The sequence below is a fragment of the Arvicola amphibius genome, chromosome 2, assembly GCF_903992535.2.
Source record: "Arvicola amphibius chromosome 2, mArvAmp1.2, whole genome shotgun sequence".
Classification (NCBI taxonomy): Eukaryota; Metazoa; Chordata; class Mammalia; order Rodentia; family Cricetidae; genus Arvicola; species Arvicola amphibius.
In genome coordinates this window covers 35,219,607-35,467,190 of record NC_052048.2, presented here as the reverse complement: position 1 = coordinate 35,467,190, position 247,584 = coordinate 35,219,607, and the positions used below count along the sequence as shown (strand labels likewise).

At 47.1% G+C, this 247,584-nt stretch overlaps 1 protein-coding gene across 2 annotated transcripts; it reads right to left on the bottom strand.

The window, feature by feature from the left end:
- Nucleotides 1-8,749: 8,749 nt before the first annotated feature.
- On the bottom strand, nucleotides 8,750-231,198 carry Srgap3 (SLIT-ROBO Rho GTPase activating protein 3). Of its 2 annotated transcripts, none has more exons than XM_038319202.1 (22): nucleotides 231,100-231,198; nucleotides 116,292-116,484; nucleotides 102,567-102,729; nucleotides 81,686-81,748; nucleotides 68,454-68,639; nucleotides 64,337-64,465; nucleotides 62,631-62,852; nucleotides 60,195-60,296; nucleotides 58,025-58,222; nucleotides 54,541-54,625; nucleotides 46,766-46,793; nucleotides 41,789-41,891; nucleotides 36,676-36,736; nucleotides 34,069-34,146; nucleotides 28,812-28,946; nucleotides 25,976-26,081; nucleotides 25,565-25,792; nucleotides 22,015-22,094; nucleotides 16,910-17,090; nucleotides 15,622-15,771; nucleotides 13,382-13,709; nucleotides 8,750-9,163 (listed from the first exon to the last, which is right to left on the bottom strand). In XM_038319202.1, exons 1-22 carry the CDS (start codon nucleotides 231,164-231,166, stop codon nucleotides 8,750-8,752), a joined length of 3,300 nt encoding a protein of 1,099 aa, XP_038175130.1. In that variant the 5' UTR covers nucleotides 231,167-231,198. The 2 variants fall into 2 exon arrangements, with proteins under 2 accessions (XP_038175130.1, XP_038175131.1); XM_038319203.1 differs by lacking the exon at nucleotides 41,789-41,891 and adding an exon at nucleotides 37,792-37,822.
- Nucleotides 231,199-247,584: the final 16,386 nt, after the last annotated feature.

The following is a 247,584-nucleotide window of genomic DNA, read 5'->3' as shown; positions in this document are numbered from 1 at the left end:
AGGGCTCAAAGAACAACTTTGGGGAGTCATGATTTTCTTTTCGGCTGTGTGGGTCCCGTGAATCAAACTCAAGACTTGGATGCCAGTGCCTTCACCTGCTGAGCCATTGTTCTGGGTCCTTTCTTTTGCCTTTCAATTACAAGATAACAAAAACTACTCAGGTTACACCAAGAAAGGGGGAGGGGAGTCTCCCAGTGATTTCAAGGCAGCGGGGTGGAAACACACAGGTTGTTCTGATGCCAGGTCCACATGACTTTGCTCTTGGAGGCTCTGGCCTCCACTGTGGACGTCCTACAGCTTTGTTCACTACATCTCACCCCTCCTGGTGACTTCAGTTTGCTGTTGCCCTGAGCGCCACCTCTCCACCTCTGACCCTGTCAGTGTGGCCTTTTGCCTTTTGCTTCTCCCACTAACCACCCAGCATTTTGTAACTTCTGCTTAAACTTCCTGGGGGGGAAAAAGCCATCTATTGGCTCAACTCATGAAGGGCCAGGGTTTCTATCCAATGGACCACATTGGGTCACTGGCCATCTAAGACTCAGCCCACTGGGGCAAGGAGATAAGCTTGATACCAAAAGTGTTCTCTGAAGTCACTGGGCATCAGGCTACTTCCTTTAAAAACCAAAGGCGGGCAGAGCAGGGATGATTGACTGACATTCCTTCTGTGATTCTGCAGCCTCTAACCACACAGCAAGTGGGCACTCAGAGCAGGAAGAAATAGTATCAGCCCCACCCCCCAGTCCTTTGTCTTAAGATAAGGGAACTGAGGTCAGCCTGGGAAAGAGGCTTCCTCCAGTTAGGGGTCAGTGAACGGTGGAATTTGAAGCAAAGCTCTTTTCTCTTGAAGCAAGTTTGATGCTTCAAGTCAGTCACTAGAAGCCCAGCAGCTTGCTCTTCCTTTCCTCGGAGCACAGAGATGAAGCAGGTGACAATGTCACCAGGGCCCACGGCAACAGAACTCGGGTGGTCAATGTGTGTGTTACAGATTGCCCTTTCGAAACCTTGTGAGACACAGCCTCTTCTTAGCCACATGTTCAAGGTTATTTACTGATGTCAATCAAAGCTGAGATCTATATTCAAGTCTGGGTGACCCCAGAGTCTTTGCATGGAAGCTTTACAAACCTGTGTGCAGGAACTATAGAATTCTGGAGTGGGTATGCCCACTGTCTGTGTGGAAGAGTGGGGAGCAAGGCCTTGTGTCTGTGTCAGGATAGCCAGAGGCCTCTTTTCTTCCTGTCCCAGTTAGTTCTCTGTTTGTTTTGGTCAACTTTTATCAACATAAGCTGGTGTTATCTAGGAAGAGGGAAATCAATTGAGGTGCCTGTAGGCAAGTCTATGAGGCATTTTCTTGACTGGTGGTTGATGTAGCAGGGCCCAGGCTGTGGGAAATGCCATCCTGGGTTAAAGCAAAATTGTAGTTGCGCTAAGATACTTCCTCGATCTGGACTTGAAGCTTGGGTCTGAATCCTGTCCTGCCTTCAGCTTCCCATCTCATACATTTAAAACCCCACCTGATACAAACCCATACACTCTGTGGAGAGCTAAAGTAGGAAAGAGGAGAGAAAGAAGAGCAAGTGTTTTTATAATAGTAAAGACCAACATGGTACAAATGTAGAGGATCAATTAGAATTGTTCCTAATATCAGCATTTAAAGGAAATTAATGAAGGATTAATCTATTCCCCCCGAAGAAGCTGGGAGCACACTTAATTAGTGGCTGTCAGAGTAACCCAGCCTCTTAACAATCAGGCACAGAATCCTGGGAACTGTGTCCTACAGCAAGCAGGGCAGTAGAAATGACACTGTGGGGTCCCAGCTGCAAGTTCTGGTTTCCTAAGCTATAAAGTAAGGAAATAGATTTTTTTCCCACGGGTTCTTGTATGAATGCAGGGAGGGAAGTCACGTGTGGTCGTTTGAAAGAAAATGGTCCCCAAAGGGAGTGGCACTATGACAAGGTGTGGCTTTATTGGAAGAAGTGTGTCGCTGTGGAGGCGGACTTTGAGGTCTTGTATATGCTCAAGCCACACCCAGTGTCATGGTCTACATCCTGTTAGTCTTAACCAGATGTAGCCAGCACCACGTCTGTCTGCATGCCGTCATGGTCCCTGCCATGGTGATAATGGACTGAACTTCTGCAACTCTAAGCAAACCGCCCCAATTAAATGTTTTCCTTATAAGAGTTGCAATCACGGTGTCCCTTCCCAGCAACAGAAACCCTAACTAAGGCAGCGTGTGAAACACTCTGCATACAGCGCACACTCAATGGCTGTCATCATTGGTAGGTAAAAAACTTTAATGCATCTGAGTGAGCCCTTTTGTAATGTATCAGTTAGTGACTGCCGTGTAATACCCACCCTAAAATTGAGTGGGACTGAAACTCATTGCTGCTTATTACTCTCGGGCCTACAGAAGGCAGCTCTCAGCATCTCCTGTGGGAGGCTATTCTATGCTGGATAGAGATGACAGTACCCTTGTAACTAGGGGGCTGTCCACTCCTGTTCCCACCCTTGAGCTACTTAGGTGTGGGCCTATGGTTCAGTTCTAAGGATGGAGAATCAGGCCCAAGATGATTGTTCTCCTGAGGCTAAGGAGCTGTAGGTAGTGGACGCTTTTAGCATCATTGAGTAGCCACTCTATGAGCCAGGCTGTGGTGGGCTAATGAGAGGAATAGCCCAAAATGGTGCCCATCTCATCCCTGCCTTATGCTGAACTTGACGATAGCTCCAGTCTGGTTTCTAATGTGGTAGCCAATTTTCTCTTGCTTGAGGTTACCTGGGGAGATTGTCATTCATAAACCAAAACTTCTTAAACAGATCTGAGCAGGAAGTAAATGTTTCAGCTACTTGTCAGGAAAGCAGGCAGACAACTAAAATTTGGTGCCTTGGAGTTACAGTTCCGCGAATTGTTGAGTCAGAGTTGATTGGGGTGATTGTTTTGTGCAATTAGGCTGTGAGCAGCTTGAGAGCTGGAGGATGGAAACCGGGTCTCATCCATCTGTGTCCCCAGCAGCTAACTTGGGGCCAGGCACATAAAAAAGATATTCATTGGATGAAAGGCTTCTGATTTGGGGTTCCTGGATGAGCATGGTTGCTGTGACAAGTAAATGGATTGTGGAAGGCGTATAGAAATGTACCATAGCCAAAAAGTCTGGCTTAGCAAGAGGCCACCATAGAGTGTGTGGGATATGGGTGGCTATGGTAGGCTCTGGGAATGTGGAAAAGCCCCATTCTCTTTTGTGCAGAGACTGTTACATAAAGATCTATGGGGGTGAGGGTGGCTCAGGCCCTGAAGTCTTCCTTGACTACAGTAGATAGCTACAAGACACTTTGTAAGGAGCCTGGACCCAGTCTGGGGCCATGAATACATAGAGGCAGCACAAGGCACAGGGAAAACACACGGCTTGATAAACAGATGGTCCAAATCCTTGTTCCTGCACTTCCCACGTGAGCCTTGGCTAGGCAAGTCAACTAGCCCCCAGGAGCCTCTGCTTCACCTCTTGCAGGACTGATTCTGATAGCAACTCCCTGCAGTGGCTGTTTTGAAAATGAGACAAGAAATTTCCTGGAGGAGGTGTAATCTAGTGCTTGGGGCAGAAATTACTGGTTAACGGTGCACATACAGGCACAGATCCACATCCACACATGTCTTAAAGGTGTATTATATTGAGACAACAAATACTAAAATTTCCTTGATACTAGACATCATCACTGCATAGCTCCGGCAATTTGTCCTTATATTTTTAGGATATTTCTTTGAATACCAAACAGCTCCTGCGTCCCCCATCTTAGTTTTCCAATGCTTAGTCCTGTTTCCAGCCATGTTCTTAGCTCTCCACACTTGAAGCAGTCAGTAGTTCTTCTTGTAACATTGACTTTCAGCTAAAGCATATTTTCAGTGTGGCTGACAGAGGAAGCATGCAGACAGAGTGGACTGGAGGGGAGGGATGCCACTCTGGGCCCTCTACCCACCATGGTCAAGTTACCCTTGCAAACAACCACAGAATATGTTTGAGAAAAAGTTAAGCTGTTTTATTTCACAGGATAGCTCCACATCAAACCAGCAGGCACCATCAGAATACGCAACAGAGGATCCAATCAGACACTCTATAGGACGGGCATTTGGTCATAAGGTAGAGAAATGATATCCAGAAGAGGGCAACAGTTAGCATCACATGGGGACAGGCAACCAGCAATTTCCTAGGGTGGTTTCAGTTTGTTTTTCCTGTTACAATTTGAGGGGAGAAGGAAAGCAAAGAAAACAAAATAGACCAGCCACTCTGAAGCAATCAGAAGCAAACCTATTGTCAAACCATGTAAACAGTCACACTGCCTGGAATGAGGGCCTGGGCAGCAGAGCTAGCCTTGACCCACTTCCATCAAGGGAAGGAAAGTGCACTCTGGCAGTTCCACGTCAAGGAACAGCTTTGTGATTTGCCTGGGACAGTTCGCACAGAAAGGAGGTGTCAGCAAAGGGCAGCAACGGCCATTTGGCCAGTCCCAGATGACGGGTCAGTAGAATGCTGGCAGATGAACCTCAGAGACGTCAGGAGGTCTCAGACTGACAGCGATGCCCCTTCTGGCAGTTCCCCTGGGCAGCTTTGAGTGTGTAGAACTCTCCACTTGGAATTCAGCTCAGTGTAGAAGAGACCCCAGAGAACCAGGGAAGTTGACCTGCACTGCCAGCATTTGCATAGCGGAAAATGGGCTAAGCAATGCCTCAGTTCACCCCTTCCTGCCTTTCCCTCCTTGTCACACCTTTCCCTCCCAGCCCAGCAGGACCCACCACCACAGCTAGAAGCACCACCACCCTCCACCCCTTCTTGGGTTTCTCAAGAGAATGAGGCATTTGCTCTAGTGTGGAACCATCTGGAAGATGAGAAGTTAGAAATAGAGAGGCTAAGAGGGAGGGCCATTGTGTGAGTCCTCGGGGTTTTCCATCACTTGTTTAGAACGCATGTGCACTGGCCACTCAGTGAGGACCAGGCACCAGGTCACGTGATGTCCTCTGCATCCATGCCTCCCGAATAAGAAAGGAATGCACCCAACAAGGCACTCCAGGAGATGCCAACGAAGAGAGCCCTGTGTACAGGTTTCTCTCCCATCAGCTCCCCTTGTGTACCACAAATGTTTTTAGTGTTTATAAGGCAGATCTCTGAACTGCTGGTTCCAGCCAGTAGCCAACAGATGGCTCCATTTCCCTGTGTCTCTTCCCACTCCGATTCGATTTCTTCATTGGACATAAACCTTTCCGTTCCTTAGGAATCCGTTTCCCTCCTGACCCCTGGTTTAGTGACTTCAGAGAAAAGGCTCTGTAGTCTTTAACGCCCAAGACCACAATTCCCTCCAGTTGTGTGCTCTGTCCGGGGTTCAAAAGGCGCTTCAAGGTGAAAAGTTAGCACTGAAAACAAGGGAAGGCGACAGTTCACAGGATCCCACAGCTCAGAGCAGCTCGATGAGGAAAAGAGGAGGGAGGGCAGGGAGGGCGAGTGGGGTCGGAAGCTCAGCTTGTTCTCAAATTGATCGGAGAAAGGTCTTTAGTGGCAGCTGGGCCACACAGTGCCCAGGAAACTAGACCAGGAATTAATTGTCTTTGGTCAGTTTTAATTAAATGAACATCTTGCTGGTTCATTCCTAAAACAGACTGAACACCGGTTATACATAAAGACAAAAGGCTTGACCTCGGATGAGTTGGAAGTTAAGAGATCATTCTGTGAAGCCAAAATAAATCTTTTTTAAATGCCCGTTATCAACTAACTGATCAGTACAGCTTTCAATAATGGTGATGAACATTGGTAGACACCACTCCCCTTGTGCGCTTGGCTATATTGAGGACTACTAACTATGTTACTACACCCCCCACCCAGTCACTGTACAATTAGGTTTCTGGTATTTGTTTTTACATTGATCTATCTACTAGGTGCAAAGATTTGGTGAGTGGCGTTGGCTATAATGTAATTGTAGCCTTCTTTAAAAAAATTACAGTTTCACATTTTAACAGTTACTTTCCAGCATTTAACAAATACAGCAATATATAGTGGACTAAAAACAGGCAGGAGTTGGAAGGGAGATGCTCACACTCGACAGACACGGATGGGACTGAGTTGGGGCCTGGGGGTGGCTGAGACATGCAGGGGACCAGATGAAGAGTGTGTGTGTATGTGTGTGTGTGTGTGTGTGTGTGTGTGTGCGTGTGTGTGGTGTTGGGGGTAGGAGTGGACAGTTTTTCCATTTATTCTGCATCAAAGCTCAGATTGGGGGTTGGAGGAGATGGGGACTCGTCTGCCATCTGTGCATGCGCTTCCCTAAATGTGAATTTTTCAGCCACTTGCCAATGGGGGGAAAAACAGATGCTTAAGGAAAACAGCTGAGGCTCTGCTCTTGGGACATTTGGGGAGAGGCAGTAAGGAAAAATGAAATAAATCAACCCAAAGACAAATCTGCGCAGCATAACTGGCATTAGGTGTGTCAGGTAATAGATTTGTAAACTCAATTTTGCTTTTATCCAGTATTCAGGCAGAGAATGTTGCATTATTTTATTTTATTTTATTTTGGCCTGGGAGGTAAATGGGCTTAAAAATCTGGGACTAGCCCTGGGATACAAAAGAGAACTGTCTTCTCTCCTGGGTGCATAGCAGAGATAGCAGATACTGGTAAATGAGGGCTCTGGAGCCTGACGCAGCCCACTATATAAACCACCGGCCTTATCTTGCACAGGTTCCAGTCCACCCCCAGGCCTTACTCTCTTCAACTGTAAAATGGAGATATTTTTATATGCTCAAAGACAGAGGGCCCATCATAGCAGGAGTTGGTAGGGAAGGAAGTCTTGGTGGCTCCAGCCTCCCCCTAACATTCTTATTATCTGCCCGTTCTTGGTTCCATATTGTACCAGTGATGATCCTACGGGCAAGGTAGAAAATGATCCTCCCCACACACAAGTACCAGAGACTCATTAGGTCCCTCCCTAGGGAAGCAGGCAAGTTGCCTTTTAATAGAGGACCCAAGAGATGGTGGAAGTAAGCCTAATGGAAAGAAATGCCAAGGGTGGCATTTCAAAGTGTCTGTAGGTGACAGGAGTGCCGTATCCAAGGGTCACACAGCTCCTATCTGGTGGAAGCTGTGGCTCAAATTTTGGGTTGTGTACTGTAAAACTCAAGAGGCAGGCAGAGAGCCAGCCAGGAGGGTTCTGTGTGCGTGTGCATGCGTGTGTAGGGGTTTGGCATGAGGAGGGAGAGTAGAAATGGTCCCATCAGGATTAGATTTGTCTGTGATGCATTATCCAGAAAACCTGGAAGTATCTGGAAAGTGGAGACAGCAAAAGTGCAGGTGAATGGAACCCAAAAGAGCCAAGCAGAAGGCTTTTGTCCTACTGCAGAATCACGTACCTTCTTTCTACCACCAGGTTTTGTCTACATGAACTGCTTTAGAAGACGTGGAGGGAGGGAGGAGAAGGGGGGAGGGAGGAGAGCACTACCGTTTTCATAAACTCTTGGCCTATGACGTTTCCTCGCACAGCCCTCGTAGGGCGGAGCCAAGGGCTGACTGGGCACTGGAGGCTCTGGTGGGGAAGCACAGTGTGCTATGGCCTAATTTCAAAAGAGTCAACACCTCCTTGCCCATTCAGTCTCAAATCTGACATAGCATGATTAGTAGAAAGAGAAAAAGAAAAACATGAACTATTTTGAAGATGAGAGAAGTAAACTTCTATAGTCACCACTGATTCATCTCTACAGCATGTCTAGGGGTTGAAATACTCCATATCACTGTTTTGGGTTTTGTGGGTTTTTTTGTTGTTTTTTTTCCCTACCCACAGGTAATGCTGTGTTATGATGGGGCATAGCATCTCACCATCCTGAATCTGCATACAAACCCAAAGGTCTTCACATCAACCTCCCCTGTGCCTTTTGGGGTACACGGTTGACCTTTGGCCTCCGGGTGGCAGGGCAGGGTCTTGGGGGGGATGGATGAAGGGTTTTCTATGAAGGATTCCCCACCTTTAGGAGCAGCCTGTTTGGGGGTACTGCCTGCCTCATCCTTCCTTGAGGGGCAGACTGTTCTGGAAGGCCACGACTTCTGGAGACAGCTGGAGACTTTCTGGTTTTGTGTCTCTGCAGGTTAGTGGTATATTGCTTCTTTCGCAGTTCCTGTGGGGCCTCTAAGTTCTCCCAGAGAAGTCCCTGCAAATCCCACCAAGTAACAGTGGGAGATGTTTGGTGGCATGGGTCTGAGGTAAATCTAAGTTTCATAAAAAGAAAAAAAAAAAGGAGCGTCTATATACAGTTAGCATGTGTGTATGTCCAGCTCTCTAGTATATGTATATAGATGCATAAATATATATACACACACACCTACAGACACATACGTACACATATGCGTATATATGCACGTATCTATATACACACACATATATACGTATGTAGAGAATATCGAGAGAGTAATTTTCCAGTGACAATATGAGAAGCTGGTCAGCATCTGCCTCAGTCTTAGGAAACACTGTCCCTGGGACTGATCTTGCTCCAGCATTCCTTGGCATGTCTATTTGCCCACAAGAGGTCTGTGGCATTCACATGGCTGAGTAGGAGGTACAGCTAACGCCTGGGCCTCTGTTCTCCACAGACATACACCCTCCCAGGCTGACCTGTAGGGTCTGCCCTCCAAGGCCAGGAGATCTCTGGGAAGCAAGTGGAAGCCACTGAGGCCACCCTAGGCCATGGTGTGCTGCAGTGGGCCACGGTGGTGTCACCGGTCCTGCAGGTCACATAGTGCCAGACTTGTCCGAGGAGCTATTGGGGAACATCTTCTCAGTGGGTGTCACAGCCGGGCTGCCGACACCCGAGCTGCTGCTACTGGAGGAGCGGTGCTGGACCACGGGTCTGACTGGGCGCATCGGGGGTGGGCGCAGCTGGGCACCAGCCAAGCGAGCCGACAGGGCAGGCTTGAAGGTGGTCATCATCTCAGTGGAGGAGCTGCTGCTGCGGCGCATGGCGGCGTCGGGGTCTCGGATGACAATGGTGTGCAGGGGGCTGGCAGGCTCCGAGCTGATGGGGCCTGGTGGATTCTTCAGGGGCTCCAGGGTGTCCAGCACCACATCTGGCGCCTGCTTGACGGTGTTCTGTCTCTCGAGTTCCCGTAACTCGTGTAAAGCTGTGCTCATGGTCTTCTCGATGTCCTGAGGACAGAGAAGGCTCTGGTCAACACAGACTTTCCTGAGAATGTTTTCCCATTTCCCAGCGGGAGGCCAGACCCTGAGGGTATATTGGAACCAACGCAGGGAGGGAATCAACATGGGCATCTCCTCTTCCTGTCTTGCCTAAGAAGTTGCCTTCATAAAGGTTGGTCAGGCTATGGCAGGCAGACAGACATTCGTTCAAAACCTGACTCTTGCTATGGAACTGCAGGTACCTCTCTGAGCCTGAGAATTCTCACTGGTAAATTGCAGACAATTATAACACTTACCTTGGAGGGTTGATGAATGTATGAAGCGATCATATCCATGCAAAGAGATTGGCATGGCACCTGGCACTAAAAATCAGTAGTAATGATCCCCATAGCAATGATACTTCATGCTGAGCACTGATCCAAAGCTTTTAATAATGTATTGATGAGGTAGGGACAACTGTTATACTCATAGCACACATACTGAAATTGAAGCTCAGACCAGACAGGGTCACCCAGCTAAATAATCAACCCAGTCCAAGTCAGGAGTCTGGTTCCAAAATCTCTGCCTTTGCCATTGTTTTGTTCTTAAAAGGCCTTCGTTTTAGGAGTAAAGAGATGGGTTGGTGGTTAAGCGCACTGGCTGCTTTTCCAAAGGACCCAGGTTCGATTCCCAGCACCCACACCGTGGCTTTGTAACAGGCTGTACCTCCAGTACCTCCCAGGGATCTTTCACCCTTATCTCCCTCTGTAGGCACTGCTCAGATGTGGTACACATATACATGCAGGCAAAACATCCATACATGATATCAAATGAAAAAAATGGAAGTCCTTCATTTTAACAATACAGATATTGCGAGACTTCACACTCTACCATATAGAATTGGGTAGCTGTGGTCAGTTTTTAAAATGAAAAGAAAGAAATCCTTACCCGCAGGGAAATGCATGAGGAGTGCACCCTAGAATGACAGGAAGACCACTTTGCTCTCAGCATTGTGACCTAAAAGGCTCGTTTCTTGTTTTAAAAGTGGGGAAGGTTCAGCCGGGCGGTGGTGGCGCACGCCTTTAATCCCAGCACTCGGGAGGCAGAGGCAGGCGGATCTCTGAGTTCGAGGCCAGCCTGGTCTACAAGAGCTAGTTCCAGGACAGGCTCTAGAAACTACAGGGAAACCCTGTCTCGAAAAAAACAAAAAAAAACAAAACAAAACAAAAAAAAAAAGTGGGGAAGGTTTAAATGGCACATAGGGCATCATTGTCTCTGCAGGCTCATCAGGAAGAGAAGACTTCAGGTGACAGATGGGAGGCACTCCAGGCCAGCCTGCATCCTTCTATACCAATCCAGGGCAGGGCTGAGGCTGGAAGAAAGCACTGACCTACAAGCTGGGCGAGCTGGGGAAGCTGGGCGAGCAGCAGCCACTCTGAACTGCACTGCGTCCATCTGTGGAAAGCCCACATTTGCTGGGAAGATACAGTAAGAGGATGAACACGACACTCTGCAAATGGCCAGATGGTGGCCACCCAGCTCCTCAGAGCACAAGAGCCCTTCTTCATCGGGCTTTTAAAAAGCTGTCTCTACACCCAGTGGATGTGAGAGTGGCTGCTCAGGCTGATCTGACCCAGAACCCATGGAGGGCCCAACGGGGGAGCTGGCTTAAACCTTCACTTGCAGGTGCCATGCCCAATCTGAGCAATGTTGGCTACTAAGGGATGCTTGCTCTTGAGCAGTTTGATGCCAGCCCTGAAAAAAAAAATGCATGGCCCTGAGGAGACAGATGGGGCTGCAGCCTAGAGCTACCATCAGAGTCTTCATCCTGTCCTTTCTGGATCTGCAGGCAGCCTTCTTCCTACCAGACTCCAACGTGCCCATGACATATCCCCAACCAGCCTCTTGCTCACCTTACTATCCCGGTCTATCCTATTTGCTTTCTGTATCCTGCTAATGACTAATACCCACTTTTATGTTTGTCCATCATGTTTAACCCTTTGCCCATTGTGTGGCAGCTTTAAAAGGGGGCCATTCTGGAGAATCTTTATTCATAGGCTCAGTTGTGGGGAACCCTGCAGGAAGGGCTCTTCTACCTGTGGACTGTACACACACTTGCAGGGTCACCAGAACCTCCACCACTGTTCTGGGACTTAGTCTCCTATTGTCCCCACAATTCCCTGCCCCCCCCACCAACATCTGCTCCAATACAATGGGAGCTGAAAGGTAAAACTGTCAATAACTAAAATGTCATTTTCTCATCTCCCCATCCCTGGTAGAGCGCGAATGGGAAAGACAGAAAAAGCTCAGAGAAAGGTGGGCTGAGGGGTTTAGACTGCAGCCTTGCATTAGTCCAATGAGGGATGCGTAAGTCTGCCAGGTGAAGCTGCAGAGAGGCAGTGAGGACTGGGACACGGTTGGGAAGGTACTCGTTTTCACCTCCTCCCCACTTGGGATGCAGATTTCCAAAACAGCCTCTTTACCTGGGCTTTAAATCTGCTTTGTTCAGGGAACTTGGGAGACCAAGAATCTAGGACGACTCTGTTTACTGTTTGGGGTTCTCCACATCACCTCCCCTTTAGCCCCAACAAAGTCAAGGGCTCCTCAGAGATGAAGCTGAGCAAGTGGATAGCTGTCCAGTGTCCTCATGACTGTTTTCCTCGGGCATCAGTATCACTTCAACCCATGAAAAGCACTATCCAGCTAGAGAGGGCGAGTATACTGACAACACAGATAGTATTGCTAAGTGTATTTGCTGAGTTAGGCTAAAAAAATGCTCCTCAGAGAAAAACTACAGAAGTCTGGAGATACAATATACCCTTTTCTTGCTAGAGATCCACAATGCACAGCAAACTATTTCAAGGTTCTAAAAAGTCTGTAAGAATGTCTTTCTACTTGGAGAGTACCACAGCATACATGATGCTCTGACTCCACTCACTCCACCGGCATTGTGTAGTAGTCTTTGATGCATTAGGCACAGTGCCCTGGACTGCGTTTGATTGTCCAAGTAAAGGACCCTGAGCCTTGCTCAAAGGAAACCCCTGCCTTGCTGTGATAGCAGTCTTTGGAAGATGATGGGTACTAGGGTGATGGTTCTCAAGAGGATATAGCCTTCAAGGATGGAAGGCCAGGTTGGCTATCTCCTCTGCTTGGTCCATGTCAAGGTATCAACCCCAAGGACTCCCTGGAAATGGGCACCGGGATATGAGGTAAATGCCATGTGTGGAGTTCTAGATGTTGGTGCATTGCTTCCAGCCAGGGTGTTCTCTGAGGAGCTTCCCTAGAGTCATGTAAGGACATACTCAGAAGCATACGTGCTCACTGCATCCTCTTCTAAAGGGTATTCAAAAAGGCTGTCAGCACAACAGATTCCTCACAGCCTGCAGAATCTGCTAGTCTCTGTCTGTTATCTCTTATAGTCCCTGACTATTATCTCTTAAATAAGAGACAACATTGAGGGAGGTACATAATGGACCCTTGCTCAAAACTGCAGCTAAGAGAATAAAAAGGGAAATTTCTGGGAATATGAAGTAAAAAACAGACCCAACCAGTGATATGAACTGGTAATCAAACTGATTTTGTTCATCTGGCCAATGGGGAAAAAAATCATCCAAATAGAAATGACTCCAGAAGAGCCCAGAATATTCTTTCATTGTCCTCAGCTATTTAGTCCTGTCCATCCTGGGTCTTGGGTCATACCCTTCCAGGGAATGACTTCCAAATTCTAGACTCTCAAAATATGATATACCCTCCCCTGCTCATTAAAGACACCCAGCCCAGCTGCTGTGTTGGGTTGGCAGTTCTCCTTAACTATATGCTCATGTGGGCAGGACCAAAGCACATCAGATCTCTACTGCACTCCACTGTGCGTGGTGAATGTCACACAACAGATGCTCAATCAAGACTCATCAATAAATGAATAGGGCAATAAATGAAAGATGGATGGATGCATGCATTGGTGGATATACAAATTCAATCTTAGCATCTTGTGGAGAGGTCTGCCATTGCCTCAGCCCCATAATCTGGCTACCCTCTCTTCTACCTGGACACTGGATGATGGGGTGGGGGAGTCTTCCAGTCTTTATAGGAGCTCTTACTAGTGGCATGGAAAGGAAGCCAATTCGCTGTCTGGCTGTTTGGCTCAGTCTCAAGTTCAACCAAAGCCACTATGGTTGCCCACTCAGCAGTTCCCACCCTCTGTCCCGCTGAGTGTATAACTGGCCTAACTGCTTTCTGTGGGGCCCTTACTTCTGCCAGGGCCTCAGCCTCCAGGGACTTGTGGTCCCCTAGGCTGCTGTGCCGGGTAGAGCCGCAAGTCGACCTCATGGAGAGCCCTTCTGCCAGTGCCTTCTTGTCAGGGTAGTTGATGCTGCCAGCGCTCCCGAATGTCGCCATCCTCCTCTTCTCGGGGCTCTCAATCCGCCCACGGCTGAGAGGGATTTTGTGGGGGCTGCTGGGGCAGGCAGCAGCTCGGGGTGGCGTGTCTATGCTGGGACCCAAGCCCCGGGGTGGGCTGTGTGTGTCGCCCCCGCTTCGGCGCCTGGGGATGGCTGCTCCGTCAGAACGTAGTCGCACTCTGCAAAGGAGCCAGGGGCAGGGAGCATGGGGCAGAAGTCAACCCTAGCCAGTCTCAGAACGGGCTAGCCAACCCCCAAGCCATAGCTACAAGCTAATCTAGAGCAGCTAGCACAGTGAAGCCTCATTCAGCCAGACCATACAATTTGACGATAAAAGGACCAGCTCAGACCTGTGACACATGCCCTACAGGGGAAGAGTAACTTGGCCCAGAGAGGAGAGCTGAGAGTGGGAGCCAGGCTAGCTGACCTGCAAACCAAATTCTAAGTCAGGTCATGCTGTGGATAGCTGTGGTCATGTGTATGGATATATATAGTCTGAAGCCTTTCAGACTCTAGCTGATTTGAAACAATGAGGCTTGACTGTACCCAAAGGCCACACTAAGCACAGGAGGGGAACCCTGGGAATGAAACACCTGCTCACTGTTGTCACCCACCAACTCCCAAGAGCAAGGCTGTCTATACAGCTTTCCCAGATCTTGGGAAATAAGTCACTGAAGAAAGAACACACCTCCACCTGTGCCTATGGGTACTTTATCCACCTCCGGGCTTCTACTAGTGTAAAGGGGCACGAGTGACAATCAGTAGGACAAGCCTTTGACCCATGTCTGCCACAAACTTTCATGTATTCTCTCCAAATCCATTCTGTGGATATATTGACGGACTATCCCTCATTTGCCCAAATCGGGTGGGGTTGAAAATAACTTAGACTGCTGTGTCCTATGGAGGTCACCCAAGGTTACAGAGACCTTCATGAGGGGAGGGAAGGCTGGATGTGGATGAGGGTAAGGAGGGAAAGAGGCTGGAAATGGACCAAGTTCCATTGGATTAGTGGCAATTCAAACCCTCTGCCCCAGCAAAGCTAAGCAAGCCTGCGGGTGCCCCAGTAGGACCAAAGCATAGGTGTTGGGGAGGAAAAGGTTTTGAGAAAGAAAAGGCAAAGGCTGATAGAGGGAAGAAGGTGAGGAGGAGAGAGGCAGGAGATGGTATGGTCCTCCTAGGAACTGGGGACCATGCCATCCTCATCTATGGAGCCAGCCTTCGACTTCCCCACACGTGGATCCTATCATCTTGCAGTTCTCAAAGCTGAATTGAGTAAACGTCACTAAAAAGAGGCCTCAGGACCTCAACTAAAATAAATTCTTAGTGTCCCCATTTATGCTGCCACAGGAGTCTCTTGCTCTCTCTGCAAAGACTGAGTTGATCACATGAACCTTCTGCAGCAGCAGGTGGATGGGGCAGACTTTGACGTTCTAAAAGAACAAGGGGTATGGGGTGAAGCAGAAAGAGACTGCCAGTTTTTTCTCCTTTCCTGTTCCCTGGATGACTTGCACAGCTCCTTGTTGGCATATGGGTCACATGACACAGCCCAGGCTCAGTGGAGAAACTGGCATATCTCCTCCCACCAAACAGGCGGGTATCAACTTTCACAGATGAAGGTGTGAACTCTTTGTTTAAGTGGTGTGGTTCAGGGATGGGGTACTGTGGGAGCTTTACATTTTCAAAATATTGTGTAACAACAGACAGCTGGGAGGAGGTGCAGGAGCTGGAGAGAGAAGGAGGAGCACTCGCCAATTTTTCTCTCATGCCTGTGTGTCTCTCATTATTACATTAAAATTTAAAGACAGTCTGGGCTATGATTATTATTTAAAATAAGAAGCTCTGCAATGCCAGCATAGGTCTTCCTCTTCCTTCACACCCCCTATACACCAAAGCTGGGTCAGTTCACACCTGGAATCCTTGGGTCATCCCAGCCAGCCCACCCAGCTGTACTCAGGGTCATTCATGGTTTGCAGAATCAAGGAGCTGTAGGAGTCTCCTCCTCCCCTTCCTACCCTCTTGCTTCTCCCAATTCACACACACGCAGACAAATGGGGTGCTAGTGGGACAAAAAAATGAACCCGCATTTCCTACCGGCCCATCACCCCCCCAAAGCCATAATCAGAGATGTGCTCTGTGGGGGACTGGAGGTCATTCTTGGAGGAGGCCTTGTCATCCAGCAGTGGTCCACTGCTGGCCTCGCTGTCAGCCTTTTGGCTCAGGCTGTCGGAGAAGGCATCGTCCCTGCAGAGAAGAGAGGTGTGAATTGGAGGTGGTCCCTGTCCTCTGCAGGAAGGCCCAGGAAGCCCAGAGCTCCTCCAAAGCTGTCTGCACACACCTATGGTTGCCTGTACCAGCAGCCCAGACAGTACCTTCCTCCACACATGCCTACCACAATGCTCCCATAGCCAGGCTCTTTCATGGGTGGCTCCTTTGGATTCCACCCCCATTTTCTAGCTTGTTCTTTCTCCTGGACCCTCTCAATGATGGAGACAAGGTGGAGAAATGGGTATTGGAGTCTACAAGCTTAGCACAGGGTGCTGAGTGCTGAGTCTCCTAGCACAGGATGCTGTATGCTGAGTTTCCTAAGTCTTCATGCAAAGTGGTTCAGAGTCAAGCAAGGGGGGAAGAGCTACCTCCATCCCATACCTCCCTATCTGGGCTGCAGGATACTTGGGAGGTGGCCCTCTATTACAGCATCCCCTTTCCCATTTGCTTGGCTTTGGCCTTTGTTCAAGCTCAGAACCTTCTCCCCTGCATCACAACATAGTCTTGGGGTCCCCTCCTGTGCAGTTTAGCTCCACGGCTGCTTCCAGGACAGGTCAGCTCTGCTGAGCCAATCCAAGCTGGAAGAGATGAGAGCCTAGGAAGGTCCTCACACAAAGTCCCAACTTCTTTAACTTTCTGACAGTGCCAGATATTTGGGATGTGTGGTGTTTTTAACTCCTTAAATCATTAAAAATGACACTTGGTTAAAGGAAAACGGGATGCTTGCATTTCTCCACTCCCTGAGAAGGTCACATCTGGAATGGAGGGCTGTGGGCATTAAGAGGTGGTGAGCTGATCGCTGACTTTAGGGATAGTAGAGGGATATGAAAGACTATGGGATGCTAGTGATCGTGATGGATGGTGAGAGCCCTGGTTGTGGCTCATGGGTATGGATGGCAGCCTAAAGGATGAACAATGTGCATATTTCTTTTGTTGATTTACACTCAGAGGGACTTAGGAAAAAAAAACCATTCTTAGAGATCATCAAGATTTGATATTGATCCCAGGAGAACAAATTGCCAGCATATAATCCAGTATTTCCCTTCTACTGCCCATTCCAGACATCACTAATCTATTACCTCATTCTTCACAGAAGGCCCCAGTTCTCACTCACATGTCCTGTACAACTATGTACTGATGAGGGATGAGTCCATCCACACCATTGTGACGGCCCTCCCACCAGTCCTCTGAGGCACGGTGGTACAGAAGCAATGAGGCCCCTTTTTTGAAGGACAGCTCACGAGGGGACCGCCCCACATAGTCAAACTTGGCGATGGCCTCGATCTGTTCCACTTCTGAAAGAAAATCAAGAGAAAGAGCATCTGTGAGGTCAGAGGGGTGGCCCAAGACTCAGACAGCCTGGGCTTCTGTGAGGAAGATGGGCAGCAGGCTTGCTAGGTTCAGACTCCTCCCCGCTGTCAATCTTAGGCAATCCATACAACTTCTCAGCATGTCCAATGGGTACCAGGCTCAGTGGTACAGACCTGGAATCTCAGGGTTCTAGGAGGACTTAGAGTTTGTAACCAACCTGGGTTATACAGCAATAACCTATCTCATAAAAAAATCAAATAAATGAACAAATATAAAACATCCACAGGGAGCTGGCATGCCAGCGTGGTAATGCAAACCTGTAATCTTAGCACTTGGGAGGTGGATGCAGGATAACAGGAGAGGGAGGCTAGCCTGAGCTACGTGTGTGTGTGTGTGTGTGTGTGTGAGGACATTTTTATTCCTTCTACACCTGAGCATACATCCTACCCCACCCATGAGCCCCTTTCTCTCTTGTCCACTTACACATTAGTACCACGCACTGCCCGTAGAACTAGCTTTCCATTTCTGTCCACTCACAATGCTTTCAGGGGCTCTTCCAAATGGTGAATGAAAATAAGAACACAGCACAACCAAAATTCATGGATGCAGCTACGGCTCGGGTGGAAATTTAGAGATGTGGATGACAATGCTAAGAAAAATTCTAAATCAGTAACCTCTGCCTTCACCTTAAAAAGCAGGAAGTACAGGGGCTAAAGAGATGGCTCAGTGGTTAAGAGCAGGCTGCTCTTCCAGAGGACCTGGGTTCAATTCCCAGCACCTACAACTCAGCTCAGACTCCAAATGATCTATCACCCTCTTCTGACCTCCAAGGGCACTGCATGCACACGGCACACGGCAGGCAAAACCTCATACATATAAACTAAAAATAAATAAATTAAAATATAATAAATTGCCGGGCGGTGGTGGCGCACGCCTTTAATCCCAGCACTCGGGAGGCAGAGGCAGGCGGATCTCTGTGAGTCCGAGACCAGCCTGGTCTACAAGAGCTAGTTCCAGGACAGGCTCCAAAGCCACAGAGAAACCCTGTCTCGAAAAACAAATATATATATATATATATATATATATATATATATTAAATTAAAGACACTAGAAGTACAAACTAAGCAGGTTGGTGGTGGAGCATGTCTTTAATCCCAGGATTTGGGAGGGCAGAGGCAGGTGGATCTCAGTGAGTTTGAGGCCAGCCTGGTCAACAAAGCAAGTTCCAGGACAACTATTACACAGAGAAATCCTGTCTTGGAAAAAAAAAGTGCGAACTAAAGATAAGGCAAGAAGAGGGGGTGGGGAGAGGGGAGCAATACAGATTAGAGTAGAATTAAATGAGACAGAGACTAGGAGAACAGACAAGGTCCAAGCTGCTTCTTTGAAAAAGATCAAACAAATTAACCAATGTTTGGCTAAATAAACTAAGAAAACAAGAGATAAAAATCATATTAATAAAATGCAAAATCAGGAATGGATGAGAAATATTAATGTCATTACTTGGGAAGAAAAAGGGTCTCATAAAGAAATATTGCCAACAATTATATGTCAACAAATTAGATTAAATAGAATGAAATGGGCACATTCCTAAAAAAAAAAAATGTAGACTCCTGGAACTGACTTGAGAAACCGAATATCTGGGGCCAGTGAGATGACTCAACAGGAAAGAGTGCTTGTCGCCAAGCCCGACACGTGTTTGATCCCTGAGTCCTATATGATTGAAGGAGAGAACCAACTCCTGCATGCTGTCCTTCAGCCTCACAGACATAAGTCATGATATAACCACCCCTTCCACAATAAACAAATGGAAAAACCAAAAAAACTAACACCTGGGGTTAGGAAGATGGCTCATAGGTGAAAGTGCTTGCTATACACGTCTAATGACTTTATTAAACAATGTGTGTGTGGGGGGGAGACTGGATCCAGTGGTCCACATCTGTAATCCAGCACTCTGTTTGTAAGATGGAAAGAGCAGACAAAAGAATCACCCAGAAGTTCACAGGCCTCATAGCCTGTAGCATGCAGTGGCAGAAACAAGAGAAACCATGAGGTCTCAACAAGATGAAGGAGAAGGCTGTCCTCTGACTTCTAGAAGCATGCCACACTATGCATGTGCCTGCCCATTATGCATGCATATGCACACGTGCTAATAATACATTTTATAGAAAGAAATAGAAAACCTGAATGAGTCTCCGAGAACACAAACTAACTACTAAAGCACCTACTCAGAAAGAAATGCCCCACTCCGTGAGGCTTCACTGCTGAATTCCACCAAACATTTAAACAACAATAATTATTCACTGTGTCTTCCAAAAACCACATGACAGGGAAACAGTTGGCGACCCATTTCATGAGGCAAGTATTATCTAACACAAAACCTGGAATATATCACCAGAAAACTGTAGGCTGACATCTCTTATGAATATGGATGAAATTTTTCTCTATAAAATATTAGCAAACTGTATGCAGAAATATGTAAAAGAAATTGTTCTCCATACCTGAGAAGAGTTTATCCCTGGAATGTAAAATTGGTTTAACATCTAAAAATTCAACAATTCTTGTCAATAAAATAAAAAAAATTGACATGATCGTCTCAAAAGATGAAGAAAAGCATTTGGCAAACATTAACAAGTTTTCCTAGCAAAACACTTCAGAAAAACAGGAACAGAAGGGTGTATCCTTGACTTGATAAATGCACACCTGAAAACCTCACTGCGGGGTGGGAGAAATGGCTCAGCCATTAACAGCGCTTGCTGTATGATCATGAGGACTGGAGTTCAGATCCCAGCATCCATGAGACAAGTCAGGCACCTGGCAACACACCTGAGATCTCAACTCTGAGACAAATGAAGACAGAATGATCACCGAGGCTTACTGGCTTCTGGTCTAGCAGAAAATATGTGAACCCAAGTTTGGGGATCCTGCCTCAAAGAAACAGTGATCATGGAGGACACTCAATAGCCCTTTTCTAGTCTGCATGTGTGTGCCAGGCATGGGTACACATGCACACATGTGCATGAAAATACAGCCACACAGACCTTATTTTTAAAAAAAGAAAGAAAAACCCTGACAGGTAATAATGCATCTGGTTGGAAACTGCTGGCTGCTTTCTCTGTGTGGTGGTTTGAAATGCAAACGGCCTCCATGGGTTTGTTATGTCTGAATAGTTGGTGCCCAGTTAGTGGAACTGTTTGGGAAGGAATACGAGGTGTGGCCTTGGTGGAGGAAGTCTATCACTTGGGGGGGGGGGCGTGGTTGGACTCTAGACCTCTGATGCTGTAAGCCCCAAATAAACTCTTTCTTCTATAAGTTTCCTTGGCCATGGTATCTTATCACAGTAATTTAAAAATTATTTTTATTTTATATTTTTTAAAAAGAAAACTATCTTTTTAAATTTTACATAACAATCCCAGTTCCCACTCCCTCCCCTCCTCCCATTCCCTCCACTCTCACGCTACCCCTGAAAACACTTGGCAAAAAAGAAGGCAAGACAAGGGCCTTCATGAATATAGTCAAAACAATGAACAACAAAATAAAAATGGGATGAATTGGACTCCATCAAAATTAAAACTTTTTGTGCTTCAAAGGACAACATTTGGAAAGCAATAAGCAAGCCTCATAAAGGAAGAAAACATTTGAAAATCACATTTGAGATAAGAAACTTATATTTAGAATATGTAAAGAGCAGTTTACTCTTTAAGGTTTAAGGCACCAACTCTTCAGACATAACAAACCCATGGAGGCCGTTCGCATTTCAAACCACCACACAGAGAAAGCAGCCAGCGGTTTCCCACCAGATGCATTATTACCTGTCAGGGTTTTTCTTTCTTTTTTTAAAAAATAAGGTCTGTGTGGCTGTATTTTCATGCATATGTGTGCATGTGTACCCATGCCTGGCACACACATGCAGACTAGAAAAGGGCTATTGAGTGTCCTCCATGATCACTGTTTCTTTGAGCCAGGATCCCCAAACTTGGGTTCACATATTTTCTGCTGGACCAGAAGCCAGTAAGCCTCGGTGATCATTCTGTGATCAATACTAAAAAGACAAATTTAAAATGGGCAACAGACCTAAAGGCAGAATATTTACTGCTACTTTTCCAGGAGATAGAAGGTTTTAGTGATGCCCCTTAGCACCATGGGTCTTCATGTACTGAAGGGTAGCTATGTTGCTTGGATAGCTGTGGTATTGTGGAGACTATTCCTGTGGCCAGCTCCAGTAGGCGTGGGAGCCCCTGTGAGATTTCTGACCTAGACTCTGCCCACTATGCCTTAGTGGGTAAGGAGGCCTGAGCCCATTTAACTCAGACTGCTCATCTGTGTGGTCCAATTTGCATCTGGCAAGAGGAGAGGAATCAGGTCGATCCCCCCGCCCACTTCTGTATCTCTCCACACTCCACACTACTGAAGCAATTCTCAGGTGCCCCATACATGGGCAGGTCCCTTTTAGCTCACGCTGTCAATCTGATCTTTGAAAGCTGCTTCCAATCTGTTGAAGTCTGCTGAGAGTTTGGAAACTCCTTGAAGATCTCCTCATTCATCACCTGGTCCTAGGTCCCAGGTCCCAGCAAAGGCCTGGGGCAAAGCAGATCCTCGAGCTGGGGCCAGGAGCAGCAGAGGGCCAGGGGATACTTTCCTCTTAGACTCTTGTCTCTGAGGACTTTTACTGATCCAAGCAGGACGCACAGAGGATGACATGGGCCAGGAGTGGTGTAGTAAATGTATAGCACCTACCAGGATCTGCTCTCTGTGGGCCTACGCTGTGACCCGAGGCATGTATTAAGCCATGTTGAAGGGCCACTGGCTACCTGGAGCAGGGGGGCTGTAGGTACGGCCTCTGTGATTGGCTTGAATAAGCGTGAGAGATCCCTGTGGTCTTTTGGCCTAGACCCTTCCCCTACTCACCTTCGTCACTGGTATGAGGCTCTGTGCCATTGTCATGGTCGACTTCATCAATGGTCCCTGGCTCACTGTGTGGGCTGTCACTGCAAGCAAACATAGGAAGAGGACTTGTTGGGGACTTTCCTGAATTCTGCCTTAGTGACCCTAGCTCTGGAATTGACTAGATTGTCAAAGGCTTGTGTTGTGTATTGAAAACATCATCCTCAATGTCACCATGTTTGGAAGTACAGTCTAAGCAGAGGTGATTAGGCCACAGGGGTGTGTTGTCAGAAATGGATCGGTGTTGATCAAGGCCAGTTATATGAGAGCAGACTTACTGCGTTAGCCCTGATCCCTTGGGGCTCTCTTGCTTGTTCTCACACTTTCTTTCCCTCTGCCTTCCACCATGGGATGATTTAGCATGAATGCCCTCACCACATGTGGTATACCTCTTAGTTTTCAGAGGCGTGGGCTACATAGATTTCAGTTCAGCATCGATGATACAGTCTCAAGTATAGTAGCCAATGTGGGCTGAAATGCTTAAGTGTTCAATGAGATTCAGACAGGAGCGGGAAACTGCAAGTATCTGAAGGCCAGGGCTCTCCTCATGGAGTGTGTGTGTGTGTGTGTGTGTGTGTGTGTGTGTGTGTGTGTGTGCCAGGTTTTCATCAAGCTATTAACTGGTTTCTACTAATCCCACTGTGTTAAGTAGGAAGGACACAATGAGAAATCAAGTGGACCAGGTCCCTGGCCTCACTGCTCACATTCTAGGGAGAGCAAACAGCCCACGTAATGGGGCCGGTGCATAAAACGGTTGCAAGACGAAACAATGATTTATAAGAAACAGGCCTAGATGAGAGCAGGAGAGGGGACCAACACAGAGTGATCTGGATGGCTTTTAATAGGAGGTGACATTTACGATGCCATTAAAAAAATAGCTTTAGGCAACTCAGCTGGTAGCGTCTAAGAGTACAAAGGCCTGCCTTCTCTCTCCGGCATCACACGAACCTGGCCTAGTAGTGCATGCCTGTAATTCCAGCTCTCAGTAGGTAAAGGCTGAAGGATCAGAAGCTCAAGTGAGCTTCGGCTATATAATGAGTTTGGAGCCAGTCTGGGCTACCTGAGACTGTTTTTAAAAGAACGAAAAGAGATGAAGACTATATTGTGAAAAATTCCCCATTGCCACCAGGATTAGCTCCAAATCAAGGGCATCAGAGCCGGCCTCCAGCTGACCTATGCAGCTTGGCACCTCACCACCCTCCCGTCACACACCTCACCCTCAAACCGAGACACTTTTCACTCCGCTGAGTGCTGCAGGCCTCAGACTTTCTTGCCCTAGTCCTCTGTGAACTGGCCCCAGTTTAAGTTGCTGGCTTGGATCTTTCTTTACCTCCTTGGGAAGCCTTTTCTGGTGGCCTGTGATTGGCTCAGGGTCTCCCTCTGAACTAACTTGCCTCTGGTCCTCTTAACACTCCTCCCACTGAAGCTACTCTAGCCCAGGCACCATCCCTGCCACCTGAAGATCCAGTCCCTAGAGGATGCTGGGTGGAGGGGATGGGCACTGCTGAACGAATGGATTTGATCCCTACACTGAGACCTTCAGACCTTCATTTTCCTTTTCAGTTTTGAAAATACTTCCAAGATGACCATGTGATTGCTAATTTTCCAGTCTCATGGGAAATGAAGAAAAGTATAAAAGTGAATGTATATTGTGCATGTGTAGGTTGTATGTTTAGCTTCTCTTTATGCTGAAACTGTGCTTTTCTAGCTACATGTGGGTCCTTTACAGTGTTAGGACAGAGAGCTCTGACCAGAGGCCACTGTGACCAGACACCCTGTGGCCCTTCATGTCTGCCTGGAGACAGACAGGCTTCTTTGAAGCAGTTGCCTAGTAACCCTAGATAACAGGAGCAATTGAAGCATCCAGGCATCCTTTAATCAAAAGCCCAAATTCCCACTGGCCATGACAGATCAAGTCTACAATCCCAGCACTTACTGAGGCAGGAGGAGCACAAGTTCAAGACCAGATTTGGCTAAATAGTAAGACTCTTTCAAAATACCAACTGAAATGCCTAAGTTCCCTGCAGGCACCTGGCAGAAAGACTTAAGTGTATTGTTGTGTTGAGCTGGGTTGGGGACAATGTAACAGCTGGAACATTTGACTTGTCTCAAGCAATATGCTTAGTAATTTTCTCTTCTTTGCATCCCCCCCCCCTCCAAACTTCCTTTTTAATAAAAATGTAATTGGTAGAAAAAGCATACAAATTACACATTTGTAGGGTATCATGTGATCATTCAATAAATACACGCATTGGGTGATACTGAATCAGGGTAAACATACCTGTTTCCTTAAACATTTACCTTAAAATATTTACTTCATCTTAAAAGTTATTTGTATGCGGGGTAGAGGGAGGGTGGGGAGGATGTGTGTGTGTGTGTGTGTGTGTGTGTGTGTGCAGGTGCCTGTGGAGGGCAAGAGAGGGCATCAGATCAACTGGAGCTGGAGTTCAGGCAGCTGTGAGCTGGGTGCTGGGAACTGAAGTAGGATCCACTCTAAGCGCAATTCATACTCCCAGCTGCTGAGCCACCACTCCAACCCCAACACGGATCTTTTTTGTTCTATTTTGTGCTCCCACACAGGAAGTATATGCTCTACCTCCGGGCTATGTCCTGAGCCTCTCTGTTGTTTTTTTCAGTGCGAAAACTTCCCTTCACCCTAGTTTCCTGCAACATCTGGAATGCTGGCACTGTCTGTGGTCACTCTTTCACTACAATTTAAACACAAAGTCATCTTCTCTCCCTCAGGCTTAGCTTGGGGAAGGCAGCCAGGCCTGGACCAAAAAAGGCTCTTAACTGTTTCTCCTGATACAGGAAGTCATAAGAGCTAGGAGAGCTACCACTAGATCGCTGACCTGAGGTGGGACATTAAGACATGAAGCTCTGGAAGAGAGAACTCCTGGATGGGAGAGGTTGGTGACAGGGGTATCACTTCAGCTGTTGAGGGCCATTGTGGGGACACCCACTCTTCTGCTTCCTGAGATAGGCCTCACACCTGGCCAGCCGCCACGTTATGAGAGCTCCTCAGACTCAAATGGAGCCCCCAGAACAACTCATGGGAACTTCCCCTAGGAAGGTCTGGGAAAGAGAAGCTCTTCTTCTGTTGGGGCTGCAGAGAATGGGTGACAAAGCTGGAGGTGCTCGCTGGCTGCCTTCTGACAGCCATGAAGTGAGAAGCTGAAGCCAGCACAGAAGTAAGCAAGGAAACTGCAGGGCCAGGTCCTGATGACAATAGCCGAGCCTCTGCACCCAGCTACATCTGACGACACGGCCCTCGATACTTCAGTTAAGTCAATGCACATTGGCTTCGGCTATTTGAAGGTGTGTTTTATTCCTTGTAACTTACACAATCTTGGCTGATGTATTTATCGCTCACGCGGGACTACGGCAAAGTTTGCATGGCAAACTATGTATGGTACACGGACGCTAGTGTACTGAGAAAACTGGAAGGCTTCTGACTGTTTCTAACAACGACAGGATGGCGCTAACGGTCATATTAAGAGGAAGGGTGTCTTACCAGTATTCTTCTCCTCCAGCCATGCATTTTTCATACACGGGTCCCTCTAGCTCCCGCGGGCTGGGGAAGATGGCTTCATGGTGGATGATGATGGTTTTGATGACTTCATTAACATGCGCCTGGCAGGATACGGGGTCCTGCCCGTCAGGGATGCGCATGAGGGTGGGCCCGAAGCAAATGGCCAGGTTGTAGGGGTCCATCATGTTCTCATCGCTGTACTGGGAAAGGCTAGGAGAGAGCAGGTGCCCACCGTTCACCCATGCTTGCTTTCCTTTGTGGGGGAAAGTGGGACTCCACACAAATGCAGGGAGGACCTGTATTCCGATTTATCACAGCAACGTTCTTAAGAGCCTTGGGACACCCCTCCCCCAGGAGGCCAGTCACATAGGGCTCCCCAGGCCAGGTACTCACTGATTGAGGAAAGCAAAGAGGTATCTCATGACCACGATGACCACGCGGGGCAGGGTGATGAGGATCTGCTGGATTGGGTGCACCCTGTCAGCTGGGTTCTCCAGTTCTGTAAGGCACAGAGGATTCAGGATGCCTGTTACCCTTAAAGCAAGGCAGCAGACAGCCCCCACCTCCTCCATCAGCGACAGGGACCCGTCAAGAGGGATGTACTCTCAGCTGAGATTTGTGTGAGTGTGTGAGATCCTGGCTGGAGTCAATCAGAACAAGACAGGCTGCGGGGGTGGTGGGGTTTAACCTATTCAAAACCTCTTTGAAGCTGGTCTGGAGGATTGTGGAGAAATCTACAGAGAGGTGCCTGGAACTCGGGTAGCAGAAAATCTGGAGGAGCTAGGGACTGCCAGGAAAGAGCATCCTGTCTGAGGATCAAGGGAGTGACGTGAACCCCAGAGTGGACATGGGACGTCCAAAACAGATGGCTCTAAAGTGTTCTGGTGGAGGGACTGACATACGCTGTTGTATGGTCTCAGATAGCTTAAGTTTCTGTCACTGGCAGTCTTGGAGTCCTGATGACACGGGCAGGGATGGGGGTTTAGTAATGTGTGGCACGCACCAGCCACAGCATAGGCCTGGCACACCACAGTCACTCAGAAAAGAACAGTGCAAACACAGGCTCCCTGAGTGACCTATTGACTAGACGGCTTGGCACATGCCAACCATCTCACCTGGGATCTATTCTCAGGTGAACCTTAAAGAGCCAAATGCTGGTGTTATGGCCTGCAAGACAGAGCAGGACCTATGGAGTTGACAGCCTGGAACTACAAGTAGTATGATGCTGATGACGTTGTGTCTGGCCAACGTGTCACATGTCAGTGATGTTTTCTCTAAGAACCACAGCTCCCTAAAGCCACTGCTCTCCTCAACAGACAACATGGCAGAGCTACAGACACTTTACCTGCTTCAACTCCTGGCCACTGTTCTCCCCCGGGGTCTGAAAACTATCTGGAGACACACCTCTCCGTGAGGTGTTATTGCCAAAGCTGGAATGCTTGCTTCCTGACAAGGCATTGCGTGGGATGTATAGCAAAAGGAAGCCCATTCTGGCAGCAGCTCCCATATGCCCTGACTGTGGATCATGTGCAAAGAAATATTGTTTGCCTTAAATTTCAACAGGGTTATTGATCCCTCTAGCTCACTTTCAAGACCTGGCTGGAGGAAGCTTCACCTAAGTAAGATATCAGTCAATTTTTTATGCATAAATTCCACTGCCTATTTACAAGTCCTCCAGGCCCACCTGTCAGTCATCCATACCAGGTACCCCCTCTTTCGTTATTAACTATACTGTAGTTCTTAAAGATATTTATTTTTAGATTTAGTTATTATATGTATAACATTCTTCCGGCAGGTCTGAAGAGGACACCAGATCTCATTATAGAAGGTTGTGAGCCACTATGTGGTTGCCAGGAATTGAACTCAGGACATCTGGAAGAAAAGCCAGTACTCTTAACCTCTGAGCCATCTCTCTGGTTCTTAAGAATTTTTATCATTCTATTATGAGAAAAATGGACAGTCCTTTGTTATAACTAGGAGAGAACATACACATATGTAACAGCGGGGCTATGTTCTAAGACATGCCGGAGGCAGGGAACCCATCTATACCATATTATCATACACACCTTTGGAAGAATTGACCTTCTGAAATAGACACAAGAAGGTACTAGCAGTCAACAATGAATGAGAACAGTTAGAGCAGTGCCTGGATGAAGGTCACTTAAAACTTAGTATTTCTAGGATTTCCTATTCAAAAACCCCGCACTGCAGTCAACTGGGGGGTAACTGCAACTCTAGAAATCAAGAGCACAGAAGGGGAGCTACTGCTGAATATGCAAGGGGTGCCACTAAACGACAGGTAGACTCTGTTTACAAAGGCTTTGAAAGATGACCCTGGCCATTGCGTTTGGAAGGAGGCTGATGTGTGAAGGTTTCTCTATGACATACTCAGAGCCGTGGACAGAACAGAAGAGACCCTCTCACCATGAGACTTTGGTCAGGCACAGTCATGATCCATGCTGGGATTTCCCTCCGTATCCACTCATTGTCCTGCACAAGGTTCTGAGTTCTGGGGATTTGGTCTAATGATACTGGCTAAGTCAGTGACATGGAGTCTTTGTGTACTGGGATTTAGAGTTTAATTTAGGGTTTGGCATAGATCTTAAAAGATGAGCAGGAAGGGAACGCTGAGAAATGTGGTGAACAAAGAAAGAAAACATGAGAGCTTAAGCATGGCCTTCCTTCTCTCCTATCCCAGGAACTGCCAAATCTCCTCCATCTGTCAAGCACTCTCATGACTAGCGGTATAAAGATGATCTCCCAGGCAGACATCACATTTCTCTTGTCTGATGACCTGATCCCTAAACCTTCCATGGATTCCTATCACCCCAAAGACAAAGCTGTGAGGTCCTTCAAAGACGTTCAGATCTACTTCTCTTGCAACTGTACCAACCTCTTGTACCATGCACTGTTGACCCAAGGGGTCCACTGTCCCCAACCCTTCCAGGTCTTCCAGTGTCCCCTCCTCTGGAAAGGCTTACCCACATCACTCCCCAGGTCTACTCTGACCCCAGGTTTCCCTATACTTCTTCTCTTAGCTCTGTTGTACATGAATGCACCATGTCCATCAGTCCATTGTGCCGGCTATACAGCTGGGTCTTGGAGCTCTCTGAGGACCAGACTTCTCTCATAGTGTCCCTCTCCCGTGCCTGGCAGGATAAAGAGCCCAGCCCCTCAACTTCTATAAAGACCTGTGGGGCCATGGGTTGTCCACCTGGAAAATACTTACTAATAGTAGATATCAAATCTTGAAACCTTTCCTTAGGAAAGAGTGGGTTTTCCAGGCCTCGGAAATACAGCTTTAAAACACCAGCGACTGAATTGATATCTCGCTCATTTTGGTCATCCACGAGGGGGTCTTCACCTGTGTGGAGACAATGGTTTAGGCTGGTGAGGAAGGAGAATCTCTTTCCAATGCTGGAAGGTACTCTGTTCTCAGATGGAATAGGAGGTGACCTGGCTAGCCTGGATAGGAGGGAAAAAGGATGGGGCAAGCCTGAGAACCAGTGATCCTCAGTCTCTGCATGCTTTGAATTTATTATTAGAAAATGTTCAAATTCTCAGAAAAGAGAGAAGCATCCAATCATGCGTGTATATCACCTTTTACTCATCCCTCTCCTGAGTTTTCTCTTTATTATATACATCATGGCTCAAAGATTTGAGAACTTTTGACATCATAACACATTTCTCTTAAGAATCAGGATATTCTCAGCTAACAATGATAACTTTATCTAACCCAAGAAAAAGACAATCCTTCCCAAAATAACACTGTACAAGCCCACATTCAAACTCTACCCACTATGTCTGTCATGGAATTTTGTTTTCAAAATATAAGTGCTATTCTGAGTTCCCACAATTCATTTGGTAGTTGGCAGTTGTTCTTTTTGTTTGTTTGAGGCATGATCTCCATGTATCCCTGGATGACTTGGAACTTGGGACAATCCTTCTGCTTCTTCTCCCAAATGCTGAGATTTAAGGTGTACACCAGCATGTTTGGCTTGATGGCCAGCCACCTCTTCGGTTTTATAAATATAAAAACAACGCCAATGGTTTTTGAGTGCTAAGTTTGTGTTTGATGATGTAGTCCTTTCTGTCTTGGAGAAGACAGAACTGCCTCATATTCTGGCTTTCTCTTGTTCTCCTCATGACCCGATTCAGGTTGACTACTTTGGGCAAGAAAATAGAGACACAGGTGCCCTGTGTGCCCTGCTGGTGGTGACACAGACACTGGGGTAGGTGGTAACTTTTTTTCCCCTTTAAACACCACAAAGGTATTTCCTTTTTGTAACAAGCATGGGACCTGCAAAGCGAGACTAGAAGCCCTGCTTCTCTAAGCCTGTCTGAGTCCCTGTGGTCAGCATGACACACCCTGTGGAGTCAGTCTCCAGTAATGGCTCTCACCTTGTTTCCCTAGGGGCTCACAGATTCAGTTAGCCTGGCTGGTCAGGGAGCTCCAGATAGCCACTTGCCTGGGCTCCCCAGCACTAGGATTTCAAGAACCTACTGCTTTGCCTGGCTTCTACATGAATGCTGTGCATCTGAACTCAGGCCCTCAGCCCCTCAGCCCTCAAAACCAGATTTAAAGTTTCTCAGCAAGAAGGCCCAATTTTACCCTTTCCCTAACTCTTTCTACATCACCATTTTCTAGTCTGACTTGTCTACTATGTTTCCTTCTGCAGCAGATAAGCAAATGTATATACAGTCAGGATTCCCTACTCACAATTGCACATTTATGGATTCAACAAAAGTAATAAACATATTTTCAAGAGAAGGTTGCCTCTGGGGGCTAGGGAAATGGGTCAGCGGATGGCTTGTTACACAGCATGAGCTCCTGAGTTTAATCCATAGCATCCATATAAAAAGACAGATGTAGTAGTGTGTGCGACCCAGCACTAAGCCAGTACTAACGAGGGGCAGACAGGAGAATCCCTGAAGCTCACAGGCCAGCCAGGCTAGCCAATCGGCAAGCTCCAGATTCAGTGAGGGGCTGGGTCTCAAACACATGAAGATGAAGAAGGAAGACATTTAATATTGACTTTTGGCCTCCGTGTGCATACACACACAGACACACACAGACACAGACACACACACACACACACACCACTAAGGAGATTCTATTGCACTGAACCCATGCAAACTTGGTTTGTTTGGTTTTTTTGTCTCTCTTGCCTAAACAGTGGTTTACCCACCACTTATATGGTGTTTCCATTGCATTGAGCATGGTGAGTCATCTACAGAGGATGGGCGGATGGATCTGCGGTGTGGGTCAATAAAAATGCTACATTTCAGAAATGCACTTGAGCACTGTTGGTTTCCGGTCTTCTGGGGGGGTTCTTGAACCAGCACCCTACACATGGGAATAGCTGTCTGTCTTCTTTATTGACCCCTACTTCTTACCCAGAACGCCATTCACTCCTACAGAAACTAGTTCCTTAGCTTCCACAACATATCCTGGAAATCTCTCCAAATTACTTCCCAGAAGTCTTCTTCCTTCCTAAAGGTGGTGAAGAACCCTGTCATATAGGGAGGCACTCTACTCACTTGACCTCTTACGGGTCTTGAACTTAATTATTAAATTATAGTTATTACCTCAGTTATTTGTATATATAACAGGGCACACACCTGGAGGTCAGAGGACAACTTGCAGAAGTCATTTTTTCTATCATATGGAACCCAGGAACCAAACTTGGGTCATTAGGCTTAAAACAAATGCTTTCTTTCATTGAGCCATATCGCTAGCCCCACATTTGACTTCTTTAAGTCACCTGCTATGATAAACACTGCCATGGGGAACACCCTGCATGTGTGCATGTGTATGTCTGGAGGCAGGTCTCCCCACAGTGCCTGGAAGTGGGCACACGGGGTCATCCTGGGTGTGGTTTCCCTCGCTGGAGTCACATCTTTGTACTCCTCCTAGTGGCATCCTCTTAAGAAGGCTGTCTTCCCCAGCTCTGCCATGGCATTCTGGGATGGCCAGCGAAGGGCTTGGCCCTAGAGCCAGGGATCAAGATGTCTGAATGCTTTCCTTAAATTAAAAAAAAAGCTGGATTTCCAGTTCTGCTGTGGCAGTAAGCTAGGCACTGTGCAGGTAAAGGTAGACGTTTGATAAGTGAGCTTCTTAGGGCACAGAGGGTCCTTCCTTTGCAGGACACCGTCACTGGCCACCTATCCCCATCAGCAATTCTGAGGACAAGGGACGCTGCACTCAGTCAATCATGTGTTCCCATCTTGCCCTTACCATCTCTCTGTTATATCCTTGATTAATTAAAGTGGGAAAGTGGAGGGGGACAGGAAAATATATGGCTGATTCCTCCTATTGTATAAGTTGTCAAATAAACCAATAAAAACAAAACCAAACCCCCCCCCCCAAAAAAATCAGTATACTGGAAAAACAAAGAATTGGGCTATTCTAGAAGTCACTCTTCATCTTCCAACTTTCCTAAGAAGCAGCTTCCTTTATACATAGAAACATGCCAAACTTGTTTGCAGGTTCTTCCTCCCAGACACCACTGTAAAGCCCCATGGAGAGTCATCAGTAAGCAACTGTAACTCAAGATGAGCATCCTTTATTCACAAGTTATCAGCTTGATATACCTAATGTTATATGGGAAGAGGAAACGCTTCCATAAGCTTGACCTTAATTAGTGATTGATGTGGGAGGGCCCAGTCCATTGTGGGTGATGCTACCCCTGGTAGGTGATTCTGGGTTGTATAAGAAAGCAGGCTGAGAAAGCTAGTAAGCAGCATTCCTCAAGGGCCTGTTTCAGCTCTACCTCCAGGTTCCTGCTTTGAGTTTCTACCCTGGTTTCTCCCAGTTGATGGAGTGTGACCTGAGTGTAAGCTGAAATAAATTCTTTCCTTCTCAAGTTGCTTTTGGTCATGGTATTTTACCACAACAATAAAAATCCTAACTAAGGCAACAGGGTCTGGGAGGCCCAGGATGGTAGCTCATGATAACCTGGACTATCTGAGACTCTATTTCAAAACATAATGAAAAGCAGCCTGGGAGATGGCTTAGTTGATAAAGTTCTTGCCATGCTTAAGGGCTTGAGTTTAATCCCTTAAATCCATCTGTATAAAAAAGTCAAAAAAGTATAAAAATAAAACAAACAAAAACCAGTCAAGCACAATGGCATGCCCTTGAAATCCCAGTGCTGAGGAGGTAAGTCTCCCCAGTCAGGTCCGTGGGGCTTACTGACCAGCCATCCTTTCCTAGTTGATGAGTTCTAGGCCAGTGAGAGATACCCTGACTTAAAAAACAAGGTGGCAACACCTATGGATGACACATCTGTGCTGTGGGACAATGCTCTTGTACCCTGTAAAGACTGGTCACTTGTATCAGTTTAATAAAATGCTGATTGGCCAGTAGCCAGGCAGGAAGTATAGGAGGAGCAACCAGATGAGGAGAATTCTGGGAAGAGAAAAGGCAGAGATGCAGTCACCAGCTAGACGTAGAGGAAGCAAGATGAGAATGCCTCACTGAGAAAAGGTACCAAGCTTCATGGCTAATCATAGATAAGAATTCTGGGTTAATTTAAGTTGTAAGAGCTAATTAATAACAAGCCTGAACTAACAGGCCAAACAGTTTATAATTATTATACCTCTGTGTGTTTCTTTGGGACTGAACAGCTGTGGGACCAGGTGGGACAGAAACTTCTGTCTATATCCCTGGCCTCCACAAGCATACCAGCTTTGCATATTCAAACACACACACACACACACACACACACACACACACACACACACACACCATCCTACACATACAAATGCATATGTATACCTGTACATACATATACTCACACAAACATGTAAACACACATACACAGTATGTGGAAAGTCAGGCATGATAGTTCACACCTGTAACTTCAGTAGTTGGAAAGTAGAGACAGGAGTATCAGCAAGAGTTTAAGGCTAGCATAGACACTATCTTAAAAATAAATAAGATAAAGCAATAAAACTATCAAACACTAACATGGGTGGGGACAGAAGCTTTGGGATTTTAGAATTTTGGTGTCTTGGGAATGATCTCAAGTATCTACATAAAAATCCACCTGAGTTGCACCCACAGCGTGATGGTAATTTGACAAGGTATAATTTGTGTACACACATCTTGGCTATGTCTGGCCCATGAGGTGTGAAACTTTCCACTTGTGTCTAACGCCAACACTCAAATGTTTGAGTAGAACATTTGAACGTGGGATTAAGATTTTCAGCATGCAGTAAAGGGGGAAGAGGAAATAGCTGGATGCTTAAAGGAGATCTGCTAAAAAAGAGTTTGGGGTTTGCCAGTTTCTGTAGGGTAAACATTCCCAATATGGCTGATTTCCAGCTACCATCACTATGTCATAGAATACAAAGTTTAGAAAAGTATGAACACACAGCTCTTGAAAGCCAGCGTGGGCCCAGGGCCCCTGTACACTACTGGCTCTGAGACATGTGTTAACCCTGGCTTCTCCTGACCACCAGTGAGGTGGTCACTCACTCACCTCTCTCAAAGGAATTCTTGATGTCATTGACTTCAACTTGAGACCCTGGAACTCTGAATATTCCCTGCTGCTGGAGTCCTAAAAAAGAAATAACAGCACAAGCAAACAGTAAATGTAAATAACACGAGGCCTAGACTTCATGTGGCCACGGGACTTACTGACAATTCTCTCCCGTGCTTATCTCTTTCTTTTCCCGTCTTTTATAGTAGCCATTCCTGGTGACAAGATCCTAGTTGAAAGCTCAAACGGGCCTTGACAATGAACTACAACTGGCAGCTGGCCCAAATACTCAGATACATGCAGAGTCTCACGCCTGTGAACTTGCTCCTGGGTCTGAAGGAAGATTCTATCAACTATTTCTTCCCTTCCACATGGGTAACCTTTTGCCTTTAGAAAACCTAAACTTCAGAGTACATCCTGGCCTCGGATTGGGGAGTCAGAGAGTTTGAGGCATTGCTCAGTGGCAGAGTGCTTTGTCTTGTGGACACTAGGCCCTGGGTTAGGTCTCCAGTGCCAAAAATTAGTAAATACAATAAATTGGTTAGTTCATATTAATACAAGCAGAACTGCTTATATTACAGTCCCAGCATTTTCAAGACTAAAACTGAGGCAGGAGGATTTTGCAGAGTTCAAGGATAGCTGGGGCTAAGAATAACACCCCTTCCCAAGAAAGAAAAAACAAAAGTGTGGACTCAATATTAAATATTAAAAAGCAGCGTGGCTGCTCGCCCTTCCTTCCTTCCTTCCTTCCTTCCTTCCTTCCTTCCTTCCTTCCTTCCTTCCTTCCTTCCTTCCTTCCCTCCTTCCTTCCTCCTTTCCTTCCTTCCTTCCTCCTTTCCTTCCTTCCTTCATCCCTTCCTTCCTTCCTTCCTTTCTACCTTCCTTCCTTCCTTCCTTCCTTCCTTCCTCCCTTCCTTCCTTCCTTCCTTCCTTTCTTCCTTCCTCCCTTCCTTCCTCCTTTCCTTCCTTCCTTCCTTCCTTCCTTCCTTCCTTCCTACCTTCCTTTCTTTCTTCTTTTATTTTTTAGCGTTTCTATGAGACAATAGCAAAGCAGTAGAGTCCCTGATACCCTGCAGCTCTGAGGCCCTAACAGTGACCCACACAATTGTAGGAACCAGAGGGCCAGCCTCTCTCAAATGAAAATTACTGCAGACACTGTGTATCTTTTCCTGTCTCAGTTGTCTTGGGTAGAACAATTCTTCACGCTACAATTTATTGTTTCCCCTTAAAAGTAAGTAAGGATTTAGTGGACATTTGGAGAGGACATGTTATGTGCTTTGGTTGTTGGTTTTTGGGTTTTTGCTTTGTTTTGTTTCTGTGCACTCATTTAAGCCTTTCACACTACGGCTAGGCACTAGAAGACCAGGGGCTGACACAACGAGCTTCTAAAACTCCTTCATGTGTCATGCTCACTGCTAAACAAGGTAGGCACATGGATAGTAAGTTGTGACATGATGTGCACAGGCCGACCTCAAACTTACTAGGTAGCTCAGGCCAGCCTCCAACTCTCAGCGATCCTTCTGCCTTAGTCTCCCTAATGCTGAGATGAAAGGCATATACAACCACAAGTGTGGCTTTGTTTAGTATTCCTGCTACCCCAGAGCCCTCTCCCACCCTTCTGGAACATTATCCCTAACCACCACTGCCATTCCCCACTCTCCCCAGCCCAGCAGCATGGCTGCTCTCCTTGGGGCTCTTCTCTCACTTTGGTCAAGCTTGCTACCCCCAAAGTCATTACCTATCCTTCTTTTAACTAGTCTCACGGCAGAGCCACTATGAGACATGATATTATAGTCTATTATATCAATGAGCTACTATATTTAGTGGCTCAAATAACAGCAGCTTGAAAATTCAAGAAAAAGCTGTGTCTGTATTAGACATGTATACAAATTGTTTTACTAGTCCCAAACAATATGATTATTTCCAGAGCATTTACATAGGATTTGGTCCTATCTGTCTCTCTAGGTGACTCACTGACTATGGGAAGATTACATGGGCAATGGGTAAAAGCCATGGCATTTTATACGCTGGACCTTAGATCTGCGGATCTGGCAGTCTGCAGTCCTATATCTAATCCCTAGAGATGCCAAAGGGTGACTACAATTCTTTTTCCTGCTGTTTATTTCCTTGTTCTTTTGAGAATGTTAGCCTTGCAGGGACAACAAGGTGTTTGCCTCTATCGCTCTTGCATTTCTCACAGCCAAAATGGAGCCTGTTATGTTCCGAGAGAATGAGTAAGTTAAACACAAGTTGCCTTCTGGTTGCACCATGATTAACAAATTCCCGACACCATTCCCTCCATGGAGCTTACAGTCTATCAACCCGATTGACTGCGAGTGAGGGCAGAGCTGGACTCGTCCTTCTGTCCCTGTCACCACTTCTGCCCCATGACCTGATGTGCTGGGCCCCTCATACAACCTTCCTTCTCTCACCCCGGATACAGACATGCAAACTCCAAAGACAGCGCTCCAAGTGACAGCCATTCCCGGGAGCAGAGCGAGGACAGGAACTCTTCCAAGGTGACTGAGAATATCCTTTTCTCCCAGAACAGTCCAGCACTATCTATCCCACAGTGAACTGAACACACTGAGCTGAGATGGCGCTTACCATATAGATTGATGAATCGGATACAGCTCTCAACTACAAGTGGTATAGCCTGTCCTGAATCCTTAAGAAAGACAAAAAAGAAAGTGAGTTTTATCAGGCTTGGCATTCAACCACAGGAAGGACATCGCAAACACAATGATCAAGTCAAGCCAGAAGATTAGTACCACGTGATTAGTAGGAAACCAAGCAAGGAACTGCTAACTCTAGTCTCCAGGAGTAGTTACCGTACAGCCTTCGGTTAAGTGCAGAAGAAGGCATAGCTAGGATTAATTCAAAGAAATGCTCTCTCTTCTTACCCATCTGGCAAGGAACTGGGCTCAGCTTGACAGGCACACTGGGGGCAGGAGAGATGGAAGCCAGTGTGTGGAGGTGGCTGGAGTCTGACCTTGAAAGATGACCTGCCTTCTCCCAACTACACTTAGCCCAAACTCGGCATCTTTTCCTGGGGCTTGGGGATGAAGAGGCAGGATGATCAATGCCTCTCCCCATTACTGAGGTTGTCCCGTGTCAGAACTGAGAACACATTGTGGCTGAGGAAGCCCTGTCCCTTACAAGCCCTGGGAGGCTCTAAGAAGGGAAGGTGAATCTTAGTCATAATGTCTCAACTATCCAGGTATTTTGCTTAACAGTAAGCATGGTACGTGGAGAAGTTCTAGTAGATGTCTATCAGACATTGGCCATCTAATGGCTAACTTCAATTGAAAAGGCTCAATTGGATGCAATTTAAATAGCTATGCATAGGATGTGAAAGGACATTCAATCGCACCTTTCTAGATTAGTCTACAGTTCCTAGGGGTTGGGCAAGAGTCAGTTTTTTTTTTTCAGAGTCCTAAAACTGGGTGGACTGCGTTACTTTACATCATGATGTTAGGTCACATCATGAGTATCATTTAGAAAACAAAACTTTCTTTTAAAAGGGCCATATTAGATCACTAGCCTGCCCAGAAGGCTAGTAACTTGGTGGGCTCTTGGCTCTGCCACACCCCCCACCTGCTGATGCTGCATCTGGGGAGAGGACAGGAGACAGGCCCACCAAGCAGCGGGAAATGTGGACCTTCTCTAGAAGGCTTCATATCTACTATTTGCATGGGGCTCATGGGCCTAGCTAGTAAATACCTGGTTCCTGGTTCGAGCATTTCTTCTTCCTCTGATAACAAAAAAAGAAACAGGCAGCAAAGCAGGAGAAAAAGAAAAGATTATGCAGGAGTAAGATCAGTTAGAGTATGCAGATCCTTCAGAGTCCGTGAATGCCAAAACGCAATGGCAGCCAGCAATGGTCCTGGTGCATTTGCCCATCAGCCTGCCCACGGGGAGAAACCTCAGCCTTGGGGCCTCCTAGGACTTCTGAAGCAGTCCCCAGCCAGCCTTCCAATAGGCTGCCTAGCCTCTTTCCCAGATAGCAGCAATGGGGGGGGGGAGCTTTTTCATTCCTTGTCAATATGTAGGAAATGTGTGTCAACCTCATTCCCAGATCCACGTCTATTTTCTCCTCAACACAAGGGATTCACCAGTGAGCGAGAGTTCACTGAAGACCTACAAAGGTTACCCGTTTGCCCACAGAAGGGATCTTTCTTGTCTTTTGTAAGCTGGCTCCTAGAATTTATCTCTGGAATCCTCAAGTCTTGGATATATGTTCTACTTCCTAAGATCTCCTTAGACAGGATCCAACAGGTTGCATCAGATTCCAGACTCCAAACATACCCAATACACTGATAACCTTCTCTGAGTGGAAGTGTGGCTCTGCTCCTCTTTCTAAACCCCTTACTGTCACCCTGGCACCGAGACACTCTAGGAACATAGAAGCTGGTAAGAGTGGAGATGAGGGAGAGAGTAAGTTGGAACACCTTAGTGACCTTGAGGGTGCATTGAAGCCTTTGTCCCCACATTGAGAAAGTCTGCCTGACTTTCTGGACAGTGACTCAAGGGTCTAGGTGGGAGCTGAGTCTCACACAAGCTCAGTGAAGAAACGAAGCTGACTAACAGACATATGCCTTCCTGGGGCACAATATGTCCAGTCCTGCCATCTCACCAACTGGGATCTGAGTTGCTATGATGTCAGTTAAACCCGCATGATTTCCAGAACCCAGCAACAGCCTGGTCCAAAGGGACTCTTGAGATGGTATCCTAAAATTAATATTAGATCAGGCTTAAGCAGAGCCAGGAGTGATCTAGAAACATGCATGTATCAGCTCATTCTGTGCTCTCCTAAACTCACAGGGTGGGTTACACATTTCACAGGAGCAATAGGGACTCTCCCCCAACCCCACAGGTGGACCTTCTGGGCTATATACAAAATGGAGTCTCCTTAAGTCTGAGAGGAGAAAAACACAAAGTTTTTGGTTTTTATAAGGGGTTGGCCCAGGAAGAGCCCAGGAAGTTCAAAAGTCTAACTCCACAAACACTTGTCTATAACTAATGTGGAGCTTCTCTCTTTGTCCTGCCTAGATATCATAATCACAGTATCACAGTGGGATTATTTGATCAAAACTCTTCTTAAAGGCCTGGATTTTCAAAGCTGAGGACTCCGCTATACATTTGGACAATATGAGAATTAGGATAGAAGCTGAAATTCTACTCTCGGCAGTTGAAGGAGTGGCTACAGATGTTGCCCTTCACTCTCTGGACTCCGGGATTCTTTAGAGTACGTCTACGTCATATGGAGCTTTGGTGAGTTTGCTCATAGTAGGTCCACAGCTGAAGTTCTCACTGATTGGAGGCAGCCTAGGTGCAGAGGGAGTATAAAGACATGCTCTTGTGTTCCACAAACCACCTTCTCTTCCCTAGTCAAATGGCTATTATTCTTCCAAGTATTCAGCCATTCCCTCCAACAGAACTGGCTCATCCCTCTTTGGAGATTTTACTCGGAGCCAGTTGACCAGTATCACTGTACCATTCTTCCTCTTGCCATTTCATCCCTCCAGTGGTGCCACAAAGGTCCGCTTCAACTGAAGCTTGTTTGTGCAACAGTGATGGTGGTAGGAGGGTATTTATGTTTGTGTGTGTGTGTGTGTGTGTTAGCATGTGCATGTGGCCAAAGGTCAACCTCACATGTCATTCCTCAGGCACCAGCCACCTTGATTTGGGGTTCTTCAATTAGATTAGGCTGACTAACCAGGGAGCCACTGGCATCCACCAGATTTCTTAGTGCTAGGATTCCAAGTGTATGCAACCATTCCCAGAGTTTTAACACAGGTGTAGAGACTAACCTCGGGTCCTCATGCTTGCCTGACACACCTTGTAATTACACTATTACCTCAGCCTTGTGGTGTGGAGGTTTTAATTCTGGTGGACTAAAGTATCCATGCTAGCAGGAAGTTTTGGCACCAGTGATAAGGGTTGTGTAACAGGCTCTAAAGATTAGCCAAACACGACTGGGGCATGGTGATGTAGTAGAAGTAAGATGGCTTCCCAAAGTAACCACCTGAGGGGCAAACAAACACTCATGGAGTCGAATAAGGTCTAAAGTGTTGGTCAGGTGCATGGTCAAGTTGCTTTCTAGTCCCACTACGAAGATATTCAGTTCTACTAAAGATATGATCTTCAAACAGTGTCAAGTAAGAGTCAGCTCCTTCCATGTATAATGACTGATCTCCCATTTCCAGAGATCAGAGAGACTCAGGGACAGAGTCCCTGTCTCAGATCTCATCGCATTGTTTTCTCCTCTGTCCTGTCCTGCTCCTCTCTTATTCCTCCTCATCCTTTCAAAACCCTGGCAAGGTCACTGGGCAACAGCTCACAGCTCTTCTTGCTCTGAATCGCAATAGCATGTTTCTTTGGGACTTCTCATGTGCCTCCCCTCCCCCGCACTCTTGGCCCCTTGCTAGGCTCTGTAAAGACAGGAAGTGATCAGCCAGCTCCTTTGCAGCCTGGAGAATGGCTCAGCCAGGAGCAAGGGGGAGTGAGAGGGAAAGAAGAAGACAGAAGGGTGATGTGGAAACAAAGCATCCTTTTAACATAGCCTCACCTGCCATGGCCCACTGAGTGGCTCTCTATGAGTCCCACAGTTCCCGAGGGACCTCTAATTTGGGGCCTTCAGTCCTACGAGGCATCCTAAGGCATCTCCCAACTGTCCTTGCTCAGGGGAAATCCCTCTTCTCTTTCTCATCTGTTCTGAGGACTCAGTCTATAGGCAGAGACAGTCCTTTGATCTAGGATGGTCCTGCCTCCCCATCCATCCCTGAGGCTGACATCTGTGGGTCTGTAGCCCTTCTCTGTCCTCCAGGTCTAACTGCACAGAGGACAGAGAGCTGGTGCATAGGGCAGCCCCTGTAACTCCCAAATCATCACTGATGCTGCGAGACTCCACCCTTCCCTTGACCTACACCAGCCCTTTTTTCTGTAGAAATTGTTTTCACTGGCTGGCGGGGGGCGGGGGCTTTCAAATAACTGGCGAAGGCCTCCCCTCCTCTTTCTCCAAGAACACATCTTGACTCTAACACCATCTTTGCCTTGTTCAGTTTGATCGTGAATGACACTGGGGGTGGGGACAGGACAAATAAACCCCACTTAAGCTGAAACATCTAAGTTTTGAACCTATGCTCAATGTCCAGGGTTAACCTGACATTTAGAAGGACTACCTCAACTCTACTCCCGCCTTTCAAATCAACCATCCAAGGCTAAATTAAGTGGAAGGAACTCTTCTTATGAAAACTCAATGGCTTCCCATGCTAGAAGAGACTCAGCTAACAAACTGTAGATGCCTTGTATGGAGACCCACAGGGCTATTTTTGTGTTGTTCTCCATCAGTCTCCTGTTGCAGGAGGAGGGAGTGGAGCTGAGTGATGGTTTTCTCAACTGCCCTTCGGCAACAACGAGGCCAGCTGGCTGGGACCACTGTGCTGACTGACGGTCCACCTCTTCTGTGCTGAAATGATTGGACCCCTCCCCCACGCGGTTGAGAACGATGGATGGCCACTTAGGGGCCACTAGTCAGAAGCACAGTTCTCCAGTGGAATGCCACACTGAAGCCAAGAACAGACTGCAGTGAGAAGCTACTAGCTCCATGGGGCCTGACTAAGGGGTTGACAGGGCCGTTAGCTGGAGGGGACAGGGAGAAGAGAGGCTGCCATTACGTTGGACTCATTCGCGGACTCCATGGCTCCCCAGCAAGTACCTTAATGAACGCTTCCATACTGCCGTTAAAGAGTTTATGGCTATACACTGAAAGAGGCCTAGGTCTCCTCATTTTCTGTGGTTTAGGGGGAAGGCAGGGGGGCCTAGGGGAAAACGGAACAAAAGAAATCAAGAAAGCAACCAACATAAACATACCACTGGGTGGAGATGCTCTTCAAACCCACAACGGGAGGAAAACACAAAACACAGCAGGGAGCCTCTGGCCTCCCATGTTCCATCTAAAGGGCCTCTGGATGTTTCAGGTCTTAGTTTACCCACAATACCAAGCAGGAGCAACTCTCACAAAACACAAATGCATTCTACATCACAGGGAATGGGATCAATCCCAGAAGCTCCTGCAATGCCAATCACAGGCTGGCATCCTGCAGACCAGATGGAGGTGGGTCAGGGGAGGGAGGTGTCATCTGTAGCCCAGGAAAGCAAGAAACTTTCGAACATAACCGAGAAGGTTTATTTTCGTAATTTCAGCTTAAATCTATCACCAAGGCCCAATTCTCAATGTACTGGGGGCACTGTCTTCCTAATGTCTCTTGACATTTCAAAGGAATATGACTCATGTTTATTGCATAGATCTGAAAGCCAGACAGCTAGATGCCAGGAGGCAAGCTGCAGCTTCTTTAGGATCCGTAGGTGGCCTGGGATGTTATTATCCCACCCATCAATCAAGTACATTTTTGATTGGAGCACTGTCAAATCCATTATTACACTTACCCCAATATCTTCCCATTACACACGGTTCTATTCTATAGAAACTAGGCCTAGAGAGAGCATCACATCCACCTCTAGCCTCCTTCCCCTCCAAGCCCAGGGTTTTTGCTGTTGTTGTTGTTGTTTGTGGGGAGGGGTGTTTTGTTTTGTTTCTTTTAATTTCAAATCATGGGCCTGGCCATGGGACATCTTGCCATTTCTAACTGCAGACTTGTCTGCCTCATCAGTCCTTGCCAGAGGGATCAGGTTGAAAGTGTCTTGCTTTGCTTTCAGATCTCCGTTCCCTGTGTTCTGCTGTTATCCACAGGGAGGGGAAACTTTATACCACAATCCACCAGGAACAATGAAATGGCCACAGGCGCTAGACCCGTGTCCATAGTAGCTCGCCATGCATAGACCTGGGTTGGCTTGTTTGCTCATTTCACTACATAAAACTGGCCTGATTCAATGCTGCTGGCCTTCAGGGGAAAAGGTTTTAGAAAGTTAGGAGGAAGCCCTCTTATCAACAAGGCAGTTCATTTTAAAATGGTTTGGTTCAAACTTTGGAAGCAATAAGTGCATACTCAGCCAGGCAGACAATGGTCATATATGAGAAGCAAAGTCTTGCCCCTTCCCTATGTCTTGATTGATTTCTGTAGATGGGCAAGAATCTTCTGTTTTTGTTTGTTTCTAAGACAGCGTCTCATATAGTCCAGGGTGGCTTCAAACTTGCTATGTAGCCAAGTATGATCTCACACTCCTCATCCTCCTGCCTCAGTGCTGGGATTACAGGCATGCACCTCCACGCTGGGTTTTATGTGATGCTAGCTAATTGAAGTCAGGGCCTCATGCATGTTAAGCAAGCGTCCTATCAACTAAGGTACAAGACCAGGCCACAGGCAAGAATCATATGTACTGTGGAACCAATCAAGACGAATGAGGGTTGCCCTGCCTCTCTCCCATGGGTTTATTGGTCTCATGACCCTTAGCAGTTCAGCCATGCAGGATACTCTAGCCAAGTCCTCCTGGATGATTAAGTGTTGAGCAAGGCTGCAAACTCCAGGACATGCATGGGCAAAGACACAGTTAAGTCCAAATAGCATGCCACCCAATCAAGGGAACCAAAAGAACAACACAACCAAAAATTTAAAGAGAAACAACAGGCAAGATTATCTCCAGCCCATCTTGGATCTGTGTGAATTTGGTTAGCTAAGTCCATGTCATTTCCTTTAAAAGTTATTACATCTTTTTTTTTTTGAGGATGCATGAAATCAGGGAGTGGGGAATCTCACACAGTGGATCTGCTTTTGAGTTTTCAAATGTAAAAGCCGAAAGAAATGATTGTCAAAAAATGTGACGCAAATAGGATCCAAACTTGGGGATTAGGAATAAGGAGGACAGCAAAGTTGTCATTTGTTTTCGTGGTATTTTGGACTCCAGGGTCACTTCTTTGTCTCACATTGCAGGAGCCTGGGAGGCAAAGGAGCCCACAAGAGATTAAGAAATTTGCCCAAGGTCACACAAATGGGATCCCCCAAGAACTGGGAGTTGAATGTAATTCTTCCTACTAGAGGCTCCAGCACAAGTATGAAATTGAGAGAGTGATTTTGCCAACTGTCTATTAAGTTCTCACAGCCAGCAAGAGTGGGGATCTTGGCACAGTTACTAAAATACAGAATCAAAAGCTCCAGGGCACCCAGTTGGAGGGTTTCCATTAAAAAACTCATACGAGTTTCTGGGTTTTGTTCTTTGATTTTTTTTTTTTTAGGGAGTAGACTAAAAGGAGATAAATGTAGAATATGCTTCCCCGTTTTCTTTGCCAAACCCAGGGTGTAAAAGAAAATGAAGTCACAATGGTCGTCCTTTTGTCGTTCCCCTTCCCCCACCATGGTGCCCTGGGTACTGCCTGGAATCTCTGACAAGGAAACATAGCTATCCCAACTTTGAACAACATCAAATCTGTATCGACTTACGGGAATGCTGGGTGGGGCACAAAGTGGGGAGCAGGGGGACAGCTCAGCCAAGGAAAGTGGGGCAGCCTAAGCCTTCCATCTCTTCTGCAGCTCAGATGCAGAGCAAAAACAAAAGGGAAGAAAGAGAAAAGCAGGGAAGACAGGAACAGAGACGGCCACAGAGGGGAGGGCAAGGAAACCAGAGACCAATGTCCCCTTTCAGCCTCTCAGCTGGGATGAAAACTAGCACATGCTGGCAACATAGGCGCGGCCTCAGAATTAGTCTGTGACAAAAAGCAGTGGTTAAGAATTTCCCTAAACACCCTAAGAGATGTGGCTACCAGTATTTAAACCGGTGGCAGCACTGATGTTCGAGGGCGGGTGAGCTCTTGGGCGCTATGGTTGGATAGCAGGGGCTGGGCTGCACCGGACGGTGATGCCATCAACTAGGTCCCTCTACTCAGGACTAGTGCCTCTTCAACCTGGTGAAGGAGGCCAACCTCTCTTCAAAACATGATTAACAACTGGTGTTTACATCCCATACTTTGTCATTTTTTTTTTTTTTTTTTTTTTAGCAGTTCTTCAAAATACATTAGCACATCTGGTCAGCCTAAATCCCAGGACTATGATGTTCTGAGGCCATTCAAAACTATGGCTTATAAGTGTGAGAAAAGGGCCATTTAGACAAGGGCAAGAGGAACTTGGCTGAGGGACCCTACTCTGATGATGGTCCCAGATGACTTTGACTGTGTGTGAGAATCTATAGTCAGCACAGCCAAGGTGCGGAGACATTGCCAAGGGCCTCTGAGACACATCTTAAAAACGCTTTCAGATGGACAATGAGGTCCACAAGTTTAATAATGAGCCAGAAAGTATCTGGCTAGGTCTGCAATTTAGGACAATATGCCTAAGTGGAGATCCAACCTGAACTTGGATTTCCCAGGCCCTAGGTCAAAACAGGTGAGGAAGACAATATTTCAGGGATATATATATATATATATATATATATATATATATATATATATATATATATGGGGTGAACCTGAGACCTGGACAAGAGATCTATCGTGGCTCCTCCCCCCACCATTCCCCTGGAGCAATCTCCTTCTCCCTGAATCTTGGAGATTAGGAGGCAGTGAGCCAAGGCCCAATTCTTCCCACTTTGCTATAAAACAGAGCTTCTGTCCTCTTAGAGAATCTCTTATCCGAAAAAAAAAAATAGTAACAAATTTGGGTTCCTCAAAAGTGACCTGCACATTTGTTGTTCCTCATGTGGGAGGTTTCCTGTCTGTGAATCATCTCAGTGTTCCCAAACTGCCTGGGCCCAGATAACAGCTGGATTCCTGGAAAGCCCTAAACCTCCACAGCTTCTCAAGCCTTGGCCACGCCTACGTGCTTCCCCAGAAGCAGGGGAGAGTTGAAGGGTCATCTTTGCTCTTGCCAAGTAGGACAGCTTTTCAGGATTCTGAGCCATTGGGAAGAATTCGTTTGGAAGGAAAGAATGTCATTAAGTGACTGAGCCCCATTGACTGAGGGAAGAAGTAGCTCCTAACTAAAAATTAGCCACAGATGATAAACGGCAGACCCCTGGGCCACTGCTAGATTATGTTGAAAACTCAGACACCAGGGCAGTGCTGGCTGCTGAGGCATCTGAAGCCTAGAAAAGGCTGAAAGCTGCTGAGTGAAAGTGTTCACTGGCTCTGATGTGCTCAGCACAAAGGGAGTTGCGGAGGGAAGCGTGAGTTGCCTGTGTGACTGGCCTCACCAGCCCATCCAAGTTCCCACTGAATTTCAAGCCAAATATGATGGGCAGTGCAGGGAGGGAGGGCGTAATCTGGGCACACGTCCATGTGTATGCAGCATGCGCGTGACCATCTGTGCACAAAACCAGCCAACCCCAAAGCCTTAGCAACTGAGGCCCCAGGTGGTCCTGGATGACCTATAGGGCAGTGGCAATGTAAGAGATCCAGGTGAAGAAAAGAGCTGCCCTACCAGCCTGTGGCTCCTGCTAGTCCCTTCAGATACCCTGGAATCAACTACCCGCCCACTGAACAGGGACATGTCCCCACTGCCCCAAAGCAGCTATGCAAGTACCCTCCTTGTGGCCGGCCTTTGCTAGTCTAAAGCGAAAACGAGCAATGTTGCCTCAGTAGCCACGGAACCCTCCCCCACTACCCCAACACCCCGAGAGGTGGTGAAAACTATCCAGTTTCCCTAGTTCCCAAGAGGCTACGTTCACTTTACACATCTACCCACCCACTGCATCCTCTCAGACTCCAGGCAGCCAATACAAGGACACAAGATTCCCCAACTCTCACCTGGTTGTGCCGCACTCTGCTCTCTCCCCTGGGGAAAGAAAACAAAATTGCATGTTGGTGTTTAATTGGCTTTGGTTGTTTTAGTGAGAGAACTTTTTTCCCCTTAAAATGACAACAATGTCGGAAAGATTTCATATGCCCATCCTACAGTTGTTCTTTATCTCTGCCGCCTGCCTCCTGCCCCAGGCAACTGCTAATTTCTCTGTCTTTGCAGGTTTGATAGGAATTTCCTAGAAAGAAAACCACTCTCCTTGTGGTTTCGCTCTTGAATCTGGCTTCTTTATCTTACCATAATCTGTCTGTGGTTCATCCACAGATCATGATTCAGAAGTTCATTTATTTTTTTATGGCTAAATAATATTTCATTGTGTGGACAGACCACAGTTTCCTTACCCACTTGTCAATAACTACCTGTTGTGTAACAGGTTCCTTAAAGTTTGAAGCATTGTTTCCTGCATGGAAACTTCTTAAGTAGGAAGGCAAACAAAGTAGGTTCAGGAAGCCACTGAAACTGAGCAGATCCACTAGGCCCCTCCTGTTGGAGCAAATATAAAAGCTGAGAGTTCCTCTTAGCCTGGAAGCCAAGCTGCAAATAAGACTTGACTGAGACCAGACCAGTTGCATGGAAGAAGAAGAAATCAGCAGAATTTCCTGAAAGAGGTTTATAGCAACTGAGGCACCTTTAAAGGACACTAACCCCAGCTTTGTGACCTGTTGCCTGATCTGGGGTGGGCCTTATGATGCAGCTGTCTTTGATCAATATCTGCCCCTATAAGTAACCCCTCACCCATATTCCTGTTAGTAACCCCAATAAAACTCATGGTTTACTAAGTTGGACTTTGGTCTGCCATGGTAGCCTTATATGGGTTGAGTCACACAATGCTACCCCCCAAAGACCACATACTTTAAATGTTCCCCAAAAAGCTCTTCCCAAGTCCCCAAACTATTCCCATCTAAGTCTTCAACATTTCTGTAAGTGGACCACCACCTGGTCACTTCAGTTGGAAGTCAGAGAATGGTTCTTCAGAGCTCTCTGTCCTTCTTAACTTCAATGGCCCACGTCCCTCTACCTCAGCACTGCTGTCTTGGCCACTCCCATCATCTCTAGCTGGAGTACTCACATTTTATAGGGAGTTCCTATTTTATTACAATCTATTCACAATTCAGTAGCTAATGAAATAGCTTTAAACAAAATATGCCAGATTCCCCTCTTGCTTTCTAGAGCTCCCTGTCACATGAAGAAGAGAATACAAGCCTCATACTCTGTATCCATGAACTCTTCAAGGTTCCAGGGGACCCTTCAAGCTGCTGTTACATATTCACAGACTCACTCCTTCCTCCTTTGGCCTTGAAGTTCCTTCTGCTCCTTCACGGAATCTGTCTGCTAGGTTCCTAACTAGTTGGTGGGGATTGTCTTGCCCCTAATGCTTGTAGGGCTGCCTCTTTTGCATCTCAGCTGAAAAGGAGGATCCAGAGTAGAGATTCCTCTGTCTGAGGAAGACAAGCGTCCTTAGAGTTTCTCTGTTTCCCTTTCGATATACATACCATCGTTGGCACTGTCTTTCACTGCAGCTTCTCTTGTTTACTGCTAGTCTACTGTCATGAAAAAGCACTATGTTCTATGAGAGAATTACATCTGTTCACTAGAGAGGTGGTGAAGAACAAGTCACGTGTAGCCCAGGCCTCAGTTTTACTATATAGCTGACACTGGTCTTGGGCTCCTGATCCTTCTACTCCTGCTTTCCAGATAGATTACAGGTGTGCTCCACATGTCTGTTCTTAAAACTCCTAAAGGACAAGGAGGTGATTGAGTTGGAAAAAGTGCTTGCTGCAGAAACTTGGGGACCTAAGACCAGATTCCCAGCACCCACTTAAAAGCTAGGTATGGCAGGATGTATCTGGAGACCCAGCACTCCGGGATGGATACTGTGAGCCAGCCTAACAAACAGCAAGCTCTAGGTTCAATGAGAGAGTCTATATCAAAATAGAAGAGGAGAACAAGTAAAATAAAGCACACTATGCTACTCTCTAGCCTCCAAATATGAATGCAAAGGCAAATGTACCTGCACACACATATGCATACACACACACACACACACACACACACACACACACACACACACACCTTACTAAATACCAAGGTTTAAATATTGTTTGGCATTAAGTATGAACTCAATAAATATTTACTGAATTGGAAAGTGAAAGAACTCCTCTACCTTCAAGATGCTTCTTGATAAGTGACTATAATAGTGTGCAAACAAGTATATCCTGCAATGGGGTAACAAGTGTCACAACACCAGTGTACGTGGAATACCATTCTTGGAACAGCATACAAGCAAAAAGATCAGAGCAGACAGAGTGACTAGCTCCAGTTCCTGCTGAAGGGCAGCTTAGATTCCAACCTAGGTTGTCTGACTTTACATCTGCAAACCTGGTTCCACCTACACATACAGGTGAGGGAAGACAGATATTTGCAGTAGAATTTGACTCAAACTCAATTACTTCTAAAGGTGGTACTTGGATTTTTAACAGTAACCTTTCTTCTAGGCTACAGAGATACCTCACCTTAGAAGATTCTCCCTAGGCAGGGATGGCGTGCTCAAAACAAGGAGATAAACAGTATCTCCTTCTCCCACAAAACTTCACTGACAATGCAGAGGTCCAAGTCTTTATATTAAATTTTTTCAAGTCACTGTGTAATCATGCACAGTGATACTGATATACACATATATACACATATCAGTATTAAACAAGAGGATGTATATTCTCTTCCCTGTGAGCTAATTCTTCAGATTCTGTTCATTCTGCTCATCACAAAGAACATGATCACATGGCAATCCATGTTCCAAGTGTTCAGTGGCCAGTGTGTGATGTGGGATTCCCCTCTGTATGCTGTGAATACCATTGGTTAATAAAGAAGATGTTTTGGGCCTGTGATAAGGTAGAGCAGAGCTAGGTGGGGAAAACTAAACTGAATGCTGGGAGAAAGAAGGTAGAGCCAGGAGAAGCCATGTAGCCCTGCCAGAGACAGATGCCGGAACTTTATCTGGTAAGCCACAGCCATGTGGCAATACACAGATTAATAGAAATGGATTAAATTAAGATGTAAGAGTTAACCAATAAGAAGCTAGAGCTAGGGCTGGAGAGATGGCTCAGAGGTTAAGAGCATTGCCTGCTCTTCCAAAGGTCCTGAGTTCAATTCCCAGCAACCACATGGTGGCTCACAGCCATCTGTAATGGGGTCTGGTGCTCTCTTCTGACCTGCAGGTATACATGTAGACAGAATATTGTATACATAATAAATAAATAAATATTTTTTAAAAAAGAAGAAGCTAGAGCTAATGGGCCAAGCAATGATTTAATTAATACAGTTTCTGTGTGATTATTTTGGGGCTGAGCAGCCGGGAACAAACAAGCAGCACCTTACAACAAATTAGCGCCAAAGTGGCCAACTGAAATTCACTTAAAACCCGAGAGAGCTTGAAAAGGAATTCTAGACACACACACACAAAAAAAACAGAGTTTAACACAGCTTCTTGCTGTTTGCTGGTAGCATGCTGCAGCTCCTTTAAGAAAGGTCTTACTGACTCAGTGGTAGCAGAAAAAAAAAACTGCATGGTTTCAAGATGGTGGCTTTGGCTCCTTACAACAAGTGTGGTTCATGGACTTCACCTTGAAGACATAGCTCTAGATAGAATCTGACTCAATGTTCACATGCAGTTGTTTTTTGTTTTTTTTTTAATTGATGTTGATGGAGGGGCAGGGTCTCATGTAGCCCAGGTTAGCTTCAAACTCATTATGCAATGGAGGATGACCTTGATCCTCTTGCCTCCACCTTCCATAGGCTAGGATTACCACAGCAATTTTTATGCTGGCCCAGGGGTCCACTTTAGGGCTTTGTGCATGTTAGGCAAGTACCATACCAACTAAATCTCTAGCCTATAAGATTTGTTTGGTTTTGTTTGCTTGATTGTTTTGGGGTTGTCTTTGTTTTTGTTTTTTGTTTTTAAGAAAGAACCTTAGCACATTTTCCCCTATAGAAAGTAAGGCAGTGTGAGACTAGAAAAAGAAAGAAATGGAGAGAGCAGGGATGGTAACCTGAGGTCTGAGAACAATAGAACAGGAAACATACTGACATTGTTCCTCAGTCCCTGACCAAAGACCAGGAGATAACAGGGCTAATTGCAGAGGTTTGAAATGCAGCCAAAGACCCATGAAGGCAGGGGAGAATTCAGGTAAAACAGGCAAATTTGCTGTTTAGTTTGCTCATGTGTCTGGGGTCTGTTGCTGTGGGAGCCCACAGAAGTGCATCTGCCCCACCTTGACCGAATATGTAGGAGCCCACAGAAGTGGGTCTGCCCCACCTTGACTGAAGATCAGAGAGTTTAAGCCTATCTGGCTCTTTCAAAGTTATTGACAAGAGGTCTGACTTAAGGTGTGGCTACAAACAAGATATCTTGATCTAGGATGTGGTTACTTGGTGTTTTGGGTATTCAGATGGCCCACAGAAGTGGATCCATTCCATCCTGACTAAAGGTCAGAGAATTCAAGCCTATTCCTGTTCCTTCAAGAATATGATAGGAGATTTGACCCAGGGAGTGGCTGCCTACAGGATGCTTGGTCTAAGGTATAGTCGCTGCATAAACAACAGAACTCAGGATATAGTGGCTTGATGTTTCAAGTATTGAAGCAAGTATTTGTTCTGTTTGTTCTTTGTGTCATGTTGAAGCAGTCTTTTGCCTTCTTCCCCCATTTTGGATTGGAGTATCTAAGCATATGGAAAATAAATGCAGGCATATTCAGTATTCATTGGATTGCCCTCCCGGTTCACATTGTCAAAGGGATGCTTTGGAGAAACAGAGGCACACGACATCATTAAAACAAAACAAAAACCCAACCAACCAAAAAAATCAACAAACCAACCAACAAAAAACCCAGCTTGAATCCTTTTGCATATTCCCTGGGGACTATATTTCTCATTTGTTTTTTAACATTTCCACCTTATCCCTCTCAACCTGAAATAGCTCTCTGCTGACAGGAGAGGCCCGGTGGTGCAGCATAACCACACACTAAGCCTGCGCTTAGATGGTGATCTGCTGAGTGAAGACTCAAACTGCTCAGAGAGGAGTAAGGTAACTCCAGCATTAACATTTAGAAGGGGCCTGGCATGGTGGTGCATGCCTTTGATCCCAGCACTAGGGAGGCAGAGGCAGGGGGATCTCTGTGAGTTCAAGGCCAACCTTGTCTATGCAGCAAGCTCCTGGCTATTCAGAGCTGCATAGTGAGTGTTATGGTTTTGGTCCCTGGTTCCTTTAAGAGACAAGCCATGCCCACTCCATCCCCATCCGCTGAGGCAGGCTGATCTTCAGTTTCCAGCCTGAGCTTGCTCTCTTTCCCATCTTCCTCTTGGAGAGGCAGCTTTGCTTCTGCCTCTCTCCCCACTTCTCTGCTTTCCCCCGTCTCTTTCTCCCCCCTTCTCCATTCCCCCTTCATAACCCCCTGAATAAATATTCAACCTCACTCCGCAAGTCATGTCTATCCATGTCTCTGTCTTCTGCCCGCCCGCCATGTGTCTCCCTGCCTGGGACCAGCCACTGCTCCGGGACCGGGGACCAGGGACCGGCAGCCGTCTCTGCCTGGGACTGGCTGCTCACAGGGCCCTCTGTCTGCTGTCACATGACCCACTACCACCATTTGAGACCTACAGCATTTCTGCTGCCTACTGCCATGGGGGATCTTGAAGCATTTTTTAAAAAATTATAAAAGTGAGATCCCGTCTCCACCTAAACAAAAGTTCAGAAGAATGATTTGATAAAGTTCTAAGCTCTGGCTGGTCCTACTCAACTCAAATTCTCCTGGTTCTGTCACTCAATGCCCTAAGGATCCACAATATACCTTTGTTAGATCATAGATATGTAAAATGACCAGTGATTTGATGTAAACTCGGTTTCTCTGTTTTGAGTAATTTGGTGCTTTATTAACTTTAGTTTGTAAAAGTGTATCAAAGACAAGCATGGTGGCACATGCTTGTAGTTCCCAGCACTGGAGTAGCAGAAGGATCAATAATTCAGGACTATCCTTGAATTCAAGGCTACATATCAAGTTTGAGGCCAGCCTGGGCTACATAAGACCCTGTCTCAAAAGAACAAAATAATGTATAGTCACTAACTGTGGCATACCAATACAAGATGTGAATAAAGGGGAGTTGAGGATGACCATATAAGAACTCTATAATTTTTCAACTTTCCTGTAAATTAAAACCCATTCTAAACAAAACACTCATTTAGAAAAAGAAAAATCATAGCTAGAACTGACCAGTCTACCAAGATCTGCCCCCACTGTCAATGGAAGCACACTGGGCTGTTCTATGTCTGGTGCGCTAGGAAACACCCAGAGGAGCTTCTTAGATGCCTCTTAGCCATTCCTCCATTTCTGAAGCAATGTTTTCCTAGAGCTATTCTTGCCAACCAGCTCAAAACTCAGAAGCAGACATCAGAGTTTGCATCTCAGAGTGAGGCATGGTTGACAAAACCTGGAAGAACAAATGGACCAAGAGCCGTGTCAGTCAAAATGTTATGATTGAATTAAGGCCATGCAGACCAGGGCACTAATGGGTTAGCACTCATAAGGAAACAGGGAAGAGAAACTTCTCTACCCCACAGACCAAGGATCCAACCGGGACCTTGGGTTTTTAAAAATGTACCTGGGTTCTAAACCTAGGAAATCTAATTTCAAAACACTAGTAGCCACCAAATCACATGAACTCGCCCCTTTCAACATTGGCCCAATACTGAGATGTCAGGATGAGCAGAACAGATAAAGGAAAAGCTCAATGTAGCTAACTCTTCTACATCTGCAATCCTAGAACTTGGTAGGCCTGAGGCGGGAGGATTACAAAGTTAAAGTAAGGCTGGCCTACATAGGAAGAACTATATATATAGAAAAGCAAAGAGAAGGCAGGCATGGGGGTGAGAATGAGGCTGTGTGTGTGTGTGTGTGTGTGTGTGTGTGTGTGTGTGTGTGTGTGTGTGAGAGAGAGAGAGAGGTGTGTGTGTGTGTGTGTGTGTGTGTGTGTGTGTGTGTGTGTGTGTGTGTGAAGGAATCAGATCAGTGATTGGCTTGGAGCAGAGAATGGAAGGACTGACTACAAAGAGACGTAAGGACATTCCTGAGGCTAACAGAAATGTTTTATATCCCAAGCTGGGTAGTGTTTCCACAAGGAGACTCAAAGACAGCAGGAACAAGTTGGAAATTTTAGAAGGCACAAATGTGCCTAGCCTGGCAGGAGCACACTAAGGGGAGGGAGGATGTTGGGCAGGGTCAGGGAAGCAAGCAATGGGCCTTGTGTGCTCTTGGTAGCTGGGGTTTTACTCTAGCACCATTGGAAGATCCTGGGTGACTTCAAGCCTAGTTTGCTGGTCTCCTGAGGACTAAACCCTATCATGTACGTATTTTTCATCCATGGACCTAGAACCTTGGTGAGGCCCTCCCATAGTTCCCCTGGTGTGTGCAGAGAAACACCAGTACCTGTGTCCTTGGATCCCTACCTCCTACTTATAGCACACATCCACCACTTGGCCTTGCCCCTTCTTGCAGCCACATAGGGGCCCCCTCTCAGCCCCTGAACCAATGTGGTTTTCCCAGCCTGCCTAGTAAAGGCACAAGGGTTCAGCATTAGGTACGTTCCTGGCCAGCACTAGGTGTCTTGACCTCAAGTGGCTCAGCGGCTCTGGCTATACGGACGTCCCCCTTGGACTCTCTCCCATACAACTTACCTTCACCCAGTGTCTGCTTGAGTAAGTCATGCTTGGCTTGCAGCTTGGTGATAAGGTTACTGCCATTCACATATTCTTTAAATTTCTGTAAAACACACAGGCATAAGGAAGTTAAAGGTCACACAACCAAGTGATGACAGGGTCTCTAACTCTAACCTCCCCTTCCTCCCCCCAGCAGGGAAACCAAACAGATGTCAGGCTATCCAGGACCTCATATGGGGCAGGTAGGACTTTGTATCTGCTTTGAGCTATTCCAAATGTCTAATTCTTGGGGGTTTCTGGGCCATGTAGGCTGGGTTGGCGCATAAGTGGCAGGAGAATATGGCCGCAGTGGAGGCTGCTTCTACAATGAGGACTATGGGCAGCACAAGACGAAGCCCCTTAGGTCACAGAAGCAGAGCAATAAGGAAGAGAGCCATATGGAGGCCCTGCAGCTGAGGCTAAGAGCTATGGGAACAGAGCTAAAGATGAGCCTTTCTTCCAAATGAGGAAGGGCTATGCAGGCCACTGAGAAACCTTGAATTAGAAGGCTTATCACTATACTGGGGGACATGACTTTCTGGGTGAATGAAATAAAAAAGGGTTTTGCCCCAAGTACCAGAAAGAGAGGGGTTAGGGGAGAGAAGAGCCTCTCTATGATCTTGGAGGACCAATGAAGAAAACTTGGTTGTATTTATTCTAAGGAAACAGAAGCCCAGAGTTGGGCTCCCTGTTGTCAAACGTGGAGTAGAGCCCTGCCAGTTTCTAGACTCCCATTAGCTCCTCCAGGTAAGTTGAGAATAGACTTAGGATGCCCCTCCAAATGTGGAGCAGAGGACCAGCAGCCGCATCACCAGTTGGGAAGACTGTTAACATGCAAATCTCTGCTTTGTGATACCCAGAATCTAACACTTATTTTTTCACTTGGGGAGGAATCACAGGGGCCTTCAAGCTTCCAAGTTTCAGAGCCCTGCTGAGGAAGCTAGGAGATGAAGCACTTGGTTTTATACTGAGTGCCCTGGCTCTGGGCAATGCATGCCTTTGCTTCAGTCAGTAAGTTCTGACTTACAGGCTGGTGGTGGAGGCTTCTAACAATACCATCCTCTGATTTCATCACATGTCTAAGGATTAATAAAAGCCATAGGTGAGGTGGACACATGAAAGGTTGATCGTGCCTCAAATTGTGTTCTGGCCTCCGGAAACACACACACACACACACACACACATACATATACACATACACACACATACACACATGCACACATATCAATATGTATATAAAGCATATAAAGATACACAAACGAAAGCAAGCAAAAACATAACATCTTCTGATCCTTGGTCAAAGACACTAGATTTCTTTAACTATGAGCAGGCTGAGCCCCTTCCCCTGCTTCCACTTCCCAGACTTTGTTCTACTCCTGAAGTGACTTTCTGTTTATCCCCACTTGCACTTCCTGCTCTCTAGAGACGATAACTTCTCTTTGTCAACACAGGAGGCCTCTAACAGAAGCAGTAGGTGCCAGAAGTCATGAAGACTAGTTTTGTGTTCTTCCTTGATGAGGTCAAAGAATACTGACAGAAGAAATGAAGTATGTACAGTCAGCTATTGGATTGTAGCAGGGTGTTGATTAAGGCTTACCAATTATAGAGTTGGGTGCTAGAATTGGGTTAATTTGTGACAGATTCTATTTGCATAATCTAGTCAACATCAGCCTAGCTGTGTGCCTCTACTGACCTAGTTATGAGCCTTGGCAGTAGCCCGGCTCAGCCATGACATTTTCTTATTAGCAAACTTTAAGGTAATGGAGGCTATGCTCCCTGATTCTGTGTATCATACAAGATCTGAAAAGAGCATGGGGGTCAAGGGATTAGATTAGGATGTGAAAATCTGGACCTGTGACGTGGACCCATCAAGTGGACATCTCAGTAAAGACCTACCTAAGTCTTTACCTGTGGGGCCTTTAAGAGGAGGGAGACCTAGCTGCATGCAAAGAAGAGTCAGCTGATACAACTCTTTTGAATTTTATTTTAAAAATAAAATAACAAGGTCCTGGTGTGTTGGCATATGTCTTCAGTGAGTTTTACTGTAGACATTTGAAGAGAAAGTATTCAGGAGCTATAGGGTACTGGGGCTACTCAGAACCCAAGCGTATAAGGTAGGACTAGAAGAATCAGGGCATTCAGCCTGGAGGAAGGAAACCCCAGCTTCCTACAGATGGGAAAAGGCTGTTAGGTAGCATCAGCTTCACTCTGGTGTTTTCACCAAAGAAAACAGCATCAAGACCAAGGGCCAGGAATCCTAGGGTGGTAAATTTTTCCAAAGATAACAAGGAAAGCTTCATATCTGATGCTAACCACAACTCAAGCAGGAGAAGTATTTTACTGACCTTAGACTGGACACGCTGGCTTCTTACCCTGCCAGCTATTTGGTCTTGGACCAATGACCAATCTGCCTCATTTCTCTAAGTCAGTATAAGAAAACCATCTTGTCCTGCCTTCCTTCTAGAGACATTAAGTAAAAGAACAAAGCAACTATCAGGTAAAGGACTTAGTGGTCATCAGAGGCATTATGAGAATAAATGTGTTTGTGCTGCTTTTCCCTAGGTTAGGAAAACCCTAGATGCCACCATGCAGACCTTACAGGATATGCTGACTATGGAGGACTTCCTTGATGAGGTCAAAAAAATGAGAATTTTTTACTCTGGGCATCTGAGCAGAGTCCCCGTGAGATTTTTGTGGGATGTGCACCAGATGGAAGGTAAGTAAGTCACTTGTAGCCCCAATCTCCATGTTCAATAAGCCTAATTTAAATTAAAGCCTCAATACTCCTTCCCCACTATCCTCCAGGCCCAGGGCCCTGGCAAAAATGAAGGTCTGTAACCTGGGATTTCACAGGAGGGACTAGCAGCTCATGAATAACTTGCTTAAAATGGGATCCTCATTTTCAAAGCTCAGACACCAATTTAAGACAATAGCATACATATAACTCGGCTCCTTCACATTGCTCCTCTAACCCAGCGCTTCTCAGCCTTCCCAATGCTGTGACCCTTTAATCCAGTTCCTCATTTTGCGGTGAGCCCCCCAACCATAACATTATTTTCACTGCTACTTCATAACTGTAATTTCGCTACTGTCATAAATCATAATATAAATATCTGCTCTGCAGGATGGTCTCAGAAGACCCCTGTGAAAGGGTTTTGTCTGACACCCCCAAAGGGGTCATGACCCACAGCTTGAGAACCACTGCTCTAACCCAACTGAATCAAACTCTCTTTGGTTCCTTCCAAAAGCTTTAGTGACCATCACTCAAGATTAAAGTTGATACCACCCACTGGTGAGCCACTTTCTGCATTTCAGAAAACCAAGCCAGGCAACCTAATGTTAAAATGCATGTTATGAGATTTATGTCATATTATTTTACTGGCTCTCTCTCAATCATTCAGGCTGCTTCCAAAGCCACGGGCAGGGGATCAACAATGAGCTCTGGGTCCCAGATGTCACTTACCGTGAAATAAAACATTTCTGTTTCCTGCTGGTTGGCTCTCCTTTTGGCGATGTTGATTTTGCTCATGTAGGTCTCAGAAGCGGCTGACTTTATGGACTCTGTAGATCGGCTGTGTTGGAAGGCATCAGAGACATCGAAGTCCTCCACAGTCAGCATATCCTGTAAGGTCTGCATAGTGGCATCTAGGGTTTTCCTGACCTAGGGAAAAGCAGCACAAACACATTTATTCTCATAATGCCTCTGATGACCACTAAGTCCTTTACCTGATAGTTGCTTTGTTCTTTTTGTCTCTAGAAGGAAGGCAGGACAAGATGGTTTTCTTATACTGACTTAGAGAAATGAGGCAGATTGGTCATTGGTCCAAGACCAAATAGCTGGCAGGGTAAGAAGCCAGAGTGTCCAATCTAAGGTCAGTTATTGGACTGCTTCTGTCTGAGGGACCTTGGGGATGTCACGAGGATAATGGAGTCAAGTTTCTAGACTTGTTCCTCTGGTCTGGATAGACAGCCTAAAGAGGCTCCCTCTGGCGGGGGAGGGGGGGTCACTTGAACATGGAAATCAGCAGAAATGCTCTGGTGTCTTCTCTCATTTAGGGAGGAACGGGGCATTTGGTGGTGGTCCTGGGAGACGGGACCTTGAGGAAGTCAGCTCATTGCTACAGGATCTAGTTAGGACTCCAGTCTGGGTCTAGTGAAATCACACATCACAGGGACTGCAAAAGCAAGGCATGAGGATCGTAGCCTCACAGAAGCACTTGGATGAGTGGGGTCTCAGTGGCAGGCTCTACACTCCAGAGGTAGGGCAGTTCCAAAGGAATCACTCAAAGTCTCTCTAATTGCTCCCCAGCTGAAATATCACCTCCTAATGGTACAGGGCCCCTAGCACGTGCCATTCCTGGTCTAATGTTTTTCCACCAGTCACTCATTGGTCTTCATGTTTTAATTTCTGATGTTTTCTCATCAGAAAGAGGAAAAACTAGGAGGCTTTGTTCCTTTGATTTATTCTCTATCTAGAATAATGTTTAGCATGTATTGTGTGAATAAATATTACATAAATAAATACTTGTCAAATAAATAAATGACTAAATCAAAATCAATTTTTTTTTTCCAACACAGAATGCCGGAAGCTGATTCAAGGATAAGCATACCCAAGCCCATCCGCAGCCCACAGAGAGGCTATGTGCCTGGTTCTCCTCCCTGTGGCCCTGATTTCCATTTGAATTCCATTAATGGCATTATACATGTGAACCATTTAAAATCCTTTGGGGAAGCAGAAGATAAACAGAAGGAAAGTCAGCCTTCTATCTCTTGAGCCAGGTTTAAAAGACAAGTCCGTTTGTCTTCTTGTGACCTTCCTTAGATCTGCCTTGATTTGTGATATCTCTTCTATCTCTGTCCCTTGTAGAGGACAGACATAACCGTCTCTACTGTCCATGAAAGCCTGCATGACACTTGAAGACAGTGGCCTTACCTTCTCACCTTCTGCCATGACTACTTCTTTGGGATAAGTTTGTCACGCAACCTTGGGTGGCACTGCCCAAATTCTGAGGTCCTTTCTCTCCAGGGAGCTAGGGTTGGCTGGCATTCCTCTTCTGGGTGAGGTATTTAGGTCTTAAAAGGACACTGTTTACCTGGCCTCTTCAGTCCATGTTAGGATGGACCCACCCAGTGTGATGCTGTGCCACACTAGCAATATGGGGGAACACTGGGCTGTGTGATTGACCCAAATGGCTTAAAATTCAAAATACATTTAGGGTAGCCTGAGCTAACTATTTCATTGATTATTTTTAAATACTTACTCTGATTTCTGATGATAACGATAGAAGCTGATTTCAGAGAATGAGGCGGGAAAGCACAAAGTCAATAGTAATCACCAGTCATTTTACAGCTGAGATGGAGCCAAGGGTCACATTTCAAAACATTTTGCCTGTGGGCTTTTCTCTATGCCTGCAAATCTACAATCATTCTAAACATAGAGTCCCACTTCCTCCTGTTTCTTTTTCATCTGAGATCTTGCAAGCATCTTTGGGCCATTAAAGATTTTCAGTGCAGGTATGCTGTGTGGTTGTGTAGACTCTCAACAATGGACTATTGTTTCCTATGTATTCCAAGACGTGAGACTCGCCCGCACAAGGTCCAGGGAACTAGACCCAGGGCAGCAGCTCACTCACCTCTTCGTTCTCAATCTTGAGAGTGGCCAGCCTGGACTGCAGCTGATGGTACCGCATAAGCAGCTCTGTCTGGACGGGCTGCTGTGCACTGACCTGGCAGACCTGCAGAGAGAAACTCTGTCATTGCAGCTGCATGGAGCCAGAGTAGAGGCTATCATTAACATTCCACCAGGAGCCCAGGACACAGGTCCAGCAAGGCAGAGCGACCTGCCCCAGGTCACCCATGTTGGACACAGCCAAGGCTATACCAGGTGGGAACTAGGGTCCTCTTAATCCAGAGTCTACCCTCTTGCTGTGGCCAGTGTGGCTTCCCAGTCACAACCTTCTAAATTCACACAGTAATTGCGGACTTACAAAGACCTTTAACATAATCTTGGCAAGCCAAACCAATTAATTGCAAGGCAGGGAGTTGTGGAATGAAAGCAACTGCTTGAACAGCCAGTAGCAAGTATAATGAAGCAGTTGACAAGTGATCCTGTCACCACAGGAATGCATAAAGATGTATCAGAGAGACAACTTGGACGCCCACACTGCTGGTCTTCTGCATCCACAAGTTTCATGGCCATAAGGACAGAAGTATACATAGGAAGGAAAAACCAAACACCAGGACTGAATGTGGGCATGCATTTTCTTTGTCTCACCCCCCAAACAATACAGGACAGCAACGATGCACAACATTTGCAGTGTTAGCTAAGCAATGCAAAGAGGATTTCAAGTCTGCAGGGGGCTGCGCCCAGGTTCTTTGTAACCACTGTGCTGTTCTACAGAAGGTGCTCTGTACCCTTGGACTTGGACATCCCCCCAACCCCCCATACATACCCATACATGCATACAGTCACCCACAGATACCAAGAGCAGCTGTGCTATTCTTCTGGAGTCTTCCCTTCCAAAGGTGTTACCACCTTTGGGCTAGGCTACCTGGCACACTGTGGATTCTCATCCCTTCTAGGAACACAGCTAAGATCATGTAGGATAATAAGGCTAGTTGGTGAGTAGTTACTCACTGCTAACTGCTAACTAGGTAGCCAAACTTTACAGTAACCAGTTAGTTCCAGAGTTTTCAGTCACAGGTGACAGACCAAAGGGCAGAACAGAACAGGGGGATGCCCCAGAAGAGTGGTGTCACCTAGTAGAAGTCCTCTCTTGTGCAAATGAAGGAAGAGGGCAAAGCCATATAGAGGGTGCAGTTGTTGTCTTCAAAGATGTCTCCTGCCCCTCCCCAGAAGCAGATATCACACATGGTCCAGCTGAGCTCCCCCTAACCTTCCAAGACTGGCTGGCTCTACCCTCCTGTGGTTCTACACCCACCTGCCTCCCAGCTCCTAGAGGGAAAATGATCCAGGAAAGTACGGGGAGTTATCTTCTACATGGGGACAGCAGACAGGGAGTTGTCTTCTGCATGGGGACAGCAGACAGGGAGTTGTCTTCTGCATGGGGACAGTGGACAGTGTCCTGTCATTTGCACACTCTTTTTGTTTGTTTTCCTCTCCAGACCTCAGCAAGGGTCTGGGCAGCACAAGCAGGGAAGGAAAGTCAATTGTTGGATGTGTCAAAGGCTCATGGTACTGTAGGGCATCCGAGGCCTAAGGAGATAGGAGACTGTTTCTAGGCAGACTGGAGCATCCTTGAGGTTTCCTAAACACATCTAAGAGAAAGCCTAAGGAAAGCCAAGGCCCTACAGTTCTGTAGATGGTGACATTAGCCAGCAAGACAAGAAGACCATCTGAAGAAGCTCATGAATTAAGAGCTGACCCCCGGCCTCTGGTAAATAAACAGCATATGTACTTGAGGCTTTTGTCCTCATCCCACAATGCTCCAGGAGCATGGGAGAGAACAGAAGTAGTTAGTGACGATGATGCTAACATGCCCTGCTCTCAAAGTCATGTACAAATGGCATTTGGAGGTGGGGCTGCCAGGAAGTGATTAGGATTAGATGAGGTGGTGAGGATAAGGACACCAAAGGCTTTATCAGAAGTGGAAGAAAGGCAGACTGGGGCTGCACGCTTGCTCTGCCTTGCCCGGTGGTAACCACACCATGTCCCTATACAACAGGATGACCCTCATGAGATGCTGAGCAGATGCTGGCACTCTGCTTTCGGACTTCCTAGCTTTCCTCCCTGGGAGCTGAAGAAGCCTCTATTCCAGCGCTGCTCAACCCTCCTAATGCTGCAACTTAAGACAGTTCTTCATGTTGTGGTGATCCTGCCAATCATAAAAATTATCTTGATGCTACTTCATAACTGTAATTTTGCTACTGTTAAGAATCACAATGTAAATATTTTTGGAGATAGATGTTCAGCAAAGGGGTCATGACCCACACACAGGTTGAGAACCACCGCTCTATCCTTTCTAAGCTATTCAGGCTTAGGTGCTCTCATACAGTAACGGAAACTAGACTCATAGAGAACCCAGGCAGGGTTCTGGCAGGAAGCCTACCTCGTCCCCCATGTGGGGCTGGAACTCAAACTTGAGCGGAGGGCAGAAGACCTGGCTGCACATGTCCATGACGGTGTGCTTGTCACTGCGGGAGTCCAGGTTGTCCACCGCATTCTCTATGACGTCCAGGCCCTCGTGGCGAGAGGTTTCCAGATTATATTCTGCTGAGAGGTAGGTCCGAAAGGTGCGGGCCAGACTGGCATGAAAGCCCAAATCACAGCACTTGGGGAAAGGCAAGGACAAAAGGTACAGGTGAGAGCCGGGGTGGTGACCCATGGTCACCTTTCAGTCCACAGCACTTTGGAGTCCTGAACAAACCATATCAAATCCCTCAGAGGAAGCTGAGAACTGAAATGTGGGTAAAACAGAGTTTCTTTCAGCTCCCCAGGCCCGCCACAGTCTCTCATGCATGCTCTCTGTCTGGAATGTTCTCCACCAGCCATTTAGTTTATAGGCCATTTCCTTCTGAAAGTTTTCCTTGATGTTCTCCATACTGAGTTTTTTTTTTTTGTTTTTTTTTTTTTTTTGGTTTTTCGAGACAGGGTTTCTCTGTGGCTTTGGAGCCTGTCCTGGAACTAGCTCTTGTAGACCAGGCTGGTCTCGAACTCACAGAGATCCGCCTGCCTCTGCCTCCCGAGTGCTGGGATTAAAGGCGTGCGCCACCACCGCCCGGCTCCATACTGAGTTTTGGGCAGAGTTGCACATCCCCCTGCCTCCCTTGCCACTGTAATTGTCTATTAACATGCCCTAGGCAGGTGTGCTCCATGGGCCTGCTGGCTCTTGCCCACTGCTGAGACTCAAGTCCTAGTGCACAGTCAGGCGCTTGGTAAACATTTGGCAAGGGAACAGATGAAAAGGCTAAAAGCTGAAAGGAAAGTTGAGAGCAAGGAAAGAGGGGGATGGCTTTATGCCACAGGAAGGCTGAGCAGACTGCCCCACCCTGCTCCCCATGCCCTGACTTCCAGAATAGGATCTACACGGTTGGAGAAGATGAATCCAGCAACCAGTACCAAACCTCTACTGAGCAGCTACATGAATGGCTACCCCACCTAACATGGGGGGAGGGAGGGACAAGCGAAACAGTCCCAGCTCTAATGTAGGTGACACAGTCTCCCATCACTGCCACTCACAACATCCTTCTTTAAGCCTGGTGTTCTCCAGGGAGCCCTGCACAGCCAGCTCCCCATAGACTCAGTGTTCTGCTCTTCAGTGATCAAACTCATTTCTCCCAGGAGAATTTCCCATACCAAGAGATTCTGTAACAATCTCTGTCTCCAGTGATTTTCCCAAGGTGAACACCTGGCCGACTGGACCCAGGGTATCTGAATGAATGGCCCCCTCTCTTTCTCCATACCAGCAGCCTCTAAGGGTATGAACTGTATACAGTTCCCTCATATGTCTTCACACCCCGCAGAGGCTCTGGTACACAGGAGAGGACTTTGGAAGTTGGTATTGGATATCTGACTAATCAAGCTGGGTTGGGGGGAAGCAGGATGGCCCAAAACTCACTTCTGTCCATGGAAGGTATGATCATGAATTAGCTTATACCCCAGCCACAGACACTTCCAGTCCTTCCCCTCTAGCAGGGTTACAAAAGCTTGGTCAGCTCACAGGGCAACTGAGGACCATGGCCGGCCCCATCATCCCCTAGCTCACGAGATGTTTCAGCCTGCATGGAGCCCCACCCAGCGGCCCAGGTTACTCACATCAATGAGATCGGACACATCGTGGATGTAGTATTTGCTGATAGCTGCGTTGGTGGCTGCCAGATTCAGCAGGTAGTCATTGCGCGCCTTCGTGCACTTGAGCTTGTTCTCAGAATATTTGGCCTGCCTCTGGAGGAAGAAGAGGAAGATATCAAAGCCAAGCCAGCCGGAGGGAGGATCTATGGTCTCCATGGGAACCATATGACAGTGAGTCCCACCTCCCGGCTATGGGATGCTTCTGTGCCAAGGGAGCACTATTGAACTCTGAACTCAGCAATGCACCTTGTCTAACCCAGGTGCAGTCAGCTATGGCATTATTTGCTACCCAGCAGCTTTCAGGGGGTCTCTACCAGATGGGTTATAGATAAGATACCCCACCCTCAGTGCCCTCCATGGACTTCCCAAGCTGTTTTCAATGCCCCAGAGGTCCTCCAAGACATGGCTTCTAGCCACCATTCCAGGTCACCATTCCAGCCCCATCTTTCTGCAGACTCCCCTTCTCTCACCTAACCTCCTTTGTCATCTACAAGAGACCAAGTTCATTTCTGCTTTGAGTCCTTATAAGTCACATTCCTGAATCTCTACATGGTTCGTTCTTTGATGTCACTCAGGTTCTTACCCAAAGTGATAGCCACATGAGGTACTGATGATGGCCTTGTCTGTCTGATATGTCTCTCTTGCATCTCCCTCCCCTTGCCCTGTGATGTATTCATGAGCTTTGTTTATTTGTTGATCACTGGTACTCCCATGAAAAAGTGAACTCCATGCAGGCAGGTCATGACTTGCCTTGCTTGTGGGTGGTAGATCTGTGGTAGCCAAAAAACGGAGCAACTAAAGTAAGTCTTGGGTCATTTTTAAGAAAGGGGGAAAGGGAGGGAGAAGAGAAGAAGAAAAGATTAGAGCGAGTCTGGCTCTAAATGGCAGGAGGAATAGGGTGGAGTACCCAGAATTTTGGCAAAGCCGCTTTTGTCCTAGGCCAATCCAAAAGGGAGGAGCGCAAGTAGGCACAGTGGACAACTGTCCCTGCCCCTTTCAGTCTGGTGAGTCTTGGCACTGGGTCTCTTTAAAGAAACGGTGCCTTCTTACTTCAGCTAGCTACTCTTTCCCATTTCACGTGAGATCTAGCTTTGGAGTAGAACCAGTCCCAATGCCAACCTTGTAATTCTCCTCAGGCATCTTAAGTCCTCTCACTCTGGGACCACTCAGCAGATGTCCCCTGGAACTCATGTCCTGTGTCAGTCGGCATCCATTTATAGAAAGTCTGAACACTCCTTACCCTATCTGGGGGCCCATTATGACCTTGAGATCACTTTCCTGGCTTGACTTCACTTTTATAAAGGAAAAGGACAATCATGGCATCTTAGTTGAACTCATCTATTTATAGGTGAGGAAATGAGACCCGAAGAAGAAAAGTGATTTGCCCAGGAGCCATGTGGTTAATTAGCATATGGCTGTTCCAGGGAATGAGCCTTTAGCATCCTAGCCAGTATCTTTCCACCCCAGCATTTCCTCCTGAGAGAAACCTTGAACCAATGAGCACCTGTCATCTTCCTCTTCCTCAGATGTGGAATACCAGCAATCTACTTCCTGTGTCCATGGGTATGTCTGTCTATTCTGGACATTTTACATAAGTTCATTTGTATACTCTGTGGTCTTTCAGTCTGTCTTCTTTCACTTAGCATGATGTCTCTGGGGTTCATCCACATTGTGGCATGTATCGGGACTTCATTCCTTTTCATGGCTGAGCTATGTTCATCAGTAGCTGAGTCTTCGAGTTGTTTCCATGTTTTGGTTACTATGAACAGTGCTACTGTAAATATTCACATACAGATTTTTAGACAAATATGTTCTCATGCCTCTGGGGCAGATACCCAGGGGTGGCACAACTAAGTCACATAGTAGCCTGGTCCATGTAGACCTAACATCTGAAGAGCTGCCAGATGGCTTTCCACTCGCATACACAACCCGCCTCTGGCAGCAGTGCAAGATTTCCTGATTTCCATATTCTCATCCCTGCTTCTTCCTGCCAGCCTTTTATCCTGGTCCTTGGGGGAGCTGTGGGGCTCCCCCAAGTTGTGCTGTGGTTTTCATTTGCACTTCCTTCGTTGCTAATGATGCTGAGCAAATTGCTCTGTGTTTACAGACCACCTAGACAGGTTCTTAAGAATTGTCTGTTCTGCCAGGCGGTGGTGACGCACGCCTTTAATCCCAGCACTTGGGAGGCAGAGGCAGGCGGATCTCTGCGAGTTCGAGGCCAGCCTGGTCTACAAGAGCTAGTTCCAGGACAGGCTCTAAAACTACAGTGAAACCCTGTCTCGAAAAACCAAAAAGAAAAAAAAAAAGAATTGTCTGTTCTATGAAATGACTCAGCAGTTAAGAGTGCTGGTCCTTTTTCTAGAGGACCCAGGTTCAATTCCCAGTGCCCTCATAGAGGCTCACAAGTGTAAGTCCAGTTCCAGGGGATGCCCTAGGCTCTGAGTGCATCATGTATAAAAGTGGGGCATTTACAGACATGCTGACAAAGCACACATACAATAAAATAATAATAATAATGTTTATTCCAATTTCTTACACATCTTGGTATTAAGTCTTTGACTGGATTTTGTTATTTTCCTCACTTTCAAAAATTATACCAGTACACACACACACACACACACACACACACACACACACACACACACTTTCATAAGCTTCCCAGTTTACCCAGGTTCTGTTACACTTTGTTCCCACCCAGTCTATAATTTCTGGAGCTAACGGATCCTGTAATCATAGAATTAGACCCGTAGAAGAGCAGACAAACATCTGATGTAATGACTTGCACGCAGAAGACTCTGCAAATGTTCCCTGGTTGTGGGGAGCAGATGGATACAGAGTGTTCAGCAAGAAGATCATAGCCTTTGAAGAGAGTTAGCAGCCACAGATGGGGCGTGCCCTGCAAAACTCCCATAGCAGACATTGTTAAGTGATCTCAGCACCTTTTCAACTAAGCCTTGAGAAGGTTTCAGGATTCCCAACAGTGCACTCTGGTCAGCCACTATCAATATATCAGAGCCATCGTGAGCAATAAGATTGATTTATCAGAGTTGAAAATTGAAGGTCAGGGAGACTGTTAATACAGCATAGAAAACCCCAGCTGAGATGCTGGGGAGAGGCTCGTGGGGAAAGTGCTGGTTCCGTGTGCATAAAGACCTGCTTGGATCCTTAGCACCCCTGTGAAAACTGAACTCAGGTTCATAAGCCCAGAGCTGGGGGTGGGGTAGAGATAGGAGACTCCTGCGGCTTGATGGCCAGCCAGTCTAGCCAATCAGTGCACTGCAGGTTCAGAGCTAGCCAATCAGTGCACTGCAGGTTCAGAGCTAGACCCTGCCTCAAAGAGTAAGGCAGAGAGAGCAAGAGAGGAGGATACTCGATGCCAGCCTCTGGCCTCTGCAAAACTGCACACAGGTGAGGAGCACACTAGCATAAAAATGTGCACACACTTGCACACAACACACAGAAGTAAACAAACAAACTAACCCCAGGCTATCAGACTAGAAATCGTGAGCTCTCTCCATCACACCTACGAAAAGGTTTTGTGGTACCCATACACAGTGACTCTGAAGCTATGGCTTTTGACATGGCCATGACAATTTCACGGAGAACCTGTGATAGCTCTAACTGTTAATTTACCACAATCTGGAATGATCTGGGAAGAGAATCTCAATGAGGAACTGTCTACACTGGGTTGGACGCTGGTCAGGCCTGTAAGGCATTGTTTTAATTGAGTGACATGAAATAGGAAGATCCATCCTGAATGTGTGTGGCACTCTTTCATTGGCTGGGTCCTGAACTTTGTTAAGTGAATACAGCCAGCTTAGCATAAGCAAGCAATCGAGTGAGCGAGTATGTTCATTCCTCTCTGCTCTTGACCGTGGCTGTGATACGAAAAGCCGTTTTCAGGATGCCCCTTTTGTTATGGACTGCAACCTGGAACAGTAAGCTAAAGTAAACTCTTTTCTCCCCTTAAGTTGCTTTTTGTCAGACTATTTAATCACAACAGCACAGACGGAACCAAAGGGGAAGGCAAGTCTGTAGCATGGCTCTCCTCTTCGTGCCTTGGCCCATTTCTCCCACTCACCTTCTCCTTCATCTTCTCAATCTTCTTCACAGAGCTGCGGCGCTGGGGTCGGTCCTCGTGCCGGAGCAGGTTCATGCTGAGGTCTCCTGATTTGTTGAACTGTTTCTCCTCCTGCTTCTCAGCCTCCTTCAGCTTGCTTTCTGCACTGATGCTCTCCGCGTGGTACATGTGGTAAGTTTTCATGACCTGGGGACACATGCGTACAAGAAACCAGTAGCCTGTTATGGCTCCACATGGTACATCCTGTGGTCCCTGGCCCCACTTCAAACTCCACATAGCTTAATTGCTTTACTTCTGCTCAGACTTCCTGAGGGCTGGAGATGAAGATGCTCCTCAAGTATACTGACTTTATCACAAGTGACATCAACATCACTCTCTTCTTCATTATCATTATTATCCACATCATCAAGTCCCTGCTAAGTGTCAAGCATGAGCTAATAAACGGGAAATGAAGAACAGCCACCACAGCCCACAGGTGGCATGGCAAGCTGGGCCTTCATTGGCTGTCATCTCTAGTCCTGCTAGATGTAACCCTTCTATCCTTCCTCCTCATCTCTACCCTCAAGTCAGTGGGAAAGCCCTTAAAACGGGCTTTGAAAACTGCCTTGTTATGTAACCTAATAGATACTCTGTGGTCCCTGGAATACATTCAACCGTGGCTATACAAAGAATCCCAACAAAGCAAATTGCACTCTGCTACTTGTCTCCTCTAACAAAACAGGATATGATTATAACAGGGGGAATTCTGAGTCCCAAGTATCATCCTGAAACCTTTCTAAACTTGCCAAGTGTCCTATGAATGAGAAATGAAGTTAGCGTTTCCTCTCGGATCTTGATGGAGACTTCTCTGCAGCCCACCCGCATGGCTCACTTGCAGTTTACTCCAAAGCCACAAGAACCCACTTCTCGCTGATTTCATCCATCTAGGATGCTGGTTCTGGTAAACTCTTGCAAACCCCCACAGCCCATAAAGAGTTCTTACTGGTACATGCTTGACATCTAGTGGCCAGAAGTAATGACTGCAGCCTTAACAGGTGAGCAAAGAGGTCCTGTTGTTCCCAAGGGTCTTTCAGCCATGATTGATGCAGAGAGCATGTAGTCAAGAACTGGAAATATCTACTTCGGTCTTCTTGGGGTTCCTACCTCCCCCTGGGATGCTCCCCCATCCCTCTACACTCAGAGGCACTCAGCTCTGTGGTTTTGCTGGCATGTTGCTAACTGCTGTAAGGATGTAGACACACACACCCTCCTGGGATTAGTGATGATTGCTACATCGACTTTTCTACTTCGGCTCATCTCAGCAGCAGCCTATCATCTGTACCAGGCAGTTTATAAGGGTGGTGGGGGAAGCATTTCTCTGTATGCCTACATCAGTGATTCTCAACCTATGGGTCATGACCCCTTTGGGGGGAGGGTCAAACAACCCTTTCACAGGATTCACCCAAGACCATCAGAAAACACTGACATTTACATTCTGATTCATAACCGTGGCAAAATTACCGTTAAGATGTAGCAACGAAAATAATTTTATAGTTGGGTCACCGCAACATGAGGAACTGTATTGAAAGGTAGAGAACCACTGCCTGCATCATCTGCTCCGTCATTCATGTGTGTATCTGTCTAGTGCTGCAGGGTGAAGTCGCAGCAGGGTGCTCCCACATCCCACCATTTTCCTCTGCCTCAGTATCCCCGCCCCCACCGCCTAATTTTCTTTCACTCCTTTTGAACCACACAGTGTTCCTTTTGTGCCTGACAAGCAAACTTCCTGGACTGTCCTAAAGTTCCCATGCACGAAGAATAGAGTCCCGAGAACCTGGAGCCCAGCTGCCCGTGATCCCATTGAATCCTGATCCCAAATATAATAGGGAATTCATTTGTTCAGGGTGACATGTCAGACAGCTGCTACTGCAGAACTTATTTGCAGACCAGTCTGAAACAAGTTTATTTACACCGAAACCCTCAATTGTTGTCTTTATTTAATTACAGTTATCCTTTGGTATTCATAAAGAACTGGTTCTCAGAAATTCCCCCGTGGATGCCAAAATCTGCAAATGCTCACCTCTTACATAAAACTTTGTAAAGCTGAGTCTGTCCTTCTGTAGACTTTATGTCACCTCCAGGTCACTTGTAATAAATGTTATATAATAGATGTCATACTGCGCTGAGAATAATTATAAGGTCAAAGTCTGTCCATACTTAGTATAGACATTTTTTTCTGAATAATCCCTGAAGTTTCCTGAATATTTCCGCAGATGCAGAACTGACAGATACCCAGAGGCAACTGGACTGAAACACTGGCTTCCTCAGGGAAAGACTTCGGTTTAATAGCCTAGAGAGCCTGCTTGATGTTGTCAATTCAGGATGTTAAGTCGTATTTAAGTTTAATCTGGTACTTCAGAGTTTACAAACATCTTCCAGTTATCTGCTTCGATGGAAGGAGCATTTCAAACCATCCTCAGGGCACTCTAGGAAGCAGTGTGATATCAATTAAAAGGGCAACAACAGTTAAGATTTACTGAGCACTTCCTACAGGCTGAGCCTTTTCTAAGCTCTGTACACACCACAGTATCTGTTTCTCACAAAAATCCATAGAGTTAAGGCTCAAAGCCAAGATGGCTGACTCCCTGTGGGAGTCTAATGGGCACAAGTTTGCGGCTCCCCCTTGGTACATCTTCCTCTATCATGCAAAGGGATGACAGAATCCTAAAGCTCACAGGGATTCAGAAGAACTTAGGAGTCTCAACCATGCTGCTACACACAAGGTTTCTATGGATAGGACGCGTGTCTTCATGCCTTCCTGGTGATGTTCAGACAGGGGCAGGCATAGGTAGTTTAGAAAAAGAGGTGCAAAATGATTGGCCTTTGGCAGCCGTACATTAGGATAGGGTGTGTGTGTGTGTGTATGTGTGTGTGTGTGTGTGTGTGTGTGTGTTGTCCAGAGGCCTCCATCCCACATGATACCTAGCACAGCGGTTCTAGAGAACATCCTCAAAGGGATACATAAACTGGGACACTATCTTGGACTCATGTGTTTTCAGACCCAGGAGGTCCTCTAGGGATCTTGGTGTAGTAATCCCTCATTCAAAGAAACTGAGACCAGAGGCTGGGTCTTTTGATCTGATAACCATGCTATCTTTTGCTGTATTCATATGCCTTTCCCAGTTTCCCAGACACCCAGATCATGAAGGAAGGATGGTGGAGATCTGTTAGATCCTCATTTAAATGCAAAAGATAACAGAGAACTTGGAAGTCAATAGCATCCATAAAGAGGAATTCTTTATAAGACATCAAGAGGATCAGTTGCTAGGAAACATTTTCTCAAAGATGCAGTCGGGGTGTGCCTTGATCCTTGGGTAGGGCCAACCTAAGGAACATGGACTTCTGTCTGCAGCCCCTGGGCTAAGTCATTACAAAGACATCCAAGAAAGAAGGGAAGTTCTACAATGTGTTTGACCTCCCACTGAAGTGACTTATGATCTCTATAGAACTTGATCTCTATTTCCACTTGTTCATTTTTCCTGTCCAGACACTGTCTTGTCCCAACTAGAATTCAAAGTCCTGAGGTAGGTCCTTGCCTCAGGCACTAGATCACGGCAGACTGCCATCAGCTGTCACTGTATTTCTGTATGCAGGCATGACTGTGTAGATGGATATGGCTGAACGGACGCGTGGGTGGAAGGGAGGATGGAGGGATGCATGGGTGGGAGGTGGAAGAGAAAGGGGTGAAAGAGAGGAGAGAGGAGAAAGGAGGGAAGGAAGGTAAAATGGGTACTATACAGTTAGTTTTACTCTTTTTGATCTGATGACACTATTTGCGGATAAGAAGTTATATCCTTTGTCATTAAATCCTAATTAGATACTTCTTATGTAGCTGTTACTATATTAGACACTATACCAGGAAGTACTGCAGAGTATAAGACTATGGAGTCTAAGATAATATGCACTATGGTGGGAACATGAACAATGATACTAGCTACTATCAGAGAATCACAGAGCGTGGTAAGAGCTGTGATGTGGGAGTGTGGGCACTACAGGAATCCTTCCTGGGAAGTGATAGCTAAACCAAGCCTTGAAGAAGGAGACGCTGTTACCTGTATGAATGGGGCTCAGGGCACGGATGGGTGTTTTAGACAAAGAGACATTAGCCCAAGAGGAGCAGGAGCTGAACAGGGCTGAAGAATACGGATGCATAGAAAAATGCCAGGTGACTGGTCATCAGAGCCATGGCCTTACCCTTCCCCTCCTCGCCCTGCTGTCCCTGCAGTGCACATCTGTTGTTTGTCTCTGCCTGGAATCATCTAGTCCTCCTCCAAGAACAGTTTCCTGATTTTATTGGAGGAAACCCCCAAAATTCCCCTCCATTATTCTCAGTTCCATGGAGTTCGTGGAAAACTGACATGACCTCCAATCCTGGCAGTGGTCATGAGACCCAGGCCTGGACAATTGGCAAACATTATTACAATCCATTTGTAATGATGGGGGCTAACAATCTAAGCCAAACCAATTGGATGGTACCCTGCGGACCTTATTTGAAATACTGAGGAAGTGCATGGCACTGCGGTATTAGGAGGAGGGTAGGAGGTCAAGAGGGGGTAACTTGGTAGGAGAAGCTCACAAAGAAGAAAATGAGACAAAAAAGAGCTACATGCTGGTTCCCGAATAAGGAAAGAAGGAAGAATGGAAGGATGGAAGAGTAGATAAATGGATAGATAGATGGATGCACAATAAATGGGTAGATTACAGGGGATGGACAGACGAATGGATGGATGGATGGATAGATGGATGGATGGATGGATGGATAGGAGAGAGAAGATAAGGAAGGAGAGGAAGAAGGAAGGAAGGAAGGGAGGGAAGGAGGCCAAGTTCTCCTGCCCTAGAGCTAGTGAGCGTACTGGAGAGGAAGGAGAGCTATACTTCCTGTGATTAAATATTTACCAAGCAGCTGTGTGCCAGGATTATATCTAATGTCCTCAAAATATAGTATAGATGACAGAGAAAGCCTCTGTCCTCAAACTACACACTGCATTTGGCGAGTTGGTCATGAAATGACAGACAAGTCCCTGCGTGGGTTCAGATATGCCCGAGCCACTAATAGATTGGCAAGTTCACATAATTGGTGATGTGGTGTGACTGGGTCCCCAAAACTTGTTTAGAACATCAGTCCCCCGTGTGATCATGTCGAGAGGTGACTAATGTGGCCATTGCTTGAGTAGGTTGGCTATTGCAAGCTGGTTATGAATTTAATGTGTCATAAGACAGATTCATACTCCTCTCACTGTCTGTGGTGGCCCTTTCATGGCCTCCCGTTTCCTGCCACAGATGGCATAGCATAAATGCACTCACCAGGAGCCAGTGCCGTGTTCATGTACCTCCCAGATCCCAGAGCTTACACCAAATAGCATCTATTTTTTTTTAGTAGGTCACCTACCTAGCCTCAGATACTCAGTTAAAGCACCACTAAACACTAAAACAGCTGGTCTACGCTGGATTCCTGTTCCTTGCCAATAATTGAGTCCCCAAAGGCAGATTTTCTTCCTTTCGAGCTCCCCAGCTACCCCTATCAGTCCTGATCCCAACTGATCAAGCTCAGGGCAATGACTCATGAACAATGCTGACTGGCAGAGCACAGGTTCCTCCCACATGCCAACAGCTGCCTCCCTGCTGTTTCTTGTGGCCACTGCACCTCCCCCTCATGCTTTGTCAAATGCCATCTCTTCTCTGTTGACTTCTGCTCAAAGATTTCATGAGGCCACCTCACTTGGCAAAATCCCTCACACTGGGTCAGATCCCCACGGAGGAGTTCTCTTCAGTGTCTAGCTACATCTCGCCATCCACACACAAATAAGCAGCAACGGATACATCCATGGTGAGCAGGCATCCCACAGGACAGGTGGAAGAGGTGAGAAGGCCACCCAGAGAGAGACCTCACCTGACAGAGTGATCTCACTCTGAATCTAGACCCGCTCATCACATGACCCCTCATGGGTGGGGTGGCATAAAGGCAGAAATGCAAACAAACAAAAACCCTCCAAATGCCAGAACCTCAGTCCTTCGTTCCTTTGTGTGGGGCGACCGAGAACCCAGGCTAGTTGTTTAGGGTCAGGGCTTCCCCACACGCGGTAGAGACATCATTCATGTAAACAAGATGGTTCTCAGAGTCCCTTGTGTTTTACGAGAACCCCCTTCAATATTCTTGGGACCCTTGTGGTGCAGGTGGGGAAGCCACTTGGGAACTAAGCCTCACACTGATGCATCCTGAGTGCTTGTCTCTGGCCTCAGCCACCCAACAAGTGAGACTAAACTTATGGCAGTAGCAAACGGCTTCTGGTATACCAGGCTGCCTTTTGCTGCCCAGGTGAGCAACATCATCTCCTAAAGCCTGTCTATGGAAGCCCAGTTGGCCCCCTGCACTGAGGTTTCCACTCCCTCATCGACCCACTGCAGACTGAAAATATTCAGAAACTGCTTGCACCCCTACTCAGCACAGACATTTGTTTCCCCTAAAGAATAAAGCATCACACCTGTCTATATAGTGTCTACTTCCACTGAGCATCATACAGAAGCAAGTGTATCTGGAGGATGTAGGAGGGCTTGTGCAGGTCCTTTGCAAATAGTATGTTGCTTTATGTAAGGAACTGTTCTCAGATTTTGGCATCTGTTGGGGTCCTGAAAACAGTCTCCTGTAATTACTTAGGAACAACTGTAGTTGGCATATATTTATATGACCGGATAATATATTTCCTTAAGACACTCAGGGATGGGGCTTAAGCCTAGGGACTCTACCACAGGCTTGGCCACTCCCCAGCAGGGTGACCCTGGGCTTGCTGTCTGACTCTTCTGTGCCTCAGACCCACCATCCACCATAATATTGTGGATGCCTCCTCCTTCCACAATTCTCAAAACGGAATCAATACAGCAGGAGCATTGAGACCAGCACCTAGCCTGTGACCAGCGCCGGGTGTGGAGGGAGACAAAAGGGTGTGCGAGGACAGCGGCTCCCACTCATGAGAACTGGGTGCGTGAGGCATGTCGGACAGGTGCACTGACTTGGAAAAAATAGCTCTGGAAGGAGACCCCACTAACAAGACGCCAGTAACCTAGCAACTGAGGTGGTGTGGGGGCAGGGAGAGAGCCAGGCAATGCAATGGGAGACTTCCTGCTATGCCTCTTTCTGTAGCAGTTTAATTATTGCTGTTTTTACTGTTTATGGAGAATCTATATTAATCTATTTCTAAACTTTAAAAAAAATGAAGCCTGTTTTATCCCATTTGTATGTGTGGTGTGTGTGCATGTATATATGCATACATATTTGCATATGTGAACATACTGGCCGCTGAGGTTGATAGTAGCCAATACTCTCCCACTAATTCAATGAGGCAGGGATTCTCAGTCAAACCCAGAGCTCTCTGATAGCCATTGAGCTCTTCATCCATCTCCAGAAGGGAAGCTGGAAATAACCGTGTGTTCCCAGGAAGAGGAATCAGGGGCTCTCCTGGCAGGGCTTATAAAGCCTGTGCTTTTGCCAGTGTACAAGGCTGCTTTTACACTAATTAATTAGGACAGGGAGAAATTACAGAAAGGAAGAAGGGGGCTAGATTTGGACAATTTAAAGAAAAGTGTTCAGTTAGTTAAAGGGCCCAATGGCATGTATAAACGATGAAGGTTGTATTTAAAGGTCATTCTAGAAGATGCAGGGGGCTCTTTGGCCAGCTAGCCTAGCCTTCTTGGTGAGCTCCAGGCTGGTGAGGGATCCTGTATCAAAAAAGGTGAACGGTCCCCGAGGAAGGACACCTGAGGTTATTTTCTGTCCTCTACATGTGTGCCCACACACGTACATGCACATATACATGTACTGTCCACACACACACACACACACACACACACAGAGAGAGAGAGAGAGAGAGAGAGAGAGAGAGAGAGAGAGAGAGAGAGAGAGAGAGAGAGAGAGAGAGAGAGAGAGATACAAAGGAGGTTACACATAGAGAGAGCCTGGGTAGAGCTGGGACTAGAACTCAGGTTCGGTGAGGCCCTCGACACTACCCCCTCAGGAAAGAGACAACATTACAAATATTTTCCTGGAGGCTCAGAGTGGATTTCATACCCTGAGTCTGACACACAACCAAATCCAGTTTGAATCTGCACAAGGTATTAACCTAGTCATTATTCTAGTTAGTACCTTCAGTCATCAGCTGCTGCTCAGTGTGGACACCTGAAGTCCTCTCCATTTTGCTCTCAACAAAGAAACAACGTTCCTCAGGCAGCCAGAGCAGAGTGACTGGGAACAAGGGAGGAGCTGAAGAGGCCTGCCCAGGGTACCAATCAGTTACCAAACAACAGCTGGATCTCATGACCTAGAAATACAGTGAAACCCTAAACATAATTTTAGCTGACGTTTGTTGTTTCGGTTTCTTTGGAAGGACAGCACTATGGTCCACAATCTCACTCTGTGTTCTTCTTTCCTTTCGAGTCAATATGTGATCAAAGACTATAATAATGAAGGGCTGATGGGAGCTCGGAGAAGAGAAGGGCTTGACAGACCGAGGGTAGAATTGATTGGCAACTGCTCTCGGCAAGACCCCTAAGCAGACAACTTCTTCCACTGAGCATTGAGAAGGAAAAGAATGGGGCTGACTGCAGAGTTCTCTACAGCATTCATTCCTTAGTTACTATGCCTGTAAGACTAGGGCTGGGGAACAAAGGGAGCTGGGAAGATGTGCGTTACCTGGATATTTAAGTAGAAACTTCTGGCAGTGAAGTCCAGGAAGTCCCTAATGCTCCCAGAAGCTAGGTAGCTCTGACTGACAGCTAGACATTGCTCAGGCATGGCTTTAGCACCGGGGCTACAGAAAAACAGGGAGTGTATTTTTTATCTCATGACCTGGGGCCTGAATGTAACTTGCTTTGAGTATTAGCAAAAGTGGTTACGAGCAGAAATTTGTCCACTCTCTTTGGGTTCCTTTATCTTAAGCATCCGGAAGACCGCCACCACATGATTGGCTACAATTTAACCGAGCACAAATCATCAACCCAGAGACTCACAAGCAAGCAACATGGTGGGTTTGAAGCCGTTGAGTTTGGAAGCAATTTTTAAGAGAAGCAGTTGGGCAAGCAGTGCACCCGGCTTCATGTTCTATCACCAGCGCACACATGCACTTTATCCTTGTCTGTACGCTTGAATCTAACACTCCTTGCAGCAAAACCCTTCACCTTCACTGCCTACATACCACTTCCTCATTCCTTTGCTCCAGTCAGAGCCATGGGAGCATCAAGGATGAGAAAGGTGCTGATAGAGACCAACTCTAAAATGTTCCCAGTTCCCGGACAGCCAAGATTCTCTGACACCACAGCGGGAAACCCTGAATTTAGGAATTAACTGCACTTCTAATCATCCCTCAGTACCTGCGGTGATGGTTTCAGGACACCCCTTCACACAGATCCAGATATTAAATTCCACGATTGTTCAGATCCCTTATATGAATGGTGCAGTGATTGTAAAGAACCTACACACCCCTCTCCCTACTTTCAGATCATCTTGAGAGCCCTCATAGTACGTAACACAACGTTTCCTTGTATAAATGGGCGTTACACTGTGTTGTGATGCTTAGGAAATAACAAGATATCCTCGTGTGTTTAGTAACACACAGTATTTTAAAAAACCATTTTTGACCCAAGGTTGGTTGAACCTATGTATGTTACTTGGCTTTTTGTCACCGTGGCAATGCTTAAAAGAAATTAAAGGAGGAAAGATTAATTTTGGTCCATGGTTTCAGAGTTTCCAGTCCATGCTCAGCTGACTCCTCTACTGTAAGCTCGTGGTGACACAGAGCATTGTGAATCAAGAATGTGGGTTAAAGCAGAGTGGCTCACCTCATAGCAACCAGGAAGCAGAGAGACACGAAGGGTTCAGGGACAAGACACCTTTTAAGGACATGTCCTCAGTGACCTACTTCCTGCAATCAGGCCCCAGCTTTCCTAACTCCCAATATTGCCATCAAATAAAGCTGCATTGGTGCATCAAGCCTTTAGCAAATGAGCTTTTGGAGGTATTTCAGAGTCACTGATGGGGGACCTGTGGACACAGAGTGCCACAGTTGGCAATATGGAATATTTATTGTTGGTACCTGAGGCTCCCCTCTCCTTCACACACAGCCAAAAAAAAAAAGAGAGAGAGAGAGAGCTGGGAGGCACTGGGCCCTTCCCCTCTCCCAGCTCCTGGAGTACCACCAGCAGGCCACCATGAGCACAGCACAGCAGTAAGAGACTTGTTACGGTGTGAGGCAGCTACCTATGTGCATGTCTGCTGCCAGTAGTGTTTCTGTCCAGCTGCCCTAACCTGTGGACAGAATGGGCAGCTAGATACACAGAACTTGTTGGGTTCAGGGCACCATGAGGGACACAAGACAGCATTATCCTTTCAATCTTTGACATCACCTGGTACTATGGAACCCACAAACCAGAGAAAAAGGATAAGCCCCCGTTTCCCCAGACAAAACTTAGAGGTAAAGTAACGTTGTCAATGGCACACAGTCTTTGGGTATCTAGTGCGGTATCGCTCATCAACCAAGACCTGACTCCAGAGAAATCTCTCTGCTGCAGGAGCAGTGCGCACAATGAAACACGAGGCTTTTATAAGGCTGCAACAGGACTCAAAACCCAGAGGTGGCATCTTAACGAAGGTGTTAGGGTTTGACCCAGTTGGAACAATGAGTATCACCCAGACGGACAGAGGATAAACGCACACAGGTTACAGCAGGCCAGGGCAACTGTGGTGGTGAAGGTATTGGGGATGAGGATAAATAGCTCTCCTGGTTAGTTTTTATTGTCAGCTGACCATAACCTAGAGTCACCTGGGAAGAGGGAACCTTGGTTGAAGAACAGCCTTCGTTAGATCGGCATCTGAGTTTGTCTGTGAGAGTGTCTTGCTTGGTGGTTGATGTAGGAGGGCCCAGCCCGCTATAGGCAGTGCTATTCCCTAGGCATGTGGGCCTGGGCTGTATGAGAAAGCAAGCAATCTGGAGAATAAGGCAGTAGACAGAGGTTCTCCACAGTTTCCATTTCAACCTCCTACCTTGAGTTTCTGCCCTGACCTCCCTCAATCATGGACTGTGACCTGGAAGTAGAAGCCAAATAAGCCTGTTTCTCCCCGAGTTATTTTTGGTCAAGTTGTTTTATCACAGTGACAGAAAGCAAACAAGAACAGCTAGCCAGAATGAGGGTTCCAGGAGGCAGATGGAGGGAAGGTTAGAGACCCAGGCAGGAGCACTGAGGGTCTGTGCCTGGGGCTATGCTGCAGGGCTGTTGTAGAGTAAGTGCTCCATTCACAGAAGGACTGAAGGAGCAGAGGAAGGACCTAGCCTGGGACCAGCGTAGGGCTATCCTCTCCAGAATTCTGAGCTACACAATCCATTCATTCACCAACCCTACACATGCACTGACCCCACTCCTGTGAGTACAGACAACAGCCTACCACACCCATGGAGGGTAACAGAATAATGACAGTCATGATGAATGGCTCATAGCCTCTCTAGCGCATTACCCTTTGTGCTAACAGTGCTTTATATGTGTGGACCCTCAGTGCACTTGGTCCTCTATAGCTGTGCTCCCCACATCTGTGGAGTCAACCAACTGCAGGTTGAAAATATTTAGGAAAGAAAGTTTTATCTATACCAAGCATGAACAGATTTTTTTTCATCACTAAACAACACAGCATAACGACTGTCCGCATGGCACTGATGCTGTATTGACTGTAGTAAGCAGTTTAGAGATGTCTTAAAGTACCTGGGAGGATGTGTGACATGACACCACTTTATATAGAGACCTGAGCATCTGCAGAGCTCCTGTGTCTATGAGGCTACAAAGACTGTGGGAGGATTTCACTGTTCTTTCCAGCTGGAAATAAGATTTGACCCAGATTCTGACTTCAGAGTGTCTGCCTTCTCTTTACCTCTTTTCTCTGTGGTATTAAGGTGAACCTAGGGCCCTGAACATGCTGGGTAAAAGCTCTATTAATGAGCTACACACCCAGGCCTATCTTTACTTTTTTATTATATTTTATATATTATAGGACATATATTATTATATATTATAGATTACAGGATAAGGTCTTTCTCACTAAGTTGTCTAGGCTTTGCCCATACTCTTTAGCCTGGGAAGGCCTCTAACTTATAATCCTCCTGCCTCAGTTTCCTAAGTAGATGGGAATCACAGGTCTGTCTGTCTATCTATCTATTCATCCACCCACCCATCTATCTATCTATCTATCTATCTATCTATCTATCTATCTATCTATCTATCTATCTATTTTGAAACAAAGTTGGAACATACTCTCCCTATTTGACATCAGTTTAAAAAAAATGTCTTATCCTAGGTCCTACAGCCGCTGAGGTCAACATGGGGCCTTCCACCTGAAGTACAGGCCCTGAGCCCAAGTTCTTAGCCCCTGATAAGCCCATTGCTATCACCATGGGTATACATATAGAAAGATAGTAATAATGAAGAGAAAGAGCTTCACAAAGTCTGCACTTATTCACACATTAAATCACGACTTTCATAAGGAACCCCTGAATATATAAACGTAACAGTTCTACCTGGCACTTTCCCTGTCGGGCCTGTACACTGTACCCAAGGCTATCTATGGGGCTGTCCACACTCCTCACTAAGAAGCCAAAGTCTGTCCTTGCCCTCCACCCCCTACCTCCCTGAGTTCTAACACCCATCACAAGTGTGGTTAGGCCTTGGCTCCAAAGCAGGCAGCAAAGTCAGCTCTGGGCTCAAGTGTGATGTTCTCCACTGGAAACAATCAGGCATGCTCACTATTTTACTTCAAGCTATCCTCAGAGCCAGGTTCCATTCTATGGAGCTATGTTCCATTCAGGCAGCTATGAGCCTGCCTGAGATCACAGTCATTAAGCCTGGAGCCTATGGCCCCTGACACCCAAGTCCATATCCCTGCCCTCTGGAGACTTCACGCCGTGTTCTTCATCCTCCACCTCCGGACTTTTGTGCTCATGAGCAACACATCCTATATCTGGAAGATCGTGTTACTCTCTCACACACTTTAACTAATGTTCAGGACCCATTCCAAACACAAGTAATCAGGAGTTGGGATGATGAGTCACGACATACCTTCATGGTGACCTGCTGTCACTCCAAATTCTGCCTCCCTCCCTCCAGCTATGGGTGATGAAGACCAGAGACCCAAACAGACAGCAATGGTCCTGGACAGAACTTACTGTGTAGAGCTCATTAGTCACCTTCAGCAGTTCCTCATGCATCTGCAGGCCAATCTCTTTGCTCTGGAATATGGAAGAACAAATGTCAGCACACAGAAATGGTCTGGTTGTCCCTTTAAAGTCAAATTGCCCAAAAGTAAGACACATATTCCCATCCCTTTGACTCTGAAGTAGGGGATGACATCTTCCAAGGCTGTCAAGATAAAACTTTAGAGTTACCTGGTAGACTTTTTATCATCCCTTCGCCTCAGTTCAATCTATCACTATGTCCTACCTTCCAACTGCCCAATCCTTTATACTTTGCAGTAGGAATTGGGGGTTCCCTCCTATCACCCATTTCTGTTCTTTCTACTCCCTTGTAGAACCACACACTTGGCCTGCATGTGTCCCTCCAGCCCAGTTCTCCCAGGGAACTTATCCTAACTCCACATGGTGGGTTGCTCTTTGTGCTGATGTGGTTCTGGGCTGACTTAACTAGACAGGGAAGCAGGATCTGCAGCTGTAGGAGAATGTTTTAACCCTTCTACCAAGTGCAAGCAAAACTCCGTGTAGCCCCAGTTGATACCAGCAGGCATGTAAAGACAGAAAGAGGATACTGCCTTAGACAGACAGAGTGAAAGGAACCTGGTTCCTGCCGTTGCTATCTGATGCTATCTGAGCACTGACTGGTCCCAAAGCTCAGCGTCAGCCTCTAGTCTCCATCTACTTCTTTGGTTTAAGACATGTTAAGTTACGTTCTCCTCCTGCTGTAGCTAGAGCATCTTAATGCACACAAACTCATCTTCCATCACCAGTCCTAGAATACGACATCCTCACTCTAGACCCAGGGCTCTAACACTGCCTTTTCTGCCTCAGCCAGGGTCATATCATGGAGGCTGAGAAGGCTCTGACTTCATTCAGAAGCCAGAAACTGGGAACCACTGATGGCTTTTTGAATCATAGAATAGGATGCTCAGGGTCATACCTCAGGAAGAGGAACATGTGCCTAGAGCATGGGCTGTGGGGTGGGGGATGGGGTGGGACTGGAGGCATGCTCTTGCATTTCCTCAAGAGAACTGTAGGCCACCACATGGAACTTACTGGGTCTAAGTTGGTCAACTCCTGGGCACCTCCCCGGAGCAGCCGCAAAGTTGATGCTTGGCAGGCAGCTCTCAGAGCATCTTTATTTTTGTTATTTTTTTTTTTTAAGCTGGAACTGGTTAGGGAAGGAAAATATTCCCAATTACAGTTCCAAATACTACTGAGTAGTGATCCCAAGCCAAACATTCCACCACGGACAGGAGGCCAAAACCAAGATGATCTTCAATAGGCCGCCACACCCAAACCTTGGGGACTTCAGTGACAACACATTGGGCCTCGCTGCCCACATTTTTTTTGCATTATTTTCATGCCAACAAAGGACACTGGTAGAAGGCACTTCCTTCACATGCAAGGCTGGGCCAGAGAAGGCGCAACCATCCCAGTCTTGCCTTTCTGACACACTGACAGTAAACTGAGGCCAGCCTGTCACAAGGGCCACCATGAAGCAGGCGTCCCCAGCCTCTTTCTCCTCAAAAGCTAATCCCGGCTAAATTTCCTTAGGACAACCAACTCTTTGTCTGGGACGCATTCCTATGGATGGATAACAGGATGATGGGGAGTCTGCCTGCCTCTTCCTAGGAAAACTCCCTACCTCTAGCCTGAAGTTGTGACCACAACAAATGTTTCTAAACATTGCCAAATGTCCTGGGCCGTTAAAACCATTCCTCAGCGAAATACCGCCTGAGGCAAGGCCTCCAAGCAGCAGCTTCTCTGGCCTGCCTGCATATTTTGTTTGGCCCTTTGGAACTTCTAGAAAGTCTGAACACTTTCCCAGTATTTAACACTCAAGATATTTCCCTCATAAGCCCCAATTTTCAGCTACTCTAGGAAGACTAGATGGCCCAGTATTCCAAGTCCTGTGTCAACTATGGCCGGCTCATGCTTTCCAGCTGGCCACAGGGCCCAGGGCCTGCTCCCCAGGCCATGACCTCGTCGGCTTGGCCCACAGAGGTGTTTCAATTTATGATTCAGAAACCAGGAGCCATTACAGAAAGGAAAAGCCATCTGTACCTCCAGGTGCTCATAAGGATGACAACTGCAGGGGTCAGGAAACCTGGGATGTGAAAGAACCTTTCAGCCATCCCACTCCCGGGAGCGTCCAACTCACAGCCCACAGGCTGCATACGCTTCAGGGTAGCTAGGGATCCAACCCAGCACAAAGCTGAAAACTTGCTTAACATATTATCAAATTTCTTTTTGGAATTTGTTTTTTTTCCCTGTAATTTAACTGCTTAGTTCCAAATCCTGATTTTTGTCTGAGACCACATTGTATGGCAGCGGCAAAAGGTTGGCTACTCTAAGTAGGAGCGTCTGGAGTGTGGCTGCTGAAACCCAGCCACATGGTTCTGCAGTGGCCCCGGCACCATGACCCATGTGGATTCACAGTACCCCAAGCCCTTGCTTGAGCTGTGCTATCTCTTAGTTCCACCCTAACTCTGGGTACATTCACACCTGAATGGAATATCTAGTAGAGACCAGCCTCCATTAGGCACCGCAGACAAAGCCGAGCAGAAAAGCCCTGTTGCAAACAGTATTTAGCAACAGCATTCATGAACATCTTCCATTTGCTCGATACTATCCAGAGTCCCTCACAAGCGCTGTTTGATGTAAACCTGTAAGGTAGCTACTATGATTATTCTCTTTGATACGTGGGGAGAGCTAGAGGTTCAGAAGGGCTGAGTACCTTGCCCAAGATGGCACAACTGGAAAATGGCAGAACTCAGAATCAGCTTTTGGTTGGTCTGGCTCAAAAATCTGGTCTATTTCTTCAGGACTCTGGACAACATGAGGGCACACAGGTGAATGGGAAGACCAATCCCACAGGACACTCTGCTCGAAGGCCACGCCCACCCCCCCCCCCCCCCCCCCGCCCTCAAAGCAAGTCTGGTCCCTTTTGCTCCAATTGTTCTGCTAGGGACACATCAGCACCAATAAGCATCACTTGCTTCTCCATTCCTCCTCCTAAGAGAACAAGGGATGTGGGCGAGACTGGCCTGTGATTGGCTGATCCACCGGACATGGGCTGGCTGTGACAGGGTGACCTGGAAACTCACCTCACAGATTGGATCACAGCAAGAATTGTGGCCCAGGCTGAAGCCAGAACCTTTTTCCTTAGGGGCATTTTCTGTGAAATGTTGATCACAAAGACGTGCATACACGAGGAACTCTATAAATGCCCTCAGATAGTCTCAGGGATGCAATTGAAAGTTGGAGAGAATTTTTACCCTTCTTCATCAAAACAAGCAAATATTACTTTACATCAACAAAAGACGAGATGGTGAAGTTGCTCTTGTAACAACACAGTTCCCAAGTGAAATAAATTGCACTGCTATGAAAATCTTGCTATGTATGACTCAATTTGGTTTTTAATGCAGGGCTAATTATGTTTTTGAGGGAAACCCTTATGACTTTATTATAGAACTGAGAAGTAGCTCAGAGGTGAAATGAATGCTTAGTATGCAGAGGGTCTGGGTTCAGTCTCTAGTACCACACCCCAAAATAAACCCCCCCAAAATAGGCCTGCCTTAATAAACACCCTAGGACTTTATGAGCTACATTGAAAGGTTCTGTTCTTAAGGAATCTATCCATATCCCCATCGAACTAAGTCAAGGATGGGCCATTTCTAACACTATCATCTTCAATGTTTCCTACCTTTGGAGTGTTCATTCCTGCCCAAACCCATGCTGAAACCTAACCGTCAAAGGCATATGATAATAATGTTGAAAGTAGTTAAGATTAGTCCAAGTTAGAAGAATGGGGCCCCCATAACGGGATTAGTGGCTTTCCCAGGAAGAGAGATCCCATGTGATCTTTGCACAGCCTTGGAGTTCTGCAAAGTCCCCATCAGCAGGAAGGCCTCATTAGTTATGGTCCTCCAAGCCTGGACTTCCAACCTTCAGAGCTGTGAGAAGAGCAAATCTTAACTCTTTATAAATTATTCTCTCTGTATCTTTCAGTTATAACAAATAAAACAGACTAGGACCATATCTAAAAATTGCATTGTCTAATTATGTGGGGTGAGGGCTCACCTAGGCCAAAAGACAACAAGCACATATTCTCTCTCATATGCGGATCCTAGCTTGGAATCTTTGTGTTCTGTGTGGCTAACCTGCAGGTGGAAGTCAGGAAACCAGAAGCAGACCACTAGATAGGAGTGTAGTACACGCTTCAAGAGAGAGGGAATAGGAAAACACAGATAAAATGAAAATAAAAAGCAGGAACACTGGGAGTTCAGGAAAGGTCCAAGTGTGGAGGGGGATGGGAGGATGAGGGAATGAGGCATAGGCCTAGGGCTCAAACAAAATGAAGGGTGCATAAAAAAATGGAAATATGGGAGCCTACAATCTTATAATGCAAGAAAAAAAATTCTGATTGGCATAGATAAGAGAATGCAAGTGTCATGAAAGCAGACAGAGGAAGCACCCTGAGTGGAGCAAGGGGGACTGAGGAGAGAAGAGCATAGGGGATGGGTCAGCCAAAACTAAGGATCCATGAAAGGGCCTAATACGCGTTTGGGAAAGGAGTTCAAACACAAGTACCCTATATGGGTGGACAATGCTGCTTCTAGAATATATGGGTTATTAAATGAAAATTTCAGGGCCAAACACGGGCTACCTCTCTACAAGTTTTTCATCAGGAAGGCCTCAGAGTCCTCAAAACTACACAGGCTATTGCCATTGCTCTTGGTTGTCCACCATAACTACATGGTAAGACCATACTGCTGAAGACATTATTCATTGTAGAAGACAGACCGAGAGAAATCAACCTCAAACTGATCAGGAAACTCTCCCTGCTGGCTACTTTACATAATAACAGAAGGTGCTATGTAGGTTACGTGCACGTGCATGTGCGTGTGTATAAAAATATCAGTGTTCTTACTCAGCACAGAACCCTGAATACTACAATACTGACCTTCTGGAAATATGTGCTCACCAGTGCAGTATGGGTATGGGAGTAAAGCAATGGTCTTCTGACTGCATGTGAGCCCAGCACCCTAGGAGGGACTTTGTGCTTGGTACTGTGCACCTGATTAAAAGCCCATGAGAGGAGATCACAGACCCTACGGAATAACTGACTGTTGCTATTTTGCTAAATGATCGTGCTATCAGCTGCATTCTGAATAATTGTGTTTCTACGCATAGATCTGTTCTCTCAGCTTTGGTCATAGAGCTTCTTTTCCTGTGGGTTAATGCAGAGACTCATAACTGGTCAAAGCACCAAACATGAGTAACTGCAAATGCTCACCTATGGATGGGTCATCTATAACAACCTCCTACCATCCAAGGCTCGGGAAACTTCACAGAAGGGCTGGCAGAAAGGATGGGGAAGGAAGTTGTGACATGCAGACTTCTGGATATGACATGCTTTCTGCACACGTCAACTCACAGAAGCTGTTGTTACCTGTATAAGAATAAGATCATCCACAAGATCAAGCCAGCCAAGATTCTACTCTGGATGGCAGAAGGGTCCCTCTGGACCCATCCTTACATAAGGAGCTCTCTTGGCAGTTGACAGCTGCTGAAGTGGCGAGGACATGGCCATCGGTAGGTTGTCCATGCTCCAGTTCATGGCCACATACTCGTGTGCATATGGGCAGCTCTAATTGGACTCATCAGGTTATTCAAAACAATTTATAAAAGAAGACATGAAGGTGGGAGGGAGATGGTGGCAGGATAGTAGGATAATTGGAGAAAGATAGTGTTGGGTGGATAGAAGCAATATGCGCTGTATAAGTATAGAATTTTTCCAAGAATAAAAAATATTGTAAAAAGTAATTAAAAATTAATACTGTCTTAAAATGTTGGATTGGGAATTGGGGAGAGGGCTTAGAAGGTAAAGGCACTTGCGACAATGCCTGACAACTTAGTTGTCACCTGTAGCCTACATGTGGGATAAGTTGTCCTCTATCTTCACATGTGTGCACACACACACACACACACCAGTCAATCAATCAATCAAACAATGGAAACGTCTTAAATGCTGACGTAAATAACAAGACTCCTCTTTAGACCACTCTCAGTCAAGAATAACTTTGGTCAAGTCTGAGTCATCTCTGTCTCATTAATGCCTGCTACAGCTAGGCCTGTCTCTCTTTCCTTGCCTTTGTTCCTCTCTTTCATTCTGAAGCCCTGACACACCCTTCTGCTGTCTTCCATCCTCTGGCTTGTTTGCCCATCAAATCACAGACTTAAAAAATCATGGCTACCTGGACCATGTGAGCACTGGCCAGAGCCCGGAACCACTGTGTTCTTTCTTATGTCCAAAGCAAAGGCTTGAAGGCATGTCCCAGAGGGTGTGGGCCTATCCTGCTTGTCCTGGAAGGTCAGGACCAAGCTTTCTAGATGGCTCTTAAGTCACCAATAGTAAGGCACTGTGGGTTGTTGCCTCCCCCCCCCCCCCCCCCGAACACCTTCCTCAGCCTGTTTCCCACCTGACCTTAAACGGTATGGGAAGTCCTTCAGTATATATGTTGTTTTGATTGGTTAGTGAATAAAGAAACTGCTTTGGCTTATAGCAAGGCAGAACAGAGCTGGGTGGTGAGGGGAGACATGGGGAGGGGAAGGACGGCAGGGGAGGGAGAGTGGGGATGAGGACAGGACGACACTAAACTGAATTCTGGGAGAAAGAAGGTGGAGTCAGGGAGATGCCATGTAGCCCCCACTGGAGACAGACTCTTGGGACGGAACTTAAAGTCACAGTCACATGGCGATACACAGATTAATAGAGATGGGCTAGTTTAGGATGTAAGACCTAGCCAATAAGAAGCTAGAGCTAATAGGCCAAGCAGTGATTTAATTAATACAGTTTCTGTTCAGGAGTCTGGGCAGCTGGGAGCAAACAAGCGGTCTCCTGCAACACTTAAACAATCATCTCCAACCTTCCACTAGTTGACTTTTCCCTGTTCTTGGCCACCCGTAGGGTTCCTTTTGTCTCAGAATCAACTAGAGTTTCCTCCTGTGGCTGAAGCTCCAGATGGGATCATTCCTGTTTAAGTAGCAAACTGGCCTCAAGTCTACCCCACTTCCTCCTCCAGTCTTCCTCCTGCCCCCCAACTCTGCAGTGCTTCTCGTACCTCCTGGGGACATTTTTGACCCTGAAAGCTTCCTTTTCCAAGCTGCTGAAATAACTGGCCCGAGGCAGCCAATTATTCCTTAAAGCTGTGCTCAGACTGTACAAAGGCCCCCTGGGCTCCTGTAGTTGAGCTGCCTTCCCAGCTGGTGACGCTGTAGGGAAGGTTGTGAAGCCAGAGGAGGTAGAACCTTGCTGGAGAAAATACGTTATTAGGAGTGGGTCTTCAAGTGTTATAAACTAGCCCTACTTCCTGTCCTCTCTCTGCTTCCTAAATCCGGTACAGTTGACTAACTGTCTTATAGTTCTGCCACCGTGCCTTCGGCACCCTGGCAGACTGCATCCCATCTCCAAATGCAAGCTAAAGTAAGCCCCTCTCTTAAGTGGCATCTTGGGTATTTGGTCACAGGGATGAGAAAAGAACCGATGCAGCTATGAAAGAGTGACTGGCAGGTCAGGATAGAAGTTTCTGGATCTCTAGTACTGCTACTATTAATCACAATTCCTGCTATCATCATTCAAACAGTGCTCAGTGCTATTACTACGAATGGTAGTTACCATTGTAGATAATGCCATTACCAGCCCCTGTTCTTACCCCACACACACTGTGTTATGCTGAGGACCACACTAACTGCTTTCTCAGATGATGCCTGTCTGAGCCTAGATCAGCCCTTTGTGGGAGGCACTGAGGCAGACCCCACTTTGAAGACCAGGATGCAGAGGTTCAACAAAGGGACATCATCTGCCCATGTTACTGAAATGATAAGTGTTTCAGTCTCAGCCATTCCAGTCTGTTCCCTCAGTCCTTTTTCTTTGTTTTTCTGTTTGTTTGTTTGCATGCTTGCTTGCTTTTTAAATATTTGAAAATATTTAAAAATAATCCTAGCACATGGATGTCCCCCTGCCCTGGTCTAGAAAGCACACAATATTTACAAGGCTCTGCTCCGGACCATGGCAAATGTCAGATAACATTCAGTTCCCAGTGCCATCATGTAGAACCAGTTGTCATTGGTGAAGAAGTCCCTGGCCATCCCCTGGCTTCCCGTGAGTAGAGAGGGTGTAGAAGGCTTGGCTGTACCTCTGTGAGCACAGAACTTTCCAGAAGTAATCTTTCTTGTCTTTGTCCCAATGGTGGCCAACGGTTTTTCATTTTCTCTTCTTTTTTCTGCTAGAATCTCTTACAGATGAGAAACTAATATCCAAGAGTAGGGAGAGGTTCCTGTCCTGGGAGCAGGCAAGATCCATTCTTTATGAAAACCTTTGCTCCTCAGTTCTGAGTTGGTGTTTTCTCCCTCTCAGGGCTAGCTTCAAGTTTGGGTTTCTTTGTTCCATTCAAAACACTGCCCATCATTTATCGGCACTAAGTCACTGACCTAAGACATTGCTTTAGCTCTCATCACATTACAGCATGATCTTCTATTTGCTCGCACTGTTTGTGGGCAGGAGAAGACTGAGAATTGCATTGACATTTCAAAAATGCCTTTACACGTGTGTTCACCCATCTCTTCATCACCTTTCACCCATTCACCCATCCATCCTGCCACCCACCCACGTATCTACACATCCAACCATTCACCCAGCCACCACCCATTCATCCATGCACCCACCCATCCATCCATCCGTCCATGCATCCATCCATCCATCCACCTACAAATGCCCTCATCGATCCATCTACTCACCTACACATCCGCTCTTTCCCCTACCCACTCTTCCACCTACCACCTACATAGCCACTCATTGAACTACCATATACTCATCCTTCCTTTCCATTTTTATATCATCTTCCTTAATCCTGGCCCTGAGAATAGTCTACCACTATGTGTACGTAAGAAAATACATGGAGCAGGATTAACGGCCCCACCCCTTGGCTCAGCACTTCTATCTTCAAAGACACAAAATGCACTGTCAAATCAGTCACCCTTTAGCATGACTTTGAGCACTTCACTAGTGACGTAGAAGCCTTGAATGAATGAGGTTCAGTCAAGAGCGTCCAGTGGGTCTCTGGGGTCTAGAAAGCACAATCCAATTGCTCCGTGTGACTCTCCAGAGCCGTCCTGACCCGATTTGCCTTTGCTGATTTCACTCTTACTTTAAATCCCCCAATACCTAAAACATGCAGAGAACAGAGGGCATACTACTTGGGTATGGTTATTAGGAAGATGTGATACATTTTTTTCTTTGAAACTACTTTAGGAAGTGAAATGTTACAGAGACAGCTGAGGACCTTGGGTCCTTCTTTCTCTCATTCCTCAATGACTGTTCTATGGCCGGTGTGTGTTCTTACAGGTCCACAGCCACCTGGCCTTATTCCAGACAGGGGCCTAAAAACACAAACAGTATAAAATTTTCACCTGGGTTCTACATTTTACTAAGCGCTGCTCTGTGTTGGAGGGAGACTGTTGAGACTGACTCTCTCTAGCTCATGCTGGCTTCAAACTCAAAATCCCCCCTGTGCAACCTTCTCAAGAGCTGGGATTATAGGCCTGCACCACAATACCAGGAAAAATATAATACTTGACCCTTCTTTTCTCACTTAACATCATATTTTCAAGTTTTATCCAAACGGTTATTAACAGATGTAGATTTATACTGTTCTAGCATGTGACTGTCTGTGGCTTATTTAATTAACCATTCTCTTAATGGGCACCAGATCCCCAGGAGCTGGAGTTACAAAGGGTCATGAGCCACCTTGTAGGGATTGAGAACCAAACCCAGGTGCTCTGCAAGAGCAACCAGTGCTCTTAACCTCAGAGCTACCTTTCTCTCCAACCCACAGGACGGATGCTTAACAAGGAACTGTCTAGTGATCAAGTAAATAGTGGCCATGTCTGTAATTGTTCAACGGTGCCACTGTCCTGATGATTCACTGCCCTAGGCCACTGTGAGTAGCATGCTTCCTGAGCAGAGGCCTAGATTATGTAAGCATGAAGGAAGCTAGGCCAGGATAAGCAAGTCAGCAGCATGGATTCCCCCACCTTCTCTCTGTTCCTGACTATGATGTAGGGCTCCGACCTTGATTTCCCTGAAACCACAGGCTATAACCAACAATTGTGAGCGAAATATTGAACTATTTATAGAAAACATCGCCATAAAAAGTTGTATGTGTGTAGATGGCTTAAAAAATCTTCAGGTTATACTGAAAAATAGAATTGCTTGGTTGCAGAGCCTGTAATTCTTTCTCCATTGATATTAGGTAATTTACAGCCGCTGTTGATAATAGACAATTTACACTCCTATGCCAACCCCTGACACTTTACATACTGGTCCCCACCAGGGACTGCTTAGTTAACCCACTCAGTTGTTCTGAGTACCAGTATGAGCATTCTTTCTTATTTTTAGTATTGCAGTTGCATCTTCTGCAATCTGTGCAGCTGTATCTCTTACCCACATTCCTACTGGACTGTTTGCTCCTTTCCTATGTATTTGTAAAAGCTGATTTTATTTTTCTGGGTATTAAAATTTTATTAATTCTGTAATGACCAAATATCTTCTCCTTGTCTCAAATGTATTTTGTCTATTACTCTACTAACTTATGATTGTTGTTGAATGGACAGTTTTTAAAATTATATAATTGAATTTACTAGTATTTTTCTTTTGGAGTATATATTAATTTATTTTTAATTTAGAGTGTTGGAGAGATGGCTCAGCAAGTAAGAGCATATACCACTCTTGCAGATGACCCAAGTTTGGTTCCCAGAACCTACAGCTCCCTGTAAGCTCAGATTCAGGGGATCTGACACCCTGCTTTGGACTCCACAGGCATCGGCACTTAATGTGCATGTATCACAAACATCTCTTCTCTCTCTCTCTCTCTCTCTCTCTCTCTCTCTCTCTCTCTCTCTCACACACATACACACACACACACACACACACACGTACACAATCTCATTACCTCCAACATTTTCTTCCAATCAAGTTTTTTTGTTTATCTTTAGCATTCTAACTTATCTGAAATACACTTTGGGGAAATAAGATACAGGTTTTGTGGGGTTGGAAGGGGATTGTGTGTAAAAATATATGCATGCCTGTGCATGTGTGTGTACTATGTAGTATCTGTGCAGAATCTCTTTCTATAACTCAGAAGCAAAAGCCAGCAACCAGTTGAAGCTGCTCACCTGCTAAACTGTCATCCTTTCTCTTTCCTTTGTCACACTACTGCTATGCCCCAGGTTCCCCTGTGCTGAGAGCTTGTTTGCCCCTCGGCTCTGTGTTGCCTCTTTCACTTTTCTAGCCATGCTCTAGGACTTCTGACTATCGCCTTAGAGGAAGGATCAGTGTTTGGTAAGTCCAATGCCCAAAAGGCGCGCATGCGTGCACGCACACACCCAAACACCCACACACACCCACACACCTGAATTTCTTTTTCTTTTGAGCGGGGGTGGTTCAAGACAGGGTTTCTGTGTAGCTTTGGAGCCTGTCCTGGAACTAGCTCTTGTAGATCAGACTGGCCCAAACTCACGGAGATTCACCTGCCTCTACCTCTTGAGTCCTGGGATCAAAGGCATATGCCACTACCGCCTGATTTAAACTATAGATGATTCTAAAGAGGTATTTACTATATGCATTTGAGTGTTTTGCCTGCTGTGTATATGTATGTGTGCCCCATGCATGGCTGATGCCCTCAGAGGTCTGAAGAGGTTGTTGGATTCCCTGAAACTGGAACCATGGATGATCATGAGCCACTGTGTGGGTGCTGGGAACTGAACCTACATCCTCTCTAAGAACAGGAAGTACTCCTAACTGCTGAGTGGTATCTCCATCCCAAACCACAATAAAGCTAGAAATTTAAAATAATATATAAAAATATTTGAAATGGCCAGGCATGGTGTCCTATACCTTTAATCCCAACACTTGGGAGGCAGAAGCAATAGATTTCTGTGAGTTCAATGCCAGTCTATATTTCAAGCTCTGGGGCAGCGAGGGATACACAGTGATACCCTGCTTCAAGTATAAAACAAAAATATTTGAAATGAGGGGAGAAAGCCCATCACTTTAAATAACCCATGCAAAGTGAAATTATAATGGGAACTATGCAGTATTTATGTCTGGATGGCAATGACAGCGCCATATACCAAACCCCCTGGGATGTGGCTCATTGTGCATCGACAGCATGAATCTGCAATCACTCTTTTCTTCTCCCTATGCATTTTAACAACACTTCCTAACAGAGTAGGATTGGCACCCAGGGACATTATTAACTTGTGCATATTAATCTTATGAGCAGACATGAAGCAGGAAGCATGATCTGTTAGTAGTGCTGGTAAACCCTCCTCATCAGGTGGTGTGTGTGGGGTCTTAAGTGGGCCTAGTTTTCCTTTCTTTTTTTTAAATGGTAACAGTTAGAAGCACACCTTTTAGACGTCAAGTGTGCCTCTTCCCTCCATGTTGTACAGGCTAGAGGTACTAGCCAAACTAATAAGGCAAGAAAAAGAAACAAGAGGTCACAAAAGAAGAGACAAACACACCAGCTTCTTTGAGAAGCTATAGGTGATGTCTTCCCAAAATTTGTTTAACCTGTGGACCCTGAATAAAACCTTCCCAGCATTCCCCCTACCTCCAATCTCCCTCACTTCATTCCTTCTCAAAGACCTGCAAACAACCCTATTAATCCCTAGCATGCACTGATTGTTTACTGTGTGCTAGGTGGGCATTTCACATCATGCTTTAATCTTTGACCAGCCATCGGAAGGAGATTTCCATTTGCTTCATTTTGAAAGTGACAGAACAGGGCAGAAGGGATCAAACTGTGCTCAGATGGCCCAAGGCAGCAGGGTCTGAGGTGGAGTCTCTAAGCTCAGCCACAGTGCTGCTCAGCCACGGTGCTGGTCTGCTTCTCCTGCCCACTCAACTTTGCTTCTCTTGCTTCCCTCAAAGCGCTGTATATGTGTTGAGGACACCATCGTGTGACACTCAAGCTTCCCTGCAGGACTGAGAACTTCCTCCTAGGAAATGCTACCTATAGACACCATGGTTGAAGGAGCAATCTGCCTAAGCATGTGCACACCGTCTTTAGAGACAACCCACAAGCACTGATCAATCAGCATGAGGATAGAAGGGCCCAACCTCTAGGCTCAGCTCTGCAGGTCCATCTCAGCTTCTTAGGACTCCACCACACACTCGGCCCCTTCATGCCTCCTGCCCCCCATCCCTTTCCTTCTTCAGGTGGGACCCCCCAACCCAACCTGTACTTTATCTCCATGAGAGTCAGCTTCCCAAGGGAGCCAACCTGTGATCGACTCTTAGCACCAGATTTCACTGCAGCACTGAATCCATGACACCATGCCTTTCTTGAACCTCCCTCTGAATTAACTTGGGTAGGGATGGCCACCCCTGCCTGGTACATCCAAATAAATCATTTCGTTGTATCTAGCTCAACTTCTACACTACCCTGGAAGCATCCCAAAGGAAGGCGCTATGTTTAAATTGTTTCTCTGGCCTGTTCATCGCCTATTTCTACCACTGAACTGGATGTATCTGAAGTAAAACTGCAGCCTCTACCTGCTTGGCTTTCCTTATCTGTACAATGGGATGATGGGAAGTCTTCTTCTCAGACTTGAAGAATTCAGTGCATACAGAATGCTTAGGGCCTTGTGCAGAATAAGCACCAATTGTTTCTTCGCCACAATTGCTTATTTGCCATCATACTAGCACTAGCAAATGTGTATTGAATGAGCAGGAAAGGCTGCTGAGGCCTGCTTCTCAGGCTGTCTGTCTCCCTGGGAGACAGTGGAGACAGGCTGAGGTCCTTCATCTCTTTCTTCTCCCACCCCAGTGCAGACCTCACCGCTGGACCCTCCAGCATGCAAACCCTCACTCTCTCCTGCAAGAAAAAAAAAAAAAAAACTGAAAAATAAACTTGGCTTTGAATCCAAGGCCACGGCTGCTTTTGATCTCGGTTACAAAGCAAAGCAATTATTGGACACAAAAGCCCTGATTTATTTATGAAATGCAATGGACATCTTCGAGGCGGGGACGAGAAAACTCGCTGAAGACCAAGTCCTTGTTGCCACACAGTGAAGGGCTGCTTTCAAACACAGGCCCCCCAAATGCCCTCTCGTCTCTGCTGAGAGTCTCTCCTCATTAGCGCTTCTTCCAGAATGCTGTAGCTTCCAACAATCAAATTCACATCACGGCCAGGGCAAGTAATTAAATTCCACAGGCATCGGCGTGCAGAATAATGGATGGCTATTGTGAAGGGAGCGGAGGAAAACAGAAGAGGCTGCAAATGGGCTGGGCTTCAATACCTACTCTCAGAAACAGCCAGGGGAAAGAGGGATGCCTGTGACACACAGTGACCCTCCCAGCTGGGGTGCTGAATAGGGCTGGATTCCGAGCTGGGTCAAATACCTGGGCTTGGGGAAGATTATTTCCCTAGCAGACACAGGTCTTTGTTTCCTTACCTATAAAACAAGGAAGCTACACTGGAAAACCTTCCCACGCGGGTTTCCACAATCGGCTCAGAGTTGGTTAGCAACACAGATTCTCAGGCCACACTCTGGACCTACTGGTTCAGCAACTGGGACTAAGGAGCCCAGCAATATGCTCCTAACACATCTCCAGGGGACGCTACCACAGGCTAGACTGTGACATCCACTGGCAGGTAATGTTTAATGGGGAGACCACAAACACAAAGTCGGGAAAGGTCGGGAGGATGAAATAAAGGAGCCAATATGCATACTGGACAACATTTGGGAAGCTGGGCCGTAGGCAGTCCTGTTTGGTTTGGTTTTGTGAGACAGGGTCTCAGATAGCTCAGGCTTCTCTAAACTCACTATGTAGCTAAGGCTGGCCTTGAACTCCTGATTCTCCTACCCCCTGAGTTCTGGGATTACAAGCAAATGCCAAAACACCCGGTATGAAATCTCCAAGTTTTTAAATGGTCTAGCTTAATGTAGTGGTTCTCAACCTGTGGGTAATGACCCCTTTGGGATCAAACAGCCCTTTCACAGGGTCACCTGAGACTATCAGAAAACAGATATTTACATTACAACTCATAACAGCAGCAAAATTACAGTTATAAAAATGTTATGGTTGGGGGTCACCACAACATGAGGAACTGTATGTATTAAAGGGTCGCCGCACTAGGAAGGGTGAGAACCACTGTCTTAATGTAATGACCAAGCAGGTTATGTTTAAGAGCTGAATTCAGCTTAGCCTGCCGTCTGTCCCCTCAGTTCTGGTGTGCCTCTGACCTCTGTCACAATCTGTTCTGTCTCCTGTGCTCTTGCCTCGCTCGGAGCTCCCAACTCTCTCTCACTTGGCACACTCACCTTTACTCTTCAATACCCTCACTGCCAACTCGTTCTCAGGTTAGAGATTATGAGGGTAGAGTGAGGGCACGGTGGCAGCAATGGCCAAGAGCTCGCATCTCCGGGCACAGACAGGAGGTAGTGAAAAAGAGTCTTTAGAAACCTCAGAGCCTGGCCCCAGTCACACCCTTCCTCCAGCAAGGCCACACTTCCAAATGCTTTCCAAACAGCTACCAAACAGGGACCAGTGCACAAGGCTTATGGTGTAACAGGACCCCAGACCTTAGCATGACTGACTCCATCATGGAAGTTCCTTTCAGGCTGTAAACAGTTCCATCTGCCAAAGCTAAAACAGAGGCCTAACCCATCAAAATCCATAGTTCTGAGAAAGTCTCTAAATGTGCTAATTTTCTGTAGTTCTGCTTCCGGCCAACTGTTCTTGTTAACTGAAGGATGTCAACCCAGAACATGGTTTTTGTGCTTAAGAGCTCAGCCTGAGAAAGGCTCAATGCTACACCAGGACCCTGAACACCCAGTGTAGTCGCAGGTCTACACTAATAAAGCCTTTCTATTGGCTTAAGCCCATGTCCAAGCAGTCTTCTCTGGTAAATATCCCACAACAATGGAAGACATCTCGTTCAAATCAACACAGAAGGCAACACACACAAGGACGGCATGAAGATGTTATGACAGGGGCCTTCCCCGCAGATGAGGAGTTCTTGCCTCTTGAGAAAAATCCTAGAAACTTCACTGAAGTAATTTGGCCAGACTCTAATAAGATGAAGTTTTAAAGAGATGAACACGGGGGTGGGGGGGTGGGGGGCTGTGTGCAGGCCAGATTTTAAAAGTTAATGCAAAAATATCTGGAGGTTTCAGCTGAGCCCTCACAACTCCAAGCTCACTAATCCTTCTTCCTCAATGCTTCTCACCGTAAACTACTAGAGGTCAGGAAAAACTCAGCATGACTTATGGGAAGCAGCTTGAGAAGACCTAAGTGAACGAGAATGTTCGTCTCCAGGCAGCAAAGACCTGGGCGGACCACCTTCATGTCTGTCTCCAAGCCACGCATGGGTTTTTACATTATTGGATATTTGTGGTCCTCAGGAACCCAAGAGAAAAACTCGTAATATTTCATTTCTGCATTGAAGGACTGTCTGTTGATCATAGCTGTTCCCAGATAGAACGGGCAATCCTGAGAGGTAAGGCATATCCTTCGCTGAGGGGACGCCTAGTTAAATATGATAAAGAACTGGAGTAGAGGGCCCAGGGGGACATCTAATATCTCTTTCTTCTCATAATGACCACCCCAACTTTTGGGGGGAGCCACCCTCACCTATCCTCAGCCCTGTGGATCAGCAGGGTTGAGCATTTCTTGCTCCAGAAGTGGGCATCTCTCCCACATTTAGGCCTTCCTCATCAGACTGCAGCAGCAAGGGTGATCGCATGTCTGTGCTGGTCCAATCAGTGCTCAGGAATTCTAATGGTAGATTCAAGCCTAGAGCTGCTGGGAGCCCCCTGGTCATAAAAGTGGGACAATCTAAGAAAAGGCTCCTCATCAAAACTGTCCCCTGAAAACTGGGAAACAGACACCAAAGTCACATAGCAGAAATAGACAATTTCCTGGAAACAATTCTTGTGTCCCTAGAAGCACACCCATACCTGAAGCCAAGGTCACCTTGTAAAGGCAGGGAAAGCCTCTTCCCCCTTCAAGCAGGTTGAACTGTATTTCCGTTGTCCACAGACACAGGTACTGACCATTCCAGAGGGTCTCTAAGACCTCATTCTGCTCCACTTCGCTCTGTTTGAGCCAGACCCCTCCTCTTAAAGTCAGCCCACCTCCACGAGCTTCTGGAATGCCTTTTCCTGGTGCTGGGGATTGAATGCTGGGCTAGTCATGCACACTAGTCAAGTATTCAGTCTCTGAGCTACATCCTGAACCCTTCTGTTATCAAACGGGGTGGGAGTATACAAGCTATGCCCAAGTCAGGTCCAGCAACCTGCTCTCAGTAAACGAATAAGGAGAGCCAATTTAAAAGTGGAAAGCCCGCCACCCATAAAAAAGGGAGGAGACTTATTCAACGCCACATTGAGAAGACGGATAGAGCTACATAAAAACCCTCAAGTCTGTCTTTGGGGCCTTGAGGTGAGACGGAAGTTTAAATAGAGGGCAAAGGAATGCACATCTGACACATCCCGGTCCAGGTGTGGTCCCGCCCACCGACCCATCTTTTCCTGGACTCAGTCTCATCCTGAAAAGGTATTCTGACAAGTTGCTATAACTGTGTGAAATATCTTACAGGGAGACAAATATACACACAGCACACGTGCACACACACATACACACACGCGCACACTCCCACCTTTTCCTTTTGCTAGCATGAAGTTCCTGGAGAAAACCCTATTTCTCTGGGGTCCATTGTATCAACGATCTAATAGTCAGATTGAGAGATACAAGTATCTCTTTGGAAGATCCTCATTTCTGACAGGCCAGTTACACTCCTTTGTGTTTTTGAGACAGGATGGCACTAAGTTGCCCAGGTTAGTCTTGAATTCACTCTATGGCCTGAGCTGGCCTTGAACTTATGATGAACTCATGATGACTCAGTGGCCCGAGCAGCTGGATGACAGATTTGCACCTTAAGTGACCTAAGTTTCTGGAATTTTCAATGCTGTCATTTCTCCTTAGAATAGAGTCCCCATGAGCTAGGAAGTAGCTCAGTGGCTAAGAGCACGTTCTGCTCTGGCAGAGGACCCAGTTCAGTTCCCAGCACCCACGTTATTGCTCACACTGCTTGTAACTCCTGTTCCAGAGTATCCAGCGCCCTCTTCTGTCATCCACGGGCACTGCATGCACATGGCACACACACAGAGAGACTAAACATGCACATAAAATAAAAAAAATTAAAAATAACAAACAACTATAATCTAGACTATGTGAAAGGGAGCATAGAGAATACTGAAAGCATGAGAATCAAGTGGGAAGATGGTTGGCAGGGCAACTATTTCAAGCCCACAGCAACCATTCCTGGCCTCCTGCAGCTCGACCGTTACAGTAAAATTGGGTGGGTGGTCAGGAAACACCCCACCAAGCCCTAGGACTCCATACTGGCCACATGCCTCCATGCAAGGGACCACTAATAAACTTTCATTTCTTGAGTATGATCAGAGTGCCATACCTTATGGTGGGACTTCACCTGTCTCTGCTCTTTCAAGTGTTCCCCAGTGTGGACACTGTACCGGACCCACTTCCCAGATAAGAACACTGAGGCTCAAAGAGACTGGCCAGGGTGGTCAGTGAGGCAGTACAGAGACAAACCCTAAAAGCCTTGCCTCACTGATGGTAAGGGGCTGACGCCACACTTAGGTTCTCCTTGAAGCTGCCCAAGACCCTCTCCCATCTACGTAAAATGGGGTGCACCGCCCATTCGCCCAGGACTTAGTCCCAAAGTGGTTGAGATAGATACAAGAATTCTCCCTATACAAGGAGCACGGGCTTAGCTCTGAGTTATCTCTAATGTGGGCAAAACAAAGGAACCTCACTGGGCTCAATCAGCCAGGCAGGCTTGTCTCCGACCCTCTCCCAGCTCACAGGGGCCAGGTCAGTTCCTTTGTTCTACAGGACAGGCCTGGTAACAAGGCAGCCAGGAGCTCAGCTGCGGACATTTTTCATTATTTTCCACCCTGTTAACCCCCATCACAAGTCAGGCTGCTGTCAGACTAAATGAGAACTGTGAAGATTTATCTCACTTGTCCTGGGGCTCAGCTCTGGAAAAGACAGCCTTCGTTTCCTAAAGGCCTTGCCGACCCTTTCTCCCTGAGTCATTCCCACCCAGGAAAGGCTGTGACAGCGGCAGCGGGTGGGGGCCAAGCCAGGATCAGGACTCCAAAGCAGCAGACAGCTGAAGCTTGTTGGCTGGCCTCTGGGAAGCACTGTGGGGTGATAGATTTTTTTTTCTGGCACTGTATTTACTGTTCTAATTATGTTTGCTTATGCAAATATTAAACTCAGACCACATTTCATAAACACGGCATCAGGATGAAACCAGAAGTGTTTTGTGTGGCGGGAGGTCATAAGGCAGCAGCCAATGCTCTTCTGTGGACGCCACCCTCAAAGTGGACCATCCAAGCACAGACCTTGGGAGGGTGATTCTATTTTAAGTCAGCAGCTTGTCCCCCTCCTTGTGTGTCTGACCCTGGGTCACTGGATCACTAAACTGTACCTCAGCTACAGCGAGTGACAATCGCTGCTGTCCTAGGGTCACAGCCAGCTTTCACAGAGCAAGGCCAGGGTAGCCTGCATTGCCCACTCCCCTCCAGGGTGTTTTTACCCATTTTACACGAGAGAAAACTGAGGCATGGAAAATGTAAGTCATGAACCCAAAGATACACAGATCACACGAGAATGGTGTACCCTGTCTAACGCTAGCGAGATGGTCTGTGAGCATTTCACAAATGAGGAAACTGAGGTACAGGTATAAGTCACAAGCCTGAAGATATACAGGACACATGGGTTTTTAAAGGGATAGTAGCAGGATTATTTTCTTTCTAAAATATTAAGGAATCTAGTGTCCTGCTAAGGTCCTTCCCCATAAGCATGCCTGCTCTTCACACAGGCCCCCCAAAGCAGTCAACTTTAGCCTCGCTCAACAGACAAGAGAAAGCTAAATGACACACCCATTTTATAGAAAATTCAATTCTTCACACAGTTACATAGAGCCTCCATTGTGTAAGACGCTTAGGACAAAGGCTTTAGGGGACATAAAAAGCGATGGCTCTCTTCACGCTTGGCTCCTGGATATTCCCTGGGTAAACCTTTCTTTTAACAATGGAGTATTCCACCAAAGCCTGAAAAGTAAACCAACTTTTGAGCCTATGATTCTCATTGTGGAAACTGATCCTGAGTAACAATGGATGTGGGGAGAAGCTCACAGTGGGGCTATATAATAAAATGCTGTGAAGTCATTCAAGACAGAAGTTTATTTTCAACGTGGGAAATTTCTGACAGAGAGCATCACCTAAGTTTGGTATGTGACATAAGCAGGCAGTCACATCAAATATGCAGTATAATCTTACACAAGGGGAAAGGTGTATGCGTTCTAGAGAGTGCACAAATTATAGACACTAGCGGGAAATATATTTATATAGGCATACATAAAGAAATTCTTAGAATTTTAAAACTGGTTGACAGGTAAAATTTCTGTTGATTTAAATTTTTGTGCCCATGCCCACCTCCATTTTTCCAGATTGCCTATGATACATGTATACTACATACCTAGCTACGTAAAGGTTTTTACTCTTGTGTCCGTAGGTGCTAAAGAGGCTGAGTACACACAGTTTTTCAAAGGTACATACAGAGGTCAAATTTGGGCTGGAGAGTATGGTGAACCCCTCTTCCCCCTGTATCATTCAACGCCTGCCTTTCTGGTAGAATATTGTCATGGCCAGTCTGGGAAAGACACCTGGGGCAGAAAGGGCAGCTCACCTTTTTGAAGAGTCTGATGACATCCTCACTGATCTGGGAAAGGCGGACGATGACATTGTTCATGAAGATGTCATTGAGGGTGGCATGATCTCGGCTCTCCCGCCGGGTCTGATGCAGTACCAGATACCAACAGTTCACGGGCGAGAGGAGGTATTGGTCCTTCCTGTGGGAACCAAGATGGCTCAGGTTGGCTTCACGTCAGTCCACGTGGTCACGCACGTTTGACCCTTACAGTCACCTTCAAAGTCAATCTTATTACACTTCTTATAACTATGGAAATAGGCCAGAGTACTAAAGTGATATTTCATGGTTGTAGAGCAAGCAGCTCTACAGCTAGCTCTTGGGGTCATTGACTCTGGTTCTGTCCTGGGCCATCCATGTTCGTCTTGAATGTAGCACTCATCACGTTCCCTTCCCTCTTCTGGGAAGAATCTATCTCAACGGACTGAGAAATACTAAATAGATTGCTCTGAAATATTTCATGGTTGCTAGGTCTATGCAGTGGAAAACATAAGAAGCTACTTCCTTTCTGCTAACCTGCCTCCACTAACCCACAGAATCTCCTGGGCTTTTAACACCTTTGTTCTTCCCTAGGGAGCTCCTGACCTCCCAGAAACCAGTGTGACAAATGCTTGAAAGAACTGGTGAGGGTAGGCCTGTAGGATTCAGAGTCTGCATGTGGGAGCAGGGGCAAAGGAAAATACAGGCACCTACAGGACAAATAAGCCTTTGTCCAATAGTGAATGATGAGCTATCAGACTGACTCTAGTTGGAGTCTAGCTGGTGATAACACAGGATGCCACGCTGTGATCCCCTGAAAACATATCAGAAATGCATCCTCCACCCTTGCAGAATCAGATGCATTGGGCTTGGGCCTGGCAATTTGGGCTTTAAAAAGCCCTCCAGGCCCTTTGATGTGATCTGATGTCTGAGGATCTCTGTGTATCACTGCTTCCCAGGCTAATGAGAAAACAGAAAATCTCTCTTGTCTCTACTTTCCCAAAGATCCCTCAGTGGGGTTCAGGAAAAGGGGTATATACTCTTCTGTAAGGAGAAAGGCAAATAAAACCCTAAACTCAGTGCAATTGATGACCCCATCTTGACACACGGCATACCTGAACTGGGGTTCTCCTTTTTCAAGTCCCGATCTTTCTCTCACTGTGCTTTCTATTGTGGAAAGAAATATTGTAAACAAGGCCCACCACTAGCTCCAGAGAACCCCAACCCTGCCTTGCTCCACCCTTGTCCTGAATGACTGGCTCCTTGGGGAGCAGGCCAAGTAAGGAAATGCAGCCACTGGGTCAGGTTGTGAGGAAGGTTAAGTGCTGACTCCAGCTGTGACTGCACCCTCCTCACCAGGGCACAGCAGAGGTGTTGTGGAAAACAGCCCCGTGGGCTTCTGGGATGCTCCTCTCTCACCATCCCCCAGCTCCTGGAATTTGAGAAGGTAAGAGAAGAGGGGCCATTTAACTTCAAGGACTTTTTTCTTCTTCTATCACCAAATGGGCTGGAAAATCTAGGCAGCAAATATTTGGGAGAGGAGAGTTTGGGATAGAGGCAGTAGTCAGACCAGCAGCACTGGCTTTACTGGAGAATAATTGGAAACACACTTGTCAGGGTGAGTACGCAACTGCCTAAGAAAACATAAAGAAGGTGCAACACTAAAGAGCCACCCTTTGCTGACATTCTAGAAAGATCTGAAATGGTAAAATTCAGGCCTAGCTAGGTTCCCTGTGCACCGATTCCACAGCCGGTTCTGAGTGGGCTGTGTTCTTCTACACGTGCCTGTAACACAGACTCTGCCTTGAAGGGCTCCCTGTCAAGAGGTTGAGATCAAAGAAAAAGAAAAAGAATTAAAGGGGAGTCATAAAGGTCAGTAATGAAGACGCACCCAGAGCATCTGTCTGCTGGGGTTCCAGGAGCCATGAGCCCTTTGCACATTTACTCTGGTCCCTTCTGTACCATGCCCTTCTTGCTACCTGGGCCATGCTAGCAACTCCTCCTTCCCTGGCTGCCTCCTCCACTTCCTGTATAGCTCAAATGCCATTCTTCTTCAGAGAGTCGTCCCTTGACCATGGGCTGACAGCCATTCTCAAGCGTCCTCTCTGGCCTGCAGCACAGGCATTGATAGGAGCTTGTTGGAGGTACAAACTGTCAGGACCACTAATCAGAAACCCTGGAGTTTGGCCAGGCACCCTGGTTTTACAAGCCCTCCTGGGGATTCGGATGCACATGTGACTTTGAGAACTACTCTAAAATTTGGACCTGAGTGTCTCCCAGTGGCTCTCGGGGTGGTGCTGTTAGAAAATGAGGGAATCTTTTTAAGAGGTGGGAGGCCATTAGTTCACTGAAAGCACAGCCCCATGAGACCCCCAGCCCCTCTTCTTCCCCTTCTCCACTTCCTGCCATGAGGCTATCAGCTCTGTGATACCATGAATTCATACCACACTATGATATACTATGCCCTACAAACACATGCGGGAGACCTGGAAGGCCAATTTTTAAGTAAAACCTATAAGACTGTTAGCCCAAAACAATAAAAAACAAAACCAAAAAACTTTCTCTTCAGAAATTTACTATCTCATGAAATTCCTTGTTGTTACAGAAGGCTGCCTGATACATTCTGCCTTTAATTTCTAGGCCCCGGATCTCACCTTCCTGGGAACTCTTAGGGGGCAGATACTGTTTCTGTTGTACTCACTGTGCTCAGGGCCCAGTAAGGTGACAACCATAGAGCAGATGCTGCGCTAAAGTGACCCTTGAGAAAAGATTTCATTTGTACTGGGGTTTTGAAGGATGGATATGGGGTTTCCATACATACACACACACACACACACAGAGAGAGAGAGAGAGAGAGAGAGAGAGAGAGAGAGAGAGGGAGGAGAGAGAGACTGAGACTACTACTAGAAGATGGTTGGAAATGAGGGGCTGGGAAACAGCAGAGATGCTTGATTGCAGCAGGCGTGGAGTGTCAGGTCAAAGTAGTTGGGACTCTGCCATCTAGGCTATGGAGTTTTGAGCCCACGTTACATAGTGGAATAACCTCGGGGACTTATCAAAATACCAGGACAAAGTGCTAGAGTGGAACTTGCTATTGGTACTTTAAAAACATTCTTCAAAAGATTTTACTCTGTAGTCAGAATTCAGAAGTAGGAAGTCACCGAGGTTATACAAGTATAAATAGTGTGTGTTTTGGAAAAAAATCACTGAGGGGCAACTGGAGGGAGAGCAGGGTGGGTGGATATAATGAACAGATGGATGGACAGATGAATGAGCGAGGTAGATATGTAGGTAGGCAGCTGAGTGGCATAGATGGATGGATGGATGGGGGATAATGGATGAACAATGGATGGATAGATAGATAGATAGATAGATAGATAGATAGATAGATAGATAGATAGATGATAGATAGATGATAGATAGATAGATAGATAGATAGATGATTGATAGATAGATAGATAGATGATAGATAGATAGATAGATGATAGATAGATAGATAGATAGATAGATAGATAGATAGATAGATAGATAGATAGATAGACCCATATGTATGTACATACACAGATGCATTGATAGTTATATGGCTGGGTGGACAGATGGATAGAAAATAAAGACGATGAATGGATAGAATACCGAGAAGGTGGGGAAGTGTGGACACAAATATGAAGTTAGAGACACTCATGAAGGAATCTCATTTCAGGCAAAAGGAGCTGGTGAAGGCTGGGTGGTAGCACTGGGATCACTGAAGTCTAGACAAACCCTCCACAACAGGGTACATCTCATCTTGAAGAGCTGCTGGAAAGACAAGTGGGAGCAGAAGGAGAGACTGGTGATTCTGAGAGTTGGCTTTCAGGCACTGGGAGGAAGCCAGCGACAGACTAGGAGGAGAGCTGCAGGGAAAGAAGCAGGTTTGGGCAGAGAACACGATCCATCCCACTTCCTACTACTTCCTGGGAGGCGATGGGAATGGAAGGATTAAAGGAGAGCAGCATAATTGAGCTGTTACTGAAATCACTTCAGGGGCTTAGCTCAATCTGGGATGCAAGAATTGAACAGCATCTGGGGAATTAAATGTGTAAAAATTATGGAGGTTTCGGAGGAAAGCAAAAAGGCAAGTGATTTTGAAAGGACTCGGAGGTGCTAGATTGACTTTAATGATGACCTTTAATTAGGTTGCCTGGCCAGAGCAAAATGGTAGCAGGCAGACTAAAAGGACAGAACCTGTGGACCACAGCCCAAGACTGGGTTGAGGAAGAGTGTGGGAGTGAGGATGGGGAGGAGAAGGAAGAGGAGGAGAAAGAAGAAGAGGGACAGAAGGAGGAGGAGAAGGAAGATATAGCAACAGCAGCTAATGTATTGAAGAGTGATCTGGGGCTCCTTCAGGCTTCCATTCATCGTCTCTCTGTGGGTGCATGCATTTGCATGTGTTCACATGTGGGGGTGCATGCATTCACACATGTACACATACACTAGTTCGTGAAGTTGCTGTGTGTATAGAAGCTCAACTTCTCTGGTGAGCCTCCGCCTGAGCCTTCTACTTAAAGATGCATGGGAGACAGGAGATGATGCTATAGCCTCATTAACATATCCATGGGAGGGAGGCTGCTGAGCCTCCCCATACCAGACCCAGAAGCAAGGTGGTCACTGCTGTCTTCTTTCAGATAGTACTTTCTAGACTGAGGATCAAAGGCTAGAGTGGAAATTCCTGGAGCAGAACCTTCTGGGTGGAGAACTATTACCAAAGGCCAGCCAAAAGGAGAAGAGAGCATACCGGTGAGCTGACAGGCAGCTTCAGGGCCCCATGTGATGCTCTGGGGTGAGATCCCAGGTGACAGATGTGGCTGGGGAATATGGAAGAGACCAATAGCAGAGAGCCTTAAGTACCATTAAAGAGTTGGATCTTTATTCTGAAGTCATCAGGGAACAATAGAAGGATCTAGAGCAATGGTTCTCACTCTTCCTAAGGCTCTGACTCTTTAATACAGTCCTCATGTTGTGGTGACCCCACCCATAAAAATATTTTCACTGCTACTTTATATCTGCAATTTTCCTACTGTTATGAATTGTAATGTAGACATCTGTGTTTTCTGATGGTTTGGGTGGCCCCTGTGAAAAGGTCGTTCAACTCATGACCCGCAGATTGAGAACAGCTGATCTACAGCAAAGGAGTAAAGGGGCCGAAGTGTCTTCTCGGTCCTTACAGTGGGACCCTGGGAGGACAGGGGGCGACATCCAGGGGCCAAGAGAGAAGCTGAAGGATTCAGTGCCTGGGTATTGACTGAACTTGGTGGGGGCTGAGGAGGGAGACTCCAGAATGACACCCATTTTCTAGCTGGACACCTGGAGACATGGAAGTAGCCTTTGGGGAACGAAGCAAAGGTTAGAGGTATGGCTGGGAGAGAGATAGCCCCTCCCCGCAAAGAGTCTACAAGGCGGCAATCAGAGAGAGGCAACTCTCCTGACTCCCACGGCTGGGAACAAGGACCCGCTAGGCAAGGGCAGTGAGCCATACCTGCCTGCTAGGCAGCATGCCCACTCCAAGCTCCACCCAGCTTGAGAAACAGCTAGTTCTGCCTTCCCATCTCCTCACAGCCCTGTTTCCACTCATATGTGTGGGTCCCCACTCACACAAACAAAAAGCTGGGCAGTTTGAATGTAAAATGTCCTCCATCAGCTCCTCTGAACACCCAGTCCCAGGTTAGGTCCTGCCTGGGGAGGTGCAGCCTTACTAGAGGAGGTATCACTGGGGACAGGTTTTGGGAGTTTATAGTCTCACCCCCTTCCAATTCTCATTCTTTGCTTTGTGTTTGTGGTTGAAGATGTGATTGCTCGGCTCTCCGCCATGGCTATCTGCTGCCATGCCTCCTCAGTCATTATGGCCTCCCTTTTGGAACCATAAGCCAACAAAATAAACTTTTTCTTCCATGATCGCTTTTGGTCATGGCATTTACCACAGAACCAAAAGCAACTAATATTCCAAGTAGGCTCTTCATAGCCAGGATCAGAGTTAGAACTAGCCCTTCTATAGAAGGCTGGCATCTGCGACCTTTGCCACAATGGTAGCAGGCCCTCACTACCTCACTGGGCTATCAATAAGAGCCACCAAGGTGAAACAGAAAGACACATCTGTATCTACCTTCCAGTAAAGTGACAGTACACAGGTCACCTATGCAGGTGGCCTAGCTACTCAAATCATGCCACTAAACACCAGGAAAGGGCTCCCTGGCCATTCTTCAGTGGCTCATCTGTGCACTGCTTTTACGATGTGCATTCTGTAGGCCAGGCTCCAAGGTGACCTTGAGCACATGTGCGGCTCCTGTTCTCCATAGACAATGTGCTGGGGGAGACAGAACCATGTTCACAGAGGTTTCTGTCCCACCCAGTCCCTCAGCCGTTCAGTCCCAAAGATACACACAGAGGCGTACATTAATTATAAATTGGTTGGCCTATTAGCCCAGGCTTCTTATTAACTAATTCTTACATCTTAAATTGGCCCATTATTCTTGTCTATGTTAGCCACATGGCTTGGCACCTTTTTCAGTGAGGCATTCTCATCTTGCTTCCTCTGTGTCTGGGTGATGACTGCAGACTGAGCTTTCCTCTTCCCAGAATCCTCCTGCTCTCATTGCCCTGTCTCTATATCCTGCCTGGTTGTCCTGCCTCTACTTCTTGCCTGGCTACTGGCCAATCTGCATTTTAGTAAAATAATACAAGTGGCAGGATAAAGACCATTGTCCCACCATTAGAGACATCACAGGTGTGTGCAGAATTACACTGACAGAAAGTGCTAGAGTAAATACCATGCCACGAGAGCCCAGAGCAAAGATCTTGAGGCCTGACTTCAAGGTTCCACTAAAGGGTCTATGAGGAAGGAGTAAGTAAGGTGGGCTTCTAAGAAGAATTAGAGGGGGTTAAGGGAAAGTACTAGAAGCATGGCCTCCCTTAAGGGGCAGGGGACTCAGTGCATGTATTTAAGGGACTAAATAAAGACCAGTGTGGACGAAGCAGAGGAATGACTGGGTAGGATAAGCAGGCTGCACAGTGTGGCGGGAGCCTGCAGGGGGATGGGCCCTGGGTGCCTCATCCCATGCACCATCCGCATTACCCTGGGACTGCAGAAAGCAATATCACAGGAGACAGACCAGGATGGGGATCCTCAGGAATCTCTGCTTCCACTCTCCTTTTCCTGAGGCCACCTGCCCTTTTTCCAAAGGTCCCTGGACCTGATAGCTACTTTCCTCTGCTACCATTTCTTGCTAAAGCCCCCTTCTTAGAAGACACCAAAATGAAGTAAGGCAGCCTTCCCTCTCTCCGGCTCACTCTGAGCGACTCTTATGCTTTTTTCATCCTGCACCTCGGCAGGCAGAAGCTGCTGAGCTAGGACATAAGGACAGAACTTCCGCAGATGTACATATTTTCTTTTTTTATGGCTAGAAACTAGCAATGAACATTTCTGGTGAGTCACAGCTTGCTTGCTTTCTTTGGCTAAGAAAGGTGGGAATGAGGTTCCAAGAGACTGAAGCTGGAGAGGCCAAGCCTTGCCAAGCTGGTAAGTTAGGAAAATGAAATTAGCAGCAAGCTAGCTCTGCCAGCTTCCCAGTTGGGGGCTGGAAAATTCCGCTTAGCAAACAGAACCCAGATCCAAGCCTGCAGAACCCCAGAGGCACGTGGATCTAAATCCAGTGTCCTGGGATCTTGGGATCTAGAGAGAACAAGTCCCTGCGGTTGACACCCTCTTCAAGAACCAGACCCCATCTTTGGTCCTGAAATGAAAACCACTGCCCCATCAGGAAACACCTGGGCAATCTCTCCATCTCCTTCCCTGCAAGCCTCTGTGCCTCGGTTTATCTAACAGAATCAAGCAGAGGAAGCCCTACTAAGGCTCATCTGGTCATTTATTTCATCCTTCAACTGTGGGTCCTGAGTTAGGATCCACTGTGCCTGGCCTTCAAGTCCCTTGTCTGCCCCAGAGGGGTGATAACGCCTCCTCTGACTCTCCATGTGCCACCAGGATTCTTAGAAGGATGATCAAACTAAGGTTCATGAATAAATTTGCAGAGTATAAGGTCCTATACAAGCCTTAAAATCCACTGTTATTCTACCTACCTAATGGAATGGAGACAAAACTAGACTCCTACATGCAGTGTGCCCTTTAAATCTAGTCATCATTCTTAATACAAAAACCAGGGTGCTGTTGATGCATATGTGATGTATACGTATGTATGTATATACACACACACACACAAATGAATCACAATCTGGTTAAGAGTTTGCAATCTACTGATTATGAGCTGAGGATTCCAGGGAACATGTGTGGGAGCAGTGAAGACCAGATGGAAAACTAAGAAGAGAAGAAAGGGCTGCAGCCGTCGCAGAGAGCACAGTGTAAGGTGACCCCTGAGAGCCCTGCCACAGACGAGAAGAGGAAACTGCTGATAGTAAAAGGTAGACGATGGGAGGTGGGAGACGGTGGAAGGTGGGAGATGGACGGTGGGAGGTAGAAATGGAAGATGGATGGTAGAGGAGGGAAGGTGAAAGGTAGAAGGTTGAAATGACAGAAGAAGGAAGAGAGATGTTGGAGGTGAGGGAAGGTGGACAAGGGACAATAGAATATAGAAATGATGGACATTTGATCTGGTAGAATCTGCAGGATGAAAACTAGAGGTGAGAGAAGGTGATGATTTTTCACAAGTAACTGGAAATGGACCGCAGTGTGAACTTTTGTTCGCATAGGGATTATCACATTCCAAAACCCAGGCTCAGTATCTCCCTTGGATTTTTAAGTGTGTGTGTATGCATGAATGTGCATGTGTTTGTGTGTGCGTGTGTATGTGTGGTGTGCACATACACACGCACACACAGCGGCCAAAGGAGAACACCAGGCATCCTAGCCATTACTCCACACTATACTCCCTTGATGCAAGGTCTCCCAGTGAACCTAGAGATAGGGTGGCACCTAGCCCCCGTGATCCTCCTGACTTCTCCCTCTCTGAAGCGCCACCATAGACATGTACAAGCATACCTGGTCTTCCTGTGGGTTTTATGAGCTTGAACTCAGGTCTTCACACTCAAATACAGAATGTATCTTCCCCATGGAGCCATCTCTCAAGTCTACTGTTGTCATTTTCTAAAGATATTTACAAAGAACTTTCCTTAGCCATAGACTTCTTTTTTTAAATGCTTGCCATAAATAGAAGGTACCCGAGAAAGCAACTTGAAGGGAAACAAACAGCATAATGCATTCTTAGGCAGGTGCTGGAGCCTGGGGATTGCTGGAAGATTAGAGAGGTGTTACCAACGCAGGAGCATCAAGGAGGCTGGGAGACAATTGAGCAGCTATGGCTCAGGGAGCACCAGTGAACCTTCCTTTATTTTGAGGAGCACTGAGCAGTTCTGTCTTGTGTTTATGACAGAGACAGAGACAGACAAAGAGACAGAGAGACTAGAAATGATCCCTTGTTTTCAAGTACCTAGCAGGATGAAGGCACATGCCAGACCTATAAACTGTTCGGCGCCTTGCTATTCTGACCTGAGCTCTGTGAGACCCACAACTCACCAGGCCATAACAGAGGCTTCTCACAAGTGCCTTTTCCAGACCCCTGATGCTCACACAGGTCTGGCTAGATGGTGACACTCAGCAAGCATTAACCCAGGCAGGTAGCCAAGGAAATGGACCTGCCACGCGGTGGTACAGCCAGAGGCGCTTTGCATTGGAAGTTTGACAATCAAGATTCAAATCCTGCCTGTACTATCAGCAACAAAAGCTGTGTCCCAGGCAAATTAATTTCCCCAAACCTTACTAGTGTCACCCAGGAAGATAGAGATGTATCTGTCCTCCATGTCATGAAAGCGCCATAAGATGGTGACTACTATTCACCTGGCACAGGGTAAAGCAGACATGAGGGAACCTGGAAAATTAAACAACTTATTGGTGTGATTCTGGCCATGGGAGCAGTCATAACTATCAGTAGGAAACACAAGCCCGACCTGAGGGTTTCCTTCATCCTGCCCAGACCTCTCAACTCCGGGTCCTCTGCACACCAACTACAAATTGCACACTGCAAAAATGCTTTTCTGTCAAGAATAACCTGGAAGGCTAAATCTCAATTACACTATCGTTTTAAGACACACTGCAGCTGTGAAAACCACGGCACTTCTTCCCCAGTAAGAAGTGCTTTCTTGGAAACGAAGTCAGTTGGGATCCTCCCTCTCGACTGCTCTGTGAAGCTGGAAGACACTCCTAGCTGCGCTGGCACTGAGTTTCTGCATAGAATATTATGCAGCATTCAGCCAAACACCGCCCAGCTCTTCCCAAACTCTGGCTTTCCCCCCAAATATTGCTAATGTGTTTGAACAGACTTCTCTGCTGCTTTTCTCTGTGGGTCACAGAGCAGCCAGCATCACTTAACCCTGGACAGTGGGCTGTCATGAGGCATATTCCCCTGAAAGGCAAGAACTACCAAAACCCAATGGAATCAGAATAAAAGGGACCCTGTCACCCCAGATACGGAGCACTACTTGAGTGGATGTCATTACACTTTGGGGTTTGTGTAGAACAGAGCTACATATCCGGAGACCTAGGGAGCACTAGTTTGTAAAGTATAATCACTCGTCCTGGGGAGGGGAAATGCTATGGCCATATAGCTTTCAGAAAGAAGACAACGGATGAAGACAATTAGTAAAAACCCAGAGACAGATATTGGGATTCAACCTGAAGATCAGAAAGCAAAGCAGCCAGTCACTGGCTCTCTCCTCTACCTCTGTCTGAAATGGCGATCCTGCCTCCAGGAATCTCAGAATGAGACTGAGCTGAGAGCTGCCTCCTTCCGTCTTACATTCCTCTCTAGAGCTGGGATCAAAGCTGTGCACCACCACTGTCTGGTTTCTATGGCAAGCTAGTGTTGTGGCTACTGGGATCAAAGGTGTGTGTCACCACTGCCTGGTCTGTAAGGCTGGCCAGTGTGGCTGTTTGACTTTTCTGATTTTCAGACAAGCTTTATATATTAAGATACAAATGAAATATCACTACAAACAGGCTTAGTAAAACCTCTCAGAGCCTTCTAAACACTGTGTTGGAGACATCTCAGGGGCTCGTTAAGAGCAGTCAGTGGGCTGTGACAGTGCACACCTTTAGTCCCAGCACCCAAGAGGCAGAGATGGGTGGATCTCTGTGAGGACAAGGCCAGCCTGGTCTACATAGTGGATTCCAGAATAGACAGTGATTCCCAAATACAGGATTCCTTTTCTTTTCTTTTTTACTTCCTCCACCAAGTATCTCAAAGTATCAGTGTTTTAGAATCTATAGCTCTTGGGAAAAGTCTTGGTGGCAAGAAACCTCTGCTTCTGCAGACCCAGCCAGCTTGTCTGGACCAGGCCACTCATTCTCCTGAGAAGCAGGGTCAGGCCCCTACGTGCTACCCTCCATGGTATCTTCCTGCCCAACGAATGCTCCTCAGTTCAGATGATCAGAAGGAAAAGCCAGGCTCTTCCAGAAAGGGCAAGACTGTGACTTCTATGCTGGTGACAAAGAAGGTGAGCCAGTGTAGTGCATAAAAACAACTGAATACCATTGGTCATGCAGACAACCATCCAAAGTGACTGGTCACCAGCATCCCCAGAAAGGCTTGCTGATGCCCCAGGGCTTCTGATGCAAAGGCTGGAGAGGCCCCTGCATTTTGGAGAAGCCTCTATCTTACCAAGCCTTCACACCAGTCCCTTAGTGGTCCCCATCCTCCAGCCAGAAGGTTACTATCAAGGTCAGCTGTCCTTGCAGCAATACAGCACTAATACCAGGTACATGAGTGGGGAACATTTTGCTCAAACATTTCACCCATCTGAGGAAGTCAAAAGATACACTGCCCCCTGTGGCAACTCTAATTAGCCCTGGACATTTATTCAGGAAACATGTGTACCAACCATAGGCCAAGACTTCTAATAGGTGCTAGATACCCTTGCTCACCATCCATCTTCTCTGTCATTTCAGACTTTGAAACCCAGTGCTCATCCACAAAGGACAGATCAAGGCCCAGGGCACCAACTTTGCCTCATTCCCATCATAAATCCTTCCCATCTTAAGTCAATGAAGGATGTCAACCTTCATCCCCCCTCCTTTTCTACAATGTTAAAGCTCCCCCAGGGGAGCCCAGGAGCTGGCATCAGGCTCTGTGGACATAGGGTACAAGAAGTCAGTTCTTTCCTTCTGCCATATGGGTTCTGGGGACAAAACACAAGTTGTCAGGCTCGGCAGCAAGCCCCTTAACTTGTTGACCCTCCATGACAGCCCTACGCCTTTCTTTAAATCAAATGCCACCTGGAACTTTTCCTAGCTAGGTCTGGACCTAAGTTTAGTACTGTCCAGAGCTGTAAACAGCCCCAGGACCCAGGCAGATGGGGAAAAGCTTGGGCCTTAGGGAGAAGTACCCACCGGACAGAGGAAAACACCTTAACCTGGAGCAGAGGGACCTCCATTTCTGCCCCAGTTCTGTCCCTAACTTGCTGTGGCATCTTCGCAAATCAATCCCCTCTCTGAGTCAAATCTCTCAACTCAAGTAAACTGAGTGAACCAAGAATTAATAAATTTCGCCCTCCCCTCCTGCCTTTCTCTTTCCTTTCCCTCCTCCCATCTCCTTCCTCAGCTAGGATCATTGCAGTGAGAATAAAACAAGCCCCAGGTCTCTCCTCCAGCCCCAGAAAGCAGCCTGGAAGCTGGGGCATTCTTATGTGACATCTAGGCTGAAGGACCAGAACACATCAGAGAACCTATGAACAGAAGCAGCGGCCAGGTCCCTGAGCACCCTGGAGTCAAAGGTGAATCAGCCTGCCCAGAAAACTCAACCTCCAAAAGCTGTCAGGACTGGCCCATCACATGAGCACCATGTAGAGGATCTACCCCAGCTGCAACGGCCTGGGTGAGCCCCTAATTAGACTTTCATAGTGAGCCAAGCAGCCCGCATGGTCCAACTGCCAGCTGGGTCTCCCATCAGCTGGTGGCTGAGTTAATGAACCCATGAGGGGCTAGTGGGGCTCATTACAGACAAGGTGAGGGAATAAGGGACCCCTGTGTCCTCAAGGCTTGCCCTCCCCCCTCTTCTCCATGCTTACACTTAGCACATGAGGGGGGCTCAAATCAAGAGGAAGGAGGAGCCAGTGATGAGACCCCAGCTGTGCACACCCCCTGTGGATAGCTCCAGCCGCAATTCAGGGTGTAACTGGAAGTCTTCAGCACCTGCCTCATCAGATAGAGACCCTTACTACTCAGGGCTTGAGGTCTGAGCAGTTAGGATATCAGAGGGCCTGTGTGTTGTAAATAAGAAGGTAGGAGAGTGTTTAGGTACTGAGGTCATCCAGAACAGCAATGAAGAGGGATGCTCTGTGAATCCAATCCATGAGAAGACATCCTAAGGACATAGAAGCTGAGCTGATACCCAATTAAAACCCAACCAGATAAAGTCAGGATGTGATGAAAGGAGGTACGAAGTCTCAGCTGGGCATAAGCAAGGGTAGCTCTATAACAGCCATCTAACTCTATGGCAACCTTCTGCATGGAAGCCATCGCCATTTTACTTGGTGCAAGAGAACAACCAGCTCCTGGAAGCTGCAGAACCCAGTCTCTTGAAGGACCTTGCAGTCAGGATCTGGTCCTGGCCTCCTTTGTTCATTGCCTCTGCCAACAGCCCTCCTATCCAGGGCCACCTCCCATCCCAGGACCCACAACCAACTTCTCACTTGAACTGGTGTTCCCGGGAGCTACGGATCTTGGAGGAGAAGCGCTCGGCCAGCTTCTCCAGGCTGCGGGAGTACTCCAGCTCGATCTCAGCTTTCCTGCGGAAGAACTCCTGCAAGTCTTGCAGCAGCTGCAGCCGCGACTCTGACTGCTGCTCCAGGCATTTGAACTGCTCCACCAGCTGCATGCGGATCTCTGCGGGAAGCAAGGAGCGGATGAGCATCAGGCTGGGGCTGGGAACCGCAGTGGACCCACACCGCCCAGATCCCACACAGAGCCCCAACTTTGCTATGCGGAGATTTGGCAAGGGCCCCTTTCTGCTATACAGTCTAATCTACTGTTCCCAGGCTTGAGTTACTCCCTGTTGCCATCAAGGTTCCTGATTGCTGCACAGGCCACTGGCTACATTGTTACTCCATATGATTAGCAGTCTGACTAACTTTTCTCACTGGAATGAATTTGCTCAAACTAAAAAGCTATATATCGCTCCAGCTCTTGCATCCTGGGATATCGGGAATGAGTTCTATGAAAATAACATTTTTAAATCCTACTTACACACTACAACTAGGGCTTGCCAAAGGGTCAGAGGCCTTGCCCAAGAGGCTTATTCTTTGTCAACAAAAAAGAGGTGGCCCAGGGAGAAATGTTCAGATTTTTCTCATTCGTGCAGGCAGGACCCAAAAGGCATCAGAAGGTATTTAGAGCTCCAATGTTCTTCAAGGTCCTGCCTATACTGCTTTCAATTACTCTAAACTCCTAAACATCTCAAGTACCTCTAAAAGAACCTAGTCCACACTTGGAGAAGCACTGACTGATCAAGCTGGGTCTGGGCAACCAGGAGGAAATGTTCAAAAGCTGAGAGGTGAACTAAAACAGAACAAATGAAACAAAAAACCTCACTTCAGTCCTTGAAACCCTTAATTGTCCTGATGTCCTAATGGTCACAACCCAACATTTTGTCAAATACTAATACTGTCACTACCACAATTCAGGTGCAGCAACCCCTTCCTGGGTCCTCAATAGATCCAGCTCTTCAAGATGCCACATTTGCTCTTCACTGACAACCTTCTCAAAAATACCCCAGGCTCCCTTCTGCCTAAAGGTTACATCCAGTCCCCTTCCACAGCCCATGAATTTCAGAAGTCACTCAAGCCAATCCTTCAATGGTCCAGTGTCCCCTTCCCATATCATCATATGGGGAGGGCTGCAAACCAGTACAGAGCCACGTAGGGACACAGCAAGACTTCCCAATGGGTTTGCAGACAGGAGTATAGAAGGATCCACCTAAGAGCCTAATTTCCATCACTAAGCTCTCCAGCTCAGCCTGAGAATGCCACCCTCTTCCCACCTCATTCTTCAAAATGGCCCTGCTCCCTATTTTCAGAAGAAAAACCAAGGCTGAATTGATCGAGAGTCTAACTATGATGGAAAACCCCCAAAATGTCAAAAATGTCTGGGTGTTCAAAAAAGAGCAATTTTGAATATTGGTACTAGAAAACCTTCATTGAGGGACTGAGTCATCAATCTAGGGCAAAGCAGGCCTGAGGCAGCAAACTCAACAGGAGCAGGACTGAGCCAGCAACCTGGGCTGGAGGGGGTCTAGGATGGTGAACTCCACAGGTGCAGCTGACTAGGCCAGAGAGGGCCTGAGGCAACAAATTCCACAGGAGTAGGACTGAGCCAGTAACATAGGCTGGAGCCAATCCAGACCAGGGACATTTGCGGAGGCAGGACTGAGTCAGTGACCTGGACTGGAGCAGACCTGAAACAGCTAACTCCACAGGAGCAGATAGAGGGGAGCAACTACTGAGTGAGTGAGCCAGAGTCAGAGACTGCTGCAGGTCCTGCTGTGAATCTGGGACCTTCGAGGGAGTAGGCCTGAGCCAGGTCTTCTAAGGGTCTGGGTGCACCTGAGTCTGGGACCTCTGAGGGAGAAGATCAGAGCCAGAGACCTATGCAGGACCAACCCTAAGCCAGGGGCCTCCCCTGGAGCAGATCCAGACCAGGGACATATACAGAAACAGGTCTGAGCCAGCAACCTAGACCAAAGCAGGCCTAAACCAGCAAACTCCATGGGAGCAGAGCAAACCCTGGGAGCGCAGAGTGACCTCAAGGAACACAAAGTGACCAACAGGGTAACTAGAACTGTGGCACTGACTGTACCACGAAGAACAACCATCTGAGCCTTGGATCCACTGGCACCCAGAAGATGAATCACCAAAGTCACAGATAGCCCCAACCACACCAACCAGAGGAAAAGATGGGTAGACAAGGTAAGAACGCATGCAACACCACAAAGAGCAAAACAATACCAGTAAAATCTAAAGACCCTATAACAGCAAAACTTGAACAACCAAATATAGATGAAGCAGAAGAAAATGACCTAAAAAATAACTTCAAGGAGAATGCTTGAAAATCTTAAAGAGGAAAAGAGAAATTCCCTCAAAGAAATGGAGGAAAAGACAAACAAATAATTGGAAGACGTTAGCAAATCCCTTAAAGAAAACCAAGAAAAAAACAAACAAACATATGAAAGAAACTATTCAAGACTTGAAAACTGAAATAGAGACAATAAAGAAAACATAAGCTGAGGGAATTATAGAAACAGAAATCATGAGAAAGGGATCAGGAACCACAAATGCAAACATAAACAGCAGAATACAGGAGGTGGAAGAGAGAATTTCAAGCACTGAAGGTACAATAGAGGAATACAGGGAGAAATAAAAGACTTTCTAAATGTCAATGAAAATGACCATATAAAATACCCAAATTTATGGGACACAGTGTTAAGAGGAAAATTCATAGCACTAAATGTCTCCATAAAAAAGCTGGAAAAATTCTACACTAGTGAATTAACAGAACATTTGAAAACTTTAAAACAAAAAGAAGCAAACTCACCCAAGAAAAGTAGACAGCAGGAAATAATCAAATTGAGAGCGGAAATCAATGATAAGACCCAAGTTCTAATCTCACTTCTGGAATTGGTGTGTGACCTGTGTTGGCTCCCTCCCTCTCTGGGCTGTGTGGCCATCTTAAGACTGAGAAAATAGGGCAAGCTTTCAAAGCTGAAGGTTCCTGTGTCTTTCCTTTAATTTCCGTGGGTCTGTTGCACCTGTATTCTCTCCCACCCATTCTCTACCTATTATTTTAAAAGAAAGCCTTTTAGACTTCTTGCTGTAGTTTAAGGCCCTTGGAAAAGTACCAAAGAGAGGATTGTTTATGGTGTATATATCCTGCAACTAAAAACTTAAACTCAATCAAACAAACAAAAGCATAGACCCAGAAAGACAATTATCATATGTACTCACTCATAAGTGGTTTTTAAACATAAAGCAAAGAAAACCAGGCTACAAATCACAATCCCAGAGAACCTATACAACAATGAGGACTCTAAAAGAGACATACATGGATCTAATCTACATAAAAAGTAGTAAAAGACAAGATCTTCTGAGTAAATTGGGAGCATAGGGACCTTGGGAGAGGGTTGAAGGGGAGGGAAGAGGCAGGGAGGGGAGCAGAGAAAAATGTAGAGCTCAATAAAAATCAATGAAAACCAATAAAAAATAAAGAAAAAAGAAAACCTTCATCAATTCAAAGAACCACAAACCATTTGTGCTCTAATTAATTAATTAATTAATTAATGTGACTAAAAATTAAAATGTCTATTTCAATTTGTATATAGGTTGAAAAGAACTACGATAATGAATTTATAAGTCTTAAACATAGAACTATATTAAGAAAAAATTCTGTGAAGGAAATTGAAGAGAATTATAAATTCAAAAAGATAAGAAATTATGTCAAAAGCTTTATGCCTTTGGGTTTTTTTGAATGGACAGTTGAGAATAGTAATAGATTGCAGAATTCTTGCCAAGACCTGGGAGTTCCACTCACAGATAAAGACCCAAAAGAAGTCAACCTTATGTCCACCTGAAAATCTGTTCAAGAATCAGAGCTTTATAACTAAGCGTTTGAAGCTCCAAAAATCCAGTAAGAATAGAAGCAATGTTTCAAAGTGAGGCATGTTTCAAATGTTCAGGGAGTGCTATGCAGAGAGAAAGTACAGGCAACATACTGCACAGGCTTGAAATGTGTGGACTTTGTTATTGAATCAGCCAGGAAACATGAGAGCAGGAAAGGTAGTTTACAGTGTTAGAGGGAGGAGTAGTCACCTTTAGGGGCATGTTGACTCAGAGGAAGACAAGGTTACCTTCTTGGGTTCTGCCCAGAACCTTGATCTGGGCAGAACCTGGGTCAGATAAATGGAGCTGCACCCCATATGTGCGTTCTTCTGGATTATATAACACCTCATGAGAGGACAGCTTTTAAAACTGTAATGTTATTGAGTTTCAGTTTGATCTGCTTTTAAGAGAATGGTGCAATGTTATTCTAAAGTGCCAATATTTAAAACATGGTAGAAACATATCCTTTGTAACTACTAACACTCAGACTCAAACATTTTAAATGTTATCTAGAACTATGGGACAGCAGAGACTTTTAAGTTCATCCTGAGGGTAGACAGCAGGAGGCCCACACTGCTGCTCAGCAGCCCTGGTGGGAAGGCCTCCTTCCAGCAAGGCCTGGCCGACAGGTCCTGCCACCATTCCCGTCACACTATGGGACTCCTGGCATCACACATCACCAGGACGAGTTTTGGATGATGGTTGTTTTCATTCTTGCACACAGTATCTGAGGTCGCCACAAGTGAAATCTAAGCCCAGCGAGTGAATTCTCCCAGAGCAAAACAGATCCATTAGAAAACAGTTCCTGTCCAACAAATTGCTACTAATGCTTTTCACGTTCCTCTGCCCAGGGTATGAAGCAGCTGTGAACACCTCACCTGACACACACACACACACACACACACACACTCACATCAACACACAGATAAACACAAAGTTCATACACAGAACATAGTGCATGCCATATACGCACCATTAACCACATACTACCTACCAATCTCACATACCAGACACACTTAGACAAAAGTTACATTCCAGTACATGCCATACATGCACACACACACACACACACACACACACACGTATATACACACATGCAACATTCACACACACAAACACACCACATACACATACATGGAATAAATACATACACACACAGATATACATGCCCCACAGATATAAACACATATACACATGTGCATACATCACCACACACTCTTGGTATGGCTCTCACTCACTATCAGTTTTTACACACAAGCACACAAGTGTGGGTCTCACTCATTATCAGTTTCTACAGAGGATGAACAAAGGATTCACGTAAACTAAGCTAGGAGGCGTGGCAAAGACCACACTGTGTTCTATGAACTATCACCAGCTGCACAGGCATGTGCATTCACAGGCCCGTGTATATAAATGGATGGAAATGCCACGACAATCTTTTCAGATATTCCCCTACAACTTCCAACCCCTCCACTGTTAGAATCATCTCGATGATGCTAGTGTTTCAAGGGCTCATGTTCTGTGAGTGCTTCTCTCATGTCAACCACAGGGCATCCCTAGAAGGAGGGTACTATGGCATCCCCAACTTCACCTCTGTAGGTAATGGTGGGTGGTGGGGGTGATGGCTCAGAGGACACCATCAGGCTATGGTCCTAAAAGCTAGTGCAAAGTGGAGCTAGGAATCAGACTTGCAGCCCTCAGAAGGTGACAGCAAAGCATTGGACACTACGATAGACTGAGATCCACCAAGAGCTTGGTGTTTTCCATGGCAAAACAAAACAAAGCACAGCCCACTGTGAATCCCCCCCACCCCATCTTCTGGCCTCTGGCATCCTGTGCATAACAAGAAGATGCCACTTATTAGACAGACTACAGGGCAGCGTCAGTAGCCAGTGTTCTCATTTTAGAGGAAAAGCACATAAATCATACTGCAGTGAAAGACTCGCAGACAGTCTGAAAGGGGCAGAGACACCTCCCCTAACACACACAGCCAGCCAGAGCCTCCAAAGCAGGGATACAGGGAGAACCTTCTGAGTTTGGTTAGCTGGAAGTCGAGGTGTCTAGCAGTCAGAAACCACCTCCCATTCAGTCTCTGCAGTCTATCCCTCTCTTCAACACCAAGGGAGTTGGTTCCCAGTCTCCTGATTTCTGCCTCCCCTCTAGGAGGCTGCTAGAAACAGGCTCAGCCTTGGCTTTTCTCCTTGGAGACTTCAAAGAGAGAAATCAAATCAAATCAAATGGAGCTGCTCCCCAGGCACAGCCTCTTATAGTAGATGTCCCCTGAGGGGAAGCAGCCAACCAAAGTGTGGCACAATGTGACAGAAAAATGAAGGGGGTGGGGCAGGGAGAGGAAGGGGTTGGGAAGCTGGGTTAGATTTTGGCCCCAGACCCTTCAGACTGAAGATGACTTCCTGACTACTAGTACGATCTTCCAGTTCTACGGAGGGCACGAAGTTGGGAGGAGGGATAAGACAGCCCAGGCCTCCTGAAGCATCCAGCTCCCCATGGCACTCTCCTGACGTACTTCTCAGTGCACCCCCCCCCCCCACTGCTTATAGGGTAACCATGTTTCTCTGGCATCCACAGCCTAAGAATCCACAGTTGCCCATCTAGTCATGGTCCAGCTCACTCTCCAGGCCACAGTCTCACCAAAGCTGCTGCCACGGCAACAGCCAGGGCCACACGCTGTGCGCCATAGCTACAGCCTCCCTCGCAGCCGAAGATGCAGGGAAGTAGGATCAAGCTTTTCTTTTCTTTTCTTTTCTTTCTTTCTTTCTTTCTTTCTTTCTTTCTTTCTTTCTTTCTTTCTTTCTGTTTGTCTGTCTTTGTTTTTGTTTGTTTGTTTGTTTTTTGTTTTCAGGACTGGGTTTCTTCTCTGTGTATCCTTGGCTGTCAAGGAAATCACTTTATAGACCAGGCTGGCCTTGAACTCACAGAGATTCACCAGTATCTGTTTCCTGAGCACTGGGATTAGAGGTGTGCACCACCACACCCCACTCAAGCTTTTCTTAATGAACAAACTACACTGGAGCAAATTCAGGTCTGCCCAAACACTGGCCAGGAGGTGCAGGGAGCTCCCATCCACTCCACCCCCTGCAGCTTCCCTGCTCACTGACATTTTTACTGGTGCACCCCATTTGTTACCACTGAAGAACTAGTGCAGATACGCTCTTATTTTGAGCCCATATTTTACCTTGGGGTCCTCTCTCAATTCTCTGTCTCCTGAAGAGTTGAGAAAAGTCTTTAATTGGCAAGTGCCGCCATTATCAGCCCATACAGCACAATTTCACTGCCCTCAGAGTCCCCTGTGGTCTGCCTAGTCACCCCTTATGTCTCCCCTTCCTGTGTCCATCTTATCTGCTCACCACCCGTGTGTTTTCCTGAATCCTCAGTCTTATGTTCCCAGAATGTCTAGGGCTTGACCCTTGCAGCAGGCCGCCTTCCTGACCAGCTCTTTCTCAGCACTGTGCATTTAGAATGTGCCCATATCAAATGACTCGTTTCTTTTTATCACAGAATAATACTCTAATGTACAGGTGACTGTTCACTTTGTTTATTTGCTTGTCTACTGAAGAGCGGTTGAGCACTCCCTATTGTGGGCAACAATGAATGAGCCGTCACAATATCTGGATGAAGGTGTTTGAATAAGCATACATCTTCAACTCATTTGGGCAATATATCCTTTCAAAATAAGTGGTTCATGGTGGTGCACACCCTTGATTCCAGCACTCAGGAGATAAAGGCAGGCAGATCTATATGAGCCCGAAGCCAGCTTGATCTGTGTAGCAAGTTCCAGGATACCCAGGACTACACAGCAAGACTCTGTCTCAAAAACAAACAAACAAACAAAAATCTGCTGGGCTGTGGTGGCGCACACCTTTAATCCCAGCACTTAGGAGGCAGAGGCAAGCGGATCTCTGTGAGTTCAAGGCCTATAAGAGCTAGTTCCAGGATAGCTAGGACTGTTACAAGAGAAACCCTGTCTTTTTTTTTTTTTTTTTTGCGTGGGAAGGTTGTTTATTAGGGAACGGGGTGTTCCACAGTGGGGTGAAAGGGCAGGAGGAAAGGGGGCAAAGAGAAAAAGAAGAGAAGAGAAGAGAAGAGAAGAGAAGAGAAGAGAAGAGAAGAGAAGAGAAGAGAAGAGAAGAGGAGAAAGCCTGTCTTGAAAAACCAAAATCAAAAACTAAAAAAGATTCAATTTTTTTTAGGTTTACAAAAAAAGAAGAATTGTACTTTTCTAACATTTCAGGTTAATTTCTTTCATCTGTATGAATTTTTTGCCTGCATGTATACGTGTTCACCATGTGCATGCCTGCTACCCGCACACAGAGATCAGAAGAAAGCATTGGCTCCACGGAACTGGAGCTGCAGATGGTGTGAGCCACCATGTGGTGCTGAAAGCTGAACCTAGGTCCTCTGCAAGAGCAGCCAGTGCTCTGAACCACTGAGGCTTTCAGCCCCCTTCGTACTCCTCAATAGAAAAATAAGACAATTCTATAAATGATTAACATGGTCATCTCCAGTTGTATTAATTTTCTACAAGTGAAAACATTCTCATCCTCTTCTCAGTCCCATACATTCCAGTATGAAAATTCTGAGCCGAGCTGATAAAGGTGCTTGCCACCACACTTGGCAATTCAACCCTCGGAATCCGCTAACCTGCAAATCGTCCTCTGATCTGTGCATGCCCATGTACCCACTGCCCCCACCCACCCACCTTCTAGCGCATGCGTGCGCGGTCACACACACACACACACACACAGAGAGAGAGAGAGAGAGAGAGAGAGAGAGAGAGAGAGAGAGAGAGAGAGAGAGAGAGAGAGAGAGAGGAATCACTTCATCACAACTCTGGGCTGAAGGATGAGGGATAGAAGTTTTAACTCAAGCAGAGCTGGCCCCAGCTGAGTTAACTCTAGAAGTTAGCCGTTGTGGCAGATGTGCCGTGTGGCAGATGCGTGGTGTGGCAGATGCGCGGTGTGGCAGGGCAAGTGACAGTGCTCACCTTGCTCTTGTTAGTAGCTGAAATTTTCCATGAGAAAGAAGAAGAAAACACCAGTCCAAACCCGAAACTTGATGCCAGGCTGAGTTCTGGTGAACAGGTCTGGTGGGTGAGACCTGCCAGCTCACCTGACGGCCTCTGCCCCCAGTGTGCAGATAGCCTCTTGGGTTACAAACGAGCATACTGGCTAAACAGAATGCCCACTAAAAGAGCATTCTAAACACAGCTCCCAGCCCCTGCCGGATCTGCTCTATGAACCCTGTCTTGGGAATACAGGGGTCATTCTGTACCCTTACACTGAAAGGCCTTTCATGGTTTGAACATCCAGGAAAGCAAGACAACATGCCCTTCCCAGTCTCAGTTTCCTGGAGCTAATCAGGACTGGCAAGCTCCTGGGGCCTTACCTGCTTGTGCACCTCTCCTGGTTGCCATGATATCCTGCAAGACTGTTAGTATTATCTCCCCCATTTCCTTGAATAGAAACAGAAGCCCAGAGAGGGCAGGATAGCACTGGATCCTATGACTCACATATGTGCACGTATGCTCTGACAAGAGCATGTGGTAGGGTCCACAAACTCCTAGAATATCAAGGTGATGAAGACCCTTCTTGCCTAGCCCAAAACTGAGCATCCTGACAGGGCCCCTGTCCTCTCATGCCAACCCCGGAGGAGATGGTGTGACCAATGAAATCATCCAGCCAATGTCTCTGAAAAGTACCTTATCTCTCCTCACCAGGTGTATACACTATAGAGCCTGGATGTCCAGTTACTGTAGAGGGCAGGTGATTCTACCTGTCCTGTTCTGCAGGGTTGATGCCAGCCAGACTAGAAATGACATGCCAGGCACCTAAGGGACTCTCGGCACATAGCATCTCTACAGAGGTAGCCAGACACAAAACAACGGGTATGTGCTCACAGGCTCCGGGGACAGCCAGCCTGACTTCTAAACCTGCTTGTCACTGGTGAGAGCTGCATAAAGCATTTCACACAACACCCGGCACCTAGTAGGGATGCAGTAAAGGAGACATCACTGCTGTCGCCATGTACAAGGAGCACCAAAGGTCCTGGTCACAGAGCTGCCTCCCAGGGTCCACTTCTGTCTCAGTTGTCCACAACCCCACAAGGAAGGTTGCGTGATCCCACGAACGGCCTTTCTCCAGCCTCCCTTATGTGGAGAAGCAGCTTTCCTCTGGCAGCCCCCTGCCCATCCGCTCCAGCTCTGTGGCCTCCCTGGCAACCAAGGGCCTCAGCTGCAAGGTCCCAGGCAGCTGCTGCAGCAGTTACCCTGGCAACCTGGGCCCAGGCCCAGATGCATCTGCTTTGTCTTTGAGCAGCAGGGAGCAACCCAAGAGACCAGGAGAGTACCCCTCTGTGAGTGGCTCCCTTCAGAATCTTTCTCTGCCTGGGCTAGCCAGTTCCTGGCACTTTGGACTGTCTCCTCTCCCCACTTCCTCTGATCAAGGATCTCTACTTTCTGTCATTCGCCTTAGCAAGCCAGGCAGGTTAGCAGCCGCCATACTCTGACCATGGAAGAGGTAATTGTCACACCATTCAAAAGCTGATGAAACTGAGCAAAAAAGAATTCACAGGACACAAACCGGACTGACCCGAATCCCCTGGAGGCTCCGCCAGTTACTGCCAGGGTTTAGCAGGGCTCTCCAGGCTCCCAAAAGAATCAGTCCCAGGGTGAAGCTGTTTCTCTAGTCCGGATAAATGGGTGTTACAGTGGCCAATGCTAGGTCTGGTATCAAATGTGACTGCATTCAGAGCTTGGCCTGGATACTGTCATGTGACCTTGAGCAAGCCAGTTCATCTCTGGCCCCTGGTTTTCCCATTTGCAAATGGGAGGGGATTAAAAGCAGGCATTTGTGGAGTTCAGTATTTTCCATGGATGTCTGTTAAAGCCTTGGGAGGCAGCTTTCCATTTCACAGAAGAGAAAGGCGTAGGCACAAGGTGGCTGCCAGAGATGCTTCCCAAACATGTCAGATGCGCTACCCATCAGCCTGCTTACATGCCATCGTTCCTTGGGGAAGCAGGGAGTCAGAGCCTATCAACTCCAGAGGTGCTGTTGAAGCAAATCCTGTCTGCTTGCAGCTTTCTGAGGAGTGGGGTGCACACAGGCTGGGAAGGCGCTGGGTGATAAAACTTGTACCTATTGCTCTACTTCTCACCTCCATCCCAAAAAGAAGCACGGTCTGTGGGCTAGCATTTTAAAATAACCAGAGTTCTTTTGTAATGATGATGGAGATGTTAACAAGGAAGATCTTCCTCACTTAAGGGGAAGTGGTATGGTCCCCATGCCTCACCCCCCCACTCATATATCTGAGGCCAGGAGACTGTAGGGGGAGGGGGACTGGGACAGGAGATTTACACTTCCTACAATCATCCAAACAGGGAAATCCAGTTCTGCAGTTCCTGCAAGCAGGAAGCAGTCAGCAAAAGATGCCATGGAAATGTGATGAGCCAGGAGAGAGAGTTTCCCCTAGCATCTGTGCTGTGTCCAAATAACAGCCAGTCCCTGCCTTGAAGTCAGACTTCTCTGTGTTTCAGATGTTCATTGAAAGGCAAAGGACAGGCAGGGTGAAGCCAGGCCTCCTCCTGCCCAAGGCCCTGAGTTAAAGTAGGCTGTGATCAATCTCAACACGAGATTAATATTCACAACTCTGATGCTCAGTGGTCCCTAAAGGATCAGATGCATTGAAATGAGAGAAAATGAGAAGGTCATTAATGCTGAGAGCATCCAGCTGTGGCCTCTGACTCAGGATGCCTCACTTTATGTGGAAGAAGCAGAGAGCGGATGGCCAGGCTGGAGGCTCCCGAGTCTTTCAGAGACCTCACGGCAGTCATTAGACGTATTTACTTAACCCGTGAGGGTTTTGTTTGTTTGTTTGAATTGTAGGGAGGGAGCTTCAAGACAGGTTCTCTCTATATAGCTCTGGCTATCCTGAAACTTACTATGTGTAGCAGGCTGGCCTTGAACTCACAGCTCTCCACCTGCCTCTGCCTCTCAAGCACTGGGATTAAAGATGTGCACCACTACGCTCAGCTTGATTTGGATTTGTAAATCATTACCCTTTCATCTTAGTTTTCAGTACTAGACACTGAACCTAGGACTTCTCAAATGCCAGGGAAATGCTCTACCACGGAGCTGTATTTTCTTTCTTATGGGATGCTCTATGGACTGCCATCAGGGGAAGAAGGGGTAGCTGTAAAAATAAACACAGCAAACATAAAATAAGGTTGGTAAGTTCTCTATAATTCTGCAGCCCGTGATCTGCTTTCTTTTTTAATAAAAGAGGTTTGGCAAGGGTGAGAAATGTTGAGGACATGCTGAAAGCAAGCAGAGACTCTGTTGGGTAAGCAGAGAGATGAAGGAACTGTCCCTTTGTGTGAGCCAGTGAGGACAGCTGTGTCTCTGCAGACCACCTAAGATCATCCTGCAAAATGCCATCCTACATACCTGTCCTTCACCTCAGTTAACACTGGCTGCTTGCACCGTTAGCTCAAGATAGGGCAGAGCAAACATTTTATCTTAACCGAGGCAGCACAAGAACCTGGGTATCCACAAAGCACAGTCTACACAGCCTATGTTCAGCTCTCTTATCCAGTTTTTCTTATACAAGTCCTTTGGGCATCCTCATTACAGAAGATGGTTAGCACAGACCCAGAACCCACTTATGCTGTACTGTGGCTCAGTCTGACCTTGAAGTGCCAGATAGTTGGACTATAAATATATACCACCATACTCAGCATTGTACATATTTTCAAACGAATAAGAGATGATGCACAAGGTAGGACAACAATGATCCCCTAAAGACACTTCATTCCAAATTCTGTGAACACCCAAATGTTACCTTCAGGGGCAATAAAGGACTTTGCAGATGTGACTAGACTAATGATGTCCAAATGGATCCTTAATGCAATGACATATGTCTTCACTGGACAGAGGAAGAGGGAGAGTTGGCACAGAAGAGAAGGTAATGTAGCCATGAAACAGACTCCAGATGAGGCTACAAGCCAAGGAATGCTGGTAGCCAACAAGAAGAGAAGCAAGCACTGATAACACATAGATTTGCACTAGTGAAAAGGATTTGGGGTTCCTGGCTTCCAGATCTAGAAAAGAATAAATGTGTATTTTAAGTCAGCAGATCTGTTAACGACAGCCGCTGGAAACTAATAGAATAGACATTGCACCATCCTGAAAATCTCCATAACAAAACAAAACAAACAAACAAACAAAAAACAGCGTGCAGTCTAAGAGGTGAATGGAGTAGAAAGCATGCTACCAAGTCTTTAATAACTACTCACTACATCTGTACGAGAGAGGAAGAGCAGAGACATATAACCATTCCTACAACAGCACCTCCAGAAACTCCCAGCTGGCTAGGCATGATGGCATATGTCTGTAATCCCAGCATCAAGAAAGTGGAGCAGGAAGATTAGGAGTTTAAACGTCTCCTCAGCCAAACAGTGAGTTTCAAAGAAGCCTGGGCTAAATGAGATACATTTTTTAAAAAGAAAAGAATTAAAGAACAACAACAAAACCCAAACAAACCCAGAAAGCCTCTATATGATAGGAAGATGAGACACTCCTAATTTTAAAAAAGTATTAATAATTTAAGATGAAATAATCCCTCACCTGGGTTCAGAGACATTATAAACATGCACCCAAACAAACTTGTATATATGAGGATATTTATCACAGAATTGTCTATAAAAGATAAAAATGAACTATGACATAATTGTACAGGACTGCTTCAATAATCCTGGCATACCTACATAATACTCTCCTATGCTGTAAAAACTTTGTCACGTAAGAAGAGTCTGTGGCCTTAAAACATCCCCCATATATTTATTGTTCTATAACAAAAGAAGGATACAGAAATGGGATTGTGGTTAATGCTGCCTACACATGAAGGGAAGACTGAAGAGCCTACCTCAGAAAATCGGCCATGATCACCTTTCAGCATGGGTCATAGATCAACCCATTCCCTCAGTAGATACTTCCTAGGAATTTATGTGCTCTACCGGGGTTTAGCAACTTTCCTCCAGAAGCCAGAGGACACATATTTTAGGCTCTGCAGACACACAGCTTGTGGAGCAACTGATTAGCATAGCTTTTGTGGAACAATAGTAGCCACAGACAATAAAGAAATGAATGTACACGGCTGTCTCAATAAAACTTTATTTACAAAAATGGACAACTGGCCAGATTTGGGTTGAGGGCCAGAGAATACCAACTCCTAATCCATTTGCTGTTTTGTTTGCTTTGTTTTTCCAAGGCTTCTTCACAACAGACATTATTCATCTGACATAAGGAGAGGCATCAAATTTTGCAAAATATCAGTGGGCCCTTTTGAAGCCTATAGCTGAGCTCCGTAGGGCAGTATCTTCTCTAGGGGTGAAATCTCCAAACATCCCCCTGGAGGCACCTGTGTAAAATAGTATGAAGAACACACGACTGGACTGAATATGTTCAAATATGTGTAATGTATAGAGCCTTCAGCTTCTAACTTTGGGAAAGTGGACTGTGTCCAGGTCGCCTCCAGCAGGTGTGCATTCACCTGACAGCAATACGACAAAGGATGAATTCCCTTGACCTTCTGATGGAAATGTCACTCGAAAGGACAGCCAAGCTCACGGTGAAGCCCAAATACTTTATGCATATTGTGGCTACTGCTCTCAGAGGCTCGCCTGGAATGGAAAGCCCTTCCAGAAGGCTGCGTGATTTATGTTTCTGAAAGCCACATGAATTATGATCCATAACCTCATTCTCTCACTCTGGCAACTGTGCACTTTCTTCTCAATTGGTTCTTAGAAAGGAAAGAAGGAGAAACAAGAAGGATCTTGTTTCGTGTGTGTGTGTGTGTGTGTGTGCGCGCGCGCGCGCACTCGCATGTTTTCTCGTTAACGTAAAAGTTTGCAATGATTCTCAAAGGGGACCTCAGTTCATTCCATAACAGGAATGTAGGTTAGATTTCTGAGGTCAACAAATGGTGCCTGATTATTTGAGCAGGTCTAACTCACAGTTCACATGAATCAAGCTCATTCACCCACCATTACCAAACCCTATTGCCCATGGGTAAACACTCAAAGCCTTCAGGAGACCCTTTCTGTCTTTGAGAATAGACAGAGTGAAGAAAGATGTAATAAGAGGGGTCTAGATAGTGACTCCTCAAACTCCAACTTCAGCAACTTTAAGGATAAGTCTTGAGGAGGGAATTACAAACCCATAGCTGCCTAGTCGTTTACTAATGGGTTAAAAGCTCCAAAGCAGAGAGCAGAATATCTATGCCTGCCACAGTCGAATAAGGCTTGATGTTGCTCAGTTTCTGCTACTGTAACAAATATCCGGGATAAATCAACTTAAAAAGAGGGAAGGTTAACTTCAGGGCTGGATTTTAAGGTGTCCCTGATGGTCCCTAGGCCCACAGCTTTGGGTCACCAGGGGGCAAGGAATCGGGGGAGATGCAGGAAAGGAAATTTTTCCAAACTGTGTGGCATCAAGAAAGGAAAAGAGAAACAGGAAATGCCCAGAAGCCTAAGCTCCTCATCAAGGACATACTTTAATAACACCTACCTAGGAATTGTGGGAAAGTTTTAAACCAGGTTTTCTATGTATATAAGCATATGATATATATGTATATGTACCTACACATATATGAAAGAGTTCCCTAAATAGTAAAACATACGCAAATGGATTTACTGGGTATACTTATTATTTGTTGTGCAGGACTACAGCCCAAGCCAAGCTGTCACCATTTTCATGACTTCAGCTAGGCACACCTGCAAAAGACCATCACAGCTGGGTTTGTTGGCTGTTGATGTTCCCTCCTAGGAGGGGTGAGGAGGGCTGTGGGCCCCTCACCTGAGTATCCAGCCGTTCCTCTCAGCCAGTTATAAGCAAGTCTGTCCTAATTGCTTGTGGCCTCTGGGAGAGGCTGGCATTTTTAGGCTGAGAAGGACTAGGAGAGGGGTCTCCATCCACACAGCCATTGGGGAGCTGTTATCCATGCTGGGTGCAAACCTTTCAGCAGGACTGTTCCAAGGCAAACCATGTGCCTGCCCTAACCCCTCACCCACGCTCTGCAGGAAGCCCAATAAACTCATCTGTTCTCCAGAGTGAACTTTAGTGGAATCCCACCTCAGTTTGTTGTTGGGACCATGGAAGGAGAGGGTGACTTTCTTTACTCTGTCAATGAGGCATGTTACCAATGTTAGGACTTTATTTAAAACCCCTCTAGCTGGGGATGTCGCTCAGCTGGTAAGGTGCCTGTCTAGCGCACACAAACTACTTACTGGCTTTGGTCCCCAGCATCATATAAGCCAGGTGTGGTGGCTCACACCTGCAACCCCAGTGCTTTGGGAGTTAAAGATGAGGGGGGATTAATCAGAAGTTCAAGGTCATCCTTAACTACAAAGCAAGTTTGAGGTCAGCATGAGCCACCTGAGACCTTGTCTCTAAACAAAGCAAAGCATACTGTCTTCAGATTAGCATCAATTATGTTTGCATACTAAGTAATCGTGATCATGACCCAAGGTCAGCCAATGAAGAAGTGTTCGGGGCTCTCTCCTAGACATCTCTCCCAATGTTGCTGCAAATTCGAACCGTCAGGCTGGAATCCAGCCATTCCCAGTGGCACTCAGGGTAAGCTCTCATCACCCCAACATAAATCCATTTGTCCTTTCAGCACAATTTGGAATTCTTTGTCAAGCTCCTATTTCAGGTCTTGGGTCCTGAACCAAAGTGGAAACAACCCGCATTTCGAGTGTTGTTTGTCACTTGGCAGCATTGTACAGAGGTCTCCATGCTTTCTGCGTGGGCAGTAACTCTTCAGAAGACTTCAGGCAAATGGCTTTACTGCCCTAGGTCAGTGGGTCAGGGGGTTGCCTTTCTAGTACCAAGCTGTGGGCCTTAGATTCCACAGAAAGTGGGAAGGCTCACCCCACCACACACACACACACACACACACACACACACACACACACACACACACACAATGAGAACCAAGTGAGCAGTCTCTAAACAAATCTCTGTGCTGTTCAGTAGACTGCCTGACCCTCTCCAGCCAGGATCCTAGCGCCTGCACTTATCGCGTGGCCATGAGCTCCCATCTCCCAGTCCCTTCCTCCCTCCCTCTCCGCTGGCCTCTCCTCAGCACCAGTGTGGGGTGCCAGCACAGTCTGCTCTAGCAGGAACTCAGTGACAACAGATCCTAACTTCCGCTGTACTGCATGTTCCCTTCTGTTTGCCTTACATTTGCCCTTCTGAATGAGAGACCTTGCTGGGGGCTGGCTTACTGGGGAAATGAATGGATGCCATGCCACTGAAGCCTTCTGCACTCTAAAGAGACTTCAGAATAGGGAATAGATAGAGTGTTAACGAATAAAGATAGCAGAAGCACAAAAGCCAGTGCCACCCACTGCTTGCTGTGGTCTGTTGAAAGGTCAAGGAGCACTGAGGGCAATACAACTCCCATTTTCAAGATGAACCTGAGGTTCAGAGATGAAATAATTTGTGAGGGACACACCCACACTCTTGCTCTCTACCCACACAATCTCTAACCAGATGCAAACGCACACGGTTTAATTAAATAAAATACCCAGGCCAGATATGGAGGCACACACCTTTAATCCTGGCATTTCAGAAGCAGAGGCAAACAGATCTGTGAGTTTGGAGGCCAGCCTGGCTACACTAAGAGCTGCAGGGCCCCGGGGCTATAGAAGAGCCCCTCCAAAACAACAACACAAACAGAAACTCTTTTCTAGAGGCTGGACCCTGCTGTCTGTTTGACTTCCTCTACCAGAGAAATCAAGAGCAAGACGGGGGTCAAGGCAGCCGCCAGGTTCTAGGGAGTCGTAATGGTAAGTGCTAAATGGCCAGTCCATTCCCAAGCCCATTTGTGGGACAGTTCATATATCTCAACGCCTTTAAAGTGACCTTGAACCCTAAAGAACTTCTGGCTGAGCAAAGTGGGAAGTTCTGTTAAGACTTCCCCAAACCTGCTGTGCTCTAAAATTCTAAAATGCTGCAGCCACATTGAGCTCAGGACTGGGTGAGCCCAGAGTTACACTTCCCCTCCCCCTAAGTCTCAGCTGCTCTGCCTGGTTAGTGAGGCGGAGTCCCTGATTGTGGGGACAGAATCAATTAGTCAGTTGAACCCTCCCTGGGAAGATTCCAGGCAAAATGATTCATGCGAGAAGAGAGAGAAAAATAATAATATGCTCTCAGCGAGGAGCACTCAGACGCTTCCTCTTGTGCTGCGGGAACCGGCCACATTTGGGCCCAGGTGTTTCCACGAGGCCATCCAAGGGCCGGCCTCTGGAGATATGTGAGAGCTTGTGGAGAAGGGAATGCAGCCTCGGATGACATGGGGCCATCCAGAGGCCTCTGCACTGAACAGTGGCCCAGACCCTGAGAACCCATAACCCAGATCACTACACGAGGCTTCTGCCTTCCATCCTGAGAGGTCTTTGCAAATGTCTTCTCTGTGTCTAGGGAGGAATGGACTCAAGCCCTGCCTTCTACCCCATGCTTCTCCAGAGCCAGGGCCTGTTTGCAGCATTGTCCTGAAAAGTCAGTGGAAGAAACATCTGTGGGTCCAGTTTAGCCCCCGTGCACAACTGAACCTCCTGTTTCTACAGCAGAGAAGCCATTGCTAATGGCCAAGAACCAAAAACTTTCAGGAGGGGAGAAATGCCTGCCTCACCAGCATCCCTGGAGGGAGATGCTTCTCCTGAGAAGAGCAAGGACAACATCTCTATACACTGGGTAGATGAGCCTAGAAGAACACAGGATACAGTCACGCGATTTCGCATACAGAGTTGCAGTCACTACCCTCCCCACCCCCACCTCTGTCCCCTGCCGCCTCAGGGATTATATAGCAGAAAAACACTCAGGGTTTCTTCCTTGTCCTTTTCTCGGACCACAAGAATATCTTTACAGGCCAATTTGTCTCCCAACTTCTCATCCGAACAAAAGAAGTGCCATCGGGCACAGCCTGACTTGTCAAATAGCTACTCTAGCCAAGGTGGTACCCATTCCTGCTAATACCTTACCACCACACAATGTGAGATGCTCTACAAAACTCATGACATCTATTATTTATGAGAGCCCACAGGGCTTTCCGTTGCCAGGGAACTTAGCTGTTGGAGCCTGGGATGCTGGGCCGGTGGGCATGTTTTTGGTCTCACCACACACCCACCCTCCACTACCCGACATCCTCGTCAGTGCTGTTGGCTAAATGCCTTCAGGGGGGCAATCTAGAAAGATCTTCTGTCACAGGACTTTATAGTTTGTAGCCCTTCCCCAGTCTGAGAGGATGCTAGAGAAAGGGTAAACAGACGCCACATAACAACATGGGAAGAGTGGATGACACGCAGGAGCCCAGCGGATAGCTGTGACACCAAAAGGCTCCAGGAGTGGCTCCTTCAGTCCCTCCTCTTACCCCATCTTCACCATGTGAGACCTACTCTCTGCCCTTGGATCTGAGCATCCCTTTGTTTAAGGGAAATTGGTGTGCCTATTCCCACCAAGGCCCCCAAGAGGTCATGTGCGCACTCACCCTCAGACCCAGCCCATCACCAGAGGTTTTCTCAGTATAAGCTGTGGAACTATATTGCTCTGGCCACCTTATCAAAAAAAGTCAAGCTCAACATGCAAGCCAGCCCAACCTAGATCAACAGAGCTGCCTAGCTGACCCCCAAAGAAGGCCAGGAGAACAAAGAGTAGACTCCTGTAACCAAATGCCACTGGGGTTCTGCTTTTGTCGAACACAGTGCTGTGGCGGGTGCTGACCGATACATACCACTTAGCATCTGCTTCGTCCACCCACCCCAGTTCCTGCACCAACCACACCTCAATGCTTTCATGGACCATGTGTGTACTAAGTCCCTTTCATGTGTCCAGCACAGTGCAGGCATTGGGGAGACAGGGAGACATTGGGGAGACAGGGAGTGGAAGCCTGGGGAAAGGGTATGCATAGCATCACTGTGGCCTTGGGGAGGGGAGCCTAATAAAATGAGGTCAGGAGAGGTTCCTGAAAGCTATGACAGCTATTCTGAAGTCTAAAGTTCCAAGAGGACCTGACCAGGCAGAGTTGTGATACTTGGAGAGAGATGCTGCAGAGAATATTCTAGCAAAACACTTAGTCTGACAGCCTAGGTACCTCTGAAATACTCACACTAGCTCTCCATAGCTACAGGTCAAAGATCCCTGGATTCAGGCAACTGCAGACCAAAGATGCATTTGGGCCTGTGCTGGTCGTGTCTACACTGAACATGTGTACACTTCTTTTTCATCGTTATTCCCCATAAAACAACAGCTTTTGACACAGCACTGCATTGTGTTGGGTAGTATATGTTCTCTGGAGGTGATTTACACTATACCAGAAGCTGAACCTATGTTGTCTGCACACTTGATAGAGATAGCATAACTTGAGCATCCATGACAGGAGTCGAAGGTGACGTGGTGATAGGGGTTCATGTCTGAGAACCAGTCCCTTGGGGATGCTGAGTTTTGACAGGGGCAGCCTTCTGAAGGGAACAGGTAGATTCCGCATCCACATTTCAACTCAGTGGTCCAGCCTTAGGGGCATCTGCAGATCTGCTGTTTCTCACATGGGGCCTGAGACAGGAAATGAAGGAGCACTGGAATCTTAAATATTGTTCTAAAGCAGCCAGTCAGCAAGAAAAAAAAGCTATACTTCACCTTCATGGAGAAAAGGGAGGCAAAGAGACTCTCAGGAAAGCTGCACACTGTGGCATTCATCATTCCCTTAATCGCTCACTTATACATCTGGCTTCAAGCAGTCTAGCTGGCCACAGTTTTGCAAGCCCTTCCATTGCAAGCTGTGAAGGACTTAAAGATGACCGGGCCTCCCAATTCAAAGAAACCAAAGCCACTCCAGATGCTAGGAGTAGGCAGAGCACAGGTGGCACTTGCCTGAAGCAGCCCCGGGGGAATTAGTCCTGAAGCTGGTTGAGAACAGGAAGGCTCTGTTTTCAGCTAGGTTTTGTATTTACCTGGAGTGGCTTGGCAAAGGCAGGCTGGAGTTGCCCAGCCACCCTGTGGTTAGGGTGTAGCACAGAGTAGCTAACAAATGGTAATGAGCAGAGAGGGGGTCAGATGGAGCTGGAGAACCTCAGAGGAGGAAGGCAAAATGGGCCACACCTGGCTGAGCCAATCAGAAAGAGGAGCCAAACCTTGAGGGGAACAGAAGACGGGAAAATGGTATGTGGTTCTGGGCAGTCCCACCTCATTCTGAATCCTTTAGTACAGCCATCAAGAATATGGAAAAGTGAGCTGAGAGAGATGGCTCAGTGGTTAGGAGCACTGGCTACTCTTGTAGGGGACCCTGGTTCAATTCCCAGTACCTACACGGTAGATCACAACCTTCTAAAACTCCAGTCCAAGGAGATCCATCAACCACTTCTGACTTCCGAGGGTACCAGGCACACTAGTGTTGCATAGACATGCATGCAAGCAAAACACTCATAAACAATTTTTTAATTAAAAGACTATGGAACCCATGAGAAGGCAGCTGGAAAGGAAAGGGGAAGACAGACCAGGGAAGTCCTGAGATGCCAGGAGAAGGAGGGCACCTTCTGCCCAGAAGATAAGGCTGAAGGACAGGACATCGGCGTGCATTTCAGGAATACTAATCTGACCAGCTAATGAGATAGGTCGGAAAGGAGAAAGTAAAGCCAGGAACCATGCCAGGACTGTGAAAAGCAGACATATGTGAGCAGACAGAGAAGAAACAGCTGCACACAACTGGACAGCTGACTGGATGAGAAAACGTCAAGCACGCCAAGGCTGGGTGTCTGTGGGGATGGCTGTGATGTTCGGAGTAACGGAAAACTGAGCAGAGGCTGCTAGTTGAAGAACAGGGTGCTGTCAGCCATGGCGAGACCAGCTGGGAGGAAGCCAGCAAACCGCTAAAGGCAGAACGGAGATAAGAAAAGGAAGAGGACCCCAGGATGGGGCTAGAGACTGCAGAGGGAAGGAGGGGATGACTGAAGTCACACAGGGAGAGGAACAAGGAGAGGTCGGGTCCCCGGGGAAGCTCCCTCAGTCACCCCACCTCTGCTGTGATTGTGCCCCATGGAGAATATACCTTCCTGAGGACAGTGCCTGTTTGAGTCTCTAGTACATCGTAAGTGCTTAATAAACCCTTGTTTTCAGAGGATGAGCTGGCAAACCATTGGAAAGGGGAGGTTACAGGTATCCTGCTGCCTTTGTGGCATAGACTGTGGTTGGCAATACAAATTGATATGGGGTACCCACCCCCCCCATTCCATTAAGACATGAGTTGAGGTCAGTTGTGACGGGCACTAGAGCCTGGGCTGGCGGCCACGTACCAAACAAGCAGGTAGAAGGAGCCAGTACAGAGACTGAGGACAGAAAATGGGCAGAAAGAAACAGACACCAACACACACAGGCCCAGAGACATGAGAAGAGCAGCTTCCCTTCCTAGCCTTCCAGTTTCTTCACAGAAAACAAGCTAAGCTTTGTTCTCAGAACTTGAAGATCATGATAAACACCATCATGGCTGGAAGACTATTTGTGCCCGCCAACCTTCTGTGGAAACTGTCTTCCAGTGACCACCCATATCCATGACCCATCGTGACTTAGTGTATGCAATACAGTAATATTTACATGTGCAGAGTGAATACCTTAGTGTATTGTGGAATAACATGCAGAGAGACAATTATGTAAATAACCTCTTTGTTTTCCTCTTTTGCTAAGTGTCCATTTTGATGTTTGTATAAGACAAATTATGTATAAAGGCTCAGGACTCCTGCTCCAACTCAAGACGGCACAGTGCTCCATGGCAATTCAAACTGGCTGAGCCCTTGGCTGGGCCAGAGCTTAACATCCCACCCTACTGCCTGTGCCTGGCTTTCACAGATTACAAACCCACGTTCATCTGAGGCAACTCCTGCAGTTCCTGGCCGATAGTAACAAAAGTAGTAGTAATTTGTAACATTTACTAAGCAAATCTTATATACCAGATATTATTTTCTTACTCTTCAACAGCCCCTTCTGCAAGGCAGATGCTATCATTCACAAAACAAACAAACAAACAAACAAACAAAAGGCCACTTTGCCAGAGTCACATGGTCACACAGGAGCAAAACGAAAACTGAACCTGCCCAACACAGAACCTGTTTCCTTACCAAATTCCACCTGTGATGAGGACAGGGATTCAGTGACATTAGATTATTGGGCGCCAGTTACTAATGTCATTTAAGTTTATTTTTTAGATGCCCAAGATCATAAAATGAAGCAGCAACATGAACACAAGAACACTTCAATTACATGTAATCATATAGACATGTAAAAATGAACAAAACGATCACTGAAAGAATTCTATGAATTGCCCTGCTGCAGGCACTCTGCGAGACATGTGCACACAGTACATGTTACTGTGTAGGTTTATACACACTAAATCATTTTGAAGGCAGTTTCAGAGATTGGGGGCTGACATGCTGACTTTGGAATCTAATCTTCCAGAAAGGCAGATTCTGCCTCTGGGGAAGCCTATAGCAAGAACAGGGTGACAACCTGAGCTCCCGACTGCCCTCCAGCCTCCCCTAGTCACTCCTACTCAGTCCCTGCCACTCCTGCATCCTCTTTGATTTCAAAGAAACTGAGCCTGTTTTGAGCACAGCCACCCTGCTGTTTAGAAAAGCTCAGGGCCAGAGACTCGGAGCTGTTGAGAAGTTCCTGTGAATTACCACACAGTCACCACACTGTGGACAGCACTGTTTCCAATTAAAGGGCTGGACCCAGGATGCAGCGCCTCGGGAAGTGGCCCACACCATCCCCTCTCCCGCTCTCTTTCCTCACTTCTGTCACGAAATAGTGTTCATTTCTTCCCCACCCACCCCTAGGGAATGAAAGAAGTCACTAAACAGCAAAACCTAGAACAGCCCAGTTTCCAGCTTGTTTGAATTCGGTTTGACAAGACTGCAGCCATCTTGAGTCACTATAGCCTTGACTGCTCTTGACTGGGTTTTTTTCTACAATTTCCTAGCAATTGACAGTCAGACTGGTGTGAGCAGTTTTCCAGCTGGACCTCTCTCAGGGATGTGTCTAAACACACAGGAGCTTTAAAAGACCAGGTTCTTCCCAACTTGCACAACACCTTTGTCCTGAGCTCCCCCATCCCACCACCAAGGACCCTTCTTCCTGACCCAAATTACAGAGATCCAACTGGCCTTGCTCCCACCCAGGGCCACAATCTACACTTCCCTCAGTAAGTCTCTCAATACATTGAACACTAGATCTATCTGCCTCTCTTCAGCCTCAGGCACAATCCACTAAGGTGGGGTGTTTGTTTTTGGAAACAAGAGAAAAGGCATTAAGAAAATAATAATATTCAAATATCTCCAGCACAACCAACCCTGCCCCCAGCAAATACGTTCCCTCCCAAGAGGCCCCTAGACCATTCCTACCTGGCAGGCCACCCCCACCCCTCTTCTACTCAAGTCCCTTCCTCCCACAAGCACCAGCTCCTCCCTGAAGATTTTCCTGCTCACGGGACTGGAGAGCTGAGGTACACTAAAGGTCACTTTCTGCAGGGCAAACAGCTGTCTGAAGTTCTATTTGAACCTAAAAGGTGTTGAAGAGCTTGTTGTGCTAAATATTTTTGTTGCGAGTTCTCAAACGTCAAAAAAATTTCACATAAAAATTCCAGCTTTCTGGGTTGTCCTGAAAAACCAGAGATCTGGGAACACCAGGCTTCCTTCCTCCCAAGCAACAATCACATGAAAGGGCTGTAGCCCCTTTTTAGAAACCTTTTGTTTTGTTTTTCGTAAACAAAGTTTCACTTACTTTTCCTTTTCTTTAAGTTTTTCCCACCAGTTCACAGACTCAAGGTTTGATTTCTTTCTTCGTTTGTTTATTTATTGGCAGTAGTGTCTCACATAACCCAGGCTACCCCTGAACTCACTATGTCACTGAGGATAACCCTAGACTTCCAATCCTCCGACTGGGGTTACAGACAAGGGTCTCCATTGGTTTATGCAGACTCGGAAAGACCCGCAGGCTTCCTGCAGGCTAGGCAACTGAGCTACATCCCAGCCCCAGCTACATCCCCAGTTTTTTTATTTTAATCCCATCCTTTTGGCCTTGATATTCTTTAACTGTCTGGATATTTTATTACAAGTCCTTATTCCATTGCTTCAATAAAATGCTCGAGGCTGAGCACTTACTAAGAGGAAGTACAAGATCAGGGAGCCCCTGCCTTCAGTCACCAGCGAGGGAACCCGGGCTGCATCACAGTGTGATCAATGTCTTCACACAGGAGGAAGAAACCACCGAGAGAGGAGAAAAGAGGGATTCAAGGCCCAGCTTGCTCTTTCATCGTACTCATTCTCATTGGCATCCATCCTGAAAAAAACTACGCTTTTCTTTTCTGAGTGTGTCGCACCTCTCAAAGGCCCAGCCTACGTGCCAACATAGAGGACCAAGCTTTCTAGTCACGACCCATGAGGACACCCCAGCCATCCTGGAGGGTTTCTTTTCGCTGGTGTCATCACATATTGAACGTTCTTCTTTTTGAATAATTGAAAATTCTTTGACTTCAGCTCTGCTGCTGTGTGCTAGCAGAACTGAGCATGGATGGCCAGGTCGACGCCTGAGTTTCCTCTGCAGGAGCCGTCAAGGTTCCTATGAGACCTCTGGCCCTTGCTGTAGCTGGCAATCTAGTTGTCTTTCTTTGGAGGGACACTGTCTACCCTCTCTGCAGCTACTAAGAAAGTGGTTTTGAGGTTCTGAAGGGGCACTATGACATGTTGATATGTGGATTGGTTGATTGATTGATTGATTGATTGATGATTGATTGATTGATGATTGATTGATTTGGAACAGGATCTCACTACATGGACCAGGCAGGCCTGGAACTCATACAGATTCGCCGCCTCTGACTCCCCAGCATAAGGATTAAAGGCGTGCACCATCACACATCTACAATGGGGATTTATTTTTTTATATGTCACTCATGGTACTTTTTCAATCATAGGGCTACTTTTTCCTCAATTATGAGAAAAAATTACCTTTGGTTTCTCATCAAATACTGATTCTTACACATTCTGTCTACTCTCTTCATCCCCCACTAAAGAACCTTGAGCCTTGCAGAGACTCCCCATGTCTCTTAGCTGCTCCTTCATTCTCTTATGCTGGTCCTTGTGGTTGTTGTAGCCCTCAGAGCAATCTTCCAATTCACTGTTTTTCTTCAGTCATGTCAGATTGAGTCAATTCCATCTATTGACGTTTTATTAATGAATCCAAAATGATAATCTATACTTGCTGATCTAGTTGATCCTTTTTACATCCTGTGTTCTTGTTTCATTTCTACCTGTTCTCTATTTCACTATTTCTTACTTGTTATTGATGCTATTCTTTCCCTTAGCTCTTTGGGGATTCTCAACATACACATTTGAGGCTATGGTTTTCTGTTCTTGTTTCTTACAGCCTCAGGTGACTCCATCTGCCTATTGCTGATCATGCTAACTATTCATTCATTCACTTTCCTTAACGGCAGTTTTCCTCACAAATGGTTTTGAGTTGGAAAGGCTATCATGAGTGGCAGGTTTTAAGGGTGGTTTGGCTAGGGACTGTCCAAAGGACACACTTGAATTTGCCACGCCTTCAGAAACAACCAAAAGAAGCGTGCTTAAAATTCCCACCTCTGATGAGAAAAACCACTCCAATCAGATTTCAAGCACTAAGCCTGTCTATAGTGTCCCACCTCTTGCTGGGATACTCAAGAGACCTGTGTCCTTGCCATGGTGTATTACAAACAGGGCCACCACTTGGTCTTGTCACCAGCGCACTGAGTTGTCAGCTTAGAGTGGGGAAAATTCGCGCTGGTCAGGCAGTAAGATCGGGTAACATACTTCCCAAGGGATCTGGGTTCTTTCTGAGAAAGGGAAGGCAACAGGGAAATGCCTCAGAATATTATATTTTAACAAACAGGATGCATGTGAGTAAAGACAGGCCTGACCTCTCAAAGGGAACCCCTGTACCCATTCATTTCTCAGTGGATAAAATATTAATATCCTGCTTGTTTTCAAAAAAAAAAACATGATCTGCTAAGTTTGAGTGTATCCTTTAAAAATGTCTGCACTGGGACCTAATCCCTCAGAGTGACAGTGGTAGGCACCTGGGCCATGAAGGTGCCCCCTTATAAACGGATCAATGCCTTTCTCGCAAGACTGAGCTCTTGAAGCCTTGAGACTTCATTGGTTATCAAGAGAGCTGTGATAAAACAAGGCTGTTCCTGTGTCCTGTATCTCCTGCCATCAACTGTGTGCTCCTCCACTGCATGCCATGTGCTGAAGCAGCAGGAGGCCCCCACCAGCAGCTAAGCAGAGGTGGCACCATGCCCTTAGGCCTCTCAGCCTCCAAAACATTTGTCAAACCAGGCTTCTTTCCTCACAGATTACCAAGCTTCAGATGGTGCATTGCAGCAACAGAAATGGACTAAGATAGGATCCATGGACTTATCTGAACCTCTCAAGATGTTTTGGGGTAGGGAATAAATTTTGGGGGTGGCATTACATTTCATAAGTGCCACTCGAACAGTTCCAAGTGGTATTTCTTGAGTGTTCACTATGCTTTAAAGCCATCTAAGCACTGTGTATAACAGCATCTCTGAGCCTCAAAACAGCTGTGGGAGGCGGATACTTGGTGATCCTCATTTCATAGAGAAAACAGAAGCTTGCCTATGGCCCATCACCAATAATGATGGGGTCTGTCCCACATGGTTCCCCCAGTTGGTGAGCTGCAAGGTCAAGCTCACTAAATCACATTAGTGGACAGTGAGCATTAAAGTCAGAGAATCCTAAAAGGCCAATGAAACCCAAAGCAAAGACATCTCTGACCCACATATATGTGGGAACCATACAGATCAAATACAAACTGCTTCAGGGGAGAGGGAAAACTAAGGATGTAACACAGGAAGTTACCCAGAGAAGTGGTCCTGGAATATTATTTTTTCACTCAAGGGAAGGATCTTCAAGGGGAAACACATTCAGAGGTTGCTCTCTTGCTAGTCAATGAGTAATAGCTGGTGTTATTTGGACCTGGTCCTTACTGTGTTTCTATATAAGACCAACCAATGACAGTTAGGTCTGGGGATATGGCTCCTGTATCCTAACCATGTGCCAGGTCCTCTGTTTAATACAAATAACACACACACACACACACACACACACACACACACACACACGCACTTAAGCATTTATGTGTGTGTGCAAGAAACAATCTGGTCAGGCATCATCTGTTGTGGCAGGAGTGAGCCTGGGCCCCCAAAGGCAGCTCAAATCTCTAATAAAACCACAAGAACAGCCGGGTGGTGGTGGCACACGCCTTTAATCCCAGCACTCGGGAGGCAGAGGCAGGCGGATCTCTGTGAGTTCGAGGCCAGCCTGGTCTACAAAAGCTAGTTCCAGGACAGGCTCTAAAAAAAAAGCTGCAGAGAAACCCTGTCTCGAAAAACCAAAAAAAAAAAAAAAAAAAAAAAAAAAAAAAAAAAAAAAAAAAAAAAACAAAACCCACAAGAACAATGCTCATTTGTAGCTAGGGTGGAACACAAGGCTAAACCACAGTTCCTTCAGGCTCTCACACCTATTTCAGCCTCCAAAGGCTCTGTACAACTCTTTCATTGATGACACTAGTCTTTTACGGAGAGTTGGGGGTGGAGGGGAACCGTACAACTAAAGGGTTTCTTCACCAGGTTTCTCCTGAGGTTTTACTCAAGAGCCACAAACGACCAAGAAGCCTGTCATTTCTGCCGCGATCCTGTCAGCGAGACTGACAAAGGTCGTGCCGTAAAGAGGCGTCCTCTCGCTGTCAGCATCTTTCAGTTCTCACCGGGTAAAATTTATTTGCAGTCACATTCCCTGGGGCTCACACAGAACAATTATATTCACATGTGTGATTGAAATGATCACCCAGAACCCCCAGGAGGTGGGTATTCATCATCCCTGTGTCCCAGACAGGGACTCATCCCATGCCATCTCCCTAAGGTCCCGCAAGCAAGAAGAGGCAAAATGAGAGTTCAGCTCTCATTTTGAACTACATCTGTAAAGAATTTTAGGAACTCTTCCACATGCTAGCATAGGAGGCAAAGCCTAGAACTGTAGACTGGTTCTCACAGTTGGGTCTCATTAGCAGGCAAGGCGGGGTTTTGACCAAGATAGTTCATGCTGAATACCCCTTGACAGCAGGTTAGCCCAAACTGTCTCGTCCCAGATACTCTCAGCTGACTGCAGCCCCATCGAATCCAAAACATAAAGTGATAGAGAGGCAGAGCCAGAACTACTCAGAGAAGCTGTTCTTGATTCCTGACCCATAAAGGATGTGGGACATGATGTCTATAGTTTGTTATACCCTCACGACAATAAATAACTATCTCGCATGTGAAGCCATGGCGTAAGGGAAGCATTTGCAGAGACACCAGCACCTGATGCACAGACCGTGCTCAGCTACTTTATGTTAAAATCACACTGAGTAAAATTCCCAATTTAAAGATGAAGAAAGGGGTTGAAGAGACGGCTCCCTGGGAAAGGCAAGTGTGGGAGCCTGGGCACGAATCCCGGGGACCCACATCAAAGGAAAAGGCGGGAGAGAGGAGCTAGAGAGATGGCTCAGAGGCTAGGAGCAGCAGTTCTTCCAGAGAGTTCCAGCTCAGTTCCCAGCATCCAAATGATGGACTACAACCATCTGTAATTCCAGTTCCAGGCACTTTGACCCCCTTTGACCAGGTAGTGATGGCACAAGCCTTTAATTCCAGCACACAGGAGGCAGAGGCAGGCAGTTCTCTGAATGTGAGGCCAGTCTGGACTACAGGATGAGTTCTGGGACAGAAATGTTCTCCTCCCCCCCCCCAAAAAAAAGGATGAAGGAAAAAAAGGTCAAAAGCTGGGAGTGGTAGCATGCATCTGTAATCCCAGCACCTCCACAGTAAGATGGAGGCAGACACAGAAAAATGCCCAGAAGCTTGTGGGCCAGCCAGCCTGGCCTCCACAGCAATGAACAGCGAGAGAGAGAGAGAGAGAGAGAGAGAGAGAGAGAGAGAGAGAGAGAGAGAGAGAGAGAGAGAGAGAGAGAGCTTGCCTTAAACAAGGTAGGAAACAAAGACCGACACCTGAAGTTATCCTCCGACATATACACATCATGGCACATGTGTGCCCATGCTCACACATGATCACGCATATACATGCTCACACATCATACACCAAAAAAAAATTGAAGAGATGACTTGATCACAAAAATCACGATTCAACAAACCATAGTGCCCAAACTAGAGAACAAAAATGGAACTCAGAAGAGAAGGTTCTCAAGGAGCTCTCCCACAAAGTGCTTATTAAATACTAGTTCATGAACAAGAGTAAAATACCTGCTAATTAACTTTATAATGGAGAAACCTGGCAAAACATATCTTAATCAACCAATAAATGTCAGTACCACCAGAGATGGGGTAAATCTGCTCCTCATGTCACTCACGAGAAGAACGACATGGCCACCGCTCACCTCGTTCACCTCTCCATCCTCAGCAGTTTGTCTAGTGGCAGTCATGAGTCCACCGAGACAAATGGGGTACCACCAGCTTTAGCAAGGAAGGAAACCCTAACACCAGAGACCACATGGATAACCCCCAAGAGAAATGGGACAGACACAAAAGGACAGTCATAAGAGGCCCTTAAAGTGCTCAAAGTCACAGATGAAGGAATAGCATGTGGTTGCCAGAGCTGGGAGGAGGAGATAAAGGGAGTCCGTGTGTTTAAAGGAGACAGGGTTCCTGTTGGGGAAGAGGAGAGAGTTCTGGGCGGGAATAATAGTGAAGGTAATACACTACTGGGCATGTACTCAATGCCACTGAGACATGATGGCGTAGATTAAAACACTTCCAATGGCTGAGATGACAAATTTAATGATATATAGTTTAATTGTATATGAATCTGTATATATGCATACATATTATACACACATGCTTTTACCACACAAACCTAATGACCAGAGTTCAATTCCTAGAACAAAAACTCAGATGTGGTGTCACATCTGAAACCCCAGCACTCAGACAGTGTTGTGAGAAGACAGGATTGTCCCTCGGAAGCTCTCAGGCTAGCGAGCCTGGGGTAAACGGCACGGCAGAAATAGTAAGACTCAGATTCAGTGGTGGAAGGAGAGAACGGGCTTCTGAAAATGTCTTCTAACCTTTATGTGCATGCTATAACACACACACACACACACCCATGTGCATGCTATAACACATGCACACCCATATGCATGCCATAACACACTCACTCATGTATATGCTATAACACACACATACCCATGTATATGCCATAACACACGCACACCCATGTATATGCCATAACACAACCCATGTATATGTTATAACACACGCACACCCATGTATATGCCATAACACATGCACACCCATGTATGTGCCATAACACACTCACACCTGTGGACATGTCATAACATACACACACCTATATGCATGCCATAACTCGTGAACACCTGCACTCTTTCTCTCTCACACACACTATACATACACACAATAGACAAACACATAGATATTTATCTCCACAATGAAACAACCATTAAATGTAAAAAGATGATACAAAAAGGGAGCATCAAATATTAAAATGCCTTTCCTTTCCACTAAGATGGCTGCAAAGGATCTTCATTCCTGAAGGGCATGCGGACTATCAGGGCCCAGTCTGCTTGTGGAGCTTAGTGATACAATTTTTTGAACCTTGAGAAGGCCCTGTGTCCTGTCTTTCACTGGCAGGCCACTGTGACAAACTGCAGTCAGGACATCGCTTCCAGGGCTTGGATGGGTGGCCTGAGATGACCTGACAGCAGGACACACACACGGTGTGTTGGCTTTGGATGAAGCACCAGAGGCGGACGCAATTAAGAAGCACGAGCCCACAGTCCTGCAGGCAACATGGCTGACCTCATCGCTCCACAGGGAGTGAAGAGTCAGCCTCTGTGAGTCTCGCTTCTAAAGCCATACAATTGGATCCGTCAGGATCTTTACCTCCAAGTGTGCGGAGGCTCCAGACGATGTGTGTAAAAATGTCTGATGTGCTGAAGATTTCAAACAAACACTTGTAGCAGACACAGTACCTGCAGTGGCAAGTGGGCCGGTGTCAGAGGCAGGCTGGGTTTCAGCCCCAGCTGCTTATTTTTTGAGACACTGCGTGATTTTGAAAATGTTCTCCAGCCTGCTTGGGTTTCATTTTCCTCATTTATAAAAAGAGGGTGGAGCCCTCCCCCGCCTCCTTAAGCTGTTAAGATTAAGCAAATCCACACAAGTAAGGTTGCTCAAGGGTTCAGTAACAGATAGCTCTGTGGACACTGTCTTCCCCAGGCCTCCAGGCTGACCAGGCTCCCTAAAGCAGCAGCCCTGCTGAGACAAAATGGCCAGAGCCCTCATGACAGCAGCTGAGCAGTGCGAGCCAAACCCAGGGCAGATCCAGCCAAACCAAACAGCAGCCGCAGGGGTGCTCCCACCACCTAGCGCCCACTCCCAGGGGACAGACCACTTCCGACTGGCCATTCTCCAGGGCAGTTCAACCGGGGAAGATGAAGGAGAAGGAAATAAGATTGTTTCCCAGCCCTCCCTCAAAAACAAGCAGAGGGCGTAGGCCCCTTTGCCGGCCTAACATTTGCTGCACTTACGGTCTGGACCATAGGTATTTTGAAAATGTAGAACCCATTGGTTTTCCCCTTGGTCTTTTCCTGTGGCTCACCACTAAAGCCAGAGGGCTAAATTTAGGCCACTCAGCTGCCAGGCCTAGCTGGAAGACTGCCATTATCTGAGCAGAGGGGGAGATCAGGTGGGCCCACAGGAACAGCGGTATAGACCCTAAAGAACTTCCAGATATAGGAATCCTGGCCATCAGCCTGGCCCGACCTATGCAGTAACCCCGCCTCGGTGGCCCTGCCTGCAACAGGTGGTTTAATGGAGGCAGTAGGAGCTAAATGAGTCAAAGACCCCAGATGGCACCAGTGAGAAACATCAGTAGGAAACACCGACTCTCGCTGTGAAAATCTTTGTCATTGTCACCACCAAGAACACACTCAGCTCAAGTTTTTGCATATGAGGAAGTTGGGGTTAACTGTTACGTTTCCACTGTCCCCACACCCATTTATTCAAGGCACCGTGATGGCACCTTCCACACAATGTGGTCAATGTTCCCCGAAGTTGTGAGTATTTCTATGTTGTCATTACAGGTCACACAGCTAGTAAATAACACAGCGGGGTTTGAAACTGCTGGCCTTCTGTAGGACCTTCTAAATCTACCATGTACATCAGGGAACCGAACAGTTCAAGGTGAGCCAGCAAGTGCTGTTGGTGCTAAGCTTGCACCCTGACTTCCAGACACCACACTGGTACTCTGCACACTCACACCTACACACAGGAAGAGCCTGCTTCTGCAGGCAGGGAAACAAGTGCAGTCCACACTTAGTAATGCACACACAGGCTTTCTGGGGCTGCAAGTGGCAGTCCCCAGCCCCATCTGATGTATGAGGAATTTGCACAGACACCATTCCCGCAGAACGCACAGCCTGCTATTCCAGGTGCCGGAAGAAGTGCTTTACATGTGACATCATTGTATCAACTCTCTTTGCCCTGTCGCTGTGCCCGCTGGCCTAGCCTCCAGGAGAGTGACGTCTCACAAACCCACTGGTTTTTGAGCCAGTGTCTGCCTTTGGTTTCCCACTGGAAGTTCACAGACAAGCTGGCAGGAGTAGCGTATAAGGCCAAGCCTTTGGATGGGGAGGACTCTGAGATCCCGAGTCCTCTTGCAGTCCCTTGTGCTATGTTCAGAGGGACAGAGGGGCCTCCTCCTGGGAAGGGAGGGTCACACCATCTGACTTTGAGGAGGGACTCATGCTGAGTCAGCCACTGGGCCAGTCAGATTTCCACCACTGTAACAAAATACCCAAAAGAGTCAACTTGAAGAAGGGAAGGTTATTTTGGCTTACAGTCTAGGTTCCTGGTCACTTGGCTCTGCTGCTCAGGACCTTAAAGGAGGCAAGACATCATGACAGGAGCGCATGGTAATCAAGAAACTAAGACAAGGACACAAAGGTGGGGTTCCAGTGTGTTATTCGTGGCCAAGCCCCCAGAGACCTGAAGACGTCCCATCAAGTCCCACATCTAAAGGCTCCCACATCGCCGACAGCTCTCCAAGTCTATGAGACACGGGACTCTAGGAGACACTTCCAGATCTGTGGGCACCACCTACCATGATAGCCATTAAATTAGGGAGCTGTGGAGCCCTCTCCCAGGAAGGCCTCATGCCCAGCTGCACAGTCTAGCTCCATGGAAGTCAGGGTGAATGAGCCCTCCTCCAACCCACCTCTCTGCTCCTTACCCCCTTCCCCCATCATCCATGTGAGCTACAAAGGCCACCCAGTGAGTCAGTCTCCCTCAGCCTACACACTTTCTGACCCCCTCTGTCTTCTGTTTGTCTCTTATGCATTGCCCTTCCCAGGGCCCTTCCCATGTTGCCCTTCTCTTCCATAAAGCCCATCTACAGCTGGATCTTTCCTTTCTAGCTTTTTTTAATCAAATTTATTTGTTTGTTTGCTTGTTTGTTTGTTTGGGAGGGGCATGCCATGGCCCACGTGTAAGGTCAGAGAACTTATGTTCTCTTCTTCTACCAAGTGGGTCCTGGAGATGAAACTAAGGCCATTGGCCTTGGGGACAGGTACTTTTTACCCACTAAACCATCTCTCCAGCCCTTTTGCCCTGGCTCTTAAGATAAACGCCCAAATCTTTAATAGAGCCATCAAATTGCTACGTGTCCTTGCCTCTGACTAGATTCTTCCACGGTTTGGATGTGAAGTTTGAGCCCTTGGCCCCCATCTAGCTGCACACTGTGGGAGGTTGAACCTTTATGGAGCTGGGTCGAGCTGGAAGACTGGGGTGCTACAAATTGGGCCTCTGGGTTAGAATTTGGCTTGGGTTCTGCTGAAGGTCTCGCGGCCTCCTGGACTGTCCTTACAGTGATGTAACCCCCTGCCTCGAGCTCCTTCCTCTGCTCACTGCCATGCCTTCCTCACCAGGAAACCAGAGTTAAACCCTTTCTACCTCAGGCTGCTTTTACCCGGTATTCTGTCCCAGCAATAATGCAAATAACAACTGCACCTTCCAGGGTCTCTACTGCCTGCCACCACCACCCTGCACCCACTGCCAGGCTGTTCCTCAATCCGTCTTTTGCACATGCTGTTCGTCCCTTCTGGAGCAAATACGTTTTCAAGGTTACTGACTCCTCCCCTTTTTCCCCTCCTTCCTTTTTCCACTCTTCTTTTTCTTCTCCTCTGCTTTTTTAGAGAGCATCTCTCTATGTAGCCCTGGCTGACCTAAAAATCTCTATAAAGTGCTGGCTAGCCTTGAGCTCACACCCTACCCGCCTCTACTTCCTGAGTCCTTGGTTAACAGGTTCCCATTCATTTTTCAGATGCCCATTTGGCATCCTCCAAACCCTCAGTATGGCTCAGACACCCTTTTAAGCACAGCCACAGAACTGGCTACCACCCTTCAAAGCCTTAGCACTGGTTATAATTACATGTGCTGTATGTGTGATTATCTGATTAACAAGAAAGCAAGCCCAATTAGGGAGGAAGACCTCACAAGAAGGGACCCTACTTTTACCTGTTCCAAACGCCCCCATTCACAAACTCTTGCTGAATACACAAGTGAAGGAGGGCATCTTGTGGCTACTACGTGAACCCAAGCCTACTCTATGATGCCTCCCTTCCTGCCACAGCCCTTATCTCTGACAGTGCCAGTCTCTGTCCTCAGAGTTGAAGCTACAGCCTTCTCTGATGACCACGGCATTCAGCTGGCCCCCTAACTAACCCAGCCATGAGCAGCATGTCTGTTTCCTATAATCCAGGTGTCTAACACAGTATTCAATAATTCTTGCTGGATGGGAAACTTCCATCTTTTATTCGTTTTTAACCAGACTGCAAGACCCCCCATTTCTCCTCCTCGTCATCCATCCACAGAGAAAGAAGTTGGGTTTATCACTGCACCCAGAGAAAAATTTCCAAGTCTTCTTTACAGCCAAGGGTGTCCATATGAGCATTTTCCAGAAGAACAGGAAAAGATAAGATAGTGATGACCCAGAACTCACAGATCGGTGAACACAACCTCCTAGAACATAGAAAAAGAGCAGTGTGGAAGGAAGCCAAGGCCCTCAGTCACCTTACGGGGCCTGAGCCTCCTGGACAGACTCAGCCCATTGGACTGTGGTGTGAGATAAAAAAATCAACTTCTGATTTAGCCAAGCATAGTACATCATCTGCACACTCCCTAATGCCCATATTTTTGGTACATCATCACCACCACCGCCGCCACCACCACCGCCGCCACCACCATCACTCAGGACCACATGTCAGCTGTGCTGACACACACCCTCATGACATAGATTCTGGCCACTATCTAGCGCCATTTTATACCCACACCGATGGGCAGTTCTTATCTTGACTTCATTTCATCTCACCAACCTAAGTGTCTTCCATATATCCCCATTGAAGCTACACCTCTGCTCTTCAGCCTCCTGGGAATGGCAGCCCTGGGCTTGTTACTCCTTTCTGTGAACCAATAGCCTTGAGAGTCTTGACCTACCCACCCCCCAGCAGCAGCAAACCTGTATAGCAGGAGGAGATCACTGATGGGAATGTACAGTCCCCATTGGGCTTTGTCCATGTCCCTTCTGCTTGACCCTACCTTGGCCTTGCCTTGACTACTGATCTCTCTCTCCCATGAGTCCCATTCTGATCAAAATACAAGAGCTCTGGTAAATATATCTTGCTGGTGGTCTCTCAAATTCATATTCTCTCTCTCTCTCTCTCTCTCTCTCTCTCTCTCTCTCTCTCTCTCTCTCTCTCTCTCTCTCCATTACTAATTCCTTTCTGCACTTACACAATTGACACTTGGGCTTCTCCAACATCCATCTCACATTCTTCTAAGTTCCTGGATTCCCACTTCTACAGGACAGCCGCCGGACACCCTGCAGTACATCCTGACAAAGCCCACCCTCTCTGGTACTCTCCAAACAGTGAGCCTTCTGTAGATTTCAGGCCTTGGACGATGGCAGCCCCAATGTATCTGTGGGCTGATTGAAGGTGGCATCGTTCTGAGGTCTGGTGTGACTTGGACATCATGGGAAGTGTGTACCGGACAGAGCGAGGATGAAAGGAGAGCTGGGAGACCATGCAGCTGACAGATTGCAGAGACTGGTTCAGAAAGAGTGGGAAGCTGGACCCGTATCCTTTGTCAAGTCCTTAGCTTTGAGTTGGCTGTGCCCTTGGAAAGTGCTGATTTTGAGGAACACCCCCAGACATGAAGAATGCAACTCAGTAAAAGAGAAGAAGGCAGCTGTGAACTCTCCCTCTGCTTCCCAACAAGAGCACAGATGAGACTTCTTCCAGCCCTCAGCCTGCCTGGCTGCCCCCCTCCCCCCCCCCCCCCCCCCCCCCCCCCCCGCTGCCTTCCTCTCACTCCTCCCTTCCCACCACCCCCAGGAGTGCTCAGCAGATGTAGCCTGGAGCAAACTGCCTCCAGGGATGACCAAGAAACCCCCTAATGACAAACCATGGCAGTCACAGCGTGGGCACAGCCCTTTCCCATCTACAATGTACTTTCTTCACAAACATCTGCTCACTGTCTCCAGACCACACTCTCTCCCTTCTGCGGGGGACTACACAGAAGATCAGAGGAGGTTGCAACAGGGAGTCAGAAGAGATCACCAAAATGAATGCTTTCCTCCTCAGTTAGAGAACCAGTGAAAACACAGGCTTGACTTCTCCAGTGCTTTGCTCAGAACCACAGACTCAGATATTTCGCCCAAAGCCCTATTGCTGCCTGTAACCCAAACCTAACTATCATCCAGCCACTCTGGAGAAGACAGGGACTGTTTGGGCAGCAGCCACTGGCCCGAACTCGGGCCTTGCTGGGGGGGGGGGGGGAGGGATCCCTGCTGGAGAACCCAGAGCTCACAGAACCAGAGCCAGTGAGAGCACATGACTCAGAAGGCACAATTCCCAATGCTGATTTCAGAATGAACTCCTCGTTTCAGGTCAGCCGCGCTTCTGGATACTCCCCCGGCCACTTTCTGATGTTCAGAGGCAGCAGACTAGGAATCGCTGGCTCTAACAGACACTGTAACTGTTAGCGTGCCACACGAAGAGAGCAGAGATCATTCTGGGCTTGCAGCCGTTGATTGTTTCTGTGTACCTGCTACAAGGCCACCAACTATTAAGAAGTACTTCTTATGCCATGTAACCTATGAAGTGGCCAGTTAGCCCTGCGCACAAGCGTAAAGACTAGCGGAAGAAAAGGAGAAGACTGTTGGCTTACCATCTCCCATTCATTCAGTTTTGGGGGGTCCCTGCTCTGGGATAGACACCGGTGGTACAAACATGCATGATTACATTCCGCTATGTTAAAATGGTGTAGAGCAGACACCCTGACATCAAGTCTCATGATGGTTGCATAGGAGGCAGAAAACAGAATGCATCTTCACAGTTCCACAGCAAGGTGACAAGAGCCTCAGCGGGTCCCTCCCACCCAGTGTACCTTGTGCAGTCACAGCCAGATGTCAGTCTCAGGCTCCAGTCCAGACTCCGCCTCCTTTGACACAAGCCCAGACAAATTCTAAGCCTCTCTGTGAGCCGAGGACAATAATAGTAAGCATCATTGAAGGCCGTGGATGATGGAATTAAATAAATCATAGAAAGTGACAAATGAAAAGGTGCACTGCAAAGAGGCCTGCACGGGTGATGGGGTGACATCCCAAAAAGCCACTGTGAATGGAAGCTACGGTACATGGCAAACTCACTTCACGCCTAAGCCATCAAACGCCACTTAGCTCAGCCTATGATGCAGATGTACGGAACAACAGCATCAACCTACACTAGCCGAGCAAAGCCAGCGAACGCGAAGCCTGTTTCATAATAAAGCACGGAGCATCTCATGCAACTCATTGACTTCTGTGCTAGGAGGGACACACAGAACGTCTGTACTGGTGCACTTTACACCAGTGGACAGTCAAAACAACGGAAGCTGATGGCCCTGAGTGAGGCACCCACTGAACTATTCCAGCAGTCAACGCCTGCCCTCAGGGAATCTGCAGTCTGGTGGGAAGGACATAATGTAGGAATATGATATCTGTTTATGCACAGAGTTGTAGGCAGATGTGACAGGACATGACTCAGAAAACACGGCTTTTGCTTGTTTGTTCACAAGACTCATTTTTACTGTATGTGCCTGACTGTTTCGCCTGCATGCATGTATGTATGTGCGCCACTAAACATGCGGAACGTGGAGAGGACAGAAAAGACCTGATGAAGGAGCTCATTGAAGTTTGCATCAGAGCCATTTAGATAGGCTAGAGGCAGGAGGTGCCAGTGGCCATCAGCAGGATGAAGGTCCCTATGGCCCATGGCCTTCCAATCTACAAACCCCAAATTTTGGACACATGGGAAGTTGCCAAGTCCACAAAAACCCCATGCTCAGGGAACACCATGAACTCATAAGCTTCGGGCCCTGTAATATGATCTTTCAGTTTGGCGCCAGTAGATTTCCTTCACCATTGTGCCCCAAGAAGATTCCCATGAAGACCTAGGGCAGCTAATAGGAAGGGATGGGAGGGGCTGAGGGCAGAGACGCTGTTGACAGGATGAAGAGAAAGGACAAGAGGAGCAAAGGAACGCACCATGCCCTGATACAACCAGCAGCGGTGAGCACAGCGCTGGAGGACGTCCCAAAGAACCCAACCCTGGGTCTCCCTGCTCGGAAAGGGTATCATGGCCTTCCCCATGGGACCCCTCTCCCCAAAGGCACATGGACAGTCCCCGTTTCTACTGTTGCACATAGCACAGAAGGGGCCATTATAAAACACCCCTGTCGTGCCCTTTCTTCACACTTCCGATCAGTGAGGCAGAGGCTCTTGTGGGGTCATTTTCACAAGTGTAGGCCTAAGGCTCAGGGACGCCCCGGGTTGCACACAGCAGAGGCCCAAACTGGGCCGTGGACTCTATCCTATCCAGGTGTCTGTCTCCTTCAGCCTTCCATGGGGGGAGAGGAATAAGGCTTTTGCAGCTCTAAGGAGCATTAAGAACTCCTCTGGACAACATGCTGCTATCCTGAGACTCAGCTCCATCCTGCCCCTCAGCAGGAGACAGCTCACAAGCCTGAAAATGCCAGTCTCACCACTGAGCAGCCAGCTCCTACTTCCTGGGTCTAGAATCCCAAAGTCCTACAGCAGGATATTATGGAACATTCTCACAGGGTTTCCCCCACTGACCTCCACAAAGCCCCCAGCAAGCCCCTGACAGACAGACAGCCATCCTCTCACCCTCACGCCCAAGGAAAGATGAAGGGAAAATCCTCTTCAGCCTCCAGACACAGGTTCAGTCACCATTGCACCATCAGATCTGCTCCACACTCACGGCCATCTGAGCTCACAGCCAGGATGAGAGGCTGAGTAGTGTGAGCCTTTAGATCACTGTCATGTCACGTTATTCTAGAGCATCTGTGACCTTCAGTTCCGTGCTCTAGAAAAATGGGACCATGCACAGTGGACTTGACAGGGTCACCTGCACGTCTCACAGGGCAATGAAGGAAGGATTTTTGCTGCATGTGAAATGGAACACCTTCTAACAACACATATGATGTGACTGAGATTCTCATTACTGAACTGGAAGGCTATGGAAACATTTTTGCTAGAATATTATTAAAACCCTTATTGTTCTTCTGAATGGGTAATTATTATTATCATTATAATCTATGCTTGGGGCTTCAAAATAGTCCCTGTGTCAGATTCAACATGACATGTGCTGACCCACAACCAGAAGGTCAGAGCACTGGGTGCCAATGCTATACTCACTTCCTCAGCTGCCGGCCAATGCACTGTGGACCATGTGACTGCTGTGGGACAATGGCCTTGTACCCTGTAAAGATTTGTCACTTGTATTGGCTTAATAAAATGCTGATTGGCCAGTAGCCAGGCAGGAAGTATAGGCAGGGCGACTAGAACAGGAGAATTCTGGGAAGAGGAAAGGCTCAGTCTGCTGTCGTCACCCAGACGCAGAGGAAGCAAGATGAGAATGCCTCAGTGATAAAGGTACTAAAACATGTGACTAACACAGAAAAGAATTATGGGTTAATGTAAGAGTTAATTTTTAAAAAGCCTGAGCTAATAGGCCAACCAGTTTATAATTAATGTAGGCCTCTGTGTGTTTCTTTGGGACTGAATGACTGCAGGACTGGGTGGGACAGAAACCTCTGTCAACATGTGACCTCAGCACCAAAAATGTATGGCCTTGGTTCTGGGAGCTGAATGTGTGAGATGATACTATGGGCAGGATTAGTTCCTTCCAGGTATGTGAGGGAAAGCCTGTTCTAGACCTTTCTCCCTGCTCCCTAAGAGTTTACCCACAATGTGAGCATTTCTGACTTCTACAGTATCATTCTCATCCCTGACTTCCAGTTCTCCCTATGCACATGTCTTTCTGTCCATCTGGCTGACACAATTTTCCCCTCTCAGAAGGACCCCAAGTCTTTTACAGTAGAGCACACCCTAATGAGATCATTCTCACATGGTTGTTTCTGTAAAGATGCTATATCCAAATAAGGTTATATTCATGACTACTGGTCAGAGGACTTGAAGAAAATCTTTAGGTGGGATATAATACAACAACATACAACCGACATTTTCCCTCGATTCTCCCAACCCATATCCCAGCTCACACCCACCCCTCTAAGTTGTTGCCTGTCTCATCTGTTTCCAGTCAAGCTCTGGGTTGGCACTGTACAGTATTTGTCCCATGACTTCAAGACCTATTGGCCTCTGGCCCTGAAGAGATCCTTCCCTGTCACTAGGTGGAAAAACCACTGCTACAAAGTCAGAAGTTTAGAAGAACAAAGCTCTCCGACTGTCCACTCACATGGTGGAAGGAGCTGGGAGTGGAAGTTAGGCATGCAGAGGAGAAGGGCTCCCCCAGGATTAGTAACACTCTGGAAGAGCCCCAGGAAGGCTTCATTGAAGAGTTGGAGTCTAGTGTAGAATAGACTCACGAAGCCATGGTGATACCTCAAGCAGGGAGACCAGAGGGAGGGGTAAACACAGGCAGAGCCTTGCAAGAAGCAATGTGAAAGTTATCAAGAACAATTGGAGAGAGGTGGCAGAGTATGGCTCACAGCCACAACCGCCTGGGTGCTGGGCTGGAAAGATTAGTGGGCTCTGCTGGAGTGTGGGTGTCAGGGCTAATGCTGGAGGCTTGGCCACATGGACCCCACTCTGAGCTGGAGGTGCTTCTCACACTCCTGCGGAGCAGGGATACTTCAACCAGTCAGACAGGCAGCACAGCACACTCAGGTCATGCATGACTGTGCACTGCAGCTCTTACACAACTGAAAGTGTGACAAACTGAAAGTCCTCCAAGCACAACCCTGAGTCCCCAGATGCCAGAGACACCCAGTTCTCCCTGTTTTGATGGTCTCCGGGATTTATACTGAAAAGACTGCCCTCCCTGAGGAGGTGTTAGCTTGACTGTGAAGGACGCCTCAAGTATCTTGAGGGTAGGCTGAAATGAAAGCAAAACCGTTCCTGTACTCTGGCAGCTCACTGGCTAGTGGGAAAGACAGACAGTCAAAGGGAAAGTTAGGAACAATGGGAACAAAGCCAGGGCAGAGAGCAGGTAGGGAAAAAGCAATCGCTGGGCCTGCTCCCTGCAGGAGTTCACAGTAAAAGGGCCACCTAGGGACCAGCTTCACACAGTTCCTCCAACTCACAGTAGCTTGGGTCCTTCTACCTGATCCCTCCCCATCTCCTCTCTCTGTCCTTCTGGCTGGAACCTGCTCTTTGTTGCCACAGAATAGATACCAATCTCATGCTCTGGACAAATGGATAAACAAAATGTGGTCTATCCAGTAGAGCAAAGTACTACTCAGGCCTGGAAGGAGAGGAAGTCTTGACTCATACTACAACATGGATGAAACCTAAGGACATTCTGAAGAAAGCCAGTCACAAAAGGACAAATGCTGTATGATTACACCTGTGTGAGGTTCCTTAATGAGTAAAATTCAGAGATGGAAAGAGGTTCTAACCGGATCGTTAAGGGCTGCAGAGGTTGGGTAGGGAGCTAGAGGAGCGGGAGGGCACAAGCCACAGCTCAGTCTCACAGGATGGGAAGATCCTGGAGACGGGTGGTGGGGAGGCTAACGCAGAGCAAGTGAGCCTTGTGCACTTGGGGAAAGTTAGGATGCTTAATGTGTGGGGTGAACCACAGTTGAAATCACTTTTAAATGTGGCTAAGCAAATGATTAAGTAAGAAGGAAAGAATTTCAAGGAGGTAGGTAGAAGGAGGGAAAGGGGAGGGGAGGGAGCAAGGCAGAGGAAGTAGGAAAGGGGTCAGGATGCAAGCAGAGGAACAGAATCCTAGTAGACACTTCATTCACCCTTATTTTGCAGCAAGCCCCAGACAAAAGTCTTCCTACTGTGTATCTTTGCTACTGTTTCCACTGCCATGAAACAGCTTGACCAAAGAAACTTAAGGGAGAACGGTTCATTTTAGCTCACAGTTTATGGCTACAGTCTATCATGGAGAGGAGGTCTCTGAAAAGGAGCTTAAAGTAGCTGGTCACTTTACATCCACAGTTAAGAAGTCATAGAGAGAGATGTATTGTGAGCTTAGCTCACATTTCCCTCTTTATACAGTCCAAGATCCCAGCTCAGGGAATGGTGCCACCCACAGCTGATAGGTGTCCCTCCCCCCCCACTTCAACTAATTCAATTAAGATAGTCACCCTAGGAATGCCGAAAGGATCATCTCAGGCATCAAGATGTGATCAAGCAACAACTGATACCAGCCATCACGCCAAGCATGCCATTTAATAAACCAGTAAAGGCCCAGAAATGAGAGCCACGGAAAGTACCAGGAACCAAGAAAGAATCCCCACCTGGCCTGAATTTGCCTGTGTGTCAGAAGGACACAGAGGCCAATGAAGTCATTGTCTTCTACTTCCCCAGTAGAACTAAACTGGGTCCCTGGCAAGACAAGAACAGCCCAAGACATCTGTGAAGCTGCGCTGTGCATTGGACTCTTCCGCCCACCTTAGAAACCGCGACCCCATTTGGAAGAAAAGGAAACTGAGGGCCATGGAATACAAGCACGGGCTTGTTCCTGAGGCTCCTCTGTAAGCCCAAGACATGAGAAAGAGCCCTAGGGGCAGAGTGGGTGGTGTGAAGGGGTGAGGGCAGATGGGCTTTGCCTAACTGGCTGGCACAGGCCAAGGAAGCCCTCTGATCCAGCCCCTCAACCTCACAGAACCCCTTAAATCCCTGGAATGTTTGGGAACACCCAACTGTTTCCTCCCCTGTCCGCCAAACATCCAGGAAGCTGGCAAAGGGCTGCCCACTCTCCAGATGTTCTTACAACACTTAAGCAAACCAAAATTAACTTTGTTAATTAAAGAGAGAAACAGAAACCACTCCTCTGTCTGGCCTCCCATAGCAGGCTGATTTATCTTTCTAATGAAGGCTCCCCACAGTCCACCTTCTGCTTTGACTTCTTACAGCTTCACAGGCATACTCCTGTCTCCTGGCCAGGTGACAGGCGTGGAGGAAAAGGAGGGCACAGTTTTTCTTTGCTTTTTTTTTATACTCAACCCATAGCCCAGGGTTAGAGGCCACCGAAAGTTCCCCCAAAACATTTACGGAATGAATCTGCGTTTCCCCACTGAACTAACTCCTGAAAGGGACTCAGAGCACTCTGGAGAGAAGACACAGCTGGCTGGCCTGAGAGGAGCATGTGAAAGGTGGGAACCATAGGTGGGTGGGGCAGCCTAGGTCTGACAGTGAGGTGTGACTTCCTGCCCATGTTTCTGGCGCTCCAAGCACCACGCCTGGTACAGGAGGCACTCAGGAAATATTTGCGAAACTGGGGCTGTGCCAGGCCTACATTCTTCTGATGTTGCTCCTGGTCAGTGTGAACCAGCACTTTGCCAGCTTGTCCCAAAGTAGGTGTGACCCTCAGGATGCCCTATGCAATTGGAGAGAGACAAAGATAAGTTAAACAGAGGCCCGCTGCTCCCTCCATAGGACGGGCCACATTTTCAGTGATGACAGAGCTTGGACACAGACCAGCTCTACTGCTGTCTACACAGTAGCTAGAGATTCCTAACCCTCCGAGGACTATTTCCCTTCGCCTGGTGTTTGGTGCACAAGGTTACTATGGAATGACACAGGACAATAAGACGTGACTATAGTTTAGATCTAGAATGCCACACCAGAACCAATGTGTTAACAGTTTAACCACTTACTTGGTATTCTTGGGTGGTAGTTGTACATTTACAAGGTGGGGTCTCTTAGTAGGAGGCCTTAGTTCATTGGACGTATACCCCCAAATGTGGATTGTGGAACCCTAGTTTCTTATTCTGACTGCTTTCCTGGTACAGGGGTTGAGTCTACTCCATCAGGCACACTGTCCTGACGAGCCCAAATGCTCGTAGACCGAAACCGCCAAATTGTAAGTCAAATTAAACCTTCCCTCCTTTTAATTTGCTTTATCTTGAAGATTTGTTGGAAAGACAGAGAGCACAGGTGCCCAGGACAGAGATCCCCCAACAATGCTAGTGACAGTTGCAATCACTGCAAATCCATGCAGTCATTAACATAAACCGTGGTTCTGTTAGAGAAGAGTGTACTGCACATTCTTTCTCAGATGCATTTGAACATGGATTCACCTGCAGCCAATCAGGGAGGAGCCTCCACTGAGGGCCTACCAGGGTGAGTCCATGGCACTTGGCTTCTGTCTGGGAGGTCCCTAGCCCTGGTCAGGGAGAACAGTCTAATGCTTTGCTGTATTAGTTACTTCTCATGGCTGTGACAAAATCCAACAAAAGCAATGTAAGCAAGACCCAGATAGTTTACTGGGGCTCCAAGTTTGAGGGTACAGCCAATCATGTCAGGGAAGGCAGGAAAACTGGTCACATGGTATCTGTGGTCAAGAAGCAGAGAGAGAGAGGAATGCTGGTACTCAACCACTGTCTCCTTTTTATTCCGCCTAAAGCCCTGGCCCACAGAACGGTGCTGCCTAGATTTTGAGCGGGTCTCCTCAGTTAAACCTTTCTGGAAACATCCTCATAGATACACACAGAAGCATGGTGGTTCTAGATCCTGCCAAGTCAACAATCAAGGTTAACTGTCATACTTGCTTTTTCTAGATTTTCTCTTCTAATCTTTTCTTTACAAGTTGGAAATCAAAACCAAGGCCTACCTCATGCTGGGCCAGTACAATACCACTAAATTATCCTCAGCCCATATTCTGATTCTGAGATTCTTTTTTCAGTTTTTCGAGACAGGTTTCTTTATGTAGTTCTGGCTGTCCTGGAACTCACTCTGTAGACCAGACTGGCCTCGAACTCACAGAGTTCCTCCCGCCTCTGCCTCCCAAGTGCTGGGATTAAAGGAGTGTGCCGCCACCACCTGGCCTATTCTGAAATTCTTAACATGATGTTCAGAGACTGACTCTGGGGAGACATGCCACAAAAAGTCTAGGGAAACCGAGAGCATCTACTTCCCTCTCTGCTCTTAGGTGGCCAGCTGTCTGTCTGACACGCTACCGAGTGCTATGTACACCAAAGGCAAGCCAGTCCTTTCCTTGATGGGGTCTCCATGAGGCAGGAGATAGTGACACCAACCAAGCAGTCACATACAATATCATTTTAAAACTCATCACTATTTTAGTTGTACAAATTCATGAGCTATAGTGTGATATCTGATCTATGTGTTCTCTGCGTAAGGACCATGTTGGGGAAAGACCACTTCTAACATCCTAACCTGTTTAACGCGTTTGATAATACACAGAAGTCGCAATATTTGTGGGAGGGTGTGATGTTTGAATACACTGAGACAGTCTGGGATTGTCAGGTCAGGTGACTAACATGTCCCTTTTTTTATCATAACCGTGTGACTGGAGCTCTTCAGCTACTCTGCTTCGGTGATTCATAAAATATATATTAGGTTATGTGTGTATTAAAATTTAAAGCTGCAGTTAAAATGAGTTCGGGGAAAGGTTCAAAGAGCCATAAAAACACACAGATGGGAAGCACTAACCAGGTGAGAGGGAGCATCAAGTTCAGGGCCCTCCCACAGGTTTAAGGAGGAGGCAGCAGAGGGAATTCCAGTAACAGTGAGGCCGCTGTGGCTGTCTGAGAGCTCAGAGGCCATGCTTAGGAGGCTTTCTAGGGAAGACATTTTCACTGTATTCTCCAGGGGTTCCATGACCCCAGCTTGGTTTCAAGGAGCCCATTGTCAGAGGCTCATTGCAGATGCCCAGGTCATTGGCTTCCTTCATGGACTAACCTTGGACACTGAGGTCATCTGTAGTTTTTGTTTGTCAAATATCCACATCCCTTTTCTTACCCCACCCCATACTCAGGCCTTGTTGCTGCAAAACCAACTCTACTGTTAACTTTAGGAGAGATCGTGTGGCCCTGGCCTGGCCAGTCACCGAAATGCAACCCTACTCTGAGATGGATCTGTGCAGGGCCAATCAACACCAGTGCCAGAACCACTGGAAGAACTCCTATCCCAAGCTCTTCCTGGTATTTTGAGGCCTAGAGCAGCTAGAAGTCACCTTGAGAGCGCCAAGGGTGGAGCCTGCCTGTAAAGGAAGTCCTCAAGCCTGGAGGGGGCCCCTCCCCTGACAACACTAGGGGAGTCACCAGAGTCAGACTGCCCATAATCAGAACTCTCCCTTATCAATCACGTGAGCCAAAAAGTGCCTCTTTCCAGCACTTCTGAATTTTATTTCTACAGCCAAAGGTTCTTACTGATATATCTCCGTTTTAAAGGGATGGACGCTGAAATTCACAAGCACCTGGGTCTCTTGATTCTGGGGCCAGGCTTGCTATGGACACTTTGAAGCTTCCCCTGGGCTTAACTCCAGTCTGCTCCCTCCTCCCCCACAGACTTTAGGGAGAAAGTTTGTGCCTCTTCTTTCCTAACCTCAAAGACCCAGAAAGAGAAAGAAGGGGGGCATGCTGTTTGTTCCCCCTGCAGTCCCGGAGATGACCCCAGGGACCAGTTTCCTTCTGTGGCTGGGACAGAAACAGCCTGGCAAACCCTCAGGCCACAGCTGAAATGGTTGCTTGAACCAACTCCAGCACCTTGGCTGCAGTTCCAGCCCCTGAGTGCTGCCCTTCTTCCTCTCATGACTCACCGGGCACAGCTTCCTCCCGCCAGGCGGGTTCCTCGTTCTTACCAGCCTCTGCCTTTCTCTTATCCTTCCTTTTTGAAAACTGTAATTCTCACAGCCTTTCACTTCGCAACTCAGTAACTGACATAGTCAACTGCCCAGGGTAAACATGGGCCTGAGAATCCACTCTCCACAATCAGTGAAGCTGATCTCAGGACTCAAAGGAAATTTGCAAACATTTCCCATCTTCTCATTGGCCACAACTTAATTCCCTACCTTTACTGGGCTAAGCAAGGCCCTGTCTGGCCTGAACCCAAGCTCTTCTTCCATCACACCTGACAAGGAAGTCACCTCTTCCCGACCCTGAGGTCACACCTCTTGTAGGAGTCAGGAGCCTAACTACTGCCACCTACCTGACCTTCCCACTGCTTTCTGCATGCTGCTCTGGCTAGCATTCTCAAGCAGGTGGCTGGAGCTACGCAACAACACAGGCAAGTAGCACAGAGGTGACCTGTCCAGCAGACGCTCTGGAGTCAGACACACCTGAGACTGAATCCCAGAAACGTGGCCTGGGGGAAGTTACTCATCCCAGCTAAGTCTCAAGTTTCACATCTGGGAAGTGAAAATAATCAAAGGCATAAAATGGCTGGGTGTTGATTATTGGCACTGTTGTTAAAGATGTCCCCCATGGTCATCACCGATGGGCTCCTGGTGGCTGCAACCACATCATAAAACAACTGAAACGAGTCTGCAATCGAGAAGCTGGACGTTGAGTTCCTGAACTCCCGCTGTCTTTGCTTTTTCCCCTGTACAATGGGCTGTGCCCGTCTCATAGGCCAAGGGAAATGTCCAATGAGAGAACAAGCGTGAACGCCACTCCTGTAGGGCTTTTCAGTTCACAGCATACTCTTCAGTGACACCCATGTCCTGGCCAGACAAGGCTGTGAAGACACACAGGTGAAGTGAAGGGCCCAGGGACACACAGCGAGCAAGTTATTCGAAAGTCTAGTCCAGGGACACAAAGTCAATAAATAATTTGGTTCTCTCTACAAAGCCTGTTCTCCCCAGGGGGAGGGCTACCAGGCCAGTATTTCAGAGTATCTGTCCCATTTCTCAGCATAGTGAAGAGAAGATGATGTGCCAGGAAGAATCTCAAAGAGAGCCACACATCAAGACACGTGGAAGAGTACTGGGAATGCAGCTCAGTTGGTAGAAGGCTTGCCTATCACGCATGAAACACAGAACTGGTTCTCTAGCACTTCGCAAACGAAATGTGGTGGCGTATGCACTCAATCCCAGAGCTTATAAGGTAGAAGCAGGAGGATCGAGGTCATCCCTAGGTATAGAGTGAGTCTGAGGTCAACCTAGGCTAAACAAGAGCCTTTCTTAAAGAGAGGGTGGGAGGGAGGAGGGAGGGAGGGAGGGAAGGAGGGAGGGAGGGAGAGACGGAGGAAGAGAGAGAGAGAGAGAGAGAGAGAGAAAGAGAGAGAGAGAGAATGCCAATGAGGTCTCCTCTACTGACCGTCAGTCCATAGGGAATGGGAAGACAAGGGAAGGGACACCTAAAGACAAGTAGTAAATACTAGAGAACCTTAAAGGAAGAACTCTGTCTTCAAAATACAGGCTTCACCTGGGTGTGGTAGCACATGCCTTTAGTCCCAGCACTAGGGAGGCAGATGCAGGTGGATCTCTGTGAGTTTGAGGCCAAACTAGCCTACAAATCGAGTTCCAGGCCAGCCAGGGCTACACAGAGAAACCCTGTCTCAACTCCCCCTACCCAAAAATAACAACAACACAGGCTTCTAGGTTCCCACCCACAGAAAGGCAGAGTTAAAGAGGGTTAAGGGTGAGGTTAGCTGGCAGCCACAGGAAGTGAGGCCAAGGTGTGAAGTTCTTCTGGGTCTGTGTATTTCCCCCTTGTCTCTCCTCTCTCTCCCCACCTTCCCTCTGGACAACAGAAGCTTGCAATCACACACTGTGTCCTCATCACCATGAAGGACACAGGTTGAAGGTGTCAGGACAGTCCCAGATACTGTGGGGTGTATGAACTTCAGGTCTGACCCACTTCCTGTGGACAAGTGTCATCAAAGTAACTAGAGTCAGAAGCATGGACAAAAAGACATACCCTGCAATCACACCAGAGACCCAAAGCCAACAAGCTTCTCAAAGTCTGGCCAATTCTTCAGAGCCTTGTTGGGTCCATGGTACTACTCTGTGAATCTACCCTGGCCCATGCAGTTGCCAGGGAATGTCCCTTGTCTGAAGGAAATACAAAGTACTTCTCCCTACCCCCACAGATCCTGAGTTGAACAGGGACCGGGGAGGGGGGGGCACCTGCCAACATCCCACGGCAGGGTGAAGAGGCTTTTCTCACTGCCTGAACTCTAATTGGAAGATTCTGGAAGACTCATCTTCTGGGTAGATCATGGTTGCTGCAAAATCTAGTTCTTTGCAGTTAGAGTGAGGATCTCCATTTCCTGGTGAGCCGCCAGCTTAGGGAGGACACCGTTAGCTTCTCAGGTCTCTACTCTCTGCATGGGACTCCTGCATCTCAGAGTCAAGGATGGGACATAGAGAGCCTGCTGATTCCTCCCCTTCTCCTCTTCCACCTCCTTCTCCTCTGTTTGGTTCAGTTTATTGAGGCGGTCCTCTATACAGTCCAAGATGGTCCCCAACTCAAAATCCTCCTGCCTCAGCATCTCAAGTCCTGCTACAAGTGTGGACCACCTCGCCCACTGGTATCCCCTGCTTCTAGCCAGAGAAAGTTCTCTGCTTTCAAGGGTGCTCCAAAATGACCTTCATAGTTTAAAATTGTTTGGGGTACAATAAGTCCCCACAAAGACAGACTGAGGTTCTGAACGTCAAGATGTCTGAATGTGACCACTAATCATAAGGTCTTACAGAGGTGATCAAATAAAATGAAGCCATCAGGTCAGGTCCTTATCCGATATGACTCACACCCTCAGACGCCACAGAAGAAAGATGGCATGAAGTCATGGGAAGAAGATGGCCATGAGCTAGAAGACAGCTGCAGGCCAACAACCCCGAGGATTGCTGGCATGCACCCAAGGCCGGAGGAGGCAAGGAAGTATTCTCTCCTGGAGCCGTCAGCAAGAACATGCTCCCAGACTTCCAGTCTCCAGAACAGAGAGGCGAGGCATCTCTATTGGTTTTAGGCCAAGCAGTCTGGATGTCTCGCTGTAGCAGGTGCCTTGTGCGATAGCTCTTCAGCTCTCACTGCATCTTACCCATCCCCCAGGGCCCATGTGTTTACGCTTTGATCCCCAGGGTGGCGCTACTGTGAAGAGATGGGACCTTCAGGAAGTCCTCCAGTCATTTGGAATGGGATCATGGGGCTGCAAGCTCTTTCTCTCTTTTGCTTCCTGGTTGTGGGGTGACTGGGTCTCCTATGCTGGGAACTCCTGCCATGCTGTGCCTTCTTACCACAGACCACAGAAAAACAATAAGGCCAACCCCACCAGGTACTAAAACCCCAGAAACTGTGAGGTGTGTAAGACCTTTTCTCTCTATAAATTAAGTATCCAGAGCATGTTACAGTAACAGAAATGTGACTAACATACTTCCACAGACAGGGCCACTGCATGTAAAATACCGCACACAAACATGCACAAACCCAAGCCTGAGAGAGCGCATTCTAAGATGCTAACAGGGTTTCTAAGACAGGTAACACGGGCTGCCCATTCCTATGCCTCTAGAATATCTGAACATTTCTAGCAGGCATGTATTGCTCTTGCAATCTTAAACTATTCTTAATTCAAGCACACACCTCCCCCAGGGAACTCGTTGAGCATGTCCTTTCACACCCACGTGGTTATGCCATCATGCTAAAACACGAATTTGCTGCCACAGATGCACACAGTAGCATTTGCCTAAAGACCTCCTCACCAGCGTCGGCCCTAACCCCCACCGTCCGCCAGCACAGCCCCCGCAGCCCCTCCAGCTGTACCCAGAGCTGAAACCCAATCCTCTGTGGCTTGCTTCTTTTGTACAGCCAGATGCAGTAACGATCCCAGCCCCTCTTGGTTCTCAGCTTGCAAGTTCCTGCCTCCTCTAGGAGCCGTGTTCTGAAAGGCTCTTTGTTGCCAGGCAGAATGCTTTCTGGGGCAGTCTGAAAAAGACTCGCAGACATTTCCATCTGCTCTCAGGAGGCTGAAGGGAGAAAGGGAACTTCACCAGTGCCCCTGCCTCACCTCCCCACCCCACCCCCACCCCCACCTCCTCCCTCCCCACTCAAGCCATCAATTCATTCATCCACAGAGGGATGGGAAAAGGTGATGCCAGAGGCCATGGTGAGGAGAGGCATGGCTGCTCCTCCTCTCAGGGACTGAAATGACTGTTTCACAGCAAAGTGTGGGGTTAGAAATGGGGACTTTGTAGTAGGGCAAAGGTGACGTGATCGTCCATCCTAGCACTCGGGAAGTAGAGGCAGGAAGATTGGTAGCACAAGGTCAGCCTGGCTACAAGAGATCCTGTCTCAAAATATCAAAAACAGATAAATGTATAGACTTTTGCATCTGCCTTGATACAAATCTGGGCTCAGTGGGGACTGGCTGTGGGGCCTTCCAGCCTGGGTGATAAGTCTTGTGAGCCTTGGTTCCTTCCAACAGGAAAGAACAGAACTCGGGTTTGATGTGAGGCGTGAGGTGACTGCTCTCAGCAGATGCTCCCTGCTCTCAGGAATGCCATTATTGTCATCAGATATGCAGCCACAGGTCCTGCCCTGTGGCAGCTATGGTCCCAAATGGGAGCCAGGCACTCTGTGGAAGCTAAGATCCAGTGGATGATTAAGAGATCATTTACAACTTTATAAGAAAGGTTAGAAGAGGTGATCCAGCCAGCCCGGTTCCTCATGCTGGCACCTCTTCACACACCTCTACTCCCACCTCCAGAACCTGCCCCTGAGCAAGAAGTCTAAATGAGCCCCAGCCCCGCCCTACATCCTCCACAGCAAACAGCCAGGGCCTCGCCTCCCTTGTTCCTAAGTCCTTGTCTGCTGGCTGCACATGTAAGTTGCCATCATCCTTGTGCTCCTTGCTCTTGCTACCCAGATCACAGTCTTCCCCTCTGATTCCCAAGGGCTCCTGACCCCGACTCCCCTGTGCTGTGTTCTATCCACCGACTGCACATATCTGGTTTCATAGCACTGCTAACCCCTACACCTGCCTGCATGTCCAGCTCTCAGGCTGAGCATCCTTGAGTACCATACACCTTTTTCACTGAGTTGAGCCTCTCCATCCCCCATCTACTTGGTCTCTACCATTTCTAGTCCCTGGTCGTTAGACATCCTGGGCTCCAGAAAAGAGAAGCGAGGATGGAATGGTCCACGAAAGCTCAGAAGAAGAAGACATCTGTGAATGGAACTCAGTGGAGAAGAAGCAGGTGCATCAGTGGCTTCCCACTAATAAGGGGTTTGCTGGGCAGATGTTGAGAAGTTTTGATGTATGAGGTAAGAAGAATAAAGAACAGAAATGGAGGCTGGAGAGATGTCCCGGCACTTAGGAGCATTGACTCTCTTTCAGAAGACCTGGGTTTAATTCCTAGCAATCACATGGCAGCTCTCAATCCTAGTCCCAAGGGATCTGATAACCTCTTCTGGTCTCCCAAGACACCAGGCATTCACATGAAATACATGCAGACAAAGCACTCAAACATATAAAGTCAATAAGTAGTTTTAAAAAGAAGAATAGAAACAGACTGTACAGAGCTTGAGTATAGCTGGCAAGGTGGATAAGTGGGTAAGGGTGCTTACAACCAAACCCGATGACCTGAGTTCAGTCCCTGAGACCCACGTGGTAAAAGGAAAAACCCAGCTCCCAAAGCTGTCTTCTGATTTCAAGCTTGCTCCCTTCCAGAAGGCTCCCAGGAGCACTGGGTGGAGGGGCAGGCAATGAACAACAGTACCCCCTTCACACCACTGACTGCCCAGGCAACTCAGCATCCCCAACCACACTGCCCTTTGCAAACTCTGAGGCATTCACAAATCATCACCAGCCCCTACTTGACCCAGGCTGGACCTACCATTCCCACTACCTCGAGGAATACCCAGCTGTCTGGACCCCAGGAGCTATGGACTCGGAGTCTCCCATGCCTCGCTCTCATTCTCTCCTTCTTGCCTTTGAGGGCTTAAAGGAGTCCTCCAAGGGAGCCTTCCTACCTCTCCAGAGAGAATCTGTCTTCTCTGCTCACCTGAGGCCTCACAGTACCCTAAGATCCCACATTACCCTTACCACGCTGCCTTGTGATTATTCTCTCTCTCTCTCTCTCTCTCTCTCTCTCTCTCTCTCTCTCTCTCTCTCTCTCTCTCTCTCTCTCTCTCACACACACACACACACACACACACACACACAAATCCATGGTTGTGCAAGCTCCTAATAGGGAACGATGCCTATCTGACCAGAAAATAGACACTTAACCCTCCCATGGACTTCTAGTCTCCTCTAGATTATTTATTTCCAACACATGTAAATAAGATGTCAATAGTCATTGCACTGTTTCAGAATGCTGACAAGGAAATCAGTCTGTCCTTGTCCAGTATAGTTTTTTTTTTTTTTTTTAGGTTTGTTTGTTTGGGGGTTTACTTGTCTCATTTTTTTAAATATATTTGAAAGGTCAGTTGAGTCTACACATGCAGAACCATGTGTATGTGCTACATGAAGAACATGTCTTCCTTACTAAGTAGGTAGTGCCAAGGATGCTCTGCGATTCATTCTGTAGCGGCACTAGGGATACTCCATAAGTGTTTGATGGCCATATCTTTATTTTTATTTATTCAGTTTTTGGGTGACACAGATTTTATGACAGGGTTTTTGTGAATAGTCCTCACTGTCCTGGAATTCACTCTGCAGACCAGGCTGGCCTCAGACTCACAGAGATCCACCTGCCTCTGCCCCACTGAGTGCTGGGCTTAAAGGTACCCCAGCATTTTGGGGTGGGGGGGGAATGGCTGTATTCTTAATGTCACCTTGTACTGAATATAACTCTTGGAAGGAACTGTCCTCTGAGCTAAACTGCCACCATCTTTGCCTTCGTGATATCAGCTGTGCCTACCTGTTAGAGTCCATCAGCATCTGGCCCATGGACTATTGGCATTCCCTCAAAGAAGAGCTAGGGAGAGCCACTGAACCCTCACCTGGGAGTCCAACCTCTCTTTCCAGCCATTTGCCTGCAATTTTGCCCTAATTTCATGTAGCCTTGAGGACTAGGGGAGGTGCTGGAGCATACAGGCTAGGGAAGACTAAGGGAAATGGGGTGACTATGTGTGTGTGACTATGGGGAAGCCATCATCTATGGGATCACCAACACTCAAGCCCAATGAACTCATTGGTTCCCCAGGGCACTCTGTGATGGGGTTGTGCTTTGGCTTGTCAGTAGGACCTTAGAAGATGGTGTTTACGTCTTAGGAGATGCTCTTTCCATCTCCCCAAGGTAGGAATTTTGGCAGCAGCAAGAAACACAAGTTATAAAACCACACTTAGGCTTTATATAAGTTGCTAACCAAGATTACTTATCCCATTTTACAGGTACAGAGTTCAGTTAAAAGCGAGACAAAAGAAAAAAGCAAGACATAAACTCAAACCCAAGCTGCCCATCAGGCCCTGGAAACAATCACCCAAGCATCCTTAGGTGGCTCAGGGTAGATGTTTTATTTACAATTATTGAAATCTACTCAATTTGGGTCAGTCCAATCAATAAATTCCGTCTGAATAAACATTGGGGGCAGTGTGCTCTACAGAGGAGCAACCTGATATTCTGACAGCTCCGGAGCAAGATTAATTAGTCCTTTGTATATATAGCCAATGAGCACTAAATTCTCCTTATATCTTATTTCTTCCCCCTTTGGCAGAAAGTTTTCATAACAATCTTCCTGTAGCGTAGCAATGTGGCTACAAGATTAAAAATCCCAGAGAGGCGGGAAGGTGGGCAGATTAAGTGAGGAGAGGGTGGCGGGGGGGGGGGGGGGAAACATAGGATTTAATCATCGTTGCTTTCCATAATTGAAGGTAGATGGACAGTAATTAAGGGGAACCACACCAACACAGGCACAAACCCTGTGCTAAGTGCCTAGCATTCATAGTCTCCACGTGGCACCTTCCCTAACTCTTTGGAGCCAGGGCAGTCTCCACCACCCTCCTCATCACCGACACAGTGAGTCCTCCCCTGCTTCTCTTCCCTCTCCTTGGCAGCTCCAGCAGCCAGCTCACATCTCCTTCCCGCCACCATCTCTCTGTCCCTGCCCTCAGCCCCATGGCCTGCATAGTCCAAACTGCTACCCCCTTCTTCTTGCCGCTCTGTGTTGCTGGAGTACGTTCCCAGTCACTTTTCCTCTCTGCCAATCTCTTTGATCTCTTCAGCTTCCTCTGGTCTCCTGGTCATGCCCTCCCCAGGTGATCACATGCATGCCATAGATGTGGCCCCATGCAATCAATGACCTCCTCAGAGCACCTTCCTATCTCAAAAGTCATCAAAAACAGAAACAGAGCTCAGGTCCACAGCCACTCACCCAGCAAATTACCCACTTCCAGATGCCTACGGAGACAACAGACCTGGGATGTGATTCTCATGGGACGAGGACCACACAGGCCCCTTGCTGTGGCCATCCCACATCAGAAGGAAGGAGAGGAAGGAGAGGTGAAAACAAAGACAAGCAGCTGACTGTGGCAGCACACACCTGGGGTCCAGGTATCTGGGAAGGTGGAAGCAGAATCGGAGTTCAGAGTTCAAGATCAACCTCTGGCACATAACTACTAGGAGGCTATCCTGGGCTACATGAGACTATTTCCAAACAAGAGACTGCAAGCAGCAACCTGCACAGATATAACAGCTTCCTGTATGTATAGTATACCTCAATAACAACCACAAAAAACCACACAGCTTAGATTAACAAGCACTGAACAACTGTAGTAGAATAGAGAAATAAAAACGTTAATTCACTTTTCTAATAATGTCCCAGAGAAGCCTGCGCAAGGGAACTGTACGGATTATGAGCAGGTAATTGCCTCCATTTGGGATGATATACAATCATCTCTCTTCAGAAACAACTGGCAGAGTGGAAGGCCTAAAAGGAGGGGTACAAAAACATCATCTGAGCTACCCTTCCCTTGTCCAAAGGAGGAGGCTGAGCAAAATGAGGAGCCTGGCTCAGTCTAGCATCCTCTGCCCCTCCCCCTCTTCCTTTTCATCTGCTCCAGTGCTGACAAAAGGAGAGGTGACCAAGGCTGCAAAGGGCTGGGGGAGCTCAGAAGGATCTTCCCATGGTTCCCGGGTAGCCAAACAAGGCCAGTTACAGCACAGCACATTTTTCTTCCTGTGATGGATGATCACTTAATTCCCTCCTTGATTGCTTTTCAAAAGCAATGTAAATTAATGCGAGCCCACACTGGGAGCCCACAAAGGGCAAGGCTCTCCGTGAATTGTTAGTACATGATAATAAATGCAAACAGGGAAAGATGCAAAAATGGCCCCAAAGCTCGCACTTCCTCATCCCAGGCCACCCTCCTCTGGCAGGGGAGTCTCCGCACCACGGGAGACAGGGTCGCCAAGAAACTTGGAAACAGCCCTTCTTGAGGAGGCAGCACCAGATGCTGAGAGCATCGAGTGACTGCTACAAGATTGTGATGGTTAATCTTCACTGCCAGTCACCATGGAAACACATTCTGGATGTGTGTGAAGGTGAGCCATCCATTGGGTTGGGTTCCCAGACTGAGTAAGAAGAGGAGAACAGCCTGAGGGTACACCTGCATTCATCTTCCTGACTGTAGGTGCAAGATGACCAACTACCTTTCCCTGCGGATGGGCTGCCTTCCCTGCCGTGACAGTCTGCACCTCCCCCCGGAGCCACAAGGAACCTCTCCTTCCTCCCTTAAGTGGCTTCCCTCAGTGTTTTGTCACAGCCACAAAGGCAACTACTACTTGTCTAGACGCGTGTCACTCAAAGGATGCATTGCCACCAACAAGGAGCCACCATAACTTTGTCCCATTGCCCGGGAATCTTCCCTATAAACTTAGTGCTGCCAATCCTGTCCACTTTCTTTTCTTGACCAAGGCCAAACGGTTTCTGCCTTGGTAGGCCTGCGTGTAGTTTGAGCACACTGTCCCACCTCTCAATGCCCCCCTCAAAGGTCTCCGTGTTTAAGACTGTGGCCCTTGGTGTGCAATGACAAAAGATGTAGGAGCTTTAGAAGGTGGGGTCTAGTGGGAGGTTGGGAACGCTCTCTCAGAATGGATTAACATAGTTCTCAGAGGACCCTAAATTACCTCTCTCAAGAGCAAGTTATTTAAAAAGAACCCGCTGCTTCACTCTGGTGTTCTGTGTGGTACCAACTCCTGTCCCTGTGGTGCCATTCGCCATGAGGATCTCGCCAAAGCCAGACCATGACCTAGATGCACTGTTTTTCCACGTAAGTACCCAGCCTTGTGACTTCTTTGTTATAGCAACAGTAAACAGACCAATCCAGACCCACCTGTCCTTCCTCTGTCTAGAGTGCCTTCCCACTCCCCTCCAGCATGGTCAAATCCTGTACCCCTTTCCCAGCTCTCTGAGGCCTCTTGAAAATCTTCTCAATACCTCAACCCTTCAGGGGAGTCTCCTGTTACTTTCGTGTGTACAACAGAAATTACTAGAGTCCATTCATTCACTGCTTGCATTTCTGGCCTTTTTACACAGGTGGACTGCATTTCCCAGACTCCTTTGCAGCCAGATATAATCATGGGCCTGATTTCTGGCCAATGATATCATAGAGTAGGGAGCATCTCTTCTAGGCCTATCCCATATAGAATTCTCAGGTTATTCTTTCTTTTTCCATCCACAGCTTCATGGAAATCCTACAAGCTTTTAAGTAGAGTCCAACCACAAGCTAGAAGAAGCCTGGGTCTCTAAATGGCTATATGGAGCCAATCTTCCCTCACCAATTTAAGATGAGCTTGAGATAAGTTTTTTTGTTACTTCTCAAGATTTTGATACTGATTTGTTAGAGCAAACATTTGACATATTTTAATATATAACAGTACACAGATTTTGCTTTATCTGTTGATCCTGACTCATGGCCATGGCAGCCATGCTGGGGATTGTTAGGTAGCAACTGAGCTATCTGCCAAAGACTTGATTAGTTTCATCTGCCAGGGGCAAAATTTAAACTAAAAAAAAGTTTAAAAATTAAAAGACGAAGAAAGCTGGGTATGTTGAGAAGCCTGGATGACATGAGACCATGTCTCAAACCCTGCATAGCTGAGGTTGGCCTCGAACTCCTGATCCTCCTGCCTCTACCTCCTAAATGCTGGGATTACAGGCTCACACCACCCTACCTGGTTTGCTTCAACTTTCAGTGGCTCCTGAAGAGTTGTGTTCATAGCTCCTAACGGCCTGTCTGGGTCCAGGAGGAAATAAATGACAATGGCTAGCCAGGAGACATCCTTTACTGTTTCTTGTCTGATCTAATCCACCTATCAGTTTACTCTGACCAAGCTAAGATCAAAGAGAAGAAGTTGACTTTAGTATTTATCCCAGATAAATTTCTGGAAAACCCAGTGTTCTCAGCACCTCACACTGTTCTGTAGTCTAGAATTAAAGACAAGAGTTAAGTCCAACAGAACGACAATCCCCACAACCATCTCATCACCTATGACACGAGGATGTCCTTGCTCAGTCCTAACAGAACACCAAGAAAAGCACTATGATCGCCCCTACTTCACAGGTAAGTAACCTGCCTGAGTCTCCAGCCCTGAATGTGGCAGAGTTGGGATTTAAACACAGTAAGAAGGAAGGTCTTAGAAAACTGGACTGGGTTTAGGAGCATCCTCTACCACCAACAGAAGATTCTGGAAATTTCACCAAAACAAAGTCACAATGAACAAAATGCCCTGCTGGGGCTTGGCAATCGTCTCAACAGCCTTACAGACGGAAGGATAAGGAACAAAACATTCTAGTTGCCATATCAGGAAGCAGAAGTGAGAGGAGGAGAGACTGGGAAACCAGACAGGTGATCGGAGAGGAAGAGGGTACGGGCTTCACCATGATGTCAGCTGAGATAAGTTGGCTTCCCACAGTCGCATTTGCCCAAGTGAAGCCCTATAGGACAACTGTGGCATAACGGAATATCACAAGCTGGCTCCGGCCCTGGGGCTTGCTGCTTCCGAAGAGAAAGGAGCTCATCCATGTATTTATAGGCCCCAGGCTGGCACAAAGCAAAGCCACCTGGGGTCACTTGACATCTGCGTTAGTGCACATTTCCCCCAGTGTTTTTGTTTGTGTCATTCAGCTTTAATCTGCCTGCTGTTTGGATCCTCAATTAGAATTTCACACATATCCAGAGCCAACCCGATCAAGAATCTCAAAGAAGCCTCATGACCAGAACAGAACTTGAGACTAGAGGTTCAGTAAGGTCAGCCCCAAACTGGGATCAAAGGGGAGTCCAGTAACATGTCACATTTGGAGGGTAGGAGTCTTGGAAATAGGACAGCACACCACTTCAGGTTCAACCAGCCATCCCTTTAATTCCACAACCTTAACCTAGAATTCCTTCAAGATCTGGCCTTGAATCAGAGCATTTGGGAAGACTTCCTGGAGCTCATGCCTACACCACGTCCACATCCTGAAAAGAGGAAGAGGATGAGTTCTTTACTTCCTCTGTTCTTTCTTCAGCCCCCAGCACTGTGGGAGTCCTCAGAAATGGATCCGTTTCACCTTGACTAAAAGTCAGAGAGTTCAGACCTATTCTTGCTCCTTCAAGGTTAACAACAAGATATTTGACCAAAGGTATGGCAACTGAATGTCTTGCTCTTCAAAGGCCAGTCAACAAGATGTTTGGTTTAGGGTGTGGCTACCTGATGTTTTGGGTATGAAGAAGGTAATTACATTTGTTTGTTCTTTGTATCTTTTGCCTTCCCCCTTTGATTGAGGTATATACGAACTTTGAGTAATAAACTCAGGGCTGATCACAGTACTCAATGGATGCCCTCCCAACTCTATCTTTTGTTTCTCATCTATTTCTTTCCTTAATCCTCACTCTTCCCTTCAAGTACGGATGGACAAGTCTGCTGGACCAGAAACAGTGCACTTCATACAGATGGACATGGGCACATGTGTGGAGTTGCCCTGGTTCCCAGCCTCAGAGAGATTTAGGTGACATCAGGCATGGCATGGAGGCAGAGCTAGGACCATGTCCCATGGTCTCCGTGACTTCAGTCATTTGCATGTAGAGACCACTGGGGTGATAGGCCTGAAATTGATGTGCTGTCCACATCCCTTCCTTACAAACAAGCACTGCTTTTATAAATATAAAAACAAACTTTTCTAATGGACCACATGTTCCCCCACACTAAACAAGTCCATGATGTATCTTACTCCCTGGGAAATAGACTTGAAACCTATTCACAGAGCATAAAATGACTGGCTGATGGCAAGAGGCATAGACAGAGTGCTTTGGGCACACAGGAAGTGAAGAAGTATGCCTGCAGGGGTAAGGAAAGACTTCCCAGCATGGCCTCTTTCCCTGGGGACCTAGGGATGAGTAGAAGTTCTTCCCTAGACTATAAAGAGGAAGGTGGAAGAAAATACTGGGCAGAAGTGCATCAGAGTGTAGGCTACACGATATGGCTGGGATGTCAGGTGTGTAAGAGAGACCACTGAATGGAAAGCTGAAAAGCATGAAAGGAAGGGTTGACCCACAGACTTGGGGGTGGTCATCATCCTGCACATTCCAAGGAAGATAATGGACCTGGACCTGGGAAGTACATCTGAGACCTGGGAAGACTCTGCCTATCAGAGTTTCTTTGTGTTACCAGGGTCGTACCAGCCAGTGTGCTAACACTGTGCTTCATAGGGAAAGCCTGCTCTTGTTTGCCTGGGGTCCTGGATGTCAATTTGGTTTCTCAGAGTGGTGGAGGGGATGGAGACTAAGGAGCTAAGATCAGTCGCATGAGTCATGCATACCTCTATGACTGTCCCCAAAGAGAAATCCTGGATACTGGGGCATAGGTGAGTTTCTGTAGCTGCAATACTTTTCAGGTGGTGTCCGACATATTTGATGAGTCATACCATGTGTGGGACCACACAGAGGAAACTTTTCAAAACTTCTCATTCCTAGACTTTGAGCTATTCATTTTTGTCACTGACTGACTTCAATACATCCTTTTGCTGCAATAAACCATAATACAAGAACAGGGTTTTTTTTTCTAAATTCTGTGAGTCCTGGATTATCATCAAACATGAGGGGGATCTTAGAGGTCCCCCTATGGAGTATCAGTGAGAGGGGGAGAGAGGCGCTTTGCCTCAAAGGTTAACGAGTTAGCTAGGATGGAACTGAAGGGTCCAAGCCCAGGGCTGGCATGACCAAATCAAATGTACATTTTTTGAAAATTCTTCAGGCTACAAGTAGAAATGGGTGGCTAGGAAGGACGGGACTAAAGCAGGGAGACCAACACCAGGAAGGGGATGGATGAGCCAGTCTAGGAGAGAGCTCATAAGCCTTTATCCAGGCAGGAGGTGCAGAGGAAAGTTGACCTCAAGAGCTAGCGAAGACATGCTAATCAGTTACACCCTGTGGGAAGTGACACCAAGCTGGGATGACTCATAGACAACTGACGGATCATGGACCAAGAACTGAAGTGAAGCTGAGGCCTGGGGGGGGGGGTGTCCTCCCTCCCAAGTCCAGCCTGTCTTTCACTGTTTTCATCCTGCAATCCAGAGCCCAGCAGGGTACTTCATCCCTTCTTTCTTCCCTCCTAGAAGTCATCTCTTTGGTCCTCTGCCCTCAGTGGTCGCCAACTTCATTTGGTCTCCCTTAAAAGCCTCTCAGAAGAGAAGCACTTGGCCAGTCTTCCTGACTTTGATTTCCTTGTTGGCAGAATCACAAGAAAGGCATTAGAAGCTTTGTGAAATGGGGGTGGGGTGACGGAACTACAGAGATATAAGTAGATTTCAGATATCAAGATGGGAACCTGAGTGTGGTACCAGGGATGGGGGGGACTGTGATCCCTGGGGTCTTGGAGTAGGGATGCATCTGGTAGCTAAATAGTGAAAAAGAGGGTTCTCTGGTCTACGTTAGAAACTGCTCACTTGGCTAGGACTTAGTTGAACCCTCTGAATCCCCATCAAGGACTCAGTGAGAGCCTGGTCCCTCCAAACATCACGGAGTGCCACACTTTCTGGAATAAGTTGCTCCAACTGTCGCCAAACCCAGAAATGAATCCCATGACCTGTGGCGTTGCTGGGTTGGCTCCAACAGTCCCCACGAGCAATGCCCAGGTCTGGTAGAGGTAACCCCCAGGGCGCTCGCTCTCACCTTCTTCCCTTCTCTGTCCCATCCCATCTGCATCCCAAACAACACTAAGCGCACAGTTAGCTTTGGTCCTCCTGACCTTTCTCCCTTCTGTGCTTACTCTACATTGGCAGGGCTACAGAGGGGAAGACGGCCTGTTCTACCCAGAAGAGGGCTAAGAAGGAGAAAGGTGAAATAGGTGAAACTAGGGATGGGACCCATCAGTCTCTGGATCTCAAATGGAAACCTTAGAAATGAGCCTCTTCTATATTTCTTCAAAGGAAGTAGTAGTGTAGACGGCTAAAAGCAGAGACTCTGGAATGGAGACAAGGACTGGGATCCAAACAGACACTGTAGCTGTGGACCAGGCAAATCACTACGTATTTCTGACCCCCAGATTTCTCATCTGAGCAAAGCCTGCTCCTCCAGTAGATGCATGGATTTAGCGAGCTGAAGTCTAAAGCACTTTGCTTACACCGTGGGCTCAGCAAACAGCATCTGTTTTTACTGTTGGCTCACTAAGCCTCAAAGTCTGTGGACAGACTGCTGAGCTTCAAGGTCTACAGATCCCACAGCGAGGCATGCTCTGTGCTGGTGGGCCTTACTCAGGCAGAATGGTTAAGAGCTCACAGTCTGAGCCAAGCACAGCTAGAAACTCTAGAGAGGTTCTGTGATCCCCACTTTGGCAGGTGAGGAGTATCCAGTCTGGAAAGAGGGATTTAGACAGAGGACCAGTACTGTCCTCCACAGCCACCATGTGCCATTTTGTCCACACTCTGATTTGAGGCACCCCAGGCTCCTTGTTTTAATGAGTTTCCATGGAGAGAAACAGACAATGGGATAAAATTTCTTAGCCCAGTGTTCTGGGCTTTGTCATTGCTTAGTTGACCCGAGAACTACTCTCTATCTCCATCTCACCCTCCAGGGTTTTCTGGAAGGATGCTCTTCAGTAGAGGACATGTACCCAGGGCCCAGGAAGAACGACAGCAGAAAAGACTACCATGGCTTTGTGTGGATGACGGGATGCTTCTCAAAGAGGCAATTGGCCAAGAGTGAGTGGACTTCAGGGCTGGAAAAAAAACAAGGCAGAGGCAGGAGGGTACTCCAGGCAGGTGGGAGCAGATTAATCCAAGACAAACCAACAACCATACATTTGATGGATCTATCTACCAGTCTGGACAGGACCTCCCAGAAATAAGACATAGGCCCTGGACTACCCCAAGGGTATCACCAAAATGGGAGAAGGGGACATTTCCATATCAAGATGTGTGGCACCCTGGGGGAGGTGGCATATGCCTTTAAATCCTAGCACTTGGGAAGTAGAGGCTGGAGGATCATAAGGTCCAGTACAGTCTGAGATATATAAGAAGGTTCTGGCAAGCACAGGCTCATAGCAAGACTCCATCTCAAAAAGACATTTATTGTTTGAATTTTTGTTTTGTTTGTTTGTTCTTGTTTTGTTTTGTTTTTAGAGTTATTTTGTATATATGATTGTTTTGCCTGCATGTATGTATGTGTATAATGTGCATGCCGGGTACTCACCAAGGCCAGAAGAGAACACTGGATCCCCTGGAATGGGGATGGCTATCTTTGAGTGCCTGGGAACTAAAACCCTCTGTAAGAGCAACAAATATCCTAACTCCAGAGCCATCCCTCCTGGTTTTGGTCTTGGTTTTTTGTTTGTTTACTTGTTTATGGTTTTGTTTTTCACGGGGTCTCAAGTAACCTAGGATATTCAGGAGCTCAGTAAGCAGTTAAAGCTGACCTTGAACTTCTGGTTCTCCTGCCTCCTCTTCCCAATTGTTGCAACTGCGAGCACTTGCTACCATGCCCAGTTCCTTAAACATTTTCGTAAATTAAAAAAAAGAAAAAGTGTGGCTCTTTGGCAAGGTCTTTAAGGTGCCATTTGTACTGGAAGCAACATCTGTACCAAATGCTCTAGGTTCTGTCTTATTATCTAGTACACTGATAGATCAGAGCTTAAGGTAGGGAGATGTTGTGGGATATTTGTACATTGTGTGGATATATTGCCGTGATGAGTGTAATAAAAAGCTGTACAGCCAATGGCTAGTCAGGAGAGACAGGTGGAACTTCTAGGCAGAGAGGATTGAGGCACACAGAAGACGCCATCTAGACGCAGAACAAGTTGGACACACAAAATGGGAGAGGTAAAAGTCACATGGTAGAACACGGATTAATCAAAAGACAGGTTAAGTTATAAGAGCTAGGGGGCAAGCTTAAACTAAAACCCAAGCTTTTTATAATTAATAAGAAGTCTCTGTGTCATTATTCGGGAGCTGGCTGGAGAGACAAAGAAAGACTCATCACAGAGAAAGAAAGAGTAGGCATTATTTCTTTTCTAACTGTGCTGCCTTTGCTTTTGTTTCTTGTTTGCTTGATTGGTTTTAAGTTTTTCGTTGCAGGATAAATACACCATAAACAGTCCTCTGTTTGGTACTTTTCCAGGGGCCTTAAACAACAGCAAGAAGTCTATAAGACTTCCTTTTGAAATAATAGGCAGAGAGTGGGTTGGAGAGAATACAGACCCACGGACGTTAAAGGAAAGACACAGGAACCTTCAGCTTTGAAAGCTAGCCCTATACTCTCAGTCTTAAAATGGCCACACAGCCCAGAGACAGAGGGAGCCATGAAAGGTCACACACCAGTTCCAGAAGTGAGATTAGAACTTGGGTCTTATCATTCCTGGCTGAACTCCTCCACTCTTGCCTTGCTTCCCCATAAGGAAGGAAAAGAAGGTGTGTGTCCTTTTCCAGGGCACACACACTTCCCCTCCCCTAGAAGACACAACGGAGAAGTCACCAGGCTCCTTTTCACTGTGACTAGAAGAAGGCACCTTTCATTGTACTCCACCCCAGAGATGTTGTCCTTTGACAGGGAGCGCAGCCTGGAGAAGACACAAATCCTGAAGAAATCTGTCACTCCTGAATTCATCGTTCTGTAAACATCACTTATCAATGCTGGGAAGGAAAGGGAAGTTGACATTTTGATGCCAGTGCCAGCCTCTAGCTATTGCCCGGGCCTTGTCAAAAGAGTAGCCTGTTTTCCAAACAAAAGTCTACAAGCAGAATTGGCTCAGAACTTGTGAGACCAACTTGGGCTTTATCAGCATGCTGAGATTATAAGCCAGGAATTGACTTGGATGCTAGATGACTATTGGATCCCAGACGTCCTTCTTAGACTCCCAAGGCCTCAGTGTACCCAGTTTCAAATAAAGAATAGTTCCCAGCAGCTTTCAATATTTCAATACCACCAAACATTGTCCATAACAAAATTATGATCCTTGGAGTAGGTCACACATATACTATATATATAATACATAAAGAGAGAGAATTATTACTGCTTCTAACGTGGTGCTAGCACTAAACCACACTGTTGTTATAAAGCTAAAAGGGCTTCCTTACTGATGTGGAGCCCTTCAGGTGAACTCCAAGAGGGAGCTCGTGTAAACAGAATATGAATGTGAAGCCTTTCCAAAACCCATCTGTTAAATCATCCATCAGAAGTAGACTCTGACTCCAGTAAAAAAAAAATCCAGTGGGCATTTCAGACACGAAACTCCTATCCTGGTGCCCCTGGGGACCATTACTGCTTTAGGGTGAGTTTTCCATTGTTCTTCAGAAGCTGGCGACTGCCTCCCCCAGAAGGCCTGTGAGGGTTAGACCAATCACTGTACTTGCTCCAAGAGTGATTCCTCTTATGGCACCGCCTCTCATCATTACTGACTATGTGCTGGTGCTTTCAGAGTGGTTGGACGTTCTGTAAAAGTCTTCATGGCCTCTGCTGAATGTGTCCATCAATATCTAGTCATGCTCCTTTTCATCTGAGGTCCATTCCCTCCTGGCCCACTGAGTTGAGAAAGATACCTTCTTTTCAATCCTACACACAACTGAAAGGATGGTTGGGGGAAGAAGCAGAGAGTTACTCACTCTCTTTATACAAAATCCCCTCAAGAAACCACGGGATTCATATTCGGGGTGTGTGGCATGTGCAGCCACCCAACCCCCAGCACTGTCTTAAAATTTCATTTGTGAACAGGGAGTCGCACAGTTTCTCCTTTTTTTCCTGAGCCCTGCACATCATGTAGCAGGATTCAAACAACCCTGGTTAATAGTGAAGCTCCAGGAAAGATCGCACGTCTGTCTCCAGTGCTGTTTCCAGCATGAGAAAGTACAAACTGTGTACTGAGAGACCCCCCTGTGCAAGGAGAGGCCACAAGAGGCGGGGTGTTTCTCTTTGCTCTGAAGAATATCCACATGCCACCCAAGCAAGGATTAAACACTCATATATGGGCCGGAGGTGCAGGTCAGCACACGTTAAAAACTCAGCCTATAGAAAGGCAAGCAAGAGAAAGACAGGAAGCAAGCAGGTGCACTGACCTCTCCACAAAGAACGGGACATTTTCCAGCGCTTCTCCGGGCAACAGTCAATTTCAGCAAAGAACCTTAACCAGAATCTGATACATTTTCCTTCCCCATCCAATATCTGCCCACCCCCTCCTTTCCTTCCTAAGCCAGCTATCTCCCATCCCCAGCACCTCTCAGCCGCTAAAAGCCTGAAAGGTTTAATCTCTAAGAAGGATGCTCAAGGGCCCTGTTATCAGGCCTGCTTAATTCTGCACTCGCCATGGGCTTAATCATCTGCATCAGACTGCACTCCCGTGACTCAGCCACTCACACTCAGTTCAAAGGAGCAGAGCCGAGAGCTGCTGCTGCTTCATCAGCCTCTCAACGCATGCACGCATCCGCACAAATGCAGACTGGCAAGGCTGGGGGCGGGGGCAATTTTGTCTTGTTTGTCAATAACGCTAAGGTTCCAGACGACTGATTGAATTTTTTTAATGTCATGGCATTTCATCCCTCCACAGTCAATCAAATGATTTCACTGGCCTGTGTTTCTTTGTTCATTCTGTGTCGTGGTTATGACGGTTCTGCTCTGAGCTGCCACACCACCTTCACGGGTCTCATTCCTAATGGCTTCATCGTAGTCCCTGAAATGGCCATGACCATGCAACATGTAACCAGTCTCCTCATCTGGGCATTATTATAGAATTCTGCTTCTTGTCTTCTTTTTGTTGTTGTTGTTTTTTGTTTTTATTTTGGTTTTTATAGACAGGGCTTCGCTGTAGCTTTGGAGCCTGTCCTGGAACTAGCTCTTGAAGACCAGGCTGGCCTCAAACTCACAGAGATCTGCCTGCCTCTGTATCTCCAGTGCTGGGATTAAATGTGTGCTCCACCACTGTCAGGCTTCTCTTCATTTTTTTTTTTAAAGGAACACATAAAAAATGTGCATACTAGTGGACATGACAACCACAGTTTCCCAGTCCTGGGGTGTGTCAGGCTGTTAGGTAACTGCAGTCTATGCCCGGTGAGAAAGACAGCTGTTTTGTTAGTGCTTGTGCCCATGAGGCAGTGCAGTTGGCCACTAGAGAGAGTACCCATGAGGCAGTGCAGTTGGCCACTAGAGAGAGTACCCATGAGGCAGTGCAGTTGGCCACTGGAGAGAGTACCCATGAGGCAATGTAGCTGGCCGTTGGAGAGAGCAAATGCTTCAGCTGTGGCTTATCACTCTACAGAGCCCATGGTTCCAAGCACAGGGTCTTCCTCCAGTCTTCGATGACACAGCGGTGGCTATTTTAACCAGCTAGGTAGATATCTAGGGAGCCCCAGGAGTCAACATGGCCATCAGTGTCAACCACTTGTTTGGAGGCCCAATGGCCAACATGGCTATGGCCTATGGCAGCTAAATTGTATGCCACAGGAAGGACGTGGTGCACAAGGGTGGCACCGTTTTGTACTTATGAACAAACTCGAGTACTGTTTCACTGTGGACACAGAGATGGTCAACAAGCTGGGTTTACCAGTCTGCCCTCTACCCATTAGAACTTGGAAGTGCGATGGTGATATGCCTTTACAGCAAGACCTCTGTGCACCACACGGCCTTCATCATCTAAATGCTGGGGCTGGGAAGGCCCCGGGAACTCAGAAAAGGGTCTCTCTGCAGGCCGTACACCTATGTGCAAGCACAGCACTGGTGCAGATGGTGCTGGAGGTGTTGGGCTTGCTTCTGCACCTTTACCTGGCTGCTGCACACAGTGAATTGAGGACCTTGCACCTGCTGACCCACAGCAGCTGTACAGATGCTGTACAACAGCTGTATAGGATGAGCCTCAGTGTGTCCGTGGGACTGCTACCCAGCAGCAAAGTCTTCTGCATGGACCTGGCCTGGAGACCGTCTGGGGTTATGTACTTTACTGTGTGCTCTCTGTGAGCTGCAATGATGGCATGGGATCCCCAGTCTATCAATAGTGTCTCTAGCTCTATCTGACTCTGGGAGCTGTCACCTGCCAGCCCTTCCTCAGATACTGGTTGACCTTCCACCTGATCTGGTGACCCCTTGGTCCTGGGTGGCGCTGACTTTTCCATACATTGAAAATTTGGTTTCTTTGGGAATAAAAACAAAGTATATGCTATGGGCAACCATGTAATATTTTGATACCTGGGCTCAATATAATATTCAAGAAAGGGTAAGGCTATCTGTCTTAAACATCTGTCATTTCTTTGTGGTGAGAGCTTTTAAATAGCTCCACCTAGTTTTTCTGAAATATATGGTATGTTATCATTAAATCTAGTCACCCTGCTGGACAAAGACCCTGGTTTGGATTTTTAGCACTGTTAACTATCACTTTTGAGGATGTGGGATGCAAATCTTGGCTCTGGGTCTTCTTATTGGCTAGTGAGATTCTAAAGAGAAGCAACAGTATTCTCCAACTCATAGCACAGTGAATAGGAAGTGTCTCATGAATTACATAAACACCCTACAAGTGTTTGTTGTCTCCTAATTCATCAGACCCTATCCTAAAGGAATTCCTAACACTTGCGCCTGTCCTCCAAAACCCTGATGTCAAAATTAAACAAAAAGTTAAAGACAAAAATACAGTGTCACGTTAAGTGTCTTCAGTAAACAAGTGGAGTTTTAAAAGGGCCTTATGAGTCACAAGGTACAGCACCATGCTGTTGAGTGGCTCGGAATCAAGAAAATCACGTTTAAAAGCAATCTGACAAGAGTAGAGGCAGACATTAGGGAAGTGGTACAGGTGTTTAGAGGGGGAACATCTACTGTCAGGAAGAAAAACAACAACCCTTAGGGTTAGGATCATGAGCTGTGGGAAGACAATGTATGCATCCTTTAAATGTAACCAGCGTAGTTTGTTTTTAAGATAAATAAGCTGTATTACAGAAAGCAAAATTGCCTTATTTGAATAGACTTTAGAAAGACCCTCTATATACTAACTATGCTACATGGGAGGAAGTTGGCAAACATCCTTCTGTTTGGTCCATGAATGATTGGTATCTATGATAGGCTCTTTGCTAACCCTGGGATAAATAGAAAGATAAATAGGCCCATCCTCCAAGATTCTACCCTGGACTAGATGAGTGTCATGTGGGGTCCAGCAATCAGCAACTTACTAAGGTCACTGTCACGTGTGCTAAAATCTGAAAACCATCAATCCCAGTGATGGCGTGGCACTTTCCTGACGCAACCCAAGCCACGCTTGTAGCCTGAGATCACTGGCTATTAGTGATTTGAAAATATACAGTGCAAGCCATGAAACAAGTCTAATGTGAGCCTGGTGGTACCTCCTTCAAGCCAAGTTATGAGACCCCTCCACCCTCTGCCCTTGAGAGACTGTCAATGATGGTCCAGATGGATAGATGCCCTAATCTGGCACACACCATTTTGATATCTTATAACTGGGTTCCTAGCAGGAATACTCAATTAACATCAGACCAGCAGGAAGAACGAGGACAGAAAGCCAGCTGTGCCCACTCTTGCCCTCTTTCAACCACTGCCTCCACCTCTCGCAGGTTAGGCTAACAGACCCCTAAGATCCTGGGTGTGCCAAGGGCAACGTGGGCTCCTCTGAACCCAGGATGATGAAATCAGTGTTGATGCTCAGGTGACAGGAAAACCTCGAAGCCAAGACAGATGCTCAACCAAATGAAGCAGTTTTAGGAGAAAATGAAAGCTTGCCCATGAAGGCATCTGCTGTTCATTAACCTCCTAAGCAGAACTACAGCAGAGCCTTCTGCTGGAACAGACTCCAGAGGCAAAGACTTCCCCACCCCTGGGTATCTCTGTAAGCTCCCAGAATTGGCCTGGCTTCGAGGAGACAGAGAGAAAGAGAACAATTCCAATTGTTCTCAAAGCTCTCTGACTCCTTTCAAAGTTGGGAGCTGCCAAAACCCAAGACCATGGTCAGGAGACATCTCACGGAGATGCTGTCACAAAACTTAAGTGTTTGCCACGAGGCAAGCAACCTGTCGTCAACGAAGAGTTCATGCCACATCAAGTTCGTGTGATGCTCAAGGAGACAAAAAGTGAAGATAAAGGGTGATGTTGAGGCAAAGTAACTCCTAAGTGGCCATCCTGACGAAGAGGAGGGAAACCATCATGTCTTGAGATTCCCGCATAGGCCAGGCAATGAGCTAGGCTGTTCCCAAAGGATTCTGCCATTTTGTCTTCACAAGTCTATGTTCTAGGGATTGTTCCTTGCCTTTTACAAATAACCAAGCGGGGTTTCAAACTCAGGTCCTCCAACTTCCAGAAAAAGCAGCTGGCTTCTTTCACTTGTGATTGTGCCACCGAAGCCACTGTCTTTGGTTTGGGAGGATGGGTGGGAAGGGTGGGAGGAGCCGTTACAACAAAAGCTATTTATGGGACTCTAACAAAAGATTATGCATGGATGGGGCTCAATGCTTTTGATGCTTTTCAAGATGGCCAGACGGAGGCTTGAAATGTATCCATGGAAACAGCCATGGTTAGGAAGCGGCCAAATCAGTTCAGCCCTGAGGCAGCTGGGATGGGGAACCCTGGAAACTTCCTTCATGAAGAGAAAGACTGGTGGCAGCTTCCACGTTATTGCTAGTCTTAGCCTTCCCTTCCCCGGAGCTGAGACTCTTGAAGATTCAGTCCCCTACTAAGACATCAGCCAGTGCAGGCACCAGGCTTTCTATGATTCCAGGTCTATCTCCCTTCAAGATCCCCAGTTCCAGGGAGCCCAAAACCCCCTTGAGGTGGTCCCAGGATCATCTTTCTCTAGTCTGCTCTGCTCTAGCGAGACCAGGTTCTAATCAAAACCTCTCCTCTGGAGCAGAGCCCCACCCCCACCCCCAGCCTCCTTGAACCACATTCATATACCTCCTCATGCTTTCTGACCCAGCTGTGCTGACCCCTGGAAGCTTCATTCCCAAGAACATTTCCAGGTAACACGGGACCCACATCTCCACGGAGCCTGCAGACCATGCCCTTGGCACCTTACAGCCTGGCCTCTGCTGATCTTTCTGGTGAGAGTTCATCCCCACTTAGGGTAGTAGTATCAGCTGGGCCTTTCTCTAGCGAGCATGCTGACGGGAGGGTACAGAGCTGAGCCACATCTCTCCATTCAGACGAGCTTTAAAGTCCATACCCATCTCAGATGGCCCTGGAAGTTCAGCGAGGCGTCCAATGGAGCACATCAGAGTCCAGCCTCTTCCCCTGTCCAGTCTTGCCTCCTTCCTGCTTGTGAAGATCTTCATTGAGAAAGAAATCTTCAGTGGACTTTCCCAGGAGTCTAAAACCCACAGGTCGGTCCCCAGAGAACCCAGTACAACAGAGATGATGTCTTCATTAAACTGGAGGGTACCAGAATCCAAGTTCCCCCGAGTCTCTGAAACTACTGTTTCTTCCTATAACCAAAACAATCACCTATTCTCCCAAGCTCAGAAATGTTAATCTAAGCACTGAATTCGATTCTAATGCTCACTCTGCCACATCCAGGCTGGACACCTTGAAGAATTACTTAACCTCTCTGAACCAGACTCTTAGCTATACATTACTCTCTGAATACTGGAATGGTTACCCTAGCAGCTGATAGCAATTTAAATTATATGACTCATTTGTCATTTATTGAAAACTTCCACTCCAGCCTAGATGCCACGGCCTCCCAGAAGCCCTCCCCAGCACTAAAGATAGAACAAGAAATTTTGTTTTACATTCCTGCAGTGCCTGGCCATACCTCACTACGGCTCTTACCCACTACATTTTAACAATCTGATTTTTTCCAAGGAGCTCCAGGAGGGAATGTGGCTATGCACTCGGTGTCCCTTAGTGCCAAGCTCAGAGCCTGGCACATGCTGGTATTCCAAACTATCTGGAGGGGCTGGATAGACAGCTGGGCAGACAAAAAGCCCTTGCCTCACAAGCACGAGGACTAGAACTCAGACGCGTAGAACCATGTAAATGCCCGGCAGGTGTGGTGGCGTGTTCGTCTGCACTCAGAAGCCAGAAACAATGATCAAGGGAGCAAGCCAGCCAGCTAGACTAGCCATATCAGCAAGCTCTGGGTTCATTGAGAGACCTCAGGGAACACGTGGAGAGTGACTGAAGAAAACTCTTGATGTCATCTTGGGACCTCTACACACACCTGCAAGTGTACCCACATATGCAAACATGTATGCACACATGCAAACATACCACACACTCCAAAAAGAATTTTTTTTTCTTGGAAATTTGCTTATTAAGTAATGAAGCAAGAGAATCCTGGCATGGACACAGCCCTTTACAAATGATTTCCATAGGTCAAGATTTCATGGCAACCTTGTACCTTCCTGCTGATGAAGACACAAGGAGCACATCTGGATGGAGACACATAGGCACAGGGCTTCCTACCCTTTCCCCACCTCCCACCGAACCCCAGAGAGACAGATGAAGACACTGCAGACAAGACCTGTCTCTGCCAGCTGGCCCTCTCCTGCTTCTGTGACTGCCTCATCTGGAGAGCACCACCCTAGCAATGAGTGAGCGAACAGACTACGGGAGAACTGAAATCTGGAAGCCACTTAAAGCCCAAGTCAGAATACTTCATGTGTCAAAATACCAGCCAACGGGGTCTTGTGACAGCTGGAGCAGGCAGAGAGCCTAATGGGAAAGTCAGAGGCCCAAACTCCTAGGGCTGTCACACACACAGCTCTGGGTTGCGTGCTAACAGGCAGCCTTAGCACTGTCAGGGTGAGGGCGGTCAGCCCCCTTCCCCAATATAGACACCCCCACCTTCCAGCATGGCTGCCACCCAGCTCCCTCCTGGGCCTGAACTAGATATGTCTTGTCATCTGGTGGCTTCAGCTCTGAACTTATCTCTGTTTCTGTGTTGAACGCTAGCTGTCTCCACTCCCTGAATACCCATCAGTCAGGAGATAAAGTGGGGGGGAAGGGAGGGGCCGGCACACAAAAGACCTTTTCCAGCTTCAAAATACAAAATCTTCTCTCTTCTGCCCCATGGGGAGGACAATTCTACACCCAAAGGTGGTACCAAGCAGATCTTAACTCTCCCTAAGGTCTTTTTTTTTTTAAAGTATTAATCGAATGCATGATTTTCCCCTAAAGAAACTGTGATAATACAATTAGTGATACACAGAAGCCTAATCTGGGAAAGGCTGGTCCTCCCCACCCCCAGCCTCAGCAGCCACAGGAGTGAGGCTTTGAAATGAAGAAATCTATTGTCTCTGGAAAGCTAAATCACAAATCCCAACAGAGTGGGGCTGCTGGGAACCTCCCTTTGTGGAGGAAGCCAAAGGCTGTGCAGTGCAGGCTTTAGAGGCAGCCGTGCCCAGGCCTATTCTCCCTGTGACTTGTTTAAGCTTTCACTAGCCATAAATGTTGATTCCCATTTAGAAAGTAGGGACTTAGCAGTGCAAACTACTTGTGGGTCTGAACTGCTGGGAAAGACTCTCCTTTCAGACCCCAGAGTGGGGAAGGAACATCCAGAGCATGGCTAACTCTATCCAAAGATGTGTGGGGAATCTCAGACAGGGTACTGTCCAGTTGATACACAAAGTAAGTCATACAGATGCTCCAGTAGCCATGTTATGAGAGAGAGAGAGAGAGAGAGAGAGAGAGAGAGAGAGAGAGAGAGAGAGAGAGATTCATGCTAATGTTAATGCTGTATTTTCTTTACCCTGGATATTCAAACTGTTACTATTTACATATGCAATAAGTATAAAACATTTTACATTCCTCTCTCGCTCTGTGTGTGTGGGGGTGTGCATTGTGTGAGCGCTTATGGAAGCCAGAGGTCAATCTCCACTGTCATTCCTCAGACACTGTCCACCTTGTTTTTTGAGACAGACTCTTACTGACCTGGAGCTTGCTACTAGTCTAGGCTGGTTAGCCAGTGACCCCGAGATCCACCTGCTTCTGCCTCCCCATACTGCACAGCGCCCAGCTTTTTCTCATGGATTTCAGAGTCTAAACTCAGGTTCCAGGTTTGTGCAGCAGCTACTTTCCCAACCAAGCTGACTCCTCGGCCCCCATTCTTGGTATTCTGTGTTTAGCACAAAAATTTGTTGTGTATTTTATACTTATAACCATGCCAACCACCTCTTGTCTACTTACTAATCCCTTGTGGCTGATGGCTACTAAACTGGAGACAATTTGAAAGTCTTAAAGTTGGTATCTAATTTGACTTTTGTAACCAGCCCTTGAATTGGGCTTTAACATCTCCATTTCAGAGATGAGAGACTCTAGGTTGTAACAAAATCAATGAGCTGTTATCAAAACAATGGTGAATCTAGATCTCCTGCTTCTTAGTCCTGTCTGCTTGCCGTTTCCTTGCACTCCAGGAAAGCAGGATAAAAAATAGCAATAATATACCCAGTGTGAATAAAATGCAGGTACCATATTTCTGCCAAAGGATGGAAGAAACCAAAATGTCTATTATCATATCAATGGATAAAGAAAACATGACCTATCCATACATTGGACCTTTAATTTTAAACTGGAAGGGGATGCTAACACACACTACCAAGAGCTGAACCTTGAGGACATTACCCTAAATAAAAGGAGCCAGTGACAAGACGAATCTACCTGCAGCTTCCGACCTCTGAATTCTGCCTGGCCAGTTCCTCCTGCCATTCAGAGCTTTGATCCAGGAGTCCCTGACCCCCAAAGTCTTGTTTCCCCTCCTTCAGAACTGGACACATTCTTAGCCCTCAGCCCAGCACCTATCCCCCCATTCTCTTTCACACTCTCTATCATTGCTCTACTTCTCTATTTCATGACCCTCTTCCTCCCCAGATGAAAGGTATCTCCAAGAGAGCAGGGAATCCCTTGTCAGTCACTACAGCCCTACACCCTAAGTTGGTACGTGGAGCACAATCAATGCTCAATGTGTTTGTTGAATGAATGGATAGGAAGAAGAATCCATTGAGGGTCTTATTTCATCCCTGAATCCAGAACAGGGGACCCCGGTCCTGCTCTGGAGGGACTGAGGGGATTCTGGAATGGGAAACTTCTAGTATTGCAACTGGGAAGTCCCAGGCAAACCAGGACAAGCTGCTCATCTGTTCTCATGCCACCGGCATTAGCTACCATGAGACACATTTTACCAGATAAGAATCTCAGTCCCAGAGACCCAGAGACGGAGGAGTTCAACCAGATCCCTTCCAACAATCGAATCTCTTCACTTTTCAAACTTGTTTGTTTTATATAACTCTGGCTCCCTACCTTCCCAACCTAGTGATGCCAACCAATGAGTGACACCAACTCATTCACTCAAGGGGTATTTTTCTGGGCCCTCTTCCGTGGTGCTGGGCAGTGTTCTAGGCAGAAGGTTACAGCAGTTAGCACCGAGTCTCTGCTTCTGTGAAGTACGGCTTTTTCAGGATGAATCTTAACGAGGTTTACAGCGGGCTGTGAGGGAATGAATAGTTCAAAGTCTACTATCATGAGGCAGATTAACACACCTGGCATCTTGAATATTTGCATTTTTGTGACAAGAGCAGCTAAAATTTACTTATTTAACCAAAAATCCTTAATAGAATTCCTTTTTGGTGAAACGTCTCTTCTTTATTGAGGCGAATGCAGGATCTCCATTTCTACAGCTAAATAGCACTTCATTGTGTGCGTGTCTATACACGAGGAAATAGTTATATGTGGGTCCTTCCCTATGCCCATCAACAGAAGCTCAGCTAATCTCCACATCTCTGATGCTATGACTATGTTCTACAAGCACAAGCTCACAGTACAGGAAGGTGGGGGTCTCATCTCTTCAGAGTCTATGCTCAGTACAGGGGTCCAGCAAGCTACTTTTAAGACCCCACAGTTTCTACTGCCACATAAAGGTTGCAGCACGGAAAGGCTGAGCTTCTAGGTCACCCAGGTTTGCTATGTGTTAACTCTGGGCCAGCCCCAATCTCCCTATATGGCTCTCTCCATAGAAAACAGAGAGCCATCCCAGGTCCAGACTCTGCGGAGAATGGGTTCATCACCTCTGCACTGTGGACTGGCTGGGAAGCAGGCCCCAAGATGGAGACCTCATACCAGAAGTGGGTTAGCGGGTGCTCATAGCTTCAAACTCCATGGCAAGGTAGAGAGGGAAGTGGGATTGGGCAATGGAAGAAGCCTGTCTATGGAGCAGTCCCAGTGAGGACTCGGTAGACTCAGAAGGGAAGCCTGAGCCTGGCACGCCATGGTTGGACCAGACTGGGGTGAAGGGGCCAAGCCACTGAGAAAGGACACATTCTTGGGTGACACTGTTCTCACCCATGTAGACATTTTCCTCAGATGACAGATAGAATATACTATCATCCAACAATAACCCAAAACCCAGAAAGATCTTCCATTTTGAAGGAATACTAGAGTTTAAATCTTGAATCAGCCACGGGCCCTGGTTTGGTTCATGCAGTGGAGATACTGGAGGCAACCAAACCTTTATGAGATCAGGCTGAGCGGAGTTGGGTCATTAGGGGGATGCCCTAGAAGGAGACTGTGGAACCATCCTCTCTAACACTCCAACAAGGAAAAAAGGCTTCCTCTGGCAGGTCAGGGTTATAGTCCATCGTGGTGGAGAGGTCACAACAGCAGGATCATGCAGCTAGTCACAATGCATGCACAGTCTAGACGCAGAGATGAATGTTGGTGTGCAGTTCACTTTCTCTGTATAGATCCAGAATCTCAGCCCAGGGAACGGTGCTGCCCACAGCGGGTGGGTCTTCCTACCACAGGCATGCTTAGAGGCTTGTCTTCAAGGTGAGTCTAGGTTTTACTTTACCATGCTTTTCAGCCATCGTGGACTGCCAGGCCTCAAGCCTAAAGTGATTATAGCCTGCCTCCCCCCCCCAAAAAAAAAACCCACCTTTTCTCTCTATAATCATCTCAGGTGTTTTGTTTGAGCAACAGATAGCTGCCTATACTGAAAGAGATCACTGTATCTATCCTGTTCATTTGCGCTTCTTTTTTGAGACCATGTAACCCAAGGCTGGCCTCACGGCCACCGTCCTCATGCCTCAGACCCCCAGGGGCAGGGATTACAGCTATCATACCTGGCCAGGCCTCCACATCTGCTACAAGGAACACAGACAGTGAGTGCCCAACCATTAACATCACGAGGCTCGGCTGCAACACTCTGGTCTCCCTCTGTTCCACCTCAGCCCTTCGAGACTCTCCCTCATCTCTGAACTGGGGGCAGTAGCATCTGATTAGATGCCATCTTCCTCCCAGACAGCCAGCTCCACATCTGACTCACTGTCCATCCCTCCCACAGTCGCACAGGGCATACTCAGCTTCCAGGGCAGTTCCTATATGAACGGCCTCTCTTCTCCAGATCTCTGTGATTGTTGTGGGTTTTGACCATGGTCTTCCTACAGCATGCCTCATGGCCTGACTGCACCCAGGCAAAGCAATGCTCACCTAAACGCCACAGGGTGCTGCAGCTGGGGCTTGACTCCCACCTTGCTCCCTTTTCTTTTGCCACTCAGTCCTCTCTCTACCGGGCAGGGCCAAACTCCAATGGCCAACAGACAACTAATTTCTGCCATAAGGCAAACAGAAAATCCGGAAGTGTCCAAGGGAATTGTCCCTTCTCCTGTGATACACCGCATCCCTCAGCTTTCTCCTCGTCACATTTTATCTTCTCAACTCCTCCTTGCATTATTGCACATCCCTGAGTGATACTGTAAGCTACAACTGGGGTTCTCCTGTGGAGCTGATGACTTTAAGATGTAGGACATCTGCACAGCGCGATGGCGTGAAGAGTAGGGGGTGGATAAATGAACAAAAGAGTCTTACAGTGGGTTCTTGAAGATTAGAGTCAACTCTGTAGATCAGGCTGGCCTTGAACTCACAGAGTTCTGCCTGCCTCTGCATCCCAAATACTGGGATTAAAAGCATGCTTTTTCTTTAGGTTTCTGTGTGTCTGTCTTTGTGAGTGTATGCACAGGTGCACTCAGTGCCTTTGGAGCCAGAACAGGGCATGAGATTCCCTAGGACTAGAGCTAGAGACAGTTGTGGGTCAACCAAGGTCAGTGCTGGGAACTGAACTCAGGTCCTCTGATAGTGCAACTAGCATTCTTAATGCTGAACCAACTCTCTAGTCCTCTTTCTTCCTTTGATAGCCTCCCCCCAACTCCTATTTTTTCTTCAATTGAGGTCAAAGTCTCACCTCCCTAGTGCTAGGATCACTGGCATGCATGCTGGGCAATCATTCCAAAGCTGAGTTATAGCCCCACCCACCTTTGGCTTTTTTTTTAAATTTTGAGATAGGGTTACCAAGACTGGTTTTGAACTCACTCTGCAGCCCCCTTGCTTCAACCTCCCAAATAGTTGGGATTACATAACTAACCCACCAGGCCCAGCTTGATTTCTTGGCTGTATGTTGTGAGAAGAACAAGTATTAATTTTATAATTTAAAAATGGACCCCAGGTACTGGAGGTGTATCTCAGAGCTAGTGCTTTGTCCTCAGCACGCACATGGGTCTAGATGTGAACTTTAGCGTGTGTGGACACACACACACACACAAATAAATAGGTAAATAAAAAGGGGTTGTTGAAAGCTGACTGTTCTGATAGTGTCTGGTCTCAGCTAAAGATAGCACATCTGGTCACAAGCTGTATGGAATCCCTAAGTCTCCAGGCTTCACCACAGCCTGGAAAAAGAAGTCTGAAAACCACTCAGCTCTGTCTTTCTCTCATTCCAAGATCCAAAAAAAAGGATGACTAATTTTGCTTCCCAGCCACCTTGAAACTGGAGAGAATGAACAAGCCCTTAGAGCAGTGGTTCTCAACCTTCCTAACGCTGCAACTCTTTAATATGCTTCCTCGTGTTGTGGTTACCCCCAACCATAAAATTATTTTCATTGCTACTTCATAATTATAATTTTGCTACTGTTATGAATCATAATGTAAATATCTGTGTTTTCTGACTGTCCTTGGAGCCCCACCCAAAGGCGGTCTTGACCCACAGGTTGAAAACCCCTGTCTTACAGAGGTTTGTCACCAGCACATACTATCTCTATGTAATGCCACCTCCCGCATCGCCGCTCCTTGGCTTCTCAGGACCCTCTCCCACCTGCTTCCCAGGCCACAGGCTGGCAAAGCCGGACACCTAGAGCAGACGCCTGATGCAGACAGCCGAGTGCTTTCTGAAAGAATGACACTAATTGGCAAAATCGGAGGGAGTTCTGACACTCCGCACTGTCACGGCAATCCTAGCAGCCATCTGAGGAGAAGCATACTTTGCGACTTAATGGATCAATCAATGGAGGCACACAGATGCCAGACACTTGTCAAAGCCGCAGCTCAACACTGACAAGGCCACCTCATCACTCATAACAGCCTAAATGGGAAAGTGACTCACTGACACAGTGATGGACATTCAAAGTGTGGCATAGCCATGCAATGGAGTATCATTCAGCCTTGTAAAGGAAGGAATCTCAGCACATGCTACCAGATAGATGAACCTTGAAGAGCTATATCAAGTGATGTGAGAATTACAGTTTGTTGTTTTCTGGTGTTTTTTTAACATTTAGCATCTTTATTTCTTTGTGTGTGAGTGTATATGGATATGGATTGTGTGTGGCAGTCAGGGGACAACTGGCAGGAGCTGGTTTTCTTCTCCCACCACGTGGGTCCCAGGCATCACACTCAGATCATCAGGTGGCAAGCGCCTGTCCCCACTCAGTCCTCTCATTGGCCCCCAGAGTGACTGCGGCTTTTGCAGGAGATATGTAGCATTCTCATGCCCTTGCCCGGAACAAAACTATGGATGTCAAATCATGTTCACAGTTCAAGAAAACTAGTTTCCTCTAAAACTGGAGATGGGGTGCTACAGTGCGGATCTGGAATGCCCCAAAGTCCCATTGCTAAAGGCTTAGTGCCACTTTCATGCTACAGGAGGCCACGGTGCCTTTGAAGGACCCAGGAGACGTCTGGTCATGGAGCATTTCACCCAGGAGAGAACCATGGGATCTTTGTTTCTCTTTTGCATCCCAGCCTTGAGAGGGACAGCTTGGTCTATCACAGGACCCTGTCATGATATGCTACTTCGTCACAGGCCAAAGAGCAATGAGCTCAAACCAGCCAATACCTCCAGGTCTGTGAATGGAAATACTCATTTTCTCCTTCTCTATATTTTTATTATTTAAGAATTTCATATCATGTGCTTTTATCATATTTTCTCTTTAGTCAGATCTCCCTCACCTCCTTACCCTCCATAATTTTCTGCTGTCATTACTATTAATTATTATTATTCAATAACCTATCAACTCCATTTGTGCTGCCCATATATTCCTGGGGGTAGGAGGTAGGGCCACCCACTGGAGCAGGGTCCAGGACCTACCAGGACCAATACCCTTAAAGCAAACCACTTCTCCATCTCCCGGGAGATGTCAGTTACACACAGCTCCTCGGGTAGGGGCGGGAGCTCGTGAACCCCTTTCCACCCCAGTTGAGAATGTGGACTGGCTTGATCTGTGTGGGTCTCAGGTGGGCAGCCACAGCTGCTGTGAGCATATTGGTCTTGTCGTGTCCAGACGATACTGTCTAGAGCAGTGGTTCTCAGCCTGCCCAACGCTGCAATCCTTTAATACAATTCTTCAGGTTGTGGCGACCCCCACAACCACAAAATTATTTCATTCCTACTTCATACCTGTACTCTTGCTACTGCTATGAATAGTAATATATATACAGGATATCTGATATGCGACTCCCAAACAGGCCACCTGCGGGTTGAGAGCCACTGATTTAGATTTTGTCCTCTAGATCTCCGGCTTTTACAGCATTCCTTTATGTCCATCTTCATGTCTCTGTGCCTGGGGGGGGGGGGGGTGATACAGATGTCCACAGTCTCTTACTCTCTGCACTTTGACCGGCTGTGAGTGCTTGTATTCACCGCTGTTCCCTACACAAAGAAACTTCTCTGATGAGGTCTGAGAGCTGCACTAGTCTGGGTTCAGCCTGCTGGGTCTACAGCAACCCCTGGAGCTGCTAAAAGGTCCATGACTTCCCAGATGCTTATGGCCTAATCCAGGCCCAACCCCACCAGGTCTGGAGCTTTCTCCACCTTGTCTATCTTAAGTTGATTGCTTTGGGGATTTGTGACAGCACGGAAAGGTGACTGATGGAGGGGTCTTCAAGGGGCACATAAGTTCAAAGAGCATTGAAGGAGGGGTAACACACACATACACACGCAAACACACACATGCATACACACGCGCGCACACACACACGCACACAGCAGAAAGGAAGAATACGAATTAGCAGCTGCACTGTGGTGAAAAGAGACTTCACTGTGCTGGAGCCAACTGTCCCCCTCCTCCTCCCAGCTCCAGACTTGAAGCCAAACAGTCAAGAGGGTCACAGAGGCCAGACTGGCACTGGAGAAAACAAGACCAGGTAGCTCAGAGGATGCGCCACCCTAACCGTAAGTTCTTCCTCATGCATTGAGCCACCTACAGTGTCAATGTCCCTGAGAGAAGAGGAGGGGGAGCTAGCACAGTGGTGGCAGGACACACCTTCATGTCTGTGAGAACATTCTGGGGCTCAAGCCTTCCAGGGACAGGTAAAGCTGGCATGGCTTTGCAGCTTGTTACTAGGGCCTGGGTTCCACAGCTCTGTTATCAATTTCGTTGGTTTTCATGGTATTCAGAGTACTTCAGTGCTTAGTTTGGACTTGACTTCAGATTGTACAAGAGATGTTCATCCTGTAAGAGGTTTATCAATGGACTGAAGAGTCCAGAATGGTCCCCTTCTCTATGAGAAGATAAACAGCCTACAGTCCAGAGAGCCAGACTGCTCGCATCTACCCTAGAAATGAACCAGGTGGAAGAGTCCACTGTTGAGGTTTGAGTGTAAAATGTCCTCCAGAGGTTCACGTGTTTGAACTTGTGCTGGCTAGTCTTAGTGTCAGTTTGACGCCACCTAGGGTCTTCAGGGAAGGAACGTCACATGAGAAAATGCCTCCATGAGATCTGGCTATAGACAAGTCTATAGGACATTTTCTTAATTAGTGATTGATGGGGGAGGGTCCAGACCATTATGGGTGGTGCCATCCCTAGGCTGGTGGTCCTGGGTAATATAAGAAAGCAGGCTGAGCAATCCATAAGGAACTAGCCAGTAAGTAGCACTCCTCCATGGCCTCTGCATCAGCTCCTGCCTCCAGGTTCCTGCCCTGTTTGAGTTCCTGTCCTGACTTCTTCAGTGATGAACTGTGCTGTGGAAGTGTGAACCAAATAGACTCTTTCCTCCCCATGGTCATGGTGTTTCATCACACTAGCAACACTAATTAAGAGAAATTTGGTCCCCACATGGCAACACTCTTCAGAAAGGATGTGGAGCCTACAGAAAGTGGATCATTGCAGGTGGGCTTTGAATTTAAAGCCCCCCCACCTCCTGTCCTCTCTCTGCTTCCCTACTGTAGAGGCAATGTGACCAGCCACTTCTCCTCTGCCCCCATGTCTTCCCCCACCATGATGGGCTGTGTTTTCTTGAACTGTGAGCCCAAACAAGTCCTTCCTACCTCACATTGCTTCTTGTCAGATGTTTGGAGACAACAATGGGAAAAGTGTCTAATACAATGGCACCCAGATACCTTTATAAATGTCAGGAAGCTGGCGTGTGGCAAGGGAAAAGAACAGAGGTGGAGCAATCAGCCACCTAACTCATGGTGGTAGAATGTAAGCCTGAGAAAGCTTAGCAGGGGGAAATACCTATCCCAGTGCAATACCCTGAGCTCACAGTCACTGGGACATTCTTCCCTATAAAACATTCACAGCCTCAGAATCCTCCTTGACACAGCACTGGTGACTGCTACACACATCGCACTAGGCACATCATATAGGAACTACCCATCCCTGACCAGGAGTCCATGAGAGTTGCCTTCAGTGAATGGAAGGACCCACCATAGTCCAGCAGCTTAGACTGTTTTTAGAGTATTCTAGAAGACAGAGGCATCTTGCAGCTCTACTCAGGAAAACCTTCCTACCTACCTTCCATTAAGAAGCCAGCCTGATTTTGAAGTAGTGAGTCCCTTGCAGCCATTAATAGACATTTTAACCATGAACTGCATGGCTGTCAGGGGTCCTACATTGGCAGGGCACCCAGGTAAACACTGTGAGGACTCAAGGTTCAGACACAGCACAGACTGAGCACCTAGGGTACAGCGGGAACAGTTACTGGGTTATTGTGGTGGGTATTATTGTTTCCACTTACAGAGGAGCGGATGGACCAACTTCACAGCTTCAGGGCCTTCACCCTTTCTGCCTGCCTCTATGAAAGGCTCCAGACATCAGAGATGGCCTCTCAGAAGCTAACCATCCACAATGGAGTCTATACTGGTTGTTCTTTCAACACTGAAGATACTGCCCAGATTGTGAGGCTATGATCCAACAGCGGCTGTTTTAAATGTATCCAGGGGCAGGGCTCACCCCTCTCACTGCTGGTCAGCAGGCATCCTATTTTATCACTACATCCCCTAACAAGAGCTCACTCCATACAGGGACACAGACGGCACCCTTGACACTGGGCTTAGTGTCTGTATCCTAAAATCCCAAGCACTATCCTTTTGTGTCAAGGTGCTCTGGGTATCTGTGCCAAGGCAAAGGTCACTAAACTGGTACTGAATCTCAAGCCACACAAATCACAGACTCTAGAGATGATCAACTAAGCTAGGCTTCGAGTCCTAAGTCACTGGGACAGACAACAGGAAGATTCTCTCAAGAAGAAAGATAGCTGGAAGAAAGGGAGAAGCAGTGAGCATGATTTCCTTGCCAACCTGCTGCTGCCCTCCCCACCCTGGTCTACTACTGACTCTCAGCACCCCCACTTCTTTCAAACTCCACCTTGCACTGCTCTGATGACAATGCATGTCCTTTTGTCCCCAGTGTCTGAGTCTTGTCCCTGAAATTCCCCAGCCCGATGGCCAGGCCATGCAGCTGCCAGACTGGACTTTCTCCTGCATGTAGACAGTGCTAGGAGTAGTCATTCTGTCTAGAAGACCCTCTGGTTGCCATCAACAGATCACTGTGGTCTAGGTCTCTTGCACAGTGACTACTTCCCTGAGTGTATTTCTCATTGCCTTCTAGAGTTAGTTAACAACACTCAGCTCTGGCCAAGGACTCTTCCAGTTTGATCCTTCTGTTTAGAGTTCACTTGCATGTACTATTAGGGTCTTATCCTTGCCAATCTCCCTTGTCAAAATCCTGCTTCCTGGTGCCTTTGGAGATGTACTTGCTGCAGGAAGCCTTCGCTGGGTACATATCAGCTGTACAGGACTATCTCAGATCCACATTGCCAACTTGTTCAGGATTTCTGCTGGGCCTATGGTCAAAAGATCATCCTTTCATGGAAGGAGGGGTGTGGAGAATCATGGGACCCTCACCTAAGTAGCCAAACCATCTCCCAACCAACTGTATGCAATTCTGCTAGAAGGATAAGGGAATGGGACCCATCTATGCAGCTCTGGAAAAGCCATCATCCCTGTGGGGTGCAGACCTTCCAGTGTGGCCACTTCAAGGTCACCTATGCTCCTGTCTGTAACCCCTCACCCATTGCTCTGCAATGAAGCCTAATGAATGCATTGGTTATCCCAGGTGAACTTTGATGGACTTGCACCTTAAGAAGAAGGGTAGACATTGCTTAAGTCTCTCCCAGAAAAGGAATTTTAGCAACGACATCTAAAGGGAATGAATTCCTCATGTTGAAGAGATATCTGCATTACTCACACCAGTCAAGATAAATCCTCTAGCTGCCCTGAGGAGATGAAGAGATAAGGGACATGGGGTGGTACACACCCACCATGGAATATTGTTTACAGCAGTCCTGCCTTTTACAGCAAGTTGGGTGAGCCTGGAGGACACCATGTTAAGGGAAATATGCTAGGCAAAGAAAGACAAATTTGGCGTGTGCTCGTTCCCTTTGGGAATCTGAGAATATCGCTCTCAGAGAAAGAAAAGAGTGGTTAGCAGAGGCTGGGGAAGGGAGGCTGAATAAAGGATGAAGAGAGATGGGTAAAGTTGCAGTAGACAGCAGGGACACAGCTTGTTCTTCTGCACAGTCATTTGACTAAACATCAGCCGCTGTTCTAAAACATCTAGCTGACAGCATCCTGAAGGTTCTCATTCCAGTTCAGGTGACAGGTACATTAGCTATCCTGGTGGGCTGTCACACGCTACATGCATGTTCTGAGACACCACATCATATAACTATTAATAGTAACCCATACATGAAATAAAAAAAATAAAAATATAAAGGCCCTTCCCAAAGATGTTGCCCAACGCAACCTTTCTACCTCTTGATTATACTCAGAGTCTTCAGAAGTCAGTTCCTCACCCCTGTTACCATCACCTCCACTGTCTGATGAAATGACCTAGAACATCTGCCCATGTCGTTACTCCTTGGTGTTTACTTCATTTCCCACTAGTCTATAAGAACAGAGGGAATAAAGAACTCTACTTGGCCTTGCATCTGCTCTGTGGGGCTTCCTCTAAATTGTCTGCCCCGCCAACAGGGTAGGAATCAGGCTGACACCCTTCTGTCATTAATCTCAAATCAGTGGTATAGCAACGAGTTCAGGGCTGACCTAAGTTGAGACAATGAGATTCCCTTCACTAGAAATGCTGAAGTAGAGGAGCAGGAAAGTCAGGAGAGAGAGAAAGAGAGGAGGTAGGGAGAGAGAGAGGGAGGGCGGTCTTAGAGGTCAGTGGGCAAACACTGTCTACCATACATGGGGTCTAAATACAAAGCCAGATGGCTTCCTGAGGAAGAATGAAGCAGATGTGCAGAGAGAAGAAAACAATGAGAGCAAGCATAGTTACTGTTATCTGGAGTAAACCAGGGCTCCCCAGCACCCCAGTTCCTGGTGCTAAGCCATCCTGGTACCATCTGCATTTTGTTGTCTGGGTTTCCTGGGGCAACCTGCATCCCTGCAGTAAACTCTCCTTGCACTGCCACCAGCTCCTGCGGCATTCAGTCTGAGTTCTGAGCAAAGGCACACGCAATGTGTTCTGTGAACTCTCACACACTGGTTGACTGTATTCCTGATTCATCGCCAAAGACTCAGATTCCAATAGCCCCAGGAAGGCTTCTGTCTACTATCTCCCACTAAGTGTTTTAAAATAAAGACCTCTAACTAGGTGACTTCCCTGTCAATCACCTTCATGCTTACTAACACAAACACCAGCCACACAGACATCAGCTTCCATACAACACCTTCGTGCAGCTATGCACACATCAGGACTGTGTGCAACAAGCACTATAATCATCTCACTTCCACCCCCACCTGTCTTTTGCTCCAAAGGAGCTACAAATAATAAAAAAGAAACATGATTCATAGTCCTGAGCCCAGAGATATATCTGTGACAGCCATTAGTAGTCACATACCCTGAACAGGGCATTCAATCTCGGCCATGCTCATCCCAGACAGACACTGTCACTCAGACCAGATGATCTGAGAGGACAGAGCATGAAGTCCCCGTCTAGGATCCTCTGCCATTTAAAATAGCTGGAATGTACTGCAATTGGAATGGGGATAAGGATGGCAAACACAGCTCATGAGTCAAATCTGGTCCCCCAGCTTGTTTTATAAATAAAGTTTTATGGAACACAGCCTCATGCACTCATTTCTCTATTGTCTATGGACGTTTTTGCAGGGTGGAGGAATTATGACCAAGACTATATGTTCCACAAAACCTCAAATATTTACTGTCTGGTGCTTTCCAGAAGTTTGTGTGTCTAGAGGATGCTAACAGGCACACGATAAAGACAAAGCTAACAAGTTCAGAAAATAATTAAGTAGATTTCTTTTAATTATATATGTTATATATGTATTTTATAAATATATAGTATGTGTTTGTGTGTATGTTTGTGTGAGTGTGTGTGTGTGTGTGTGTGTGTGTGTGTAGGTAAGTGGGAGGACAACTTGGGGGAGTGGTTCTCTCCTCCTGCCCAGTGGGTTCTAGGGATTAAACCTGAGTCATAAACAAGAGCTTTCACTTTCTAGCCAACTCACTGGCCTAGGTTCTTTTCCTATATAGGACTTATCAGTACCCTTAAGAGATAAATAAAAGCTAGGAACCTCGAGAGGAAATGCGCCAGAGTGTTTCCTACACCCCTTTGAACAAAGAGCCCTTTTCTTGGTGACCTCTTAAGGGGCCAGTGACCCAAAGCCTGAGGAGGTCCTCATCTGTCAACCAGAGACCAAAGTAGCCCCAAGATGTTATTTGAAAAACCAAGTGCGTGGGTAGGATGCGCTCTGCAGTCCACAGGGCATGTGGCAGCCGCCCCTCCCCCACCCCAGCTCTATCAGCTGCTGCAAAGACAGACTAGACTGTCTCCTTTCACCAGTAGCTGCTGAGGACAGAGACAGGCTTCAGGGAGTCACCTGTCTGTCTCCACGAATCTGCCGACTGTGAAGCACCCCTTGGCCTTTGTAGAAAGTGCTGTTGGAGAGTTTAACAGGCGGGCTGTGCTGCGCTTTCATCCCATGCCTTGCCTAGCGAGAACATCACTTTCCCATGACAAAACACTTGGGTGGTGGACGGCAGACAGGCTTCTCTCCCAGGCCCTAGCTCCCCACACTGCCCAGTAATGAAATGGGCAAAGTCAAAGTCTCCTTGTGCGAAGCCATTTCCCTAGCTGCGGGGCTCTGAAGGGATCAGATGCCCCTTCAGAAGTACCAGACACTTTCTCAGCCACCCCACAACAGACCCCTCTTCGTGTTCTCACGGCCGTAGCGTCCTTCCACATAATACCTGCAGCAAAGATGGGATACTGTCACCAAGTGTCACCCAATTCGTCGAACACCTCATTTAGATATGAGGTGTCTCTACTTTCTGCCTGAGACCCGTGGGCATGCCTCGGGCAGACAGAGAAAAGGAGTCACAGGGAAAGGCAGGATGCTAGCGTTAAGATGTCATGTCCTTTACAAGGGGAAGGACAGAGCAGTTCAGACAGCCCTGGGCTAGGTCCTCTGAATAAATACTGGAGAAGTGTGGGAACTGGGATGGAGAGAAGAAAGCAAGAGAAGGAAGACACAGACCACAGTCCACTCTACCACAATCCTGCCAACTGGGCTCTCTCCAGGCAGGTTGGATGGTACCTGCCTGTCTCCCTCCTCCAAGACCCCAGCATCTTCCTGATGCCAAGTAATTATGGGAGGCCCAGCTAGTTCATGAGAAAATACCTTCCTGAAAACTGCCCCCGTTCACAGAACACTTCATAGCCATGGAAGAAGGGTCCTCTGAAGCACAAGTCCCTAAAAACAAAGGTGAGTTTGGCACTACAGAGAGGGCTCCGTGATTAGAAGCACTGGCTGCTCTTGCAGAGGACCAGGGTTGGGTTCCCAGCACCCATAAGGCTGCTCACAACCTGTCACTGAAGGTCCAGAGGATCCAATGCCCTCTTCTGGCTTCTGAGGGTACTGCATGCGTGTGATGCAACCCCACACATGAGGGCAAACTGCCCATACATAAAACATAAACAAAAAAATAAATAAATAAACAAGTTTTTTGAAGGGTGTGAAAAGACAAAAGAGAAATGAGACTCAAATGATGACTCAGTCAAAGAAAATGTTGAGATAATTGCAAAAAAGGAAAAAAAAATCCAAAATGGCCACCAGACAGCTATACTGTGGACAGCCAGACAAGCAGACCCTGTGTCTAAACAAACTATCAGAACAGCTGGGCAGTGGTGGCGCACACCTTTAATCCCAGCACTCGGGAGGCAGAGGCAGGCGGGCGGGTCTCTGTGAGTTTGAGGTCAGCCTAGTCTACAAGAGCTAGTTCCATGGCAGCTAGGATTGTTATACAGAGAAATCCTGTCTCCAAAACAAAACAAAACAAACAAACCAAAAAAATCAGACCAGCAGGACACTTCCTAAGTAATAAGCCTGAAAACCCAGCAAGAGCTGTCTGTACCAGGCAGTGTTAGAAGGGGTCCCAAGAAATTTAAAATCCCAGCTTGAACACTTTTGGTCTGAGAACTCAAGAGCAAAGAGACAGACACACACAGAATAGAAGTCCAGCCAATTCCATCATGGAGCAGGGAAGCTGACCAACAAGGCTGAGGTAGGCCTTGGCCCCCTGGGCTCCTGCTCTGGATTAAGTTCCTATGATTGCTGCCACCAAATTCCAACCTTTCCAAACTAAAGTCGGCTCTTCTCTAGCCCCTCCCAGACCCCAGCAGCTGAAAGACAGGCTCTGAGCCCAGAGTGGGCAACTCTTAGAGAGGGTGGTACCCATCTCAGTTCTTCCCTCTCTGTCATACATGAGACATCAGATGTGGGAAAAGATGTGTCCTATATGTCAATCACACAAGCAATTCCCATTCCACTCAACCTACAGCACGCAAGCACGTGCACACACACACACACACACATACCTGGAGATAGCCTTAGGCCTCAAGACTGTCCTACCCATCACCCATGCCAATTACAAGTCCCACATTGCTTCTCCTATGCTTCTGCCTGTCAACCAGTGTTCTCCCAACCCATTCCCTACACCCCATTAAATCACTAGAGCGTCCGGCGGCTCACTGTAAATCCTATCCACCGGGAAAGAGAAGAGGAACAGAGAGTGAAGTATATAAGAGAGGTGTGGGACATCCATGTTCAAGCATGGCACCTTCATGTCCTCATCTAGCAAGGTCCTGTCTTTGGGCGTATGAGAGCCTCATGATGTAGGCATTACAGGTGGTGTCACTGGCCATTGGTGATCCACTCTATCCCTCTTCTTCTCTGGAAGCTGGAAATAGGCTGGCGCTGAAAGCCCCAACCCTCTAACCCTGTCTTGGTTAAGAAGTCCACACAAAACCCCTTTCAGAGCCCAGCGGCCAGTCTAACTCTACCAAAAGACTGCCTGCAGTCAGACAACTCAACAGAATACAAAAATATCCTTTGAAAATTCTAAGGAATTTATTAGTTGCAGGCTAGGAAAGAGACAAAAGCCAAATATATATGTTTCATGATCACAGTGCTTCATTGGCAACCCAGGGCCTCTAGGCAGAAGCCTAGCTCAGCATCTGCCTGACAACGACAACGAGCCTCTCTAGCCCCAGTACCTCTGTCCCTGTTAGCTACATAGTCTCAGGGCAAGGTCAGCCAGCCAGCCCCGCCAAATGGAAGATGGCCATCTATGTGCAAACAGCTAGAGGGATTTGCTGCAGAAGAAGATGCCAGGCCCCGCTGCACAGAAGTCCCAAGGATAAAGATTTGGGCCAATTCAGGGGTAAACCCTGGGTGCCCGGAGCCACTCGAAGAATACATGGGGTCATTTTCTGAGATGAAACCACTGGGACCTGGTTGTGTAGAAGCCACAGGGACAGGCATTTCTGCTTCCTCCCCAGTGAACTCCCCACTGCCCACACCACCAAGCAGATGAACAAGTGGAGTCAGGGATAACTCCCTGAGGAAGTCCCCAACACCCTCGCCCAAACAAGCCATGATGCCATGGTCATTAACTACAATCCTACAGTGGCCGCGTCATTGAGTTCAATGGGTCACACACATGGATGGAGAACTACGGCCAAGTGAGCGCTCAAGTCATCCAGCCCTCAACCTCAGCTGAAGCTGCCACGCAGGAACGCCAGGCCGGTGCTGCCAGACCCTCTGACTCTTTTCAAAGGTGCTGGAAGGCCAGATTTTATGTGAAATCTTCTCACTTTTACACGTTGGCATCAAATTCGCATATTTAAAAGACACAGCCTAGGCCAAATAAAACATCGGAGTCTGTGCTTGGCCCACATGCTGTCTGAGTGAAGCTCGCCCAGGAGTTCAGTAATGTGCATGCCAGCTCCTGTCCCCTGCATCTCCAGAGTCAGGCAAGCAGTCGGGGGTAAGGTAGGGGCAGGAGGAAGGACAGTGACCTCCACTGACTAAAAATCCTTGGTGAGAAACAGTCCTTCACAGTCCCGTTTTGACCACACACAGCAGCACCCAGTTAGCCTCTGCAATGCACCCTGCTTTCTTTTCTTCTCCCACCGAAAGCAAGACTTGCCCGTTTGTTATAAGAAGTGTCCTCCTCTGCTGGGCTGCTCAGGGTTGACAGCAGCCTTCCATGTCACCTATTACAAATCTCCTTCTGAAGCCCCAATCCCCCCACTGTGATAATCTTGGGCAGGGACAGCTCACTGAGCCTCAAACACCTCCCCGGGAGAGATCAAGGCTTCCTGAGGCCGCCTGCCTGTCTCTTCAACTGCTCTGTTAGAAAGATCTTCCAGACACTAGACTTCCATAAACACAGCCCCAGATCAGACTAGGTTTGCTGGCAGCTGCTCCTAGTGACTCACACTGAAAGTCACCATCAAGGCGAACCTTAGTCTTTTTCACAGGGATGGTCATAGAGCATGCGGCTCAGCAGCCTGCACTTGGCCTGAGGGCTTTTCAGCCCCCAGGGTGAGACTTTTTACCTTTCCCTATTAAATTTCAGCCCACCTACATGTTGCAATCAGGTGGCATCTCACTCACAGGTACAAACTGAGCCCCTTTTACGAGGACCAAGCCCCTGCCACCACCCTGGAGACTGTTGAGGTCAAAGGTTCTGTATTTTGCGATTTTTTTAATGGATAACGCAGATGGTACGGTGGACCCCTGCCAGTAAATACAACCCTCACTCTACTTCTCCCGAGCACTCTGCAGGGTATCGTATTTATAGAGTGTCGACTCCAAGTTGAGCCGTTCCTCCAAGATCAAAGACCTCAGATGCCCCAATGAGCAAAGCAGACAGCAGGGAGTGAAACAGGCCAATGGACACCAGCACAAGTGTGAGCCCCCGTCCCCAGGAAGAGGACGCCATTATTTGTCCCGCTAAGGGCGATCTTCCTTCTTATTGAAAAATGCCAAAAGTCTGGATTTTTATGTGAACACTCCTGGTTTTTTTCTTTTTTTAAAGTAACCCTCTTGGTTTTTAAATGTTGGAAATGAATCAGTTTTTGTAAGTGCTACAGAGCCAAGGAAAATATGCTAGTGAGTCTAACTTGCCTGCACGCTGCCCTGGCTGCTGTAACTGTTCTAAATTTCATTCTTGGATCCAATCAAACCCTGAAAATCTGGGTACGAACAATAACAGAGGATCCACGTCAAGTGTGGCCCATGCTGCAAACACTGGGTAAGAACTGAGCCCGGACCATATTATCTAAGCCTCTCGAGAGTCCAGTGAGGTAACCAGGAGGGAGAAACTGAGGCAGAGTTGGAAAATGGAGGCCAAGAAAGTACTACCTGCTGAATCTGGGATTCCATCCTAGGTCTCTCAGTCCAGTCAGAGTTCTTGAACCAGGCTGGGCAGAACTGTTCTTTATGAAGTGTGCAATGGCATTAAAATTGTCACCTTACATTGAATTAATGTTAGTTACCAAAGACATATCATGGGGCTAGGGAGACAGCTCAGTCAATACAGAGCTTGCCACACAAGCATGAGTTTCATTCTCAGCACCTGTGTAAGCCAGGCATGAAAACACATGCCTGCAATCTTACTGCTGGGGAAGCAGAGACAGGAGGATCTGCAGGGCTTACTGGCCAGGCATCTAGCCGCATCCAGCCAAAAGAATGAGCTCTAGATCCAGTAAGAGACTGGCTCAAAAATTAGATAGAGAGCACCCGAGTAATTAAAGATACCACACATCTACCTTTGGCCTCCATATACATACATATGTACATATATACATACCAAAACCATTATGATAATGATTACAGGGATAATTAAGGACACCACCCACCACATTCCTAGGTCCTCAGTGACCTCCAGCAGCTTCAGGCTCATCCCCAGTCCTCCTCAATGAGAAATCACAGGCCAACAGTCCTTGACCAGCAGCCTCCTGTTCTGGACTCCAACTTCAAACTCATCCTCAAAGAGACATCGGTTGTATTGTTGATGAGGAGACATGTGGAGGAATGAACACTTATTGGACAATCTCACTATGTAAGCATTAATCTCACTGTGCAAACATTAATCTCACTGTACAAACATCAGAGTGCACTTATACAAAGTAAGACGACTCTGAAGCCCCCAGGGGGTATCACATGGGACAAGGTTGTATGTGTGGCCTGCTGCTGTTGGTTGACACTTGGTTCTTCAGCACGTGGCAATAACGATGGCATTTCTGCTGTGAAATTTTGAAAGATGATGGCCACTTCGAGGCATTTCCTTATCAAAGACATCAAATTGTATGGCACATTGGCCGGCTATGTTCATTATACAAGCCAATCTGGAGAGGCTCATTGGACTTCTTAGCCTGATGCAGAAGTGGGACACCGGAGGCCTGGAGAAACCAGGCAGCTTAAGCAAAGGTCTGCAGCAGCAGGTGTGAGAGACGGGATCATGGGCCTTGGGATGGCTTTGATTGGCAGCCTGACTCGATGCAGAAGCACCATGGCAGCATACCTAAGAGCGTATCTGTTAGGGTGTTTCCAGAGGATTTAGCTGAGGAGAGGAGAGCCACTGTAAACATGGACAGCACCTGTCTACTGCTAGGGTCCTACACTGTTGTTTCTTGACTGTGGGCTGGGCCCATATTCTTGCTGCCATGCCTTCCCGACTTTGACGGGCTGTCCTCCCAAAACCCAATTCAAAGTCAACTCTTCCTGGCTTCAGTCACTTTGGTCAAGGTCACTTTGTCACAGAAATGAAAGAAGTGACTGATACAGGGACGGACCCACTCCCAGCCAAGAGCATGACAGTATCCTGCGCACTGGTGGCGGCTGATCTCCTGTGACCTCCTGATCTCCCAGTCTGAAAGAGTCGGGGATGTGGACATGTATATGAAGTAGATACTTCTGTTGGCCTCTCAACAAAACAAGTCACTGGTTTGCCTGGTGCTTGGTGTCAGTCTGGGGCAGCAGTGGGGTCGGTGGTGTCAGTTCCCTTTGTTCCTCCTAGTGCAGCGGCTCTCACCCTTCCTAATGCTGTGACCTTTAACTCAGGTTCCTCATGCTGTGGTGACCCCTCCAACCATAAAATTATTTTCATTGCTACTTCATAGCTGTAATTTTTCTACTGTTATGAATCATAATGTAAATATCTGTGTTCTTCCAATGGTCTCAGGCGACCTCTGTGAAAGGGTCATTGGACCCCACAAAGAGGTTGTGTTTTGGTTGAGAACCACTGTCCTAGTGGATCTTGAACATTTCAAGAGCGTGAAGAGAGCCAGAGGTGTCCAAGAGGCACTGTTTAATCGTTAAGGGATACGTGGTCTGGATATTGGCTTCAAGGTAGGTACCCCCCAGGCTGAAGGTGCAGACCAGACCTCACTGGATCTCTGTCCAGGTCTTCCTGAGAGCTCAGCCTGAGCTGGTTCCAGGCTAAGCTGTGATTTCTCGGGAACAGTAGGAATCAGTGCGGCTGGATCAGGAGGGGAAGAAGGGTGCTGAACTCCAGGGAAGTCAAGGGCAATTCTAGCTGCTCTTCCCCAGATCAAGGTCACAGCTAAGGTCACGGAAAGCTATTCACCGAGTTGGCTATGGTGGCACAGGCCTGTAAACACAGCACAGAGGAGACAGAAGCTGGAGGATCACCACGAACTCGAGGCCAGCCTGGTCTACATAGCAAGACTCTGCCTAAAAAAAAAAAAAATTAATAATAATAATAAATCTACCCACAGGAAGGGAAGATTAGATCTATGGACCAGCTCGTTCGTAAGATAGCTTTATGAACCAAAATCCTGGAGAAGGTACTTTCAAGGGGTCAAAGGTAAAGCTGGGTGGGTCAAACCTCTCCTTTGTGGCTGGTTGGGTCTGGTAGAGTTTTGGACAGGATCGGGCATCCACACTAGTTCCTACGGGAAGGGATCAGGTGCTCCAGCCCTACATGTGAACTCACAGACTCCAGAGCTGTTTTAGTTACCTTAGACTAGCAGAGCCACCATTCGGGCATGCTTGTGGGGGAGGAGGGGTTAGAAACTGAGCCCAGAGCTTTTAGACTCTTGCAAGGTGTACTCTTGCAATTCTCAATAAAAAATGGGTAACGTCATTTGAGTCCTCAAAGTGTGCAAGGCGCTGTACTAGAGATTTTGTGCACTATGTCATTTCATCTAGATCGACTATTGTCTTCGCCTAACAGATGAGGATGCCGAGGCTGTGTCACGACCATCTTCACTTCAATATCAGCAGTCACATCTCTGTTTTTAACTTGACAATGGTGTGAACACAATTGAAGCTCAGTAGGAAAACCGTGTATCTAATTTTGAATTTTGATCTTTTCCAAGGCTAGCAATGTGTGGTATGGCAACACTGGGTTGTTGTTTGCTTGTTTGATGGTTTTTGGGGTTTTTTTTTTTTTTGGTTGTTGTTGTTGTTGTTGTTTTTTATAACAGGGTTTCTCTGTGTAGCCTTGGTTGTCCTGGAACTCATGCAACAGACTAGGCTGGCCTTGAACTCACAGAGATCCACCTATCTCTGCCTCTCGAGTGCAGGAATTAAGGTGTGCACCACTATCCAATACTGTTTTTCATTGCCAGGCGACTGTCAAGTCACAGCTCCCAGTCAGTCCGGGATCACCAGAGGAAACAACACTCGGCAATGCAGAGGCTTCTACATACCAGGATTCAATAAATTGTGTGAGATGCTAAGCATCCTGTTACAGCATAGGCTTCGTGCTAAATAAATTTGCTCAACTGTAGGCTGCTGTAGGTGTTCAGAGCATATTCAAGGTAGGCGGAACATGGCTGCAATGTTGGTAGGTTTAACTTAGCCATATTTTTAACTTATCGTGAGTTTATCAAGACACTGAGCCTCTGTGCCAAGCCTGCCTTCATTGGCTCCTTGCCACTTAAACTACATAGGCATGCTAACATCCTTGCCCAAGTATCCAATTAAAATCCCAAGCAACACAGAACCTTTTGGCAGGCTACTATAGGCTTCACCTAGGCGAACGGCAGTCCATATAGAATTGGCACGCGTCTAAGCAATCAAGAACCTGTCTAATAGTGCATTGTCTGGCCTGTGCTTAGACACTGGTAAGGGAGAATGGGAAAAACTGCAGGTTTGTGGCATTACATAGACAAGGACGCAAGTATCAAGCTAAGCTTGGGCCTCTTTCCTAACAGCAGGCCTGCCCCCCAAGGACTCTACTGGATTCGCTCTGGTGTCCCCCCCCCCCCCCCCCCCCCCCCCCCCCGTTAGCCATCCTGACAATCATCAGGGTCTTGGAGACAATAGATCCCCCCCTCAGTAAGGCTACAGAGGAGCCTCCCAACTTTGTCAGGCAACTGGAATTTGTCCCACTTGTGGGAGACATGGTTTTACCACCAAAGTCTGGAGTGGAGGCCAAGGAGGGTCTTTGTCTCAGGAGCCCTGAGAAGGCTTTTTTCCAGGCCTCCGACAGACAATGAATGAAACTGGGGGAAGGGGGGGGCGGGGGGGGGCATTCCTGTTTCTTGGGAGATCTTTCTCCAAAAGTACCAGGATTTGCTTTTCACAACCTCTTTTCATCCACTTCTCCCCTTGGAAACTAAACACCCCTTTGGTTGGCTGGGGAGGAGGGCACTACTATCTCTTTACAAAACTGGCCGATTAAATTTTCCATGCTCAAGTTTCCACTTCTGCCTTAACAATGTCCTTTCTGCTTAGAACTTAGGCTAATCTTTTCAATTCTTTTAAAGATGCGAAAGGCAATGTTTTCCAGAAAACAGTCTTAACATTTTCATAGGATTACACTTAATTATCTGCACTTCCTTTTTTACTTTTATATTTTTATTTCTTTGCCTTTGATAGTCCAAAGCTTACTTTGAATGTCTCCTGCATGACCGTCTCTAAGCACAAGGACCTGAGAATGAATAAAGCGAGGCCCCTGTGTTCAATGGACTCACAGGGAGACAGACACGTAAACAAGGCCACTGTCGCAGCAGCGTGTCCCGGGGAGGAGCCAGACAAAAAATAGAAATAATGAGCATTGTGTAGCCCAGAGGAGTCCACTTTCTCACACACCACCTCATCTGAGCCTCACGGCAGCTACGATTTAGGGCAGGCAACCCTCCGTTAGCAGCCAGTGGAGACCAGAGATGCAGCTTGTCTGAAAGATAGCAGGAACAGACAACCAGGTCTCAGGACTGTGTGTCCCGGCTCTAGCCCATAGCACATTCATAGTCCTTGACTTACACTGGAGTTAAAAGGTCGGGTGTGACCGTTCACTCCTATTCCATCTATCTCTCTTTTAGGAGTCTGAAAAAGTGTGTGGAGGAGGGAAAATGTTCTCCCTACAGAGATTTTGAATTTGCTACACAACCTTCCCAGGTGGTCCAGAGACTATGAGAGAGAAGGCAAAGTAAAAGTAAACTATCCACCATTTACTGGAACTTTCTTTTGTCAGAAACCCCTGCCGGGAACCTTTAGTAGTTTATCTTCTTCGCAAGGGCTTAGCTGGAAGATCAGGTTCACCATCCAGGGTGCGGAATGCGGGCACCCCACCTGGATTTGTTAACATTTTCATGGTTTTCAAATGCCACTGTGTACTAAGGATTGTGCTGGAAATTCTAATGTGTCATTTTAACTGACACACTCACGTGCACATACACACACATACACAAACACACACTGAGAGGTGTTGGGACCCTCCTTTCTCAAGTAGAAAACCTAGTGCACAGAAAAATCTAATGCCTTTTCACCTGTTGTGAACATCTCATTGGTCTGACTGGCCAGGAGCTACGAGTCAAACCGGGCAGAGAATGGTGTCTGCCTTGTTAGCAATGCCTTCTACATTGTAGAATCCCTCATGCATCTAGAGTGACTTCTGCTTAGCTCTGCACAACCACGGTGCTTTTCATCTCTTTGGCTGATCCACACCTTTTTCACCTCAGAAGCCCCTATTCCATGACCGTATTCACCAGCCTGAGGACAGCTATTCGATTGTCCTCTTTCTGGAACTATTTGGATCGTTTACACCTGCAGTTGTGTTTTTCTCTTGGAAGCACTTAGACCCTCTGATCCCTTAAATATTTACATGACTTCTGACCCTTTTCTAAATGGAAAGATGATTCTGTCTGGATCCCAAAGAGCTCTGGAAATAATTGCAATGATATCAGCTTGGCCAGTATGATCCAGTGTTACAGATCAATATCAGAAAATCGCCAAGAGCACTCTCAACCATTTAGATCTCTGTTGCAAATTCTCCCTGTATTCTGCACAACCCCTTACACACCGTTCAGCATGTTCGTAATTACAAGTTACAAGGTGTATTCCCCATAGAATGATAAAGTCTATGAAGGCAGCAAAGACAGCAGGAGCTCAATAAATACTTGTTAAACTAAAGCAACTGAGGTGAACCACCATATCTCAGCGTTTCTTTCACACTAATTCTAGCAACATAATTCCATGTCTCTGGCAGAGAGTCCTCATGCCTCTGCCACTTGAAGCAGAGCTTCAGTGTTAATAGTATGCTAAGTAGAAGCCAAAGACAGAGAGGTTCACCTGAACTAAGAGGACCAGGCAGGGACAGAGCCCCAGAGCAGGGCAAGGGACAAAAGCCAAGTGAAAGCGCAAGAGCCCAGAGGTGAGGGCAAGAGAGCAACCAGACTTAGTCCCTGCGGCCAGGGACTAAGCTTCCTCAGTTTCCCCAAATTAGCACATTATGAGAGACACCCATCTAAAGAAGCCACTGATCAAAGGAAAGACAGTGCTATTGGCCAACCATACCAATGGTTGTATCTCTGATCAAAACACCTAGCAGAAGCACCTCAACGGAAATAGGGTTCATTTTGATGGACACTTCCAAGAGGGCTTTCAGGCCATCATGGCCAGGAAGGAGCACCAGCGGGAGTGTGAATGCCAGCTACTCCCACTGTGTAGACAGGAAGCAGACAGAGCTAGACTGTACCAGGCATAGACCAAACCTCCAAAGGCCTGCCCCTAGAGACTACTACCACCAGTTGGAAGGCCTTCCAGACAGCCTCTCCAACTATGAACCAAGCTCTTATACACGGCCTGTGGGGGGCTTGACACATTCTAACCATAACACTAACTCTGTCTGGAAATGTCTCAATGAGAAAAGAACACAAGAGCAGCTCTGCCACTCAGGTGCCATTCATTGCCACAAACTCAGTCAAAGAAATGACACCCACTCTTGTTTGTGCCTGAAAGAAATGAAGGTACTTCAGTAATGATTCATATCTATTCTCTCTCTCTCTCTCTCTCTCTCTCTCTCTCTCTCTCTCTCTCTCTCTCTCTCTCTCTCTCTCCTTTGAAGGCACTATAAGCTACAGAAGGACGTTTTCCCCCCCCTTAGGAGCAATTGCCACCGGCTAAATCTCAAATCCATGTGAGAATCTGACCACCTGGAAAAAAAATCTAGGCTTTTCAATTAGACAAATGGCCAGAAGACAGTTACAGCAAACTATAGATTTACAGGTTTACAGTGAACTACTGACTAAAAACACCTTCACCAATGGTGGAAAGAGGATAGCGGGCGCAACCTCTTAAGGCTGTCGTATATTGCTTTCTCTTGCTACGGTAAACACCATGACCTAAACAGAGAAAAAATGATTTGGGCTTACATCTTATAATCTGTCATGAAGGGAAGTGAAGGTAGGAACTAAAGGCAGACTCTGAAAACAAACACTAAAGCAGAGGCCATGGAGAAACTCTGCTTACGAACTTGCCAGCCGGCTTTCTCTTACATCCCAGGACAGCACACGAGCCTTCCCACATCAATCATCAGTCAGGAAAACGCCCACACAGGCTTACCTATTCGCCAAATTGATGGAGTCTGTTTCTCAATTGAGGTTCCTTCTTCCCAGATGACTCTAGCTTGTGTCAAGCTGACAAAAATACTGATCAGCACAGGAGCAAAGAGGTGATCAGGAACCCCAAGAGCACCAGCAACAACTCGAGGAGCCCACAGACAGCCGCGATGGGTAAGGAGTGATGTCTGGAGAAGAGCGGCCAGTGGTGAAGGTGAGCGTCTGAGGGAAATGATCATTTTCCTTAGGTAAGGCTGTCCTTTGAAGGTTCCCTGCCAGGAACAGGAACTGAGGGCTAGGGACCAGGAGGGAAGTGAGACTGGAAGAGGCAAGGAAAAGGAGCGTTCAAGCTGGAAGTGGCTGTAATAGCTATGGGTGTGGAGGCAGTCCCTAATGAGAAAGCTCACTTTTGCATACATTTTGTCTTTAAAATCTGCAGCGAGCTGTGTCAGAAGCGGACAAGACAAGCCCTGCACCACTATAGAGTGGGTCCTAGCATCCCTTTGACACCCCCTAAGAGGCCCACCCAAATGGACAAGGCCCTCACCTGGGCATCAAGCTGTGCTCTATTTTAAGCCCTGGACTTGCATCCCTATCTATCAGATTTATTTCTATAAGTTTGCATTAAAGATCTCTTTTCTGCTACATACAGATAGGAAGCAGATTTAAGAGAGGAGAGACGTGAGGTTAGGAAGAAAGACACTGAATGCTTATAGCAGTTACCGCAAGAGTGGCTTCTAGACTGTTCTCCTCCTTTCTATATTTTTCTTTACTTCCAAAACTTTTGAAATAGTGAATGTGTAAGACACCCATAATCACAAATGAGGTCATAAAGTCTGTTTGTAACAGCAATAGTCATACTATCTAGAACACAGGGCCAAGTCCAGTAGCCACTGGCAAACAAGTGGATAAACAAAATGTCGTCTGCCTGGACCATGGAAAGAAAGCCAGCCTTTAAAAGTAGGAAAAGTCAGGGTCTGAGACACGGCTCGGCAGGTGAAGGTGCTGCCACCAAGAACCCACGTGACACCCAACAGAAGGAGAAAATTAACTCACACTAGCTGTCCTCTGACCTTCACGTGCATCCACATGGCACACACATGCCTCTACCCCACACGCATAAGTATATAGACACGTATATACATACATGCATATATAAATGGAATTTAAATTTTTTAAATAAAAAGGTTAAAGCAAGAAAATTCTGATGAATGCTACAACGCAGATGTGTGTTTCAACACTGAGGAAATAGCTGAGCCCATCCCTCATCGCACACACTCCACTGGCAAAGACTTGAGGACCTGCAGGCTGGAGAGCTCCTCAGTCCCCCACACAGACTCCCACTCCCATCTTCCTGCACACACCTAGGGCCTCAGCATTTCCCAAGCGCCCAGGCCCTTTCGCAGCCCCCACACCTTGTGCCCATTTTATTCTCACTCCATAAGATGCCTTCCACCATCCAGAGAGCTTCTCCTTATCCTTCAAAACCCCACCCAAAAAGTCTTGCTTCTATAATAACTTCTCCAGTTTCCCTAGGCATCTACTTAACTCCTTATCGGAATTTCCAAAAGGCTCCGACACTCTTAGCACGTTATATATCATTGCTTTGTCCATTTTTAAAACCGTCTTTCCAGAAAACCATGAAAGAGGGGCATGAGAAATACATTTTTTTTTCCTTTCCATGCTCCAATCTCACATGTATTAAGAATTTAACTAATAGACTATATTCAATTTCCTGAAGCATTCCTACAAGTAACCACCTAAGTACGTATTAGATGGCTCTTCATGGATGCAGAAGTCCCATCTCTAGACCCTCTGTCTTTTTTTTTTTTTTTTTTTTTTTTTTTTTTTTTTTTTTTTTTTTTTTTTTGAGGCAGGATTTCTCTGTAGTTTGGAGCTTGTCCTGGAACTTGTAGACCAGGCTGGCCTTGAACTCACAGAGATCCACCTGCCTCTGTCTTCCAGTGCTGGGATTAAAGGCGTGTGCCACCACTGCCCAGCTAGCTCCTCCGTCTTATCTCTCAGCTGTACTGAGGGAAGCCTGGATCTGCTTCATCCTGGAGATGTAATCTGTGTAATCACAAAGTTCATCACATTCCTACACTCAAGCAGTCCACAAACACTGCAAGCACCTGGAGAAGCTCTGCATGCCAGAGACACACAAACAAGACAAGAGATACCAAAGTTCTGAGTTTGCTTGCCTCCAATGTGGCATCCCCCTGACTCAGCCTTTTAAGGCTGGAAAGACAGACATGGCTACTAAAGGCAGCCTTCAGCTTCATTCTGGGAGCTTTAGCTCAAGAACAGAGAACAAATAAATACAGGGGGGAAGTCACCCTGTAGTCCAAGCGCTAGAGAATTCAAGTGAGCTGATCGATGAACGCTACTGCATGGCTATTGTCCAATTGTCCAGTCTGGAGGTGACACACAACCAGAGAGTTGAATACCAAAGAGCCAAGCACGTGGCTGTCCAGAGAAAGGGCATTCTGGAAAGAGGAGAAATTGGAAAAGTCGCAGAATCAGCAGAGACCCAGAGGGCAGACAGGGAAAAGAAGCAAGAACACCATGGTTTTATAAATTCAGTCTAGGTTCCTCAGTGAGAGACTCTGTGGGATACTACTCAGGGGCTTTACACAGAGGTCAACAGACACCACTCTAAGGACATCTGTTAGATGCTCTGGGGAAAACAGGCCATGGGGACAAGAGAAAATATGGCTCTCAACTGAGGGCAAGTTTGTCCCCTGGAAGTCATTTGGTAATAGCTGGAGAAATGTTTGGTTGCCACAAATTGGGGCAGGTTGACCGTCGATATAGAACAGGCAGAAGAGACGTTATACAGCCAAGCTCCTCAACCAAGAAAGACCCAGGTCTCAATGCTGCATGAGATGATCAAGCCTCACAGGATACTCCAGTCAAGACTCGATCATAACTCTAAATTTTCTTTAGGTCCCCATAAGATTATCAGCGCCCCCAACCACCCAGAAGTAGCCTGGAATACTATGCCCACATTCCCAAAAAAATGGATTATAGACATTTTCCTTTGTTTAAAAAAAAAGAGGGGGAAGTGGTGTGGGACAATCATCTATATTCTGTCAATTATATTTGAAATAAATGCTGATTGGCTGATAGTTAGGCAGGAAGTATAGGGAGGAAAACCAGACAGGAAGTAGAGGTGGGGCAATGAGAACAGGAGTATTCTGGGAAGAAGGAAGCTCTTTCTGCAGTCCTGCCCAGACCAAGGGAGAAGCAGGATGTGACCTGTCCCACTGAAAAAGGTAATGAGCCATGTGGCTAACATAGGTAAGGATAACGGGTTAATATACATTATAAGAGCTAATACGAAGCCTGAGCTAATGGGCCACTCAGTTTATAACTTATGGAGACCTCTGTGTGATTTTCTTTGGGACTTACTGACTGTGGGAACTGGGCAGGACAGAAACTCCAACTTGCAAGCCCTCATGTTATATCACAACATCCATGAGAATCCATGAATTTGGAAGTTGTTGCCTCGTCCTGACAAGAGCTAATCGATGTCACGCTGTGGCAGTGGAGATGGAGAAGGAAAGTCCCATGTGCTGAATTATAAAGGTTCCTTACATGTTTCCTTAGGCTACTATGGCCCTTCTCAAGTCACAGCGCGTTCCATGTTCAACTGACTCAGGGACAGTGTGGAGAAAGAGCCATTCTGGCAGTTGGGCTTTCAAATGCTTAGTCCTTAGGACGAAAGGTAGGAATGTGAGCCAGCCAGAGATGTAGCTCAGTTAGTACGTGCTTGCTTAGCATATATGAGGCCCTAGGTTCAACAAGGCCAAGAATATATGAACACTGATAACAGCTTTAAGTGGTCCGGAGAGACTCTAGACTTAGTGGTAAAGAGTGATTACTACTCTTGCATAGGAACCAAGTTCAGTCCCCAGCACTCCCATTAGGTAGCTCACAACTGTCTGGAACTCACACTTCAGGGGATCTGACACCCTCTTCTGGACTCCTCAGACTCCTGCAAGTGTGTGTGTGTGTGCGCACACACACACACACACACACATCTTTAAAAAAGAAAGTCTGATCTCATGACATGAGGATATCACATTTCCTCTTGTTTTATGCTATGTACACCCATGCATACTCACGTACATGTATAATTACACACACATATGCAGATAAAGATTCCCCATGCCAAAGAAGAGAGTAAGTAAAATAATGTGAATGTAGATGTCACAGGTCTATAAGGGAAAAATAATTCTGTTCTCTGCTCCACCCATCACAAGGGAGGGAAGGTGTCATAGTTACCAAACAGATTCATGGGAACTGAAGAGAGAAGATTTCTGTTAGAGCAAAGACCAAGGTCCATAGGAACAATCAAGATGGGCCAGGGGCAATAGTCCAGAGTCAGTATGCGTGTGAATGATATGATGCCCCACTCCTGTATATTACAAATGCAGTGTGGTAGTTTGAATGTAACTGATCCCATAGCTCATGGGGAGCAGCACTATTTGGAGATGTGGCTTTGTTGGAGTAGGTATGGCCTTGTTGAAGGAAGTATGTCACTGAGGGGGTGGGCTTTGAGGCCTCATGCATGCCCAAGCCACACCTGAGTCTACTTCCTGTTACCTTCTGATCAAGATGCAGCCAGCACCATGTCTGCCTGCATACTGCCATGTTCCCTGCTGTTCGGGCGCCATTCTGTAGTGTGGAGCTGAGGGCCACATCCCACCACCCAGCTCCTGGCCGTCTGGCTAGATTATGTCCCGAAATAACATCACACAAACTGTATTCTTTTAAATACTGCCTGACCCATTAGTTTCAGCCTCTTACTCACATCTTGATTAACCCATATCTAATAATCTGTGTAGCACCACGAAGTGTTGCCTTACCTGGAAGTTTCTAGCATATGTCCATCTTGGGCTGGAGCTTCATCGCATCTCTCTCAGGAGAGGCAGGGCAGTCTGACTAACTTAGGAGAGGCGTAGCATCTGACTGAGCCATCTACCTCACTTCTCTCTTCCTGTTCTGTCTACTCCACCCACCTAAGGGCTGGCCAATCAAATAGGCCAAGGCAGTTTCTTTATTGAAATCAGCACAAACAGAAGACTCTCCCACATCACCCTGCCATCATGATAATGGACTAAATCTCTGAAACTGTAAGTCGCCACCTCAATTAAATGTTTCCTTTTACAGGAGTGGCCGTGGTCATGGTGTCTCTTCACAGCGGTAGAAACCCTAACAAATACAGAGCTGAGATATGGCCCCAAAGGGAGAGGCACGATAGGAAGTGTGGCATTGTTGAAGTAGGTGTGGCCTTGTTGGAGGAAGTGTGTCACTATAGGGGCGGGCTTTGAGGTCTCCTTTGTTCAAGTTACTCCCCTTGAAACAGTTCACGTCCTGCTGCCTTCTGATCAAGATAGAGCCAGCACCAACTCTACGTGTGTGCCACCATGCTCTCCACCATGACAATAATGGACTGAAACTGTAGGCAAGGTACCCCAGTTAAATACTTAACTTTATAAGAGTTGCTGTGGTCATAGTGTCTCTTCACAGCAATAGAAACCCTAGCTAAGAGAGTTATCAAACAGATTCATGGGAACTGAAGAGATAAGATTTCTGTTAAAGCAGAAACCAAGGCTCATAGGAACAACCAAGATGGGCCAAAGTCAGTATACATGCAAATGACGTGATGGCCCCCACCCCAGTCCTTGCATATTACATACAAGAGGATGAGGAAAGGGGACACACAAGGGACAAAGAACGACTAACCACTGAAGACTCAGTAAGAAAAATGACACCCCAGTTCTGCAGCTGCCAAACTCGACTGATAGCAAATTACAGCCCGTGGTTCACAAGCACCCTGGCCTGCTCAAGTTCCTCTGGATCTTGGATCACGATCCCAGAAGAAACAGGAGAGAGGCCCCAAGTTGGCCCAGGTTTATCTCTGTCACTACCCAGCAAAACAGAGACAAGAAATGGAAACCAAGTAACAGAAAGAGAAGAAAGGGTCTTTCTTGTGTCTCTGGGTCGTGGCCAAGGTTGGCTCATTCAGAGCTGTAGGAGTCATGGGCTCCTCAGTTTTTATCTGCACTGTTATCACTGGGCACAGAACAGACAATTCCAGTGGACAGTGTGAGATCCACTGGAGGAGCCTTGAACACCCGCTACTCTCGCGCATACATACACCACTGTCACACCCAGACTGTTGAATCAGTTGCTGACCATTCTGCCATGTGATTGAATCAGTAGCTGAGCTCTCTACCGTTGGAAATGTCAAAACTCACACGTTCTAAGTGACCACAAGGCAACATGTTGACATTACTTAGCAGAACTGGGTGGGTATTTGTTTCCCTGTGTCCATCTTCAAACTGCCTCCTGAGAAAAGCACTTAAGGAATCGGGGAATGGGGTAATGGGCAAAAAGAAAAGACATGGATAATTCATGAGTAGTGAGGGCTGGCATGTTTCAAACCATGAACCAAGGAAGGATATTGCAATCTAGCTGGGGAACAAGGCTTTCGAGGTGGCAAAGTTTGGGAAGACTGGCCTGACTCTACAGTTCATACCCAGCACTGCCAAGACTGTCTAAAGCCCTGAGGGAAACAGATCACTTCCTCTAGTTTATCCTAGAATTTTCAAGACCTATTATAGCATCAAGCTATTTTCTTTCACCCAAAACCTCTTCCATCCAATTTCATCTGATACACTTCAGGAAACAGTACCCTAAATACAAACTGGTAGAATGAGTCAACAAATTAGAACATATTCAAAGCCCAGTTCCTGGCCAGCCAAGAGACTCCACAGAAAAACCAATAAGCTATCAGGAATGAGTCACTTCCCAGTGAACCGGAGGCTGGGACCCCTGAGGCCACAGGTTCTTCAGCTTAGCACCTTAGAGACAACAGCACTGTCCCCCTTCCCAGCAGCTACTCAGGGAAGGTCCCAACTTCAGGAGCCCCAATCTCTCCAGTCATCCCCATCCTTCCCACCTTCACATCATCTTTCCAAAGCACCTTGCAACTCTGTCACCCCAAGTACCGACTTCCCACCAGAGCGATGCACCCACTGACATGCACTCAGTTGCTCCAGAGAGGGCTGGCACTAGCTAGGCCACAGCACTGAACCATGCCCACTCTGCCCAGACTCTAAAGGAACCCTCTGGTTCCAACACCATGATGCCTCCACCTGCATTTTTATCTTCCTATGCCATTGGAAGTTGGAAAGATTCCTTTCCAAACCTAGTTTTGCCATGGGCCCTGAGACATCTAAGGCAACCGATTTCATTTCTCTAAACTTCAGCTCTTCATCTAGAAAAGCGGTGAGTCTCTTGCAGAGGTAGAAGGGTCACAAAACAAGAGAAAAACACAAATTGCCTCCCTCCAACTAGGTAAAGCTATTAGCCCAAAGCAAGGCATGTAACAGCCCTGAGAGGATAAATAAAGGAGCTACCTGGAGAAGACAAATCATCACTAATCTATAACCTCTGATAGGGAAAAAAAACATTTCAGGAAATGGCCAACATAGACCCTTAGATCTACTGATGGGTGGCTAAAAGGAGCACTTACCAGATTGCACCCCATCAGAACTCATCAAAGACCCACTGACTTCCAACACACCCTTCACCAAAGCTCCACTAACAACCACCAGAGACAAAGTAAGAAACTCAGCAGACAGGAAAAGTGTCTCCTCTCACTGGAACAGGAAGACTGACATTCTAGACCAAGTGCTTGTGTCCTCTAAAATGCTTAGGAGAGCCCCACACCCACACCCAATACGGTGGTACTGAGAGGGGGCACAGATTGTGGCTACCTCCAGATGTGACTGTGCCCTTAAAAGAAAGAAGACACTTTCTCACTGTGAACTTTGGGCTCTGAAGGAAGGCCAGTGATGGCCCAACAGGAATGCAGCTGTCGACAAGTCAGACGTGGTCTCTCACCAGAAACCGAATCTGCTGGCACCTTGATCTTGGAATGGCCAGCCTCCTGAACTGGGTGAAAGAGGGAAGAGGCACGCAGCTGGTGTGTTCTGCTGAAGCAGTCCAGGCTAAGAGAGGTGGCAAAGCAAACACTTCCCAGCCGCTCTCAACCAGCTGTACCCTAAGCAACCTGAAGAAACAGAGATGGCTACCTGCATTTTGCCCTTGGGAGTGGGAGTTCATGGATGAGGGCCTAAACGCTGGATTTGGATGAAGAGTAACGGTGCTAAGGGTAGAGAGGCAGACGGAGGGAACCTACTAATACTGCCTAGGAGAGCTGGGAAGGCAGCCGATGTCGAGGACGGCCATCTGAGCAGACTTTGAAGAGGGATGGCAGTTGGACAGACAGAGCAGAGGCATTGGAAGGAGAGCAAAGACACACGTGGGAAGAGGGTGGAGGGGGAAGAGAAGTGTGGAGGATCTGGGGGGAGAGGAGACTTCTGGTATTGTAAGACCGCGGGTCTATCTTAGAGGAAACGACAAAGGTGAAGGAAGATGGTGGCTTCCGCTCCACTCCACGTTTTTATGGACTTCACCTTAAAGGCCGCCTTGACCTTATTCCACCAACATGTTTGGCCACCGTTTAAACAACTAAGAGATTTTGTTTCAGTTCAGCTTTCCTCCCAACAGTGGGAGAACTGTCCACCGTGGGCTCACACTCCAGCCAGGCAATGACAAGCTGGAGCACACAATGCTTGCCCCACTAGAACTGCCCTTTTGACCACTGTCCCCACCATTCCCCACAGTTTCCCCATCCAGTGTGCTGCACCTGCATCCTAAGGAAGCTCTCCTAAGGATCATGTAGGAAGCCCTCTACAAGACCAAGCTCATACTGATACTCAGTTGTAAGGTTGTATTGTGGTATCGTGGGCCTTTTCAATTTTCTTCTCTTTTTTTTTTTTACTATCATTTTCCAAGGAAGTCTTAGAAGATAAATTAAATAGTGTAATATATATATATATATATATATATATATATATATATAGTGTTCATATATATATATATATATATATTCTCATGAAATTCCACATAAGACTTAAGGACACAGTTGACAGTCAATGTTTGTTGAATGAATACATGAACAAATGAGTAATACCCATTCCTGCATGCTTATCCTCTATGCTAGCTTTTCTTTCCCCATTTTTTTTCATTTTTACTATTAAAAAGTTATCCAAAAACAAATCTGAATATCCTTAAAGTCAACCAGAGAGCTCCTGTTTCACTGTCTACTGGGCTGAAATGGAAACAGGAATGGTGTGAGCGAATGTGGAACAGACCATTATGTCTGGCAGTGAGATCAATTAGCGCTCAGGGTATGGAGGATGTAGCAGATAAGATCCCCAAATGCTATCAGTGATCTCCAAGGGAACTGCGGAGGACAGGGGGGATACCAAGAGGCTGGAGACAGGCAAATGTTCTGATTGTCAAAACGGGAACGGAGTGAGAGCCTGCCAGTTTCCAGATAGAGAATGTAATTTCACTCTCAGGCAAGGTTCACAAGCAGATTGTCAAGCAGATTATAAGGGACAGCAAGAAGTGATGTCTGTTTGGAGCCAGCGTGGGGAGACCAAGAACAAGTCAGCGCAAATTCACTGCGTTTCTAACAAGACCCCCTAGACTAGAAGAGCAGAGAAACACAACAGACATGCATGGTGTAACCAGCGAAGGGCCAAGTGCTAAAGGGACACCTAGGATTTACTGGTAGAGTATCACAGGCAGCATGGGGGAGGGGGGAGCGGTTGTTGTCTTTCTTCTACCATATTGACAAAGTATTAATAGTTAAATCTTTGGGGCATCTTCTCGGCAAAACCTCTTTGAAAACGTGACGCTTTCCTGCAAGTTACTGACATCGACAGAAAACTGAAAGATGCGGTTGGGCTTAAGTGGCAGCAAACGGTTGCACTCAAGTATGGCTGTGCACTGGGACAGGGCATGTGCCCTCAGGTCTGCCATAACTGTCGCCACCCCTTCTACTGCTGTCCATAAGGTGTGCCACTGCCTCAAATCATCTTCATCTTACCCTCCAGGTACCCAGTGCATTGGGATTTGCAGCCCATGGAGCAGTGAATCGAAGGAAGGTGAAGGACTGGTAGGTGGCTCTGTTGGTAGTTTCGCATAGCATGCAGGAAGCCCTGGGTTCAATCCCCAGCATAGCTTCTATAAACCCAGCATGCTGATGCATTCCTGTAAACCCAGGACTTAAGAGGCAGGAGTATCAGGAGTTCAAACTCATCCTTGGCTACAAAGTGCAAGGCTGTCCTAGGGTACATGAGAAATTCCTCACAACCCCCAAATAAACAAGTGAAGCAAAGAAGACAGGAAATGGTAATGGGCCTTGTTACCAAAGCAAATAAGGTTAACTACAGTCAATGGCACAGCCAGAGGCTCCCAACACCCAATTGGATGGGCAGTCACAGAAGATGTCTATCCTATCCTAAGAAGTTCTCACGTAGAAGAAATTAAAGAACCAATGAGTGGGTGATGCCATCGAATAAAAACATTCCATGAGCCACAGCTGTCCAAATATAAAGTATGTGGGCCTGGAGGATGCCAAGTTTTCCATCCCTGGAATACGCAAGCACAAGTGTGCAGTCAGAGCCATTGACTCAGGTATCTGGGGAGGCAAGAGAAGGCTTGAATCTAAAATGTTTACAATGGAAATGCTGCATGAAAGTGTCCATCCAAAGTGTCCATCCTTTGTCAAGTCAGCAAAGGCCTTGCTCAGAGACAAAAAGGAGAAAGCCAACAGAGAACTCAATATTGTTTTTGAAAAACCGTAAGTTCCCCTCACAAAATCCACAGTCTAGGAGACTTGTTTAATGAAGTAGGCTGGTTGCACCAACCTGGCCAAATGCCAGGAAGAAAGTAACTGGCATAAAGCGTTATTTTTGCTCATCGGTCAAACATTCCTCAGAGACAAGCCACAAAGCAGAGGGAAGAAAATCAGAGGGGAAACAATGAGATGCCATCAAGAGGCTGCCAGTTCCAGCACAACGCTGCCATCTGCTACTGACATCAATCCTTCAAGGGGCTGTGTCAGCCAAACAATGTACCAGGGATACCAAGCCTGGGAAGATAACGGCCTTGCGACCTTGGGTAAGTCACGAGAGCTGCCAGGCTCAGCTGCTTATCTCTGAACTGGATTCACACTAACCCTTCTGCACACCACGCAGGCCAAGAGCAGTGATGTCTGTAACCGAGTCCCAGAAGTTGGAGATCCCTGGGCGCATCAATCCTACAACAGTGATTATAACAAACACGGCTGTGGATGGAACCCAAGGCCCGGAACACACTAGGCAAGTGCTCTACCACTGAGCTACACACCAGGCCAACGCATCAAACATTGTCAGAAAGATTTCAAAGGGCTTCAGGTACAGCAGTCTTACAAACTACATCTTCAGGATGCCAACTAGAGAAAAAAAAAATTTTTTTTTTTTACTAAACCAAAGAGACCAGATCTTTCGGACCAATTTCCTGAAGAAATTCATTATCATTACCTGGTATTTGCTGGTTAGTCATTAAAATAAAGGTGAAAGGTGAAAAGAAGTGAATTGGCTGGAGCAATTGATGCGCTGTGGGACCTCAGGAAAGGCTGACTGGCACGGTGGCAGCAGCCCTTTAAAGAGGAGATAAGCAGATTTCCTACCAAGACAAACCGTCCAAACATCCCCTTCTCGTCTCTGTCATCACGTTTTTCTGTTTTAATTTTAAATGTTTAATTTTTTAATTTTTAAATGCTTAATTTTTTAAAAAAAGTCAAGAGTTTCTTAAAAAATATATAAACTCCTTAAAAAGTAGATAGACGAAATTGAAAATCAGCTTTTGTTCCGAGCAGTTGTGTGAATTCCGATCTCTGGCAGCTAAAGGACTTGTTTTGAAATTGTCAGCAAGGCTGATACACTGCTTCTGACAGTGAGCTAAAAACTAAGGGGGAGGTCAGAGAAGAGGAAAGATTTCTCTTCCTTTCGCCCTGGGACCCACCCAGGGGCCTTCAGCATGCTTGTCTGACCCAAAGCTAAAAGACAAGGAAAACATAAAGCCCCCACCCCACCCCCACCCCATGCCTGCTCCCCTTTCAAAGCCCTCCCCAATATCTGAAGGTTGAAAGCAGCAGGGACAGGCAGCCTGAGGCCCCTGACTTCCTGGGGCGTGGAGCCCTCAGGCAGCACTAGTAACAGGCGTGGCATCCTCAGGTCACAAGAACCTCAAAGCAGCATCTCCACAGCCTCCAAGCCAGGCCTCCACACCCACTGGAGATGTATTTTGCCCACCCCGTGTGAAACCACAACACACCCTGTGTCACAGCAAGAAGAACCAGGGACCAGAATGAAAATGGGTGCTGAGAGCCACAGCCCGGACTTCTCTCAGGGCACAGGCTCCGCAAAGAGGAAGCCAGGCAAGGAGCCTTCGGCTTTCCCTGCTGAAGCTGTGCTTAGAAAGCCCACCATCTGGCCTGAGGGCGGATGCTGCCTGCCTGCATTTAGCTGTACAGCCGCAGCCCTTCTCTTGCTCAGCTGACATGGATTTAGGGAGCGGCTTCTGCAAGAAGTGTGGGTTCTGTGCCACCAAAGCTGGAATCAGCACCCAAAGGTCATCTCGCTCTCCCAAGCAGGCAGACTTTCTCCAGGACCATGGGAGCCAGGCAGCACCTACCAGTCCAAACTGTACACTGAGGTGTTGGCTTTGAACCAAAGCTGATGACCCGAAACAACCGCGTACAGAAGGACCGGGCTGTACAGCAGCGGCTAATCTATCTTCTGCACAGAACTCTCTCTTTATGCCTAAATGCCTGCATTAGTCTGGATCAATATGTCCCATAACAGTTAATCCATGGCAACTCAGACCAGGCAAGACACGCGGCTGACAAAGAAGGACTGCTTAAGGATGCTGAGCCCCCACAGCCTAGACGCGTGCATTTGAATTTCAGCCCAGAGAAGGCAGCAGAGGCAGAAACAACCACCCACAAAAGCCCCCAAAAAAAGGGGGTGGGGAGAGCAGATCAGAAAATATATACATAAATAGCAGAGGGCTTTCACGGTGGTAGCGACAGGGAGGAGGCCTGGACTGTCAAAATGGCCTTAGAGTGACATATCACCGCCAAGATGATGGAGTGCCGGTGACACTCCTAAAGTCGGGCGTAGGATCTTCCCCACACACCTGCAATGCAGAGATTTCTGCCCTTTCTGTAATTCACGCTCCCAGCCCAGGCGCTATCTGCAGCGGGAGCCAGTCTGGACTTGTGCAGCCGCCGCTCTTCCCCCTTACAATAAGATTATTGCTGCAGAGCAACTTCTCACCAAGGCCAGGAGGCAGAGGAGGAGACGGAGGAGGGAGAGACCAGGGAAGGGAGGGAGGGCAAAGTCCCTCCGCCCCGCAGCTCACCTTTTATTTGGGCTTCATATTCGGCAATGATCTCTTTGTCTTTCTTGAACTTAGTTTGAGATGACATCTTCCGACGTGGCAAAAAAAAAAAAAAAAACCTGACAGGCTGTTTGATTTATTTCTCCTTTTCTTTCCAAGTCCTCTCCCAAGCCTGGGTAATCACACCACGATAGTCGATTTCACAGGTTTCAAGGCTAATCTCTTTCACTTGGCTGCAGAGCTGGGTAGAAATCCTTCTTCAGGGAGGAAAATGCTCTCTGCTGGCAGGGAAATGGCTCTGGTGGCTTTCTCTGGTCAGCTCCTCTTGCAAAAGGAGAAATCACCCTGGGAGTACCATAACCTGCCCCAGATTTCCAGGATTTTTCTTCCAAAATAATAATAATAATAGCAGCCAAGAGCACACACACACACACACACACAAACACACTCACGAGTGCACACTCACCCGGACACGCTTCCACGCAATTGTGCTGTGCACACACCCATCCACACCACAAGCGCACACATACACACACACGCGCACACACACACACCCTCACTCACACACCCTCACTCACACACACACACCCACATACACACCCGCTTGCTCACTCATACACACACATCCACAAGAGGCGCGGCGCCTCCTGGGTCGTGTGGCCAGCCTCCGGTTCGCTTTGGAAGGCTCTGCTAAGGAGATGGTCAGGTTGCCAAAGGACCGGTCATCTCTCATCCTCCCTCCGGTCGGTCAGCGCCTCGGGTCTGCTGTCCGGTGAGGATCAAAGCCAGGAGAGGGAGATGGAAGTTTTCCGGCTGTAGAGTGTTAGCTCCGCCGGACCCAGGGATGGACTGCTCACCCCGCAGGGCTGGTGGAGCTCTCCTCCACCGCCCTCGTCACTAGACTCCGCCTCCCGGATTTTATAACAACTGACACATTGTAGCCTACAGGAGAGCTGAACTGGCTGCAAGCAAAAAAGGGGAAGAAACGTTTCACAAAAGGAAGGCAGCAGGAAGGGAGAAAATCAGGTTGGGAAGGCCTGGGAGGCTCCCGCAAACTCCAGCTAGTAGTAGTTGGGCTAGAGATTTTTCTAACAAACACTGGAAGATTCTTTTCTTTGCGTGATGAAAATCAATTCAAGCCCTCAAACCATCAGCTATAGGACAAGTTGCCACTCTTCCTGAGACTCTAGCAGGGGGCCTGATACGTGCAGGGGACGGGCACTAATATTTTGGAAGGATTACTTGATCACAAGGACAATGTCAGAGGTTTCAGCTTTGCAAAGTGGGGGGAGGGGGAAGGAGACAAGACTACAACCAGGCTCAGAGAGGGTGGGATGGTTGCTTGACCAATAAAATGAGCTTTCTTTGGAGACTTTTTTTTGTACGCTTGCAACAGATAGATGCCAAAAAGCCTACTCAAGGGCCCACTAGAGTTACACAAGGCAAGAGGCTCCAAACCAGAGTGAGACCAGAATTGAACTGTGTGAGTGAATAATAGAATGTGGTAGAAAATGGCAAGGGCTAAGGAGAAACAGAAATATTGCAGAGCACGGGGTACTGTGAATGCAAGGGGCTTTGGGGGAATTGGATAAGAACAGAAACTTACCTTGGTCCAGGACCTGGACACATAGTAAGGCCCCCTTAAGTAGCGGCAAGCATGGTTACCCCAGCATCCTAAAGGGTACTTTCCTTATAAGTACCAAAGCGAGTGTTCTCTCACAGGTGAAAGAGTGCAGACCTAGATGGTGGAAAATTACTTACCCAGGGTCACCAGAGTTCCCACCCAGCACTAAACACTCGGTAGGAGTCTTTGGCAGTTCATTAGAAAGACCAAGTCCCCTGCCGTGAGCACACTTTAAAAAGCCTAGTGAGGCGCCAAACTATAGGATCGCTGACCACTGAAATTTCACAGTAAGACTGTGTCATAAAGATTGTCTTGTCCCCAAGGGTTCCCTGAAGGAAACTTCTCTCACTTTCTTAAATAGGTATCATCTTCCACTTGACTTTCTGGGGTGATCCAATGTATGATTTGGCTTGAGCTTAGAAATGACCAGGCTAGCCACACCAGCCCTCAAAGAATCCCCAAGGCAGCGTGCAGCTCGAATGGGCCCAGAGAGCTGGGTCTTCCTCCAGCTCCAGCGTGAGCAGCGAATAAGCACCAAGAGCTGCAGAGGGGAATGCACAGGATCTGCCTGAGCAGAAGTCCCAGAAGTCCACCTGGTGAATCAGCAGGCTTATTATAGCTCTTGGACCCAGAGACAAGAGGTCACAGAGTTCATAAGCAGATGCCACAGCCCACATCCTCCTGCCTCACCCTTCCCAGGAACATGCTAGGGCCCTCGTAGTGTCATTAGCGGAAGATACACTCAGAGATTAGCCTCTCTGCCTCAAGCCTAGAACCTCAAAAGAAAACTGGAGTTAACCGTCCTATGCCCTGGAATGTGAATAAGTGACTAACCAGGTCCCTTCCTGTCTCTTCTGTGAGCCTGCAGCCTGTAAGGCCGGAGCAGGTGACTCCAACTGCTCTCTGAGCCTGCTGGGGGCAGGAGCCCAGTAAATGGCAGGTTCTAATCATGAGGAGAATTTAAAAACCACACATGCATATCGGAGACTCGCACAGCGCAGTGAGCCGTGGGAATGTCCCAAGAAGCCACATGACCATGAAGCGAAATGTGTCAGAAAATTCCTGTTGAACACCAAGGTTTCTGTAAGAAGGACGGTGATATACAGTCGTCAGTCTGTGTGGAGGCCAGAAGTAGCATCCATGCCTTCTCGGAACTTCAGCATCTTCGTCTATCAAATGACAGTCCCATGGAGACCCCACTAAGGGGGCCAAGCACCAGAGCTCAGGGCTTCCCAAAGAGAGGGGAGGAAAGGCTTGTAAGGACAACCACACAGCCATCACCATGCTTGTCCCAAACCTCCTGTCCCTGGGAAGAGGTAGTGGTCTAGGCAGGGCCCCAGACACTGTGGCCTCATCTTGTCCCTTCCAACCTTCCCCAGAGCTCACTGGAGTCTGGGGTCACTCAACTGCCCTTCTACAACACCCCCCCCCAAAAAAAAACGGCCATTGTTCTTTGGTGAATGGAACCAAAAGCTCCAGCCAATGTTTCCTCTTCATGGGACTTAACAGAAACCAGATTCTCCCCCGGATAAATCTGTAACTGAAAAAGGGCGGTGTCTCGTGGTTTTATCTGTGCCTCCCCCTACCCCCCAAAAAACCCAAATATTAGAATACCTCTTGGAATATCCTATTTCCCTCAGGATCATTTCCTGAAGTATTTTAGATATTCCTGAATTATGCTGAGGTGTGTGTGTGTGTGTGTGTGTGTGTGTGTGTGTGTTTGCCTGCATGTATGTCGGTGTGCCATGTACATACCTATTGACCAAGGAGGCCAAAAGAGCATGTCAGTTCCCTGGAACCGGAACTGTGGGCCACCATGTGAGTACCACATGCTGGGTTTTCTACAAGAGCAACCAATACTCTGAATCGCTGCGTCATCACTCCAGCCCCCAAAGTTACTTTTTAAAAAATGCTTTATTTTTATTTTATGTGCACTGGTGTTTCACCTGTATGTACATCTGTGTGGAGTGTCCGAGTCTCAGACAGTTGTGAGCTGCCATGAGGATGGTAGGATTTGAACCCAGGTCCTCTGGAAGAGCAGCCAGTGTTCTTAATCACTGAGCCATCTCTCCAACACCTAAAAATTTACTTTTTTAATCAAGACCTCCCTCTGTACAGGGGAGAGCCCGAGCACTCCATATAGATTTTAAAGAGATGGGTCCTTATTACAACTCATTAGGTCTGGTGATACAAACATTTTTAATAGATCTTTTTAAAATTTATTTATTTTATTAGGTATACAGTGCTCTGTCTGCATGTATGTCTACATGACAGAATAGGGCACCAGATCTCATTATAGATGGTTGCTGGGAGTTGAACTCAGAATCTCTGGAAGAACAGCCAGTGCCCTTAACATCTGAGCCATGTCTCCAGCCCAATATAAACATCCTTGTTCTCAGTTGGGGAAACAGAGGCACCAATCAGAGAATCAATTTGCCCAGGAGCACACAGCTAGCTAGTAACAACACACACTTCGAAACTCATTGAAATGCAGCTCTGACCAATATTAAGACCCAAGGAATGAACCAAAAGAGGAATTGTGATCATAAGAATGGCTATCAATTTTTACATAGCTCTTCATTCTATGATTATGTTTGTCTTAATCATTTCAAGTGCAAGTTTTCCATTAAACAAATTGGAGGTTGAAAATATAGGGAAAACATCACAATTGACCATCAGTGTGGCTTAAATTACAATCCCAGCAGGAAAACACAAAACTCATCCAACTGGTTTCTTTTCCTGGTAGGAAAAAAAGAAAGAAAAGTGGGGGGCAGGGTGCTGCATTTGAAGGAAGAGTGACCAGAACAATTTTTGGTTTAAGGCAATTTTATTTTTCTGATCAACTAGAAACACTCCCTGCCCTCGGCTCAAGTTGACTAATTCTGTGACATTGTCCCACACTGCTACCGCTAAGGCATCTACAGTCAGTTCAGAGGAGAATTCTGGCCCTCAATCTTGGCTCTGCAAAATGGAAGCAGCATACATAACTCAGCCACTTGGTGATAATGGGACTGTGGGGGTGGTAGCTCAGAGGTTGAGTGCTTTGCCTAGTGTGTGCAGGCCCTTGGTTCAATGCCAGCAACACACACACAAGCGCATGCGCGTGCACACACACATGCACACACACGCACACACACACACACACACACACACACGACAGCATACCCTGTGTGTATATACACTGTGTATAATTCTAGAAAGTTCTTTCCCTTCATGTTTTACTTGGGAGCAAAGAGGGCTGTTTCACATCTCTGTCATGCTGATAGGAAGGGGGTAGACACGTGAAAACTTCCATGAGGGAATTTATCAGCAAGCCTGGGGAGCATGGCAGAGGGAACAGGATCCTCAAAGGTTAGGAGGAATACTGGGAAATCCTGCACTGGGGACTGGCAAGGAAGTCACACTCAGGCCCTCACAGCTCCTGGAGTCACCTGCTTAGGCCTGCACAAGGTCAAGTCAGCCAAAACTCTGACACAGGTGGCTCAGATGATCTCCAGGCTCTGCCCTGTACTGAAGAGCTGTGTGCTGTTGATAGCTCTCTCTCTCTCTCTCTCTCTCTCTCTCTCTCTCTCTCTCTCTCTCTCTCTCTCTCTCTCCCCCTCCCCCTCCCCCTCTCCCTCTCTCTCCTCTCCTCTCCTTCTCTCCCTCTCTTTCTCCCTCCCTTCCTTCTCTCTCCCCCTCTCTCTCTCTCTTTCTCTTTCTTTCTGTTTTGTTTTGCTTTTCGAGACAGTGTTTCTCTATGTAACCCTGGCTGTCCTGGAACTCACTCTGTAGACCAGGCTGGCCTCAAACTCACAGATTCACTTGTCTCTGCCTCCCAAGTGCTGAGATTAAAGGTGTGTGCCACCACCACTCATTAGATCTTTTTATATAAAATATAGAAGGTTTCGGTCTCTTTGGTGATGATACATTTTGGAAGTGAACAGAGGTGATGGTTACCACTCTATGAATGCGCTAAATCTTTGATTTCATACTTCAATATGGTTATTTATTTAATTTTATTTTGTTTTATTATGTGGGTATTTTGCCTGCATGTATGTCTATGTATTGTGTGTGTGCCTGCTATCCATAGAGGCCGGATTAGTATGTCAGATCCCATGGAATTGGAGTTACAGATGGTTGTGAGCTGCTATGTGGGTACTAGGAATTGAACTTAAGTCCTCTGCAAAAGCAGCCAGTGCTCTCGAGCTCTAAGACAGTCCTCCAGCCTCTGTGGTAATTTTCTAGATTATGTGTTATTATTATTATTATTATCTTTCTGAAACAGAGTTTCTCTGTGTGTAGCCCTGGCTATTCTGGAACTCTCTTTGTAAACCAGGCTGGCCTCAATCTTATGGAGATTCGCCTGCCTCTGCCTCCTGAGTGCCGGGATTAAAGGCGTGTGCCACTACCACCACCAGGCTATATTATGTATTTTGCCACAGTAGTAAACAAACAAATCAATTCTTCAAGTGTATGAGGAAAAACACCAACAGCCTAGAGGAAAAGTCAGTGAAGGCTGTGATTGACAGTCCACAGAAAGGGAACTATATATGGCTGTCACACGCTTCACTCCTGATCGGCGTCTATCTGACATGGCTAGATCCAGGGGCTTTAACGGGTCAACAAGACACTGTATCTATCCCTAATTCTCCAACTGGTAGGGTGTCAGGTGATCCCAGCAGCTCTAGGTTCTCTCAGCCTGGCAATCCCAGCAAAGAAGACAAATTTTTCCCCCAGAAATTTCTGCAAATATCCTGGGAATGTTCAATTAGCACAGGCTAGCCCTGACCCATGGCTATCATGGCTATGGGGCTGAAATGTTCTACAATAGTAAGCCTGCCCCAAGACTATAGAATACTGTCTCAAACAATCACCTTGGCCCCAGAGGTAGGGTGAGTTCCCAAAAGAGTTTCGACCAAGGTGCCATTACAGAAGGGAAAGGATTTGTACAAATCAACATCTTGCCACTCTGAAGCACGCAGGATAGACCTGTAGTAGAAGTGGCACCCATGGCATGACATCACCGGACTTTGATGTTTTGGAAGCACTGTCTCATCTGAAGCTACGGCTTTAACCAGGCCTGTAGGTTAGACGACTCCACTTTACAGGTGAGGAAACTAAGGGTCAGACATTCCATAGCTAATAAAGTGGAGAGCCAGGCAGCACAGCTGATCCGCACTGATGCCCTGCCCCCCCCCACACACACACACATACACACGGGTACCAGGGAGCTTGTTCAAAGACACCTGAATGAATACACATTTGGAAATCCAGAGTCCTGGGCGCATGCTCTGTTAAGAGTCCTGTTGAGTGAAGAAAAGAGCCATGGGGTGGAGGATGTGGCTCAAGTGGCAGAATGCTTGCCTTCTGGGCCCAAAGCCCCAGGTTCCATCCCAGCACTGCAGGAAACAGAAGTGGTAGCACAGGCCTGTAATCTCTGCGCTAGGGAGAGACAGGAGAAGGGGAAAGTCAAGGTCATCCTCACCTGCGCTGTAGGTTCTAGGCCGGCCTGAGGTAAATAATGGGTCTTATAAAATATGGGTCTCAAGAAAGGAAAGAAGAGAGAGACACAGAGAGAGTCAGCCAGGTGTGATGGTACATGCCTTTAATCTTAGCACTTGAGAAGCAAAGACAGGTGGATCTCTGTGGAGTCCAAGGAAGAAGAAGGAGCTTGTGAAGCAGTGTCTAGGGAATGCTGCCGAAGCCCCGTGCCTTTCCAAAAAGAACACGTTCCGTTATGTAGCCCAGATGCCCCCTTCACCATCTAAGGACTGAGCATCCCCAGGGACAGTGGCTCACAGATTCTGACAACAGAGGAGCAGCCATTCGAACATTGGAGCTTCGGACGTCACAGCCTTCCTTCCGAAGAGGAGGAGGCATTTGGATCATGGTAGCCATTGCGTTTGAGATCATACCTATGCAAGCACACCCGGCCATTCCCAGGAGAAAATGTGAAATGTGGCTCTGAGAATCCCCTCATCTTCTCTTTCCTGATCAGCCTGCTTGGAAGGAAGGAGTGATTTGATCCTGTACTGGAGACGTCTAGAGTCTGTGGTCATGTGGGAGAGTCTGTCTAGTCCATGGATGGTTGGCTTCCCTTTCCCATGCGCCTCAAGCCATTTCCTGTGGTCCCGCCCCCACTCCCCACCCCTCACCCCCTGCCTCCACCCCCACCCCGACAGGGTTTCTCTGTAGCTTTGGAGATTGTCCCAGAACCAGCTCTTGTAGACCAGGCTGGCCTCAAACTCACAGAGATCTGCCTGCCTCTGCCTCCTGAGTGCTGGGATTAAAGGTGTGTGCCACCACTGCCCAGCTTCTATGATCTATCTTTAATCACTAATCAAGATAATGTTCTGGGGCTGGTAAGATGGCACAGGGCTAACGGCACAGAGGACCTAGGTTTGATTCCTAGTACCCAGATGGTGGCTCACAACAGTCTGTAACTCCAGTCTCAGAGGATCTGATGCCATCTTCTGGTCTCTGTGGGCACTGCAAACAGGTGGTACACAGACACACACTCAGGCAAAATACTTGTGCACTTTTTTTTTCTCATACCCTTTCTTTAAAACCTAAAAACAAACAAAAACTGACTTAAGGTCCCATTTGCAGCTCAGGCTGGCCTCAGACTGCTGTCCTCCCTCCACCTCCCAAGTGCTAGGTTTACAGGTATATGCCACACACACCCAACAGTGGGTTTTCTTGAAATTGATGTCCTGACCACAAGTGTGACAGGATTTGGAGATGGCCCTGTGGAAAGAAATCAGGGTTAAATGAGGTCATGAGGGGATGGGATGGGTAGCTATGGTGGGGTTAGTACTCCTGAAAGAAAAGAGACCAAGAGCCAGCAGAGAGTAATTATGGCGCTCTCTCTCTCTCTCTCTCTCTCTCTCTCTCTCTCTCTCTCTCTCTCTGTGTGTGTGTGTGTGCGCGCGCGCGCGCGCGCGTGCGCATGCACACTTATAAACAGAAGAATGAATGAGAAGGCAGTTGTCTAGAAGCCAAGAAGAGGCCCTCACCAGACCATGACCAAGCTCCCTGGTCTCAGGTTTGCAGCCTCTTCAGCCGTGGGAAATGTCCTGTTATGTAAGCCGTGGCCTTTGGACAGGAAACCTGGTGGTATAGGAAACACTGTAATGGGGAAGGAAACAAAGATACTGGAGAGGAAAAGCAGATAATCCAAATGGTATGAGTGGGCAACTTTTATGAGTTAATTTACTCACTCATTCAACAGATATCTCTTAAGAACCTAATATGGAGCAGATACTTGAAGTAAATGCACTCACAAGCCAGGCAGACGTTGTCCCTATTGACCCAGAGATCACAAGTAAACAAACTCAACTAAATGAAAAAGTTCAGGGTGACACATGGGCACAGTAAGACCACTTAAGGGCCCACTCAGTGGAAATAGTGCTTACCTAGCCTGCAGTAAGTCCTAGGTTGGAGCCCCAGAGGCAAGTAAAATTGGGTGTAGTGATGCGCACCTATAACCCCAGATCTAGGAAGGTGGAAGAGGTTCAAGATCAACTTGAACCTGCCTTCAAAATAACAAAGACCAAGAGGGGTGTGGTAGCGCACGCCTTTAATCCCAGCACTCAGGCAGAGGCAAGTGGATCTTGGTGAGTTCAAGGCCAGAATGGTGTACATAGAAAGTTCCAGGGCAGCCAGGACAACATAGTAAGACCCTGCCTCAAAAGGAGAGAGAAAACAGCACTGCATAGTGTACATGCCTTTAATCCTACCACCTGAGAAGCAGAGGCGGGTGGATCTCAGTGAGTTTGAGGCCAGCCGGGTCTACAGAGCAAGTGCCAGGACAGCCATTTTTATACAGAGAAACCCTGCTTAAAAAGAAAGAAAGAAAGAAAGAAAGAAAGAAAGAAAGAAAGAAAGAAAGAAAGAAGAAAAGAAAGAAGAAAAGAAAGGAGGGAGGGAGGGGAAGAAAAAAGAAAACAGCAGAGAAGATGTGCGCTGTGGCACTGAAAAGGGTGGGACTTTGAAAGCACTGCCTTGCTGTTTTCCTGTGTCACATCATGATGTCATCCTCTAGGTGCTACTGATGGCTTTCTTTCTTACTATCCTCCTCTCTCTATCTTCTCCCTCTCCCTCTTCCTCTCCCTCCCCCTCCGTCTCTCTCTCTCTCTCTCTTTCTTCTTTCCTTGCTTTCTTTCCAGATAAGAAGTTGCCTCCCACAGAACAATTATCAGAAATGTGGCCTCCCCTGAGACTAGCTGCTTCCTCTTTGTCTTTGGGTGCCAAGACCTCCACATCTCTCACCAGAGCACCTCAACAGTTCCCTGCTGGCTCCTCTGCCTCTGCTCCTGCTTCCCTACTGACCTGTCAATCCAGAGCCAGACCAGTATGTGCAGCAAGTCATACCATTCCTCTTGTGGCCTCCATGTGAGTGAACACATACTCCTCCCCTTGGCCCTCACGGCTGTGCCTGCGGCCCCACCTCATACCTCTTCCTTCCCTGCTCCCTGGGCCCTGCCATCCATATATGTACATACATGCATGCATGCATGCACACATAGATACATAATTCATACATACTTTTTCTTTATGGAATGCTCCAAGCATTGGCTGCTCAAGCGAATGTTCCTGAGACCTTTGCTGGTGTCCTCTTCTCAGAAAGCTGTGCACACACTTTCTTTCCGAATGGTAACTCTACCACACCTCTGTGTTTTGCCTTCATTGCATGACAATATCTGAAGTTTATTCCTGTTACATTTGTTCATATAATGGCTGTTTCCAGACTCTCCGTCTCATATGCCCACCAGGCCAGCATGTTTAAGGTAATTTCATGTAATGGTGTGTTGGGGGCTGTAGACCCCTGGACCCTTGACTTTCTTTGCCTGCCTCAGACCTTTTGCCTGCTGGAGTGAAACAACTTGTTTTCCTGCACCTGCAGCTGCTCTGAGCATGAGACCCTCATGAGTTCCTGATGGCAGGGGAGTGGTTTCTAGTGGGTTTTACAGCTGAAAATCCCAGGAGCTGGAGCGTGGCTATCAGTTAAGGATCCCTATAGAAGCTTCCCTGGAGCACAATAAAGTTGGCATTCTTGTTTCAGGGATGGCTCGTGTCCCCATGTCTCTGTCTGTGTGCACATGTGTTTAAATTTCCAGCCTAGTTCCCTGCTCGCGTACTGTCCTGTAGTACAGGCGCTACAATGGTGACAGTGTCCCATACCTGTGCTGTCCACTGTGATATGATTTGGGGTGGCTACGGAGTACTCCAAAAACAACAGATATGACCACAGAATGAACTTTCATTTGGGTTTTAATTTAAGAAATTGAAATGTAAAATGTAAATTGAAATGTAACTTACAGTTAGTGCCTGTGGTTGTTTGAATAAAAATGGCTCCCTTGGGCGCGTAGGGAGTGGCACTATTAGGAGGTGTGGCCTTGTTGAAGGAAGTGTGTCACTGGGGGTGGGCTTTGAGGCATCAAATGTTCAAGCCAGGTCCCGTGTCACTCTCTCTTCCTGCTGCCTGAGGATCCAGATATAGAACTCTCAGCTCTTTCTCCAGCACCATGTCTGCCTGCATGCATGCTGCCATAATTCCAACCATGATAACGAACTAAGCCTCTGAACTGTAAGTTAGCCCAATTAAATGTTTCTTCTATAAGTGTTGCCATGGCCGTGGTGTCTCTTCACAGCAATAAAAGCCGTAAGACAGTGACCTAGCAGAGACTCCATAAGAATATAAGGAGGCGCAGGCCATGCGTATGATTGTATCCCCTACAACAATACCTGACACGTACCATACGGTTGAAAAGCATGTCCAAACTGCACAAATACAGACAAAGGAAACCCCATGGGACTTCCACTTGGTTCTCTTCCCCACTGTCACTAAAGGCACTGCACCCCCACATCACCATCAGCCCCCAGAGTTTGCTGCATTGACCTTAGGTATTGGGCAGAAGCACCAGGTGCCAGGCGGCAGAGTCAATTACTCCCTCCACTGCACGCCATTCGGAGCCCAAGGCCCCCCCCCCCCCCCCCCGTGAGGAGGTGGCTGATAATGAGGCCTTACCAGGCTCCGGTAAATACCGCAGCTGCTTCCTATCCAGTCATCTGGGCTTTATGGAATGTGGAAATGGCTGGGCCTCTAAATCCATGTGAATCGTTCTATCCATCTCCTCCTCCTCCTCCTCTGTGTAATGTTGGGAGGCAAGAGGAGGCAGAATAAGTCAGTGTCAGGTCAAGAGGCTGAATTCAATTAAAATGGTTTTTTGGACTCAATCACTTTAGGAAATGAAATCAGCATCAGACTGAATAAATATATTTTTTTTGCAAGTTAGGGTCCCTCCTGGATTCTCTTTAAGCAGAAAGATAATTCAGAACAGACACTAGATCCAGTTTTCTGTCTGCCCTGTGAGGATTAGACTATCTATACTATCCCACAGTTCTAAGACCAAGTTCCCCAGCACCACCACCTCTCCAAATGCCCTCAGTGATGCCTGAGGAAGAGTCAGCCCCAAAAGCTTCTAGAAAGAACCTTATGGAACTGTGCCCAGGGGTACACAGGAAACGGGTAAACACAGACACTTCAAGCTATCAACCAAGACGGAGAATCCCACAGAGTGCAGAGGCAACCGGTTAAGAGACAGGACAAACTGAGCTCAACTCCACAAAAATGGCTCAGAAGTTGTACTTCCCAGAGAAGCTGGGTCTTACTGCTGGCAGTAAACACAGGAAGGGGTCCAGTGTTGGGGAAGGGAAGGGAAGGGAACTCCTGGGCCTGTCCCAAGAGGCTAGGGTGCTCTTCTGAGGGAGTAACAACAGTTAAAATGTGACTACTCTCTTTCTGCGGTACAGCTCTAAGATGTCCCTATGGTGTAATCTAGGGGCTCACAGCAAAGCAGCTCCCTCTCAGGGCTGGGTTTTATTTTAAGGGACTGAAATGTGAAGAGCCACATGTGGCCTCAGGTACGTGCACTGGACAGAGCCTCTCCACCACTGTAAGGAGGCAGGGACCAGTGGTGTCTGAGGACCCCCCCCCCCCAACACACACAACAATGCCTGCAGTGTAGCAGGTTTTGGATCAGCGTTTGGATGGGGAAGTGTTTTGATGCAGTGGGGATGGAGCATACACCTAGATGCTGTATGGATGGTGCTCCTGGGTATCAGGAGCACTGAAAGGTATAAGGTAGCATTTAGGAAGCCCCGACAATGTGCCAGCTTCCACACAAAGCCATTTGTAATATAATCTCAGTGAATCCCCACAACAGTTCTAAGATAACGATGCTATCTCCATTTCACAAATTAGAAAAAGTGAGGGGCGGGCTCTGAGAGGCGAAGTCACATGCCACACTGGAGAGGCATGTGGAAAGCTAAGGTGGCCACTAGCCAACATGGAGCGTGGACTTGAGGGCCTCATTCCAACAGCCTATAAGAAGGTGTGCCCTATCAAAAACCAGTCATCTTAGGAAGGAACTGGCCATGGACTGAACTGTGTCCCCACAAACCAAACCCATATGTGGATATAATGATGTTTGTAGAGGTAAGGGTCTCAGGGTGGGATTAGTGTCCTTAGAGAAACAAAAAGATAGTTCTTAAATACTGTTATATATATAAAAAAATCTGCAGGGCTTCTTAACCTGTTTCTGAACCCCATATTATTAAGAGACCAGGAACTGGGCTTTTGTATAACAGGAACTTTACATATCTAGGTTCTGCTGAAGTTGCCAGTCTGGATACCAGACTTTGAGAACTGATAATAAAACAAACAAACAAAACAAAACACAAAAACCAAGAGGGCTGAAAAGGTGGATCAGTGGGTCCAGAACTGGCCATGCATGTACAGGAACCTGAGATAGAATCCTAGAACCCATGTAAAGCCATTTACAGAAGCACGCATCTGAACTCTCGCGACTCCTATCATGAGATGACAGGCAAGCGCAGGAGAATTCCTGGAAGCTGTGGACCAGCTACCCCGGTATACACAACAGTGAGCAAATAACGTGGGTGACGAAGACTGACATGGAAGTTGGCCTGTGACCTCCACATGGACTCTGGGGTGTTGTGAGATATTTGATTATACTCTGGAAAGATATGCCACTGTGATTGCTTTAATAAAAAGCTAAATGCCCAGTTGTTAGACAGGAGGTGTAGCAGGGACTTCTGGGAAGAAGAAAGGCCGGGTCACCAGACAGAGGCAGAGGAAGCAGGATGAGAAGTAAAGAGTAAAGGTAACCGAGCCACATATAAGAATGTAGATTAAAAGACATGGGTTAATTTAAGTTATAAGAGCTAGTTAGAAACAAGTCTAAGCTAAGGCCAAACTTTCATAATTAATAAGTCTCCATGTCATTTTTTTGTGAGCTGGTGGCCCAAAGAAAACTGTCTACAAATGGCATTTGAAGTGAAAGCTTGAATATTCGAACACAGGGTCTGAGAAAGCAAAATATAAGTTCTGGACAAAGAGCCAGATGGAGCCTTCTAGTCCTTCAGTCTCTCAGGCGGGCTAGTACCTGGTGGCATACAGAGGCATGGCTACCAGCTGCTGCCTGCGGGGAGAGTCACCCACTAGCGCCATTGCCATGGCTACCAGCTGCTGCCTGCGGGGAGAGTCACCCACTAGCGCCAGTACCATGTGCTAAGCTGAACCATGACTGTGGCTGACATAGCAGTTCAAAATTTGTTTTATATGATCAGCGAACCTTGTACATACTTAATAAAGATACATCCAGACAAAAGAAAAAAAACCTAAACAGGTTACAGTGTGTTTAAAAAATGTGCATAGGCTTAAAAAAGAAAAAACAATGGGTATAGACGATAATAGAAAAAGTTTATAAATAACAGGATAAAGTCTTTAAAGAGAGAATAAAATAATATGAAAAGATAAGCCATGTAAAGATGGAAAATACTCAGAGAATCTGGATTCTATATGATGTTGTGTTAATTTTGAATTATTTGAATACTAATAAACATCAAAATGACAGTTGCTGAGAAACACTGGATTGTGGAAAGGACTGTTGAATTAAACAGCCTATACATACTTTAGGAATGCCTTAACTTTAATGGAAGTCAAAAAATGTATTGCTTTGGGGAAGATATTATGCTTTCATTTGCACAAAAAAACTGAATGGTTGTAGATTTGTTTAAGGTTAAAGAGGATCAGGTGTATTGGAGGAGACCCCCTGAAAATCCTGGCACAGACATAAAGAAATATACCCAAAAAATTACAAGACGGGTGATGTACATTTTACCTCCTCAATCCTAAAACTAAAAGCCCTTTTTGGCTGACTTGTATATAATACACAGTCCACACTTGTGTTAAATTGCCTTTGAAAGTTGGTGTGTTTTCAGAACAAGACACAAATGAAAACAGCTAGCCCAGGTGATCCAGCCTCTCAGAGGGCCTCCATTGCAGTTCCCTCAGAGTTCTGCATCCAGGACAGCTTCAAAGCTATTGGCTGAGATGGTCCAGCCTCACAAACTACTCCAGACAGACTTCAGACAAGCCCTACATTTTTTTCCATCACACCAAAACTAGACAACAGTTGTTTTCTCAGGATTTGATCATTATCTCAATTTTCTCAGGATCTCTCAAAAACTCCATCACCCCCAGACAACAGGATGCAGTCTGGAGAACATGATGCCACATTCCCAAGAGATGAGATGGGGTGGGTGGTTTTTGATCATTCGGTGGGTCACACATGGGCTCCCATAGTTACTGGTCATGGTCAGGGAGAAAACTGAACAACTGAGATTAGATTAAAGGCTCTCTTTCTGAAGGGAAAAGGGGGACTATAATATAGAAATGATTGGATAAAAGTGTGGATTGTTGAGTCTACTAGTCTCAAATACTTTATACCGGTATGGAATTTTATATATTGATATAAATTTAAGGTTATTTTTGTTATGCTGTATATATGTCTATTGGAACTGTACCTGACAGTACAGCAGTGCGACAGGTACCATGTGGTAGAAACCCATGTCCAACAACTCCACATTTTTGTTATTTGTAGTTTTCTGTAATGATTTCTAGCTGTTGCAAAGAGAAGTTCTCTTGAGGGGCGAGTACAGTACTTATAATGGGTTCAAGGACAAATCTTTAGAATGTAGTTAGGAACTGTGCTGGTTTAATAAAGTGATGGCTGTAGGTTTTTCTCTAAGACCCATGACTTCACCGGCCCTGGGTAGTTGGCTAGGTTTCCAGTACCAGGTTTAATTTCCTTCTTACCAAGCAGGGCTTAAGTCCAGTTAGAGAACTGCTGGTTACACCCGAGGTACGCATGCCACTACTACGCCCTGCACAACATGCTGGTCATTGTTGTACTTCACAGACATCACAGCTGGGTAGGACTTTTGGTTGCTTCCCTCATTTAGAAGCCTGCAATGGTACATTCTGGTACAATGAAAGTTGGCCCTCAGAGGGAGGCTTTCAAATCAGTTCCAGCTCAGGGGCCTCTGGACCCTACATCTGAAGTACATAGTGTTCTTCATCATTAGGAATTTACCTTAAACCTCTGGGGAGCAACCAAGGACAATAACAATAGTTTGTAATGTTTTGTGATGGGGAAATTCTGTCAACCAATCACATCTAGTTAAGGCGTGGCTACCTGGGGCCCAGGAAGAAAAGCTGGGAGGACCCAGATGCGCACTCTCTGAGCGGCAGATAGGAAGTCGGACCTCCCACTCTTGTAGCGTGAGTGTCCCCTTATAACCATTAAAATATAATTGTTATTCTTGAGCTGGCCTGGTTATTTCATGGACCGACCTAATTCGCAACAGTTTTGGAAGCCTCTTAGACAACCCTGACCAACACTCAAAAGAGGGATTCCATATGTCTAGTATTGGGGTTTTGGGTATTAGAGGGAGCATTGTAGACCCAGTTACAAAAATTCCATTTAAACTATATATGTAATGTATATTTATATACAGAATTATGTATATTA

Coding starts and splice junctions, on each gene's coding strand:
- Srgap3 (XM_038319202.1), bottom strand. CDS start 231,166: ATGTCATCTCAAACTAAGTTCAAGAAAGACAAAGAGATCATTGCCGAA. Junction 41,892..46,765: donor GCAGAGTGCGGCACAACCAG/GTGAGAGTTGGG, acceptor GTTTTCCCCTAG/GCCCCCCTGCCTTCCCCCTA. Junction 34,147..36,675: donor CCGATTCATCAATCTATATG/GTAAGCGCCATC, acceptor TTTCTTTTTTAG/GACTCCAGCAGCAGGGAATA.